Raw genomic sequence first — 279,343 nt, forward strand, 5'->3', positions numbered from 1 at the left:
TTAAGACTCGACTCTATACACGTTTCTCGTTAGACTGAGGAGCCTGTCACGTTTGGGGAGGAATGAGAAACTCTCAGCTTGTCTTTAAACCTTCAGCACTTGTGATCTGCCATCACCCGAGTCGCCTGATTCCGACGACAGACAGCACAGGTGCATGGTGGGTGGCTCTGGGTTCCTTGCACCTGAGAAAGGAAGACTCAGCTATCGGCCTCTTGAGGACCCGCAACCACAAAACTAGGCTTTGTTTAAAACGGCCTTTTGCAGGTGACTAAGGTCACCTCCGTGCCCCTGTCCCCAGGCCCTCCCCCGCACAAACCGTAAGCCGGTGGGCGTGCCAGAGCATACACGCTGTCTCCCTTGCGGAGAAGCTGGTTGTGAGCGTCAAGAACCTGCAGACACAAGCTACGATCTGACGACTTTACTTGCAGGATTCTATCTTCAGGAGCAGCACACATTCCAAGATAGAAATGTTTCATTATTTATGCAGAAAGATGGGGCTGTCCAGCCTCCTTCCCGGTCGCAGCAGTGGCCACGCCTACCCTCCTACTAGGGACCCGCGTCACACACCACGGCAGTAAGACGGCCTCCCGACGCGCGGCAGTTCTACTGTGCGGTGGTGCGAGCGCGATCCACATCCGTGAGAGGCCGGTCTGGTCTGAACGCAGCTCTTGGCCTGGGCTGGCAGGTTGTGGTTCGAGCCTCTCTGGTGATGCTGGGCGGCGGCCTTGCATCCACACAGCCTGTGGTCACGAGGACGAACAGCTCTGTTCTCCGCATACGAGTTTCCAGCACAGAGGTGTCCCACGCCTTACCGTCAGATAGACTTTGTGCCGACTGCCGGCTGACGTGGGCTCTGAGCACACACGGTGTGGGGCCGGTTCGGTGTGTGGAAGGCATTTGTGGCTTTCCGATCTTCCTCATCAGGATGAGATGTCCACAAACCATTAAATCATTGCCCCTGCACTGCTGTGTTCACAAGCCTGTCAGTCCATTTACCCCTCGGATTGTCCTTGGCTTACGATGCAGTTACAGCCAATTTTTTTTTTTTAAAGATTTTATTTATTCATTTGACAGAGAGAGATCACAAGTAGGCAGAGAGGCAGGCAGAGAGAGAGGAGGAAGCAGGCTCCCTGCTGAGCAGAGAGCCCGATGCGGGGCTCGATCCCAGGACCCTGAGATCATGACCTGAGCCGAAGGCAGAGGCTTTAACCCCCTAAGCCACCCAGGCACCCCCGAGCCAATGTTTTCTAACAACAAAAGTGCGGCGACCACTGTCGTTCGTGCATCTTGTATGCGCCTGTGAATGTTTCCACAGAAATCTCCCCGACGGGCCGAGGTTCAAGGTTCTGAATGTGTCAGTTGGTAATGAAGGACACTCTGTCGTCAAAGCAATGACCGTGCAGCCCCGCGCTCCCCGGAGCGAGCCCTTCCCGCACCTGTGAATACCGCGCAGCCGGACGTCTACACGGATCCAACGATTTTTAATATTGAACAAGCTCACGTGTGTGGCTGGGGGCAGGTGAAGAACACGGACCCTCCACCCCTCCCTACCTCCCAGGCACCGCATCACCATCCCCGCTTCTTACTTCCACAAAAGAGTGGGTCTTTGATGGTCTTTATCTCTGTATCTTGATTTGTCAACGTCAGACGTGAGCTCCTGACGCACAGGGACCAAGACCAGGACTTGCCTGTTCCCAGCAGTCTGCAGCCCCTCCCCCGCAGACGGCGTCTTCCCTTCTCCCAGCCACTGGCGGACACGCTGGTGCTCTCTTAGCCACCCTCCCCCGGACCCCGCTCAGCAGAGGGACTCCGGGCACCCTGCGTCGGGGATGGCAGGCAGGTGCCTGCGAGGGAGGTGACGGAGGCCTGGACCCCATGACACTGAGGAGCAGTGGTGCCCGTCCTGGGCCACCGTCTCTCAGACCTGTTTTACAGGAGAGAGAAACAAACCACTGTTTCAAGATTGATTTATTTGGGGAGCGGTGGGGCAGAGGGAGAGAGAGTCTGGCGCAGACGCCCCGCTGAGCACGGAGCACAGAGCCCGACACGGGGCTCGATCTCATGACCCTGGGATCACAACCCAGAGTCGGACACTGAGCTGACCGCGCCCCCCACCCCCGCGTCCCTGGCGCCCCCGGATCTATTTTACATCGCTCTCATTTGGCGGGTTTGGGTACACCCAAATGCGACCCTACCTGACCTGGTGCCAACGTCACTCCAAGCGGCAGACTTGGTTTCTAGACTGTTCTATGCTCTGTCTCTCCTTCCCAAGATGGCACTGTCCCTCCACGTCCCGACAAGCACCCGCAGCCTCTCCCCATCTTGCCAACGGGCCACTCTCCTTACGACTCCGGCCCGTCGTCCGCGCTCCGATCACAAGCGGGGTCCGAAGACTCAAGCGCCACGCGCATCGCGACCACCTTCTGTTTCTAGCGATGTCCGGAGAGCGGGCACCCGGCACCGCCCCGCGGCGTCCTTTCCCACGGCGCCCCAGTCCCAGGCCTTGTCGTAAGACGGTCGGAGACTTGGGTCGCACAGCTGCACACCCATGTGTCGTACTGATGCAAACAACCATATGGCCCGCGGGAAGCGCTCCTCCGTCTCGCACACTGTTGCTCTGTTACGCATTTTTGGGGGCTGACGTGTCTGGCTGAAACAAGTGACTAACTCACCCCGCTCGACGGAGGCGCTCCCTGTTCTAGTCTTGCTGGCTTGGTCGGTAACAGGATTCTGGGTGAAACACGACTTCCCTTTCAAGCCTGTGGAATAGTTCATTCCTGGGAGCGTCTGTTACCTGCGGGAAGGTGTTCCCGGCTGCCGCACGCCTCACGCTCCCCATCCTGAGGGTCAGCTCCAGGCCCACGGGGGCCACATCCTGCAAATGTTGGCAAGTTTTGCAGAACACGCTTAATTTTTTAGAAAAGTCTTGCATTTACAGTAAACTAACAACAGTACAGAGTTCCCATATAACACTTCTTTTTTAAGAAAAAGATTTTAGTATTTGACGGGGAGAGAGAGAGAGAGCACAAGCAGGGGGAGCAGCAGAGGCAGAGGGGGAAGCAGGCTCCCCGCTGTGCAGGGAGCCCGATGCGGGGCTCGATCCCAGGACCCCGAGATCATGACCTGAGCCGAAGTCAGTGGCTTAACAACTGAGTCCCCCAGTCAGCCCTCAATAGGACACTTTTATTATTAACTTCTCTCATGGTCTGTTATGACTAAGCAAGCAGTGTATGAGCACAGCATAATGAAGGTCTGTACTTTATTCTGATTTCCCTAATTTTTAGCAAAATCCTTTTCCTGTCCCATGTTACGTTACTCGTGTCACCTCATGCTTCCCGCTGGGAGTTTCTCCGACTTTGGACCACATTGACAGCCCCGTGTCCACCGACAGCCCCGCTGGGACACCCTCCTTAGCCCAGGGAGGTCTCGATGCTTCTGTGTCACCCAAACCACAAATCTAATCTCTTAGCAAGCTTGACGCATGGAGGCAAATCTGGGTAAAACAGTGCTTGCTCCGGATGAGGACAGGCTCAAACCCGCCCGTGCTCGTCCGTCCGTACCGCACGCTGCTCTGTCGGTCGCGCTGAGTGTGGCTGTCACGGGCTGCTGGTGCCGAGCCCCCACCGCATAACCACCGTCTGCAGCCGCTGACACGGCCTGTCTTCCTCTTCCTGCGGCTCCCTCGTCCGCAGCCTCAGGAGTGACGGGTGCCCTCCCTGTCCCCGGCGGAGGCCCCGAGCAGCAGCCAGGACTTCGGGTTCAGGGCCCCCTGGCCTGGGCCCTCGTGGTGCGGATGGCCCTCAGCAGGTGTCACCTCAGCAAATCCGAGTCTTGGTTCAAAGCTGCCATTCCATGAGGAACCGAACGCGGCTTGTCGTAGCCTGACGGGATGGGAGGCCCGGGGGGCGTCATGTTTCTGGAAGGCCGGCCTCCGACGCCGGCGAGAGCAACCTGGCCGGCTCCAGGGGTCAGGACTCGGCAGGAGACAGCGACAGCCCCAGTGACCTTAACGGAAGAAATTACCGCAAAGAACGCTGGCCAGGTGGGAACTGTCTAGAAGAGTGGGCAGCACCCGCGGTGCCTCCCTCCGGCTGTCACCAGCCTGGTGTGCCTTCCTTTAAGTTCCTGCTGCTGCCCCCCCGGCTCAGACGGCGAGCCTCCTGGCAGTGCGTCTGAGCCGCGTCCACTCTGCCAGCCTGACCCTCGGCCTGTCTTCCCTCCCCATGCTGGTGCCACCGCAGTCCCCCTGGCTACAGGATCTCGCCATCACTGTCCCCTCCAGGCTGCCCGCGGAGGTAGAGAAGGCAGTGGGCATGGTCGGCGGCTCGCTACCCCAACTCTCGAGAGCAGGTCTGTCGTCTGCGCCCTGCTCCCCTGCCTCCCAGCAGAGAGCCTGCGGTTCCCGCCAGGGGAGCTGTCTCGTTCTGCTGGATGCTGCTGCCACCTCCTGCCTCCCCTTCTGGAGAGCTTCAAAATGACTCAAAGAAAGCAAGTGTCACTGTTCTGTATGGAAACCTCATGTGCTGTTGGACGCAGTGTCCACGCTGTTCAGCTCACAGAACCGGCTTAGAGGATCTTGTCGGAAAAGCTGCAGCAGCAAAAGACGGGCATGAAACCACATCCTCTCTTTACTTACGTACTTTTAAAAGATTTTATTTATTTATGGGGCGCCTGGGTGGCTCAGTGGGTAAAGCCACTGCCTTCGGCTCAGGTCATGATCTCAGGTTCCTGGGACTGAGTCCCGCATCGGGCTCTCTGCTCAGCAGGGAGCCTGCTTCCTCCTCTCTCTCTGCCTGCCTCTCTGCCTGCTTGTGATCTCTCTCTGTCAAATAAATAAATAAAAAATCTTAAAAAAAATATTTTATTTATTTATTAGAGAGTGCACGAGAAAGAGCAGGGGCAGCGGAGAGGGGGAAGCACACATCCTGCTCAGCAGGCAGCCCGATGTGGGGCTCGATCCCAGGACCCTGAGATCATGACCTGAGCCGAAGGCAGACGCTTCACCGACGGAGCGCCCCCAGGCGCCCCAACCCTTGAACTTTCAAGCAAAAATGACAATTTCCAAACTCGTATCCAGCACCACGCACCATGCACTTGACACTTTCCCGCTTGAACTTTTATGACATTGTTCATGACGTTAGGATGATTTTTTTTATAAGAAAACGTTTCAACACTTGAAGATGTGCAGAACTCAAATGATGTTCTCCAAACAGTCACTGCAGGATGTGATACAGTGACATGTGGATAAGAGGCCCATGTCGCGGGCAAGATAATGCCCAGTAACCGGGTGTAAGAAATCCAGCGCCATGGCCTGATTCAACACGGCAGCTAACTCGAAAGGATTTACCAGTGTACAGGTCTGGTGTCAAACCCCCGCAGTGGACTGCAAAGGCTATTAAAATGAAAATATTCCCCCCTTCCTCAAGTACTTACCTGTACGAGGCCAGACTTTGTTTACACACGTCAACCGGAACATTCATTTAAACCTTCTTTCTCTTTGGAACGTTCTGTAGTTTTCTACAGAGGTCTTGAACATTTTCCTTTTTCAATTTGAATATACTTAACCTACAGTACTACGTTAGTTGTGGGTGTACAACAATGATTCAACAGTTCTATGCACTTCTCAGTGCTCCTCGTTAGTGTGCTCTGAACCCCCTTCCTCTGGCGTTTCGCTCCGACCGACGTCCTTCAGTTCGCATTGTACCCTCTGGATCCACCCGCGCTGCTGATCACCCTCGATGGCTGAGTTACATTTCACCGTGTGGACATCACATCTTCCTTATCCACGCATCAGTCAGCGGACCCTCAGCTTGTTTCCACGGTTTGGCCACTGTAAATAATGCTGCAATAAACACGGGGTGAATGTATCCTTTTGAGATAGCGTTTTCATTTTCTCTGGGTAAATAATGACTAGATCATACGGCGGCTCTATTTTTTTTTTTTTTTTTAAAGATTTTATTTATTTATTTGACAGAGAGAGATCACAAGTAGGCAGAGAGGCAAACAGAGAGAGAGAGAGAGAGAGAGAGAGAGGAGGAAGCAGGCTCCCTGCCGAGCAGAGAGCCCGATGCGGGACTCGATCCCAGGACCCTGAGATCATGACCTGAGCCGAAGGCAGCGGCTTAACCCACTGAGCCACCCAGGCGCCCCTCGGCGGCTCTATTTTTAATTGAGGAACTTGCGTAATGTTTTCACAGTGGCTGCACCAGTTTGCATCATACCAACACACGAGGGCCCCCCTTTCTCTACATCCTCACCAACACCTGTTCTTTCTTGTGTGTGTGTGTGTGTGTGTGTGTGTGTTTATTTTAGCCCTTCTGACAACTGTGAGAGGACACCCCACTGTAGGTCTGCTTTGCATTGCCCTGAATGATGAGCATTTTTCCATGTGTCTGTTGCCCAGCTGTACGGTTTCTTTGGAAAAAATGTCTATTTGGGTCCTCGGTCATTTTCACTGGATTACTTTCTTTTGTTTTGGGTGCTGAGTTGATGAGTTCTTTATGTATTTTGGATACTAATCCTTTATCAGTGGCAATTATCTCCTCCCATTCAGCACGCTGTCTTTGGCTTTGTGGTGGCTTCCTTCACTTTTTATTTTGATATAGTCCTAATAGTCTAATTTTGCTTTTGTTTCCCTTGCCTGAGATCTACCAAGAAAAAGGTCTCTGGCCATTGTCAAAGAAAGGACTGCCTTTGTTTTCTTCTAGGAGTTCTATGTTTTCAGGTCTCATCTACAGGACTTTAATCCATTTCGAGCTTATTTTTGTGTATGCTCTGAGAAAGGGGTCCAGTTTTCCCAACACCTTTTAAACAAAAAAAGATTTTATTATTTTAGAGAGAGAGAGATGGAGCGTGAGTGTGGGCAGGGACGGAAGGAGAAGCAGATTTCGTGCTGAGCATGGAGCCTAATGCGGGGTCCGATCCCCCAGTTAAGGCAGGTGCTTAACCAACTGCGGCACTCAGGTCAGGTGTCCCCCCAACAACAGCACTGTTTGAAGAGACGTTTTCCCACTATATATTCTTGCCTCTTCTGTTGTAGATAATAAGCGTGGGCTCCTGTGCTGGGTTCCCTATACTGTTCCATTGATCTGTGTCCATTTTTGCACCAGAACCATATTGTTTTGAAGACTGCGGCTTTGTCGCACACCTTCAAATTTGGGATTGTGATACCTTCAGCTTCGTTCTTCTTCAAGATTGCTTTGGTGATTTGAAGTCTTCTCTGGTTCCATACAAATTTTATTACTAGTTGTTCTAGTTCTGTAAAAAATGTTAGTATTTTGATAGGGACTGCATTAAATCTGCAGGTTGCTTTGGGTGGTGTGGGCACATTTGTCCTTCTGATGCACACGCGTGGAATGTCTTTCCTTTCGCTTGTGTTCTCCTCGGTTTCTTTCATCACTGCTTTATGGCTTTCAGAGCGCGGAGCTTTCTTTTCCTTGATTAAGTTTGCTCCTAGGTACTTTATTATTCTCAGTGCAACTGTAAATGGGATTATTTTCTTAATTTCTTTTTACTACTTCAATAGTGTATGGAAAGCAATGGATTTCTGCATTTAATTTTGTAACCTGCAACTTTACTGAATTCATTCATCCGTTCTAACAGTTATTGGTGGCGTGTTTAGGGTTTTCTCTATGCAGTAGCACGTCATCTGCAAACAGATTTTCTCAACCAAAACGTTTAAACCTTCTTTCTCTCTGAAATGTTTTAGTTTTCAGTGTGGAGGTTTTGAACACCGTTTAAGGTATATTCCTAAGTGTTTTATGGTTTTGATGTTACTGTCAATGGAGTTTTTAAATTTTAATTTTCCATTTGTTTGTGATTACTGTTTAAGCTATGAGCTCCTAAAAGGGTCTTCAGGCCGAAAAAGTTAAGAACCAGTAAACTCTTATAATTTAGAATGCACTTAATTTTGGTGAGACAGGCAGAGTAAAATTTCGGCTTATTCTTGGGTCAGTGTTAAAATGATATCCACACGTTTTTAAAGGACTAGAACTTTTTCTGTCAGGTCCTAAGTATGAGAAACTTCCCCAAATATATACAAAGTAGGACAAAACAGCTTCATGTGCCCAGTGTCAACATCGGCTCCTCCCGTCTCGTGTGAGCTTTGTTCCGTCCGCACTCTACCACTCCCGTGTCGTTCTGGAGCCAATTCCAGGCATGAGGGGATTTTCCTGTAACGACGTTGCTACGATCTCTGAACGTCAATGCCTCTGAGCGACAAGACAAGGAAGCTGCATCCGTCACACTGTGTACAGCTGGTGACCCTGTAGGTTCTACACAGTAGGTGGTCCCCGAGAAGCAGTCAGATTCTGTCCAACAACTCCCAAGACTTAATGAAAGGTTGATCCTTGAGCATTTTAAGAGATTCACTTAATGTTTTCCAGCAAATACTAACACAGTCTCGGAAATACATTAAGAACTAGTCCAAGCACAGGATTGCGTGGTTTCACCTCTCCTGCAGACTCAGAGCAACCTGGGTGGCTTCTCAGAGCAGTCATTTAGAAGGGCGGCAGCCGCCATCTGGGCTCATGGGTCCATTACTGATGCCTGCCGTGGGCACGGGATTGGATGGCATCAGTGCTCGACTACTGATGCCTGCTGTGGGCAGGGGGTTGGCGGGCAGTGACACAGCAAGTGTATTCACGCTTCTGTTCTCAGCCTCCAGTAATTTTTGTGACACTTCCAAAGGCTAATGCCCCCTCACTCTGGTATGTTAAATTTACAGTAATATGCATAAAGCAACCAGTGCTCTAAATAACATACAGGGCATGCCAGAAAGATTATTTTGTTGGCATTTACTAACTGTAATTTATAGTTTTAAAAGGCTTATGTTCATAAATGTCTGCTGGCCCAACGTTCAGTAAATTATGGTCATTGTCTTTTATGAAAATACGCAGGCAGGACAGTACTGCTGGCTGAGAGCGACTGACACTCCCCCAAGAGGCTCTGGGAGAAAAGGGTCCTAAGACTAGAGCATCTACATCCAGAAACCGAAAGTGGCCAGAAATTCCATGGGCAGGGTCAGAGGAGTAAAGTAAAATCTTACAAGCAAAATAAAAGGGGACACTCCACTCGTCCCTCCCTTCCTGTCCCCTGCGCGGACACCCCCACCCCCTCCTCCACCCTAGAAAGAAAGCACACCCCAGGCACGGCTCAAGTGAGAGTTTTTTATTCAATCTGTAAAGCACAGTTTAAAAACAAGATGTTAGTAACACTCTTAGGACATTGGCTTGTTCAATGGACATTTTCTCTAACTTCACCAATTTTCATTACAAAAATCAGAAAAGTAAAAATTCATTACAATATTTGCACAGTGTGACCACTAGCTGCTTAAACAAAAGCTAATTTCTATAAAACCATAAACGTAGTGCACTTTTATTAAGAGAGAGCCAAAATCCTCTCAGTAGACGGGATATACATTGTGGTATACATTTTAAAGCAGAAACCACTCCCCTCCCCCCCAAAAAAAACCAAGAAAAAAGAAAATATAAGTCAAAATAGTCAGTTATAAATATCCTGACCTGACATTTCCTACAAATAGTAATTTCTACTACATATAAAGGAAACCGTTATCTGTGGTACAAACCGTAGAGACAAAGCAAGAAATGTGGGATAAAACCACGACAGGGCCGCAGCCAACCCGGACTGCAGGTGTTTCCAGTGAAACGCGGGGCAGGGAGCTACGTTGTTGACAAAGGGGCCGCTTCCGCCCCCAAACCACCACGCGTGCCTGGAAGAGGACCCACCACACGGCAAGTTGCAAAGTTTCAATGAAAAGACTTTGAAAAAGACAAATGTTCTTTTTTCCAAGACATCTTTGTAAGGCTGTACTTTGCATAGGGAACGAGCCGTCTTCTGTCATAGAGTCTACAGGTTAGAGCAGAAGCAAGCTTTCCAAGAGGCCTGTGGACCAGGAGTCTGGAAGGACGGCATTCCACGGTGACGCGCTCAAAGGAAAACACCGAGGCTGGCAGCCGAGAGATTAGACTTGGGAAGAGGCCCGCCACCCCGCGGAGGAGACACCTGGCGCTAAGTCAGCCGTCCTCGTGCGTACAACAGGACTCACGAGGAACTTCTCAAACACAAGCGGACTTTGTCAGGAAGCTGAAGTATACAAAAATAGTACAAGTCGTGGCATTCCCTCAAGTGGGCGCCACGTGAGTATTCACGGTCGGCTACTAGGGAGGCATGGGCGCGTCCACACTGTCAGGCTGCCGGTCTCTACGAGCCGTGGTATAGGTGCATGGCCCCCAGGTCGGCACCGCCGGGCCTCTCTGCCCCCTTCACGGAGCTGGGGTGCTCTGCCAGGCTACTGAGCTCGGGGATGCTTTCAGCGGTGTCCCCAAACCCATGGTAGTGCCCGTAGTGCAGGTTCTCCTCAACGCCCCCCACCCAGGAAGGTCTGTTAGCCACGCAGCTGCTCGGGCTCCCGTTCAGGTGCAGAGAGCCGCACATCTCGGCGTTAGCGCTCATGGTCTTTTCTGGCTCCTCGGTCCCATGGACACAAAGCGGACCCTGGCTACTCGGAAAAGGCCGTCCTTGAACTATGCCACTGCTAACACCATTAGCTCCTGATAAGCTCTGGTCACTCCCGCTCTCCATCCCATTGAGCTGTGTCGTGGAGGGGAAGTCCAAATGTCCACTGATGACACATCCATGTGTCAGTGTATCCGGCGCGGGGCTACTGGTTTTCATATCTGCATTGAGAGATACACCTGTCACCAGAATTCTGAACCAGAGGGGGAGGAGGAACTAGAACAGTTGCATTGCTGCCACAACTCTAAAGGATTTACTTAGCTTTTTTTTTTTTTTTTCTTTAGAACAAACCAGTTCCTTTTCCGGAGGTAAAAAACTGCATAGGCAGATTTAAAAATAGAACCAACAGCAGCATGTTCCTGGTAAGACAAGACACATCTCTGGCTTTTGGCTGCACCGAGTGACTGAATGCGGACGCCTGAGGCGACAGCTCTGCGGCATGAAAACGACCAGCAGCCCCGGAGCGCCGCCAGCAACACCAGAATCGAAAAAGTGCTCTTGTGTCAAGACTACTTTCAGGAAGACATTTTAAAAATCACCTGCGAGACCGTCCAGCAGAACAAAGGGGAGGTCTCCCACAGGGCTAGATAAGCCCCCACCCCTCCAGCTCGGAAGGAAAGGGAGAAAGGAACGCGGCCGCCGACATGGAGGCCGGGGGGCGCCTGGGACCGGGCGAGGCAGCGCCACGCAAGCTCCGGGGACGCACCCACGGCTCAGGCCTGGCGCTCTGACACGGGAGCTCAGATCTTAGCGACCCTCGCGTCTGCGTGGCACCTGTGTGGCGGCAAGCGGCCGGCGAGGACGGGACACTAAGTGCTCTCACGCGCGCGGTCTGGGACGGGCGGCGCAGCAGCGCGAGCCCTGGCGGGGCCTTCCGAGTTCGCCAGGTGAGTGGACTCCGGCGTCCAAGCCTTCATTCATCTAATGAGGCTACGGTAAAAAAAACGCTTAGGTTGGGAAAATGTTGCTTAACCTGCATAGGGAGACATCCACCAAGAGGAGGTGTCTCAGGGGGAATGAGAGTCGACCCCAACACACCCGAGCCCAAGGGGACAGCGATCACAAGGTCCTTTTCTGTACAGGGAAACCCGGGATTCAACAGTCACGTTCACAGGAGTTCACAGAACAGTACAAAGAATGAGAATTCGGTCTTGCTTGGTAATAGGAAATTTTATCTCAATGCTCTGAGCTGTTAAAGCAAGGTATGGGATTAAACACACGAGTGGAGTCCCACGACCATTGGAACGAGGACATGTTTCCACACACAGGCCCCCGACACACAGTGTGACCCTCCCCAGAAGGGCTGACTTTCCGCCTCACCAGCCAGGTGTCTGATTTGCACTTGGACATAGGTTTCTGCGTGTCCCACAAATCTTCCTGCCAATAAAAAATCATGGCTTGTTCAATGAACAAAAACACCTTCTACACATTCCATTAATCATTTTCCCGGCAGTTTAAGTGATAATCATGCTTCATAACTGCTATAAATTCTTCAGAGGATAAGGGACTTTTTTCCCCCCCCAAATTAAAGGACAGCTCTTTTATTCAGTTAAAACTCAAGGCTAGAGAAGTAGTATTTCAAGAACTGAACATGAAGTAGAATAAAAAGAAATAAAATGAGCTAATCCCAGAGAACTTTAATCAGTGTTCCTGGGTGATGAAATTCATGAGTATGATGGCGACCTTGATGGTCACTAAGACAAATAACTGTGTCCCAGTAACAGACACGGACATGAGGTTTCCGGGGGATCCGCCCTGAGAAGGTCCAGGAGCACTGGGTCAGAGGTCGGAGTTGCCTTGACTCAGTTCTCTGTTCGAGTCCGTGCGCACGCTTCTCCTCTAGTCCCCGGGGGGTGCGAGGGCGAGCGCTGGGCGCAATGTCAACACCAAGGCTACTTGATGACCTCATGTCCTTGTGGAAAATCTAATCCAGCTGAGCACGAGAATGGCTATTCGGGACCCCGCCTGGTTGCCTCCAACACCGTCCTAGCTCCTTGCCCCTCACGCCTCTCCGGGCCCGTGCTCCCGCACACTACCCGCCTGCCCACGGCACGGCCCCCAGGAGTTCAGCCCGTTTTGTGCACGTGGGCAGACGGTGCTGTACGCGAGGTGACCGGAAGTATGGCGCCCGTCACACAGGACAAGCTGGGCTTGAAATAAAAGTGTGGCCTTTTCAACGCGACACCCACACTGGCTATTAAATTTGGCCTGAAAATGCAGGATATTAACGCCTGAAGTTTAGAGGTTACTTCTGCCTTTTAAAGCATGTAGCTATGTCATTTGTTTTGAAAAGCTTTGAGTTTTGTTACTTGTCTTTAGCCAAGGTCTTTAAATTACTAACGTATTAGAATTTTCCATAGAAAATCTACCCATTTAATGATGTGGCAAAAAGGTGATTCCACCTGTAACCCTGCAGCTTCTAGAAAGATGTACACATTTTCCTTCCATTTTTAGTCACAGAAATGGTTTTTCGTGTATGTCTGGGAAGCATAATGCATAATCTCTTACCCCAGTGAAGAATTTAGCATAGAGACATAATAAAACCTTAAACAAACCAGTATCTATTTCTACATATATTAACACAGTAAGAAAACTGCTAAGATGTTTTCATGGTCATCTAAAGAGAAAATTGGCAGAGAAAAGTATTAACTCCAAGGAAAAGTCTAGAGAGATTCTGAATGCTAAAAGAAACAGCCTGAACCACCGACCGTGCGGAGACATGAGCACCTGCAGCGCGTACGTGTCTGCAGGCCACGGCGCCCAGCGCTTGGCTGGACCGAGCTGCCCTCCCAGAAACCACAGCAGCCAGCAGAGGCGAGTGGGAGGCCCCACGCTGGCGAGCCCAGTCGCGGTCAAAACCATCTACCCGTCCTCCATGTCCACAGCAAATCATCCTTGCTGCGCACCAGGCGGAACTACTAGCAACAGATGTCTGATGTGTTCACCCAAAGGTCACATGTCAGGAAAGTAAGCATGCGAAACCTCTTTGAAATTAAACAAGGCACGTTAAGCGGAAGCGTCAAACCAAAATAGGAAGATTGCACTCAAACGTCTCATGTCTACAGAATGCACCCGACACACTCATCCTCGTATCTACAAACTCGCCCAAGATGCGCAAACTGTAGTGTACCATTCTTTAAAACGTCGGACAACAAAGTGCAGCGCTGGCGAGGACACTCAGGTCAGAAATGGTACGCACACCGGCTCCTGCAGCGGCAAGGCGTCTGCATCGCTGAGACCGTGTATACTTCTATTTCTCTGGGTCCGACAGAACCACCCTCCTGCTGTCTGCTGTCTTCGACCATGGGGCTGCTGCCGCAGCTAACAGGGAACTGTCCACTCCCACCTGTGACAGCCGTGAGCTCTCTGTCGACCAGCATTTTGTCAGCTTCATCGTCCGCGTCGCTGTTCCCCAACGGCGTGCAGGGACCCGAGCTCCGAGCTGCACAGAACACAAAGGCAATTTTAGATCCCTGCACCCGCAAGCTTTTAAGACAATGGTTTCTCCCTCCTTTTTCCCTCTAAGAGCCCTGAATGCTCCCAATCTGTGAAAACAACGGAATCTAGGGATCAGCAAGGAGCCTAGAGCACGGCCAGGAAACTTCCCAAAATGTGCAGCTCCAAGGAAAAGTCACGGGATTTCGGACACTTACTCTACCTGTACCCAGGGGCACAAATTCTCTTTCATGGCTGGTCCCTGGAGGAAATAAAGCAGTTCTACGACCCACAGAGATTTCTAAATATGTTTCTAAGTTCAGCATACTCTGTATTATGGCCCGAAATGTTCCTTCAGTTATTTTTCGTAAAAAAATAGGAAGACAGGGGCGCCTGGATGGCTTAGTGGGTTAAGCCTCTGCCTATGGCTCAGGTCATGGTCTCAGGGTCCTGGGATCGAGCCCCACATCGGGCTCTCTGCTCAGCAGGGAGCCTTTCTCCTCTCTCTCTGCCTGTCTCTCCTATTTGTGATCTCTGTCAAATAAATAAAATCTTAAAAAAAAAAAAAAAAAAGAAATACAAAGACAATTCTTGAATAACATAAAGACCATTAAAATTATCCTAAATTAAAAAAAAAAAAATTCAGGGACGCCTGGGTGGCTCAGTTGGTTGGACGGCTGCCTTCAGCTCAGGTCACGATCCCGGAGTCCCGGGATTGAGTCCGGCATCAGGCTCCCAGCTCCACGGGGAGTCTGCTTCTCCCTCTGACCTTCTCCTCGCTCATGCTCTCTCTCACTGTCTCTCTCTCTCTCAAATAAATAAAATCTTAAAAAAAAAAAAATTCACTAATCTCAGTAGTAGAAAGGAAAGTAAAAGCCAAGGTTAAATACTGTTCTGGGGGCGTGACCCCGTGCACCAAGATACAGTAACACCTTTAACGAACATTACAGTCCTAGTTCCAGATCTTTGAGGCTGAAGTTACACACATTCCTCTAAAAAGGATCATTCTCTGGATCTTGGAGGAAAACAAACATGCACATTTAATCACGTTTCTTGCAAGAATCACACTCATTGTGTGGAAATACTCCCCTGGGCACCTTCCCTGGGCGCCCCCACCCTACCGCCAGTGGCCATGTTCCCGTGATCATGTGGCTTTCTGGTCTCAGCACACACATGCTATGACAGAATCGGACCCCAGATCGTTTTCATCTACCATGGCATGAATGCAGCTCGTGAGCAAAGTCCAAAAGAACCTTTTAAAGTCAAGTAAGAATCCGCTGTAGGGTCGCATTCTAACCCCTGCAACTCCCCGGCTGTCCTGTCGTGAACACCACAGTCGAAGCCTCATTCGGCACCTTCTGTGTACTTCTGGGTCTTTAATCAGATAAATTTCTGGGTCAAAGTATATATACAATAAACAACTTTTGTGCTAAATCTTCCCAATAAACATTTAAAAACAGACATGAACTCTGCGGCTTCTGTTACTTCTGATTTGCAGGCAGGAGTCGGATTTTATAGATGTAAAAGGAGCAAGCACACCGGCTCCAGACTGCCGCTAACCCGAAGCCAAACCGCCGAGACCGGAGAATAACGTATGGTCTTCACGAAGAGGAACGCAAGCCCCGGACGACCGACGTGTGGGAGAAACAGAGCAGTGCGACCTGTGTAGCTGGTCTGCACAGGCAGGAGGCCAGGGTCACTCACAACACAGGTGCTTTTAGGCCCGAGGCATGAAGCCTGGATTTCCGGCTTGCCCACTCAAGGCTCTCCGCGTTCCTCCACGGGACCCCATCAGCGCCAGGCAAGCTGCCACCCACCCTGGGAAGCAGGTACTTTCCACACGTCCGTGGCAAACTGGCCGCCCTCACGAGGGGGCGGGGGTGGTGGTGTTCAGGACCTTCGGGGAGACCTCAGCCTGTCATTTCAGAGACTGCTGAGTCTGAGGAGCCTGCGGTCTGCGTGGGCTCGGGTCCTGCTCCTTCCTCTCCTATGCCTGGTAAGCCGTCCTGGGAGTCCAGTGGTCCACGGAGAACGGGCACACGCCAGCCCAGCAAAGCCACGGATGGACGCCCCTGCGAACGGGGAGCTGCACGGGGCTACAGCACGGCGTTCAGTGCCTGTCCTCGTAAGGTCTGCTCGTCAGGATTCAGGGGCCAGGGTTCCTGGGGACGGTGAGCCCTGAGCTAAGTGTGCCGTCTCACATGTCTGAAAAGGAAAGCAGTTTACAGAAACCCCGACAGAGGACAAATCTGAAAGTGCTTCCTGAGAGCAGAGCTACTTATCCTCTCGTCCCTTAAGCCCAGTGCTCAGAAGGGGGACCGTATCCATGAATGAAGCCCACTCTCCAGCCTGAAAAGGCACAAACACAGGAAGCAAACAAACAAACATGACTCCTGGAGCGACCCATAACAGAATCAGGAGCCTGGCCCCCTGGAAAGGCCGGCTGTGAAGAGCAGCGGCCCGGGTGGGCCTGCCACTAGGGGGCCGGAGGGGCCGCAGGCAGAGGAGTCTGGGGACATTCAAGGTCAAACGAAGAGGAGGAGCCAGGGGACAAGGCCAGTTTGCCCTGGAAATGACTCCGGGAAGGAGACCGATGCAGAGCACGGGCCGACTCCGAAACCCTGCCGCCTCGCATGTGCGCCGTCAGTGCCCACGGGGACAAAAGCGAAACCGACCGAAGGCTCTCCTACGCGTAGTCAAGAAACTTTAACAGGGGAGCATATGCTAACGCACTCAGGCTGGCTCTCCACAGACAGGCTGTCTTTGTGGAGCATCGTTGCCATGAAGCACCTGCAAGGCTTTTAAAAACTCCACGGCAGACAGTCCGGCTGTGCCCGGGCCGGGTCACTCCAGCGTCTAGGAATCGGCGGCACAGGTGCAATTTACTTTTTAAACTCCTGTTTTACGAACCGAGATTGACGCCGGCCTCTCAGAACTGTCGGAACATTGGCGCCGAGCAGACTCCTCTCTCCCACACTCATTTGCCTCGGCCAAAGGAGCCAGGGAGACGCGCCACGCTGCGTCTGAGAAAGGCAGCCTCGCACACAGAACGCGAGGCGTCTCTCCCCAAGTGGTCGGTTTGGGCGCTCTCCGGGGTTCGGAGCAGCAGCACCTTCTCGTCCCATCTCTCTACCCACCTCCACAGGAAAAAGCAAAGACCATGACACATTTCCCTAAAAAAAGTCCTTACCTCCTACTCGGCCACAGGAGGCATTTGTCGAGGACACAAGATTGCAGCACACGTTAGCCGCGGACCATCTGCGGCAGGACACTGCCTAGCAGCGGCTCAAGAAAGACCCTCCCAGCCTCCTTCCTGCAGAGGCGACTTTGCAAGCATGACTGACCATGGTCCAGATGCAGAACCGGGCACTGGTACGGCCATCTGAAGCCACGGCCAGCTCTCAGCAAGATGCTACAGCCACGTGTTTGCTTTACGCACGAGCAGTCTGAAAGCCTGGGGGGTGGTGTCCCTGGGCTTTTGGAAGGCGGGGAGTCCTGGAGGGTGCTGTCGGGAAGCGGATTCCTGAGCTGGCTCCGTACGGCCGGGAAGGGGCACGTGCAGAACAAAAACGAGTTACTATCACTTTTTAATAGTGAACTCTATGCCCAGCGTGGGGCTTGAACTCATGGCCACAAGCTCCTACTGAGCCAGCCCGGCACCCCCCAAACATGAGATTCCAACTGCCAAGGACACCTGCAAGCTTACCTAGGGCTCCTGAAGAAAGCCCACTCAGACTTATTTTAACGTTCAAGGCAGAAACATCTCTGAAAAAGAAAAATTCAATCTCTATGGTCACATCGTTGTGAGTTGCTGGTGCTCTGACTGGCTAGCAGGGTGCGAACCCCTGGGCCCAGCACGAGGGAGCTGTCGGGCACCCAAACACTGCCAAGTAGGTTTGCACGACAGACCTCGGCAAGGCTGGGCTCGTGGCACAGACTAGTGACCTCCTGTTGTGCATCTTCAGGGTGCCGGTGTGGGGGTCCCAGGTGTGGGTCAGCCCTCAAGGGGAGTTGGCCAGGAGCCTCAGGACGCTTCACACGCCTGTGGTCTCCCCACGGAACGGGGAGTCCCAACCACTGGCAAGCCCTCACGTCCCCTTTAGAGTACTTGGGAAGGAGAGTCTCCCCCGGGGGCTTCCCACCGGCCATAATCAATCAGAATGATTTCTTATCCACTTAGCACAATTTACCTGGATAACAACTTTTTAAAGAAAGGTTCTGTTTAAATCAAAGCAGGACCTGAGGCCGGAATGAAGATGGTTCTACCATGAGGCCATTTCATAGACTCTAAGCTCCCGCCACGGCCCCACAAGCAGCAGTGAGAGTTCTGGAAACACCACGGGAGGCCTTGGGGTTCTGTGAAAGGGCGCAGGAGAGAAGGTGCATGGGGTGGCAGACTCCGGCCACGGCAGCTACACTGCTCTGCGAACAGAGGAGCCTCCAGAGGCTGGAATTCGAGAGGAAACGGTGCACATCACGGAGTGCTTGGGTCTCCGGCGTCATTCAGATCACCGTTCCTGGACGCGAAGCCTTCAGGGACCCAGACAAAACAATCCTGTTATTCCAACCGCACTGTTCTTACTCTGGTCAAACACTTAAACTCTGCCCTTGAAGTCAGTTGTGGGCGTCTCTAACGTACAGGATGAAACCGGTGGGAGCCACATTTTTCACTGGGGAGGCAGAGGACCTCCTGAGACTCAGGCTCTAAGCAGGCAGACGTGCCACTCCCCTGCTCCCCCCACACGGCCACCGCCCGTCTCCGCTGTGGTCCGGGCGGATACTGAAGACCAGAGTGCACATTGTTTAATGTGAAGCTTATCCAGGGGAAGGTGTGCCGAGAAACTTCTCATTGCTGATTTTAAACAGGACCATAATGCTGTAGTTTTCCTAAAAGGTGTTTTTTAAGTTAAATACCTATACATTATGTATGAAATTCTAAGATCAGCACTATATCCTTCTGAATTAAAAACTGATTTAACGAGATCTACTACCAACACAGGCTCCTTCCTATGACAACTGTTCCCAGTCACAAAACCCTGGTCGCTGGCTCAGTCTACAGATCACGCGGCCCCTCCTTGCTCCCGGCACGGGAGCTGCAGCCAAAGCAACTCCTGATTAAAAGAAGAGGGAAGTGTCTCCCATGGACAGGACGGGCATTCTTCCCAACCAGTCTCCCTGGTATCTGGGCGGGTTTCCAAGGACCACACACACGGGTAACGGGACTGTTACTCCTGAAGGTTAACAGAAACACTAACAGAACGTTACCGAGCAGCTGTCACTGAAGGACACCTGTCATCTGACCTCAAGCCAATGGTTGATAAATGGGGGGAAAACACACCGAAACCCACGTACATACTCGTGCTTCCTTGTGCCACCTCAAATGAACAAAACCCGATCTTATGCCAAAATACTGTTAGGATCAACCGCTGAAGTGACTTTGGACTTGACTTTATGCTCGAGTTCACAGCCCCAGGGACGAGGTCCACGCTCTGACCAGGGTGGAGGGGTTGCTGGTGTGAATGCTGGGGCGGGGGCATGTCACATAGGACCCGCCCGAGGCTCAGCCCACCCCCCAGCGCAGCAGACGGTCAGGCAGCAGTGTCATTAATCCTTAAGTTCTTTTCCATCCGTAGTTTCCAAGGGAAATCACACCAATGACATTAAAACATCTGAAAACAGTTTAGTGGAAGCAGGGACAGAGGCCACTTTCTGTGGAGAAGAGTAGGGAACTTTGTCTCAGGATTCCAAAGTAAAAAAAAAAAGTTAAAAAAAATAAATTCGCAAGGCACACTTAAAAAGTTGGCTTAGCCAGAAAAACTTCTGGAAATAAGTTTTATGAACATAAAATGCACATTAAAAACAGGAGTGTGTGTGATTCTTTAGTTGCAGAAAGACTGGCCTGAATCTCACTGATAAGGTCTAAGCTAGGCCTTCACGGAGCCCAGAACTCCTGGCCCTGAAAAGCCTAACTCGTACCTGGGGAAGAATGAAGGGAGACAGAAAATTTTAAACTCTTTTAAATATGTTGACATGGGAAGTTATTCAAAAGTATTTTATATGCATGTGTTGGGTAAGGAAAAAATGCTTATTTTACTCTGGTGTGAGAGCCAAAAACTTGTTTGCAAAATGAATAATTCAGAATGAGCAAAACCTGAAGCTCAGACATTTAAATAGCAAATCAAAACGAGATGCCAGATATTAAGTGGAAATGAACTACAACAACGTATCGTGAATCGCCTACTGGAACCTGAGCCTGCGGCAGAAGTCCTTGCACAGGCAAACACAACTTCCTTCCGAAGACCCAGGCAGCTGGGGCCCAGTCATGAGACCCACGCCCCAGCCCCCACTCACGGCGAGCACGTCATGATCAAGTGAAAGCGGTCATGGCCACTCACAGCCCCCGCCCCCCGAGGGAAGAGGCGCAGGCTGCAGGCCCGTCCGTGCTCCCACAGCCATGACCAGAGACACACGCTCAGGGCTGTGGGAGACGCTGCCCGGGACCAGCACTGCCTGCGGTACGGGAGCGAGGATGGCCCGGCTCAGAGGTCTCCCGCGATGGCGGACGGATGGGACCTCCGACGGGGCGGGCAGCCCAGCCCAGCCTCGGGGCCACGTGCCTCAACGCCGGGGCCACGTGCCTCAACGCCCGGGCCCTGGCCGAGGAGCAGGAACGGGCTGCCCGGGGAGTCTCAGGGGCAAAACGTGCATCTCTCACCCTGTCGGCCAAAACAAACCCGCCTGGAGGAGGGAGATACCCCCCCCATCTACCCGCCCGCCCGATTCTTCGGATCCGTCTGCGTGGGGACACGGTCTAGGAAACGTACATTTCGGTCTCTTCAGGGCGTCAATAAGGACACGCTGGCAGATCCGACGGACCTGAGTGCGGCAAAGCCTGGTTGGAAAAACTCTTTGGCCCATGTTTGAGTCTTGTTAGAACGTCCAGGGACATCCATCTTAGCCGACTAGCAGAATCCAAGATTTCTGCTGTGAACCAGCATACGTGCACATGGACACATACCGGTCTGCTGCCCGAGGGCCCATGAGGCCAACACTTTGCGTCATTCCAAAATACGAAACCAGGCATGAAGCGGACAAGAAAGGCTATTTTAAAAAAGCAGAAGCTCTTAGAGGGCTTTTAAACTACATTAGGAAAGACTTGGCCGGAACACGTACACATCAGTGACCGTGCTGGACGACGGTTCAGGCCCCGCGAGGGCGGACACCTGCCCGTGTCGTTCGTGCTCACGCCCTTCCGGCATTCTTGGAGAGTTCTGTGACTCACAGAAGCCAGGAGTTTCTTAAACCACCACCTCAAGTTTATACATTCATTTCCACACAAAACAAGTCCGAAGTTCCCGTAGTCACTAAGTATTTAAAAGCAGTAAAACAATTTTATCAACTTTATAGTAAAAGAAATCCATTTTCATCCACTCACTGTCCGGTCAGACTGAAAACGTGCAGCCCTGGGAAGAGGACCACGTTGGCCCCGTGGGGGTGCAGGCAACGGAGGCCTTCAGCCGTCCAGGTTTCCTCCTCCTTTCCTGGCCTGGCTTTTTATTTTTTTAATCAAAGGGCACAACTTTGTCCTTATCCTCCGCTCTCTTACCCGAGCTCCTAATTTCAACGTGGTTACTTTTCACTGCCACCTCTGTGTGTCCCTGTCTGTGTCCCTTTGTTAAATACTCTTGCCCGGCCAGCGGTCTGTCCTGTAAGATCTCTTACAGACAGCTGTGCACACACACATTTTTCTCTAGGTCAAGGGGAGCTGTTTTCATCGGAGCCTGACCAGTGACTCTGCTTCACCGTGAACTCCGAAGTAACCTGGAGATAAAACGGTGGACAACACGGATAACTCACTCACAACTCACTCACCTTCCAGGCGTATCCTCGGGTCTCGCCACGACACACACCCCGTCCTGTGGGTGCGGAGACCAGCTAAGGCAAACCTCTCCCTGCCCAGATGTGAAACCGTGTTTTGCTACCAGACCAGCAATGTTATTCATAGGCTCAGGGACATTCAGAGGAAGCAAACAAAAAAAATCAGGCATGGTGGCGGATTTTTTTAATAGTTATATTTCAAACAGGTACAGGAAAAGAGCGGCAGAAGACCCTGGGTGTGCACAAAGGCACGCACGCACACACACACACACACACACACACACACACACACACTTCCATCTGAGCTGTCAACACCGCCCTCTCACCGCGCCCCTTTGGTTAAAGGGCTGATCCTCCAGGGGCCACAGGGGAGAAAACTACAGCTGCACCAGGCTCCTCCAGGCACAGGACCCTCGAGCGAAGGTCTCCTCTCGAAGGCGCTTCCAGCCATAAAAAAGAGCACAAGTTACAGGAAAGAGGAGCGTGCCCCCCTCCCATCCACCAAGGGGACTCACCTTCAGTTCGAGCCTTCTTCACTCCAAAGGGCTCTGGATCTTCCAAGCATCTCTTGCGATTGGCTCCCGCACTAGTATGATTAGGGAATTGGTTCTGATGGCCCCCGTTTATGGGGCCGTTATCATAGAAACGGCTCAGGTGACAGTTCTGCAGGTTCAAGAGAAACTGGGTGCACTCTTGGAAACCCTGGGTTTGAGCAATGTCTGCTGCTGTCAGGCCACTGGCGTTCCTCAGGCTGCGTGACACAAAAACACCGAATTACACCCCGCCGAGCGCTCACCTGTCTCTGCTCCTGCTGACCTGACTGACTAGCTCAAGGGGCGGCAAGAGGACACGGAGGTACCGCGAGCCTCCCTTACGGGGGAGCTCTGGTCCTGCTGCCGTGCTAACGGGGCTCTTGCGCACATGTGATCGCTAAGCGAGGTCGGGAGATAGGCATTTAAAAATCAACACGCTCAACTTTAAAAAAGGCATCTTCCTATTCAACTTCTCAAAATCATTTCTTAGGTCAGTCTGAAGAACCTAAATTTATGCTGACTTCAGACTTAACCTGGAACTGAATTCTACGTTATCTGCATAACTGTAATCATCCATTTCTTTAGCTCGAGTAAAATCATAACAAACAAACATGTACTGGAATTGTCCATGGCATTCGTAACGATCGGCTTCCTTAAAACAGCGCACCGACAAGCCAGATTTGACACTAGCCCGTGACACTGTAAGTGGAGGTCTGGAAGGAGGTCCTGGCGACAGAGAACTTACCACTGGGGGAGAAGCGAGAGGCCAAGTGTGTGGGTCTGATGCGGCTCTCTGGCCCGCTCCGGAAAGCCTGCGGTGGGAAGACGCCGGCATCGGGAGCATTTGAGCGGGGGATTCCTGGGGTCCCGTCCCGGGGCGGGGAAGTCCTATCACTGTTCAGAGTGCACACCGCGGCAGCTCGTGTGGCCGGCCATGCCAACAGATGAAGGCTGGCGTCCCCTACAGCAGCCAAGACACAAACTAAAGTAGGAGGTGCCGGCAGAAGGCGAAGGGAACCACCTCAATCCCACAAATATGAAAGAGCCACCTGTAAACCTCCACCAGGAAATACTAAATACTAACGGCAAGACGAGAAAAACACCCTGCCCCATGAGGTCAAGTGCGAGCCAGGGAGACAGGCCGATGGAGTGAGAGTGCGCACCAGAGCGGGGCCGGCTCCCGCGTCTGCTCGGCTGAGCGAGGCCACCGGCCTGCGGTCTCACCGAGTGATCGACGCAGCACGGCAAGGCCTGCTCCCGGCACGGACGTGAACGTGGAGTAAGGACTGCCGGCAGGGACAGACCGGGGCTCTCACCGGGAAGAGAACGAGCCTTTCCAGCCCTCATGCGCCTAATGCTGCAACTGAGAAATGAGAAACCTGTACAGTTTCAGATCACCGCGAACACATCTCTGCTCTTTAAAGCCCAAGATAAAGAAATGTATCCTACGAGTCGGAGACAGGCCGAAGCCCAAACTCGGTTTGATCAGATATAAAAAAGACAAGATCTGAGAATCACAGAAACCCAGCAAGTTTCCTACTCGAGTGCAGAACCACTGGGGCCCAGACCTGCCACTCTGATTTCGTGTCTAGGAACCCTGACGAGTATTCCACAGCGGGGTATTATTTTGATGGTGATGGAGGAGCTAACGGAAAGGCAACGCCGACATGAGGACACTGTGAACTACGTCACTTCCTCGTACATAAAGTGACCACACAGTTAGCTTCCGAAGCTGCCACGCTCCTCACACGACAACATTAAGCTAGGTGTTTAGCTGAGTGAGTTTTTTAATTTTCAGGGGCCGCCCCCAGTGCCATCGTCCAGAAAGGTCTACTCCGTCAAGAATGTGGGGGCGTCTGGGCAGCTCAGTGGGTTAAAGCCTCTGCCTTTGGCTCAGGTCCTCATCCAAGGGTCCTGGGATCCAGCCCCGCATCGGGCTCTCTGCTCAGCGGGGAGCCTGCTTCCTCCTCTCTCTCTGCCTGCCTCTCTGCCTGCTTGTGATCTCTGCCTGTCAAATAAATAAATAAAATCTTAAAAAAAAGAAGAAAGAAAAAAAGAATGTGGACAAGGTAACAGGTAGCCATATGAAAAAAAAAGTCTAATTCTTCCAAATTTTGAAAAATGAAGACCTGGAACATACGCCAAGTCTATAAAATGATCTCTTCTACACAGAGAGCCAAGTCTATAAAATGATCTCTTCTACACAGAGAGCCAAGTCTATAAAATGATCTCTTCTACACAGAGAGAGGGACTTGCTCTCCAGCATCCGAGAACACGGAGCCAGGCTGACGGAAGGGAGGACTCTCGGGCAGCCCAGAGGATGACGGGGAGCAGCTCCCACGGTCCGAAGCGGCATCCGCCGCCACGACCTCACGGAGGAAAACACAGCCGTTGGCAGCAGCTGTGGAGAATTTCCAAAACACACTCAAAGCCTTCACTTTCCATTCAGAAACAACACCAGACTGGACTCAGGTCAGAATAGCAAGCGGACTGTTTTCCCAAGAAAATACAGCCTTAAAGAAAGACAAGCACCGACTGGCGCCCACCTCCAGGGACTCTGGGGACGGCCCACGTTTGGGTGGGGGCGTGTGCCGGGACCCGCGACAGGAAGGCAAGGTCCCCCCCGACCGTCAAACACTCGCACACGTGAGTTACAGATTCAAAACTCAACAGAAGGACCGGGGCCAGCCCACACCATGTGCGCCCGCGTGCGGACGGAGCAGACAAGGAACAGTCACGGCTCAGACCGGACAGACTCTGGGCCGCACACACCTTGGCGGGACGAGAAGTCAGAGGGATCCAAAAGGGAGATCAAGACATTCTAGGAGACAAAGGAGCAGAATCTGGGACGTAAGGGGACTGTGGAACAATTAATCAGGAGCTAATAATTCTGGCACTGTCCCTACAGGATTATCAGAAACAGGGACGCATGCTATCTTCTCTCTGCTCCCAGTAAGCTACAGACTTCCAGCTACATGAGCAGACCCTTGAACAAGGAGGGGCTGGGGGGTACCGACCCCTGTGCAGCCGCAAACCCACCTGGAGCTGCTGACTCCCCAAAACTTTACCACTGAGAGCCTACTGTCGTCCAGAACATCTACTGATAAGATAGTGTTCATGAATATGTATTTTATACGTTACACGTATTATATACTATATACTTACAATGAAGTAAGCCAGAGAAAAGAAACTGTTATTAAGGAAATCACAAGGAAAATATATTTACAGTATGTACCGTATTTATAAAAACAAATCCACATATGACAGGACGTGCACAGTTCAGGCCCCCGTTGTTCAAGGGTCAACGGTGTGTTCCTTCCCTTATCACTGAGCACTGACTGCGCACGACATAGGGCTCACGCTCTTCTCCAGCCAAAGGATCTCCAAACACCAGACCCAGTCGCATACCAACAGGTCTCCCCACTTCCGGACTGTCACCCCCCCCATCGTCTACCTGACAAACGTCCGACCCCCAAATTCTTAGCGCGCACGCTAAGACACTGCCCGCACAGGAGCGCTGGGGCACGCTGATCCCAAGGCGGGTGCTCCCCCTCCAGAGGGCGACACGCCGCCGGCGCCCGCTCCCAGGACACGCCCGCTCACAACCACTCAGGTCTGTCCTTTCGGCCCCAAAGCGGCCACGGACCAGACGGAGCAACAGAGCAAGGCCAGGTCATTCGTGGACATTGACACAAGAATTTCATGTAATTTTAACTTGTCACAAAATAATCATTCTTTTGATTTTTGTTCAACCACTGAGAAGGGTACAGATCATTCTCAGTTTACGGGCCACACACACCAACAGCAGACGGGATCTGCTGAGTAACACGTGACCGGAAGACGCTCCTGCTAACCCGTCCTCTTTTTATGAAACGTGTCTGTCCATGGGTTCCTCAAAGCTCTCTTTCTAGAAATTTTATGTGCTACTCAATTCAAACAAACAACTTTTAAAAAGCTGCCAAATCGGTTAAATCGCAGAATGTTAAGTACCAAGAAAAATATCCAGAGGGAAAGTACAAGCCGCCGAGAGCACAGTTGTCCCTGCTCCACTTGTGTGTTTTCTGTTAAAAGTTCTGGTGTCGGGGCGCCTGGGTGGCTCAGTGGGTTAAGCCTCTGCCTTCGGCTCAGGTCATGATCTCAGGGTCCTGGGATCGAGCCCCGCATCGGGCTCTCTGCTCAGCAGGGAGCCTGCTTCCCCCCCTCTCTCTGCCTGCCTCTCTGCCTCCTTGTGATCTTTCTCTGTCAAATAAATTAAGAAGAAAAAAAAAAAAAAAAAAAAAAGTCCTGGTGTCTTAGGATCAGGCCACGTGATGCTCACGATGAGGGACGTGGAAATGGCTTTCACCAGCCAGACTCCCTCAAGCCACCTTTTCACAGCTCAGTAAGCAGAGGGGACTTTCAAACACGAGGACTTTTCCACATCGAGGACTAGAATAAGGAATCATTAAATGGAATCGTTCTCAAAACCTGGACTTTTTAACAAGAGAGGCTCACAGCTCTTTCAATCTGGTTTCCACATATGCTTTTCCACCTCGTTCCAGAGTGCTTCCATTCTGTTGTTGTAAGAGCTGAAACAGTGACCCTGGTGACAACGCACCATCCATTTATCAAACCAAACTTTGGTGTTCCGAGTTGAAACAGAAATGAAAACTGCGCGCCCTCCCTTACCTTCCTGCCAGTCAGGGGCTGTGGCTGCGACCTGGAAGCAGGCAGGACGGCTCTCCATCCCCGTGACGCGCTAGGTCTGGACGGTACTTTTTACTTCATTCATTTTAGAGAGAGGAAGACAGAGTGTGCGCAAGCAGGGGAGGGACAGGACAGAGAGAGAACCCCAAGCAGACCATCCCCTCCACCGCAGGCTGAGTGAGAAGCCTGTGTGGGGCCCAGGGTTCGATCTCACAACCTGAGCCGAAACCAAACCTGGCCACTCGCCCGATGGTGCCGCCCCCGCCCAGCACGTTTCTCCCTGCGGTGTGCATGGGCACGTGGGGCACGGCTGCGCCACACTCCTCTCAAGGTCAGGTGCGGGGCTGGGCTCAGTCTCAACTAGTCTACACACGCTATCCAAAGGGCACATTCTAAAGTACCTGGAAGAAATTACTCACAAACACTCTCAAAACCTACACTTGACAGGGAGACTGGAGGAGTGGCGACAACACACACAGTATTTTTAGCCAGATCTTTTAAAAAAGCATCTGGTTTTGAATTTCACATCTTCGGTGTGATGCACTTGGGTGAACGCAGACTACGTGTGATCTGAAATTCACCTCTGTCCATTTCGGAAGACGAGGCCCCCGTGGACGCGCCGTGAGGTCGTTTCTAAAAGCTCTCCATTCACCCGCTCTGATATCCAGCTGAAAAATCTTTGAAACTGGGCAGAGATTTTAAAAATTAGACATCGATCACCTTGATGTTCAAAGTGGGTCTAGTGTGTTGAATTTCCAAAGTCAATGGTCTTAAAGAAAAAAAAAAAAGAGTTGACAGGATCAAAATTTGGGGGGGGGGGTTCGGGGAGGGGTCACTCTGCCACAGCGCTGGCACCTGTGGGTTGAAGCTCCTGGGACACTCAAAGACTATGAAAGTGATCTCAGAGCAAGCCACCCATGTCCTCCCGGGGCACCTAGCACTGTCCCCGAAGCGCAGTGTGGAAACACGGAAGACACGGAAAAATCGTCACTGTGAGTCCGATCTTCCGGCCTCCGCTGCGTAACTGACAAAGAAACTGTTACTTTTTTAAGCTTTACTGACTAACACGCAAATGCGGAGATACGGTGCTTTCTGCGGTGACGTTCTGAACAGACAACTCAAGTGTCCTGTACTGAGGGGCCCTCCCTAGAGCACCTAGAGAAAATGTCCCCCGGTGGCCAGTTAGTCCTTCGTTCTCCACTTACAGTGTCACGCTCCTGGAAGAGACGAGAAGCCGTTCCGGTAGGAACAGTTTTTTCTTTAATTTGAGAAACCACGGATCAAGCAATCACCAAAATATCACGTTTGGCATCTGAGCCGTCACATCTCCTTCAGGATGCTTTCTTTTTGTTAATGCCATGGGACAATGAAAAGATAGCCACAATTTTTCTATAAATAGTATTTCTGTTAAAATTCTGATCTCAACTTAACTATTGTTAGTTACAAATAAAAGGTAGGTATCATAAATTAGGGTAAGCAAAGCATGCAAATCTAGACTCTATATCTGAATTCCTAGATTAGCATTAAAACCAATCACCGCAACAAATACCTCAACCGTGTGGAGAGAGGAAGCCATACTGAGCACTCAATGCCACAACCGTAAGGTTTTCGGAGAAGCACCTGTGGCAGTTCTCAGCGGTTTCTATATGGAGTGCTCCCCCTTTCTAGGGTTACTTGAAAAAATCAAGTCAATTCGAATTACGTAGCTGTAAGACATTGACACGTGTAGGTTTTACAGATTCAGAATCTTCTCTGTGATTTAAAACGGGCAATGGTTCATGACACAGGACACTGAAATAATAAGGGATCACATATTCGCAGGCAACATTTGGATTAAAAGTACACAGACACACACGGGGTGCAGAGGCGCGGTCGGTGCGTGGGGCCGCGGCTCCGCGCCGCTGCCTTTCCTCCTGCAGTCACTCCGGCAGGAAGCCCATTTAAATATGTCAATATTTCAACACAAGTTTCACAGTATGGACTAAAAACCATTCACTCACGATTCTGGTACTTTAAAATTTGGTATGCTGAATCTCAAATACATTAGTAACTATTCCTAGATGGAAATAAGCAAATACATGGAATCGTTAAAAAAAAAAAAAAAGATAAAAAAAAAATCACTAAATGTCCATTTGTACAGACAACATTAGCAAATATCTAAAATTTCTTCAGTAAAAAAAAACATGTATTTTTAACCCTTTGGTATCCAAACTCTTAAATTACGAAGACTTTAAGTACAGTCTTCAGATAACAAGAGGAAGAAACTATTTTTTAAAGTATTTACCTGAATACATTTGGTGCCAAGTTTTCATTTCAAGGTCAACATCGCTGAGGGCAGTTTTGCTCTGCAAGTGAACCCCAATCATGTTTGCATACGTTAAACAGAAGAAGAGGGTCATTTCAGGGAGGCTGATAAAAGGCTTCATGTGCTCCCACAGTAATTTAGCAGAGGAAAAAGAGATTTGGAAATCACTGGCTACTTGAAAGCACTGTTTAGAAAAGCAGGGATTAAACAATTATCTGAGTCCATGTTACTCAAGGTGTTATGAGACGAATCAAGACTCCACACGCGTCAACAGCTCCCGGGGCGCTGGGTGGGCGGAAAGCACTTCAGAGCTGTCTGGGGAAGCCCCTCCTGCCGCGGGCCGGCAGCTTCTCTGGCACGAGGGAAAGAGCCAGGCACCAGCAAGACGGTACAGGTCTGCCGGAGTGACACCGAGGTAAGGGAGGCAAGACTAGGGGAGGAGGGTGCGAATGCAGAGCCCCAAGTCAGAAACGAGTTCAGATTTACAGCTCCAATAAAATCCACAGACTGCTATTCTGAGGGGCAAATATGTGAACCCACGAAAAGAAACTACAAATTCCAAACACGAGTGAAGAAACGGCTACCACAGGGAGCGTGCGCTACATCTGGCCTCAGGCAGGAGCTCCGAACAAACTCCCCAGGGGACATGACATGTGCTCAAGGCAGGCAGTGCCCTAAAGGGCGTTTTGCCTCCAGAGGGCTCTCTGGGTAAGCGCACAGGGCTGGATCATAAACGTGACCACCAATCATAAACTGATCTAAACCTACTCAATTTCCATTGAGAATGGCTCAAAGTTCAGTAGTGTAGATGTTTTTGTGACATTAAAACAAAATCCATTAAAATCACATTTTAGATGTTTGTGACTCCAGCCAACTGTGCCTGTTTTCTAAATTAGGCAAGAAGGATGCTTCCAGAGCGAGTCACTGAACTGGCTTACGTCAGGCTACCAAGGCTTCTCCGTTATCTGATGACCGGTGGAGCTGTCCGCGGGGTCAGACCAGTTCAGCTGGAATGCAGTAGCTGCCTATCTGAAGAGCCGGTCGCCATGGAACCGGTGGCTTCCACAGAAACGCTCTCCTATCGGCTGCTCCGAGACTCTGCCACGACCTCATTCAACAGCAACACCCGTGTGGCAGGGCACGAAATGGGCCAGCAAATCTGCCCCAAACCCCAGCCAACGGTGGTTTCAGTCTAAATCCCACTGGTCCCTGTATTTCTACTCAGAGGCATAAAAAAGGCAATTTCAATACCTGGTTGACACGGAAACATTCACTTTACCGTCAAGAAAATGGAGTAACCGAAATTAACTGATGCCCAGGTACTGAGAATAATGATAATCTGAGGCTTGGAATCTGTAGTTTACCATGTCAGTACTCGGACGGTCTTAGCCATCAGCAGACAAACAGCAAGTCTTCTTGCTTTCTCCAAAATCTTACAGGCAGACTCTTACACTGCTACTCATTTAATCACCAGAAAGAAAGAAGAGGCAATGGTGGTTGACAGGTTAGCCCGTGCCTCTCCTCTGATGCAGACCCCTGAGAGGGGGCAGCCCTTGGCAGTGGCTGCAGGAGCAGACGGACCGTCACACGAGCCAAACGTAGGACGGGGACAACCTCACTTTCAAGAACTCGAAAGGTGCCGGCCGTGCTGGCGAAGCCCGAGAATGACAAGCGTCTGCAGAGGTTCCAGTAGTTTAACGTATGCAGACACTGGACCCGGCCACAGAAGCACCGCTCCATCCCATGGAGCTGCACCATGGTAGGCCAACAACGACAAACAACAATGACCGTCATAGAAGCCAGAAACAAAACCTCACGAGAAAAAGAAAACTTGGCACCAAAACTCGAGATGTAAAATAAGAGAAGGAAAAAAAAAACTCCATCAACATACTCACGTGTGGTGCTAGAAAATGTTACACATGGTGCCCAGCGCTGACACGCCCCACCATGCAGATGCGGCCTCTATCGACAAGTGAGTCACACAACAAACCACTCTAGCCACAGACGTGGGGCGCGCTTGCACTCATCATTATCTACCCAGTGACCAAAAAAAGCAGCAACTTAAGATTTTGGCCACTTTATGAAGCTGATACGTTAAAAAAAAAAAAAAGTAGGAATTAATAACAAAATTAATAATCACCACCAAGTGTGACAAAATACTGGTAGGAGACAGCTTTCGATCTCTTCACAGGAAAAGGAAAGGTTCACATTATAGCATGTAATATGAAGAATTAATAATCTGGCCCATTGTGAACTGGAAAAAACATAAATCACTTTAGGTAAGTAAATTAACACTGTGCCCCTCGATCCTCTTAAGACACAAAACAGAACAAAACAAAAAGGCATTGTATTAGCTAGGACTACTCTTTACCATGCGAGCACTACAAGTAGGACAGATCTAAGTACCATAATTTGAGGGGCTCAAACTATCCCCTGTAGGTAGGCTAGAAGTGTTACGCTATAAAAATGTACAGAACAGACATCAAAAAGCAATTTACAAATTAGCTTCCCAGCAAAACTGGCAATTTCTCCAGATGTTAAAACTAAGTAATCACTAAGTAAGCACATACACAATTGATTCTTTGTGCTCTGTCTCCAGGCCAAAGACTTAGAATTTTAAGAATCGCTTTTGGCTAGGCGGCTCAAGCTAAATATTTCTTCTAAAAAACATCTGAAGGTTCAGGCAAGGGAAGTCACCACAGTGCAGGGTCTCGAGGGAGTGGCTCTCATAGTGAGAAGGAAAACCAGCCCGGCACTCGAGGCCAGGCTCAGTCACACTTGGTGGGAAAGAGACACTCGAGGGTCCTGTAACCAAGGACAGAACTGTAAATAAAAGGTTCTTATTTTAGAAAGACACCTATTAAAAAAAGGATATAGAGATATTTATTGGCTCAAAGGATTAAGCTAGTCATTGAAATGAAGAGAGCTAATATGTACTAGTAAAATGTTCAGGATCAATTAGACTATTGTTTAGAAAAATAAGTCATTAAAAAGGTCAATTTCTAATTATTATTTCAACAAATGACAAGCGATTTAATTACTGATCTTATATGACTCTATTTCATAATCAAAGCTTCTGTTATTAAAATTAAAGATTTGAGTTTTTAATTTAAACGCAGCTAAAAAAAATGCACATATAACTTCACTTTGAAGCAATCCATTGAGAATCGTCTCATATTGCATAATACATATTCGTATTATCCAGCGTTTTTACGTTACCTGAAGTCAGAGCTATACGAAATCACGAGGTGCCCTGCAATGTAACAGTTAACACAGGGCGTACTTACAGGACCAGATTTCTACGGAAATAAAAGATCCAAGCCCAAACTAATGACTGAACAACATAATACTTAACTGAAACAGAAGCTAAGATCCTAGGGGCCGAAGACAGCCCCTGGCATTATGCGTGGCATTAGTTAAGCTGCATGGTTTGCTACCCAGGATCCGTTTTCAATGAATCTGTTATAACAGAGTCAAAACCATGAAGTGGAAACCAAAGGGTTAAACTAGGGTCGTTCTGGGGGTTTACTTCTCCCAAAGTCTAGATTTTCACATTTCCAATTAGAATAGCGTGGGGTCTGTAATTAATCTTTAAGAAATATTCAAGACACTGCAGACAGAGAAGCTGACGCCATAGTTCCTCAGGTTACCCAGCTCTAGAGCTTACATCAACACTTAAGGGCAAAAACCGCATCCATTGTGTTAATGCCGTGAACTGCGGGAGAAAAATGTTTACAACATCAATCTTTCAGATCAAGTTAATACAAATGAATTTAATACCTAAAATAAACGTTTAATGCCATGGCTGGCTAAGGACTTCTGCACCTAAGCCCACATCTTTAAACTAATGCACTGAAACATTAACACTTTCCGTCAAACCACGCGTAACTAGCTCACGTAAACTGGATAAAACAAGACTATAATCATGTCACCGGCCTCAAGGACTCAGAGGGAGTCTGAAGGCTCTAATGTACATGGCTCTGTTTTACAAGTAGTGATAATCATTGAGAGTCAAAATAGGCTCTAAAACATAAGGTTCTCACATCTGCTAAGAGATGAGAACATCGCAACTAAGCGAAGCTAACTCTCTGCCAGGGCTGGGCCAGAGAGGCCCGACAAGACGTTCTAGCCCAATGCAAGGGCCTCACTGCGAAACGAACACTGGCAAGAGTAAGTCTGACGACTTGCCCGTGGTGACACAACGCGCTAGCGGCCGAGTCAGCAATGCCAGGTCCTGACGTACTTAGCTCACTGCTTTCTCCCTCGTCGCACGCTGTGGCGGCAACAAGCCTGGGGTGCCGAGAAGCAGCTCCCCCCGCCAGCCGTCAGCCCGCACCAGAGCCTGCACCCGCGCCAGCGGACCTACCACGCGGGGCTGTCCCGCTACCGGAGACGCCTGCTCAGGACGAGCCGCCTGTGAGCACCGCGCCCCGACCGCGTCTCTGCGGGACAGATACGCGAAGGCACTTACTCGATGTGGGCCCCATTGGCCACCAGGGCACTGATGCAGTCCAGGCTCCCGGAGCGAGCCGCCTTGTGAATGGGGGTCTCGCCCTCACAGTCCTGCAACAACAGAAGGACACACGGCATCAGATCCAACAGGAATCGGACGTTTTCAAGTAAGATAACAGACACAGACCGAGTACCTCATCCGTCCTGGAGACCAAACACCACGCAAGTCAGATCTGACGTGGCCAGAGACACGGCGGAAAATCAAAGTCGGCCCCGGAAGAGGCGCGTTCTCCTGAATCCCTGCGTCAAGACCAGAGAGTCGTGGGGCCTCTCCAGCGGGGACAGCACGGACACGCCACAGGGATGGAGGGAAATCATCTTACGGTGGAGCTCAGCACAAATGAGTTGTATATAAAACCCAGAACAATGATCCTCTAACAGGTTAAAAAAGGGAACGGAGGCCAAGGCCCAGCACACACTCTCCAGCGTCTGGTTATACCCACGGGGGCCCCTTGTACCTCCAGTCCTAATTACGCCCACACTTTAGACAAGGAGGGTTGAGGTCAAAGGACCACAGATGAGCAGAAGAGGACTTGGGGCCACACGCAGCCACTTCACCCACAGACCGCAGGAAGGCCGCAGCAGCGCGGGAGCCGCACTTCGGAGCTCGGCCGGAGAAGGCAGGGGAGGCGAGCGGCGCTGGGAAGGGCAGTGGGGACGCGTTAGTTGGCGCTGTCTGAGCAGGACAACGTCCGAAACGCGCTGCCATTCACAGGCGCTCGGGTTTGTAAGCGGGAGAGGGATGCAGCCATCAAGGAGAAGCCGTTTCTGTGGGGAACACGGGGGCAGGACCTCCCGCCTGGCCCCGCAGCACCGCGCCCGAGTCATCACACCTCCCGGTGCCTGGACGGCGAGCCTGGCAGCAGAGCAGCACCCCCGCCGCCCCGTAGCAAAGTGTGTGTGTGTGTGGGGGGGTGCAGCGCGCATGGCCCCGAGGACAGTTCACTCAGAAACCAGCACCCAGCCGAGCCCCTTCCCCCGCGCACCGAGCTCACGGGCAGGTCCCAGGGATCCAGCCCAGGAGACGCGTGCCAGCTGCTTCTCCGGCAGCACGTAACCTCAGACACTCCGGCGGGCCCGGACAGGAAGGTGTGAGCCCGACTGGATGTGCCCTCAGAGTAAGAATGAACCCATTTCTGAAGAAAGAAACAGAATTCCACGTGGCTACCTGGGGAGCCATCCAGTGAATGAACTCAGATTCTTTTTTAAAGGCTTATTTATTTATTAGAGGGGGCGGTGAAAGCGAGGGAGCGTGAGCAGGGAGAGAGGCAGAGGGAGAAAGAGCTGCCCCGTGGAGCAAGAAGCCGATGCGGGACCCGATCCCGGGACTCTGGGATCATGATCTGAGCCGAAGGCAGACGCTCAACCGACTGAGCCCCCAGGCGCCCCTCAGCTTCTTAACAAAGCAAAAACGTACCCCATCCTCCCAAACAGGTGCGGAGAGGACAGGAGGAATAGAATCAGGACAAGTGACTCTTGTACCTGAGAACCACCAGGAGGAGTGGTGAGGGCACTGACGGGAGGTGGCAGAGCCTCTGACGTTTCCCACCCCGAGAAACAGAAAAGGGTTTTAAAGCTACCGTTGGGGCAAGAAAGGCACGTCCACGTCTGTCTATCACTTCAAGAAGACAGTAAGATAGTAACAGAGGACAGAGGAGGAAACCAAACCCACTCTCGTGGGCCCTCCAAGAACACCCTCAGGCTGGGAGAGGAGGGACAAGCATTGAGGAACGCGTGGCCCAGACGGCAAGGCCAGGAGCCATTTCAATTACTCACGTCTCCAGCCCAGGCAAGTCACATTCCAAAAATACCAACTACTTTGGAGTGCGATTCCAGAAGTCCTGTGGGCAAACTGAGTAACAGGGGAAAGTGGGAGCTGCGCCACGAGTCTGAAGACGGGCAGGTCATCTTGAACGGTGGTTACAGAAACTAGCTGACTTCTAATCTGGCTACAAGAAGCTAGAGAAGGGACCAGTGTCACCCAAACCCTAGAATTCTAGAACGGGAGTAAAGAGACGGTGGCCTGTAATCCTTGCAGGACTGTGGCCCGGGGGGCGTGCCCACAGACCCACCGAGAACAAATCTCCTGGAGACGGACTTCCTTTCTCTGTGTCCAGACGGCACAGGCTGAGTCTCAGCGACCCCTCGCGCCAAGTCTGGAGGCCGCAAACGTCTCTGTCGGCCCCGGGAACGATGAACTGACAGTAACCACTGGGCCAGAAGACGGACTGGAAGGTGGATGGAACTCAAGCAGGAGAAGAAATGCCAGGGCAGGTCCAGAGACACAGCACGCGTGGAGTTGGGTGTAGGAAATCCTGGATCTGGTTCTGGAACAGCCTGTGTGGGAGACGAGGAACTGTCCACCTCAGGCTGGGTCAACACTGGGGGGCGGGGAGCTAACACAAGGGCTGCTGTGACCTCCGAGGTCAGCGGGGGCCTGTCCCAGCAGGCCCGCTGCCACGCCCCACACAAGGGGACAGCTGACGTGCACACCGCAGCCGAGACCCTGTCGGCAGCCGTTCCCGGACACCCAGTGACCCCGGGTGACAGCCTCGGATGCCAGAGGGCTTGGGTCTGGGGACTCCTGTGCTGGGAGCAGAGCGCAGAGGGCCCCACACGGGACTACCGAGAGCGGCAGCCCCTAGTCCAGAGCAGAGACTGGGCTGCTGTCCCAGGGCACATGAGAAAAAACTTCTAGATTTAGATGCTCTGAAAGGCAGAACCACCAGAGGGGCACCTGGGGGGCTCATGAGGTGAAGCGTCTGAGGTCCTAATCTCAGGGTCCTGGGATGAGCCCCGTGCGCCCTGGGCTCAGTGGGGAATAGCTTCGCCCTCTGCTCCCCACCACTCACCGCACCTGCTCATACTCTCACAAACACACAAATAAATAAATAAAATCTTAAAAAAAAAAAAAAAAAAGAAAAAGAAAGCCAACAGAATATTCTAAAGGTCCATATCATCTATCCCTATCATTCATGGACTATCCCTACCTCATTAACAAGGACACGGAGCTCGAGGACTCGCCCCAGGCCAGGGAGCAGAGCCAGGTGAGACGGCACCCCCGGGGCCCCCGGTGCTCTGCTAGGAGGACGGGGCAGGGAGGAGGCAGCACCAGGAAGGGGCAGGGGTGACAGGCATGCCTGGCGCAGGAATGATGTGGGGCCGAGAGCCCACAGCCCCTGAACACACCAATCACGGTGACGAGCGCTCAGCTCTGCCCTGTAGGTGGCCACTGAGTGACCCGTGGGGGAGGGGCTGGTCACCAGCAAGGGGTGAATCTTGGGAAAGACGGCGAAGCAGAGAGGAAACGTGCTGTTCCGCACAGGGCAGGCCCGTGAGGATTACTGACGGGAAAGGCAGACGCAGGCGGCTGGGAGGGAAAGAGGCCTGAAGGCGGCCCTGCAGAGCCACAGGCACACGCCCCTGCACACGTCCACCCTCGGGGCGGGATCTCAGCGGGGACCTCCGCATCCCCGAGTCCTCTACACCCACACACGTGTCCACACAAGAGTCCCCAGGAAGCCAAACTCTCTCCTTGAGGTTTTCTCGAGGAAGTGAAGGCAACAGTGACACGCCCCGCGAGAAGCTGGCGCACGCGGGGGCGCGCACACTTCCACGCCAGGAGCCGTGCTAACCGAGGCAGGCAGACGGCGGCCCGACCCTTCTGCCGGCATCCGGGCGTCTCTCGGCGGCATGTGCACGGGAAGCCGAGCCGCTGCGTGGGCAGGGGAGCCAGGAAATCTGGGCTCCGGGCCAGACGCCTTCAGTCACCAGCAGGGATGTGGACCAACCACTTCGGGTCGCCGCGGGTCTCACTAAGTCACGGAAGGGGCCAAAGGGCTCTCGGAGCAGAGAGAACGACTGCGGGAAGGGCCTCCTGGCCACGAGTGACTGTACACACAAATCCCAGCTAGCCCGGAGGTTAACATATCAAACTCTAATTAGGGCCCCCGTTTAAAACTCAACACATGTAATTATAACTGGAAACAGACAATAAAGACCACATTAGTCCTCGGCACGCCCTTACCGGTTTGTTAACGCCGGCCCCGGCTTGGATCAGCCAGAGGAGGCACCGGGGGTGTCCCCCGAAAGCAGCGATGTGGGCAGGGGTCTGTGCATAGCGCGTCGTGGAAACGTCCAGCGTGGCCCCGGCTCTCACCAACTGGATCAGGCACTCCAGCTGTGAAAACGGCAGGAGGGGACGACACATGTCAACGTCGTGCACCTGCACATGCTACCCCGACAGTTTCAAGTCTGTGATGAGGACAAGTGGCATTTCTTGTGACCCAGCATTTTCTCTGCTTAAGGGAACAACAGAATCATTCCTTCCCAATACAAATTTTAAAAAAGCATTAAGAAAAAGTATTCTTCCTTATGCTGGTTAAAAAAAAAGTTGGTACACAGGAATAGGGAGTCACAAACACTGATGCCACAGATGTTTAAATATTCTGCTCTTCCTACAACCGAAAAATTCAAAGACTGAAATTCCAAGACTTCCATCAAAACCGGGTCTTGGAGCACCTGGGTGGCTCAGTGGATTAAAGCCTCTGCCTTCGGCTCAGGTCATGATCTCAGGGTCCTGGGATCGAGCCCCGCATTGGGCTCTCTGCTCAGTGGGGAGCCTACTTCCTCCTCTGTCTTTGCCTACTTGTGATCTCTGTCAAATAAACAAAATGTTTAAAAAAAACACCAAAAACTGGGTCTTGCCACTTTCACGTGCCCTGCCACAGGACAAAACCAGTGACCGGTCATTAAAAGCGACACAGCTGCAGTGAACACCGCAGTGAAAGCCCATTCTCGCCCGTACACGAGGGCGCTCTGCACACCTTTACACACGCCAGATCCAAGGAGAGCTCCGCCAAAGCCCATCCTCCAGTGCCCATGTGCAGAGGGAGGGTGCACGGCCCCCCACCCCCGGCCCCAAACACCCCCTGGCTGGGGAGGAAAAGGCCTACAGCACATCCCAGCTGGCGCTGCCCAGGGGCCTGAAGGGGACCGTGCGTGTGGTGAGACGCCAGTTTGGAGCCAGGCACGACGATAAGCCGGCCTCCGGCTGAGGAGCTCTGCACACTCCACAAGTGCCCACGGCAACCAGGAGCTGTCCCACCAGGCCTGCTGTCCGCACACTGACTCTGCTCCGCCCACATGTCCTCAGAGGGCAGCAGCCCATTTCCCCTGGGTGGGGGGAAACAGAGCAGTGGGAAAGCTTGGAGGAAGTGGGAGAGCTTGGAGGAAGGAGAGACGGCCACACCCTGATGTCCCCCTGCCTGTCTGATCCTTTCCGCAATTCCAGCCTTTCCTTGTGAGGGACAGGTCACCGCCACCCACGTTTGTGGGAGACAGACTCTGCTGCCAGGGGCACGCAGGTTCAACACCATCTGCGGCTTCAGGAACTAGAATCTGGGAGGGACGGCTGGTAAGGAGACACACCTTCTGTGGGCTTTTGCAGGTCGCTGTTCCTCCTGTACTGGGGGGCGGTAAAAGTGCCCCCGGTAGTGACAAGGACAAGGGTTTCAAGTCCAAAATCAACCAAACGGCATCAGAATCAAGAGCTCCCCAGACCTCGATCTGGTGCCCGTGGGCTTTAGGAAACTGGGGGAGACACTGCTCCGCACGACAGCTCGGACAGCCAGGGTGCTCGGGGACTCTACTGCCTCGTTCCCGTGAAGGGTCAGGAAAGCCGGCCTGGAAGATGGGGGTTCGCCAAGGGCTCCGTGCCAGCTGGGCTCCGGCCCAGGCCCCAGCACAGGGCGGGCCTCGCGCAGGTACACAGGGGGGCCGGGCCGGCTGGGAGGGGCCGCCCGAGACCTTGGGGCCCCACTGCGGGCCCGACCCCGCACAGCCTCTGGGGGCATCTGGTGCCACGGCTGACCCACTCCGGGGACCCACACAAGTACACCCGCCACCCCGAGCTCGGGGGGCTCGCCTGCCTGTCGCACCGCCCCCGGCCAGCGCGGTCGGGCCGGTTCCGGCTCCAACCCGGCGGGACCCGCGGGCACCCCGGGCCGGTAACACGGCGAGGAGACACTGCGGCCAGGCTGCGAGCGCCGGACCGCACCGTCCTCCGCGCCGGGTCGCGCCCCAAGCGAGGACCGAGGGCAACGCGCGGGCCGGCCTGTCGGAGGCCGTCGGGGCGCAGCACGCGGACCGCAGACGCTGAGTCGCCCCGACCTCAGGGGGGCGGGGGGGGGCAGGGTGCGGGTCTCGCGGTCCCGGCCCCCTCCCGCGGCCTCCCGGACTGTGCGGACGGCAGCGGCGGCCCCTTCCCGCCGGCGCCGCGGCCGCACGGCCCCCCAGGCCGGGCACTGCTCTCGGATCCCGCCGGCGCCGCGGCCGTACGGTCGCCCAGGCCGGGCACTGCTCTCGGAGCCGCGGGGGCCGCTGGGAACGGCCGCCCAAGCCCGTCGGCCCGGACTCCCGCACTCCCCAGCCGCGGCCGCCGGCTCGAGGGCGCCCGACTCCGGCCGCGGCCGCTCGCCCGCCCGCAGCGCCCGGCCTCGCACCCGCCGCCGCCCCGAGGGGCCGCGCCTCCGCCCCGCGAGCCAGGCCGCCGCAGGCGCCAACCGCCTCCGCCAGGGGTGACGCGCCCGCGGGGCGGCGGTTTGAAACTTGCGCCGCCGCACATGCGCCCCGGGCCCCTCGGGGCATCGTCGCCGCGGCGCCCGCTTCCGCCCCGCGCTCCCGGCAGGCCCCGCGGCCCCCCGCCCTCCGCGGCCCGCCACGGGAAAGCCGCGGAAAATGGCGCCTTAAAGCGCCCGCGCCCACCTTGCCGAAGTGCGCGGCCCAGTGCACGGGCGTCCAGCCGTAGAAGGAGTCCTCGGCGGCCAGCTGCGCGCGCGGCGTCCGCTGCAACAGCGAGCAGAGCGCGCCCAGGTCCCCGTCGCGGCAGGCGCGGTGCAGCGGGAAGCGGAGCGACAGCAGCTCCTCGCTGGAGAAGCCCGCCTCCACGCCCGCGCCCGTTCCTGCCGTCGACATGGTCCGGCACCGCAGAGCTCGGGCTGCCCGACTGAGAGGCAGAGGACGCGCAGCGAGCACCCGAGAGGCCGCCGCCGGAGCACAAAGGACCGCGAGTGCCGCCGCCGCCGCGTCCCGCCGGCTGCAGAGCGGAGCCGAGCGCAGCGCGCGCCAGGGGCGGGGCGGGGGCGGGGCCTGCCGTGCGCCGGTCTGAGGCCGGCGCCCGTGGACGCCGGGGCTGTGGGCGGGGCCCAGGGCGTCGGGGGGCGGGGCCTAGGCCAGAGGCGGGGCGTGGCGAGGCTGGGCGTGGGGGGGGGCGCCGGCGCCGGCGCCTGGAGTAGGAGGCGGGGTCTGGGCCCGGGCTCGGGCCTAGCGGGGCGGGGATGCGGCGGTCGCTTGGAGCGGGCGGCGGGGCCGGGGCAGGAGGCGGGGCCCGGACTAGGAGGCGGGGCCGGGGCAGGAGGCGGGGCCCGGACTAGGAGGCGTGGCCGGGGCAGGAGGCGGGGCCCGGACTAGGAGGCGGGCCGCAGCCCGTGGAGCCCGGGGGAGTTCGGGGATCCTGGAGCCGCGGCGCCCAATCCCGCGCCCGGCCGGTGAGGTCGGCTCTTGGCCGCGTGCGCCGTCCGGACCCCCGCCGCGCACTGTCCCGACCGGCCCGCGGGGACCCCGCCGGGAGGCCCGAGTCCCACCGGCTCCGCTCTGGCGAGGCGCCTGCCTGTAGGGCGAGCCGCGGGAGCAGCCGGCGGAACGGGGGAGCATCCTCCGTTGTGGCCGAAAATCCGTTTTCCAACAGATTTTGTAATGGCTGTGAGTCATCCGTGAAAGTCAGTCCTGCGCTGTCGAGGAATAACCGCCGCCAAAGTCGTGGGTGTTTCCTTACCGTGTGGGGTCCCTTGGGCCCGAGCTTTTCCTCCTGCAGCGCTTCCCTCCCGTCTCCCTCGGAATTCGGGATCCCGGTCATTCGTGGGCAGCCGGAGGTCTGGCGCGGTGGAGGCCGCCGGCCCGCGCTCGCTAATAAGGCAGAAGTGGACGGCCTGATGCCGAACGGAGGAGTCAGCCGGTGTCCTCTAGGCGCACAACAAACGCCCCGACGACCGTGTGAATGCGGCACCTGGGCAGGTGCTCCTGGCCCCTAAGTGAGCAGAAGCAGGAAGCAGCGCAGTGCAGGGAGCGGGTGTGATGTCTCAGGGGGTTACAGGCTATTAGAGGAGCAAGAAAGAAAAATACTTCAAAGAAAGAATATTTCGAGAGTTGAAGCAATGCCTTCTTCCTTTGGACCAGAAAAGTGGAACTCTGGTGTCCACGCATGGTGAGCCCCGTCCACTCCAGAAGCCGGCCGTTTTTCTTGCAGAGACCATGCTGATTTTCATCTGCTTACCCCGGTAGGGTGTATATCCTGATGATGACTTCCGTCCTTCCTGGGAAAGAGGCCCCCCATTTTGAAAAGGCCGCGAGCATGCCTTGTCATCTGTCAGATGGATGGGGAGGGACCGCCCCTCTTTACTGTGCCAGCGGAGGTGTAAAAACTTAGGCACAGAGAAGCTGAGCGCTTGCACAAGGACAAACCTTGTGCCTGGGGCAGAGCTGAGAACAATAGCCAGAACTAGTTTCCAAACCAGTTAGAATTTTTTTACCCTTGGAATTTAGTTTGCATCAAGAGCCTTAAGGCTTAGCAAAAATAAAGTAGGTTAGAGTGGCGCCATGTGTAGAATGCCGTGACTTTCTGATTTTCTGAGTACTAGGACCAAGGAAGTATTTATGTAGCTGAACTAGATCAACACAGATACCATGATGGGTCCCCGCATGGTAACTTTGGATATGAGGACTATGAGGGCTTCCAAATGCCAGTGTTGTACTTGGTTGGCCCCAAGTTCTGCCCAATTATTACTACCAATTACAGATTTTCTTTGGGATTCTTGTTCCTAAAAAACTCTGGGGAAAGGGTGGGGGGAGCCAGATTCATTACTTACGTGCTTCGATTTATTTGACAAAACAACCATAATTATGGACAGAACATTCTTTCTTTCACCAGACTCTACTCCAGTTTCCTAGAATTTCAGCTAGGCTTAGACTTTAGGCCTTGGGTGTTTGTCTCTGCATTGTCCAATTTTAGTAAGATTTCTGCTAACATGGTTTAACTACAATCGCTATCCCCAGTACCCCACAGTCCTTGGTATCTGATCAAGTCCCTCACCCCTCCCAGGCTGCCGCAGGTGGGGTCAGCTCCCCGCCACCTGCCTTCCGCAAGACCCCTGCCTCATGGGCTTAGCCAGATCTAGCTGGTTTGCGGGCCTTGGTGTTTTGTCTTGGTAACATTCCACCCTGGGTCACCGCCACCCCCTTCCCCCGGCCCAGCCCAGGGTAAAGAAGTTGTCCGTGCTGCACTTAGAGCCAAGTCCCATCTCTCTGCCTGCTGCAAGGACAGGTGGGTTTTCCGCTCCCACTGCCATAGTCTCTGAGTAGAGTCCACTCTACCTCTCACGGAGTGACGTTTAGTTTGTGTCTAAAGGATTTATTTATTTGTGTGTGAGAAGGAGAGCACACAAGCAAGCAGAGTGGCAGGCAGGGGAGGCAGGCCCCGGGCTGAGCAGGGAGCCTGACGCAGGACTTGATCCCAGGATCCCGGGATCATGACCCAAGCTGAAGGCAGGCGCTCAGTGGACTGAACCGCCCAGGTATCCTTGAAGGAGGTTTTTTTTTTTTTGAACGAGGTCTTTTTCTTTAACATAAGCAGACTTTGGTATTTGAAGATATGATTCAGAGACATGGAAACGGGAAGACTCAAAACCCAATGTATCAAAATCCGTGGAACCCTCAGCATTGGGGGTGGCGTCTTGTGAGGAGTGGCTCGAATGCGGCAGCACAGGCGCAGGCATGTCCCAGGCCAAGACGCACAGAGGGGCCCACACATTGTATGGACATCAGAAGGACTGTTGTCACACGTGGAGCAGGACACAGTCAACGTTGTGACAGCAGAGCTGAGCTCTGGAGAAGAAGGAAGGACCCAGGCTATGTGCCATGCTGGGAGCTGCACCGGACTCGAGAGGAGCTTTGCCAGGACACCAGGCGGCGGGTGCGGGGCTCTGAGGGAGACCCCCGCCCCGCCTGCAGCTGGCTCTGCATGGGCAGCCCACTCCGATGGGGCCCTCAGGCTGGACGACACGCAGCTTTCTCCCCTGCCCCCCCAACCCCTTCGTCCACGTGGCCAGACCCATCTTTTGAGAAGGCCAGTCTACTTAAAACTGGACACAGAGCAGGGGCTTGGTCTGTTCTGGCCTCGGTCACCACTAGCACCGACTGGTGGGTTTAAGCAACAAAAATGAGTTTCTCACAGTTCTGAAGACCGCAAGTCTGCCATGAGGGAGCCAGCACAGCCGGTTCTGGCGGGGTGGTGGGGGGCTCCTCCTGGCTCACACAAGGCATCTTCTTGCTGTGACCTCACCTGGTGCAGAGGGAGCCACGTCTCTGGGGTTTCTTCTCCTGCCACCACTAATCCCATCACCGGGGCTTCACCCCCATGACCTCATCGACCCTGACCACCTCCCAAAGGCCCCGCCTCCAGACAGCATCCTGTCGGCATGAATTTCAGGGAGACACAGACATTCGGTCCATAGCAGCTTCCCGGACGACCATGATTCGGATGCCACCCCACGGGGATTCTCACCGCCTCTAGGTAGATTTTCGTATCCCACAGGATCTGTGCTATTAATTTTCTTAAAATAGGTCCACTTTTTAAAATCGCCAACTTTATTCATGTTCTCTTCATAAAGAAAACATCAACGAGTTTATGGTGCCAATTACCTCTCCCTACGCCTGGGAACAAACGCACCACAAAATAAGACGAGTTCACGCACTTCCCTCATCAGTTGCCGTGACGGGGGCGTCACACTGCGCTTTGGAGACTCTCCCCGGGAGCCGAGTCCCGAATCTGTCCCTCGGCCCATTGACACCCTTCCTGCCAGGGCCGGCCCACGGCTGTCCACTCAGCCCTTGAAACCAAGGATGTCTCTGCGCGAGGCTTCTCTCACCGCGCCCGCAGCACTTACTTCCCCTTTTGCGGCTGAATACACCCGCCCCCCCATCATGTGTTACAGGCCTCACTCCCTAGGGCTTCGGAATGTGACCTTATTTGGAAAGGGGGTCATTGTCCATGTAACTAGCTAAGATGCAGTCACAGTGATTGGGCAGCACAGGCCCTAACCCAGTGGGACTGCTGTCCTTCTAAAGAAGGGACGTCTGGACGCAGGTGCACTAGTGTGGAGAACACCACGGGAGGGGGCGGCAGAGACCCGGCGGGTGCAGTTTAGAACCCAGACAACGCTGAGGATGGCCAGCCGCAGCAGAGGCTGGGGAGCCTGAAGCCGGCCCCCCCTCCCAGGCCTGCCCCCACCGGCCTCCAGCGCCAGAGAGCAGAGACGCCAGCGGCCTCCGCCCCGTTTGCTGGGCTGGGTCAGGGCGGCCCTGGGAGCCTGGACTTGCTGGGCCGGGGAGGCTCCCCCTCGGGCCCGGCCCACGCTGCCAGGAAAGCCCTGGACTCTAGAACTTCTCCTTCCCAAAGCCTCCCCAGGAGCTTCCTTCTCCTCTGCTCCTTCCCAAAGCCTCCCCAGGAGCTTCCTTCTCCTCTGCTCCTTCCCAAAGCCTCCCCAGGAGCTTCCTTCTCCTCTGCTCCTTCCCAAAGCCTCCCCAGGAGCTTCCTTCTCCTCTTCTCCTTCCCAAAGCCTCCCCAGGAGCTTCCTTCTCCTCTTCTCCTTCCCAAAGCCTCCCTTCTCCTCTGCTCTGCGGCAGCTCCCAGGTTGCTAGCATTTTCCTTTCCGCTCACCCTTACATGAAAGAAAAAGCCTGGCAAGGGAACGTCACTTTGTTTTTAATCATGAAACCTTGATTGTGAAGCAGGTGCCCTGAGGTGGCCTCTGCACGTCCAGCAGACCTCCTGACAAGCAGGAACACGCCCAGACATGCTTCTGGAGGCGCCAGGAGGGAGCTGGACCTTTGTCGGCAGAGGTGGCCTCTGTCTGATCTGGAAGGGAGCCCCCGGCAGGGCCAAGAGCTCGCTCGCAAACGGGTGCTCCCTTGAATGAAGTACACCGGGTGCCTCCCCACCCCCACCTCGGTCTCTGCCTCTGTATCTCCGTCTCTGTCCTGGTCTCTCACCGTCCCTTGTCACCGTGCCTCGGGCAGGAGGACAGTGCCCGACCCGCGCCGAGCCTGCCCCACAAACTCCTTGACGAGCACCAGCCTGAGGCTGAAAGAGAGCGGCGGGCAGCCCTTCTCAGGAAAGGGGACCTGCTGCGGACCGGGCACTTCCGTCCTAAAGAGCGTATGGGCGCCCGGGGGCTCAGCCGTTGAGTGTCTGCCTCTGCTCGGGTCATGATCCCCGGGTCCCGGGATCCAGCGCGATCCAGTGCCACATTGGACTCCCTGCTCAGCGGGGGGCTGCTTCACTTCTCCCTCTGCCCCTCCCCTGCTCGTGCCTCCCTCTAATACATAAATAAAATATTTTTTTAAAAATAAAGAGGATCAAGATTCTGGAATCTTACTGATTATTCTGTATCTAACTTGTGTCTTGTGAAAAAAGTTAAAAACTCAGATTTTTCATAGAAAAAAACCCAATTCTTTCCCACTATGTTTGCTCCCTGTGTATCTCCTTTGCCTTCACAGAGAACATTTCATTTCTGACACTTGGGGTCACCAGATGTGTGGCAGTGTCTCTCAGGCAATTCTCTGTGACACCAGCTGGGGTCCCACCAATTAGCTGGAACCTGACACCATCTACCTGCAGACCTCACGCGTCACGGGCTCGGTCCCATAAGCCGCCCACTCTGTCACTTCAGACACCAGGTGCCAGCCCCGCTGTCTCCTGTGCGTCTGACTGACCCCCGAGACTTGGAGGCTCCCACCAGCTCCTCCTGGGGTTAATTTGCTAGCGGAGCTCACAGAACCCAAGGAAACTCTTCCCAGTTTATTAAAGGAACTTTGTCTTCAGAGGCAGCCTCTGTCTGATCTGGAAGTCTGACAGGGTAACATAATCTTTGTTGTCGAGGGGCGCCTGGGTGGCCCCATGGGTTAAGCCTCTGCCTTCGGCTCACGTCAGGATCTCAGGGTCCAGGGATCGCGCCCCAACATTGGGCTCCCTGCCCCTTGGGGAGCCTGTATCTCCCTCACGCTCTCCTCTGTCTTCTCCCTCTCTCTGTCTCAAATAAATAAATAAATAAATAAATAAAATCTTTAAAAAAATAAAACTACTGTCGCTCATCACTAACAGACAAGACAGACCCCACGTGAGGGAATCCTGTGGCACTGAGGTCTTCTGGAAGGGCCAGGTTGGGCGCAAAGAACGCACAGGCTTACCAGGAGGTGATCCGGGAGTGAAAAGATTCCCATCCCTTGGGTCCCAGTATGGTCTTTGCCTGGGAGACAGATGGGTGCCTTTTCTGACTGCTCTTGCTGGAACCCTGTGCCCTGATCCCAGCCCCTTCTAACGTGGGGTCCGTGTCTCTGGGGACCTCCTTTCCCCCTTGCTCTATCTCTAGGGACTGGACAGGCATCAGGGTCTCCCTAGCTGCGGGGGAGGTGGCATTTCCCTGTCTCCGGCTTCAGCTCCTCATTCATTAAAGGAAGACATTCCCCGGGCTTGGCAAGAGGGTCATTGTCATGGTCAGAGGAGAGTGGGGTGTTAGATATAGCTTACTAATTGTTCTCCAAAGTACCTTTATTATTTACCACACCCTTGCCCCCCAACCAGCAATTTGTAAACATTTCAGTCACCAGTTCTTCCTGGGGGAGGTGCTGCTGTTAGATGTTTTGTTTCTCTTGAAAGTTAAAGCCTCCAGGGGTGTTGTCAGAAACCAGCCACTCAGAGTGCATGCCGGCTGCTGTACGCATCCCCAGGAACTGGTCCTGCCCTGCGGTTCATGGCCCCTCAGAGGATCACCCCTCCCACGTGCTGCAGGCCACAGGGCAGCAGGTGTGATGGAACGCTGACCTGTGGCCCAGAGACACTGCCGTCCATTGGTCCCTTCATCCCAAATGTAGGGTGGCCCTTTCCTGTTAACTCAGAGCACAGCAGAGAGCAGGCTGTCCCTTTATCAAAGGTTTGGGTAGACCGGCAAGGACTTGCCACCCTACAGGGAATAATGGGGAACGAGCACAGGGAGCAGCGACCAAGGGCTGTCCTCGTCATTCACCTGCTGGGCCCTGCTCCACCCGCCGCCTGTCTCCGTGGAGCGGGGCAAGAAGACGAGGATAAATCAGCAATCTGGCTCCTACCATACTGACAGATCTGCTCTGCGTGGATTAGACATAAATGTGAAAACAAGACTGAAACAGATTTGGAAGGAAACATAGACCAACTTGATGACCTCAGAGCAGTGAAGGGTTCTGAAGGAGACACATGAAGGCCACCGCAGAAGAAAAAAACAACAACAGACAGATTGGATATTACAATTATAACTTCATTTGGACCAAAAGCTCCAGAAGTAAAGTGAAAGATCAACCACAGACCAAAGGACATAGTCTGTAAGTCAATTGACAAATAAAAGATTCATACTCAGCATATACGAAGAGCTTCTACACATCAACAAGAAAGAGATAAACAGCAATAAGAAATGGGCGAACATATGAACAGGCAATTCACTGGAAGGAAATATGAATATCCAATAGGCAGGACCCTCAGTAACCAGTGATTTCTCCTTTCCTACTGGATGGACTAATCCTGCTCATGGGAAAAAAGTTTGAGAAACTCTCTTTTCTTTACGTATCTTTCCAGCTACCATGCATCTTTGTTTCCTTCATGGCCTAACATCAAAGAATTTGTATACAATTGACCCTTGAACAACGCAGGGGTCTGGGATGCTGACACTGCAATCGAAAATTCACATGTCATGTTGACTCCCCCCAAACGTAACTACCAACAGCCTGCTGTTGATCAGAAGCTTAACCAGTGACACGAACAGAGGATTAGCAGGGATTTTGTAGGCCATATGTACCATATGCTTTATTCTTACAATAAAGCAAGCCGCAGAAAAGAAAATGTGACTAAGAAAATCCTAAGGAAGAGGAAAAACATTTGCAGGGTGTGCTGTACCAGACCCTGCGTGTCGGCGCAGCTGGTTGTTCCAGGTTCAAGTGGCAGCTGTGCTTGTCGCCTCGCACTCCAGCTGGGCATCAGTCACCGGCACTCCCGTGGAGCAGCTCCTCCCCGACTCTCCGCAGCCTCTGTGTTTGCCAACCCACAGGCTCTGCTAGTCGTGCATGCTGGGGTGTGCCACCGCCGGCTGCTGGCTCCTCCTGGGAACACAGTGTTCTGGCTTCTGCGGCTCTGCCCTCTCCTGTGCGACCTCCGAATGCTTGAGGGCCCCAGGCCTGGGTCCTAGACCCTCTGCTCTCTTGTGCTTTCTTCCTAGGCAACCACGACAGCTGCCATGCCTCCAAATACTATTTATGTGCCGATGATTCCTAAATTCATGTCTCTGGCCCTGACCTCTCCTGCAGCTCAGACTCGTAAACCCAGACGCTTAGTCCCCACCTCTGTTAGGATCTCTCCTAGGCATCTTCATTTACCCCAAATAAAATTCCCAAGTCACCCCCACACCTGCTCACTTGCTGCCCCTGCCTGCTCCCCATCTCTGTGAAGGACCCAGAAGTATCTTCCCCGGGGCTCAAGTCCAGCACCCAGGGGCAGCTCGCTCCCACAGGCAGATCCCAGTGGCGCTACCATAAATATGTCTTTGGTGCACACACAGCTTTCCGCCCCTGCCACCCAGGCCACACTCTCCTGCTTAAACCAGTGTGACCGCCTCTCGGCTTGCCCCGCCCGAGGCCAGAGGACGCTCCAAAGACGTCAGTGCACCGACACCCCGGCTCAGAGCCTGCCAGTACCTCTCCAGCAGCGGTTAAAGAAAACCCAGCTGGCACGGGTGGGAATGTGCTTGGCAAAACTGCGGAACTGAATTCCACACTTTATTTAATTTTAACTTATTTAGGTTTGGATTTAAAAACTTACACTTGACTCAATTATTGTCAAAAATTTAAGCGTGTCTAAGCAACTCAAAAACCACGTGGGTATGGGTAGCTGCTCTTTGGGCTGTAACTGTTGTGAAATATAAATGCCGGTCAAATACTCCCAAGGTAAATTCAGTGCTCCGATCGAGACATGCTGTCCTGAACTGCCAAGGCTTAGTGACAGTAAAATAATGTGGAATATCTCAAGAATGATTTTTAATATGGAGTGCATATTCAATTTGTAATATTTTAGATACATTAGGTTAAATAAAATCTATTATTCAAATTAATCTCACTTTTTTAAACTTTTTTTTCATGTGGCTGGTGGAAAAATGTTGTTGTTTTTTTTTAAGATTTTATTTATTTGACAGAGAGAGATCACAAGCAGGCAGAGAGGCAGCAGAGAGAGAGAGAGGAGGAAGCAGGCTCCCTGCTGAGCAGAGAGCCCGATGTGGGACTCGATCCCAGAACCCTGAGATCATGACCTGAGCCAAAGGCAGAGGCTTTAACCCACTGAGCCACCCAGGCACCCAAGTACTGCATTTTTTAAATGAGCATTTTTTTTTTTTTTTTTTTGCAGAGGTGGGGGTTAAAAGTAATGCATCTTATAATGAAGTCGGGACCCCACAGAAATCCGTAGTGTGGAAAGCAAGACAGAAGTCGCAGGGACGGTCACATAACTTGTAGGTTCACACACACACAGATCTCAGGATTCTTACATGCTAATCTCCTCCTGACGTTTCAGGTAAAGTGGAAACACGTTGCCTACAGGACACACGAGGACACACGGGAGCCCCTGGCAAGTTTTGTGCAGCTTCCGTGCAGGCAGTGGGCATCTCCTCCTGGGAACACAGTGCTCTGGCTTCTGCGGCTCTGCCCTCTCCTGTGCGACCTCCGAATGCTTGAGGGCCCCAGGCCTGGGTAAGCTGCGTGGTGTGTGAGTGTGCGCCTGAGGCATGACCAATCTTCTCATCCTTTATAGAAAACTGTGTCTTTTTCTTGAAGTCAGAAGCAATATTGCAGTGAGCATATTTATATACAGTTTTGAGCATGCTTGCCCAGTTCCCTGAGATGGACTCTGTGGGTCAGTTTTTGGCACAGTTTAATGGCTTTATGCACATTTGCAAGTGACCAGCCAGAGACTTTGGGCTGATTCTCACTCCCAGTAGTGATGCTTGGACACTACCCCCTTCCTCCCACTGTGGCCGACACCAGGTGTCCATCAGTCACTCGAACTTGGGGACCTGCTGTGCAGAAACGACGCATTCAGGGAGTCTGTGCCAAGCAGTGCTGGGCGACTCGTCACCCTGCAGTTCTGGGATCCCTGGCGAGACCGGCCCCGAGAGCCTGTGTGTTTCAGGCCCTGGACACCGCGCTTTCTTGCCGACCTCTCCAGTTGGTGCGCCCGGAGCATCTGGGCAGGCGTCGCTGACTGGCCGCGCTGGCTCCGTCCCCTTGCAGGCCGTCCTCGGTGTGTCCGTGATCTCCCTGCGCTTTGCCACACTTGTCTGTTTTACGGACGCGAGTGTGACGTTGTGTTTCTCTTCACCGTGCCCGTCCTTGGAGCCACGCCGGGAGAAGTCCGCTGAGGTTATAAAATTACTTCTGTGCTCACGATCGGTTTACCGCGTCTGGGCTTCTGCTCTGGCGCGCGCTGCCGTGAGGGACGGGGCCTTCTGACGATTCTTGTCACTGTGGACAGGCCTGGAGCTTCAGTGCTGGGGACGCTGGAGGGGGTGGCGGGAGGACCCTCCGCTCCCGGTCTGGGAGTGCCGTCACTGCTTCTTCTCCCTCCCTCCCTGGGGTCTGTGGTGGGGGTGGGGCGTGCTGGGGACAGGCAGGGGGGCTTCGTGGCTTTGGGGCCCCTCACAGCCCCCGTCGGGACCATCTTTCCAGGGGCTGTTCCCTGCTGCCCTGCATCTGGGGCATCTCGGGCTGGGCGTCTCCCCCGCCGAGCCTGGACCCTGGTCTCAGGGAGTTTGTTCCTGGGCGCGGCCCTCGGCTCTGCAGCCCCTCCCCTCTCCGCCCTCACCCCACTGCCCTGACCACACCTCGCTCCCCATGTTCGAGTCCCTCTGTTTGCATTACTGACTGGACCCGGGTTGGCCCAAATTCCCTTCTGTTTTCTTTTGGGCACCGTGATGCTGGGGTCCTGGATGTTTCAATCTTTAATTCACCTCTGCCGGTTCTCCTGTGTGGCGTGCGTGGAGGCGCTGATTTGCACTTTCCCGGTAGGTTCATGCGCTGCCCCGCTCCTGCCGTGCACTGTGGTGAGGGCTGTGTGTCCTGCACCCAACACCACACTCGGAGCGTCCGGCCGCCTGGCTCCGTCCCTCCAAGGCTCTGACTGGGGCTGCGTCATGCGCTCTTGTTGGCATCCCAGTGGCTTCGAAACATGCTTGCCTGACGCCCTTCATGTTCGCATCGCAGGAGGAAATCTTGGTGACCAGCACTCAGTCCCTGTGCCCTGATACTAGATGGCCTATGTCCGTGCTAACGTTTTCAAGGAGCCCTCGGACAGACGGCCATCGGGGAACTGCAAGTCCTCGCGTTTCCGGGGAGCAGAAAGGAGGCAGCGAAGTCTTGCCGTAGTTCAGGGTTACGGCCAGGAGCTCCCTGCAACCCGGCAGCTGTCCCGCATCTCCCCAAACCATGACGCTCATCCCTGGGACCCTCATGACCATGACATGTTTCAGTTTGCGCAACTGCAGGAGCGCGTGGTTTTAAACCTAAGACCCAGGATGGCTGCTTTCAATTCCGGAGCAGTGTTCCATCTTTCAACAATGACGATGACATCAGCTGTGGGGTTTTGTTTTAAGAAACCACGTAGCTGAGATCCGTCACGCAGCACGGACTCACCAGCTTCCGGGTACAATGCAGCATATTCACAGCGTGCGGCAAATGTCACCTGTGCCCACAAACGATTTGAGGACATTTCAGTGACCCTCCCCCAAAGAAATGCTACCTGGCTTAGCAGCCGCCTGTCCGTGCCCCGGCCTCCCCGTTCCGGCCCCAGGCAACCACGGACTCACTGTGCAAGGACCGGCCTGGTGAGCACGCCGTGTGCCAGCGCGATCGTGGACGCTGCAGCCTCCTTTGTCCCTTGTGGTTCACAATGTTTGTCCATGCCACTGTGCGCCGGGGCCTCCCTCCCTTCCTGGCCAGGTGACATTCGCCGCATGCTTGCAGGACGCCCGTTTACCTGCTTCGCAGCTGTAGACATGGGGGTTGTTTCTACTTTTTGGTTGTTAAGCATAATGCCGCTGTGAACAGAAGCGCAGAGGTGTTTGTGCGGACGGAAGCCTGCCGCGGGGTTGCTGGCTCCCACCGCAAGGCCCCCTGTGCTGCTGGAGGGCCCGCCGGGCTCGTTCCCAGCAGAGGCGCTTTCGCTGCACCTGCCACGTCCGCGGGCTCCAGGCTCTCCACGTGCTCACCAGTGCTGGTCACCACCCGGCACGTCTCCGCGACAGCCGTCCTCGCCGGTGGGAAGCAGCATCTTGTGACTTTGATGTGCATTTCTCCGAGGGTTCGTGGTGTTCAGCGTCTCTCTACGTGCTCATCCGCTGTCCATGCGTCTTACTTGGAGATCACTCTGTTCCGATCCTCTGCCTCTTTTTATTGGGTCGTCTTTCGATTTTTGAATTGTAATAGATCTTTTTATAAGCCGGACACAAGTTCCTTATCAGGTAGAGGAGTGCAAGGAATTTCTCTTCTCTTCTGGATTCTCTTCACATTTTCACGATGTGGCTGTAGACCTATGTTTAAAGGAATTCTGTTATCTTTATTCTGGTTAAAAAATGGTGACACAGAATTTGCCATCTTACCCAGCTGTAACACATTGTTCAGCGGGGCCGAGCCTGTCTCTGTTGCCGTACAGCACGTCTCTGGGAACAGAAACGCCGCTGTCAGCCAGGGACCTGCACGTCGAGTCTGCGGCACTGGATGCTTGAAACATTTTTGTGGGGTCACAGCATTAAATCAGCACACTTCCAGCTTTTGGAAATGGCTGTAAGCAGAGATGTTATGAAGTTTAAAGGTGAATTTCAAGACTATCTATTCGACCTCCGGCAAAGCGAAGAAAGGAATTTTTCAACCTGTTGTCGTGTCCGGGGGCACGTCGTGTCCTGTCGTGTCCTGCTGGGTAAGCTGGGCCCACCGGTCTTGCAATCGGTGGAGGTTGTGTGGGGCGGAAGGCCTTCCGGAGGACTGAGCCCACCCCACCGGGGGCCACGTGACCATGTGAGGAGGAAACCCCCGACACCTCTGAGTGGAGACCCGGGGAGGGGACGTCCCCCTCCCAGCCACTGCGCCGAGGGCTCGCACCGGCATTACGTGCGTGGGAACAACGCACACGTCACAGAAAGCTCTGAGAACACTTGGGAGGCATGTTGGTCCGAACTGTCTCCCCTCAAAGTCCAGGTGTTGAGGCACTGACCCAGTCCCTCCAAACGTGACTATTTGTAGAGTCTGAAGGGCGTGATTAAGTTAAAATGAGGTTATTGGGTGACACCCGACAGGTCGGAGAGGAGACGGGGACGCAGACGCAGACGCAGACGCAGAGGAAAGGTCGGGTGAGGACAAGGGAGGCGGCCGCCGCCACGCAGGGGACAGGCCTCCGCAGAGACCGCCCTGCCCTTGAGCCTGGACTTCCAGACTCCGGAGCAGTGAGACACCGCATTTCTGCTGCTTGAGCCGCCCCGAGGGGCCGCTAGCTACGGCCGCCCGAGCCGATGAGTCAGGCGGGAATCGAGCCCGACAGCGGCCGCCCTGGGAGAGCCTCATGCTGCCGCGGCGGGGGACTCTGCGGGAGCGGGAAGGGCGTGGCAGTCAGGGGCAGCAGCGTCCTGCTCTGCCACCGGCTGGGCGACCCGGGGTCACGTCTCCTGCCTGCCTCAGGTCCCCAGGCTCGCGGGGTAGGACGGAAGCTCTCGGAGAGCCTGCCCGGCACGCGCCCCGATTCCCACCCTCTGGCCTCCGCACTACGGCTGTCCTGGCGTCAGGGACAGAACGGATCCGAGTTCTGTCTCTCATCTGAGGAGCGGACGGCCAGCAGCTAACAAACTGGTCTCGTTTCGTCCCAGCCACGCTGCCTCTAAGAACCGGTGTTTTAGGAAGAATCCAGTCCACGGTTAAGACCAGACGAAGTAAGCAGAGCTGTCTCGAAGACAAGATTCATGCCCGTCCGCCAACCTGCCCTTCTGGAGCAACGGGGCACCTGACCTGTAACCTGGCCAGTGCTTTCCAGCCGCGGCCCGCAGGCTGCCAGACAGGGTAGGCCTGGGCCGAGCCAGAGCCCGTTTGGACAGAGACCGCTTGGAGGAGCCGGACGGCTGCTGACAGGTCCGGTCCGCTCCCACCACACGCTGGGAGCTCCAGTCCCTTACGTGCAGGCTGGGCCGCCTCCTGAAGTGCTCCTGTTCCCTCCGAGCTGTACCTCCTCCGTTCAGAGAAGGCGCGGTTTCAGCGCTTTGAAACGACTTGACATTGGGTCATTTCCTGCCGCTTGGAAAGCTTTTTTCTCTGGAGAGATCTTGGTTTCCGTCAGGGGTGATATTCTAAATATTTATCACCGTCGAGGCGGGACGCTGGCTGTGAACAGCCTGGCTTGCCGGGTTGGGATGTCGGCCCTGGCTTTCTGTGCGTTAGCCAGAAACACAAAGTGTGTACCTCACTGTACAAACATCTCTAGGGAAGGGAGGCTCGGCCGTCTGCCAGGGACCCAGCATGTTGACTCACTGTCACTTAGATCAAAAACATACCTGTTTGGTCATACAATTTGTGTGGTCAAACATGTGAGGTGCCTAGAGACTCAGTCAAATGTTATTCTGGGTGTTATTTTTGGACAAGATTAATGCTTAAATGAGTAGACTGAATAAAGCAGATTGCCCTCCCTGGTGTGGGTGGGCCATGTCTGATGCGTCGAAGGCCAGCCTAGACCAAAGAGCTGATCCTCCCAACTGAAAGGGATTCCTCATGCTGGATGACCTCCCAACTGGGACCTTGGTCTTTCCCAGCCTTCGGGAAATCCTGACAGTATGCAGGTTCTGAGGTCACGTTTCTTCAAAGTTCATTCTGTTAGACAATCTCTTATTTTTCAAGCTCAAATAGATTTTTATTTTTGTTAAGGGAAAAAAACTACATTGCCTCTAATTTAGTATCTAAATATGTTCATTTTATTTGGCACTCCTTGAAAAAATTGATTCTTCTTTATACAAAATAGTGATTATATTTTACTTTTCTTCCTACTGGTGGGGATGAGTGGCTGTCCCCTGAGGCAGTTGTGGCTTCTCAGTTCAGGCCCTACTTCCGCTTGAGCTGTTTGGCTTTTCCGAACAAATATTTGTGCTTCTTTATTTTTTGCTTGAGAGTTTTGCCTGTTTGGAAAGAGCAGATCTTCTTGAGAAATCCTAGGTGTTCCTAGGAAGCTGGTTTCACACCCACCTGTCTTTGTTCCCATCAGTGTGTACTGGGCCAAGCCCTGGGCTTCGAGACTGAGAGGGGCAGGCGGACACGGCACTAGAATCCCCACCTTGTGGTCCCTGGCCCACGACAAACATCCCTCCCGGGGCGTCCTAGGTGTGGCCCTCCCACAGGTCCAGGTGGGTGGGTTTGTGTGGGACCCTCATCCAGCCCCTGGCAGCCCTGGAGGCAGGTGCTCTCAGGATCCTACTTTAAGGATGAGGCCCTGAGGCTTGGGCTGTGCTCTCTCCTGCCCAAGGTTACCCCAGGCTGACACAGCTCGCTGGGAGTCCGGTGGGGGTCTGAACGCAGGTCAGGCTGCCGCCCAGCCCCCTGGAGTGAGCCTGGGCCTCTGAGGCTGAGCCCGGATGAGAGCTCACCAAGTGGCAGCCCTTCAGTTTCCCAAAGGAGCCACAAGTAGAGAGAGTCTGGGTGGGGGGTGGGGAGGATGAGCTTGCGGGACGGCCAGCACCCCCCACACACACAGAAGATGGTAGGGGACCAGACGGAGCTGGAGAGGTCAGGGCTGACGCGGCCAGAGGGAGCAGGAAGGTGTGGGTTCGGGTGAGGCTGGCAGTGAGCCAGGTGGGGAGAGAATCGGCAGGATCTTGGGGAGCATGAGGCCGTGACCCCGACGGGGAGCAGCGCAGAGAGAGGACAAGGTGGGGGGCCAGACTGCCCCCTTTAATGCCTCACTGCCACTGCCTTCTGCCCCCAAAGCCAGCGGGGGCTCCTCCGAGCTCTGCTGCTGGGCAGGGCAGGGCCGGGCCCTCCTCCCCTTGGGGGCAGCCCGCTGTGGACCCACGCCTGTGACCTCAGGTCTCAGAGGCCAAGGACCTTGGTCCCTCCTGTCCGCGCACTGCTGGGAGCAGCCCCGGCCCTCGAGGGGCATCCGCTGCCCATTCCCCGTCCAGGCACGGGGCCGGCCTGCAGGGGCTTCGTCAGGTGGAAGGGCCCTGCCTGAGCCATCTGAGGCCTCGGAGACTTCGTGTTCTTGCGGCAGAACTCTCCAGGCCCCGGGAACTGCGAGTTCGGCAAATTCTCTCGCGAAATCTGTCCCAGCGGCAGAAACTGGCTGGGCGTCAGGCCCAGTGGGTGACTCTGCCGTGAGTGGAGCAACCGCTAACCTCCCTTTCTGCCTCTGATTGCACTGGGGGGCCTGGGGTCCCGCTAACCTCCCTTTCTGCCTCTGATTGCACTGGGGGGCCTGCTGCGGGGAGGTGCAGACTGGGGGCCTGGGGTCTCGAGGCCCCAGGGCTGGCTCTGGCCCCGCAGCGTCAGGGTGGCTCCTGCGGTGCTTAGTGACCACTCGCACAACCAGGAGGTCTTTAGGGATGCGTCTGGGACCCCGTCCTGGCCGGCATCTACACGGAGGGCGAGAGGGCAGGCTGGCCACAGCGACCATGGTCGGGGGCTTGGAGGAGGAGCTGATGAAATGGGGGAGACCCAGCAGTGTCCCGACGGGCTGGAGCGGAGAGGCCATCTAACCGTCCCTGATGTGGGCTCCGCGAGGGCGGGGCTGCGCGTGTCTGCGTTGTGCAGTCCGGAGCCCCCCAGCAGTGCCCGGCCCCGGGCGGGTGCTCAGCAAACACTAGGGGAAGGTGCACGAAGCTGGCCAGGCTTAAACGTTTGGTCCTGTGCTTGGATCTACGAGGAGCTGATGCGTGTGGCTTAGCAGCCACATTTACGAACCACACTAGCTCGAAATTAGGGTGTGGTACGTCCCCACACCAGCCAGTCTTGGGGTACATCACGGGTGTGCAGTGGTTAGAAGGCTGGAGGAGTTGATTCGAACCATCTGCGTGACTACAGAGTCTACCTGCGAGAGGCTGGGAAGACAGGAGGGGACTGGCCTGGAGAAGAGGCGCAGAGGTGTTCTGGAAAGTTCCAGGGAGAAGCATGGGGCCTGGGCAGAAGCCACCAGGGGAAATTAATGGACCAACCCCAGCAGCTAGAAAGTTGTCTGAAAGGGAAGGGGTCGGGGAGACCCAGACGGACGCTGCCTGCAGTGAGATTTGAGGACCTTCCCAGGCCTGGCCGTGGGGAATAGGTCGGCAGCCCCACACGCCCAGGATGTGGCCCTTGACTCCTCGGATTGGGACTCGGGGGCCAGGAGCCCGGCAGTGACAACACAGGAAACCCGTCGGGAGCCCCTGCCGGTCTGCCCAGGGACCAAGTCACCTGCCCCTCCAGAGAGCGGTTCCCTGGAGCAGACGGTTTACTTCTCTTCACAGCGGGGGACGTCCCAGCAGGAGAAGGAGTCCTCCACACTTATCTGTCACCAAGACGGTCCCACGTTCCGTTTACCTAAAGTTCTTCGAAGGTTGTCGATGATTTTTTCCAGAGCTGCTAGGCTTTTAATCTGAAATATTGTTTCTTTCTCCTCTTCTGTGGGAAAAATTAAGCACAATGATCAAGATCTGACACACAAGATGTGGTCTAATTCCAAACTCGGGTTTGTCCCTTCAACCAGGCTGTCTGGTGTTCCGCCAAGGCTCTTGGCCTCTCCCCTGCACTGTCTCCCCGGTCCCCGCAGCCCTGTGGCCCACCACGAAGCTTCCTTCCTCCCCGTCCGTTCAGAAAGGTGCCGGGCGCGTCAGTGGGGTTTCCTTTGTCCACACACACTTGGCTGGTCAACAAGGGTACAACAGGGCTGCACGCACTCCTCTCTCCCTCTCCCTTCTGCCCCCTCGCCAGGCAGCACCGTCACAGTGGGACAGCTGGCGTTAAGAAGCCAAATGTAAGACTGTGCTAGAGAAGGTCAGCCATGGGGGGACGGAGATGCGTCGCGGTCAGTTCCCTCCTGCCGCTCAGCAGCCCGAGAGGACCCTTCCGGCCCAGGAAGGAGAGCCAGTGAGTTTCCGAGAGGTGCCTGCTCTGGCGGCCAGTTTCACGTTAGAGATTCACTCCTCGGAGCCTACTCTAAACCCTCTTTGTCTCACAGTCCCGAGGCACGGCTCGGAGGACGATGTTACGTTGACTATACGTTTACGTCTTTGGGGAGGTCAGTGGTGGAGCTCAGTGTGCCCCACGGACAAGGACTCCAAAACGTGTGGGTCGCTCGGCGTGTGGAACAAAGACACTAAGACCAGCCCTCTGCGAGCCTGTCTGTGTGTCTGTCTGGGGCTGAGGCTGGAGCTCAGGGAGCCCCTCCGGGGGGGAAGCCCCCACCTGTGGCAACAGGAGTGGGAAGCGCCCTTGCTCCTAGCGGCGGAGCCTGGGTTGAGGGCCGAGCACGGAGAGGAGGGAAGCCTGAGGGGCGTCCCAGCTGCGCTGGGCCCCAGGGGCCCCTAAAAGTGTCCCAGGGACCGGCATCGGACCATTTTTGACCTGCACCGTCCTAATGGCCCAGCCTAATCCATGAGTCCTCAGGGAGGTGTTCTGATAGGATGCTATAGCCGGTGCTCCTGGATGGCCCAGCCCTATGGGGCAGGGCCTAGGTCTAAGCCCAATGGAGGCCACCTGCCACGTGTCCCACTGTGGGGTTTATAAGGCACACCCCGACCTTTCTGGATAGGACCTTCAACCTGCTCCCCGGGCAGAACCCGGGCTGCTCCAGGCCCCACCTCTCCACCCCATGGTAGGTGCCCCTTTCCTGGCCCCTTTCCAACTTCGTGCGTCCCAGTGACACCCCCGGGCAGAGCGAGCACAGCGGTCTTCTGGAGGTGATCTATCCCGGTGCTGCTGCTGTGATTAGGGGGCAGCTTTCAGAGGAGCCCTTTCTCCTGGCTTCCAAGGAGGGGGTGGTGGGGCTTCCCTCACCCATCCACCATCACGCTGCCCTTCAGCCTTCCCTGCCCAGGGTCCTGGTGCCACCGTGCCTCCCTGTCCTTCATTGCCTCTGTCCCACTGGCTGCCCAAATCTTAAGGAACTTTCCTACAAGATGGGAGAGAATATCGACTGAATTGTGATGTCTGTACTGTGTGGGTTCTCTACAGCAGGGACCCAGAGCAGGAACCCTGCATGGCCTGAGGGCACTGTTGATCCCTAGCTGGTCGATGGCCTTTGCTCTGCTCCTGGGCCATAGGATGGACTCTGGATGTGTGGGAAGGCACACTGGAAGAGCCCCCGAGTTTGGTTCCTTTCCTGGGAGGTGGGGTGTCTGCGATTGGCAAGTGACCTACCAATTGTGGCCGGAGGACCAGAGACAGCAGCCCCTACCCAAGCCCAAGCCTGTCCCAGCCGTATGCCCAAATGGCTCGAGTTCCACCATTAGAGATGCATTTCTTTGAGAGATTTTCCTTGTTAAGCTTTCTCTGCTCAAACACTAATAACCACCAGCAGAATGGCCCTCTGGAAATTTAGGGGGCCGATGGCAGTCATCCGTGGCCCAGGAAGTGGGACACACCACTGACCGGATGACCAGACTCAAAACTGCTCTGTGTGTCCCTTAATCCCGGGGCTGGAAGTATCTAGCCCTACAAATGATGTCATTACTTGGAACAATGATAAAGGTGGGTCTTAAGGCACGGACGGCACACGCACATGGAAATGGACGTTAAGGCCATTGTTGATGGTAGCCCAGAGCTGATGATGGATTTGGGGAGGTGGGCACACCCCTGAGTCTAGCCAGAGCCTGAACAGGCCACCCCCAGGAGACCGGCTGCCTCCACCCGTTCCACCTCTGCTCTCCCGACGAGGATGGGGGCTGACCCACACCCCCAGGTGGCTTTCCCGAATCAAGCCGATGGCTCAGGCATGAGGACGGAGGAGGAGGAGAGCAACAGCCACTGCCAGGTGGAAGGTCATCGAGGGAGGAGAAATCACTTTGTCTTAGTTCAGTCCGCATTCTTGTTAGCATTCTCCTGCGGGTAGAAGGTTGGCATTTCACAGAACTTTTTGAAGAATGCTAAGTGGGAATTGCGGGGTCCTCTTCAGAGCTGAGTCTGCTCTGCCACCCGTCCCGACTCAAACCTCTACTCAGAAGGCAGGAAGGAAGCAGCTAAAACTGCTGGAAAGAGAGCAACATGAGCAGGTGTGGAGCTGTCGGCCGTGCAGGAAGGAGTGCATGCGCCATTTGTTTCCTTCCTGGCTTTGCTCCCATGGTCAGCCTGATTGTGCTGTGAGGCTATGGCATCGGCCCCAAGACTCGAATAGAAACTCCATCTTTCTGGCCCCGGGAAAAGGAGCCCCTGAAAGCCTGTGTGTACACCAGGGAACTCTGGAAGGGAGAACCCTGGAGAAATGGACTTCCTAGTTCCGTGTGTGGAACCGCAGCAGCCTCAGTCCAACCCTGGAGCGGCTGCATACACAGGACATTCTAACTACAAAAGCAGACTCTCCGAGAAGCAACAGGTTCAAACCACTCACAACTGGCGAGGTCAAGGATGCCGGATAAAGGCAACGAGACGGCATGGCATGCTGCAACCAGAACACCGACATTCTCCGGAGGGTTCGGTCAAAACGACGTAACACTCACCATGCCCAGGATTCAACACACAATTCCTCAACTTAGAGAGAACCAGGGTGTTCGCACTGAATTTTGGCGGGGGGGATGTGATTGGCACTACCAGCCTTAAGATGACACAGACGCAGAATGATCCAGCAAAGACTTTAGAGCAGCTGTTACACACACGCCCCATGAGGTGAAGAAGAACATGAAGGGGTTCTCTGAGCGCGGCGGGGGAATGGCTGCGCTACAGAACTGAAAGGGAATCACAGAGCTAAGAAACAGATGTCAGAGACAAAAATTTTACTGACAGGTCCACAGCAGACGGAGGCTCCAGGAACTCAGGACCGAGCAGCAGAAATCATGGGAATGAACCTGGAGAGGAAAATAACGGAGCACGCAAGCGGAGTCTCAGAGACCCGTGGGACAATATCAAAAGGTATAATGTATGTGTAATTGGCGTCCTGGAAAAATAAGAGAAAGACTGTGGCAGAAGAAATACCTAAAGGAAAACATCCTAGTGTTAATATATAGGTATTGAAAAAATTGTAATTGATCAGAAACTTTTCCAATCTATGAAGCTTCAGGTCTAGGTGGTTTTGGTGGTGAATTCTGTTGAGGAAGAAATAATACTGACCTTACTCAAACTTTTAGAGGAGACGAAGAGATGTCACAGGCCAACTCATTGTGTGGGGCTAGACTGTCACCAAAACCGGACCGCGATATCATGTGAAAAATGACAGGCCGATACTTCTTAGGAATACAGATGCTAGATTTTTAGCAATACTGGAACTGGTGGAAAATGTGGAGCGAATCTTTGCAGGTAGAACAAAATAAAAACTATAAAACAAACAAAACTAAGGGAGTTAATGCATCATGACTCAATGGGCCTTATCCTAGGAATGCAAGGTTGGTTCAGCAGCCAAAAACCATTGTAATCCATCATTTTCACATAATAAAGAAAAGGAACTGTCCCATCATTTCAATACATACAGAAAAAGCCTTTGACAGAATTCACAATAAAAACCCTCAGTAGAATAAGAACAGTGAAGAACTTTCCAGACTGACAGAGCCCGTCTACGAGAAACGGGTGGCCAAACCTCAGGCCGCATGATAAAGGACCAAGCTGCGTCCTGCGGAGGCCGGGAAGAAGCTGCAGACACGCTCTTCTGCTTCAGACCGCACGTCTACAGTCTCGCGTGCAGTCCGGGCCCCGGATGGGCTCTAGCTCATTTCTGGGAGGCAGAGAGTTTTATTTCTCCGGCCCCTCCACCAGTAATGGTTTTTTCCTTGAGTCCTGAGGGTGTGAGTCTGAGACGGGGTTCAGAGCCTTGCAACCTTCCCCCAGCGGCTAGGGTAGAAGAATCTGGGAGGTGGACGGCCTTCTGACACAGCCTCCGTGCTACCCAGTCATCTTATTCTCGGGTCTCCTGCCCTGCCCCTGCTCCCAGGAGGCCTGTGGAAAGGAGCTGGGGGCCGGGGTAAGATCCTACCCACGCTGATGTGCAGTCCACGCTTTAAGGATCAGCAAAACCTTAACTGGTTTCTTCCTACCCCCTTGCACGGTACCCCCGAGCTCTGTCAAAGCTGTCCCTCCATAGGCAGCACCCCCATGGCCTTGGGACTTCAGCTCTGTGTGGGGCTCCAGAGAAGCCGTGGCTTTGTTCTTTGTCCTTCTTTCATTGTTAGAGCGGGAACGATGCTCTTGGCAGCTTTCTTCCCAACTAGAAGCGGATGTCTGGAAGCACACGTATTATCCCTTCTGGGTCCTTCTGTTGCTGGCTGCTTTTACTCTCAGCCATGGTACGTGTTCTGCATGGGAACGGTGGGCTCACCTCCGGCAGGGCCTGTGGCTGGGAGCACCACGCGTGGCCTGCGGGCACCTCCCGGCACTTCTGTATTTGCTTCTCCCAAGGGTCTCAGCCGTGTCGATGCCAGAACCCGGGCGCCGCGCTGTCAGCCTCGCCTGCGGGAAGGATGGAGCCCCCACGGGCCTGCGTTCCTAAATTTGCAGGCAACATCAGTAGACACTTGACTAACTGGAAGAAAATATTAGCAGCATATATCACAGACAAAAGATTAACATCCGTAATGTATAAAGAATTCCTAAAAATTCAGGTATAGAAAAATGAGAAAAAGAGGTCGACAGAGAATTCACAAAAATGTGCCAAAGCGACCCGTCGCCGTGAGAGCATGCTCCAGCTCACGTGTTCCTACAGAAACGTGAGTGAGAACAACGCTGAGATACGGTTTCTCGCCTACCGGGTTGTCGAGAGCTGAACGAGGAGGATGCTCGCCCTGTCGTCAGGGCCGCGGGACGGAGGCCCTCGCACACGCCGCTGGTGGGAGCCCAAGGGGCACAACCTCCTGCGGGCTATCAGGGCGTTCAAAAGTGACGACATACTCGCTCCTCTTCCCCTCAGCAAGCCACCGGTGGATTTCCACCCTGAAGACACACACCCTGCATATGGAGACACGTACGCGAGAGTCGCGGCTTACAGCGCCGTTTGCCGAGTGTGGGGGCAGAGCTGAAGACCCACGTGCGAGACGGCGGTGGAGGAACCACGGTGTGGCCGCAAGGCATGGCGTGTGCCGAACTAAGCAGCCGTACACACTCCTCCGAGGAAGACTTCTGTAAGCCCACGCAGGTGACTTACGATCCACAGCGTTAGGTCGAGAAAGAGAAGCACACACGGACACAAGGTTAGAGGAAAATACACGCCATCAACCTCCGCAAAGTGGCTCAAAAGCATCTAAGACACACGACACAAAACGGTAATCAGAGTGATCTGCAAAGAAAGGCGCACGCACGTGGACCGGCTTGTTTATGCTCAAGGAAGCGTGGGAAGGATACACCAGGAAAGGATGAGCTGGTCACTAGAGGAGGTGAGGCGGCAGGTGGACAAAGGGGGCCGGGCACGTGGTCCAGGAACCGGGGGAGATGGTGCTCTGGGGTACATGATTTTTTGTATGAGAATCATGGCTGTGTTTCGTATTCTCTGAAATACGGAAGTAAGATCAACCTTGATGAAAAGGGACCCAAAAGGGACTAGAGCAGGTAAATAACACCCACAGCAGAGGTGGGAAAAAAGAACCGAAAATGAACTTTGGAAACAAGCATCTGACCGTGTGCTGTAGGGCTGAAAATGGAAGTCTGTATACATGCCTGGCCTGCGAGTTACTGCCTGTGTTCTCACGAGGTGGTCATTGCCGAGAATTCCTCGGTTGCTTCCGTGTGTCCTCGATGAGCCGATGGGTGGCACGCTGTGTGAGCGCGAGCTTTCTCGCAGGTCAGAGGGAGGAGCTACAGGTCTGTGGATCGGCCCGAGTTCATGGTACCCCAACCCCTGAGCAGGGAGCTGTCGAAACACAGATCTGGGCCCACACACGCCTTTGCCGGCTCTGTGCCCCCAGAGGACCAGAAACAACACCACAGCAGCAAACACATGCAGCCCCGACCCTGGCCTCTCACCACCGCTCCCGGGATGGGCTCTGAGCCGATCTGGCTGCCCCCAAGCCCGGGGCCGGGAGAGTGTATGGGGCGGGCGGGGGGGACTGGAACATCTCCCCATGTGGAAAGTGACGCATTCTCAAAAGCCGTGGCAATGGGCTGCCCTTCAAACAACAAAATCGGGCAAACGGAAGACATCGTCACAGTGGTTTGTAACCCACGGAGTAACCCGCAGCAGCCGATAAACCGCGGGACGTTTACCTGATCCAGAAGAAACAAGCGAACAGAGACCTAAGGAGGAAGCACTCTTCCTTACAAATGCAGGAGAAATGGGGGGAAAAGAAAAAAAAAATCACCTTTTGGCAAATACTACACACATAATTTTTTGCAGGTAAGAAGCAAAGGGTGTGACATTCGTGGTGAAAATACAGCGAAACATAGACTATTTGGGCTGCCTGCGAGTCTTTCCCCAGAAGAATGGGAACTGTTCACAAGGGGAGAAAGTCAGCTTGATCACGGAGGATGCTGGCGCGCAGGGCCTTGAGTGCGCTCGGACTAAACGCTCCGAGGACGAGGACAGAGCGACGCCTGCGTCACGCATGTCCTCGGGGACCCGCGGAGGGAGGCTTCACCGCCAGGCTCGAACACTCTTGCCCCACAGGTGTAACCCACAGGCCATGGGCAGAATTCAGACAGTCCCCAACGGAGAGAGACGCTATGAAGTAGCGGGCCAGGGTGCTCCAAGGTCAGGAAGGACGGAAGCCGAGCCGCGGCAGGAACCACGGAGGCGGCGGGTAACCGGCGTGCGGCATCTGGATGGACCCCGCTGACCCCCCGGCCCCCCGGAAAGGCATTGGTGAGGTGATTGGCAGAATTTGGATCAGGTCTGCAGGTTACCGGGCACGTCTGCCTCAGGGTGGATGTCCCGGTTTTAGTAACTGCTCTCGAGTTACCCAAGACATGACCGCTGGGAAAAGCTCGGCAGAAGGAACACGGAAAACCTTCTGTACCACTTCCCCAGACTTTCTGAGTCTAAAATGATTTCGCAACGGAACTCTTAAATGTCGCATCATCTGTGTTTTCCCCGTCCTGTTGCTCTGTTGGCGGACGTGCAGAGCCTCACTCTGGTGCCCTCGGGGCGCTCCGTGCGTGCTCACAGTCAGCAGTGACCCGCCCTCCATGTGCAAGTGGCCGGAGGCGACCTGCCTGTCTGCACCAGTTTGCACACTGATTTCTTTATTGCAGTGGACCGTCCTCAAGTCTGCTGAGGACACGGCCCTCCAGCTGCACAGCGATTTGCTCCCTGTCCCCACAGTAGCCAGGAGCCCTTAGGGCAGGGAGTGGGGGAGAAAGCTGTGCCCCCCCCCCCCCAGGGGAGGACAGTGCTGTTTCAGGGCCCGCCAGCTTGGAGACCTCATCGGCACCCAGCGATGCCATCCCTTCCGGGCTGCCGGGAGGTCAGGGCTCCTTGGGGCCACCCCACCCCACCAGGGGCTCTCACTCAAGCTTCTGTGTTGACCAGGCGGGAATGTCTCTCTCCCAGTACCTCTTCCTGCCCCTGGGTCACACCTGCCTGGGTGCAGATTCCCAATCCACCTCTGGCCCTTCACCGAGCCATGCCTCAGTTTCTCTATTAGAATAGCGCTATCTGGGAAGCTGTTGCCAACGTAGGGAGGAGGCCATTATGTTAGATCGAGGCCTTCGCCCCGGGGCCCGGAGGAGATCAGTGTGCGCCAGCAGCTTGGGGCTGCGCGGGGAGGGGGCTCCGCAGAACCCTCGGTGGGCCACAGAGGTCTCGGGGTGCACAGTGTTGGTCTACAGTGCCGTCTGCCGCCGTCCACACACGCACCACAGGTGTGGGAATTTCAGGTCGCTCTAGGGGTGGGGCTGGGCACCAGGACCCCGTGAGCCAGTGGTTTCTCCAACCCCCGCACCCCAGACACCATCTCTCCCTTCCCCAGCTCTCGGTCAGCTCAGGTTTCCCTGTCCTTGCTTATTTCCTCCCGCTTCTCCAGTGAGTGCCACGGCGCGATGTGTGTCCCCGAGGCCGGTCCAGCTCATGGGCTGTCCCGGGTACAGACCCGCGCTGACCATCCCCTGACGCAGACTCACTGCTCAAAGGCTGCCTGGCTAGGCAGTTGATCTCCACGGGGCCCTTTACCGGAGTCCGTGGCTGGGACGAATCCAGGGGACCAGAAATCTTTCTTGCAATGAGCCTTCTACGCTTACGCCACCCTCCAAACACCAGCGGCTGGGGCCTGAGGCTGGACTGAAATGCAGATTCCAGGGTCCCCCTGCAGAGATGCTCAGTGGGGGCTGGGAAATACGTTTTCAAGTCAAATCTCCCCTCTCCTGGGCCTGGTACCAGGACTTGGTCCTGCCTCGGGGCCAGCACCACGTCCCGCAGAGCCGACGTCCCGTGACCTACGCCGGGGACCTTTCCTCTGCGCCATCTTTAGGGTAAAGGAAAGATCTGTCGTCCCGTGGCACCCGTCGGAGCCTCGGCAGACTGGAAGTCATGTCAGCCACCTCGGCTGTCGGAGGGACGTTCTCCCCCACTCCCGGGGGCCTCTGGCTTGGGGGAGGCACTGGCTCTCTCCACCCACCGCGCCCAGGAGGGACACTGACCTCGCTGACATGGGAGGGGCGGGAAGTGTGGCAGCCCTTCCTCCGGGCGGCCACCTGCCTGCGGGGACATTCCTGTCTTCCTCCCCAGGCCCTGCTTTGCCAGGGTCAGGGCCACGGGACAGAGAAGGGAGGTCTGCCCACCGCGGGGAGAGCAGCCTCCCTCTCCGGCCACACTGTCACCCTCTACAACGGGGCTGTCCCCATCGGCCTCTGCCTGGCTCCGCCCACTGGGTTCTCGACGCCAGCAGGGGCTCCGGGGTTGCATTTACCATTGAAGAAAAGCCTGTCTTCATTCCCAGAAGAGACTTCCTTTCCATGGTCCTTACCAACATCCGTCTTAACACTCTTTTTAGTGGCGACACCTTTGAGGAAGAACACGAAGAAAGAAGGAGACGAGTTGTGCTTGCGCGTCTACGGGCCTTCCGGTCCACACTGAGGCGCAGGGACTGCCGGAGGCCTGGTCAGGTTCTACTGAAAACGTGCGGGGGCAAGTTCGCGCGTGAGGGAGTCTGGCCTCGTCTGACCGCCTTTCCCTCAGCCGCGGGGCCTCGGCGGTGTCGGGCGACGCCGTGCTGGGAACTGGGGTTTACATCGAGGCACGACTTCAAGGCAGGGCAGACCTCTCCTGCTGCCGAATGTCGTTCGTGCACAGCGCGTGGGTTCGGATACCGGCTCCGCCCCGGCCGGTGTCGCCCGGACACTCGCCTTGGCACTCTCAGCGAGCTAGTTCTCGGGTCCAGGTGCCTTCCGGACACCGTGAAGCTGCCCTATCTTGGCTCACTACCCGCTGGGTGGCCCTGGGCTTGTGCTTCCGACCCTAGATTCATCCCCCGTGGAACGGGGTCAGGCTCGCCGCCCACCCTCCCAGCAGGCTTGGGTCCGCATCCGTGCGCCGGCAGGTGGGGCTCCTGTTCCGTGCGCCCCGGTGCCCGCGGTGGCTAGACCCCATTCGCAGCCCGAGCACAGACCTTCTTGCGTGTGCACCCCAGAGCCCACCCCAACCGAGGGGAACCTGTCTCTGCCAGCCCAGGCCTCCCAGACTCAGGAAGGTTCTAGAAATGGTTTGGGACAACTGTGTCTTTCTCGTTTTCATTTGTTTTTGCCCCAGAAGTAGCTGGCCTTCAAGAACGCGGAATGTTGGGATTGTGCCTTCACCCCCATGAGCCCAGGAATATACGCAGTTCAGGTTCAAAAAAATGTATACTTGCTTTCTTTCCTCATAATCGCTGTTGGTTTTGGTGGTGGTCTTTGTGTTATAAGCAACGATGAATTACTTGGATCCAAAATCTCTTGGACTAGAATTTCATCTTGGGAAAAGCACACAAAGTCATGTTAAAGCCAGAGGTACAGGACAATACGCTTTGGCTCTACGCGGACTAAGGCCGCCTGTGAAGCCGGGACTGGAAACAGGGACTCGAGCAGCGCCGTGCACAGGGGTCGGGGACCTCAGTGGAGGCCTCCCTCACCCATCCCCGTGGAAGTGCGTCCCTCAGGGCACATGTGAACTGCCCCCTGGTCGGCCCCTCCCCCAGAGCACCCCGTATCTTCCCCCAACCCCCCAGTCTCTGCCCCATGCACAGGCCGAGGGCCTGCCCGACGCGCTGCAGCGGGGGGCTCTGAAGCCACAGGCTCCGCGGCGCTCGCCGGTGGACCACACGAGCCTCAGGAGACACGGATGTCCGCCTCTCACGGCTTCCCGCTCTCCCCCGGGGGAGGTGCGGGCTGGAGGCGGGGTGAGCAGCCTCCCTTCCCCTTCCGGGCTTCCGTGGATGAGCCCCACAGCTGTCCTGTCTTTTCCCCAAGGTCCTGACCTTGGGTGGCCGGCCCCAGGATGGAGTGGGCACTGGTGACCCTAGTCCCGCAGGGACCGAGACGGTCAGACCCGCCGGGAAACTCAGCAGTGCTGGCCAGCCCCCCTCCTGGTCCTGGGGGTGCTGGTTCGCGGGACTCGGGCTTACCTCCCAGCTCCGGCCTGGCCGTAGGACTGTGATTCTAACTTTAAACCGAATCCTAGCCTCCACCCGTGCGTCCACTCACCCTCCCCCCAACACCAGATATCTGACGCCAGGAAGCTCCTTACCAAATACTCCAGCCACGTTTTCGTCCAGAATTTTTAAATTTGATGGTGTGAAAGTGGTGCGACCTGGGGGGAAACAGATACCCTGATAGTTTCACGATTCATTGAATCTGCCCGGACTTCCCTCTCCGTAGTCTCAGTCTTGGGGTCCCTGCCAGCCTGCTGCCGGGGGAGAGCCCTGCCCGGGGTTCCCAGGACCGAGCTCTCCTCTGGAAAGCGGTGAACGAAGCGGCTGTGTTTGGAGGGACGAGCCCTGAGCTGGGACTCCTGCCCCCTCGGGCAGTGCTCACAGGCACCGTCGCTCAGAAGGGAACCGTCGTCCTGGCTCTAAGGACGTCGCCCTTGCAGGGGCTCCGAGGACAGCCGACCAGGAGGGACACGCGTGTCCTTTTGTGAAAAGCACACCGTTGCCTGCTCTCTGGCTCCAGCAGCAGGTGCTTGGGGAGACCCGGGGATAGGAATCTGGGGCACTGGGAGTGCGGACTGCTGTTCCCTCTGGGGTTCCCTGGTGGGGAGGGGTCCCAGACACACCAGCCCCCTGCGCTCTCCCTTCGTCAGCAGAGCGAGTTGGAGGGTCTGCCTACAGGGAAGACGCGGGGTCTCGTGGGGGAGCGGCCGGGCCAGCTGCGGCTTCCGTGGGATCGCTGGACCCCGACCTGCCGCCTTCCCGGCCTCACGGGCCCGAACCCGCTGCGCTGGGGACCCGGCGGTGTGCGGTACTGATGCTCGTCTCCCCGCTGTGGTGGCACCAGGCAGGGGCTCCCTCCCATTCTTCTGGCTCAGAGCAGAGCTGCCCGGGTCCTTGTCCTCCACTCGAGGTCAAGGCCAGCCTCCCATCAGGCCTCGAGGTCGCGGCGCCTCCGGAGGGGAGAGGGCAGCCCGGGGACCGCCGCAGGCCCGGCTGCACGGACGGAGCGTGCACGCGGCGTCTGGAGACGCTCGGGTTCCAACAGCAAACCAGTGACGACGCTGATTTTCAAATGGGTTTAATGACGGACAATCTGCATACCAATGGACTCATCTGCGCGCGGAGGGCTCGGAACAATGCAGGAAATGTCTGTGCGGAGGTCTGCGCGGAGATGACAATCGCTTCGCAGTGTGCTGACCTTCCGCAACGCGGCAAAGCAGTGCGGTTCTCTTTGGATGAGGCATTAATGAGTCATTAAGAATGGGTCCAGCTGCGCAGGCAAGCACTTTGTTAAAAATACTCTTTTCATTTTGTGTCTGTCCCGTAATTATAAGGGAGGCTTTGTGCGCGTCAGCCAGTGAGCGTGTGCAGAAAAATATTTATGTTTTACAATATCCGCACGGTTTCTGAAGTGCGCTGTCAACGGTGGCGGCTGGGCTGTGGCTCGCCTGTCGTCACCCGACCGGCGGTGTCTGGGCTTCGAACCCCCGGCGCCGGAGCTACCAGGATCCGCTGACCGCTCCTCCTCCCCGTTTGCACAGTGTCCATGCCGGCCAGCGGGGAAGGGCTCCCGTGGACCTCCGCGGTCGTGCTCGGTTAATTCTTTGGGGCAAACGAGGCAAACCCGGCCTGCGGCTGCCGCCCCCGTCTCTCCCGGGGTCAGGCCGAGCCGCGTGGCCGACGCCAGCGGGGTCTGCGGACATGAAGACCCCCAGAAGCACGAGCGGCGACGACTACCTCCGTTTTGGCCTCAAACCGTCTAACTGATGAAGAGCTTCTTTCCGGCTCCTCTCCCCTCTCAGGCAAGCGTCGTGGAGAGCAGAGCCACCGACACGGGCCCCTCAAGGGCTGCCCGGAGCCGGCCGGACCCCGCCCAGGACGGACCCCGCGACAGGGACCCGCCTGACCTTTCCGCCCACCTGCCCGCACCGGCCTCTGGTCCCGTTTCCTCCTAGAAACTGCGAGCGCTTTCGGCCGGTCGGAGCTGGTCTCTGAGAGGCTGGTCCGCCGCCCCCCCAGGGTCGTCTCCACCACTGTCCCTGCCTGCGGACTTGGTCAGCGCGAGGGGCCACCGCTGGTCTGCGTGGGGCCGCTGCGCCCCGGCTGCGAGCCAGGAGGCGGCCCAGGGTTGGCCGTCATAGACGACGGAGACACGACGGCCCTCACTGCTCTCCCGAGCCGGGGAAGGCGACGGGGGTCACCTGGGGGCTCCCCGGCCCGACGGGGGGGGCAGGTCCTGGAGGGGACAGGCCGGCTGCGGCTGCCGCGGGCGCTCCGTCCGTCCGCACTGGGGGCCGCTCCTGGGGACGCGGGCTCGGGACCGTCGTGGGACGCTCGACCCCACCCCCGTCACAGACCATTCCGCACCCACGGCCGCACGAAGGACACTGTCCTCTGTAGACGCCTCGAGACTCCGTTTCCGTAAGGAATGGCAGCTGGGAGCGATCGCCTCTTCCCGGACCGCCTGCCTTCTCACCCCGGCCCGGCCTGCTGGCCCGACCCCTCGGGTCACTGTGGACGGGGCGAGGGCGGGAGGGGGAGTGCTCTGCGGGGCTCGGGGCCAGCACCCCTGCTCCTGCTCCCGGGGGCGCCTCTGCTCCCAGGAGAGCAGCACCGACCCCCGCAGGACGCTCCGGGGCCCGGGTGTCCACCTCTGGGAGCTGGGGCTGGGGACCGTCCTGTCCCCTTTCCTTCTGTCTTTGGGGACCTCCGAAGAAGGTGGGCGAGGAGGCAGGTGGCCTGAGCACGGAGCTTCCTGGTGGGAAGTGGGGGGTCACAGGGCACCCCCTTCCTGCAGTCCTTTGTCCTCACGTCCTGCGAGTCGCAGTGGCCCCACGGTCCTGGCCTACTGGGCCGCGGAAGGGGCCAGGATGGAAGGACCGGAGCCAGGACCTGCCCGGGGGGTGACTGGAACCGTCCCCAGCAAGGGCCTCTGGGGTGGCGGGGACTGAATCCGGCCAGGGCAGCGGCTGCGAAGGTGGCTGCTGTTTCGTCCGCGTGTGAAGGACGCTGGAAAGTGCAGGAAAACCGCCTTTCCTGCGCCAGCGATGGTGTGCGTGGCCCGCGGCGGCCTCCACCCTCCCGGGAGCAGCAGGCATGTGCGCGGCAAGTGCGGGACGCCCCCCCCCGCCCCGGCGTGTCACGGGGCCCGGGCTGGGCTTCTCTCGGCTCCTCCTGCGCTTTGGGTAAGTGAGACATGTTCCGTAATGAAAACGGTCGCGCACGCCCCCTCCTACGGAGTTCTGGATCAACAAGGCTTCCAGGACGGAAACCTGTCCCACACGCTCCATCCTCCCCCAGAACAGATGAGGAGGTCGACCAGGAGTCCCAAGGACCCGAGGGACGAGCCGTGGTGGCCGGATCCTGCCCCCAGAAGCCAGCGTTTCTACCGCCGCGACAATACACTTGTGACCCACCTGAAGTCATGTTGATGGGTTGGAGCCTGGCTTCTCGCCAGTAGGACAGCAGCAGGACAAACAGGGTCACTCCTCTGCTCCCGGCCATGTTCCCTGCAGCCAAGGAGGACGAGCTTCCCCTAAGGCCCTCCGCTGGGTCTCCGGGAGACCGTGGAATGTCCGGGGACCTGTGACATCACATCGGGAAGTGAGCCGGGTCCTGTGCCATGTGTGGGGAAGGGAGGGTCATGCTTAAGGTCTGTGACTGGGAAGGAGTGGGAGGCTGGCTGGGTCTCGGAGATCCGGTCTGCTCGCTCCTCTTCTGGGTCTGGTTCCTTGCTCAGGCCTGCGGATCTTCTGTCTCTGTCCACAGCATCTTGGAAGCTTATTGGGAATCCAATCTTGGGGCCCAAGTCAGATCTCTTGACTTAGAACCTGCATTTGCACCAAATCTCCCGGAGATGCCCGCGCACACTCAATTTGGGAAGCCCCGGCCTGCAGCGGTCATTACTCTGGCTTTGCAAGGGGAGAAAAGGTTTTCCTTGACTCTCTCACGGTTCCTCAATGGGTCAAAAAATTAAACCAACAGACACAGATTAACAGGAGAAAAGCATAAAAATTCATTCAAGATACATTTTATGTGACACAGAAGACAGCATAAGGGCATGAAGTCAAGGAGACAGTCTGCTGAGTGCTTTACGCTGGGCTGGAACAGCAGCTGTGGTAGTGAACGGGGTGGGCGCAGGCAGCGGTGGGCAGGGAGAGACGTGAGCCGTGGGGGACAGTGCGGTCGGCTTGTTAGGGTTCTCTGTGTCCCTTTGTCTTCAGAGATATGGACATTCCTTCCTTCGGGGTATACGGTCTACCTCTCACATGAGGGTTTTATGACCCATTTCAGAGGACAAGGGTGAGGCGTGTGGAGGTCGGAGTGACCTTGCCGTGGCCATGTTCTCAAACTCCTTCAGCTTAAGGTAGTCCATATGCTGCTGTGACATGTTGGAGTAACTTCTCCTGAGCTCCATCATTCGCCCGTCTGGAACTTCCCCAGGGAAATCTCATGTTCAGAGCTGACCAACCCCCACCCACTGGCCCGGTCTCAAGGTCTTTGGCGTTTGACGGAAACAAACAGAATGTAAGGTTAATGGTTGGAGCACACTATAGAGTCAGTTTCTGAGGCCCGTGGGCAGTCGTTGGAGATTTCTGGACGTGGGGCTCCAAGCGTCTCCAGACGGAGGGAGGGCAGGGGCGGCGATCCGACCCGCTCTCCTGCTTCGCGGTTCTTCAGCGTCTCGCTGATGTCATCCGGAGCTCCAGGAGCCTTCCCGGTGGCCCACCCCACCGCCGCTGGAAAGGTTGTCCGAACGTGAGCTGTGGCACTGATGTCCCGGAAGGTCATATCAACTTGTCCAATGTCCACCTGCCGGGCTTTGGGGAAAGGGCAGTTTTAAATTTTAGCAGTTCTAAGGCAGAAAAGTGGGAGAAAAATTGGAAACATCGGTGCGGGGAGAGGTGAGGAGACACTGGGAGAAGCGAGAATTCAGGACCAGTCCAGCTTTATCGACTATAACCTTCATAAAGTTTGTCACCCTGAATAACGAGGTAAACTGAGACCCCGAGCTCATTCGGGAACAGCAGAGGAATTGCCGCTGGAGGAACCGGCGCTGTAGCGAGCGGCCAGGAGCCCGTGGAAGGCGCGGGCGGGCGTGCGAAGAGGGGCGTCCAGCCGGCGTCCCCGAGTCCCGGCAGCGAGTTCCCAGGCTGGGGGCCGGAGGATGGTGGGGCGCGGTGGTCAGAAGGTAAACCCGGTTTTTCTAAGTTTGGCATGTTCAGGGAATTGGCCTGTAGGCTCTCCAACCTTGTTTTCCTGAGGGTGCAGGCGTGAAATTCTCCGTTCTGTACACGCTGGTTGTGCTGTACACGGAAACCCTTTCCCCGTTCCACGGGAGGAAGGACCAGAGCGGAAGAGGGGCTCAGTCTCACCTCGTTAAATTCAAGTGGACAGTGTAAAATTCGCCAATGTGCATAGTTCAGACATGGAAAGCGTTGTGGGCCGTGCCGGAGATTTGTCATTACCCTGCTTTCCGCGGCCCCGTGATGCTGTCCGCTCTTCCCAGCTTGGTCAGAGTTCTGGGATCGCAGGGAACACATTTTATACAATACCTAAGATGTTGATTGGCTATTATCTTTGATTTGAATCTAGCATCTTCCACGCCGGCGGTTTTCAACAGGGGATGCGCATCAGACTTACCAGTGGAGTTATTTTCCGCACTGATGGCTGGGATCATATGATTTTTCTTTTTTGGACTGTTTATGTGACAGACCATATTGGTAGATTTTTGAATGTGGAACCAGCCTTGCACACTGGAAATAAATCCCACTTGCCCATGGTATACAGTTATTTTTATACATTGTTAGATTTTTTTGCCAGTAATTTTTGGGGGCTATGTGCATCTATGTTTAAGAAAAAATATTGGTCTATAGTTTTCCTCTCTTGTAATGTCTTTGTCTGGCTTTGGTGTTACGGTGATGCTAATCTTTACAGAATGGATTCTCTTCTCTGGAAGGGATTGTGCAGAAATGCTATCATTTCTTTCTTATCCTTTGATAGAATTCATCAGTGAAATCATTTAGGCCTGGTGACTTCTTCCATAGAAGACTATTAATTCCCAATTCACTCTCACCAAGGCCTGTCGACAAAGTAAAATAACACTCTTGCCGCAACTATGTAGACAATCCGTTCAAACCTAACGAGATCAACCCTATTTTGTGATTAGAAGTCATCTTTGATATTATTATGACCACAAGGAAGGTTGGAGGGAAAGATCAGAAAGATTTTGAAATGGGGGAAAAGGTACAAGTAGACGAGTGGGAACCCGTCCAGTTCACCAACCAGGTTATCCCCCTGCTTATTGGCTTTGAGCTATTTACAGCTCTGGACTTTATTTATTTTTTTTTTAAAAAGATTTATTTATTTATTTCAGAGAGAGAGAGAGAGAGAGCGCGTGCGAGTGAGCGCGAGGGGGAGGGGCAGAAGGGAGGAAAAGAAAGATGCGCCAGCAGCCTCCGCACTGACGGGGAGCCCGATGCGGGGCTCGATCTCAGGACCCTGAGACCATGACGGGAGCTGGAACTTAGCGTTGGCCACCTGACAGAATGCGCCCCCAGTTGCCCCTACAGCTCTGTAACGTACCTAGAAAACTGAGAGCATGCAGATAAGTTTTATTGGCAGAAATGCAGATTCTGTGAGGCGGAGTGCAGTCGACGGCTACCCTGTGGGTACTGGGTGATCTGCTAGTTTTGCACCCATATTCCTCTCCTCCTATACACGTGCTGGACTTTAAATTTCTGTTTGGGGCGCCTGGGCGGCTCGGTGGAATGAAGCCTCTGCCTTCGGCTCGGGTCATGGTCCCGGGGTCCTGGGATCGAGCCCCGCATGGGGCTCTCTGCTCTGCGGAGAGTCTGCTTCCTCCTCCCTCTCTGCCTGCCTCTCTGCCTACTTGTGATCTCTGTCTGTCAAATAAATAAATAAAATCTTTAAAAAAAATAAATTTCTGTTCAATTCTTCTTTAAAATTTTCTTCAACATCTTGCTGGTTCCCTCATTCTTATAGAATAATTGGTGTGTGTCCATTTTATACTCTGCAGGAGAGAGAATTGATTTTACTTTTAAAAATCGTCCTGTATAATAGGACACGGACAGCAAACATCCCCTGTGCTCTGGGGGTTTCCAGTCCTGCCAGCCCATCGGGGAAAGCCTACATCTTCTCAGAGGGCAGGCGGAGATGCCTTGGTCTAATGGACTAGGAGATTCTATTCTGTCACCTCGAAGCTGAGTTGAATGGCAGGAGGGACGGTTTACACCTTTGCGTCTCCCTGGCATGGAGACCAGGGCAGAGCAGGCATTCGGTATGGACAGGACAGCTTTCTTCACAGGGCCGGGGGGCTTCGGCCCATGGTTGGGCGGTGAGATCCACGGCCATGTGGGCGGTCAGAGCACATGTGCTTGTTACGAGTCTCGGTGAAGGTCAGGCGGGAGGGGGGCTCCGGCGGAGTCTTGTCAACAGCGCACTACTCCCCGCTTCTGGATGGTCTCAACTCCGGTTTCCCAGTTACTCAGAGGTGGGGAAACGGGGTCATTCTACTGGCACGATGTCAGGAAGAGATTTTTGAGTTAAAGACTGAACAAAATCCAACGAAAACCTCAAAAAAACACCGACCAAATTATCTTCAAGAATCTTGATTTTCAGTGTAGCCTCAGGATATAAGGGAACAATAATAAGTAACACTGTGTGTCAAGCAGTGCCTTGGAAAGGAACCCGGTTGGAAAATCAGATGATATCATTCTGGTGTTGGCCCTGACCTTGGGCAGCTTCAGGCGGGTCCCGTGGAGTTTCGTGTGTTTACGGAGGTGGAGGGATGCCTGCCCCACCCTTCTTGTGGGTTATGTGACGATCAAGTGGGATAATGTGTGTATTTAAATACCTTAAATATTGTGGAGATAAACTCTACCCAAATGAGAATAGCAAAGGCGGAGTATTCAGAGAGCGCTCTGTCGCTGGGCGTCGCCAACATCACTGGCATTTGGGGTAGACTGAAGGCAGGCAGGAGAAGGGAGAGTTTACAGTGGACACGGGGACAGCTCTAGCGTGTCCTGATGGGGGCAGATGCTGGCCTGGGTCCACTGGAAGTAGTAACCAGGAGTGCTAACCCCCCGTAATTGGTTAGGGGGTCATATTCGGCTTTCTCTGGTGGGTCCTGAGTTGGAATCAGGGACACGAGTGAAGGACGCTGTCAGTTATGGTGCAAGCCCTGGACACTGGCTGCCGGTTGCTCCAGAACTTATTGTTCACCTTCCTGGATGGTCGCTGGAGATGGCCATCTGGCGACAGCAGGTCTGACTCACCGTAGCCTGGCTTCCTGGGTTGTTTATTGTAGATGGGGGTGGTTTCCTGGGCAGGCTGCTGCAGGTTGTGGGGTAAAGTTCTATTTTTATATACGTTCTGGTTGTCATCCATTTGTATATTCTGTTTCTCTATGTGTTTGAAAGACATTAGATTCTGAATGTGACTGAACTGATTCATGAGACTGACATTCGGTATTTCTTAATAGAATATTACTAAAGAAAATCCCAAAATATTGCTTGAACTACGTGGCCATGTTCCCAGAAACTGCCTGGAGAAGGCAACAGCTGGAAGTATTTAAAGCCTTCCGTCTAATCCACTGCCCGGAAAGCTGAGTTGGGTCACCCGTGAAGTTCTCTGCCCCGCCCCTTGCTTGGAGCAGGTGGACAGGGGAGGGGAAGCAGCTGACAGGAATTGATATCCCCAAGGTGTTCATTCCCTAAGTTTTATATCCAGAATCACAAAATTGGAAGGGCCTCAAAAAGTCACTTGTCCAGGGCACCTGGATGTTCAGTGGGTTAAAGCCTCTGCCTTCGGCTCAGATCATGATCTCAGGGTCCTGGGATCGAGCCCCGCATCGGGCTCTCTGCTCGGCAGGGAGTCTGCTTCCTCCTCTCTCTCTGCTTGCTTCTCTGCCTACTTGTGATTTCCGTCTGTCAAATAAATAAATAAAATCTTAAAAAAAAAAAAAGTCACTTGTCCAGCCCCTGCCCTGCAGGAGACTTAGTAAGTTGGTTCTGAAGAAGTTCAGCTGAGCCCAAGACACAAAAGTCTTCCATGGCAACTGATTTTGGGATTCAAGCTTCCAGAAAAGATGAGTGGAGTGCAGCCGTGAAAGAAAATAAGAAGCCATGCCTGGTGGAGCTAACGGCTTCCGCTGACATGACGGCACTGAGAGCACACAGGGCTGTCTGGAGACATCACTACCTATCCAACAGGCTGGTGTCATCAGTGCTGAGGCAGTGAGCGGCCTCTTGCCAGAAGACATGTCCACTTTTCTGACTTGGCCAGCATCACAGTTGCATGTGTTCAAAAACCTCTTGGCTAAAAGATCTCCTGGCTATCTTCTGAGTCTCCACTTTCTTGGAAGTGGGCATTTCCAAATGCTTCCTAAATTTAAAAAAAAAAAATCTTAAACTTAAACATAAAATTGCAAGTAACGGTACATACAGCAAAGTATGTTTCCTGAACTGTTTAGAATAAGTCAAGGGCATGATACTGATCATCCCCAAATATTTCAGTATGTATTTTTGCAAACAATGGCGCCTTCCTAACCAACAATAAAATACCTACCAAAATCAAGAAAACAATGTGGGTGCATTATACATTAACTATACATTAATGCAATTAAGATGTAATGTAAGACTACCATCATCTAATCTTTAGATCCCTATAGCATTAACCCTTATCCCCAAATTTAGCAAGATGATGGATAAAAATTAATGGAATCAAATATAGCTTTTCTGTAATAACCAATTGTGGGATGTGATAAAAAAATATTCTTCACGTTATAGCAAAAATTGTCCTGTAAGAAGGAAATAACCATAACACACCAAACAGAAACTATGCAAAAGATGTATTGTTTCAGGAAAATGTAGCAAAGTTAGGTATTTCCTCTTAGCCCCCCAGAAATGGCTCTAAATGAATGTAAAACTGGAAGGAGAACAAGAAACAGAAATGCAGAGTCTGTCGCATGAACAGGAAGACGCTTGCCACCCTGAGCCTTCAAGCAGTGGGGAGAGCTGCCGGAAGCAGGGCACGTCCCAGGGAGCGTAGGGAGTTCGAGCAAGTGGGTAAAAAATAAAGGCGGATATTGCAGAACCACGTTGATGGTGTCATTAAGTTGACATGTTAAGAAAAACCACGCAGAACAACATGACAATTTAACCACAATATAAGTGTTTTCTGTGGGAACACAGGCGTGTGAAGTAAGAGAAGGATCTGAAGAGACCACGTCAAGTCGATGCTCAGGGGAACGCTCGTTTTGTGTAGGATGCTACACAGTGCGCCTTAGAATTGCTTTAAAATGCACTTGTATTGCTTATATGATTAAAATTTGATGAAAAAGTAAACAATATGTTACTGGATTCTTTCTTCTGATGTCACACCAAAGAGACCAGACCAGGCCAAATAAATTCCTTTCCTCTCCTGCGTCTCCCGCTGACTTCGACTTGCAGAAATGTCAATGAAGGTGGCTGAAGCTATAAAAGAACTCGGAGAGAGACAGAAAATAACCCTCTTGTTATTGGGGATGTGATGTCTCTAGCCACATCCACGTGCAAAACAGTCCACAGCTCAGGTAAAGATGAGACGCAGGTTGGATGCAAAGGAACACGGATAAAAGTGCGCGAACGCGGTGGACTGGCGTGGGCTTGCTCGCGGCATGGCGGCCGGGTTCCCAGAGACCCAGGTTGGAACGCAGGACGCTCTTACCGTGTCCTCGTATCTCAGGGGCCCCACAGCATCTGCTCAGCTGCTCTGTTGGTGGAGACGGTCACAAACTCTGCCCAGAATGTAGGCGTGGAACCTGCTGTCTTGATTAAAGAGGGGTCAAGGTCACATAGCTTAAGGGGAAAAAAATGGGTGTGCTATGAGAGACATCGTTGTGGTCATCTTTGGAAATTGTAGCCAGGGACCCACGACATGCAAAAAGCATTTGAAACACTTACAGACACCCATGCTTCATAGGGGACAGGAGACACTGGACCATCTACTGGGAAATGACTCACCAAACATGGGCACTTCAACAGACATTCAGCAGTTTGCTAGCTCAGTAGGCAGGATCGTCTAGGACGGTGTGTGTCTGTTCCATTAGAGGTTATTTATTTATTAATTTTTTTGAGAGAGCACAGGTGGTGGTGGTGGGGAACAGAGGGAGAGGGAGAGAGAGAACTCCAAGCAGGCTCCACACCCAGTGCAGAGCCCAGCACGGGGCTCGACCCCAGGACCCTGAGATCATGACCTGAGCCGGAGCCAAGAGCCGGGCACCTGACCAACCGAGCCCGCTGCTCCTGGAGACCGTCCATGCTAGTGGTCAGGGCCTTGCAGCTGCTGTTACTGTTTTAACATTAAATTAATTTGATAATTAATATTAATTTAATATTTTAATATCATACATTGATTGACTATAAATGGAACTGAAGTGTAACTAGAACTTTCTTTTTCTTTTTCTTTCTTTTTTTTTTTTTTACTTTGGGCTGGAATGTGAGCTGACTCACCTCAGAACTGCTTCTCAGGCCCTGAAACAGGCCTGGAAAGAAAGGACAATTGCTGTCACTATTTCTGGAGTTCGGCTGCCGGCGGTGTGTGAAGGAAGGTGCGGCGCTGTTTCTGTTTCTTAAAGAAATTTGGTGCCATTCACTGAAATGGGAAATCATGTCAAAGAGCCATTTGGCAGCTGTTAGATACCCCCTTGTGACCTAGCCTCATTCCTGGTAACCCCTTCCTCCCCTGCTTCGCAGTGACAGGAGGTCCGAGCCACACCCCAGATGGGTCGACACCTTTCTGGATTCTCCCGGCCGGGGAGGGGCCGGAAGGCGGGAGGAGGGGAGAGGGGCTTCTGGTATCTGTCGGGGCTGCCTCAGGGAACAGGTGCGGCTCCAGCGTCCTGCCCCTGTCCCAGCCCCAACACCCCTTGGTGCTCCCGGTTCTTGCTGCCGGCCTGTTGCCGCCGTCTCCTGGCACGCAAGCCCACGCAGCTGCTGGCCCAGGCCTGGCTGGGATCAGCTGTTGATATGGTCCCTCTGGGAGCCCCCACACGTCCCCTACTGTTTCTAGGACAAGCCGCCCTGTGTTCTTGGTCAAGGGCTCCGTGGATATGTCCCTTTATGAAGCCGGACTGGGCTGGTGTGACTGGGAATGGTCTGCTGGTCCCATGTGCAGAGAAGCCGTGGTTCCAGCCAGACAGGTGGAGGCCTTCTTCCGCGTCTGGCCTCCAGGCCGCAGGGTGGACCGAGATTTCCCTCGCTCGGCCGAGCCGGGAGGACAGTGGCGGCCTGGGGCACGTGGGACGGGCCAGCATCCCCGGGCAGCGCCGCCGGAGCGGGATGTACGCTCTTCTTCCTGTGGTCGCAGGACAGACAGACAAGCTGATCTAACCCCGCGGACGGCTGCCAGACCTCAACTCTAGCTTCAGAGGGAGAGGGATTGCTAAAGCCCCCCCGTCAATACTGCTGCGAACTTTTGGGGTCTTCTTGGAGATGCGGCTTCTGGGTCCATTGCTCCTGGTCTCTCCCCCCGCCCCACCAATGGCAACTACGGTCAAAAGGCAAAGTCCTATGCATGAAAAAGCAGCCGGTTTTGGCATCTGAAAACTCGCAGAAATCAGAACTCCACAACGAATCACTGAATAGACCAACGGATCTCAATCAATCACCTTGACCCTGGCTTAATTTTCAAAGAGGGTTTGATACAACTTTGGATCGCTCTGGTTTTGAATTCTGCGTGTCAGTTTTAGCCCCCGCGTGAGCGCAGAGTGTTTGCATGAGCCCCATGTGCCTGGGGAACCGCCGGCCGGGGAATCCGCCGAGCCTCGGGCCGTGCGCCCTCAGACTCCCAAGCGCCGCCGGCCCGGGGTGTGTCTGAGCGCCCATGTGTCCTCACCGGGTCCCCGCACCGGGCGGGGCTGGCCCAGAAGTGGCCACCCTGTGACTAAGTGGTGACTTTCTGGCCACGAAGCCTCACTTCTCAAATGCCGGCTCTGTGAAGAGAAACAGCAGTCAGGTCGCTAATCCCCGTGTAACCGCTGTCGCCATCCTGATTCACCGTCGCACGCTTGAAATAGGCTCGTTCGCCACGAACAGTTGCTGCTCTGGAGCGTGCCTGTTTGCCGAGTGACCAGTCCCTCAGTCACGGCACTCTGCCCGGGATGCCAGGTGCTGGCCCCGTTGGAAAGGGTGGAGGGCTCCTCCCTCGAGGCCGTCCCAGCTGTGACTGGCGACGCGCGAAGGGGCCACCTGCCCCGCACAAAGCGGCAGAAATCCCAGCACGCTGACGTGCCGAAGGCCCAGCTGTCCCTGGTCCCGGTCTGAACCAGTGACCTCAAAACCCACCCGGCCGAGACACCCTGTCACATGGCAGGTTTATTTTGGAACTCCGGCTCCCCTTACAGAGCCTGCCCCGTCAGACGCCCTCGCTGCGGGTCAGAGGGGCAGAAGCGCACCCATTGCCCAAGGACCCAGACTGTCCTCCTGGTCACCAAAGCCCTTGTGGGAGCGAGTGCTTCCCTGAGAGGATTAGCCCCAGCAGGCCCACCTGGCTCCCACGGCGGATCTCAGCCTGAGCGGCAGCTGAGTGGGGACACGGGAGCGTCAAGGGGACTGTCTTTTGCCCCCAGCTGCGCCCCAGCGGGGGATCCGCACTCAGCCCGGCTCCCCCATCCCCTAAGGGACTTGGGAGGGGCCTCCCGGCTGGTCCTCTGCCATGCTCTCCTTGCTGGGATCAGCCTGTGGCCGCAAACCGAGGACACCGGGGGCTGCCAGAAGCCAGATGAGGCAGGGACGGTCCTTCTCCAGAGTCTTCGGGGGGAGGGAGGCCCTGTCAACACTTTGATCTCAGACTCCCGGCCCCAGAACCGCAAGGGGATACATTTCTTCTGTGTTCAGCCCCCAGCGTGGCAGACAGAGCGAGAGCCAGAGATACCGACCTCCGGAGCTATGGCCTCGCCAACCCTGCCCAGCCGATGGGGACGCCCGCGCACATCACGGGCCCTCAGACGGCACCCGCTCCTCTCAGGGTGGCTCTGCGGAGGGTTCTGGGCTGGCAGGACACTCAGCTCCCGCGCTAGGGTCCTCATTTGCCTGTCTGCCAGGCTTCTGCTCGCAGGACGAGGTCCAGCTTCGGGGGCATGAAGCTGCCTTCCCTGTGAGGAGTGGGTCCGACTAGAGACCCAGGTTCTGTGGAAGTTACGTGACATCTGAGTCCAAACTATGTAACAGTTTGTAAATGCGCTCCTGGAGTGGATTTAGGGTTTTTTCCACCGTAAGAATCTAGATCCAGCACGATGTCATTGGTAAACTAGAGGTGGTTTATTCTGGTAGGAAAGAGAAAAAAGAAAGACTCGGCAGAACCATTTTTTTTTTTCCAGGTAGTGTTTCCTGGTTCCCATCAAATCCCCCCTTGCCCTGAGCAGGTGGGAAGCGTGACGGACCCCGAAGTGGGCAGGAAGGGAAGGGGTTCTGCCGTAAGGGAGGTGCCGGCGCAGAGAGATGAGCCGATCGGCAGGAGACTCTCCACGGTCCAGAAATGAGCTTCGTGAAGGTTGAAAGATATAAGCCCTAAATTTTGTTAAGGTCGGGGCATTTTTATTTGATTGAAATGTTAATGGAAGATTCCATATGTGTTTACATTCAATCGCAAAACCACTTGTGTGGGTGTTTGCTCCGGTCATTACTAAGCTCGTCTTTGTTTAGCCCCTGTTCCTCCCACTCCCTCTCGAGAACCGAACCTGGAGTAGCCTCCCTCCTGGACTGTCCCTCTCTCCCGGAGTAGCTCTCTCTCCTGGACTGTCCCTCTCTCTGGAGTATCCTCTCGGGGGGATTAGCTCTCTCCTGGATCATTCTGCTGTACCTCCAGCTCCTAGCACAGTGCTGGCAGAATAGGAAGTGTACAGAAAACACCTGTTAAATTGAACCGAATAAACAAATCTAAATATAACTCATGTTTTTTTAAAAAAACTATAATCAAATAGTGAGGAGCTGATTAAGGGTTGTGAAAGGGTCAGGAAAGATGCTACGTTGTTCTATGGGGACATGAAAAATTAGACTCCATGAAGAACGAGATAGATTTAAGAGAGAATTTACTGCATAAATTATATCTAAAAGCAAACAACGGACTAGAGGGACAATGACCGATTAAAAAATGAGTGAAGGACACAGGCAGATTATACGCAAAAAATATACAGAAAATAAACACCCAGTGAGCCCACTGAAAAAAAAGTTTCTTACAAATAATCAAATTCATGAAATGAAAACATTTTGTCTCCCGCAGTGATCTTGGTAGGATCAGGTACTTACCCACGCTTCCTATTTGCCAGGGCGGGGTTTACTCGCCAGTGGGCGTATGCATGAACGGACTCTGTTTGGAGAACAGCCTGGCAACACTCTAATGAAGACTTTGATCATAATTTCTATTTCTAAGAACTTATTCTAAGGCGTTTTCTTTGGTGTTTACATAGATTTATCTAGTATTATTTTAATATGATTCTTAAATTCGTAAAAAATTAAAAATAACCTATATCTTCAACCATAAAACCTTCTTAAACTAAATGATGGTGCATCCAGGAAATGGAACCCTGTGTAGCAATTTTAGAAAATCTGTATTTTAATCACTCCACGAATATATTTATTGATACCGGAACATAGTCATAATATATCGTAAATAATAAAAGGCAGACCACACATCTGTGTATATAGCAGAATCCTATTTTTATATTTAAAAATTCTGTGCATCTAAGCTAAGACAAAGACTCACAGCCTGTATCTTAAATATTAAAAGTGGTTCATTTCGAGTAGATGGGGTTATGGGCTTTTCTGTATTTTTTTTAACTTATAAACAGATCACAGCTATAATTAGAAACGCAAGCTGTGACAGTTTAATGGTGAAAGAACTGCTCGTTAATGACGGCCGGCAAGCTCTCCTGCGGAGGAGCCCGTGCGCCCTCCCCAGCCGCGCGCAGGAAGTGTGGCGGTCCGATGCCACTGCGACTTATTCCACGCGGACAGCAGCGTGGCCCCCCGACACCTTCCCCGTGTTCCTGAAACTCTGCAGAAGGCAGGCAACTAGCAGGTGATTTGGAGCTTTGCCGTTTTGAATAGTTCTTAACAAGGACGCTTTTCTTCGATCTAATAACTTTGTTAGATGAGCAGGTTAGGCCTGACTAGCCTAACTAGTCATTTCTAGCTGCACCGTTTCCAGACCAGCTCACGTTCCGAGGTCGTGGGGATGGGGACTTCAGCTTCTGGGTTGGGGGGACACAATTCAGTCGCGACAAACAGTGCGGCTGTGAGCCGTCCCTGAGAGAAACCCCGTCTGCCCTGCGGGTCGGTGCCTCTGAACGGGAAGGTACGGGGGAGCCTGACTCCCCAGATGCACTTACCCGAAGAGGGGGTCTGAGCAGGCAGGTCTCATCCCTGCCTGGGATATGTGTGCACTTACGCCTTCCTGTGACCCTTTAATTCAAGGTCACCAGCAAAGCGCCTTCTCTACTCATTTCTCTTCACCAGTCTGTTAACCCCTGACAATTGGCCCAGAGTGATTTCTTCTGTAGGTTAAACCCTCCCTATGTTCCTGGGAAGCACTGTTCACCTACTCCGTCATCGGGCACCTCCTGAGGTCTTGTTTGTGCAAGACGGCATGTGGACACTGGGTGGGACAGAGCTGACTGAATTGCAGACCCTGCTTTTAATTAATGTATAATTTCCTAACGGAAGTTACTTGAAAGACTGAATACAAAGGAGAATTATAGTAAATTGCATGGATGAGGTAGGAACCCTGTGTAACAAAAACTTAGTCTTCGGATATCTACACATTAACCAGATTTCTAGTGTAATTCCATTGTAGTCATGGAACATACTCTTGGAAGAGCCAAATCTTTGGAGACTCATTGAGAATTGCTTTATGTCCTGGCATGTGGTCTATCTTGGAGGACATTCCGTATGTACTTTAAGTAAATGTGTGTTTTGCAGTAATTAGGTGTAAGGTTCTAGACCGATTAGATCGAGGTGGTGGAGAGTGCCGCTCAGCTCTTCCGTGTCCTCGTGGATTAGCTGTCTAATTGGTCCCCCAGGTACCGAGAGAGGGATGGTAAAATCTACAATTACAAAACTGAATTTGTCTACTTGTCTTAATTCTGTCAATGTGTGTTTCCTGTATTTGGAACTAATACTCACACATTTTGCACCTTTGGTCAGGGATATATTGGGACCAGGATGGGAGAGGCAGGAATGTCAGAGAATGAGCGTAGCAGGTGCAGATCTGCTTGTCAAATTATATACTTAGCTGTGGTGTATGTGCGTGAATTATACCCCAGTGAAACGGACCATGTATGTGCGTGTCTGAGTGAGTACAAGCCTGGCTTTGGGAACTAAAACAGACAGACAGCTCTAAGACTTTCAGCTACTGTCATGAACGAAGTGAAAACGTGTTTAATATGACTGAGTTATTCAAAGAAGTACATAGAGACGGAAAAGGAAATCTTCCATTAAATACATGAGATGCCCCCACTCCCAGCCCAGAGTACGCTGTCCACTCTCCATCCCAGCTTTTCTGTTTCCTGGGCACCCCGTTCAAACCTCATCTCCTTTCCTACTTCTCCACGTCCGGCCAACAGCTCAGGTTCTGGAAATGCTGTTCCGTGAAAGGCCACGTGGGGCGCTGCGGGGCGCTGCGGACTCTCTGCCACCCTCCTTGGGTTCCAGATCTGAACTTCCCGCAAGTTCCCCTGGGATCTGAGGAGACCACGGGACCAAGAGGAGCCATGCCAGTTGCCGCTCTTGGGAGGAACGGTGTGGTTCCCCCATCGATACGGAGAGAAATCCTGGAATACGTGTGGGGATGGCTGTGACGGGTGTGGGACAATGGTGGGAGGAATATAACACAGGATTGGGTTCAGTTTATGGATACAGACCCACTAAGTGGAGATTGCGTGTGTTTTAGTTTGAGAGGTCAGCAAGGGCTTGTGAGATGGGTTGGCTAAGATGGGGACCAAACAGTGGCCCACACCTAATGAAATCAAAATGCCAGAACAGGCTTGCTGTGCTCCAGAACGTATCTAATAACTTAGGGACACAGGAGTGTTAGGGTGGATTTACTGTGTAAGATCTGCTCACCTTGCAGGGGTCCAGCAGGCTCCCCTTTCACCAGGACGGGCAGAAACTGATCTGTGGAGGAGCCCAGTCAGCGGGAGAGCCCTGCGGTCATTCTTCCCTGATGGCAGGACCTCACGGTGGGAAATAAAATGCAGTGGGAGTAACTGATTCTGGGAGGCAAGGGACACGTGGGGCCCCTCAACCACCGAAGGCAGGGCGGGTGTGCTCACCAGAACGCATAGCAGAGTCAATCAAAGCAGAAATCAGAGTAGTCTGACAGGCAGAGACCCATGGAGGGGGTTGATCACAGCTTTCCCAGAGGTGAAGCAGATGGGAAGCTGACTAAACCCCTCCTTGATGTGTATAAGCTGAAAGTTCTAGATAGAGTGAGCAGTTCTAGATTGAGTGAACAGTTCTAGATAGAGTGAACAGTTCTAGATTGAGGGAACAGTTCTAGATTGAGTGAACAGTTCTAGATTGAGCGCTTAGATCATGTGAACAGTTCTAGATTAAGTGAACAGATGGGAAGCCAACAAACCCTCCTTAATCTGCATGAGCAAAACAGTTCTAGATTGCATGAATAGTTCTAGATGGAGTGAACAGTTCTAGATCACGTGAACAAAAACCTATCCTGAATCATAAAAACAGAGTCCCTCAATCACTTCCCAGAGTTGAGCCAGTCCACAAAACCCCTCGAGGAAAGGGACACTGGGTCCCTTCCTGGTGCATGCTGAGAATGATATGGTTACGCTTTCTCCTGCCCTTCCCCTAGGGCCACTGTGCACGGGGGAAAAGACAGAGATGTACTGGGGATTCCTGGCTGTGGACTGACCCTGGTTCCAGGAGATCCCAGACCTCACTGCAGCCACCCACCAGAGAAAGGCTCATGCAGGTCGGTGGTCAATGGAGTTTCAGCTCAGCTCCCTCCTGTAATGGGTCCAGGGTGTCACCAGCCCTGTCCTGTGGCTCTGTCCCTGGTCCCAGAGGCATAACTGCCACAAAGTCAGCCATTGTAGAGCCTGCTGCTGGGTGCGCCCTGCACACCAGCAGGCAAACGCCGGGGGTAGGAGGTAGTTCTGGTAGCTGTGACAGTTGTGACTAGGGTGAGCGTAGGGACCCGCTGCTGCTGAGTTTGGCTCGTAGCCAGACGTTCAGCTCTGAGCATCCGTCCTGCCTTCGGTTCCACATTGTCTTGCTAATCTTGGTGCCTGCCAATGAGACACATGCAATGGGCACTCTTTGTGCCTCCATGGCCCAGGCGGTGGCGAGGCCACTCTGTCCTCAGGGCCCTGGCTGTAACAGCTGCCACCCCGGCTGCCACGGCTTTGGCTCACTTAATACCCTTTGTTCTTGCTTAAGGATTTGTCACCAAGTTCCAGTCCGCCCCTGGTTAAGTCCGGTCACTGCAGAACATTTGGTGCTCTTCCTGCGCTGTTACTGAGAAAGATTCTAAGGCTGTGACCTCACTTGGACTCCACGTTCCCTGCTTACGCCCGCCCCCCCATCTTCGCGTGGGGTGTGACCTCGTATTCTCGGTCCCGTCTCTGTGACAGTGACTCACCCTGTCCTGAACTCCTCCTGTGCTGGTTCAGGACTGAGACCGGCTCATGTTCTCAAGCACCATCTCCTCGCCTTGAAAGGAATAAACTAGTTCTAAACTGAAAGTTTACTAGTTTATTTAATATTTCATGTTCCATAAGATGGAAGCCATCACATTTTATCTCCTGCTTTATCATAGGCTCGCTTTCCAAATCCTCTGTGAATAGTAACGTAACTTTGTCAGAAGTCCAACACGAAGTTAATGTTTGGGGGTAAGATCTCCAAGATGCTCTCGAGCTTGCGTCAAAGCCAGAGAGTGTAGGAAGGGCCAACTCTTGCTTTAGGGTAAACTGAGAACTGGAGAAGTAGTAACTAGTCTAAGATTACGTAAGACGTGATGTAAGACCATTAATTGTTGAGGTATTCAGCTGACATAGGAAATAAAGGTAGATACAATGTGAGCGAAGCAAGTTCTGCGTGGCCTCAGGACACTCTGGCTCTTGGCTCAGTGCCTGGTGCATAGTAGGTGCTTAAGAAAGATTTGTTAGGGTTCCTGGGTGGCTCAGTCGGTTAAACCTCTGCCTTCTGCTTGGGTCATGGTTTTGGGGTCCTGGGAGTCCCCGATTGGGCTCCTCGCTCAGTGGGGAGCCTGCTTCTCCCTCTGCCTCTCCCCTGGCTTGTGTTGTCTCTCTCTCAATCTCTCAAATAAATAAAAAAAATTTGTTAGATTGCTACCCAATACATAGACAGAGGTAACTGCCTTGGCCACTTTCACTTCATGGAAGTGTTGACTCCATAAAAGAGAAGACTGTATGTCGTCCACAAGAAAATGCCAATTCATTGTCATAACTTGGTTATATAAATAGAAACACGAACTGAGAAAATGCAAAGTATAGCAGGATGAATCTGGAGGTCTCTGTGTATATCTTCCCTACTCTGCTATTTATGATGTGGGCTTTTAAAAAGTCTTTAGCTTTATCTCTTTGCTGGGAATAGAATTTAAGTCTCAAAATACAGATGAGGGAGGGGGACTCTGAACTCATTTTCCATACAAGATCCTCTAGAGATCGGAGGGGAGGACAGGGCTCAGGGCCGTGAGTGTGCACGTGTGCACGTGTGCAGTGAGGGTGCTGGGGTGTGTGCGTGATACGTGTGTGTGCACGTGTGTGGAGTGGGGTGCCGGGCTACACTGAAGCATGTGTGTGCGCATGTGAGCCTTCATGATGAGCGACGTGTGCACATGCATCTGTAGTGGGGCTATGGGCACATGCGAGTACGTGCTGGGGTGGGGCGGTGGGTGTGCGAGCACACGTGTGTGTGCTCCTGGGAAACATAACAGGATGCCGGGGGGAGGGCCCAGAGCTGGGCAGGGAGGGGGCGGGATGGGCGCCCCAGCTCTCCCATTCTAAGCACGCGGCTGGCCCACCTGTGCGAGGCGGGCTCCGGCACCTGCTTCCAGAGCTGGGTGAGACTTTCCGTGCGCCCGGGCGCCCTCTGGTGTTTCGCTTTCCTTCCACGCCTGGAGCTCACCCCCTTAGAAAAGGCCGGGCCGCCTGGAGGGTCCTCTCTCCCACCGCTGCCTCCTGCGGACGGAAGTCACACGGGCAGCGGGAGCTGTTTCCACCTCCCGACCTGGGGTCGCCACAGGCCATTCACTAGCCGGTCCTGCTCCGCCACGTGGGTCACGTGTCAGGCCCCAGTTTTTGTCCTCTGAAGTGAGGGTGGCCTGAGCCCCCACCGCTCAGTTCTAGAAACGTCTGACTTTCCTCCTCCGGGTTTCCACTCCTGTGCTGAGCCCCAAGCCAGCCTCCTCCAAAGAACCACACACGGTCAGCAGCTGCCGGAAAGCCTGGTCCCCCATGGCCCTGGGCCTTGTCCTGTCCGCTCTGGCCACGGACAAGGTCAGTGGAGCTGGGCCCTGGGTCAGAGAGGTGGGAGAGAGGGCTCTCTCCCCACGGCACCTTGGTTTCTGAGGCCCAGGCTCCCGGGGCCCAGGGTCTCCTCACAGGTCTGTGTGGTTCCTGTGCACACACACCACACGCAGTCACACACATGCACGCACGTCCTTGCACACGCGCGCACACACAGGCACGCACTCACATAGGCATGCACACACAGACACACTCTCACACACACATGCACACCTGCACACCTAAGGTACACACAGGCACGTGCTCTCACACACACACACACACACATGCACACGTGCACGCACACAGGCACCAGCATTTCCCCCGGCTCGTGCCCATGATGGCAGGATGAAGGAAAAGCCAGAACCCAGGTGCCAGGAGATCAGACCTGCCTCAGGGCCTTCTGAGAAGCCCCGGAGCAGGAGGGCCTGTCTCCGTTCCCGAGCTGGTCCCAAGGGGCCCGTGGAGTCAGAGCTGCGCAGCCCCCGGCCAACTTGCTTTGTGCTGAGCATTATGGACGCGGTGGCAGATCCAGATAAAGGGGCCTGCGGTCTTGGGCTCTGCTCGCGCTGTCCCCTCCCGGGGGCTCCTGTCATGCTCCCCAGGGGGACACAGCAGAGTTTGCTCCCGGAGCTCCTGGAGGGTAACCGAGAGCAAGGGGCAGAGATGCCCGGACACAGAGCTGGGGTGCAGCGGCTCTGCCCACGCACCCGCTGCGGTCCTGACAGCTCCGTGGTCTTTCTACCCCACTTGACAGCCGTTCACAGGGCCGGGAGCAAGCGGGGGCAGAGGGCCTGGCCTCCACCCTGCACTTACAGCGGTTGGCGACAGGGGGCGCCCCCGACACCCGCAGAACCGGACCGCGGTCGGCACCTGCTCTCTGAGCTCCTCGGCTCTCACCAGATTTAGACACTTCATTAATTTCACTTTTCTTTAGCCTCAAAATGAATTTCCCTGAATGTCTACAGATAGAACTTAAAGGATATATACATATATTTAAAGATTTAATTTTTTATTTATTCGAGAGAGCGCACACGAGGGAGGAGGAGGGAGAATCCTCAAGCAGGCTCCCCGTGGGGCGCAGCAGCCGCCCGGGCGCCGGGCTCCGTCCCACCGCCGGGATCGTGACCTGAGCCCAGTCCAGGAGCTGGACGACTGTCGGACGGAGCCCCCGGCGTCCCGACGACGGTGCATTTGTAAGTCAACTTTCACCCTGAAGCGTAGCCCGAGTTCACGTCTTACATGTGCAGCTGGAAGACGTCACAGGGAGGCACATCTGTGGGCACCGTCCGGGGCCAGATCTAGAATGTTCCCTCGCCCCCTTCCAGAGTCAGTGGCCCTTAGCCTGTTTGGTCATCGAAAACATCGTCACTGTCTGTCACTCAGTTACACGCTGGGTCTGGGTTGTCGGCGGGCGGGACGCTCCTGAGGCCTCTGCGCTCTGCGGTGCAGCGTTGCACGGGCGGGTGTCACTGCCCTCGAGGGTGAAGGCGCAGCGCGCTCGCTCGGTCTCCCAGGCAGGCAGGGCGGGGCGTCACGGGCGGGGCAGTTCTGCGCGTCCTCACGCGAGCTCCGGGCGCTTCTGACGTGTTCAGAACCAGGAGGCTGGGCCGCAGGATGCACAGTGTCAGGCGTCAGAAACACTGCCGAACAGGGTTCTGGAAAGTCGTAGCAATTTACACTCGGCTGATCGAAGAGCGGCGTTTCCACTGCTCTACACCCTCCCGTGATGGGATCTAATGTCATAAACTTCTTCCTCCTCATGGGAAATTATTGTGCGACTTGGGATACAGGTTTTCAAGGGTTCTGCCCAGCAGCATGACGTTAGCCGGACGGCCGGGAAGAGGCATGAAGGTCGACAGCCGTGAGCATTAGCAGCGCTCGATACGAGGCAGCACGCAGGCTGATGGGAATCTCCAGCTGTTTCTGGGGCGAGCGAGTCTGCTTGTGGTGGATGGAGGGCACCAGGGATGGAGCGCTTGATTCTTGCACATATTAAGGCTACAGGAGTTCAGACTGCCGCAGTGACCCATCTCCAAGCCCTAACTGAGCGTCCATGTGGGGAGCACAGAGGCAGTCGGACTTCCCACGGCAGAAGCAGCTCCTCCTAGAATGTTCCAGCCACGCCTGACCGGCCCGAGGCGACCTGCTGTGACCCACTGCATCACCTTTTCCGTGCTGCTTGGGGACAAAGACAGACATGATGAAGGCGGGGAAGGGGGGAGCTCAGAGACTCCCAGCGTGGAAGCAGGACTGGCTTTGCCTCTTCTTCAGACCTTGGTGCGGTGGGTGCGGACACGGAACACTGTGTGTCGTGCTCGAGCCCCATGGACGCCGTGAGCCCTGATGAGTTAGAGATCCTTCCAGAGCGATCACAACACAAAATTCACTCTTCTCTAACGCTCGTTAATTCATGCTCCTTCTCTGGACCTCAGGAGACTGTTTCTTCCACAGAGCACCTTTCTTTGGGAATTCTGGGTGTTCTCGGGCAATACACCTGCCCAGGCCTCTGAATGGACACGGCTGCACCCGCCCTACCCTTCCGGAACTTGGAATGGGGTGGGTCAACCCAGCCGTACTTGTGACTCCCCGGGGGCCTGAGGCTGGTTTCTAGGAGAAGCCGTGCTCTCAGAGGCCCTCTCCCCACTACCGCCCCGTCTTGTGGCCACAGCCACGTTTGCAGAATTCCCAGCTCGGATGTGAAGGGGTGAACCCTGGCCATGGCACTGAGCTGCCGGCTCCACAGAGACCCAATCTGTTAAGGGCACATTCTACCCAATGAGCTGACTAGTCACCCAGAAGTGACCGTCTTACCTTCCTGTGCTAAGAATTCTCGTGCAGGGGTGCCTGGGGGGCTCGGTCGGCTCAGGTTGTGATTCCAGAATCCTGGGATCGAGTCCCGGGTTGGGAATCCCTTCAGCAGGGAGTCTGCTTCTCCCTCTGCCTCTACCTCTCTCCCCAGCTTGGACTCTTGTCTCTCAAATAAATAAGTAAAATCTTTACAAAAGAAGAAAAAAAAAAGGATGCATTTGAAATCCTATTCTGGGTTTTAGACAGTTGGGTCACTAATGAAATACTTAGTGAGCATCTCTATCAAACATCTCAACTCTGGTGTAGCCTGTCCCCGGCTACACAGCTTCCCCCGCCCCATTCGCTCGTTCAGAACTCGGGGCCATTGTGAGGCATGAACTGGAAGCGCGTTGCCGCCGCCCCTCCTCCCCTGGCGGGCTGCCGTCCCCAGGGCCTCCTCCCCAAGATCCAGCCCGCTGTCCGGAAGCACGACCCACAGGGGGCAAGTGAAGGGAGGGTGGTGGCCCGGGAGGGCGCGCAGTCCCCGTGTTCCTGGCTGTGGAACCCCACCAGCCCTCGTGGCTGCCAGCCCATGCGAGCTAAGGCAGAGCGAGGCAGCCGTCCTGGGGTTCGCGGCCAGCTCTGTGTGGCGGGGTCTGCAGGGGAAGGTGGCTCAGGGTGGCCGTCTACCCTGTGGCCCCACTGGCCCTGCCACTGGGTGGGCAGGGGTCTGTGCACCCACTCCATCCCTGACCCAGGGGCCACTTCTCGCCCCTGGGCTTCACACTCTGGCCATCGACTCCCCGTGTGCGAGAACATTCTTGTCGCAGAAAGGTGCCTCCCGTGTATTAATGAGCCGCTCTAGAAAGCCTCTGTATTCTGTCTCTCCACGGGCTGCTCAGAACAGACCTGTCCAGGCCTGCTTTGCGGGCGTCAGGAAGTGTATCGGAGGAGATCTAGGGGCAGAAGGTGAAGCTTTTCTCGTCGTTTCCAGGTATTAACAGAGAACCCCCCTCGGGGTATGGAAGGGTCCCAGGGCCTTCTCGTCCACAGCCGGTTTGCACGTCTCCCGTGCCCAGCCCAGGCGTCGCCTCACCCAGGACTCGGGAGGCTGTTGGGTGCCTTGTTGGTTCCCACCTGGATTTTCTCGTGACCCCAGTTCCCGCCGCAGAGAGACGGGAGGCACCGGTGGGGGCAGGGTCGGCGTCTTGGCCGTGGGCAGCGCTCAGGGCATCCTTCCCAGTCCCCCTGGGGCTGCCCGCCACAGCACCCTGCAGCGCATCAGCCTCCCTCCCGAGGCCTCGGCCCACCCTGAGCATCGGGATTGGCTATCATAACCCGATCCACAGGCCCGCTGCCCAGGTGGGCCTGGTGAGTGTGTCTGAGTCTGGATTCCGGGTCCTCGCTGGACTCTGGGGAGCCACGGACGCTCCCGGTCCCGCCACACACCAGGTGCCAGCTGTTCCCACGGCCACGGGAGGCCGCTCAGGAGCCCCTCTGTGTACCCCAGTAGCTCTGGAGGCCGCGGGAGGCCTGAGGGCGTCCCCCTGAGCTCCCTCTTGCTTGGGGGGACTGAGGCACACGCAGTCCCTCTGTGTGTTGTGGGAAGAGAAAGCCCCTCCCCACCCCTCCAGACAAGCCCCACCCCCGCAGATTCTTGGACTGGAGGTGGGTGATGGGGAGGCCCTGGCAGATCCTTTGTTCTGGGGTGTCCCTAGTGCCCTCGTTTGCAGTGTGGGCTCCCCGAGCTCTAGCGGCACAGTCGGAGGCAGGCAGAGTGTCTGCGGCCGCCCCTCTGGGGCAGACAGGGCGGGGGGCTACTTCCCGGGCTGTTCACTGAAGGCAGCGCTCGGCCTCCCCAGTGCTGAGGTTCCACTCGACTCCCACAGACGCTCTCTCAGACCCGTCCCGCACCCGTGTGTTCTACCAGCCCCTGCCCCCAGATCTCTGGGGGACACGGACACCCGGAGAGGCGAGCACACCCCAAACATTGCCGCTTGCAGCCCGTTTCGGAAGGGCGCGCTTATGAAGATGGTTTTCCTCAACTCGGGGCCTGGGCCAGGCGTCCACTCGTTCCTGGTGTGTCCCCTGGAGGCACAGGGTGCCCCACAGGGACCCTAAAGAAAGGCCCGAGTGTCATGCGCGCCCAGGCGTGAAGGGTGGGGCTGACGGCCCTCCTCCTCCGCAGGGCCTCTTGCTCCGCCCTTGCCCCAGACACGATGGAAACGCCTGTCTGGGGTCCCTCGGCGAGCCCCTTGCCGACCAAAGCGTGGGGTGCGGGGCAGGCAGACACCCCGTGAGCAGAAGTCTATGTCAGGTTGGAGTGGCGTTCCAGCAGTGCTGGTCCCCGGGGAGCCAAGGGCCCTGCACACTCCAATATCACACCTGGGGCGGGGGCTCGAGGCGGGCCCTCTGCTCCCGAGGTGCCAGGATGCGGGCCAGGGGATCAGCGTCATTCGCAGTGTCCCCGAGGGCTGCACCGAGCGTTTCTCGGACGAGGGCGCTCTCCCCTGGCCAGCCCTGATGCAGGCTCTGATTCCTCTTTCTCATCAGTCCCCGAGCTCGGGCTCTGCCCTTGGCCTGTTTCGTCCAGTTTTAAGAAGCATCCTGTGGGTTCTGCTTAGGGAAAGTCCCCAGCCTTGATATGGGATTGAATCCCTTGTCCCTCACTCCCGTATCATGTCTTGGGGTGGGTCCACTGGCAGAAGAGCCCCCCGTGGCCCTCACGCCTCCTTCTAGGGTCTCTGAGCCCACCGACCGCACCTGCTTGGTATGACTCCGCACCCACCCTTGCCGCACTTGGAGTTGGCTGTGATCTCTGGCCCCTCTGCAACCTTCCCAGTGGTTCCCTGAATGCTGTCTTCCCTCTGTAACAAGCGTGTGAGTAACTTTGCTGTTTAACACCGTTTCCGCTCGCCTGGTTCTTCCTGTGGCTTAATGACTTTCTAGTGGGCTGATTCCCCACGCCCCATGCTTGGCTCCTAACGTGACTCGGGCTTTCCTCTGCTCCTCCGTCCGCTCTCGCTGGCTCCGAGGGGCTGATCCTCTCCAGGCTCCGGTGCCAGCCACGGTCCCAACAGGAGAACAGGAGTCGCGCTGGCTGTTGGAACTGGTGCAGTTTAGTCCAGAGAACCGTTGCTGAAAATGAGATATCCGGGGCCCACCGAGGCAAAGGGTGCTGAGGTTTCAGGGCAATCCTGTGGGGGGCTCTGCTGCCAGGTTTGGGAGAAACAAGGGAGAGGTTGGGCTCTGAGAATAGAAGTGCGGGAAAGCCTTGCTCAACGTGACCCTTACTGCCACAGGGAGGGGGCACCAAGCCACTGGCCTCTCAGGGGCTCTGACGACACTGCCTTGAACCCAGAGCTCAGCCCTCTGGACCCTGCGGATGGCTGCGGAGGGCTTGTTTTGGGAGTGTGGGGGCAGGCAGAAGGCAGAGCCAGCAGCCTGTGCCGGGTGGAGGGGTGTTGGGGACAGCGGCCGCCCCCCTCCCGCCTCCGGGGCTCCGCGTGTGCATGCCCGCCGCGGGAGGCAGCGGGGGGCAGCAGGCGCGGGAGAGCTGAGGTGCACAGGGCCCGTGGCCCCGCAGGCCGAGTGGGCGGGAGCAGAAGCAGGGACGCCAGCGACAGGACAGGTGTGCTCCGTTGCAGGATCAGTGCCGCTCAGCCCTGCGGGTCCAGGCGGTCCTCTCCCAGCCTGGGAAGCAACTGTGCGGTCTTCCCGCCTCGGAAGCGTGCAGAACCGGGAGCAGACTCCTCGCCGTTCTCGGCTCTGTCCCTGCCGCCCCCCTGCCCTTCTGCAGGTGCGTGGGGACGGCCGTCGTCTACGCGGCTCTGGCTTTATGTTATCTCTGCGTGTTTCGTACACGTGCCCGCTCGCTGAGGCCACGGTCATCTACAAAGTTGCCGCTCTCGCTCACCGAACAGGGAGTGAGCCCCCATTTCCCACAGTAATAAATGCGGTTGCTGCGGCAGCATGTGTGCACGTTACTTTTTTTCATTCGATGCACTTCCTTACCCGCACCCCTTGCATCTAGATCACCTCTGGTCTGCACGTGCTTGGTTCCCGCGAGCTGGTTTCACGCGCACCCCCTGAGCCGACCCTCGGTCTCTTCCCGCCTTGTTCACCCTCGCCACGGGCTGCTTTCCTACGGGCTCCTTAGTCCAGCCCTTATTTCCTTAAGTCTTTTTTCCTAAAGGTTTTATCTGTTCCTTTGACAGAGAGAGAGGGAACACAGCAGGGGGAGGGGGACAGGGAGAAGCAGGCTTCCCGCTGAGCAGGGAGCCCGACGTGGGGCTTGATCCCAGCACCCAGATATCATAACCTGAGTCGAAGGCAGATGCTTAATGACTGAGCCCCCCAGGCGCCCCATCCTTAACTCTCCTCTGAACCCACATTTTACTTTATTGCCTACGTGTCTAATCCTCCTTGAGACCAGAGAACCCCTCAGCCGGAAATTGTTCTGCGGGGAGTGAGGCTTCTTGTCCCTCACAAATGGGCTCACGGTCCAGGCAGGATCGTGATGAAATTTAGTGCTTGGACAAGCCCACATGGCCTTGTTGCCTAAGACATCTCTGTTTTCGGTAATCTGTGGCTTCTAAAGATTGGCTTCCATAATTCATCCGATGGTCCGGTTTTCTGAAGTAAATCAAAAGAACAGGAAATGAGGCAATGAAAAAGGTATCCTTTTACATCCAAATGGATGAAGCTGTTTATAAAACAAACACAATAAAATCATTTAAGATGGATCTTGCTGCCCCAGTGTAAGATACGCAGCAACTAATTACAGCAGCGACTTACTTGCTGGTGTCCCTGTTCTTTTTCAAGAAGTGCTTCTCCAACAGAAAACATTTTTATGTTTTGCAGAGAGTATAGGTAAAAAAATACAGCGCGCATTTTTTAAAAAAGATTTTATTTATTTGACAAGAGAGCGAGAGAGCACGAGCGGGGGAGGGTCAGGGAGAGGGAGAAGCCGGCTCCCCGCTCAGCAGAGAGCCCGATACGGGGCTTGAGCCCAGGACCCTGAGACCATGACCTGAGCTGAAGGCAGACACCTCACCGACTGAGCCCCCAGGTGCCCCTAAACACAGATTTGTAAAACATTTTGTTTCCCAGAATCCCTATAATGCCTTATTATGACTTCCACGACCCCAAATCACTGAAACAGTTTACTCTCCAAATGCTGATTGCTGTTTTCATAGCAGCTCTACTTGGCCGCAAGACACGTCGGGTGGTGTCTTCTGCTCACACTTGCCCTTGAGCCGGCAGGTCTCACTCTGCCGCCGCTGGGGACGTGTTCTGGGGAGTCCGAGAGCCCTCTGGACCCCCGGCCTCCCGGGAGAGCTCACTCAGCTTCTCCGGGTTCTCAAAGGGCTTCTTAACCCCACGCTGGTGCGGCTGGTGTGAAAGCCTGTGTGGAGCCTCGGGGTCAGGCCCGCGCTGGAAGTCAGAAGGGTGCGGGAGTCCTTGCCCGGCAGCCCCCGTGAGGCCAGGTGGGCCGGCGGGGCCCGGCAGCTGTCGCCGAGCTCCGTAGCAAGCATGCTTGCCTCCTGGTTCGGAGGTGTGTTTCCGGAGGGCTGCGTGCAGGGGCGGCCGGGGTGAGGACCCAGCTGATGGGGACCCCAAGAGAAGACAGGCTGGGGGCTGGGGCTGGGGGTGAGCAGGGATTGGAGAAGGCTGAGAATTTGCCGGGGGGGGGGGCGGGTGCCGTGGAGAGGACGAGCAGACAGGGCAGGCGGCGGGAGGCCGTCAGAGGCCCGGGGCAGGACTGCGCTGCGATGGGCAGGCTGAGCTCGCGTGTCCCAGAAGGAAGGGGCTGTGGGGCGAAGGCTCTGAGCCGCTGGGACGGGAGACAGGAGGGTGCCGAGGCCCGGGTCTCTCTGGGTCCCCATTCACCTCTCCCAGAGCCGTAAATCGTAGAACGGCCATTGTCACCACCGCAATGCCACTTCCTGTCAAGGAGGGTACTTTTCCTCTCGAAGTGCACTTTCCTCCTTAACATCATAAGCACAAAACAAAAACACACTCACGTTTCAATTGCGACAGGAGAGAAGACGTCCTGCAGTGGAAAGAAAGCGGTGACGGCCGCACTGGCCCCGAGCAGAGGCGGGGAGACCTGCGGCCGAGTGCAGGGTCGGAGTCCGGAGAACACCACGGGAAGGAAGCAGCAGGAAGAATCGGCAGGAGACGAGCAGGGGCTCAGGACAGTAAGAAGCGACGGACAAGCAGTAAACCCAAGACGTCGAACTCCCTCCACCGGAGAGACGGGAGCCCGGAGTCTGAGGAGGCTCACGGAGTCCCAGGCAAGGATGAGGATACAGCTGTGAGCAGGCACATGCACGTGCACACACACGCGTGCACACACAGCCAGCGCGCACGTGCACACACACATGCACAATGCATTTATGCACACACGGTCACAGATGCATGCTTGCACACACATTCACACATATGTACATGGTCACACACATGCGTCCACACAGTCACACGGTCACAGACGCACGCTTGCACACACGCCCACACACACGTCCACGGTCACACACATGCACCACGCACACACACGGTCACAGATGCATGCTTGCACACACGCCCACACACACGTCCACGGTCACACACATGCACCCACGTGCACACACGGTCACAGATGCATGCTTGCACATACGCTCACACATGTGTACATGGTCACACAATGCACCCATGAGCACAGTCACACTTGCACACACAGGGCACACGCGTGCACACGTGTGCACACACAAACATGTCCTGATCATATCCTGATGCAGGTGGTGATCTCTCACACTAAGAAAATCCTGCAGGTTTCTCGACTAAAAGAACAGGTTATCGACAAAGAACACCAGCGCCAAAGTCGTCCAGGACCTCCACCTACACCTAAGGCTGGGAGACAGCGCGGGTCACTGAGCCCAGGGCACTGCCGCCCTCGAAGTCTGCCCCACCAACACGCCTGCACCAGTCGGGGTGCTGAACACGTGTTTACAAATATGGCTCCCCCAGAGCCACAGACCAGAGACCCGACACCAAGACCCCACAAAGCCAAGGCTGAGTGTAATATCAGTGCTAAGTAAAAACTCGCAGGAGTTGTAGCAGGAGTCTATTCTACAAATAAAATGCTAATAACGGTTTAAAACTAAACTAACTGATTGCAGAGCATAGGAGTTTGGGGTGATAAAGGGGCCTCGGGCAGGGGGGCCCTGAGGGTTGATGAGGAGAGACGAGAACATTCCAGAAGCCGCCCTTAGAGTGCAGATGGCCGGCAGGAGGAACGGAGAGCCCGTGGTGTCGTGGACTCTGACTTTTCAATGTGGAAGTCTGTGACTGACCGCCAGCTAAGGAAGGAAGGATAGCCCTACGTTAGATGGAAGATTATGATTCAATTTTTAAATTTTAAAAAGAGGTAAAAAATGGAACAAAGAGTGATTTGAACAAATCTTTTTTTCCTGCAAACCAGAGCAATTTAAAACCGCAGAGAAGAAAAACAGAAAATACCAATGTAAATTACTTAAAGCAAAATGACTACTTTTTAAGTAAAGTAGGTTTTTAATATTTTTGTTTTCTTTTTTTTTTTTTAAGATTTTATTTATTTGGCAGACAGAGATCATGAGTAGGCAGAGAGGCAGGCAGAGAGAGAGGGGGAAGCAGGCTTCCCCCGAGCAGAGAGCCCGATGCAGGGCTCGATCCCAGGACCCTGGGATCATGACCTGAGCCGAAGGCAGAGGCTTTAACCCACTGAGCTACCCGGGCACCCTGTAAAGTATGTTTTTAAAAAACCAACCAACTGGGCACCTGGGTGGCTCAGTGGGTGAAGCCTCTGCCTTCGGCTCAGGTCATGATCTCAGGGTCCTGGGATCGAGCCCTGTGTCGGGCTCCCTGCTCAGCGGGGAGCCTGCTTCTCCCTGTCCCTCTGCTGTTCCCCCTGCTCGTGCTCACTCTCTGTCTCTCAAATAAATAAAATCTTAAAAAAAAAAAACCCCACAAACAAAAGAACCCAACCAACCCACCAGACACAGGCAAAGAACCCTAGAAAGGAAGGCCAGTTTATGTTCTTTACACGTTGTAACTCCAGGTGATGATGTGAGGTTGGAAATGAGGATCCGGGCGCGAGGAAGAGGAAAACTGGTGTGGAAGTGGGTGTTTTCCAACCAGACAAGCTGAAGTTCAGGATAAAAGAAGTCATCAGAGAAAGAGGAACCGTATGAATTAACTTAAGGCTTCACTTGTGACAAAGATAAAAGTTTTCAACTAACCTGTCCATTGAATGTCATCGATAACATGTCACAGGTTTTACATTTTGGGGAAACGTCATTACCACCTGCATCTCAGAGCCTCGGCTGTGTCTAGCTGACGCAGAGCACACACGTGTGACGGAACGTGCACAAGTATATGAAAGTGTTGCTAAGCCCCGAGTGGCGTCCGTGGTTTGCTGAACAGCACCCCAGCCGTGCTGGGGACAGGAGACACACTCTGGGGCCCTGTCCCTGGAGGGAGCGGCAGAGGTCTGCACGGGAGCTCCCCATATGAGTTACGAAACCCGCTGTGCTGCTAAAATGATTTTGGAAAAAAAAGTTCTTTTAAAAAAGCACAAAACCCACACACAGTAAATACAAGTATATGACCTCTGGAGCAGAGCGTGTGTATTTTTTCATATGTATGATCATGGTTCAGTCAACAGTCTTTAGCCAACTTCAGGAAACAGAGATTTCTAATCACATTCAATGGCTAACAAAGTCTCGATTACTCGGTAATTAAGAAACATATTCTTAGATAAATATTTGATTGGAGAGGAAATCAAAAGGGAGATAACAGGGACGCCTGGGTGGCTCAGTTGGTTAAGCAGCTGCCTTTGGCTCAGGTCGTGATCCCAGCGTCCTGGGATCGAGTCCCACATCGGGCTACTTGCTCTGCAGGGAGCCTGCTTCTCCCTCTGACTCTGCCTTCCACTCTGTCTGCCTGCGCTCGCTCTCGCTCTCACTCTCTCTCTCTCTTACAAATAAATAAAATCTTAAAAAAAAAAAAAAGGAGATAACAAGTCTCCTTGGAGGCAATGAAGAAGGAGCTCTTCCTACTAAAACTCAGGGAACCCCTGAAAGCCATGTTCAGGAAGAAGAAAGTCATCGATCATTCATCCTGGGAAGTGAGGACTGGTGTTATGAAGGACCACCGTGGGTCTGGGAGTTTAGCCTGCTCGGAAGCTAATAGAGTTCGTGGTTGGACACCAGGGACTGTGTGACCACCGCTGAACAGGCAGCATGGGCCCCAGTTCTGCACCCAAGCTCAAGGCAATGCAAGGGTGGGCCCCGGGGGGTGGGGGGCTGCGCACATGGCAGGTTTGTGATACCACCGCACAACCCAAACTTAGCAAACCCCAACCTCTACATGGATGGCCAGTAACCTGGCCCAAACTGTCCCCCAAGAGACGTTATTTTCAATCTGTAGGTCAGCAAGCAAATGTGCCCTCCGCCTCTGCCTGTGGTGGGGGAGGGATGATGTCTCTGCCATTGAAGACTGTTTGCTCCAAAACACTCTAGAAAGGACAGTCAGAGCAAAAGCTGTCATCACCTCTGCCCAGCTCCTAGAAAGGTGAGTGACTCATGCAGAAATGTCTCCCAACAAACACGAAACGGAGACGTTAGGAAGCTTCTGAGCTCATGATGGCACTTACCGACCTTGCTGGTCTCCTCGGAAGGATGCTGGGGCACCGACTTGTGCTGCCGGGCACCTACCCTGGGGGGGCTCTGTTCTGGGCGCCTGTGTGCGGAAGCCAGCTGTCAGGACCAGAGGGACTGACTATCGGGTTACAGCAATGCCATGTGAGATGTCCTGTCTGATGGCTGTGGAAACACAGGGACGGTGACAGGTGAGCTCCTGGTCGGCGGGTGAGGATGGCACCACCAGAGCCACAGTGGGTCTCGAGCACCACGAACAGGGAGAACCCGAGACTCCACATTCATTCTCGTGGCCTGTGGGAGGCAGTGGGCACCTGTCCTCTGCTGGGGCGTCTCTGAGGCAGGTCTTGGTGGTTTACTCACGAGTCCCTGTTGTGGGTTCAATCACGTCCCCCAGAAAGATATTTTAAGTCCTAACTTCCTGTACTTTGTGGATGTGACCTTATTTGGTAATAAGGTTATTGCAGATGTCATCAAATGAAGGTGAGGTCCTTCTGGGTTAAGGTGGCCCCTGGTCCAGGGACTGGCGTTCTCACAAAAAGAGGGAAGTGTGGGGGCTGACAGAAAGGGAGAGGAGGCCACGTAAGGGCAGACACAGAGGTCCACGCAATGTCCCTGTACGCCATGGGAAGCGTGCTCAGCGTTGTCAGCCGCCCCCAGGGAGCTGGGAGCAGGGCTTGGAATGGATCCCCTACAGCCTCAGGGGCCAACCTCCTCCCCTCCGCTCCCCTCCGCTCCCCTCCCCCCTCCAATGTGGGACTTCTGGCCTCCAGACTGCCAGAGATCAGTTTCTGCGGCTTCTAAGTCTCCCGGTCATGGTGTCTTGTTGGATCAGCCCAGGAGACCACTGCTGGGCCCTAGAGGGTTCCTGCTGGGGCTCCCACTCCCGAGTGCACCCTTTGTTGCAGACTGTCTCCCTCCCTGCCTCACCTCCCCTGCTTCCTCCTTTGTGCTTTTTGGGCTCAACCCCCAAATACGCCTCCGGGACAGAAGTCCTGTCCCAGGGTCTGTGTTTGCGAAGCCCACACCAAGGCAGGTGACTTCAGAAGGACGCACAGTCAGGGAATCCGCACTCGCATCACTCACCAGCCAGATGGCCCAGCTGCAGGACGCCGTAACAGGGTTCTCCAGAGAAACAACCAGTAAGACACGTGTAAGAGGACTGACCCTAAGCAAAGGGCCCATGTGGTTATGGAGGCTGGTAAGTCCACTCTGTAGGTGGGCCTGCAGCCTGGAGCCTCGGGTGGAGCCGATGTGCAGTTGGAAGGCACCTGCTGGAGGAGTTTCCCTTACTCAGGGGAGACGGTTGGTATCTGTGGTCTGTTCAGGCCTGTGACTGATTAGGTGAGGCCCACCCACGTTGGGGGAGGGCTCCGGCTTTGCTCAGTCTACTGATTCAAATGTTAATCTCAGCCAAAACTACCCTCACAGACATGCCCAGAATAATGTTCAACCAACTATTTGGACGCTCTGTGGCCCAGTCGAGTTGGCATGTGGAATGAACGGTCACAGACGCGGTTGCTCGTGCTACGTGAAGGGGCTAACCCCTCCCCCCTTCCAAGCCTCACGACAACGACGACTGTCCCGTCTGTGCTGAATGGGAGTGCAGAGCAGGGGCAAGGGCAGCATTAGCGTGTGGGACCACCCCAGTGCCTGAAGGATATGGAGCCGTGACGGTTGTGAGGACCGTGAAGTCCGCTGTGCTCGCGGCGGAGGAGTCTCAGGAGAAAGACAGCAACAACTCAGGGAGCTCACCCGCGGAAGCCCCCCTCGCAGTGTGAGAAATCACCCACCCCTGCCATGAGAGGGCTCAGCCCTCGTCGCACATGTGGCCGGTCGACAAAGCTGGGGAGACCCCACCTGGGCAGACCTCTGGGGCTGAGTCCAGAGCTGGGTTGGGGTGAAAGTCCCTGGGACCTGGAAGGGGGACCCTGCGTGGAGGTTTTGAGAAACTTGGGCTCCCGATTTCCTGATCTCTCCAAGCCAAGAAAAATTGTCCCTCTCCTTTGCTAGGGAAGTGCAGCCTTCCTGGGGCTTGCAAAGGCCCTGTGGTGCGGCACGGGGGTTGTCTTCACTCAGGGCCTCTAGACCAGCACCTGGGCAAGCCTCGGCAGGCCTGGAGGGCACACCACCACAGCAACTGTTGGAGGAAGGCTCGTTCATCAGAGGGGCTGTGGGCCTGTGCTGCTCCCCCTGCCTAGGACGGTGGGTAGCTGGGTGGCGTGGGAGAAGCAAGTAAGCCTGGCGACGGGGCTCTGATGGGGCCTCTGTCTCAGGACTAGCACGCTGGCGCCCAGAGCTGGCTCTTAGTCCAGGCAGGGGTGACTCCTCCTGCTGGGCGGCAGTGAGGGAGCAGGCGGGGCAGTGTGGAGGGTCTCGGGGAGTGTGGGTGCAGCACGGCCCCCGTGGGGAGAACCAGAGCGAGCCTCCCTGAGGCTGCTAGAGCCCCCTAGCAAGGTGTCCGAGGAGACGTTCTGGGGTGTTCTGGAAGACAGCGTCCAGGCAGCCCGCACGGCTGCCAGTCATCCCGCAGGGCGGGGTGGGCTGGGCTGGGGTGGGAGCAGGTCTGGAGGTCACCAGTAAGCTGTTGACACAAATGGCCCAGACCTCCGAGTCATCTGCCCCCATCGGCCAGGTTCCCAAAGCCGCTCAGCTTGCACCTGTGACATTGCTAACTTGGTGTGAACCACAAAAGGCCGTATGGACTGTTGCCGCGTTCCCTTCCAGCTCCAGGGCGGGCGACAGGACAAGGGGGGGAGAAGCCCTCGGGCCAGTGAAGCTTTGAGCTGGCCCCCCTCCTCTTGACCAGGTGCACACGGTGGACAGGAGGGGCGGCAGGGCTCCACCTGAGGGAGGAGGGCCCTGGGGAAGGGCTGGGTGGGCCTTACAAGGAGGTAGAGGGGTGCTGTGGGTCTAGACTCCTGCCTCGGTCTCCAGAGAGCATCAGGGAGGAAGGGGCACCCAGAAGCAGGCGCGCCAACGGCATCTGTCACCAGGGAAGCAGCCCGGGCCTCGCCCGCCAGCCCTGCTGCCACAGTGGCAGGGACAGAGGTGGGCAAGAGGTCTACAGCAGGGACTCCCTCTCACCCACACAGACCCGGCTGCCCACGGTGCGGGCAGATTCGAACCCGCTGCTCAGTAACGCCAGCTGCTTGGTGGTGAGTTGGTGACATCTCCCCAGATCTGAGGCGAGAAGCAGTTCTTCTCACGGGATGGGGCCCTGCAGGGATCCCGCTTAGTGATGACTTCCTCAGGCTAGAGACCTGTCCTCCAAGACGCAGCACACGTGCTGGGCCAATGGCTTTTACTGGGTGTCGTGTCTCAGGATCTAGAAGCAGCGTTGGGTACCAAGCCGGAGAAGCAGCGTTGGCTCTGCTCACTGCCACTCGCCACCACTGCTCACCGTGGCCAGTGGTCCATGTGGGACCCGCATGCTTCCTGCTCTCACAACATAAGGCTCTGTGGAGTTGGAGGCCACCCCCCAGCGGAGACCCACGGTCCGGGGAGATGGGAATGGAGGGGTGAAGCTTAGCTTGCCGCCCGTGGCCAGGGGGATCGGGCCCCCCTCTGCCCCGCGCTGCTTCTCAGAGGCCCCAGGGGAGCTTTGATTCACCTGTGTCCGTTCCCTGTTTCACTTTGTCCCTTTCTTCATCTGTGCTCTCCGGGCTTGCGTTCCAGATACATTCCTCGGTCCCCACGGCGGCCTCAGGATCTGCTTCTGGGGAGCCCAGACTGGGGTAAGTTCCTGGTTGACGTTACACTGCAGTGGTAAGACGTCTTCCAATCCTGCGCAATTTTCAGCGTGTGTGTTTCTAAACGATTTTTTCCTGCCTCGCATCTCTCACGTTTAGCACTGGACCGTCCTTATGCCCAATAAATAGGGCGCCGCCTAACGAAAGAACGCCGTCGGTAACGAACGCCATCGGTAACGAACCCACGGTGGCTCCAGTGACCTTCACGGAACTACTTAATGTGGGCTTCCATCCAGAAGACGGTCCACTTCAGCCACAGCACCTCCGAGGCAGTGATGGCGACACACGGCTAGGCCGGTCGCCATCTGCCCACCTGGCGCTGGTTGGGGGAGAGACCGTCCTCCAGGTACCATTGAGCCAACCAACGCAATCAGCATCCCTCGGCTGAGCTCGGGTGCGGTTCAAGGGCACCTGGGGGCAGCTGACTGCGGGTCTACCCCAGTGCTGACTGGGGACGAGGCTCTGAGGCTTTAACAGGAGCCTCGTGGGCTATGAGGTTAAAGCCTTTCATGAGAGAGGAGGGAACCGGAGGACACAGGCCTGTGCTGAGAGCCGCTCCACACTCTTCTGGGGTGACGCGAAAGGCATCCACAGACAGGACCAAAATTCTTGGTTGACAGCAGTCTTAATTGGCTCCCACCCAACAGAACAATGGATTCTTCTCTGTGGCCTGAGCCTTCTGTGATCAGAATTTGGAAAAATGCTAAGTCTAACAAAATGCCCACCTTGGATACTAAAATAGCTTCATTAAACTCCGAAAAAACACTTGGCTTCAAACAATGTTACTTTCTAGAACGAATCCCTTCTAAATAAACTTTTTTGAAACAAACGTCCATCCATAATAAAAGAATGCGACCAGGAGCCAGAAAGCATTGAAAGGCTTGGGGACTTCTAAGAGCCATTAGAGCAGGTCTGCCTTCTGACAATAATTGGCCGCCCAGTTACTGGTCACCTAAGGCCACTCCCTAGAGCTGCCTTCTTTAGGATTATTTGATTGAGTCAAGTTGAATCTCACTCTTGTTTACCAGATTATAAGCACCAGACCTAATTTAATGTAATTTGAATTGTCATGGCTGTATGTTAAACTATTTCTTCAGTTCAGCACTAATGAGAGTGAACAGGAGTCTCAGGGGACAACTAGCTTTAGGGCAATACCCTTGTGTTGATACCGTCTTTGGGCAAAGACCTTAATGGAACACTTACCTGCTCTGTTTGTAGAGACGCTGTCTAGAAACTGGTGATGTGTTGCGTCCTGTCTCTCCTCTGCTTGGGTGTGGGACGACGGGGACAAGGAGACAAACCTTGTAGGTCTATAGTGATGATGGTGTGACGTGACGCCAGGAGGGAGCTCTGGCAGAGACCCGGTGAGCTCAGTGGTGCCTATGGCCACCGAGGATGGGGCCGCCCTTTCAGTGTGTTTGCGTTTGGAAGCAGATGTAACTGCGGAGCTCAAAGCTGGACATCCACGCAGTCCATGATCGCCATGGAAGTCCTCTGGACGAAGGAAGGCAGAGAAAGAGGGAGTTAAGCCTCCATTTCTTAAAAGTTTTATATGGCTTCTAGCCTTTGCCATTAACTGGACTAAACGCGCCTGGGATATAGTAAGCTCTGCTAATGCTGTTTTAAACTGCAGAACGCCCTCGGGGACTAGAGCAGGAGCAAAGGGCCACGCAGGTACAGGGCAGTGCTTTATGCTGTCCTTCCTGTAAGAAGCGGCCCCCTTTGGTTATATGCACATGTCCTTGTCACTGCGTGCGTGGAGAAGCATGTTCACTGTGGGACAGCTGGACGTCTGAGTTCCTCCAGTCCGCCCGTGGCTCGCGGCTCCATGGCCAGCCGAGCATCTCCCAGCCAAGTGAGGTGGGGCCCAGGGACCTGTTTGGACGCAGGTGTCCCCCGTCCTTCCTTTGGGTCGCCGCATGGACCCAGGTCGGGCTCCGCCGCTTTCCTGACCTTTCTTCCCGGTGCTAGAAGCGCCACCGGCAGGTTCCAGCAGGGTCGCTGCGAGCTTTCTGGCCCCGCGGAGAACCGCTCAGCGGGCGCGGAGGTCACGCGCGGGAGCCGGCCTCCCCGCAGGGGCCACGCGTGACCTCCGCGCGCTGCGGGGGCGTCCGTCCTTGTCCCCAAGGACGGCAGCAGCGCCCGGGAAGAGACCTGCTCAGGACCTAACGGTCGTTTGTTCTGTGATCGCCGCCCGCGGAGTGGCGCGGAGCAGCAGACGCCTCGTGGTCAGCACCGCCCGCCCCCCGCCCCCCGCCCCCGCGCCCGAAATAAAACCGGCGAAAATCAGAAAGAGCATCTGGGAGGCACTTAATGCTTGAAACCCCGGCGAATCCCAAAACACCAGCGAGGGGCTCGGCGCGGCCGGAGCAGGGGCGGCGCGCAGGGCGTCCGCAGGGGAGCGCGCGGCCCGCGGGGCGCAAACGGTTAAGGCGGCCGGCGCCTGCGGAGGTCACGGCGGCGCAGGTGGGCGCGCACGGCCGGGCCGGGGCGGGGGCGCGCGGCGGGGCGCACGGCGGGCCCGAGCGCGGGGTGCGTGTGCGGCCGGCCGGCGCGGGGCCGCTCCGGCGCCGCGTCTTTTCTTCTGCTCGCGGTGATGTCATCGGCGGCGGCGGCGGGGAGCCGGGAGGCGGCGGCGGGGGCGGCGCCGGGCGGCCGCCGCAGGTTCATGTGCATCTAATGAAAAGGCACTTGACAGTCGGCCAGGACGCACGCGAGGGAGCGCCCGCCGGCCGGACCGCGGCGCCGCCCGAGCCAATCGCGGGGCCGGCCTGCCCATGGGCGAGCCGGGGGGGGCGGGGGGCGCAGCCGGCCGGGCCGCGGCCGCTCCGAGGTGAACGGCGCCCAGACGGGCTCGCGGCGCGGCGAGGCCGGGCGCGCCGCCGCTATGAATTCGGCCGAGCAGACCGTTACGTGGCTCATCACCCTGGGGGTGCTGGAGTCGCCCAAGAAAACCATCGCGGACCCGGAGGGCTTCCTGCAGGCGTCTCTGAAGGACGGGGTGGTCCTGTGCCGGCTGCTGGAGCGCCTGCTGCCCGGGACCATCGAGAAAGTAAGTGGCGCCGCGCTCGCGCCCCCGCGGCGCCCAGGCCCCGGTTGGGGGGCGCCCCGCCTCGTTCCCGCCGCGGCCGGGGGTGACGGAGACGCGCGGGCGCGGGGTCGCGGGGCGCCGGCACCTGGCGGCCGCGCGGGGCGCGGACGAGCCCACGCGCCTCCTTTGTGCGCGGACCCGGGAACGCGGCCCGCGCGGGGGGCGCGCAGGCGGCGCGAGGCCCGGGCGGCGGGAGCTCGGGGCGCCATTGTGTGCGGGGCGGGGGGCGGCGGGGCGGGGGGCGGGGGCGGGGGCCCGGCCGCGTCGGGGGGAGCGGCCCTGCGGAGGCCGCGGGGAAGGGGCGCGGCGGCTGCGCCGCGCGCGGAGGTGGAGTCGCGCCTCTCCGTGACCCGAGCGGAGAACCGCGCCCCGGCGCGCGCGCAGCTCCCTCCCCGGCTTTGTTCCCGCAGTTTTGCGGGCGCCGTCTCGCCGCGGAGTTGCGGCTCCGCTTCAGCCGCCGGGCGCCGTGCGGTCCGAGAGGACGCGGCGGGGCCGAGCGGGGCCGCCCGAGACACGGCCTGCGGCCTCCGCGCGGCCCGCTCCCGGCTCCGAGCCCCGCGCACGGCGGACCCGCGGAGCCCCGGCGCGCTGCGAGGCCGCCTTCACGTTCTCCATTTGGTTTTCGGGTCCATTCCTGCTTTTGAGCCGAATCCCGGGTTCCCCCGACCCCGCTTCTGGCTCGGTGGCCGGTGGTTTCCCCGGGGCTGCGGTGTGAACCTTGACCCCGGTGTCTGGGAGTGATTAAAGTTTGCTTTCCTCTCACACAGGCTGACAAAGCAGGGGCCTCCGCGAAGGGCTTTTCAGAACGAGGTCTCCCTGCATTACAGAGAAGCTGCAGTTTCATCCCCCACCCCTGCTTCTGGCCGGCACAGAATATTAAGATCAACAGTTACTTACAAGGGGTTAAACGTAGAAGCTGAAGCACAGCATAATTAGGGGGGAAAACCCTAATTTTTAAAATGGGGTTGTATTGGCCCTAACTGTGCAGGGACACTTTGCTAATCCAGTGTTCATTAGGTGACTTGACAAAGTAAAACGTTTCCTCTTAGAAGTTTGCGCGTGTTTTGGCGCTGCATTTTCAAGGGTCGGAAGAGGTTTTATTCAATACGAATTTTGCATGCACGCTAGTTTCAGGCATTTTTCTTACTTGGACCATACACCGGGAAACAGAATCTCCATTAGAGTGCGGAGCCGCCTGCCTGTCCAGGACATAAAAATGTTGCTTGTAAACAGAGCTGATGTCACAATAAAATCATGATTTAAGACAGGACTGAGGAGCCCAATCCAACGCGCAGGGCGCTCAGAACACTTGGTTGTCATCTGGATATCAGGAGCTCTGGTAATAAAAGACAGATGTTGCCAAGCCCTGACAGTCCACACTCAGTCCACCAAAACAGGCTCCTATAAAATGCGGTTCCGTGACGGAGAGGGAAGCTTTAGGAAACGTCACGCGTGGTCTGGAGGAAAGCACGTTCCTATCACACCATCAGTGTGCGTTACTTGGCATATTGACGGCATTGATGGCATCGGCAGACTTCAGTGATCATTTCCTTGTACGGTCTAGGAAGATCTGCCTTCAACACGGTAGCCCTCCTTCCATCCTACAAGGAGGGGGAATGAGGAAATACAGTGTTTAGCTTGCAGGAGCCCAACTGCCACTGTCCCCTACCCTCCCCAGTTCCTGCCCCACGGCCCCCGCGGGTTCGTTTCTGACTGTCTCCGCCACAGTGCAAATTTCACACCGAGGGCACAAGTTATGGCCAGAGCTCCTGACTCTCTGCGGTTCAAAGGTAGGTTTTTGGAGTAAAATATTAGCCAATCTCTGCCGCTAAAAAACTGGGGTTTCTGAGGTTTCACGAGCTTTTGCATTTCTTAAGCGTATCTCTTTGGGCTTGTACACCAAGTACCGTGAGCCCCAAAGCCGACAGGCGGGACAGCTTTCCTCGGAGCGTTTGGAAACCTCACTGAATATGCATGGGGAGTTGAAAGGGCCTTAACTGCGCCCCAGTTTGCCACATGGACACCCTGACGACTGGTTCAAGTGGAGGGAACAGCCCGCAGCCTCACGTTGGCAGAGCCGGCATTGAGGACAGACCCCTGGGCTGGGGAAGGCACAGCACGAAGGCAAGTTTGGAAGCGGCTCAGGTTTCCCATGTGCCTTTCATTAAGAAAACATGTGCTAATGTGCTCCTCGCGTTCTGTTCATTTGTTCTACTTTGGAGCCAGTCAAAGGGGCCGAGAACCAGGAGGATGTTCATTTTGGTTCAGATTGTCAAAGTTTTTTGTCGGGGTTCCCCTTGGTCGTGTCTGTTTTTCTTGAGGTGGGAGGCCAGGGTCACGGGGGGGGGGGGTGGGCAGCGCATAGACTCTGTAGACAAACAGTTGAGAAAAGAGACCCTTTCCATCGTGGCTGCTGCCCCGTTCTGTGCTGTAGGGGAGACAGAGTGGGATCACACGGTTTCCCGGATCTCTGCGTATAGGGCTCTTGGGCTTCGATTTTCCGCAGGGACGGCTGGGACGTTTTGCTGAGCTGCCCCCGCTGCTGGCTTCCGTCATCCCTCCGGGGATGGGAGCCCACGAAGGCGGCAGAATCCAGGGGGTCCAGCTCCCGCAGGTCATGAATTACTGCTTCAGACCTTTCTTAGACTATTTGTCAGAGGCTGAAGCCGAGATGTACAAGTTTTAGAGGGGACCGTCGCCGATGAGCGCACCGATGCGTGGGAATGATGACGCGTTGCTTGAGTTTTGCTCCTGGACGTGGCGTGTGGAGTCGCTTGGTTCAGCGCGAGCATCTCAGGGTGCCTGGTTCTTTCTCCCTGGGCCCCAGAGCCTGCAGAACACGCCAGGTCAGTGAAGTGTTCCTGGGAGACATTCCCTCCATCCACGTCTGTGCTCACAGTCGACAGTCCTGCGACCCTCTTGTCTTGCTAGATTTCCTGGGTGTGTATGTGAGCATTTAGATTGGGTTCAGCTGTCGGGCCGGATATCTGTGTTCTGGGCTGTAACAGAACTCTTGCCCAGGAGGGCTGCTCCACACACCTGCTGTCCCCCAGTCCTGGAGGCGCAGGCCCTGGATTGGGGTGCAGGCAGGCCTGCTCTCCTCGGAAGGCACCAGGGAAGGGGGTCCAGCACACGCCCTGTGTCCCCATGGTGTTCCCTGTGGTCTCTGCTGTGTCCTCACCTCCCCTTTTGTAAGGACGCCGTCCTTGGATGAGGACCACCGGCCCCCAGTTGACCTCAACTCAACCAGCTCCATCTGCACGACCTTGTTTCCGCATAAGGTCACGGCCTGCATCTTGGCGAGTGAGGCTTGAACATTGGAATTTTGGGGGACACAATCCAACCCATAATAGGTCGCATAATAAATTTGAACCCAGTCAACTTATTAAGTATGTGCTTGCTCGTAGGGTACCAGACGCTATGGGAGATAAGAGAACTAACATGTTCTTTGGGGATTTGGTGCGCAAGGAGGCCGCGATAGTAGTAGCGTCATGAGGCAGAAGGAACCGAAGGCAGAAAGTCAGCAAGTCAGCTCTACGTGCAGGGGTTTCAGCCTGCGTTTGGGCGGCCCAGCCCCTGAGGGTTTTTCTGACGCGTGGATTAGAATACGGTCTGTATTTCCTCAGACGGTCCCCTGGCAGCCCCTGGTGGTCTTCTCCCGCTGCAGAAAAGCAGCAGAGTCGGATAGGATGTAGAAGAAAAACGGCTTTTTCCTGATTGATTTGCGGCCTGCGTTCCGATCAGTGCTGGGACCTCTGGTGCTGACGGGGGCAGGGCGTGAGGTCAGCGGCCCTGGACGGCAGTTCTGAGAGCCCGCTGTGGGGAGCCTGTCTTCTCCTGGGCCCTTCGCCCCGAGGATGAAGTCAGCAATGGCAGGAGTGTGCTGGTGGGGGTCTTGGTCTGGACTCGAGATTCCAAAGCCCACACCCTGTAACTGTTTGTAAACCCTGGTTGGTTGCCTGGGAAAAGCGCTCGGAGAGAAAACTTACAGAATGCGGTTTGTCCTGACTGTGTTTTTAAGAAACCTTTTTTAAACTTTGCAAACAGAATTATTGGTTAGATTAGATTCCTCCTAATGATACAAAGCTTCCAGAATAGTCAGTGTAATAGTGAACATCTGCTTTCGCAACACGTGATTTTAAAGTCTTGCCTCTGCCCTGCACCAGGGTGATTCTTGGTTCGGGCCTTAGGCCCAGAGCAGAAGGAAAGTCACTGCATTTGCTGGCTCATTCCCAGCGAACAGACAAACCTGCCTTCAGTGTAGACTGGGACGTGGAGAGTGATTTGCCGAGAGCCACTTGAGGGCCATCGCAGGGCCTCTGCTGGCCTGGCCCACGGGCGCTCACTCAGGGTCGTCTGACTTGGGTTTGGGGAGCACGGGGTGGGGGGTGGGGCAAGATGGCCTGCTGTTCCCGGCAGTGACCTCTCAGTCCTCCGGGAGAGTCCAGCATCGGTGCTGTCCCAGGACCTCATTCTATTTATAGAAATAATGCCCGCAGTGGCTTCCTTTCCTCCTTCCCTGGAGCGCTGCCTGCCTCACCTCCGTGTACATCTCTCTTAAAGAGACAGGATGTGCCCCACGACGCTGGCAGTGTGCTGAGCTGCTTCTCTGGAATGCCTCATGTCGCCCCTGTCTCCCAGGCTGGCCCCAGACGACCCAGGTGTGCCTGCTGCCTGGGGCCGGGGACCTTCCAGGCAGGGACAGAGTGCTGGTGGGTCACTGGCTGGGGATCCTCAGGGGCGTTAGGTCTGGAGGAAGTAGGCAGGAGTCACAAACCAGGTCAGGACACCAGACACATGGCGTGAGTGACCACAGGGACAGGACACAGTCCAGGGTGACACTGTGGACACAGAAGGCCATTCAGCAGGGGTCCCAAGAGGGAAAGGGGCACGGGGGCTGTCGGAATGGGATCCACGCTCCTACCTAGTTCGCAGGGAGCCCAGCCACACTTGGGAAGAGGACCCAGAGCTCTGGAGAGCCCTGCCCTCATGGTGCCCCCGGTCAGACGCTCCTTTGCTGGTTCTCTCTCGTCCTCATGGGAGGACGCCCCCGAGGGGTCTGGTACTCTCTTGCGCTGGCATCACAGAGTCCTCAGTGGGCCCCTGGGCTTTCCCAACCTTGAATTCCGTGGTGACCATCTCTGCTGAGATACGAAACAGTGTGCAGACGGACATGGGCACACGTCTAACGCTGTCTCTGGAGGGCTGTCTCTGCTCTTTCGGATTGGAATCGCCGGCGTGTGTGTCGTTGTCAGTAGAAGGTGGCAAAGACAAAGTGTCCCTCCAGGCACTCACCTCTGCCAGGGGACCCCAAGACCCACTGAGCCCTCCCAGAGCCACGGCTAAGAGGGGGTGGTCCTTGTATGTGTCCCCGAGTCACCCATTTGCTGTGTGACCTGGGGCAACTTCTCTTATTTCTCTGAGGCTCAATTTCCACCTGAACACAGAGATCAGATACCTGCCTGGAGGGAATGGGCTCCTGGGGCAATAGGGTCGTTAGGCGGCTAAGTGAGTGGACTTGAGGGTTTCTGGGCGGCACTAAGCACCGGGTAGGTCCTCAGTACGTGGCAGGTGTGATTATTTTACGAACTGATGCTGAAAATCGACCTTGCCGTGTCCAAGAAAACTCGTAAGCCAGGGTCCGAGCATCAGAGCTGCTCCAATCCAGGAATTTCTTCTTATTCTCACAACTGGGCAGATTTCTGCAACTTGAGGGGGCTGGCGGGCCCTCCCTTCCCCCCGACAGACCGCCATTGTCTGGGCTGCCGGGACCCCTGGATTTGGCTTCCAGACCCTCTGTTTAGCGCCAGGTCCCGTGCAGCTGCTGAGCTCACACAGCTGCCGGCTCAGAGGGGCCAGAGGGGCTGGGTGGAGGCTCGGGTTTCACATTTATAGAGTTTCTTGCATGGGAAGGGCCTGGAACGCCGCCACACACAGAGGGAGGCTGTTGGGGCCGGTGCTGGGCCCCGTGTCCCCTGTGTGTGACTTCTGACCTTTTCCTCCATCAGTTCTCCCCAGTTAGGTGAGGAACGTTCATTTCCTGATGTGTTTATATTTCTAACTTTAGCTCTGAATTTTTGAAAGTCTTATGAACTGGATGGGTCATTCTCAGCCCTGGTTTTGCAGGATGTACTGGGTCTGCCGGACTCTGAAGGCCAAGGGCAGTGTATAAGTGGGATGTGTGAAAATAGGTACCTACTGGCCTCCGGCCAGGTGCATGCGTGTACACAGCATACACATACGCACAGATGCACACACGTGTATGTGTTCTGTGTCACTTTTTCAGGGGGTCGTAAGAGAAGCCATGGGTCTCAAGCGTAAAGCATTCGTGAGTTCTCTGTGTGAAGGAATTCTTGGGACGTTATTCAACCCAAAGTCCTCGCTTCACAGCTGAGTTAACTGAAGTCCGTTGCATTCGGTCGTGTAAGTTGTGTACTGCACGGCGTAGGGAGGGTTGCTCACACTGTAGTGCACGCGAGTGAGGTCTTGGGACCATGCTGGGGGACAGATTTGGGGCAATGATGCACAGACATCCACCTCCATGGAGGTCAGCCTCCTCCGGCACAAAGCAAATTCGAGAAGCGTCATGGTAGCCTACAGAAGTGGCCCCGGTTCTTCACTCTTGTCTGCTGCCAGGTCTCGTGGAGAAGGACGGAATGACGTGTCTGCTGCTCCCACCCGAGGATGGGGGTCGTTTTCTTACTTCTTGAGTCCCAAGCTGCCCTGGGCCCATTTTGGCCAAAGGGATGTGGCAGATGGGACGGGTACTAGAACCTAACTGGCCACTGAGGTTTTGTGGCTGTTATACAGCATCCCTGGGGCAGCAGGTAGCGGGAACGGGCTGGAGAATGAAGTTGTTGTTTTGTACAGAACTTGAAGGTTTACTACACTTGGAGCAGCTTTTTTTTTTTTAAAGATTTTTTGTATTCATTTGACAGAGAGAAATCACAAGTAGGCGGAGAGGCAGGCAGAGAGAGAGAGGGAAGCAGGCTCCCTGCTGAGCAGAGAGCCCGATGCGGGGCTCGATCCCAGGACCCCGAGATCATGACCTGAGCCGAAGGCAGCGGCTTAACACACTGAGCCACCCAGGCACCCCTGGAGCAGCGTTTTAAAAAGGGATCAAAAATATTCTTCATATCGTCTCCAAACAAGGTGCGTGTCATCCAGAACCCGAGTGCGACCTGCGGAGCTGCTTGTAGCTCGTAAGAAGTTGCGTCAGCCTGAAGCAGGGATCCACAGCTCCAGGTCTGCTTTGGATGCGGTTCCCTGCCACGGAGCCTGGCTGCGGCGGGGCGGTTTTTGTTAGCAGCACCCTCTTTCAAAGCTCCAGTTCTTGGTTATTTGTAAATACTCTGGCCCGTGGTGGCCTTTTTCCCTCACTTCTGTGTGACTCACTGCTGAGTTCCCATGCCAAGAAGATGCATTCCCATCTCTTTCCTGTCCGTAAAATACTTTGTTTACAAGAGACTTTCCAGTACCCGTCTGCGGCTAGCAAACATTCACAAGTCCTTTGTCAGAAACGCAGAGTATCTGACAAAGCCCGCTGCATGCTGAGAGACTATGACTTGGTTGTCATTTTGAGGAAGAGTGTTATCGAGGTTCTTCCTGAGAATCAGGAGTTTTGGGGGAGCATTCCTGGGACGAATGGCCTCTTCTGGTGGCGCTCTGGGAGACCATCAGGACACAGAAAACCCGGTCCCAGGCCTTTAGTTCTGGAGTAATGTCACGGTCATCTTTTCCGTGATGCTGAAGAGACTGCCGCACTAGGGCAGTCATAAACATTGGTGCTGGTCACAGATTTCTTCTCGTGGGAACATGACATTCTCTGGTCACAGTTTTCCTGTTTGTTAATGCATTTTCATTTCTTCTGAAAACACGCTCTCTAAGTCGGATGTGGTCACGTTCTGGACAGGCTTGTGGTAAAGGCTAGACTTCCAGAAAGTACCACTGTGCTTGTAAGTGACAGAGACCGGAACCGAGTGGTCTTCCACTCTTTGTCAGTTGGTGACACACGGAGGAGTTTATTGAGTTCATTTGTCACACCTCCCACAGGGCGCATTTGCTTAGTCTGAGTTGGGTAACTACCGTGTCCGCAATCCAAGGTTGGTTCTTCACATAATAACAGTAACCATATTTTATTGTGTGTGTGTGTGTGTTTTTTAAAGATTTTATTTATTTATTTGACAGACAGAGGTCACAAGTAAGCAGAGAGGCAGCAGAGAGAGAGGAGGAAGCAGGCTCCCTGATGAGCAGAGAGCCCGATGTGGGGCTCGGTCCCAGGACCCTGGGATTATGACCTGAGCCGAAGGCAGCGGCCTCAACCCGCTGAGCCACCCAGGCGCCCTTATTGTGTCTGAGTCTTAAGTGTCTGTTCATGAATCGTTAAAATAATATTCTGGGAGTGAGCTACTCCCCGCACACCTAATGCTTCTGTTGTCTGTAATGGAATTGTCTACTTTAAGAAGCTAGAAAAATAGGGATAAGTTAAACTCTAAGTAAGTAGTAGAAAAAAGAATAATAAAGAACAGAAGGGGAATCAGTGAAATAGAAAACAAATCTGCTAGAGAAAATCAACAAAACCAAAATGGGATTCTTTGAGAAAATCCATAAAATGGATAAACCTCGGGGACTGATGAGGACAAAGGCTGGAGGACACGGATGGCTCATGTGAAGAGTCACTGCGAGCTCTCCAGACGCTAGCAAGATAATGGGGACAGGATAACTATTTCTATGCCGGTCAGTCCTACAGCCTAGAGGAAATGTGCACTTTCCATGGAGGACCCGTCCGGGAGGAGACGGAGGACCTGACCAGCCCGACACCTAGGAAAGAACTTGAATTAGTTAAAAAGCGTCTCACAAAGCGAATGCCAGGCTGCGTGGCTCACTGGTGAATGTTACGAAGCAACCAAGGACTTCTATTCGGGACACGTAAGGATTCTCCACACACAGTCCTAAGGAGACCAACAACCCAACTTAAAGAATGGACAAAATGGCTTGAGCAGACACTGCTTCACCAGAGAAGGGGTGCAAGTGACGGGCCCAGGAAAGACGCCCGATGGCGCTAGATGTGAGGGAGACGCAAACTGAAGCCAGGTCGGGACGGCCGGCGCTCCTGCTGCAAGGGTTCAAGGGTAAGACTCGTCACACCAGGTGCTGATGAGGGCGCGGAGGCCCTGGAGCCCCATCCACCGCGGTGGGAACGGGAAACCCTGTAACCGCTCTGGAAAGCAGCTTGTCAGTTTCTTGAGCTATTACAGATCTACCAAGCGGTTTAGCCATTCCATTTCTTTTTTTTCCTCTCTCTTTTTAAGATATTATTTATTTGAAAGAGGAAGAGAGCGCACAAGTGGGGGGGGGGTAGAGGCAGAAGAGGAGAGAATTTCAAGCAGATTCCCCGCTGAGCACAGAGCCCCACATGGGCCCCATCTCGCAACGCTGAGATCATGACCTGAGCTGAAATCAAGACTTGTATTATTTAACAGACTGAGCCACCCAGGTGCCCCTTAGACACCCCATTTCTAAGGATTGACTCAAAGAAATGGAAGTATGCTCGTACCAAGTCTTGTGCACAAATGTTCTTAAACCTATTTTTTGCAGCTTTATTTTTAATAGCCATGAACCAGACACAGTCCAAATAGTTTTTCAACCAGTGAATGGATAAAGTGTGGTATATCCATACTTTCTAATACTCAGCAATTAAAGTGAGTGCTCAAAAAGGGATGAAAATCACACCGGGAAAAGAAGCTGGGCAAAAAAGTACACCCTGTGTGATTCTGTGTACATAGGATTCTAGAAAATGCAGTGGGCCCTACAGTCATGGAAGGTACGTCAGTGTCTGCTTAGGGACACTTCCGGGGGCACAAGGAGACCTTGGGGATGAGGGGGCGTGCATCTTGGTTCTGGGGAGGGTTTCACAGTGTGCACATAAAAACTTGTCCAACTGTACACTTCGGACATGAGCACGGTGGGTCTGTTACGGCTCACCAGGGGTGCACAGCAGTAGTCACTCTGGGTGTATTTAAGTTTTTGTTGCGTGTAATGGAGCTTCAGTTCATATTCTTGGCAGTCCCCTGCTTTTGAACCTGACTGTAAATCCAGAAGGCATGTACAGAATTTCACTGTATAAAGGTAAATAGTGTACTTGCATTTTTTAATGTAAGTACATTTTTTATGCAAGTACATTTTTTATGGGGAGGGACTTCTGCCGGAGAGCTCATCTCTCCCTGTAGTTGTCTGTTTTCTCATCAGTCCTTATGGGGTAGCTACTACATGGCTTATGCTGGCCTCTTGAGATCCAGTGATTGGCCAACAGAGACTTGCAGACTGTCTAGTGGGGAGAATAACATCAAAGACGTCGTATGCACGTGTTTTACAATCTGAGATTCCTGCTCTGGGGGTCAGGAACAGGTGTTGGCTGAGGAACCTGGTGTACACTTGCGGGGGGACAGGTGATGTCGTGGGGAAGGCTCTTCTCCGAGAGCGGGCCCTGAGTTGAGTGCTGATGGACGAGTGGGCTGTGAGAGAGGAGACAGGAAAGAACCTGGGCAGCCACAGCACGGGGCAGGGCGGAGACGGGCATGGGCCAGGCAGCACAGGGTCTTAAAGGTTCTGACGTTTTGCAGGGTCTTAAAGGGAAGTATGACACAGTTGGTTATGGATTTTGAAAACAATACGCTAGGCACAGCATGGAAGCAGCACGGATACAGCCCATTGCGGAGGGGGAGGTGGTCATGAACCTGTTGGGAGCTGGGTTTCAGACGGGGTTCAGGGGACCCAGGGCGGACACGGCAGCTCCGAGCCTCACCGCCCCTGGGGTGCTGGTTACACACAGGATAGATGGGGTGTCTCCGGTGTGAGAGGCAGCCTGGGGTGAGGTGCCTTAGGCTCAGGACTGGGTCCAGAATGGGTGCAATGGCGACTGTGAGGCTTGGAGCTCAGAGAGGACAGGGGGCTGGAATGTAAATCTGGGAGTCACACGAGAGAGTGAGGTGTGAACCTGAGTGAGCAGTGGTGAGCTTCCTAGCACCAGCCTTGGGGAGTTGGACCCGGACGCCCTGGACAGTGCCGCTAAGGAGGAGCCTGGTTGCAGGTGGTCAGGTCGGTAGGGAGCCTGGTGACTGGAAGCCAGGGCACGAGCGTGGCGGGTATGCTGCAGGGGCCGGGAGAAGCAGCGGGCTCTGGCGGCGTGCTGGGAGGGTGGGGCACAGTGGTGAGTTGTCCCCGGCAGCAGGCACGCGCAGTGTCCCAGGCCAGCCAGCCAAGTGCACACCTGCTCGTGGGCCACTGAGCGGCGGTGCCCGTATTGTGAGGGCAGGGCCGGCTCTGGCCGGAGAGGGCGGCAGGGGGTGTTGGGGGCGGGGCTGGGCCAGTGAGGGCAGACACAGCGAGGGCGGGCGGACTGGGTGCGTGGATTCCCGGCCACTGTCCCAGGGGCGGAGCAGGACCTGGCAGTGCTCTCTCGGCTCCCTTCGAGCCTGGGAAACAAGCTGACCTTGAGCTGTTTTTGCCAGAAAAGGGATTCTAGAACACTCTGTTCCTTTTCATGGCTTTAGGGAAAGCCGACAGTCACTTCCTCTGCGCTTTAGCAGGTACTGGTTTAAGTCCGTGAGTGAGCTGAGGCGAAGCCATTGTCACTGAGCAGCGCGGAGGTTTCCCTCTGACCTGATGCGTGTCACTGTCCGGTCTTTAGTCACCCCCCACCCGTATGACAAGGGACTGCCGGAAACCACCTGCTCTCTGCCGCATCTGTTGTGCAGCTGACCTTTGAGAGTCCGGATCGACGCAGTGAGGGCAGTTTAGGGATTTTTAGAATGCTCATGTTCAAGTTGAGGACGGTCTGCATTAGAAGGTTAGACGGTTATGAAGATACATGTGTCCCCTGGGATTTGCTTTCTCGTTCTCATTTGGAAACCATGCTCAGTTTGTTACATGTCATGGTAATGCACGAAGAGAGATCAAAGTAATTAAGTGCTATATAGTAGGAATATTTCTTAAACAACCAAGATAAGTGTAAGCAACATCTAGATTTGGTACTATTTTTCCAATTCAAAGCAATAAAACATGCACTTTTCAGGTCTGTCTCCATGTGTGGGAGAAGCAAGGCCAGCGCTGTTTTTTTCTCCATGACCCTTTATCTTTGAGAGGCTGTTGGGAGAGTGTTCCGGGGAGTGGAGGGTGGGGGAGGCGGTGGGAGGGGTGTTGAGGGAAGGGATGTGGCTCCCCTGCACACAGGTACCGTCAAGGAGAAGCTTCTGGGCCAACAGCTCCTGGGTCAGGCTGCTTTTCTTCTCTTCCAGCTGGGGGTTGGGCACCCGGCACTGGTTCTTGCCCATCACTGACTAAATGCTAGCATGTGCACTCCAGGCTGTCCCAGGTCGCGAGGGGCGCCTGTGGTTCGTGCCTTTGGTTTTGGTGGCTATGTGGGTCTTACATTTGAGGGTCCGCGGAACCACCAGATGGCTGGTGAAAACAGCTTGCTGGACTCCACCTCGGAGTTCCTGATGTCCTGGGTCTGGTTGGGTTTGAGAATTTGCGTTTGACAGGTTCTCAGGTCATGCTGCTGCTGCTGGTCCAGGGGACCACGTGGGAGAAACACCGACAGCCCCCTGAGCTCATCAGCCCGGCCACACCGTAATTCAGACCAGCCCAATTATCTGCAGGGCCCTCTAAGAAGACAGGAGACCGAGGTGTGACCACTGAGGGGCTCCTCTGCAGGTGGACACTGGCAGCCTGCCCATCCTGGCCACCCCCTCGTGCCTGGAAAATTCCCTAACTGGTGCCTTTCACTTCGAGACAGAACAGACCTCATGCTGCTTCCCTATGGGCTTTTGAAATGTGGGGGTAGAGAGGTTGGAAGAAATCTCGCCTTGCGTTGGAAGAGGCGGTTGGAATTCATCTCAAAATGGGATTCCCCACCTGTTTTTGTGCATCTAGAAAATTCTGGATAAACCGAGAGACACAGCAGAGCGCAAGCTCACAGGTGTGTGTGAGTGCTGACAGGTGCGCTTCTTGAATGGGGCGCTGAGGGGGGCATCCTTGAAACACCTGAATTAGGGTCAGGAGGAGCCTTGGCTAAACAGAATGCAAGTCACTAAAAGCCACAAAGAGATGCAGAGACCCAGGCAGGGCTCCCCCGTGACACTGGCTGTTAAGGGAAGAGGAAGTCACCGTGTTGCGGGGCTGTGGTGTTAGGGAATGGCCGCTGGCAGGAGTCCGGGAGGCCTGATCCAAACCTAGCAGCCTAGTGTCGTTCCGTGAGGGGCTCAGCTGACCGTGACTCCTGACACTGCTTCTAAGGGGTGGCGGGTCTGTGGTCCTTAAACGGGGACCCCTCGCTCTCAGAAGGTCGGAAGGAGACTCTGTGGCTGCTGCTGGTCTTCAGCTGGCACTGAGAATGCACGCTTTGATCTAATTCCAGTTTATGCTTTTCAGTTAAGGAGCCAACCGATCATTTTGTTGGTGCAGATGGAGAAAACGGTGACCGTTGCGGACACCTGACCCAGCCCAAGTCTGGGCGCGGGCGGCTCCTTCCCTACATGCCGTCGCTGGCGTGCACCTGAGCGGCTGTCTGGCCTTCGGCAAAGGACGTCGGAATCGCGGAGCAGCGGCTTTCGGCAGCCATCCTAAAAAGGCTTCAGACGGCAAGGAGAGGTTCTCTGGAAGCAAATGAAAAAATGGGAAATCTCAGTAAAGACACAGGACTCGAAGGAAAGAAAGAAATGGAAAGTACAGAAGTGAAGACTCAGATAAAAAACTCGCTGGGCGGGCTCCCCGGTGGAGGGGACAGGACGGAGGACAGAGCAGGGAGCAGGAAGCCTCATCCGTGGGTCTGCGGCGCCTGGGCTGGGGAAACCGCGGGCAGGAGCGTGGAGGGAGCTGCTGTCTTGTGGCGTCACAGACCCGGGGCAGAAGACAGTCCCAGCTGCGGGTGAGCAGCTGCCCTTCACCCCTGTCCCCCACCTCCACCTCCTCCTGCGTGCGCCGCTGTCCCCACCTCCCTGAAATGTCAGACTCCCATGAGGTCTTCTTCGGCTTGTTTTGGCTCCTTTGTGACACTTAGGAAATGAATATAAGACAGCCCTACTGCACGCACGGCTTACGGACGGCTGCCCGGAGCACCGGGCGGTGGGAGCCTGGAGAGGCCCGAGGGAGCAGGCCAGCTGGGAGAGGCGAACCCAGTGCGGGGCCAGCAATTTTCCTTCATGATAGAGAGGAAAGCTGAAGCCAGAGAGGGGCTCCGGGCAGCTCCCGGCTAACTGCTGCCCCCACATACACGGGAGAAGACCGAGTCTGGGATGCTGACTGTGGGCAGCCCTGGAGAGAGGGGGCCGGCGGCTGGCCCCAGGCTCCGCTGGTGGCAGGGTGCCCCTGTCCGTCACAGCAGAAGGGGTTAAGGTTAAGACTCCCAGGAAAACCCAAGGCTGTCTTTCATTTCTCTGTATCATGCTGCCCGCGGTGATTACACTTCCAAGTGTTTTTAAGAATAGTTCCTGTCTGAGGTATTTGATTCTCACATTTGACCGAAGATCCTTCTCTTGTGTCCTAGACACTCTGTCAGCTCTGCTCACCTTCACTTCTACTGAACAAAGAGCGTGCTGAGTGCTTGGCTCTGCCACGTGTTGACATTTTATCCCGGCAGACCGAATACCCTGCGTACGGCGCATCTCCTCTGAGTGCAGGAAGCCTTCCGTGGATGTGCTTGGTACACAAGTAGATTACATAGCATGTTGGACCATGTCAGAGCGTGTTGGACCATGTTAGACCATGATAAGTGCTTTGCAGAGAGGCAGCAGGATGGGAGGGGGTTGGGGAGTACCAGCAGTTAGGGCAGATGTTCCTGAGAAGTGGCATTTAAACAAAGGCTCCAGGAATATGAGAAAAGGAGTGATATGAATGTCTGTGAGATGGGATTTCAGGCAAGGGGAATAGCCTGTGCAAAGGTCCTAAGGTAAGAGCCTTCCTCGCAAGTTCTGGGAATAGCAGAGGCCGGTGTGAGCCAGGGGAGAGAAGCTGGCTGATGAGTTCAAGGAGGGAACAAGGGAGCAGACTGTAGAGGGTTCACTCAACCATCATAAGGACTTTGACTTAAAAAACAATTAAGAGGCTTTATTTTCTAGAGCAATTGAGGTTTACAGAAAACTGAGCAGAAAGTACAGAGAATTCCCACACACCCCCAAGTTCCCCTATTACCATTTTGCCCTCCTGCAGTATGCTTATCACTAGGGATGAGCGAGTGCTGACACATTAATAAGTAAAGTCCACAATGTACATTAGGGTCACTTCGTTGTGCACTCTGTGGGTTTGGACAAACATCCACCGTTACAGTGTCATACAGAGTCGTTTCACTACCCTGAAAATTCTCCATGCTCTGTTCATTTTGCCAACCCCCGGCAACCACTGATCCTACTGTCTCCATAGTTTTGACTTTTCCAGAATGCCATAGAATTGGAATCATATAGGATGTAGCCTCTTCAGATTGGCTTCTCTGCCTTAGAAATAGGCATTTAAGTTTCCTCTGAGTCTTTTATGGCTTAGCAGATCATTTCTTTTTATCACTGAATGGTTTCCCACTCTCCAAGGCACCACAGTCCATTTACACATTTGCTACTGAAGGTCATGTTGTTGATGTCCAGATGTTGGCAGATAAGCTGGTGTAGATATCTGTGCTCAGGTTCCCAGGGATGTGTTTTCAGCTTTTGAGTGAAGCGGATTCACCCAAGAAGCAAGATTGCTGCATATGGTGAGATGATGGTAAGTTTGGTAAGAAACCACCAAACTGTCTTCCCAAGTGGCTGCACCATTTTACGTTCCCACCAGGTGTGAAGAGAGTTCCTCTTGCTCCACATCCGCACCAGCAAATGGTGTTGCCAGCGTTGAATTCTGGCCATTCTAACAGGTGTGCAGTGGTTTCTCCTTGCTTTAATTTGCAGTTCCCTGATGACATAGGGTGTGGAGCATCTTTTCATATGCCTACCTGCTGTCGGTGTCTCTCTTCTTTAGTGAGGCGTCTGTTCAGGTCTTTTGCCCATTTTTAAGTTGGGTCATCTGTTTTCTTATTGCTGAGTTTTAGGAATGCTTTGTGTATTTTGGGTACAAGTCCTTGATTGTGTATGTCTTATGTAAATACTTCCTTTTGGTCTGTGGCATATCTTCCATTCTCCTATAGGACTTTGGCTTTTACTCAGAGGATACTGGGAGATTTGGGGGGTTCTGAGTAGAGGAGTCTTGTGACACACAGATTATAAATATGCAGGGAGATATTCCAGTTATAGTAATATGGAAGAATGGAGTTCTTGATTATACATTGGCAGCCTTATCTTTAATTAATGGTCAGTTTTTCTAAGTGAGTTTTTGAAAATGTATTTCCCACCTACAGACACAACTCATCTTGTTCACAGCTGCTGCCCATATACTCTGATACTTAAGAGTTTCAGGAGAAAACTAATGATCTGTTTATCACCTTTTTATTAGTCACAGTTAACAGGAAACTCTCAACTGGCTGTCGGGTTCTGAGAGCATCCCGGGCTGCAGTCTTCTCCTTTGCCTGGCCTTTCCCTCTAGGGAGGGTCTCAGCTGCTATTTATAGAGAAGCACTCGCCAGCACAGGTCCTTAGCCGTTTTCTATCCCTTTAGTTGGGTTTCTTCCTCTGATGAAGCCTCCCTTTAGCTTCCTAGTTTCCAAAATCATCCAGCTCTCTCTGCATGCCTCAAGCCTCCCACACGCTATCAAGTGGATTAAAATAGTGTGTGTTCTCAGGTGGTCAGTGTCCAGACTTCTGTCTCTGAGGCTTTCATTTGCCTCAAAGGCAGCTTCTCAAGCAGTTTAAAAATGGAAGACAGATTCCTTAGCTGGGAGGGAAGGGCACAAGGCAGTGCACTGCTCTGTAGCTCCCACCATGGCCCTTCCATTTGGCTGTGTGCGGGTAGGGGCATTCAGAAGACTACCTCAGAAGCAAGTATGAGTAGCTAAGGCAAAACGAACAGGGAACAGCAGGGCAAACATAAAAACTCTCAGAGACATCTGAGAATACAGATTTAAACAGTGGGATGCCACTGGTGGCTGCAGGGATGGGAGAGGACATTCTAGCCTGAGGTGTCTTTGGTCCAAGGTAGGGCTGAAGTTGAGGCAAGGAGCAGAACTGGCCAACTGAGCTGCCACTAGTGGCTCAATTCAGAGAGCAGAATGCGTGGGCTCTCAGAGCAGGGGTGGGAGGCGGTGGGATTCCTTCTGTCCTAGTGGGTTTTCAGACCTACTTACTGCAGTGATATTACAAGGATATACAGCAGGTACCCAATTTGGATTTATTTAGCACGTTTGTATTAGAGGCCACCAACTTCTCCACAGGCTTTTCCACTAACAGACAACAGAAGGTATCACCAACCATTCTGAAACGTGTTTGGCAAGAGAGGAAATGGATGCCAAAGGGTCGGAAACAACACAGGAACGAAGCTGAAGAATAAAGCCAAGCCGTTTGCAAGGTTTGCAAGATGCTGCACCGTAATTCAGCAGGCCACAAGCAGGAGGATGAGAGAAAAGAAAGAATCTTCCGTATGAACCACTGAAAACTTGAGATGCGGAAAAGTCTCTGATTATGAGGCCCAAGTCATTATTTTATGAATTTGTCCTTTTCTGCTTTCCCGCATCAAGATTCTTCAAAGGCCTAAAAGCATGGCATCTGCTTATAGAATGTGATGAGACATGAACTCACAACGGCTCGTCCCCAGCACCTCTGCTCCCCCGGGGTCCGAATCGCAGCCAGACAGAGCACACGCGGTTTCCCAGGCTGCTCTCGCGCCACACCCCTGCCTGGACTGATCTAATGTCATGGAGGGAAGGAAACGCCGCTTCCGTGGAGAGACTTAGTCTAGGTTATCTGATGAATGTTTTACGTTCATATTCCTTCGAATCCATTTCTGGCATTGGCAGGAATCTTGGACGGTTGCCACCATCTCTGAGGTCTAAAAATGTGCTTCTGGAGTTGGTGGGAAGCAAGCCTCAGGGGACTCACGAGTTAATTTAAGCTGTGCAGTCTTGCTGGTCTTCTTGAGAGGCCACGTGTCTGGGATATATGAATGTCGTTGGGGAACTGGGGATTTGGTACATTCATATTTGTTTTTGCCTTTTATTTTGGCTGGTTTCACACTAATGGAGCACATTTTATTTTTTCCCAGATGACCGTAGCCCCTGCACAACAATTGGGCTGTGGGAGATATTGAAGAAGGAGAGCAAAAGAAAAATATACTTTATTAAAGGCTTAATTTTTTTCCTTCAGTAAGCCACATCTAATCCTAGGCTACACATTTCTGGGAGATGGTTTACTTATTGGGTATTTGGTGATCAAGTTCTTAATTTCGACGGGATGCTTCTTTGTTTTCCAGTGGGTTTGGAGGAAGAGATGCCCAGTAGGCTGGCAGGCGAGCCCTGTCCACTGTACTTTCACTTCACTGAGCATCACTGGCAATAGAAGGAGCACAGAATGCTCTAGAAGAGCAGTCTAATGAAAATGGAGGCTACTGGGTATTTAGAATTGGAGGACCCGTGAAGTGCTAATCAAGGAGACCTGAGGGTTTTAACCATGGCATTGCACCTCCACGAGGGTTGTGTGTGTGTGGGGGGAGGTTCTACAAGGACTCCAACCCATTGGCAGCTGGGCTCTCCAAGGACTCTTTTGTAATGGGGAAGGCATCTTGGCCTGAGGAGAACACTAGTTTGGAGTGTTTTCCTTCCTCTTCTTAAGAAAAAAAAAATGTATTAACAATACTTAAGTGGTATAAAATTCACAGGGCACAAAAAAGTATAAAGTAAAAAGGGAGTTTCCCTTCCCCTGACCTCCAGGCCCCCCGATCCTTTTGTTGAGGCAACCTTGTTCAAGGTGTCCGGTGTGTGCTTCCAGAGAAATGTCATGCTTCTCTCAGCACCCATGTATGTTTTTTTCTTGCCTCCCCTTTTTTTCATCAAAGGTGGGACATGATGCATACATTCCTCATGTTCCTTTTCCCCTCTTAGTGCAACTAGGAGGTCGTGATAGATCAGTGATTAAAGCTGCTGCCTTTTGAAAGGATCTGGGGGGCGGTGCTCTGTTTGTGGAAGTACAGTCTGCTGTACTCGACTCAGTCCCTTCTCTGAATTGTTTCCCATCTGCTGCTGTCACAGGCTGTTCTATTTTTAGTTCACTGGGTTAGGGTCCCAGCAGCAAATGGTGGGCACACTAGGCAGAGGTGGCTGAAGAGTTTACTGCAGAGGGTGTTGACAAAATGTGGGCAGGGGTGAGGACAACCACGAAGAGAAGTGGAGGTGCCCCAGAAAGCCGTGAGCTCCCCTCGGCCTGTAGGAGAAGGCGGGGGAGGTGGGTTATGGGAGCTGCTGGGAGCTCCCACCAGGAGCGGTGGTCTATGGTCAAGGAGCACAGCCAGTCTGTGTAAAGGCTTAACAGTGGCTCCCTGTATTGTGGAGCCCTGAGTTGTAGCATCTGCCCGTTTCTGTGGTGTAAATACTTGTACCGTGGCCGGTTCCAGTGACCCATGTGGTGTTTCTGAATGCAGAGCTCGGCTGGGGAGCATGGGGTCAGCTCCTGGGAGTAGCTCCAGCACGTCACGGTGGCACCTAGTCCCTGCTTGGGCTTCTGACCAGCTGAGCACCCGAGGAGGGAGAGCAGGGGAGCCTGGTGGCTGCAGTGCCCAGAGGCCTGCCTCCTGGAGCGGGCTGGTGCAGTGGGCAGGCTGCAAGCCCTGGGGCAGATTATGTCTCTGCAGTCCGCATTTCCTTGTTGGTGAAGAACAGAACTGCCTCCAGTGTTCTCTGAGCCTTTCTGTGCTAAGGTCCTCTGCCAGCTCCATGAGCTGGGTGACCCGAGTGGGCAGTATGCTGACTGGGCAATGGAAGGTGCCTGGGGCCCCTGCACTTGGGAGACTCATGTCTAAAATAGGAGAGAGGGTGTGCACAAGCACGCCTGGCTACGGGGTGGAAGCGTAGCTCTTTGTAGCCATGGTGATGAGACTGTTGATGGCAGAGACCCTAAGACCTCTGTTCTGGGGTATGGAGTTTGATATCTCAGTGGGGGGAATACAAATATTTCTTGATTAATGGTTCAGCTGGCATCTGCCACCAGTTCTCGGAGTATGGTCCTGGTACCTTCAGCATCTCCTGGGATGCCAGAAGTCCACAGCCTTGGGTTCCACCGCACACCGAGGGATTCAACTCTGGCAGGGTGTAGTGACAGTACTCTGGGTGTTCTGACACTCGCATTGTGTTTGAGAATCACTGAGTTATAGGATATCTGTGTTCCAGACTTGGCTGAAAGCCAGTTGGATGGGGCATCCCAGAGACCCCTTGCCCCCAACTTCTGGACTTCACTTCAAACGTCCTCAGTCAGAATCTCTGGGAACTACGATCCTGGGTAGTTAGCGCGTTAACCAGATAGCACGCCCCTGATCGTATTCTCTGCTCTTGATCTCATTTGTTGCCATGCATGGACCTGTCTGAATTAGCTGCCTTGCCACAAGTGCCTGTTCTTTCCCATGAAGTTTTGTAAACTCAGACCTGCTAAACGCTTCCAGTGAAGTCAGCTGGCTGCCCAAGCTGACACTTTTTTTGGACCGAGGGTGGCCAGCCGGTTGTTCCCAGCATGGAGAGGGAGAAGAGAAGGAGGAAACTGGACAGCTCTGGAAGTCTCTGAAGTACGACCGTATCATGGCTGTGATGTAGTTTATTGCAAATTCTCAGGACTCCTGACACATCCTTTATCAAACATAGAGTACAAAGGGTGTATTTCCAAGGAAAGTCACAATAGTTTTGGGACTGTCCGTGCCTTTGACCGATTAGAGTTCTTGATGGAAAGACCTGAAGTTAATTGCTGTGGGAAATTTGGGACAGGACTTTTGGGGGGTGGATTGGGATTTTGTTGGTCATTGAAAAGTAGCCACTAGAGAGAGCAGAGGAGTGCTTGACTTTGGGTTGTGGAGATGTTGGTGATTATATGTAAAGCTGCTGTGTGAATTCTTTTTTGTGGGGAAGGCAGAGGGAGAGAGAGAGAGAATTTTTTTTTTTTAAGATTTTGTTTATTTATTTGACAGACAGAGATTACAAGTAGGCAGAGAGAGAGAGAGAGAGAGAGAGGAGGAAGCAGGCTCCCTGCTAAGCAGAGAGCCTGATGTGGAGCTCGATCCCAGGACCTTGGGATCATGACCCCAGCTGAAGGCAGAGGCTTTAACCCACTGAGCCAACCAGGGGCCCTGAGAGAGAGAATCTTAAGTGGGCTCCATGCCCTAACCTGACACAGGGCTTGATCTCAGAACCCGAGATCATGGCTTGAGTCAAGAACAAGAAACAGGTGCCTAACAGACTGGGCCACCCAGGTGCCCTGTGCACATTCTTACACACAGCTTTTTGTGGGCGTGTTTTCATCTTTCTTGGGTAAATGCCTAGGGGAAGACTCGCTGGCGGGGGTGGGGGGCTGCTTATGTAAGTTTAACTTCTAGAAAGACTGATGGTTTCCTGTGTGTATGCTTTCCCACTCCCACTAGTCAGGTATTGGCTGCCAATGGCTTTCCATCCTTGTGGACACTTGACGGTGTCTGCCTTTCCCATGTTATCCATTCTGGTGGGTGCAGAGTGTTACCTGCGGTTTTAACTTGCGTTTACCTGATGACTTGTTCACGTGCTGTCGCTCATAGAGCTTCTCCAGTGAGGCATGCAGGGGCGCGGGGGGGTGTCTTCTTTTGCATCTCTGGTTTAGTTCTCCCCCTGCGGTCTCACCCATGACCTCGACGGCCAGTTACTCGTCGCCCCAGAAAACACCGGCGGCTTCTCAAACGTCACACCTTTGAAAATGCAGTCCGTCTGCCTCCACCTTTCCGCTCCAACTCCGATGTCCATTTTGTTGCTTAGGCCTCTGGCCCTCCCCTACGTCCACAGTATTTATGCTCTATTCTGTGCTTCCATTGTCCACTGTCCGTGTTGTGTGGGATTCTTCCCTGGCCCATGCAGGGCAGGGCCCTGTCTCTCTTTGCAGTCACGGTACTTGTGACAAGGTCTGGCATAGAAACTAGACTTGTTGCTGTAATTGTTGCTCAAAAACTAGACTTGTTGAATTAGCTTATCTTCCCAACAGCTCTGTGAGAAAGACTGAGCCTTAAACTGAGGATAAAGGTGTAGACCCAGAGGGCTCAATTGACTTGTCCAAGGTCAGCACGTGTGTTATAGGGTGAGGCAGTACTTACTAGAGAGTTTTGACTCTTTTACATTATAGTTTTCCAAACAGGTATGTTGTTTGAGGTACAGTATCCATGGAACAGGCTAGCGTCATGCCCCCATGTGCACACATGTGGAGACTTTTAAAACAGGTCACGTCCAGTTGCTCAACTTGCACATACAGTCACTTCTCTGAGAAGGTGCCTGAGATCAGGGAAGGCCACAAGCTCACTGAGCCATCCCAACACCCCCTTCTCCCACTTCATGTAAAAAGGCAGACCATTCACTCACTTGTCTCTCTGAGGCACATTGCTGCAAGATGGAAAACCTTCCAGCTGTGTAACCAACAGACAGATACCCCTGGTGTTGAGAAGCAGAGGGTTTAAAGTCTGGAATTTTGCAGCTCAGAGGTTTCTACCTGATCACTTTCAGAGAGACTGCAAGGAGACCCTAATCATGCTGTTAACGGATGCTTTCAAAATTTTACTGATGATTGATTATATCTGGACTTTGGCGATGTAATTCAGAAGGCATCAAAGAATGAAGTTACAAAATAACAAAACTCCTTTCATTTTTTATTTACTTATTTTTAGGAATGGTTTCTCAGGGTTTGCAAAAACAACCCCCAAGACAGGAACAGAATTAATGCTGGACTCTCTTTCTTTCTAGCAGTAAGGGATAGCTGTCCATGAGTAAATGGACTAAAGAAACCCTCTACATCTCATTAAGATACACATTTCCAGGTAAAGTTTTACATTTTACATTTGATAAATTTCCTCAAAAATCGTTAACATATTGTTCCTATTGTTGGCGGACTCATACTAGTTGTGTTTCTTTGGAAGAAAAATTGTGACCATTGGATCTTGACGGCTTAGTAATCTTAAAGGCAGAGCTGACTTGTGTGTTAGGTGAACGTGATAACCACTACACAACGGAAACAGATTAGAGCTGACTTTTGTGACTGGAAGCTGTCCTGCAGTCAGGTGAGCACTGAGCTAGCAACTGCTGAGCCACTGTTCCTGGGGAAGTGCAGGGTTGGTTTCCTCGGAGTTCAGATGACAACACTTTGTCTCCCAGTCGACACGTGATCTTGTTTTAGTGGCGTTTGTATGTGAAGACAGCTTATTTAATATGTGTTCCTTACAAATAACTGTTTCTTCATAAGGAAACACTATCTCAGGTACAGCACCATGCAGTGACGGCCTCTCCTGTTCAGTTGCACATGGTGTGCACACAGCACACACATACACACTCTATGCCGCACAGGACAGTCACGAAGGAAAGCATTCCACCCAGACAGAACACTTGGAATCCTGTGAAAACATTAATGAAGACCTGACTTGTGGTGGAGCTTACTCTGTGATGGGGCACAGGGCAGTGTGGTTAAACCTCGTGACCTTGACTTGCCCCTTGGAAAACCAAAGGAGAGTGTGTGACTTACTTGGCGGAAGAGGAATGTGTCAGTGAGGCTGGCATGGGGGATCTGGTGGCTCAAAGTCCACCCCAGGACTTTGGCTTTCACTTTGTGATGGTGTCAGCAACGTTCCCTCCCAGACTGGCTTGAGAAATTCCTTCAGCCTTGTCTGCTTGGCTTTTCACCTCAAACCTTTAAGTGTTTCAGCATAAGGGACGAATGCAGTGAAGGTCAGGCGCCAAAATGTGAGGCTGCGTTCCAGCACAGGGTCACACTCTTCCAGATCAGTAAAATCTTTTCCCAGGGCAGCATTCCATGCTGATATTTTGGCTGCTGTGAGAGGGACAATTCTTGGAGTCATCATCGCTGACACCAGTGCCAGGCTTTGCCATCTCGTCCAGAGATGGGTGGGTTCTTGGTGGGTTCTACTGCCATTTCTGCCAAGATTTCCTCCACGTCTCCCTCCCTCATGTCTCTGAAGCCCTCTCCACTTATCTGCTGTGCAATATGCATTATGTGTTCGACACTGTTCTTTATATTTTCTGTAACACCTTCAAAGCCTTCAAAATTTTTCACGCAGTCGGGCCAAACATTGCCCCAACAGGTATGAATAGTAGCCGGCTTGCTGCTGTCCTAGGCAGTGCTGACGTGATCTATGACGCTGTGTGTGCTGACAGATTTCCAGTAGTCCATCATGGTGGTTTCCTCACGGGCGTCAAGAGCCTCAAAAGCCTTGCTGTAAAGCTCCCTGGTGTCGTGAGCCTTGAAAGCTTTTATTATGCCCTGATTGAGGGGTTGGATGAGAGAGGCAGTGTTTGGGGGCATGAAGAGAACTTCTATGTTGGGGCGGGCATTTTCAAGTTCCTCGTGGCAATGAACTAGGGCATTATCCAAAATTAATGAAATCCTGAATGCAAGGTTTTTGCTGTGGAGATAGCGTTCAGCTTCTGGGGTGAAGCAGTTGTGGAACCAGTCCCAGAATATTTCGGATGCCATCCACGCTTTTTTGTTCCACCTCCAGTGGACCGGCATACGGTTTAGCTTCTTCCGTCTAAGTGCCCGTGGGTTTTGGGCTCTGTGTACCATTAGGAGTTTGCACTTAAAGTTACCCTTGGCATTGGCACACAGGAGCAAGGTTGCATGGTCTTTGAATGATTTAAAGCCAGGAACCTTGGAGGCCATTTGCATTATATAGGTTTGTTTGCCGATGTTCTTGTAAAACAAGCCTGTCTCGTCAGCATTGAAAACCTCCTCTTCCATATAACCCTTCTCACGTATAATGCTTAGCAGATGCTTTTTAAATTCTTCTGCAGCTTCCTGATCTGCAGGACCTGCCTTGCCTGGAAGTTTAATGTTTTTCATGTGGTATTGCCTTTTGAAACGTGCAAGCCAGCCTGCGCTGGCCGAGAAGGGTTTAACCTTTGTCCGACCTTGGGTAACAAGACTATACATTTCCTTGGCTTTCAGCCTCACGACAACACTGTCTACTATGCTCTTTTTATTGGTTGTCATCTCCTGAATCCACAAATTTAGCTGCTTTTCCATCTTTTCCATAGCTGCATCACACATAATCGATGTTACTTTAGCACTTTCTGGAGCGGCCTTGTGCACAGATCCACGGATGTCCTCTTCCTTTTTCTGGATGTACCGTATTCTTGATTCGTTCCCATTGAATTCACGGCCAACAGCAGTGTAACTCAGTCCTGAACGGAGCTTATCTAACATATTTTCTCTGTAAGGCACATTACAGGCTTCCTGAGCTTCGGAGCACTAGACAGCACCTTAGCAGTACACCCAGGGGCCATTTAAAACAATAAAATCAACAAATAGCATAGAAAATGTGAGAAACGTGGTTTCAGTAGACTGTGAAAAGGGTATCTGCTTACATGGCTGGCTGAAATAAGGTGGCAGAGCATGGCCTTAAGTTCAGCGAAGAATGTGTGTGTAAAGGCTGTTCAGATTTTTCACTGCTCTGCACGTGTCTGCAAATGAGAAAGAGCCACAAGTACTGATCGGAGGTTACAAATTCTATCGTGTGGGTGAATTTGCGCAGAATCCGTGAACAAGGATGGACTGTATTTATGTGGGTGTCTTGCAAAAAAAAAGTTAAAATTTTTAGTATAAAAATATATTAGTTTAGGATGCTGTTTTGTTGGACGTGGAATGGAAGGGAGTTGAAGGAGAAAAGAATGTAAAATTTCTGACTTTTAAATAAGAGCTTGTGGATAATTCTTGAAGACTGGATGGATTTTGTATTTCTATTGTACTTGGAGTCTCCTGGACATTTTTAAAAGGATGCTTAGCAGTTTCCGAAGTCATTGGGACATCGGAAACGGAAGCGTGGCCAGTGTCCGGCACCGTGGGGGACTTTCCCTCCATGCTCGCACGCGCTTCTCCGGGATTCTTGCAGAGCGAGCAGGCGAGGACGCAGCGCGGGCCCCGCTGGGCACTGGAAGAGCAAAACGACTTCGGTTCGGAGGAAACACGTCGGCAATTTCTTGTCGGACTTTCTAGGTTGCAGGGGGGTCCGATGTTCGGCTTCACGGCTCTCAGCGCGCCGGTCTGGCCGGGTCAGGCTTTGCAAAGGCCGGAGCTCCTGGAGGCGAAGCAGAGCCGCGCCGCGGGCTCCCCGGGCCGGACGGACGCGCGGGGACGTGCCCCGCCGGAGCCCGCACGCCCGGGGGCCTCCCGCACCGAGGCTTCCGCCGGGCGGCGACCGCGCGGCCCTCCCGAGCCCTGCCGCCCGCGGTCAGCGGCCCCGGGGCCCTCCGTGAGCGAAGCCGCGCTCGCAGCTCCCGGGCCGTGCGGCGGCCGCCGTCCCGCCGTCGGGCCAAGCATTGACGAGGCGCCGGGCACGCGGGCGTGCGGGGGCGAGCGCCGGGCACCTCGCACGGCCCCGGCAGGAGGCTCGCTCGGCGGCCGCAGCCCGGGCCGGGTCCGCCTGCGCCTCCCGGGCTGGCTCGCCGCGGGGGCCGGGCTCTCCCCGCCCGCTGGCGGTGGCGGGCGGCGTCCACGCCACGGGCCCGAGGGCCGGCTGCCGGGAGGAGCCTGCGCGCCGGGCCGGGCCGACCGCGTCCGAGGGCGAGGACCGGGAGCCGCGCGCAGGCGGAGGCGGCGGCGGCGGCGGCGGCGGCGGCGGGGAGGGCGGGGCCGCGCGCGGGGCCGGAAGGGCGGCCGGGGCGCGGTCTGAGGACGTCACTGCCGGCGGCGGCGCACTTCCGGGGGCGGGGCCGGAGGTGGGGGCGGGGCCGGAGGTGGGTGCAGCCCGGAGGAAGGAAAGACGGTGAGGAGAGGCGGCGGCCGAGCGGGCGGGCGTCTGGGGCGGCCGGGGTCGCTCCGGGCCGCCGGGGCCGCCCGTCCGCGCCCTCTCGCGCGGGGCCCGCGGCCGGGGCTGCGGCGGTGGCGTCGGCGGCTGAGCGCCCGTGCTGTGTGTTGCAGGTGTACCCGGAGCCGCGCAGCGAGAGCGAGTGCCTCAGCAACATCCGCGAGTTCCTGCGCGCCTGCGGGGCCGCCCTGCGCCTGGAGGTGAGCGGGGGCGGCGGGCGGGGGGGCGGCGCGGGCCGGGCGGGAGGCGGGGGGGGCGGTCCGGCCGGGGAGGGGGGGCGCGGTCCGCGGCGCTCGGAGCCCCCGGGGTGGGAGCGCGCCCCCGGCCTGGCCCTCGCCGGGGTGGGCAGAGCCCGGAGGCTCGGGCGGGCGGCGCAGGGGCTGTCCGAGGGCCCGGTCCCCCCGCCGCTCGGGCGCTGCCTTCGGGCGGACCCCGGGGACCCGCGTCCGGTCTGGGCCGGGCCCTCGCGGTTCCCAGCGGTGGGCAGGACGAGCCGGGCGGACGCCCCCAGCCTCACTCCGTTTGCAGCCGGAGAGGGGGCGGCTTTCCGCGAAGCGCGGCGGTTCGGGCAGAGGCGGGCCAGGCTCTGTCGGGGGAGCGGGCGGCGCGCGCTGACCTTTCCGCGCCGGCCGGACTCTGTCCCTGGCCCCCGCGCCGCCTGCGGCCCCCCGCGGCCGCTCTCGGGAATCCCGCTGTCCCCCGGTCCACGCCGGTGTCTCCCGATCGCGGCGCGCCGCTGTAGCCCCGGAAGCCCAGCTCCTACGCGGGAACTGCGGGTCCCGGGGCGTGGGTTCCGCTCCGTGCCTGCGGCTTCACCGCCCCTGGCCGCGGGCGCTCCGCCCTTGCCCGCCGGCGGTCGGCTGGTGGAGAAGAGCCGGGAGCCGCCAGCAGGACCTGCCCTGTAGGCTGAGTCCGCGGAGGTGTCCCTCCGGCGAGGACAGGCTCCTGCGGGCTTCCTGGAGGGGAGAACCCGGAAGCCCTCCAGGCGGCGAGGGATCGTGCTCCGACCGCGGACCTGCGAACGGCTGCCCGGCAGGAGTGCGGAGATCGGGAGCCTGTCCTTGTGCGCGAGCAAAGGGCTGTTCGGGAGGGGACACGGCGGCTCAGAAGGGCCTGTGTGTCTCGGGGATGAAGTCCCAGAACCGAAGTCAGGTTCGGTGCGGTGAGGGGGTTCGGAGCCGACGACTAAAGAAAGAATTCTTAAGAGGTCGTTGGTGCAAAATGGTGGTTTATTAAAGCACGGGGACAGGACCCGTGGGCAGGAAGGGCTGCTGCCCCGGTTGTGAGGGTCGGCAGGTCATATTCCCTTCTACCCCAGCCTCCTCCAGTTTATGGTGGGAGGGAGACACGAGGGCTTCAGGAACCGAGAGTTATTTGCCTCTGGAAATTTGTGCTGTTGATAAGGTCACCTCCCTGTTCAGGTCTCTGGGACATCTGCAGAGCAAGGGAGATTCCTGTCCTGCAGGATTGCCATCCCTGCAAGTCAAGTATTTGTCGTTTTATGGCGATCAGGGGTGCCTGAGGAAGGCCACACAGACGGAGGGGAGCGGGTGGAGAGGGGTGCGAGGCGCCAGCTTTTGCTCTGTCCTCAGCTGGCCTCCTGCTCCCTCATCATAGGGCCATACCACCCTGAACGCCCCGATCTCCTCTGATCTCGGAAGCTAAGCAGGGTCGGGCCTGGTTAGTACTTGCATGGGAGAAGGGCCTTGTTTTACCCTTGGCTGCTTCCTGGGCTGTGAGCACGCGCGCTGCTGGCGGCAGGGTTTGCTTTTCCCTGACTTCTGTTGTGAGACGGATTTTTTCCAACCAAGCTTTGCTTGGTGTTACGCTAAGTTTGAATTCAGCTTGCAGATTAAATGATGATCTTACAGGTTGGTGTGGGACTCTTTAAGGACGTGCTAACGGTGAGACTTAAAAACCGCTCCTCCTCCACGTTCAAGAGTTGCTGTTGGAATTTCATATTCCAACTCTTCCCTAGACTGGTTCCCTTAAAGACGCCCTGGAAGAGGTCACTAGCCTGTCCTGAGCCCCTAGAACGGTTCTAGGCATACCAAGGCCTTCAATAAATTTGTAGTTGATAGTAATTTTTTTTGGAAGATGTTATTTGTTTATTTGACAGAGACAGCGAGAGAGAGAGCACAGCAGGGGGAGTGGGAGAGGGAGGATCAGGCTTCCCTTCCATACGGGGCTTGACCCGAGGACCCTGGGACCCCCAACGACTGAGCCATCCAGGCACCCCTAGTCATTGTTTGTTTACAAGGAAATTGGGATGACTCGTTTTTAAAGAGTCAGTTATCTCTTCTAGTAAATGGGCACCTTCTTCATATGCTTGCAAGCTCAGTTGAAAGTCACACTTAAAACTCTTAATTACCTGAGATAATTAAAGTGAGAAAACAGCACATCAAAACCCTCAAGTTGTTGTCGCTTTGATTGTCCCCTCCCCCCTTAGGAAATCACCCAGAGAAAGGAGTCTGGTGTGGTGTGAGCCCAGTTGGGGCTCCAGACCTGATCTCCGTGGTGGGAAGGGGCCGGCCTGTTCCCAAGCCCCTTGACCTGGCCTTGCGCACCGACCCGCTGCAGCCGTTCCCCAGGGGCTTTAAAGAAAACGACGTAGGAAGGGAACTTGCATTTTTGATATGTGTTCTAGGCTTTCCAGGCTTTATTTTTATGCATTCTAAAAGATGAGAGGAACTGTTTGAAAGGATAGATCCAATCCTTAAAACTGAGCTTGAATTCCAGGTTAGCTTTTGTTCTAGAATGTGTCAAGGTGCTTTTCTGAGAGTTCAGAGTGAAATACGTTTGTAATGGATTGTTTTTCGTAATTTCTTTTACCACTTTTTTACTATACTAAGTTTTAAAGATTGCTGTTTTTTACTATTTTAAACCATGCTATGACTTCTTAAAGGAAAAGAGGAATTGAACTATCAGTTCTCTTAATTAACTGTAGAAAACCAGGCATGTCCACCAGCAGGTGGTTCTGGAGCTTTAATTTCATTTTTTTATTTTATTTATTTATTTTTTTTTTTAAAAGATTTTATTTATTTATTTGACAGACAGAGATCACAAGCAGGCAGAGAGGCAGGCAGAGAGAGAGAAGGAAGCAGGCTTCCTGCTGAGCAGAGAGCCCGATGCGGCACTTGATCCCAGGACCCTGAGATCATGACCCGAGCCGAAGGCAGTGGCCCAACCCACTGAGCCACCCAGGCGCCCACGGAGCTTTAATTTTAAAGGAACGCTATGCACTTTGCATTTATTAACCCTTGAGAAACAATTTAGGTTTTTAGTTGGAAAACATTTTTAAACTAGGGGAAAAAACAACTGTGGGAAAGCCACACCTGTGGCCTGGGCGACCTTTTGTTTTTCTCTTTGCTACTGATCTTGCATCTCATTTGAATCCTTCATTTCCTTGAAATAGTTTGGGATTTGATAAGAATTCAGGTCCCCCCCCCCCCCCATGTTCCTCAGGGCAGACTAAGGTAAGATCCGAGAGATGCCCCTGTTCGGGTAATTAAAGTTGATGCTTAAATTTATTGACAGAGGAGCTGGTGCTGTGGTTCTCCAATTACTTGTGGGAATATTGTGTTGAGAATCCCTAGTTTGCCTGGTATATGCAGCAAGGACAGCATTGTCCTAGACCTGCGTGTGACGTAGGCCAGAGAGCGAGTCTTGCTAATGGGGACGAAGTGCGCTGTCGTATAGTTTTCCAGAGTCTCCATTTTGTTTCTTGTTTCAGTTCTCAGTTGTGTCTTTATTTGTGAACAATTTTTTTTTAATGATTTTATTTATTTGACGGAGAGACAGGGAGAGAGGGAGCACAAGCAGGGGGAGTGGGAGAGGGAGAAGCAGGCTTCCTGCTGAGCAGGGAGCCCGATGCGGTGCTCGATCCCAATGCGGGGACCCCATGCAGGGATCATGACCTGACCTGAGCTGAAGCAGACCATGGCTGAACCACCCAGGCGCCCCTTTTCTAAGGGACTCCACATGTCGCATGTTCTGCTCCTCTGTCTTGACCATGGTCTGGCAGTGAGGAAGCCTAGCCCCGTGCGTCTGCGTTTCCAGCACTTACCCTCGAGCCACTGTTGGGGCCTTGCATCGGTATTAATCCTTGGATGGGGCACTATGAGCTTCAGGGTGTAGGGGCTTTTAAACACTTTGAACCCTGGCCCAACTCTCCCCCGAGTTTTCCTCCTCCACCTTACCAGCAGCAGTGGGCAGACACTCTTTGTACCTGCGTGTGTTTTCTTGACCTCTGGGGCATAAAGAAGCCTGTTGGGATAAACATTTGGGTTTCTTTTCCTCAGTATCCTCCATGGTGCCCCCATTTCTGGGTAGGTGGTCTTGGAGCTGGGGGACATTCCAGATGTCCTGCACTGCACGCTGGCACTGGAGGACAGAGGTTGCAGACCTCAGACGGGTCTCGTGTTGCCTCCCGGCCTTTCCAGGCTCCGCTCCTGCAGCTCTGCATGCGGTCCGGGCGGCGCTGTGCGGCCCAGTGCTCCGGCTCCAGGAGCGTCTCCCTCTGCGCGCAAGGAAGGCGCTTTCTCTGAGGTCCGGGGAGGAAAAGGAGCCCAGGTGGGCGCTCCAGCATTGGAATCAGCTGGGCTGACGTAGTTAGTGGGGAAGTCTTGGAAAACGTGGTCTTCCACATGTTTCCGAAAACTCTTCAAAAATGCAGGGATGGACAGACTATTTTATGATAGTATGTATAATGCTTGGTGCTCTTTGAGATTTTTAGCCCAGGTTGTGATTGAAATTTTGTCCAAAAGAATATTTAAAAATAGGGTCATAATTAAAGCATGTTTACATGAAACTTCAGTTTATTGACAGGTTTTAGAATTAATTGAAACGAAATCCCAAGTGCATTCGTAGCCCTTTTCCTATGGATGGAATGCCCAAAAGTGACCAGTCCCCCAGCAGGTGTGACTTTTGTCTTGGATTGAGGCAGATGCATCGTCGAGCTGCTTGCTACAACCTGGCGTGAAGGTGTGTCGAGGCCGCATGGCGGTATTTTCCTTAGCCGGTCCCCTTCGCCGTTGGCGCAGTGGTAAGCTGGAAATGGTTGGTCATGCCGCAGGGTTTGGCTTTCATCGATAAAGCTCTTGAGGTTTGCTCACCATGCCTTTGTCAGAATTTGCCTCTTGTGTGAGGGGGTGGAGTTCAGTTCGGAAGGTACGTACTCGCTGGGCATTCTGTAGGTGCTCAAAAGTGAAGAAAGCTGAACTGTTTAGATATTCTGGTTCTATTTAGTTCACGGGCAAAAAGTGTCCCAGTTTGACCCTCTGTCTTACATCTTTGTGTCTTGCCAAATTATTTCACGGGGTAAGCTCTTCGTCACCTCGGGATCTAGGCTGGTTTTCCAGAGGAAATAACTAGGCTTTCCCTCCACTCCCGGTCTGTGCTGTGGCTCATCGTCTAGGTGGTGCTGTCCAGCGAGTGTAACGTGAACCGCGCTCATCGTTCTAATGCTTTCCGTACCTACGTAAAATGAAAAACATGAAGCTCATTTTAATAACTTTCTCTGTAACATGAAGTATCCTTAATGCTCCAACATGTACTTAATATAAAAGCTTTGAGATACTGTTTTCATGTTAAGTCTTTGAAATTCGGTTTGTTTCTGTCACACTCACAGCTCTTCGCATTCTGGGATCAGCCGCATTTTGAGTGCTCAGCAGCCTGTGTGCGGGGCGGTCTCTGTGTTGGATGGCCTGAGTCTAAAGATGGGTTGAGAGGCTGTCATCCTTGAAATTCAGTGGACTGACATTAATTGGAAACAAGCAACAATCCCGTGCATTTCATATGTACTGTTTGGTTTACTCACAGGTGTTCTGCAGATAAGGACCTAGATCTGGGGTGGTTTGTGGGTCTCGGGGCACAGCCCGGCAGGCAAGCATGCACGGGATTGGAGGAGCCAGACAAGGGACGGCTGGCGGGTCTCAGGGTGTAGCCTGGCAGGCCAGCGTGCACAGGATTGAAGGAGCTAGATGAGCGGTGGCTGGTGGGTCTCGGGGCACAGCCCGGTAGGCGAGCGTGCACGGGATTGGAGGAGCCGGATGCGGGGACGGTTGGCGGGTCTCAGGGCGCAGCCTGGCAGGCGAGTGTGCAGAGTCTGTCCTCTGGTCTGGTGGTTCCACTGGGCAGGCCTGCTCTTGCATGCGTGCTGCTGCCTGGAGAGCAGGAAGCTGAGCTGTGCGGTGATGGTGAAGCCACACTGTTGGACTGTTTCTGGCAGGGGCCATAGGTAAGTTCTGAGTTTAGCTGGTGGCAGGGGAGGCCTTGTGGGTGGCCCCCGTGCAGTCATGTAGGGCTCTGTACTTGGCTTAGTGTTCTGCTCGCACCATGTGAAATTCTAAGGCGTTTTGAATCAGGAGGTCTGCATTTCATGTGTGCTGGCCCATACTTATTGGGGGGTTGGTCTACGCTGCTGGTATGGTTCTTAGAGACGAATGAGAGATAACGGGAGTAAGGTGTTCGCTGAGTGCCCGTTATGTTTGGGACCCTGTTGTGTTTACTGACCCACTCGATCTTAGGGCACCCCTACGAGGTTGTATCTGTAGTGTCACCATGTTGGGGTTAGAAACCCAAGGCGCTGGGAGAGAGGCACCTGCCCGAGGTCCAGGGCTAGTGATGGTGGGCCCCCCTCTGGCCTAGCTTGCCAGAGGCCTCCTGAACAGTGACAGTCCGTGTGCCCCTCCCCGAGGAGAGGCGAGTGCAGGGACCTGGAGCCAAGTGTACAAAGGGAGAGGTGCAAAGGAGCGCAGAGGGGTCACAGGCGTGACTTCCTGTCCTGCGTGCTGTTGGCCTGAGGCCAGGTAGAGTCTCTAGCACAGGCCTGGTGGGCTGCATCCCTGACCCACTGAGGGGAGGTGGTGTAGTGAGACCCAGTTCCCGACCTCGGCCCCTGTCCGCCACGCTGTGAGCGAACTGCCGTGAGGTGCTGCTTCTCTGGCAAAGTCAGGATCGTGTCCTCTCTGGGGCACTAGGATCTGTCGCGCTGTCCAAGGTGCCACCTTCACTGTCCGTGGTCACAGCAGGACCCAAGATAGACCCAGGGCTCTGTTTTTCTGCGGGATCCTGTGGAGAAGGCGGTCCTGCGGTCTTGGGTGGATGAGGGGGTGGGGGCGGGGTTGCGTGTCCCCTTGGGAGGAGGAGTCTGGGCTGTGTGTGTCCGTTTTCGCTGCCTCCACCAAGGGGACTGGGCCAGACGCAGGTGTTGGGCCGGATATTTGGGAGGTTCCTGCCAGGTCGGGATGGTCGTTTCCAGGGCAGTAGTCTGCCGCCCCAGCCAACCGCCAGTGCAGCACTAGGACTGAGCCCAGGATTCTCCTCTCCCTTTTTGGGCTTTTGCCTGGGGGGACAGTGGCCTGAGGTCTGCCTGGGGTGCCTCCTGGGACAGCTGCTGACCGTCGTTTCAGGGGGCTTACCCGAGTTAGAACTGCGTCCTGACTCGTCGGCAGGTACTGGCGGGGCTTCCCGTGTGCGGCGGACAGCGAGAAGGCGGCTCTGCTTCCTTGCACGTCCGTTGCCCCTGCTGCGGCTGCGGCCGCCCGTCCGCTTCCCCTTGGCGGGGTGGGGGTGGGGGTGTGTGGCATTCAGCCTTCATCGGCTGGGGGCTGTGGTCCTTGCTGTAGCCCGGGTGGGGGCAGAAGGCCGGGTCTTGAGCACCGCAGGGGTGGGGGCGGGAGGCACGTGCGGAGCTCACTGTGGCCTCGTCTCCTGTTCTAGAGCAGACGGAGACCCAGAGGTGTGTCCACACGCCTGTGTTCCCAGGAGATGCTGCCGGAAGGTGGTCGTCTGTGCCTCCCTTAGGTTGGCCTGGCGGGCTGCTGGGTGGAGGGGAGGGCCCAGGGCTGAGATGGGGGGGCGGGCAGGCCCCAGAGCCTCCGCAGTGAGCGGCTCCCGCCTTCTCTCCCTACCCCACTCTCACCGAATGCCGCCATATTCTTGTCGGCCTCTTGGCCCACGCCAGCTGTCTGGCCTGGCCACCAGCACCCACAGCGGCCCCGTGGTAGTCTAGCCCCCCTCTTGTCCTTCTCCAGGCTGGTCTCCCTCAAATGCGAATCTGACTTCTGGCGTCTTCCTCCTGACTCCGCGTCTGCTCCGGGTCTTAGGCTGAAATCCAGACTCCCTGGAAGTGAGGGGGAGCGGGGCAGGAGACTAGGGCGGTGCTGGGCCAGAGGATGGAGCGGTCCTTGCCGTCACTCGCGCACGCGGGCCTGTGCTCCGTGATGTGGGGGCTGCCGGGGCAGACCGGCGAGGTGGTCTGACCAGCGTCTCCGAACCATCTTGGCTGTCATTTGGGGTGCAGACTGTACAGGGAGTCAAGGGCAAACGCAAGAGGACCCGAAGAGGCGAGGGCAGTGAAGGGGTGACGGCCCTTGACCCCCAGCGAGGACAGCATCCGTGGTTGGAAGTGTGTGTTCCCGTTCCACGCAGAAGGTGGGGGTGACCTCCACGTGGGCTGCGTGGGGTGTGGAAGCAGAGTCGTGGAGGACCAGGCTCCGGCCTGAGCAGGAGAGGCCGTTTGTCTTTGAGTCCGGGAGTCTGCTGGGTCCTGTGTGCTGCTGGCGTCAGACCTGCGGCGGTGGAGGTCGGCGAGGCCCGACTCCGACGCGGCCTGCGCTGGGGTGTGCGCCTGCCTCTCATGCGTGCACACGCTGCTTGCCCGCGGGAAGCCCCTGCTCTCGCACCGGTTTCTGGGGGCCACTGGCGGGGCCAGGGAGGGGTCTGTGGCGGCGGGCAGCACGGTGTGCGGTGGGTGCCCGCGTGTGTACCCGGTGAGTGTGAGGGCGGTCCCCGCACACCGGTGGTTGTCTTGTACTTCTGTCCCCAGTGCTGGCTCTGGCTTCGTGCCGAGCACGTGAGACCAGGAGGAGTGGCGGGTGGTGATTCAGCTTCAGTCACCGGCGTGCCGCTTTGTGCACCCACATGGCTGCGGCCTCCATCTCTGCGGCTCCTGTCGTGGTGGCCGCGGGGCCGCGCGGCTATGCTTCCTCGGGGTGGCCTGTGCTTCCGGGGCCCGCGCGCTCGGCCATGGTGAGCTGGAGCAGGTCCGTGTGCAGGACCGTGACCACGTGCAGGACTGATGACTTTGTTGTGCGCAGTTGTGCTTTGAGGGTGGACGTCTCTCACCCCAGGCCAGACCTCAGCGTGCGTGCCAGGGAATTGGGTGTGAATGACGGTGGCCGCCTGATGGGGTGTGGGAGGGTCCGCCGCAATGGGAGACACTCAGGCCTTTGGGATTTGTTTTCTTTGGCAAAATACAGGGTTGGGCGATACCCTGCGTTTTGGAATCTGTGGTCACAGAGGCACAAGGTGGGATATTGCGGTATTTTTACATTTGATTTTGTTGATAATCTTAGCTTCTTGCTCTCAAAAGGCACTTATTTTCTAAATTGTAGTTGTTTGATCTGTTTGTAGGTGTTGGGTTTTGTCAGAGCTCCCTCTTGGAGCTTCCTCATGAAAGGTGCTTCTGTAAGAAGGGGAGGCTAGCGACTGTCCAGGGAGGTGGCCCGGTCATTTCGGACATGGGGCTGTTTCGTGAGGACGTGCTTAGTTGAGTGGGAGCCGTGGGGTAGAGGCATAGCAGAAGACCCTGTTACCTTTCATTTGCTGACTTCAGTTGGGTGTGCAGACGGGTTCTGGCATAATGTTTGTCCTGCATCGTTTGGAAATGTGTCTCCCCCACTGTGCTGTGTACCCCAGGGAGCACTGCTGTGGCCAGCCCCGTCCTAGGGTATCAGAGCTCACTGCTGACCTTCCTAAGCTCAGCCGGGAGAACTGAGCCCTGAAGTATTGCTTCCAGAACAGCAAAAGGCTGCTCATACGAGCTTTTTAAGAACAAGTTGTATTTTCTCACGATCAATAAAATTAATTTCTATTCATTAGAGTCTCCTGTGTCCCAGATCTATCAGCTGAAGTGAGAAATTCCTGTTTCTGCCAAAGGGAGAAGTAACTTGAGTGTATAGATCTCTTAGAGAATTTTTGGTTTCAGCGGGTGTATAGCTGTTCGGTAAGGTTGATCTTTGTCCTTGCATTGTCCTTGGAAGACAGCCAGCGTAACCAGTCAGCACAGATGGGGCAGCTCAGCGGTGCCACGGCAGGGCCTAGGGTCTGGGGAGCTTGCCTGGGCGCTGTGTGCAGGGTCTCATGGACAGGTGGCCGGCTGGGCGCTCCGAGGTGGCTGGGGGAACTCACTTCTAGTGCTTGGGACGGGGGGCCCTGTTTCCTGGTGCTGTTGGCGGGGTGTCGCCCTTCACCCTGGGAGCTGCTCCGGTCTGAGTCACAGGCCCTTCATCTTCCTCCCAGCAGCAGTGCCCCTGTGTCCGGTCCTGCTGCACACGTCTGGCTCTACTCTCTGCTCCCAGCGGCAGGAGGCTGTTCAGAAGGGCTCATAAGTAGACGGGACTGGGGCCTCCCTGGCCCATCTCCGCTCGAACTCGCTCAGGGTCAGCGGATGCCTGTCCCGAGGTACACCTGCAGAGTCCCATTTGCTGCGGCGGGTACCCGCGCTCCCTCGGTGGTGTCCTCACACATTCCGAGCCCGGGCTTTGGGGTGGATTTAGAAGACCTGTTGGAATTCTGCCGGGGAGTATTGGGAGTGAGGCCGCGGTGTCCAGTGACCAGGTTCGTCCTGGCTCCGCACTGACAGATTGGTGGCCCCTGCCTCCTTTCCACCTGTAACCAAGCCACGTGAAACCAAGTGGGGAGAACCGACGAGTACCTCCTGCTCCAGCTGCGCTAAGGGAGTAATTGACACAGGGTGCCTGAGATAACTGGGGTCCTTCCACAGTTCTGGGGTGTCTTCGTGCTGCGTGAGCATGACGGGGGCGGCGCCAGCTCTGTGGGGATGTGAGGACGGGTGGAAGCGGCAGGGAGATGGTCATGTCTGTGAGACAGAAGAGGTGGTCTTGGTGTGGCAGGAGAGTGGGGGGTGTAGTCCCTAGCATGCCCAGTGGTGTCCCCCATTTCTGACCGAGCCGGTGTGGCTGCCTTCCGTGAGGTCGGCTCATCGTCTGGCCAGGTAGACCCACGGCACTCGACACAGAGCACCACGGGTCGGTCCTTCTCCTCGGAATGCCCCAGCCAGGCATGCTGCGGTCAGGGCTGTGGTCCTGCGGGGCGGGCGAGTGGGCAGAGATGCTTCTCTCGTCTACGGGCAGGAGCGTGGCGGTGGCCAGGGCTGTGCTGTTGTGCTGTGGTTGGCTGCTCACATGCAAGGAAGACCTGGACTCCGCCTGGAGTTTGCGTGAGTCCTTGTTCTCGCGCTGTGCTGCCATATGGGGACGGCCCAGGTGGCCTCCAGCCCAGTGGTCCGCCAGCCTGTCCTTGTCACCGTTCGTGCCACCATCCTGCTGAAAGGTAGCTCTGGTCGGGCCCCCGTTACCCAGAGGCTTGCGTCCAGAAGGTCATGGGCGGCCCCTCCCAGGACTTGAGCCGTGTCCGCTCCGCCTGTCGCTCCCCCTGCGCTTGGACGTCCTGCCCCAGGCGTGCTGAAGCGCTCGCGGTGTCCCGAGTAGTGGTTGCTGATGGGCTCACGGAACGGAGCGGCGTGTGTCCCGTCACGAGTGCTGTGTGCTGAGAGCCGGGGCTAGAAGGGCTAGCGAGGCTTGGGAACGCGGCCGGGAGGCTTCCTCCCACCTCCTCCGCAGCTGTGGGGACGCTGGGACGATCCAGGCAGGGGTGGGCATGTGTGTATAGAAGAAGCTCTCTTGTTCCCTAATCTAGAAGGGGTCCAGATGCTTGTTGCAAGCTGGCCCTAGTCCGTTGGTGTTTTCGGAAACAGGTCGGGTGGAGGCATCTGGTGGAGATGAGACGGCTCGGACGCGCCTTCTGCGCGCATGCGGGGTGCCGGCAGGGCTGTGCTCCGTGAGCATGAGGCCGGGCGTGTGCCGTGCTTGTCGTTGTTCCTCTTGGGGCTGCTGCTCTGGGGGTTTGGGGCTTGCCTGGGCTGGCTCGGCTGGCCTGCACCTGTCCGCAGTGTCGCTGGGAAGGCTTCTCAGCTAGCCTCATGCATCCTCGCTGGCCTAGACCCCTCAGAAAGGGGTTTCTGTGTACGAAACACGCGTTCTCCTGAACACTACCAGGTCATATGAGTAGTTTTTGCTTTGCAGTTGACTATGATGGCCAGTGTTGGCCAACCAGTAGGAAAATGGTTTATTGAGGCTCTATTTCTTATTTTCCCCTACGGCCCTGTGAGAAAACCATCAGTCGGGACTGATGAGTGGGAGCAGCTGAGTCGGGAGCTGAGGCGTGTATGGTCGGAGAGACGTCTCTGCCCAGGGAAGATGCTAGTCGCTCAGTGTGGTGCCTTCCGACCGCTTCTCCTTTCTCCCCCCTTGCTTGAGGCTGCTCTGAATGTCTTAGTCCTCACCGCGCTCCTACGGTTTTAAAAACAGACAAAATCCCTGCTGACCTTCTGGGAAGGGGAGCCCCCCTTCCTGGCAGGTAGTTGCCCTGAAGCGGATTGCGTCCCTGAGGAGCTCCCTTAGGTCCTGGGAACCGGCGAGATGACCAGTTCCCAGGGAGTGATGACAAAGCAAAACCAGACCCGAGCCTCTCAGACCACATTTGGATAGGAAATTTGCCCTTAGTATGTTGTTTTTCAAAAGGGATTTTCTAGCCAGAACCTGTATTTCCAGCCTGCTTTGTATCCGCGTGCGCTGAGTGTCCTCTCGAGTAGTTGAGAGAGACTCCCGGGTCTGTCCTTGAGGCGCAGACAACTTGCTGGGGCATTAGTGTTCCCACTTTCTCGTGGCTGAGAGCGTGGCCCCTGCCCTTCAGGGGGGATTGGCAGGTAGTGTCCACTGAGGTTGCAGTGTGGAGCTTGTAAAACACGGATTCCAGGGTCCTCCTGGAGAAGTTTTGATTCCTGTAGTGGGGTTTTTAAAGGTCATGCAGTTGGGTCCGTCAGATCTGGGTTTGGTGAGGGCAGGAGAGCTCTGGCTGGGAGAGGACTGTGGTGATTTTGCCCACGCTTGCTGGGAGCCAAGGGTCCTGCCCAGCTCGGACGGGCAGGGTGGGAAGGGCACCTTCCTGCTGCCTTCTCCTTGCAGGGTGCAGCCAGCGCAGTGCGCGGGGGTGGGAGGAGGTGGGTGGGGCAGCCGCGGGGACCCTAAAGTGACACGTGGCCTGTTGGGATCGTTCCTTCTGAGGCCTTGTGTGGGTGGCGAGGGAATGCTTTTATTTTTTTAAAAGATTCTAACCTGCCCTCCTAATCTGCCTTCTGCCCTTGTCTTGGGACGGCTGAAGCTGACCGTGCGGAGGACGAGTGGGAGGCCCCGTGCCTTCACTCCGCTTCCCGTCTGGACACTTGGTCCCATTAAGTACTTAGGTGCTTCTGTTTTGCTGGGCATTAAACTGTAGTAGACCTCTGGATACTGGCCTCTGAGTACCTGGCATGTCCGTTTTTAAAATGACAACTTTCTTCTTTACTTTCCAGAACCTTCTTCCACCTTTGTCATTGATTAGGACTTCCGTGTTTTTGAGGAGGTGGGGGTGGTGTCCCGTAGCGCGCCCTGGGGTCTGGGTGGGATCGGGATCAAGTTAAAGGCGGAGGTAAGGATTGCACACCCCTGGTGATCCGGACTTTCCATGGGGCCTGTCGGGAAGTGCTTATGTGACCCGTCCTACTGCTGGGGCTCCGTTCTGACCCTTGGCTTAAGCGGACGTCTGCAGGTCTCTGCACCGCGAGGGTGCCCTTCGTCTTTGTGCCTGCTGTGGAAGCTGCGGGCTGGGGCCCAGAGCCTTCCACCTGATGCTCTTAGCATCCCGTGACGATCCTTCCTGAGCTAATTGCTGTCGTGGTGGCAGCAGGTGGTCGTGGGGCCTTTTGGCGTGCACTGCACTGGGGACGTCTGGTTCTGAGGGTGGTGTCTGGCATCTAGGACAGTGGTGTGTATTTCGGTCTGCGGAAGAGATCACCTCTGCTTTCACGCATCTGAAGATGACCCGGGGCCATTTGTGGGCTGAGCCATCAGTTTTGGGCTCGCCGTTACCTCTGTGCTGCTTTCCGTGCAGCCGGCCGGAGTCTGCCCCCGGCTCCTGTGGACGCCACGAGCTACGCTCTGTCTAGGTGGACTTCGGGAGTGAACAGGAAGGTTGATTCAAACGGAGAAGGCAGTGGTGTGTATGAGGAGGAGTGACAGACGTGCAGAGAGGTAGAGCCAAGTGTTCAGAGCTGCGCACCCGCGGCTGCGCGGTAACGGTGGGTTTGTATCTCGTGGCATGTGGAGGATGGCGAAGCATTTCCCCCATGGTAACTAGTCCACAGACAGTTGATGAGGATGTCCCTGAACTCTGCTTTGCCAGGAGGGACGAACACGTGCACAGCATGCCTCTAGGGCGGCCTCAGGAGCCTGGCGTGGCAGGAAAAGCAGATACGTGTCCCTGAGATCCGGGAGAGGCTGTAAGTCCTGCAGGAGGGGCGGCCGCAGGGGGCTGGGCTGGAGCGAGAGGCCCTTCAGGTGGCCAGGCTTGGGAAGGTGCGCGGGCGGAGACTGGGGTGGGAGAGCCGGCCTCAGCTTCCTAGCTGGCCCCGGCTCAGTTGAGCCAAGGAGACCGCCTGGATCTGATGAACTGTCCTGAACAGGAATACGGCAGGATCTGAGTTGCGGCTTTCTGGGTCTTCCTTTCTTGGGATCTGTGATAACCTTGAACTTGGGGAAGTTTTAGTGTTGGGGATCATAATAGGCAGGGAAGGGTGCTTGGTCTTGACGGGTGCCCCAGCATTCTAGAGCACATTTAGAATGGCGGCCAGTAAAGGATGGAGCACTCTGGCGGGGAGTGTGCCGGCAGGGTCACAGCCCTGTTCTGTCATCGTGCTCACGCGGGCCGCTCTGGCACATGGTACTTCCCGTGAGATCCTCCTCATCTGACGTCTGTCTGGATGTTTTTTTTTTTTTTTTTTTTTTTTTTTTTTTAAATTTTATTTATTTATTTGACAGAGAGAAATTACAAGTAGATGGAGAGGCAGGCAGAGAGAGAGAGAGAGGGAAGCAGGCTCCCTGCCAAGCAGAGAGCCCGATGCGGGACTCGATCCCAGGACCCCGAGATCATGACCTGAGCCGAAGGCAGCGGCTTAACCCACTGAGCCACCCAGGCGCCCTGTCTGGATGTTTTGATGGCGTCTATTCAAGTCTCATGTTAACCACCAACCGCTCTTTTCTGACCACTTAAAATTTCTCCTACCTGGTGAGAAGTTCTGCCTGGCACTGAGCAGTTTAGAGAGACTCTTTCGTTTGTCGTTGTAATAGCTGATTGTCGTGAAGCCCTTTGGATTTTCACCACACGGTGGGCTTCTGCCCCACTTCCTCCGCTGGCCCGCTGGGGCCGCCTTCCTTCCGATCCTCACGGGAAGGAGAGGCTGAGTGCGCTCGCCCTGCCTCCCGGCTCCTTGCAGCAGCTCTGTGTCCCGGTTTTCGCTGGTCGTGCTGGCTGGTGATTTTTAATTTTTCAGTACTTTAAAAAATGTAAATGACACGCCAGAAGCCTGTATTTCTCCGTTTGTCATCTTAGAGCCTGCTCCTGTGTGGAAGAGGAAGAACCCGTGTGACTCCATGGGGGTTGGGGACAGGATGGAGAGGGGGCCCTTTGTTCTGGCCGTGTTCCCCGTTGGTGTTCAGTGGGCAGGGTCCGTGTCTGCTGCAGTGACCCTTTCCTGGCCCTCTGGCCGGAGAAGGCCAGCTTTTCTTGGGGCTGTTTTTTGTCCTCTTTGGTGCATCTGGGCTGTGGGTTTCACTCACTCTGGGGCTTTTGAAGTAAAACAAAACAAAAACCTCACAAAACCCAGACAGCCCGCTGCCATGTTTCTTGGGCCCTGAATAAAGCGTCTGCTTCCCTCCAGCTGTGGGTCATCTTAGCATCGCTTCTGTGCGGCACGGCCGGGGCTTCCAGCTGCACTTTGCTGGAGGAATAGGGCAGTGTCTTTCAACTCCTTGCTGTTGGCTGTCTGTGGGCTCCTATTTCTGACCATGGATTAAAGACCCGGTAGCTTACCTGCATGCACAGCTGTGGAGCTGAGGGGGGGGATGGCTTCACTGCAGGGCTGAGGCTGGTCGAGATCTGGGGGGAGGGTCTGGATGCCCTCCGTGGGCAGGTAGAGGGATGCCTCTGTGTATCCCAGTTCTCTTGTCTCCAGTGAGGGGTGATCTGGGTTTGAAATCGGTGCTGGAACTCTTAGGCTGTTTCATTTTGGGTAGAACCACCTCCTTTCTCCTTTTCTGTGTCTGTTTCGTGGGTCTAGTAGCACCTGGAACTAGTCACTTGTTAGGGCCCAGTGCAGACAGCTGGCTTTCCTTACTGGGGTCTTTCCTTCTAGTAGCTTCTGGGGAAGGGGCTGCTGTGGCGCAGCAGGTGCTTCGGTCCTGATGCTGCCGTGTCCTGGGGCAGGGCTGAGGCGCCCTGGGGCAGGGCTGGGGATGCTGTCCCACCTTGGTTAGAATGCCGGGCCTTTAGGAGCCCATCTGCTTCCTGGTCTCAGGAATTCCTGAAGCTGCCTCCAGATCGCTTAGGGCCTTAGCCATAGGGCCTGTAGCACCGGGATAGATTGCTTTATTATTAAAGCTTCTTCTGTCATTTTGGTGGAACCTTGAGAGGGATGAGAGTAGCGTGGGTTTACTCTGCCACTTCCGAGCCCTTTATCCAGGTTTGCGTTTTGTAACTATTGGCTCTAAGTTTGTTTTTTTTTTTTTTTTTAAAGATTTTATTTATTTATTTGATAGAGGTCAGAAGTAGGCAGAGAGGGAGGGAGAAGCAGGCTCCCCTCTGAGCAAAGAGCCCGATGCGGGGCTCGATCCCAGGACCCTGAGATCATGACCTGAGCCGAAGGCAGAGGCTTTAACCCACTAAGCCACCCAGGCGCCCCGGCTCTAAGTTTTTAATGCAATGTACTCAGTACCTTTTGGGCTCTAAAGGTTCACCACTACCTTAATGTAAGCTCTAGCAGGTCGTGCATCTGCCCAGACCCCTGTGCGTCAACTGGCGGATGGCTTTTCTTTGCAGGCTGCCTCCTTGACGCTGGCAGGCAGCCTGGTGCAGGCTGGTGACGTGCTGCATCTGGGTGGGCGCGTCTGAGGTCACGGCCGCTTCCCACGGGCCTGCTTGCTGCGGACCTGTGCACAGGCGCGCACGCGGCCGAGGAAAAATGCAGTGACTGAGCTGCTTCCCGTCTTTGTTCTCCTGGGACCTTTGTCACACGGTCTTCTGGAGCCTGGGACCCTGGTTCTCCTTTGTAAAACAAAGCTGTCACGAAGTCTTCACAGCACCCAGGGGCCTCCCTGCCTGGTGGTGCTTCAGCCTTTCCAGTGGTTGCTGCTTGTGACCGTTGCTCCTCTGTGGAGGGTGACGGATGCTTCCATTGTGCTGCTTATCTTCCCGCCCTCTGCAGGGTTTTGTACCCCCCCATTCCTGGAAGCTCCCTTAAAGATGTGTCTGGGGTTCTTTTTACATGGGTGGTCCCTGTCCTTTTTCGTGTTTGGGCGTTGGTACAGTGGAAACCACAAACTCAGAGGAGCTCTCATTCTCATTTTACAGCGCGGAATCGCTTGGGGCCATGTTGGGTGACCGCGTATGTGTTGATAGAATCCGTCGTTGGACTAATTTTATCCCTGGAGCGTAGGAGTAGGCAGAATGAAGAAACCCTACAGAAGCCAAGGAGGCGAAATCCCTGCTGGGCCCTGTTCTGCGCGCACCCGGTCGGTCCGGACCGCTTGCGTTACACTTAAATAGCCCGACTTCAAGATTCCTCTCCAGTCGTCTTGTCACAAAATCAGGTTCCTTTTGACAATGTGATAGGACAGAACTGTATTTTTAAACTTTGCGAACCACACTCCAGAACTGTGCCAAAAGTAAGTTTCTTGCCTCAAAAATAGCTTTCTCAGAAACTCCCTGGAGGCGCTGACTCGTGCCCGGTGAGGCAGACGGGCCCGGCCAGCCGCACCTGGGGGCTCTCGGCGCTGGCCCTGACAGTGTCCACGTGTTTCCTTCCACTCCCCGCTGTTCTCTTCTTGCGTCTGGCCTGGGGTGTCCTCTGCCCGTGGCCTCTTTCCTTCCTCGGGAGGGCCCCGGTGGCCAGAGGCGGTCGTGGGGGGCGGTCTGGGGTCGGCTGAGTAGCCGTGGAGGTTGAGCCTCCGGGGAGCGTGCGGACAGCGGCCGAGGGATCCTGAAGACCGCCACTGCCGCGTCTTCCGGGCCGTGTCTGCAGCCGGGGTGCTGGCGGGGTCCTCGCGGGTTTGCCCTCGGCTCTCCGTGCTGCTCTGCCTCGGCGGCTCTGGCCTTGTGAGGTGTGACTCCAGGACGGCCACGCGCTGCTCAGATGGCAGGCTTGTGGGCTGTGGCCCCGGCTGTGCTGCCTCGCCGGGAAGAACGTTCCCGAATCTGCAGCCCTCACTGAGGGAGGGTGATGCCAGGAGGGCCCCGAGGTTCGGGCGTCCGTGCGGCGGCTCCTGCTGTCTGGACTTGTTAGTCACACCGGCCGGCGCTGTTAGGAGCGGAAGGTCTGACGGACGACCTCTTCGTTGTGTGACGGGTAACACCATCTGCTTTGTGCTCTAATGCTCGCTTTTGTATTCTTGGAGGGTCCTTCCGATACCCAGGACTGTCCGTGAACTCGGAGCCAGCTGAGCTGGTGTGCGCGGGCGGGACTCCCGCGGCGGGAGGACGTGCGGGGGTGCTCGAGCCCTGTCCTCCCTCCTCAAGGTGGTGCGCCACCGGGGCCACCTCGCGATCAGCACGGCCCTGCGGGTCCACAGCCATTCCTGAGCCGCAGGCATCGCAGTGTCCTTCCTGTCGCGTGCCGGCACCCTTCCTTTTAAAGTTGGCCTCGCTGCTGTGGGGACTCGAGCGGCCTCCCTCCACAGCTCTGGGTCGGACTCAGCCCCGGGGACGCCTTCAGGCCCCTTGTCTGAGGGCCTGGGGCTGTGCTCCCCCAGTGGGGCTGCTTGGAACTCCCGACAGCCGCCACCTGTAAGGGAGCTGGTTTAAGCCGCGGGGTGTGACTTACGTGTGTAGACACGACAACTAGGGCGTTCAGAGGTTAGGGTGGTAATGCCCTCTGGTGGCTCGTAGGGCCCCGGGCACAGGCCGAGGCTCCGTCCCGGGGACGGGCGTGAGCAGGAACGAGGTCAGGCTGTCGGGCAGACCCCTTGCCCGAGGCTGCTGCCGAGCCTCTGCCTTCAGCCCTGGCGTGATGATGTGGCTGGAGCTTGCGAAGGGAAGGGACACTGTGTGTTCTGGAGTGAGCAGGACTCCGCAGGCACAGCTGTCCCTGTTTGCAGTAACAGCCACGTCCGTGTCTCAGCCAGAGAGGTTTCCGCTCATCCTTCATGTCAGCGTGGCTGGAGTGGCCTGGCCGCTTCGCTTACTGTCTGTATTTTGAAGACCGACTCTCTCCCTGCCAGGAATCCCTTCTGCTGGGGAAGTGCAGCCCGTTCTCGCCAGATGTGTTCAGCAGCAGCCCCAGAGGTCCAGCCTTCTGGCTCCGTGTTAGCTGCACAGAGGGTGTTGCTGTGCCCCAGGCTCTGCTTTCTCCATCCAGGCTGATGCGAGGCCCCAGCGGGAGCTGCTGCTGCTGTCCACAGAGGGAGAGGCGGGGGAGGCGGGTTGGAACAGCCTGAGGGCCCCAGCGTCTACTTGGGGCTGGCTGGCCTGCATTGTCCTGCTCAGAGCGGGCGCACGTCCCTGGGCTCCCAGCTCGTTGGCCGGAGCCCATGGGAAGGCGTGGTGGTGGGTGGGTGGGCATGGGGAGTGCATGGACACATAGCTGCACTGACCTTGAGTTAGAGAAGTCCGGAAATAGTGTGATGGGTGTGACCGTTCTAGATCGGGTCAGTGTCTGCTCTTAGAACTTGTGCCTTTGAAACCCGTTTACTTCGCAACAATATTCTCTTGGCTAAGGCTTTCCTGAAAACCACGGTGGCTCCTCTCCTCGGACGGCCCTCTGGTAGCGGGGGGGGGTTTACGTGTTGGGCGCTCCTGCAGGTCCACACAGGTCACCCCCCGCCACTGCCCTGCCACGTGGACGCTGGGATGCTTGGCTGACCTGCGCGACACAACCCCACTGTCCCCTACAGCCTTCCTGGTTCTTGGTTTTCGTTCAGGAGCTGAACTTGGTGGCGAGTGTGACCGAAGAGAGGGGGGCTGTGGCAGTGCAGAGAGAGCTCGGGGACTCACACGAGTTAAGGCTGGGAGCGTGAATCTGGGCCAGGTACTCAGGTCTTTGGTGACCTGTGGTGCCCGTTCTGGGGATGTCACTGACAGTATTTCTGGGGGGGGGGAGTGGTCAGGGTGGTGGGTGCTCTGAGGAGGTGGTTCCCCTGGGCCTCTGCCAGGCAGATCAGGAAGGGATGCTGGGCAGGTGGCCTGACAGGCCAGATGGTGTCCTCCTGGCACAGATGACGCACCTTCTCCCCGCTGCCTCCCATCTGCTGCTGAGCGCCGCCACATCTGACTCCGCACGTGCTGTCCCTTCTTCCCGAGGTCCTTTCTGCTGGCCTGTGGCGGGTGCTCCTGAACCGAGCCTGCACCTCTGGCCTCCTCCGAGGGCAGGCTGCAGCTCACGTGTGCGTGTCTCTTGCCCGAGGGTGGGAAGGGGTCCTGCCAGGCCTGTGGCCCTTTGCTGTGGCCTGACTCCTGTCGTCCAGAGCCTGGGGCCTCCTTCCCTGGAACCTTGGCTACAGAGGGGTGTGTTCCTCCTCCTTCCAGGTGTCGGGAAGCGCCCCCCACCCTGACTTCCCCTTCAGCCTTTACAGACGGCTCAGACCGGCTTCTGAACCTGCCCCCATCACCCTGCTCCCCCACATTTTCTCCTCTGCTAACTCTCTCCACCCTGGTCGGCCTGTCTTCCAGGTGGCACCGGTACGCGGTGTCGTGTGTCAGAGGTGCCCTTGCAGGTGGGCTAGCGGAGTCGCCCCTCTCTGGCGAGGCTGGTGGTGCCGGCCCATGTACTGAGCTTCCAGAGGCCGGCAGGCCCGTGCTCGCCTGCCGTCCCGCCTTGCTCTCCATCTTGTTGGGATCTGGGGGCGCCTCGAGTTGGGGGGCCATCGAGCCTGGTTTGTCTGGGGCGGTGCTGGTTTACATCTGCCCTCGCAGACTGACTTTCCTATTCTCTCCGAGCGGCGCTGTGTGGCCAGTGGCTGTGTGTGTGGCAGCCACGGTCAGGCCCGCCGGGCTTGCGTTCTGTCTGGTCTGCACTTCGTGTCTTGCCTGTGCTGCTTTGTTCAGAGCCCTCTGCATCCGTCTCCCCTTTCTTTTAAGATTCTGTCCAAATTGTACCTTGAACGGGGACATCCAGGACTAGCCAGTGCTGGGAGAGAAACAGCCCGGAGCCTTCGCTGGTAGCATTTGGTGTTAGCTGCCTTCGTGACATTCTCTTTTGTCGGTGACACTGAGCGTCACCCCCGCAGGCTCCCCCCGCGGAGGTCGGGGCTTGGTCTGCGAGCGTGGCTGGAGGACATGGCCGCGTCACGCCGAGAGCCCCAGTCTCTGCCCTGACCTCACTGCTTGGCCAGGGAGCAGGGAGGTGTCCCTGGAGGTGTGTGCTGTCTGTGACGTCCTGTGCTGCCCCCCCGCCCCCACTCGCCTGGGGGCATTTGGCCAAGCCTAGGAGGAACAGTATTCTGCTTTTAGAAAGATGACTGCAGTGCCCTGCTTTGATTGGCTCGAGGGTATGTTCTTGGCCAGAATCTGTTTGGTATTTGGCATCTTTCCCCAATAAAGGAAGTTGTTAGTTTTGGGGTGATTCTCTCATATCTGTATGGGCATGCTTCCTTTTAGACCTTTCTGCCTGCAGTTGTACTTGTGGAATACACTGTCATCAACTTGAATTTCAGAACATCTTAATTTTGTCTTACTCTCCTGCTATTTTTGGTGGAGGGATTGGTGGAGGGAGCCACAGCCGTCCTTCCTTGATGGGCAGTTGGTAGATTTGCGGTCGTATCAGAGCTCATTCCGGAGGCTGCAGCTGTAAGGGAGCCCCATGTTCCTTGGGGCATCTAGCTGATCCCGAGTTGGGGGTCAGGACGTAGGGGAGTGCTGTGTGCAGCAGGCCTGTGGCTGCCGCTGCTGCTCTGCGGGGGTCTGGGGCGGGCCAGGCTGGGCCTCCTTGGGCTGCAGACTGTGTCGGCAGGTTCCTAGCAGCCCCTTCTGGGTGGGGGAGACAGGACCCCCAGACTGAGAACCTCAGAAGGACTATCCTTTCCCTCCTGTTGCAAGGAGGTCTGTCTCCACAGTCAGGCCTGGTGGCAGGGGTGCCGCGGCAGCTGTGGGGAGCAGCACGCCCTCCGCTGCTGGCCGCGTCCTCTGCCCTGCGTCTGCTTCACTCACAGCAGCCGCCCCGAGGCTCACGCTGCCCCCCCCCCCCCCCCCCCGGCCTCCTGTGCTGCTTGGATTTTGTGTGTGAAAAAACGGGCTCGGGGTGAGGTCGACTGTGCGTCCCACCCTGAGAGTCATTGCATGAAAAGGCTTCGAGTAGTTGAGCGCAGGGAGGGACCGTCCTGGGGAAGCATTTGCACACAGGGGTGGCAGCTGGGTGGCGGTGCGGAGCCCGGGCAGCAGGTGCGGCTCGCCCCAGCCGTGCGCAGCCCCAGTGCAGCTGGGGGGCCGCCCCGCCCGCTCCGTGCTGCTGTGTTCCCCTCCAGGAGCCGTGGCGTGCTGCTGCGTCCGCGCCGTCGGGGCGGGAAGGTGAGAGCGAGAGGGCTAGTCTGTCGGCGGCCGCAGCTGGAAGGCTGGGAGTTCTGGACGGGAACCCAAGCCCTCGGATGGGGTGGGGTCACCTCCTGTGGGGGCGCGCGGGAGCCGGCCGGTGCTGGGCTGTGCGGGGCGTGGGCGGGCGGGCAGCACCCGGCCGGATCACCGCGCCGCCTGCTCCACCTGCTGTGTGCGGCCTCTGCCCCGGGCAGCCCCGTCATCGAGGGCGCTTTCTGCTTGGTAACTGCGTTTTAGAAAACGATTTCCTTGGGTAAAATGTAGTTCCCGGTTAGTCCGTCTCGCAGGAAACCACAGGCTTGGCGTGCAGGAGTCTGAGTTCTTAAATCGCGTTCCTTCTCCAGCAGGGGAGGCGCGAGCACGTTGCTGTTTCCTGCCCCTCATCGCCGGTGCGTGTTCTTCCCGGGCCGAGGATGAGGAGCCGGAGGGGCCGCGGGTGTCTGTGCCTCCGGGAGTTGGAGGCTGTAACGGGCGGGCGCAGCCTTCCAGCCGAGGAGGCGGGCGGCTCCCTTGGTGAGCGCAGGGAGGCCCCCCATGCCTCACCCACAGCCCCGCTCCCTTCTCGCCGCCTTGCCCTGTGCTTTGTGTGTGCCGTGTGTCACTCTTGTGTTTCTCTTGACATCAGACTTACTTTTTACAAATGTTTTACCGTTCTGGGGGGGAACTGGTAGAATAACTTTACTTGGAGAATATTGGATTCTGCTGTACATTTAATCCATGACTGTTAACATTTTGATGGGGGGGAGGTGCTATTCAGAGATGCTGATTTAATTATCTAGGATTTGGCTTGAGTATCTTGGTTTTCTAAATTCCTGGAGATTCTGGCACACGGCCTCCCCTGAGAACCGCTGCTCCCGGCGCCACCCGAGGAAAGGCGGACCTTGTTGTTCCTTTCCTTCCGTCCTGCTGGCTCGTGACCCCCGCCATCGTGGACGTGTGCTGGGCTTGGGGCAACAGGCTTAGGGTGCCCTCGGGAGCTGAGTGGCCCTGGATAGTGCCGTGTGCTGACTGTCCCGGGGCTGCTCACGGGCACCGACGTTCGCCGAGGTCCTTCTGTGAAAGTCCTCCTGAGGCTTTGTCCTTGTTCCCCCGCGGCAAACGGAACTCAACGATTTGCCTGGTTTTGGTTTTTGTGGGATGGATTCCTGATTCAGGAAAGAGTCGGCTATCTCTCTCTGGAGAAAGGTTTTGGTCGGAACATTTCATCGGTCCGGAATGTGTGCTCTTCCTCCGCGGCGAGTGCTTGTTGCCTCGCATTGTGTCGTTTCCCGCAAGACGTGCGGCGCGGATGGGAGTTCGCTCCAGTTCTGATGTCACGGGGAAGCCCATTGGCCGGCGGCGGCAGCCAACCAGGCGCTTCCCGGTGTCCAAGTGAGATATATAGTTCTGGAATAACAGGAAACTTCGGTCTCAACATCCTGTTTTTCTGGGTTTTGTGCCTTGCCGCTGTCTCACCACAATGAAGGTTAGTAGACTTTTTATGTAGAATTCTTCTCATAGAATGCCACACATTTCGTTTTTCTATCTCTAAAATGAGAGCTTGAGAGCTGAAGGACCTGATTAGCTCTCCTGCATTTCACAGGCTAAGGGATGTTCGTGTTCTGCACATAAGGAAGCCGAGACCTGTTGAGGTTCTTACTCTTAATTCCCTTAAAAAACAAAACAAAACAACTAACACACTAAAAATTGTAGATGGACGTGTCAGCCTACATCATGCTCTCATTTGACTTGCAATTTCTTGAATATACAATGAATATTCAATTCAATTTCTTGAATATACAATGAATATTCAATTCAATTTCTTGAATATACAATGAATATTCAATGCAGTTCAATTTCTTGAATATACAATGAATGAATTATATTGTGTTGTAGAAGCTGATTCTAAAGATGCTGTGTTCTGAGGGGGCTTTGACAGGAAGGATCTGGTGTGAGATCTGCCTGACTGGGTCTGTCCGCGGTGGGAGAAGCGGCATCGGGAGCTGCACGGGAGGCGACGATCCAGCCACACTTCTGCGCTTGGGGCCCCGGTCAGCCTCTTGCAGCGTTTAGACAGGCAGGCTAAGCCGCGCGTCCGGCTCTGCACTTGGCTCCATGATGTGAGGGCCTCCTTTCTTGCAGTTCTCCAGTTTTGGTTTCCTGTGTTTAAGTAAACCGGACCTCCTGATTTTTACCCTTCCTGGAGCTACGTGCACAAGACTGTTAACTGGAGGTTCTTTGAGGGAGGCGGTGCTTAGCTTTGGAATGGCTCATCTTAGCGGCCTTGCCGTGCCTGCCCCTCGTGGGGACGCGTGGCACCACTGGGCCGGTGGGTGCGTTGACTGGTGCATTTTCCCTTCAGCAATCAGTGGAGTTTATACTGCGTGCTGGCCGTTTCGCTCCCCGTTAGGTGTTGTGAAATCTGGGCTCCTGAGTTTCCAGTGTAGGGCAGTGTCCGCTCGTGTCACGGGTGTACTGGGGAGGCTGCTTAGGGCACCTCACCAAGTGTGGTCGGGCAGTGTGGCCAGGAGAGGGCCTGTGAGAAAGGGTTAAGGGACGGGTGCCGGGAGGCAGGAGTGGAGGGTTCCTGGCAGGACGTGTGAGGCGGAGGAAGTGGGGGGAGAGGCAGGCAGCCTGGAGAGGAAGCTGGGGGCCTCTTCCTCCCGCTCCTCCTTCCTGGCACGACTGATGCTTGTGCATTCTCGTCCTAGTGTGCGAAGCTGGGAAGGCTGTTGACACGGTTTACGTTTGGGTATCTAGATACATTTTTGTTACCGACATCTCAGAAAGAAAGCTTTTCATAAATGTCCTGGCGCATTTGTGGGTGACTTGACTACAGTTTTTCTGTGGAGGTTCCTTCCTGATCAGAAGCTGCGTGTAGTGTTCAGGCAGGATTTGGGAGTGAGGTCTGTGTGCACTGGCGTGTGCACACCCATCGTGCGGCGGCTGGCAGGTATCTGGACAGGCCATCCGTGTGTACGTGTGTGAGAGTGCCAGGCCGACCCTCCCGCGTGCCTGGTCTGCAGGCGGCCGGGGTCGCAGGAGATGCAGACTACAGAGTCCTGGTCTGGCCTCAGGGCCGTGCCTGGACGGTGGGGGTGTCCTGTTCCCCTTCCCCGAGCTGTCCCTTTTCTGGAACCGGCTTCTCTTTTCCCTTCCTCGTGCTGCCAGTTCCGTGCTTCACTGTGGAACAGGCTGTGGCTGGGGTGGGTTTGTGGAGGCAGCTCAGCCCCACTGAGGGCCCCCAGCCCCCCAGCCGCAGCTCCCTGGCTGGGAGGGCTCCTCCCCAGCTCGCAGAGGGTTGGGGCCATGTGGGGAGTTGGCCGTTACGAAGCTGGTGCGTGCCTGGGTGAGGGAACCCGGTTGGACCCCTGCCCCTCTGCTGGCAGCCGCGTCCCCTGGTCTGCCCCTTCCGGCTGGCCTGCATCTCGGGACTTGTTCGGCGGCTCCCTCCTGCCACGGTGGTCTCGTTGCTGTGAGAACTTCATTTATCCTGCTCCCAACCTATAAGACCCTACTAACTTGTTTAATTTTTCCTTTCAGACATTTGATGCAAATGATTTGTATCAGGGGCAGAATTTTAACAAGGTCCTCAGTTCCTTAGTGACTCTAAACAAAGTAACAGCAGGTAAGACTTTTTTATTGAACTTGAGGGGGTGGGAAGAGGAAGGGGCAGAAACATTTGCTTTGCGGTTGATGAGGCAACAGTGGGCGTTATTGACCTGTAAAAATAAGCTGTCATATTACATATTCAGTCGTAAGTTTTGCTGTGGTATTTTTTCCTTATTCGATCAAAGTCTTCCTCTTGGGGCCTCTGGTGGGTAGCGGGTGTTCTCCTTTCCGTGGGCAGAAGCATGTCTAGCGGAAACGGTAGCGGAGGAGGAATGTTTCTGGTGCGGGCATGCTCCTGGGCTGGCTCGGAGCTAGATGCGCTTCTGTGGGTCTTGATGACGTTCGTGCTGGTCGGAGCTCCTGTCTAGAGTGCGCCTGCGGTGGTGGTTCTGAGGTGTGACCATGACCAGGGGAGTGGCCGTTGGCTTGGCTCGTGAAGGGAAGCTGTGCCTGGGCCAGGCCTCCTGAGGGCGAAGAGGATGCCGGGGCTCTGAGTGGAGCTGGGCCCCCGACACTGTGAGGACAGGAGAGCTTCCGTGCGGATTTCATGGAGGGAGCCCCGCCGGCCCCCTGAGCACCGAGCAGCTGTCTAGAGAGCTGTGTGCATTGAAAAGGACTTAGCGGCTGTTGTGTTTTAAAGTCCTTTTTTCTTTTTCCATTTACTTTTATTTTTTTTAATTTATTTATTTGACAGAGACAGAGATCACAAGCAGGCAGAGAGAGAGAGGGAAACAGGCTCCCCGCTGAGCAGAGAGCCCGATGCGGGACTGGATCCCAGGACCCTGAGATCGTGACCTGAGCCGCAGTCAGAGGCTTTAACCCACCGAGCCACCCAGGCGCCCCTCCATTTACTTTTATACATTTTCAGGTTCGGATTTACTGGAGCAAGTAGAGCTTGAGGTCTCTTGATAAGAAACCTCTCGTGTATTTTGCGAGGGGCTCTTGTCCTTTTCTTCCTGGCCGTTCAGGTGGGATGTGGGGGGAGTAGTCAGAACACTGGGCTGCAGTCCAGCTTGGGGTGCACGGTGCTCAGGGACTCCGGTGCCCCTTCCTAGAACGTGTTTGCTGGGATGGCTGTCCAGGTGCCACCCCCTCCCTGCGCAGAGGTGTGGCTGCCACACCCAGAGCCCCTGCCACTGCTTGCCATCCCTGGGCAGGGCTGTTGATGTGGCTCTGTTTTCCCAGCTTGACTGTGCAGTTTAAAGTTGAAAGCCTAGGGCCGTTGAGGCGGAAGTATCTGGGAGATTGGCTCCACTGATGATTTAGGACCTTATGTGAGCCAATGTGGGAAGGTCAGTGAGCGTCTGAGCCAGGAGGACGGAGAGGCCCGGACTGGACGGAGGAGGAAAGGACTCAGCACTATTCAGCCCCTTGATGGTTAGCACACAGGGCCTCAGGGCGTTCTTTAAAGGTTATTAGGCACTGAAGCTGCCGCCTTTGTCACACACTGTAACAGAGGCAGCTTTAATGTGAACAGCCAGATTAGGAAGAGTTGTGGCCCAGGCATCACGCAGTGACGGAAGTCCTAGAGCACTGGACTTGGACGGAGGAAGCCGACCCAGGGCAGGCACGGCTGCGTGTCTTTGCTGTGCGGGTCCTGCCTGTCAGCTGCTGCAGTAACCACCCGAGCCTCAGTTTTGTGTCCGGGGACCGATAGGGGTCTCCTGCAGACGGGACAAGAGTAGCAGACACAGAGGCAATCCCCATGTCATTTTTTGGAGACCCTTCTGGCCCTGGGGCCTCTGCCTCTGGTGGCTGCTCAGGAGGGCCGAGGGCCGCTTGGCCTTGCTGCTGCTTGCTGGGTCTCCCTGCAGTTGAAGACCAGGTGCCAGCTTAGGAAAAGGGGGGTGCCCTGGGGCAGCATTGATCCATGCCCTCGGATCGGGGCTCCTCGTCCCAAACGTGGCCTGGATCTGATGTCTCCTGGGCACAGAACCATTGTTTGTACCCCCCTTGTGCACAAGTGTCTCACGTACCCTTTAGAGCACTGGACACTTAGAAGATATAAGGTGTTCTTGGGACGCCTGAGTGGCTCAGTTGGTTAAGCAGCTGCCTTTGGCTCAGGTCATGATCTCAGGGTCCTGGGATCGAGTCCCACATCGGGCTCCTTGCTCGGCGGGGAGCCTGCTTCTCCCTCTGCCTCTGCCTGCCTCTTTGTCTGTCTGTGCTCGTTCGCTCTCTTTCCCTCTGTCTCTGAAAAATAAATAAATAAAATCTTAAAAAAAAAAAGAAAAAGAAGATAGAAGGTGTTCTTGACAAAGACCTGTTTGGAATGTTGCAAAATAAACCTGATAAACTTGGTACTCCTCCTTTCAGTGTTGACACTGGAAGCCTCTCAGTTGGGAAGCCCCCCCCCCTTGTTTTTAGAGCGAGAGCGTGCCTGTGTGCAAGAGGCGAGGGGGCCGTGGGTGGGGGGAGAATCGCAAGCAGACTCTGTGCTGAGTGTGGAGCCTGACGCAGGGCTCGATCCCATGACCCTGCGATCATGACCTGAACAGAAATCAAGAGTTGGACACCTAACCGACTGAGCCGCCCAGGCGCCCCAAGAACTTCTCACTTTTGTTTCGGGCTGTGTGCTCAAATTTTGTCACTCAAGTCAGCGTGATGAAAGTGACCGTCTTTTTTGATCTCTATTTTAAAGACTGAATAACAGCACAGTTGCCGCTCTTGGTTCCTGGCCTGTAGGGCTTGTCGAGAGAGGCATGTTCCGCTTGTGTTCTTTGGGAACATTGATGAGCACTTGCCTTTGGACTGGGCAGAAAGTGGGAAAGACGGGGATGTCCTGAGACCCTTCATTGCACTAATGGTCTCTTGAAAGGTGGAGTCCGGTGAGAACGGGGAACCGCACGTCGCCACTGTGGGCAGAATGCCCATGAAATGCTTTTGAGGAGCTGGTTTTGTGCTCGAGGTTGCCTAGGCCTGTGCCCTGCTGTAGTAGGAAGGTCCTGGAGTAGGGCCTGACAATGGCAGCGGCCTGGGGAGATGCTTGGGGGTGGCAAGGCTGCTTGAGGACCCCACTAGACCCCAGTGTCTGTCGAGCCACGTGGGCAGCAGGAAGGGCAGACAGAAGCCCAGGGAAGTGGGCCCCTCTCGATACACGCCGCCCTGCTCGGCTCCCGGGAATGCAGCCCCAGTCGTGCCCCACACAGGCAGACGCAGGCTTCCCTGGGCTTCCTCAGATCCCAGATCCTTCCTGGGGAGTCCTCAGAAGGGTCTCTAGCTAAAAGCCCTAAGGGGATTTTTCTTTCTCTCTCTCTCTCTCTCTTTTTTTTTTTTTTTTTAAAGGAAGAGTCTTCTTTGTTGCACACAGTTCCTGCTGGTTACTGCGGGAGGCTCTGTCTGGAGTCGTGGGAGGGCGGGGCTGGTGTGTTGGGAGTGTTGGGGGGACGCTCTGAGTTCCAGAGGCTGTGTTTTCCATGTGAACCGGAAGATATTAAAAAGTGACAAAACCTTAAAGACATTTGAAAATTACACTGAAGAACTGATGAGTAGTTGGGTCCGGTCAGTTTCCAGAGCGCGCGCAGGCCATCTCGGGCGGGCCGTCTGCGCTGCTGCATCCGTGGGTGCTCTGTTGCCTGTGCCGTGTGTCCCCTGGGGGTCGCCGCTGTTGAGAGCCTGGTGTGCTGCGGGGGCCATGCTCGCCAGCGTCTCAGCTCACTCCTCTCTGCGCCACCATTTCAGACATCGGCCTGGGAAGTGACTCCGTGTGTGCCCGGCCGTCATCTCATCGGATCAAGTCTTTTGACTCCCTGGGAACTCAGCCTTCGCACAGCCGGACTTCAAAATTGTTCCAGGGCCAGTATCGAAGCTTGGTAAGTTTGAGTTGGTGATCGGAGGACATTGGGGAGATGAGTGTGTGCAGGCGTGTCCAGAAAGGTTGCGCGTGCCCCCGTACGGGTACTGCCCAGCCGGAGGGTGCCTTTGCTGGGGTGGTGTTTGCGTCTCCCACAGGATCCACGTTACCCTTGACTGCTTCTGAGAAACTTGTGCAGTTTGGGTTATATTTTAAGATTCCTTAGATGTGCTAATGTAGGGAGATGGCTGCTTCAAAGTGTTACCCGGATCCTTGTGTTTTATTAGCTTTGTGCAAACGTACAGAAGTATGGGAGTCAGAACTTTAGATGTGCAAGGAAGAAATGGCCAACAGCTGAAGAATCAAAATGTGGTGTTTCTAAGCATGACCTAGGGTGCTTTCCTGAGTCCGCATGCGGTTGGCGAAGGAGAGACCCCCTTCAGATGGCGGGTGGCGATGTGGAAAAGGAACCGAAGTGAACGCTTATCCTGGGAAGTGAAGAGAGATCCACGTCTAAGTTGTTAGGATACAGGCCGTTAGCAGAGAACATCGGGCGGAGCCGTGAAGCTGCCCTGAGACGCCGTGCACGGTGGGACGGGGACTGGGTGTGGAGAGGCTGTCCCCGCTGTCCTGGTGCAAACACTCACAGCCCTCTTTGGAGCTCGTGGGGGCACTTGGTCATGTGACTTCGTTTTCTGGACCACTTCAGTAAACCTGTGTTAGAGACACATGGTCTTGCACACGAGTCTGAGGAGAACCTGGCTCTCGAGTGACTGGGGACCACAGCTATAAGGTCAGCTTCGACACGAATGGAAGATTACGTACGTTAATGGTGACCCTAAAGAAAGAAAGTGGCTAGAGTTGTACCTTGTGGAGGGAATTTGACTTTAATTCATGGAAGAGGGTTGAAAAGGAGCTATGGAAGGCAGTGGGATAGTTACGTGTTCCTGAACTCTGTGAACCCAGGCTGACTCATCGTTGGCTCTCCTTAGAGTGGCGCCGTCACCGTCTCTGCTCTTGCATGTGCTACGCCGCGTGTCACTGCTCTGTGCGCACTGTTCCAGGTGCTGTTCCCTGTACTCCCTCAGACGGCCCCGCAGTGAGCCCACGAGGCACTGGGTGTAACACTAGGTGAATGTTGCAGAGCGCGATTGGGAGTATTTTCATTCTAAATTAAGGAAGAATACACAAGCTATTTGAAAAACATTTTAAATTGAGGTTTTATAAAATTCTTGGGGGGAAAATCGAAGAAAACAAACTCAACACACTCTGAGTAAAGAAATACCTGTTGCCTCACGCATTTACCTGTGCTAACTTTTTAGTGTTTTAGAGCCTGAGTGCATGTGAGGTGGGGAGGGCTGTGGGGGCAGAGAGAGTCCCAAGCACCCTCTGTGCTTTGCAGCACCCAGTCCTGTGACCCTGAGACCACGACCTGAGCTGAAGCCAAGAGTCAGACGCTCCCAGGCACCATTACCTGTGCCCGTTTTAACTACTTGGTTTGAGTACCTGAAGACTTGATGGCAAATGTAAAATTTTAAGTAAAACGCAGGTAAATGTAATGTTGAATAGTGAATGTTCCTGGGATCGCGATACGGAATTAATTTTTAATGAGCCGGAGATATTTCAAGTCTCACCAGAAATTAAAAGCCCCCTACCGTGTCTCCTGTTTGGCATCTGTGATTGGAAAAGTCCCCACTAGCTGCTGGTGAGAGGAGCAGGGGCAGGGCTTCTCTTCCGTCCTGCGTGAGGATGGCCTTTGCCTTTAGGTTTCTCCGCAGGTGTTCACGGTCCTTGGAGGTAACTTTCTTGGATTAAAAATGGCAACATTTTAAAAGCTGGGTGATGGGCGCCACAAAGAGAGATTATTTTCTTAATTTCATTTATAATTGTGCCAAAAAGAATAAAAAAGGAATAAACGTGATCCAGGGGGTGAACAGCTCGTACTCTGAACATTAGAAAACAGTGCAGGAGCTCAAAGTCGATGCCGGCCGATGGGGACATGCTCCTGGGTTAGAGAGTCCGTGCCACTCACAGGCCCACACTCCCCCGAGCAGTCTGCACACATGATGCGTGCCTGTCGGGGTCCCAGTAGTTGGTCCCAGAACTAGAACAAGTCCTGGTATAATTTTTGTGGAGCCGCAAAAGACTCAGAGTAGACAAGGCACTTTTGAGGAAGAGCTGTGCCGGCGGTATCGCAGTCCCCAGTTTCAGGGTGCGGCGCAGTGCCAGCGCCTGAGTGGACACAGGTCAGCGGGCCAGAGCCGGGAGCCAGAAGTGAGCCTCCAGCTGTGTGTCTGATACCAGTAAACATCGTCTCGGTCAGTGGCAGAGGAGGTGAGAATATACAGCGGGGAAAGACACTCTCTCCGAACAGTCGTGTGGGGAAAACAGACCGCTTTCGTACGGCACACACACAAATAAACTCAGAATGGACGAAAGATCCGAATGTGAGACCTGAAATCATAAAATTCCTAGAAGAAAACAAAGGCAGTCCTTTTTTTGACAACGGCAGCAGAAACCTTTTTCTTGGTAGGTCTCCGCCGGCAAGGGAAACAGACAGCTATGAGGAGTGCACCAGGATGAAACGTCTTATTGTCAAAGAAGCCATCAGCAGATGAACCTGCTGAACGGGAGAAGTTTCTTGGAAGGGACTTATTTGATAAGGAGCTTGTATCTAAAATACATGAAGAATTTACAGAAATGAACATCAAAAAATCTGGTTAAAAATGGACAGAGGACCTGAATAGACGTTTTCCCAAAAACCTGCAGGTGGCCCGAAGACCCACGGAGAGATGCCGAGGGTCACTAACCATCACAGACTTGTGTCAGAACCACGGCGTGAGAGAGCCCCTCCCTCCGCCAGAATGGCTAGCCTCGGGCAGACCACTGCCAGGCGCCAGCGTGAATTCCTGCAGCCGCTGCGGGAAACAGTATCGCGGTCTTCAGACTGAGCGTAGAGATGCCCTGTGGTCTGTGACTCTGCTCTGAGCATGTGCCTGAAGAAAACAAACGCTGGTTTGAGAAGATCCATGCACGTCTGTGTTTACTGCAGCATTATTTGTAGAAGCAGCCCGAGTCCCCGTGGACAGCTGCGTGCGGCGTGCGGTATACTCGAAAGGGCCTATTACTCGGCCATGAAGAGCAGGGGCGCGCCATTTGCGTAGCACGGATGGGCTTAGAGGGGGTGCCGCGGAACGGCACACGTCAGAGAAAGGCAGGTGCTACCTGGTCCACTTGCAGGTGGTTTCTGAGAAATGAAATAAAAAGCAAAAACAAACCCATAGAGAACAAACTGATGGTTGCCAGAGGGGGCTGGGGGATGGGCGAAGTGGCCGAGAGGAAGGGGGAGAAGGACGACTTGGTAACACGCGGAGTCCCAGCTGCCCCTCACTTTCTGTTCATCTGAAAGGTTCCATGGGAAGCTGAAAGCAGCCCGAGGTTTCCTGGACATGAATTTTGCGATGTCCCGATTGTGTGCGGCACTGCCGTTCCCGAGGCAAGGGTCGGTGCTCTCGGTGCTCTCTCTGGGCCCCCCGGGTGCACGTCCTGACTCGGCACTTGCCGCTCCGGTTGGCCAGGTCTTGCCCGACCGCCGCCTCCGAGCTTGCTGTCCGCGCAGTCTCGCTTCTGGGTCTCTGAATCCGTCTGCTCCTGGTCGGTCTCCCGCGTGGGAGGTGGCGCTCGAGCAGTCGCAGGGCGTTGTCTGCACGGACCTGGAAGCTCGGATTTCTTCCCTTGGCCCTTCCCTGTCGCTCCCTCCTTATCCTTTTCTGGGTTGCCCTCCTGTCCCTCTGTGCCCCGAGTTTTCATCCCCTGACTCCCGGTAAGTGTGACGTGGGCTCCCGAGTTTCCCTTCCACAGATGGGGAGAATAGTCCGATGCGGGGATGTGGTTGCTCCCGTCACCCCAGACTCCCCTGGCAGGAGCCCTTACAGTCCTTCCTGGTCCCTGCGGTCCCTGCTACCTCCTGGGACTGGTCACTGGGCTCCCAGAACGGTCTCTAAGGCACGGAGGACCATATATCCGTGTGTTTTTCACGGTTTTAACCTTCCCACTTCCTCTGCCCAGCAAGCATGAGTCCTGGGCTGACTCGGTGCACCAGATGTCCTCGATTCGGAATGCTCTCGACAACCTTCCCACGCAGCTGAAAGCAGCGAGTGTCTCACGGCTGATGGTGTGGGCTGGCAGGTTTGGAACACAAAGGGGACATCGTCTAGTTGCTGCGTCTGCTTGACCGCGTGCGTTCCAAGGAAACGGCCGCAGAGAAGTCACATTTACATACGCTCACGAGTCCGGGAAGTACTAGCTGTTGGAGTAGAGACTGGGTGTTCCCTGACAGCCTTTTCTTCTATCGGTGGAGTCTGAGCGCTTGCAGGGAGCGGGGGGAGCTTCACGCGCCGGAACATCCTGGTTTTGGGTTACTGGGCTAACCTCAGAACACAGGGTCAGAGCACTTGCTTGACGCATACCTGGGTGTGCGTGGTATGATTGACAGGCAGGCCTCCATAGGCCTCAGGAGGTGGCCGGTGGCGGGGAACGTTCCTGCTCCCAGCGGAGGTGCTGTACCCCTAGCCCGCAGTGTCCTCCCCTCACTGACCTGAAACCTGCATCCAGGAGAACAGCCTCATGAATGTCTACAAGTCGCACATCCCGTGTAAGATCGAGAAGCAGAACTTGATCAGACCAGCGTCACCTTTGTTAGGTCTTCCTTTCCCAGAGCCATCTGCTGGCCTGAGCTCTGACGGCAAAGCCAAGCTTTCCTGTTTTGTAGTTGGCATAAATGGAACTGGTGCGCGTACACACTCTGTGAGCGGCTGCCCTCACTCAGCCCGTTACCTTGTGGGCCGCCGTGGGCTGTCCCCTTGAACCCGGAGACGGGGCGAGCTTTAGTTGCAGGAGCACTTTTAAAAATGGGAAGAAGAGAAATCCAAAATAAGGTAGTGGTTAAATACATCCCGCGGCTCTGTGGCCCCGGTGGCAGTGACTGGAGCTCTCCTCGTCCGCGTGGGTGAGGGCCCTTTGCGGCATCGTGGGTGGGCATGCCTTGCATCGCGTCTTGGGCGTCCTGCTCGCTTAGCACTCCTTAGGACAGCATCTTCTACTGAGGTCTCTAGTAGGTTCTGAACTGGTGGACGTCTATGGAATCAGAAATTTAGGTGGATCTAGGCTGGCTGCCTGCCTGTCCACGGGCCCCTGTCCTTGCCCTGTGGAGTGGCCGCTTCTGAAGCGGAAGAGGCTTCTGTGGTGTTTCTCTAGTGTGTGCCTGACGGCAGAGAATTTGCACCTTGGTGGGAGAGTGTTGTTGACCTCACTTGTCATGTTCCGGTCTCCTTGGTGCCCGGAGAGGGCCTCAGCACCGGCTGCTGAGCTGAGGTGGACGGGCTGACTGCAGGGTCGTTTCTGGGCAGTGGCTCAGCCTCCGAGGGGCCCGCTCTGTGCGTGTGCCTGGGTACGTGTTGCATCCACTGTGGAAGGTGATCACCAGGATTGGCGCTGTGCAGGTTTTGCAGCGAGCCAGCTTGCCCCGGGTGGTCGCCGAGAGGAGGGCGTGGCGGTCAGCCTGTGCGGGACGGCCGTGGTTTGCGGATGAGCCGACCCAGAGTGGCTGCTCTGCCTGCTTCCCTCCTCAGAGCGGGGACATGCATGCTCTTTCCGGGGGGGGCTTCAGCTGCCTCTCACCGCTGGCGTGCGCCAGCAAGCCTCCCATTTGAGGTGATCGGTAGGCCGGAGCTTTGTCTTTCAGTGTTGCCAGATGCGGAAGACATGTCCGAAGCATTAAATATGCGTACGTGTGACGTGTTTAATTTACTAGATGAAACATTTAATGGATGTGTTTAAACAAATCAATTTCTATAACATATTGATGTGAGATACGCAAGTATTAAACATTTGGGGAGCTGTCTGCCCTTCCTTAAGCCCTGTCCCTGTGTCTATGCTGCTTTTTCTCTGTTTGGTGACTCTTGCACCTAGTTTGGAATCGGGTCCTTCAGGACTTTGGGCACGAGGAGCCAGGCGGCCCCATCTCTCCCACTGTCTCAGTGAACGCCTGTGTGAAGCTTGGCTGCTTAAACCTGCCGTGGAGTAGGGGTGTGGGGGTCTCACACTGCGCCCCCTGGCCTGTACCTTCCCCCTGGATTTCCCCTGTGGTTTCCGTTGGGTCCGGTCCACATAGCATCACCGCGCCCCAGACCCACAGCGTGGCCGGGGCCTGTGCGGTGACTGTTCGTCCTTTCCTGACCACGTTTTGTTGTCTAGAACTAGGAATTGTTGCCATTGGAGCTTTCTCGGCACTGTTCCTGACTGCAGCCCTGGTCTCCTGCCTGTTTCCAAGAGTCTCCTGTGCTTCTGGACTGGGGAGCGCTTCTCACTCCTCCCCCGGGAGCACCCCTGCAGTCTCGTGCCGCCGGCCGTGGGAGCTGTCCTGTGCCCACCGTCCCCTCCCTCTGAGCTCCGCTTGTCCCTCCCTGCACCGTGCAGAAGGTGGAGTCGTCTGCTCTTCCCTGGCTGACTCCCCTGTTGAGGGGCACGGCTTTCCGGAGCCTCATGAGGAGTGAGGCTCCGTGGGCTATGGGATGTCCTTCCCCATTCCCTGAGACCCCTGGATGCAGGCCGACAGGGTGCGCCCCGTCAGGGGGTGAGTGGGCCTGCCTGCTGCCCCTCCTTGGCTCCTTCCTCCTGGAGATCAGGCTTTCCTTGGGGGCAGTATTTGGTTTACTCCTGTTGGTGGTTCCCAGTGGCGAGCCTCTGCAGAACCGAGTCTGGGATAGACAGAAATAGAAACTCTCTCCCGTCTGCCTCCCTCTTCCCACCTTTCAGAGATGGCACATGTGCTGCATCTCCGAGGACAAATGCAGATGGAAAGGAGATACCATTTCTTGCCAGCAGTTGGGCACGAGTAAAAACACCGCGTGGTGTCTTGCGCCGGCCCTTCGGTGCCGCTGGTGGGAGTGCCGCGGCTGTGAGAGGGGCCTCCGGAGGGCAGTTTAGGGATCGGTGCTGAAATTTAGAGTGTGTCACACATGTTTTCTGACCCGAATTTAATGTGTAGGCTTATTCAGAGGTGTGTGAGGAGACGTGCAGGGAGTTTCAACGGAGCCTTGTTTCGCGGGAGAAAAACAGGAGAAGCAGCCTTCAGCCCAGTAATGGAGAGTGAGTTGGTGGCACAGCCGTACGGTTAGTTACGTGGTTTGTTAAGACTGAAGTGATTCTAGTGCTAGAAGTGACCACACTCTCAACTCCGGGGGGTTGTACAGGTGCTCCGTATGCTTCGACGTCCGTGTACGTGTGAAAGTGCGTAGTGTGGACACAGGCCTACCCGTGGCAGAATAAAGCCTTTCAGGCATGAAGAGGGTTTCCTCCGGGACCGGAGCCGGGTGCTGGAGGTCAGGACACTGGAGCAGGTCCCCAACCCGTTTGTGTGCTTGGACAGGTTTTCTGCTCCTGGCACGGGGCATTCCAGTCGAGCGTCTTCGACTTGGATGTGAAGTTTTCTCCCCCTTCTTCCCTTTCCAGGACATGAGCGACAACAGCAACAGCCAGCTGGTTGTGAGAGCCAAGTTCAACTTCCAGCAGACCAATGAAGACGAGCTCTCCTTCGCCAAGGGAGACGTCATCCACGTCACGCGGGTGGAGGAAGGCGGCTGGTGGGAAGGCACGCACAACGGCAGGACGGGCTGGTTTCCTAGCAACTACGTGCGGGAGATCAAGCCCAGCGGTGAGTGCGGCGCTGGCGGAGGCCGGCGGAGGCGCTGCTGCCCGGCCTCCGGGCGGAAGCAGGCAGAGGGGCGGGCGCTGCGCGGGGGGCGCTCCTCTCCGGGGGAACTTGGGGAGACGGCCCTGGGCAGAGGAGTCACGCTCTTGCCCACTGCTTCTTCCAACCGCCTTGGGGTGCTGGCACCAAGGGTCCATCCATAAAAGTAGCATTTCGTTCCGTCATTATAATCCGTTTAAAATAAGGACTTGGGGTTTGCCGTGTCACACAGGCTGTTAATTTGTATCACTACGGGTGCTTTCGGCCAAGAGGTATGATTTTTCTTTGTAGGGTATTTTAAAATGCATCACTTTGTTTATGTTTCCTTTAATCAGTTTCATTGACTTCTAAAAATTTATTCAGAGGCTGATGCTGTTTGAAAGGGTGTAGTAGTAGTTGCACTTCCTTCGTTTCTGTTGTGGGATTCTAGAGGAGTTGGAAGTTCTGCCGCCTCCGGAGGAGCCTTCTGTCAGAGGGGTGTGGCCGTGACAGTCTGTGCGCCCAGCGCGTGTCTTCTGCACATGCGGTCCTGCTTGGGGCTGTGCTGGGACAGCGGCTGTCCTTCTGAGCGTGTCTCTTCGTGGCATAGCTCGGGGGTCCGTGTGCGCCGTGTACAGGACTGCTGGCTTTGTGGCTGTGGCTGCGGAGGTCTCGAGCACACGGGTGACCCTTGAGCACTATGGGCTTGGGGGAGCCGACCCCGTGGCGCAGCCCCAAATCTCTGTAACTCTGATACCCCAGAAACTTAACCGCAGTAGCCTGCTGTTGAGCAGAAGCCTTACTGGGGAGACAAACAGTGGACGAGCATGTATTTTGTGGGTCCTCCGGTGCTGTCTCCTTACAGTAAAGTCAGAGGAGGCCTTGCTGAAAGAGCAGAAGACCCCGCGCACTCGTAGTCCCACCGCGTGTGGGATAGCGTCCGCGCCCAAGCGGGCCTCTGCCCTTCCAGCCTGTGCTGTCCCAGGCCTGCTGTGTAAAGCCCTCGGGCCGCTGTGAATGTGGCGCTGAGTGCCCCTCCCAGCCCTTCTGACACCAGCTGGGTGGTGTCCGGGCAGCTCCGTGACCTCACTAGTAATTTGCTGGTGGTAAGAGCACTGGGGGCATCTTTTGTTCTCATGCTTGGCCTTTGAGCATATTTCCTGATCCAGAGCTCTCAGAGCCCTGCTAATTTCCTGAGTCCCGAACCAGGGGGCAGATCAGTGTTTTTCTCTATTTCAAGACCACGTTTCGCTTGTCCACTCATTGGTTGCTGGACATTTGTTTATTTCCCACCTTTTGCTATCGTCAGTAGTGCTGCTGTGAACCTGGGTGAGATCTGCTTGAGTCCTGTCGTCCTTTCGGCCGTGTGCCTTGGGGTGCAGTTGGCTCCGGGGGTGCCCTTGAGACCCTGGCGAGCCGCCTTGCTGCTCCCCGCAGCAGTGCACGATGGTTCCAGTTTCTCCATGTCCTTGACACTTTGTGCTTGGATCGTGTTACCGGGTGTGGAACGGTACTTCACCGGTGCGGTGCCGTTTCCCCTAGTTGATAACAAAGATAGTATCTTCACTGCACTAAAGGTCACAGTAAATGGTGTCTTTGTGGCTTTTGTTCTGGTTATCGCGTGAAGTGCTGTAATTGTGGCCTCATTCCATCCCCACCGTGATCCCCGAAGCCGTTGGGATACCTCGGTTCTGGGCCCAGAACCTCCTAATTCACGCAGGTGTGTGGCCAGCTGTGCCCGCAGCACTGCTGTCAGGCTGACTGGGCTGGAAATGTCGCCTTAGTCTCACAGACTCAGCGGCTGGGCTGGGCCTGCCAGTAGTCCCTGGTCAGGCCTGGGGAAGGACTGTGTCCGGGCTCGGAGCCCAGCTCCTGGCCAGTCCTGCAGTCTGATGGCCATCCTGGGGCCAAGAGTGCTGCCCTGGGCCATTCCCAGGAAGATGCTGGAGTTAGGGAAGGGAGAGGGGAGGGTAAGGTCATGTTTGCCTTTACCAGTGAGGGCCAGGGGGCTGCAGAGCTGGTGCTGGGGCAGCCATCACTGTGGAGCCCGGCTCTGGCCATCTCTGTTGAATGTGGGCCTTGAATTCTGCTGAGTGACTCATTTATGATTCTATTTATCTGAGAGAGAGAGCGAGCAGGGGCAGGTGGCAGAGGGAGAGGGAGAAGCAGACTCCCTGCCGAGTGTGGAGTCTGATGTGCGACTCGATCCCAGGACCCTGAGATCATGACCTGAGCCAAAGGAAGGCGGCTGCTTCGCCAACTGAGCCACTTGGGTGTTCCACGAATGACTCATTTCATTTCATTTCATTTATTTATTTATTTATAAAGATTTGTTTATTTATTTGACAGAGAGCACAGGCAGAGAGGCAGGCAGAGAGAGGAGGAAGCAGGCTCCCCGCTGAGCAGAGAGCCCGATGCGGGGCTCGATCCCAGGACCCTGAGATCATGACCTGAGCCGAAGGCAGAGGCTTTAACCCACTGAGCCCCCCAGGTGCCCCATGAATGACTCATTTTAATGGGAATCTTGGGCTGACCTTGAGTTGCCACAGGCAGAGTGCAGGTGAAATGTTCCTTGTCAGCTCTTTCTCTCCTCGTGGAGTTTTGAGTCACCCTTTGACAGTTACGTGGAAAAGATAGTCTGTGAGTCTCAAAGGCCTCTTCCGGGGACGTTTGGGAGTTGTGTCCTAAAGGACGTGGGCACGCGTGGTGTTGCTCCTGGGGGTCTGTGGTTTCTCGGTGGGTCGTCACCCTCGTGAAGTCTGGTGGTGCCGCACCAGGCCTTGTTTTGGGGGTGCGGGGCCAGATGGCTGGTGGGGACGAATGCCGCACCCGCTGAACAACTCGCGGTTACGGGGGGGGGGGCGGGAGGAGTTGACTTAAGGAAAAAAAAGTATTTAGAAGGGGCAGCTGGCTAGCTGAGTCAGTGCAGCATGCGGCTCTTGGTCTCGGGGTCGTGCATCTGAGCCCCCACATTGGGTGCAGAGATTATTTCAAAATCTTTAAAAAAGATTACGTGTCTTGGTTGCCTTCCGTCAGGGTGACTGCATGCTGTTCCCCAGTTTTTACATCTCACCCCGTGTTTCTCTGTGCACGCCCACGAGAGACCCTTTAAACATGTCACCACAGTGGGTCACACGGAGTCCCAGGTTTTTGTACCAGACGGAGACAAGTAACTTGGGAAAGTTTCCTCTCTTTCTGTTTATTTAAAGTGTAAAGAGCATGTTCGCTCCTACTGGTGACCCGTCATGCTGAGTGTTCTTTAGCTGAACAGTTGGGCTGAGGGATTACCTCCCGCGCCCCGTTCACAGGTATCTGAGTACATTCTAGTGAAACTTCCCCCTGTCTGAGTTTAGATATGGGCATTTAGGACAGACCGGAAATTCTGTTTTTACTGTGTCGCTTCACAACAGCAGAGACCTCGAGAGCCACGGCGGCTCGCTGGTCTTGTCATTTCTTAGTGACTGCTGCGACTTCCTGATTTTGGACAGGTATTCCTTTTTGCAAAGATGTGTTTCAGAGAAGCATTGTAATTCACGGTGTAATTCTTCATTTTCTGTAAACAAAACGTGCTAGATCTGTCAATCACGTAGGATCATTTCCTTGTAAAACAAAAATGTGGACATCCTTTAAATTGTGAGTTTCTCCTCGATACAGTTCTGATTCATGAATCGTGTTCTTGAATCAACACACCCACAGTCAGCCTCTCAGTGACCCTTTCTGGGCTGCCTCTAGGTAAGTGTCGAGGATGTCTACATGATCCATCGTGCTTCTTGGCAGTGTAAGTGGCCGTGAGCGTTTGGCCTCATAGCTGCAGGCTGCAGCCGCGTCCTGGGGGGCTGCACCTGTGTAGGCGGCTGCCCTTGACCTGTGTGTGCCCTCTTGTTTCAAATAACCTTCCCTGAAGACTGCTGTCCCCCAGGAGTCTGCAGAAGGACGTTTCCAAAACTTACGGCACGTACCCGTTACGAACATTGACTGCCCATGCGTATTGTTTTGATCTGTAAAAACAGGGAATTCTGCCTTTCCTACACACAAGGGGTATGTTTTCTGCACGTTCAGTGAAGAATTTCTTAAATTGGAGACCGAAGGAGAGAAGCAACAAGGCGGGCGGTCCTGGGGGAGGGGCGCTGCTGGCTGCTGCTCTCGAGCCCGTCCGCCCATAGGGGACCTCCCTGCAGGTCATGCACCCCTGGGCTGGGGGGTCATGCTTCCTTTTGACATCAAAAAGTGGCCCAAAACGCAAGCTGGGTTTAATTTTGTTGTGGAAGAATCGTGTCATGGATATAATCTGCAGGGAAAGGACCCGAGGTGACAAGTATACTTCTGTATTGCTGGAAGTAAGTGTGTGCGTGTGCGACGTTAGGGCTCCGCAGGCCCGCAGGGAAGGCTGCTCTGCCGGGGAGGCCTGGCTGCCGTTTCTTCCAGATGGAGAGGTGATAGCAGGCGGAGAGTTACCCCATGTAAGACTTTACCTCTGCCGCACATGTGGGGAAGCGGGCCGGACACACGGAGGGTCTGGGACACGAGGGTGTGGCGCCTTCTCGGGATGTGGGAGTGAGCGTTGCTGCAGGTGAGCGAGCGTGTGCTGCCCCAGACAGCTGTGTCGGCAGGTGCCGTAGCGCGTGTTCCGTGCAAGGCTGTGGCCGTGTCCCGCGCCTGGTTGAACGTGCTGTTCCAAGGACATGTCCCCTAGGCTGCTGATGTACAGTTGTTTGGGGGTCCGGGCTGACAGTTCTCCAGTCTTAAGGATGTTCGTCTAAAGCTCTGTGTGTGCTTATGAAACAGTTGTGTGGCAGGGCCTGTAAAGAGCAAGCAAGGAAGACAGAGCCCCGGGGGTGGGGGGAGTGGAGTTCCGGCTCCGCCCACAGCCCCTCTGCAGCCCCCGTGCGCACATGGGGCTTCTGTGCGCCGACGTGCGTCCGGGAGACGCTCTTCCTGGGCGCCTCGTCTTCCTTCCCTCCCCGCGAAAGCCCGGACATTCCATTTTCTTCTCTCGTTGCTTCCCTACATCGGTAATGCTTGACAATAAACCCGGGGGCGGTGGCTCGGCTGTGGCCCACTTTGTAGCACAAGCCCCCACCTGGGCCTTTCCCAGCCGTCCGCTCTGCCTCGGGTCGCCTGCGCTCTGCGTGCTCCGTCAGCAGGACTGTTCGGTGCGCGCGATTCGCAGCCACAGGCCCTGCCCAGGCGGCACAGGTTCTGCTGTGGGAACTAGGAGAGGAGCAGTGAGAAAACCTAGTGTCCTTCCAGAGATCGTGAAGCCTGCCTGTGGCTCTCTGAATAGAAGATGAGGTGGAGTGGACAGGTGAGAGGCGACTGTCCCTTGGGCATTCTGCGGCCATTCAAGAAAAGGCTGAGAGGTGGAACGGGGTGTGCTGCCTAGACCTGCTGTGTAGACCTTACCAGGTTCCCTGGGCTCGGGAAGCCGGCGGGCCGGAGTGTAGCGAACTCCGACAGCAACTGGCTTGAGAGGGTAGGAGCCCGTTTTGTCCACTGTGACAGTGGCCTGATGGTTGGGTTTGAAAGTCCGAGTCTGATGGACACCGTGAAGTATTGATGGTAAGTTGCTAGTATCTGGATCCCCTGCATGATGCTTCTAGAAAAGGAGGAGTGATCTCAGGGTTAACTGCTGGAGCCGGAAGAGCGTGTGTGTGTCCTGCTGTCTTCTGTGGGAGTTGCTGAGATTCAGCTGCAGAGGAGCAGGGGCAGGTCGTCCTGACGCAGAGGTGCCCGAGCGTCTACACTGGTGTGAGGTCGCGCAGAGAGCGGGGAGGCTGTGGGGCAAGGTACCACCCAGGTCGAGGGTGCTGTGGCAGCGAGGAAGCTGCTGACGGTGAAATGAACCTGCACAGAGCGGGTGATGTGACCCGGTGTGGGGACTCGCAGACGGGGTGACCGCTGTCGTGCGGAAGGTAGGACGAGGGAGTGGGAGCCACCGTGCTCAGGGCTGACTGCGGCTGCTGGGTCCCTTTGTCACGGAGGAGGGGCAGCCGTGCGTGCGCTCTCGGACCAGTTGCTCGTAATTGTCCTCGTCCACGAGCGTTCTTCAGAAATCGTCACAGAAAGAAGCCTGTGATGGTTGAGTTACGGGCAGTGGCTGTATCTGACCGCCTTTGCCCGTAGCCAGGGCCGAGGGCCGTGGTGCACGGGGGCACCCCTCATTCGCGGTCACGCTTTTGCGGTCTATTCCCTGCGGTCTGTCGAGGTCCACAAGCAGCGACGTGGGGCAGGAGGTGAGCCGTAGCCTCACTTCCTCAGTGGGCGTCCGTCCCCTCAAGCCCTCGCCACACCGGGACAGTACAGCACAGGGTGACTTTTTTTTTTTATTTTTTTTTAAGATTTTATTTATTTATCCGACAGAGATCACAAGTAGGCAGAGAGAGAGGGGGAAGCAGGCTCACCGCCGAGCAGAGAGCCTGATGCGGGGCCTGATCCCAGGACTCCGGGACCATGACCTGAGCCGAATACAGAGGCCTTAACCCACTGAGCCACCCAGGCCCCCCAGGGTGACTTTTTTTTAGAGTCTTTTATTAGGGTTTTCGTTCATCTCTGACTGGGCCTAACCTGCCAGTTAAGCTCTATCATGGGTCCGCACGTAGAGGAAGAACCGCGGCTCGCCAAGGCTCGGGGCTCTCAGGGGCAGGCGTTTTCCGGGCTCTTGGAACGGAGGTCTCAGCGATGTGGGGGCCTCTCCTTCAGTGCTGCCTAGGGGTGCTGCGGTTCCCCCCGGGCCCCCGTTCGGGCTGGTTTCTGTTTCTGGAGAGCATCTCCAGGAATGCTGCCTGCTCGCTGCTTCCGCTTTCTCCTGAAATCCCGTTCAGCTGCGTACTGTGTCCTCTGCAGCTTTTCCTCTGTCTTCCTGGGCTCCGCTTTCCTGGGCTTCCTTCCTCGGGCGTGCGCGCCTCGGACACTTGGTTCCGCAGCCCCCTCCCCTGCGAGGGTAGCCGTCCGTTGAGGTCACTGCAGTGACCACAGTGTTCACTTCCGGGAATTGTGTACTGGTTTGCAGGCGTCTTACCGGTCTCTTTCTTCCGTCCTCTTTATCCTTCAGTCTGCTGCTTCCGCGCCAGGCGCTGCCAGCCTCCTTCCTGCGCAGTCGCCCCGTCGCCCGGCTGCAGTGTTCCGTTCTGATTTCCCTCGCGCGTCCCATCCGCTGACACTCTGGGCCCGGTTCTTCGTGAGCTCGTGCTTCCTGGTTACAGATCTGGCTTTGGGGTTCGTGGGGGTGTACCCTGGCTTGTGGAAGTGTCCCTACAGAGGGAGCAACATTGGCCTCCTGAGGGGCTCCCGGAGTTTCTGTGGCCCCAGGCAGAGCCTGGTGGGCCTCTGGGGCCTGCTGTGGATTCAGGCCTCCTCCCATGGCTAGGGCTAGGCTCCGGGTTTTGATCTCTCCCGTGGCCGAGTAGCCAGCCCATGGCCTTGCTGGTTCCCCGGGTCGGTGGGCAGGGGCTTCAGGCTTCTCTTGGTCAGCCTAAAGGATTACCGAGAGGTCCCCCAGCCTCGGTCCCCAGGGCCCTCCCTGTCAGCATCACGAGGATTCCCCACCCCCTTTTCTGGTTTAGCACATTTATGTTTCAGTTTTCTTGTTTTTGGCATTTTTAGTCTATTTCAAGAAGGGGAAGATCTGCACCCTTGGCCCCTGGCAGGGCGGCCTGAAATCATGTCCTCGTGGGGTCCCTGCTGCTCAGTCACAGTGGACCGTGCTTAGCTCTCAGGTGTGCCCCAGATGGGATTTGGTGTTTTTTGTCTTTTTTTTTTGTTTTGTTTTGTTTTTTAGGATACTGGGAAGGCTGAATATTTTCTACAGTTTCCTGTGTACATTTTTTGTTACGATTGGCCGGTACCTCACATTTCAGTGTGTGTAGGTTTTGTTGTCCTTATTTTTTAGGGATCTGGGGGTGGGGAGAGCTCCAGGAGGCTCCCTCGGGCTGCACACGAGTTTCCTGGTAAACCTGGCAACCTAGGCCCCCGCCGCTCTGCTGTGAGGAAGTGTCCCTTCTGGGCATGGCTGTCCTGAGAGTCTAGGCACTGGGATGCGTGTGGGGCAGGCCCTCGTGTGGCTGTTGGCGGGGACCCTGCCGAGCCCTTGGCCTCAGCCTCGTGGCGCTGGCGGATCGGGGCAGCAGCGTCCTGCCAGCTGGGGGCGTGGGGTGTCGGCGGCAGGGCGCCTTGCTTACACGGGCACCTTGCGCTTGGCGGCACCGCAAGCCCCTCCTTGCCTCAGGGCCCCCAGTGGGAATGGCACAGGGTTTTGCGGGAGATGTTCGCAAGCGCTCCCGTCCAGGTAGGTGCCGTGCAGCACCCGGCAAAGCTGTGGGCTCCGTGTTGTGAGAGGGAGAGACCCGGTGTTGCCGCTCTGCCTGCATGGTCTGGCTCTCCGCTGTTCTCTGTATTTTTACATAATGTTGGGGCCTGAAACTTTTGTTTTTTAATTTTTTAAAAAAATTTATTTATTTGACAGAGAGAGATCACAAGGAGGCAGAGAGGCAGGCAGAAAGAGAGGGGGAAGCAGGTTCCCTGCTGAGCAGAGAGCCTGATGTGGGGTTCGATCCCAGGACCCTGAGATCATGACCTGAGCCGAAGGCAGTGGCTTAACCCACTGAGCCACCCACGCACCCATGAAACTTCTTTTAAAGAAACTTCCTTGTAGTTGTCCGAGTGCGTACATGGAATACTGTTGCCTGGGGGGTCGCCAGGTGTGTCTGAAGTGAAGTGAGGCAGTTGGCAAGTGATTAGCTTTCACGGTGGAAGGCGGCTTCAAGGTAGCAGCATGTGTGCTGGGAACTGCGGTCTCCGTGGCTGCCGTTTGGGCACCAGTGCTCTCCGCTCACGTCTGTTGGTGATTGTCCCCTAGATTACAGGTTTGAAAGATGAGGAGGCATCGTCAGGGTAAGCCAAGCCGGTTTCATCTGTAGTTCCACACCCGGCTGCAGACGGGCGACGGGCGAGGCAAGTGCAGTCGTCGAACGGATGCGCCGTACCTAGGGGTTCAGAAGGAATTCTTCTCTCACGGAGTCTGTGTTCCGTCCTGTGGGCACGTCACCGTTTGGTTTTTCATTTTCAACCATTTGGGAGACCTTTACAGCGCCGCGCTGAAGGAGGGCTTCGGTGGACGGTTGTGCAGGAAGGGAGGGCCCACAGTGTGTGTGCATGTTGGGCTTTTGGGGTTTCTTTCGCTAGGAGGACAATGGCAGTACTGGACAGGCGGGTGGGATCTGGGGCGCGAGGCTTGGGGCGTGTTTGCGGAAGTGCAGGGGAGATTGCGCACAGGCAGGGGGAAGGGCGCTGGGCACAGCCCCCCACCGGGCCAGGACGGGGGTTTATGCGGGGGAGGTGGGTGGGCACCGTACGGACGGCCTCTCTCAGGACACGCTTCTCGGGATTTCTCCTCGCCCTTGCTCCCTGCCAGGCCCCAGAGCCTGGAGGAGGACCGGTGGGCACCGCGCACGATCCCACCGAGAGCTGTGTCCTCCGTTAGCAGACGCTGCTCCGATAGCTGTCACGCCGCATTAAAGCTGGGCCACGCACCGATGCTCGCCTCCTGCCGTCCTCGGGAGTGCGTCCACCGTCCTCTCGGGCAGACGTTCTTCATGAAGGCTTCCCGGTGTCTTGTTTTCTGTCCCTGCTGGGCGGGGCTCTCCTTCTTTGCTCGTCACTTGGCGGCAGATCCTACTTGTTCAGGGACACTCGCGTTCGGAGCCCTCTGGATTCTGGAGGGACAGTCCAGACGGGGGGTCGCCGACTTCGTCTCTGGTTCTGTGCCCCCAATATTTTGTCTTCACTGCGCTCCTGAGTTGTGGGTGTAGCTCTGCTGGTATTGTTTGACCTGCTGTCAGTCGTGAGCGCGGTCTGTCAGATGTCAAGTCTGGATGGGGGGTGTATGGGGTGAGCGATGTGTGGGGCGGAGACGCTGGCTCCTGACCTCAGGGAGCTGAGCACAAGGGGGAGAGACATGGGTCCTGTTTAGCTTCCCTTTTCCATGGGTTGTTTCAGCAGTGGCCCCGGACCCGTTGCTCTGGGCTGTGTAGGGCTGGCGTGTTTGGGGGTCTTGAGTGCTGGGCAGTAAAATTGTGCTACGTTTTCATTTCAGAAAAGCCTGTATCGCCCAAGTCAGGAGCGTTGAAGAGCCCTCCCAAAGGATTTGACACGACTGCCATTAACAAAAGCTATTACAATGTGGTGAGTAATTGCAAAACTTGTTTTAAGAATAACTTGTTATTTTTGAGTGTGTCCACCGGTCTGTGACGTGGCACACCGGAGAACTACGGGAGGCATGGCGTAAAGATGGCCCGTGACTGGCCGCACAGTCACAACCACCTAATGTTCTCTGCTCATCTCTCTTTAGTAATCTTCTGTTTTTGTCTCCGTATTTATGTAGAATTTATAATATCTCAATATTTATGTAGAATACTGTAGTATTCCGTCTTCCCACTTACAGTCTTCCAAGAGGAGACTGTGGAAAGGCTCACCGTGTGGTTTAAAGCCATTACAGGCATCAGGTGGCCTTTTACTTGTGTTAGAGGGGAGTGTGAGCGCTGGAGGTCCGTTACCGTGGGCGCTGGCGCGTCCCCTTGCGGAGTCTTTCCTGGGGTTCCTGTGCACATCCGTCAGCCGGCGCAGAGTCACAGGAGTGTCTCCACGTACATAGGGTGAGTGTTTCAGAGTCTAAAGCCGCAATTGGAGCTTAGCAGTTTGTGAAGTCTAGTCGAGTCCTCCCGGCCCCTCAGCCGTGCCGTGGGCCGCCGAGTAGGAAGCGCGCCTGCTTACTTGACAGCCCTTGGACTGCGGCCTAGATCCGCGTGCCGGGCCGGCCAAGCGAACTGCGGGTCAGTCTTACTCCGTGGAAAGTCTGCATCTGGGGTTTCTTCCCCGCGCCGAGTCTTCCCGAGAAAGTGTCCCTTCCGGGGCTGTCCCTCCGAGGGCGCGGCGTGGCATGGCTCTGCCGGGAGCAGCTCTGGGCTGGTGCTGCTGCGAGCGGTCCTGAGGGGCTCGGTGTCAGTGAGGCTGGCGGGGAGGCCGAGGACGCGGGAGGCTTGGCCGTGAGTCCACATCCCGGGTGCGCTGAGTGCGCTGTCCGTGGGCCGCGGACCTCGCGGGGTGCCGTGAGCTTGGGACAGTTGGTTGTTGGAATGTGCGTTGCTTCGTAGCTTCTCCGCACGGGCCTGGCGGGGGCAGCGGCTTGCAGCCGTGGGTAGAGATGCGGGCCCCCCCGCCCCCCTGTTCTCACGCGTGGGTGCAGTTCGTGGCTTCCTCTCCCTGCCCCCACCCTCGTGTCTGCGCTGCCTCTGCCTGGTTTCCCTTCCATGCTTCTTGGTCTGCAGCCTCCGTGCGATGCCCTGGCCGTCTCAGGTTGGTTTCTTCCTGTTTTTTGGCCGATGCCAGGCTCCTCTACTGAGCAGCCCTTCCCTTGAGTCTCAGCCTCTGCTTCTCACACTTCCGTTCTTCTCCCAGTGTCCCCTGCTCCCCCGAGCACGGGCTGCCATGCTGCCTCTGCGCCAACGGAGCGCCAGTCCTCCCTGGCACGGCCCGTACCCCGACGTGGGGGCCGCCCACCTTTCCCGGTCACGCTCTGCTCTCCACCGTCCTCTTTGGTTCTTTGTTGGATGTTTGTTCCAGGAGCGGGGCTCTGCGGAGAGCGCTGGTTTTCCGCGTGTGTTGTGCTTCGTGCGTGGCTCTGTGCACAAGGCCACAGTAGGAGTCATCTTGTGGCTCTTCAGGGTTTCACAGGACGAGGACTGTGGTGCTGCCTTTTCCTCTTATGTTTGTATGTGGGACGTTGGTTTCTTTCCAGGGAAGGCTTCCTGCGGCGAGTACCACCAGTCCGACTGCGCCGTGGTGCTCTAAAGGTTGGCTCTGTGACCGCGGCTCCTGTGTGATGGTCGAGATAAGCCCAAAACCTGGGGGTACAGAGTGATTCTGGGGGACGTTAGACTGTCACGGGACATTCGTCCTGTTTCCTCTTCATGGGACTCCCGCTGCGCACGCGGTCAGTGCACTGGTGTCACCAGCTCTCTGAGGCGCTCTTAATGTTTCTTCGTTTCTCTCTGTTCTTCAGATCGAATAATCTCTACCGTCCTTTTTGTTGGCCGTTCTTCCGCATTTCAGATCTCCTGTTGAGCTCCTCTAGTGAATTTTTCGCTTTATCACACCTTTTAGTTCATCATTTTCCATTTTCGTTTGTTCAAATTTTCCATTTTTTGAAAAAGACTTATTTATAGTGAGCGCGCAAGTCCGTGGAGGGGAGGGGCACGGGGAGAGTGAGAGCCGGAAGCAGACCCTGCTGAGTGTGGAGCTGGACACGGGGGACTCGATCTCATGACCCCGAGACCATGACCTGAGCTGAAACCAAAAGTTGGACTCTTAACTGGCTGTGCCCCCCCAAGTGCCCCAACTTGGTTATTTTTATAGTCGGCTACAGACCGAGTTCTCGTTTGACTTGACTCTGAGAGCAGGGCGAGGCTTGCAGTCAAGTCGGGAGGATGATGGTGGTCCCGGGGGCCTCCTGCCTCCAGATGTGCACGGCTTCCTTCGTGCTCAGCATCTTTGGCAGCCTGATGGTGCTCCTTCTAGTGTAGGACAGTAACCCACTGTCTGGATGGACCGGTGCATCCGTCACCTGCTGGAGGACACGGCACCTGCTTCCACGTGCCGGGAGCTGTGAGTAAAGATGCTGCAAACCTGCGCGTGCAGGTTTTTGTGTGCACGTGTTTTCTGCTCCTTTGGGTAAAAACCAAGGAGGGCTGTTGTTGGGTCGTGTGGTGAGAGCATGCTCTGTTCTGGAAGACGCTATCACACTGTCCTCCAGTGGAGGACTCCTGTGGGCTGTCTTCACTGTGTCTGGTGCCATCCGTGGTTGGGGTTTTGTTGAGGTACTAGGTGGGCGTGCTGTCCCCTTGTTGGTGACAAAGGACAGGGAGCACCTTTTCATGTGCTGATTTGCCATTTGTGTGTTTTCTCTTGTAGGGTTTCTGTTCAGTTTTCTGTCCGTCGTACAGTTGGGCTCGCTCGCTGAGTTGTACGAGTTCTTTGTGTTTCGGAGAACAGTCTTTTACCAGACGTGTCACTTTCCCCCAGAGCCTCTCTGACTGCAGTTTGCGGACAGCGTGTCGCTTTTGTGGCATTTATCCTGCGTGGTGTGTTCTGTGTTTCCTGAGATCTGTGGCTTTGGTGTGTGACACTGATTACGGGGAATTCTCAGTCACCACTGTTCAGTCTTTCTGTTCCTTCTCCTCCCGTAGTCCCGTTGTGTGTGTGTCACACCCGCTGCTGTCCCACAGTCCTTGCAGGTTCTCTTGTGTTTTCCTGTGTTTTTTTGGTCTTAAGGCTTCCATGAGGATCTGGAGCGCCTGGTTCTTCGGCGCGTCTTGTCTGCTCACAAGACGGTCACACGTGTCCTTCTTTCCCGTTGGTGTTTATCTGTGTGTGGTCCTTACTTTCCGTCTCTTCGCCGGCTTTTCTTGCACGTGGCCAGCTTTATCCACTAGCGTCCTTAGCATATTAATCGTGATTTTCAGTCCCTGGTGGGGCAGTTCCCGCGTCTCCATTGGAAGCCCAGGGGCATTTTCCTTGGATATTTTGGGAACGTGGCAAAACCCCTGGACGTAAATTCCCCAGCACTGTGGGGCCGCTACAGCTGGGCCTGCCTCGGAGTTGTTACCGCTCAGCTTGTCCGCCCTGAGTTTCCAGCCATCCGTCACTTCTGGTTCCTGTTTTCCAACCCAGCTGTCGCTCCCAGGCTGGTTTCTGCTGAGGCCCTGGGCCCTAGTGAGTAGGACTCTCAGTGTTTGCCTGTCGGCCTCGCCAGTCTTAGGGTTGGGGCTTTGCCTTGTGTCCTGTCCTCTCTCCCATGTGGATCCGAGACATGGTGATGTTTTCAGTCTGTTCATCTTTTTTACCTGGTAGGATGGAGTGATGATTTGCACCCAGAAATGGGCAGACTGGGAAGTCCCTGTGTGAACGTGAGAGCAGCTGTTAGGAAGCCCTTATGGGCTGTGCCCAGCGTTGGGGCCCCTCAGCCTGTTTCCTTGCAATGCCTAGTTTTTGTGCATGGGTCACGTTCTTGGTTCTTTGTGTATCTTGTACATTTTCACTAAAAATTGGGCACTTTAGATTTTAGGAATCCTGGATTCTGAGCTCTCCTACTCCCGGGATTTGTTGTTACTTTTGTTTGCTGACTGACTTTGACGAAGTCTGCAATGTATCTCCCCCACGGGTACTGAAGGTTCTTTCTGTTAATGCTTGGCTTCTTAGTGTTCATCCTCAGAGCTGCAGAGCTTACTGTGTGGCCCAGGGTGTTAGAGGTTGTGCTGGACAGCCTTCCGCTCTCTGCCAGCGGGTCTGGATGTGGTCGACGAGCACGCTGGGCGGACAGGAGGCTTTTTAGAACCTAAAAGCAATGAATGAAAACAGAAAATACCGAAATTGATTAGGCTTCATAAAAGTTCAGTAAATTCTTTGCCTTCGAACAGTGGAAGCCAAATTAGAGTTAACCGGAACATTTGTAGCAGTTACAGCAACACAAGGTTCTCCTTGAGGACCGAGGGGCTCACTACTGCATGTGCATTAGGGTTAGTGAGCGGGCACGAGAGAATGAGAGCAGGTAACACTGGAAACGGTGCTGGTGGTGGTGGACTCGTTTGGGCTGCTGTGACAGCGCCGCAGGCTGGCAGACTCCTCCCAGTACGGAGGCTGGGGGTCTGAGATGAGAGTGCCAGTCTGCTTGGGATTTGGGTGGCTCCCCTCTTCCTGGCTGACAGAGCGCTGCCTTTGGTCAGATCTTCACGTGGCTGAGAGACAGAGCCGGCCTCTTCGTCCCTGGGTCTCCTTCGTCCCCTATGTATACTGCCCAGAGGCCCCATCTCCAGGGGCCACCACACTGGGGATTTCAGGATGCCCCAAACATACACATTTTGGGAGGACACAAACGTTATCGACAGCACTCTGACGGTGTGGTTAAGCTTTTCTAAAAATTTTGGTAGCAGCCGTTTACGTATCTGATGAGCAAAGGTTTAAGAGAATCCCTGCTCTGACAGCGGTGGACATGTCAGTCCACAGTGCTGCTCGGAAGCGCTGGGTGTAGAATTCTGAGAACCGTCAAGACCTGTGATGCAGTAATGCTAGAGGAATTAGCTTAAATGTGTTTAATGATGTTTGTGCAAAGGTGGTTTTGCTTTAGTGTTTTTTTTTTTTTTTTAAAGATTTTATTCATTTGACAGAGATCACAGGGAGGGAGGAGGAAGCAGGCTCCCCGCTGAGCAGAGAGCCCGATGCGGGGCTCGATCCCAGGACCCTGGGATCATGACCTGAGCCGAAGGCAGAGGCTTTAACCCACTGAGCCACCCAGGCGCCCCAAGTTTAGTTTGTTTTTTAAGGATTTATTTATTTTAGAGAATGAGAGCAGGGGAGGGGGAGGGGCTGGGGGGCGGTGAGAGAGGGTTCTAAGCAGATTCGCCCCCAGCCCACCCTGAGTGCGGAGCCCTGTGTGGGCCTGGATCCCATGACCCGGAGGTCACGACCTGAGCTGAAATCGGGAAGCAGACATCTGACTGACGGAGCCACGGGTGCCCGCGCAGACGTGTTCCCGTGCGATTGTGGTCTCGGCCCGCTGGAGTGAGCTGAGTGTGCCGCAGCTGCAGCACGACCAAGAGACAGTGGCACGTATGTCCGTAATTACTAAAAATGCACGTGAAACTTTAAAAACATAAAATACGTGTTTGTGTGCAGTAAGCAGAATATGAAATTCTGTGGGTCCTAGGATTTAGCGATGGAGAACTGTTGACACAGGAGGTAGAAGCATGTGCGGGAGCCTGGCTTCTTGGGAGTGGCAGACTTTGCCACTTGCCCATGCAAGCCGCAGTGGCTTTGGAGGGTGACTTTAGCGCCAGAGGCCAGACTGTTGGAGTCAGAAGCGGGCATCAGACTTGAGAGCCGCTGTGGAAGAAGTCCCAGATAATGCAGACACGGAGTTGGCCGTTTTCCTCACTGTTGTCTGTGTTCCCGCGGGGAAAGGGCAGTTGTCTGCGTCCTAGATCAGCGCACGGTCGGGAGAACCCTTGCTTGGGCTGGCGGAGCTCGGGGGCGCCAGCCCACGAGTCGTGTCTGTGCCCTTCGGGACCGTGGGCGGGCCTGGAGTAGGCCCCCTCGCTGCCTGCACGGGCACTTCATTGACACAGGAACTTGGTAATGCTGGCCTTGGCCTTGTGTTGGCTTTAGGGAGCCTGGTGAGGCACTCAGCCTTGAGGAGGTTTTCAGGGCTGTTAGGGAGCGCATGGAGAAAAGCACTTGGGCCTTTGGCATCATGGAGGTCCCTGTGCTGTTGGGTTTGCAAACAGGTGTCCCTGGGAGGGCTGCAGTCCGGGTGACAGGAAGTGTCTTTGCCACTTGCCTGAGCGAGGTGGCTTTTAGCGGGGGGAGCACGTGAGCTGCACGTGTAGGACGTGGAGCCCCCTTTCCAGCAGAGCCGAGAGGAGCCCCCAGAGAGGGAGTGCTCCGGAGATGGGTCCTCTAGGGCCTGAGGTGTTTCCTCAGTCATCGTTAGAGAGGCAGGTGTCTTAAGTATGTCCATCTGGGGAGACGGGGCCTCAGGGCCTTATGCGGTCCGAGGCGCTGGCTCACTTTTCCGGTTCTCTCGAACGTCACGGGCTTCGTGCCGGTTTCTTCACGTACAGGAGCAGCAGGTAGGGAACGACTTGCCTGCCGGGGCCGGTGGAAAGGCGCAGGGTAGCTTTTGCCTCTGAAGCGTTGCAGTCACGACAGGTAGCGGTGACTGGTTCTAATAAACGGGCAGTCTCGGGGCGCGTGTTTCTTAAGACGCTCTAGCAACTTCCTGGACCTTCACTGTATTCCAGAGAAGCCGCCTCTCTCTTTCCTCCTGGCTCCCTGCGTTGTCTGGGGTCTCTGCATCCTGGGCCCAGGGGAGACGGAGACGGAGGCCGCCAGCCCAGCATCTTATGCTCCCACTGGCCGGCACTGACCCCGAGCCCTCGTTCTGCTTCTCCTTTTCCCGTCGCTTCCTAAGATCAGCGTGTACCTCTGTGGCTTTTCAGCCCTTAACCTCATGATGAGGGAGTATTAGGGCGAGCGGCCACGGTTGGGGGGGTGGGGGGTCCGGGTTTGGGTGCGAAGGCTGCAGTGGGTGGTTTGTAAGATCTCTTCTACGTCAGGTCAGGGAGCTAACACTCTGGAATGTCACAACCCTGTAAACTACCCCCCCCCCCCCCGCCCACGCCACAGCCTTTTCCAGACAGACACACAGACACACAGACCTGTGCAGCCCTAGGCAGGGTGTGGCAGAGCCAGCAGGAGGGCCCAGCCCTGCGTGCTGAGGCTGGCTCCTCCAGTGACCTGCGTCGTGGGTGACCCAGAGCTTTGGGTGGAGCTGCTGCACTGTACGCCTTTCGCACTTGGAGGAAATCTTTCCTAAGACCTTATGAATCCCCACGTTTGGAAATAGAGTAACGTGACGTCTTTCAAGAGGCACGATAACGTTCAACTTTTACCCGGCCCCTCCCCTGTGTTTTGAGAGTTGGTTGCTGAGGGTCCGCAGACAGGAGCAAGCCCGCTCAGTCCGGCATTTGCAGTGGGGGGGGGGGGCGGGGAGGGGGGTGCTGGCCTTAGGGCGGAGGGTGTGGAGCCAAGCCCAGCCTGGTGGCTCCTTCCTCTCCTTTCCCCAGGGGCTCACGTCCTGTCTTACAATCTGGTTTTTGAAAATGTGAGGACAGTTTAATAGCCTGGGTTGGGAGGAAATGGGCAGCGGTGGTTTTTTCCTTGCGTGGCAGGGCCCGATGAGGTGGGGGGTCCCCGCCGTCTGATTTGTTACCATCTCAGGGACATGCCTAAGAAGAAACCAGGGTTAGGTTGCTATAAATTGGTTTTAGTTTATGATCTTTCATGTTGATCAAATCTCTAAGAAAACGTTATGCTTGTTAGGTAGGTTAGTTACTTCTTTTTAAAGGACCAGTGACCTGAAACCTGAAACCCACCAGAATTTGCCTTGCGAGTTGCAGCCCATTTGTAAGATCGGTGACACCAGGGGCTCCCTGAATGGTGGTGACAGAGTGAGGTTCTGTGCCTGCGAGGTAATGGAGTCACTGCTCCTTTGTTTCGCCCTGCCGCAGCGGCTGACAGTTCAGGGAGTGTCTGTGTGGCTGGCCCTATGTCCTCCTCCTGTGTGGCCCCATTGTCTGACTGGCCCAGGCTCTCCACGCCTCATGCCTGAGGGCGAGCTAGACTGGTGGGGGCCCACTGTGCCGTCCGTCAGACTGCGGAGCCCGGCTGCTCTATCCGCGGCCGGCCTGCGGGTGCTGGAGCTCTGGAGCCTGGCTGCGGAGTCACATGGGGTCCTGCAGCAGCCAGAGCGTGCAGAAGTCCAGGAGGGGGAGACAGGTGCCCATGCGCTGGGGGGAGGGGCGGCGGCGTGGGCGGGGCGAGGGCGGCCTGGACAGCCGCGTGTAACCCCGGGTGTTGGGGTGGGAGGGCTGCAGGCCGTGTCTCCCGGACTTACTTGGGGCGCGTCTGTGAACCAGCTGCGGTGCCTCCACGCCGCGTTCTGGTGGAGGCTTTTTGGCACTGTTTCTGGTGCGTTCTTAGGAAGGCTCTTATGTCTGCACGCTGTGCTTTACTGCTTTGATGGAGGAAGGGCCTTCTTATCGGACTCACACTCATCCTAGTGAGGTCGTTTTGTGCTTCCTTCCTCTCGTTTTACAGAAGGCGCAGCGCGTGGCTTCAGGCACTCTGGAAGCAGCGCTGCTAACGGTTCGTAGTATTTGTAGCCAGTGCGCGAAGTCACAGTTTGGTTTCTGTTGGAACGTTGAAGACTTTACATCTTCTGCATTAGTGGCAGATTTAATTTTTTTTCGGTTCAAGGACCAGTCTCCTTGGCTTCATGTTACTTTTAAAGGATAATGTCTGCTTAAATAATTTTCTGACGCACTGGCTGGTGTCACATTATGTTCTCTGTCCACCATTCCTTTGACATTTTTGTCCGGTGACCATTTCTTCGAAGGGAGACATTGTGATCCTGGGACCAGCACCCAGATTTTCCCACAGAGGAATGCGCTCTCTGAGCAACCCTCCGCCCTCCAGCTCACTCCCCCACTCTCGCATGAATAGACCCATTCAGGGGAGAAACCAGAGCCCAGTGTCACAGTGAAAGCAACTGATTCTCTTCATCTTAGCTAGCATGTAAGTTATTTAATCAGGTTTGCACTTAGGAAGGACCGTGCTCTCCCCAGAGGACACACAGAACTGAGCGGATGAAGAGCCCATGTTGAATGCCCATGTTGAATGTGGAAATCTGGACTTAGATGAGCGATTACTTTATTTTAATGTTTAGCATATGTACTTTAATTATCAGGTCGGGGAAGAAGACTGCATTTGTGTTTATTCTGTGCGTGATTGAGGATGTTGGTTCTGGAAGAGAAGTAGCACTTTGTAGTGCATTTTGTGGAGGCTCAGAAAACACGCGGGATATGATTTTCCTATAGAAGAAGGCGCTGGGCCTCTGACAGAGCAGGATGGAAGAGGGGGTCCAGGAAGGGGTTGGCGTTCCTTCCGGACGTCTGTCCGTCCGTCCGGTCCCCTGGGAGCTCGGGTTCCTGTACTCAGCCTGGCGGGCAGAGAGGGGGCATCAGGCATGGGCTGTGTCCGGCTCACGTGCAGACGCTACCACGGGCTCTGCTTCTCACTAGTGGTTTGATTTGAAGGATCCTTCCAGAGGACAGGAGGAGGAAGAGAGCTGCCGCAGGCCTTCGCATCTGGGCCCGCCCGCTCCCGCTCAGCTCACCGCAGGCCTTGGTGCCGCCCCTCCCTACTCTGGTGGGGCCTCTGCTCTTGGCCATTGTGGATGGAAAGGGTTTTTTTTTTACCTCAGCGGTTTTGCACTTGAAAAAAAGAAGATTTTATTTACCCATTTGAGAGAGACAGAGATCAGGGCAGAGAGGGAGAAGCAGATTCCCTGCCGAGCAGAGAGCCCGATGGGGGACTGGATCCCAGGGCCTTGAGATCATGAAGTGAGCCTAAGGCTGAGGCTTCACCAACTGAGGCCCCCGGGCGCCCCATGTTTTGCACTTATTTATCTAACATAGGTATCAGGAAACATCTTAAGGTTGGTTTATCATTCTTTCTTTATAGTAGTGGCTACTTAAGTGCTTTATACTGGTGGACTTTTAGTTTTCAGTAAACCTGTGGGGCATGATTTGAGACCATCATTCTCTGATGAAATTGATTTACATTTGCTAGGCTCAGTCTAAAGAGCAAACTTGATTTTGTCCGTTGAAATACACTTTGCATATGTCAAAATGCATGGATTTTAAAGGTCTAGTTCAGTGAATTTTGGCAAGTGTATGTATTTGCAGTGACTGCTCAAGTTACGGTGTGGAACGTGTCTGTCACCTAGAAATGTCGGCCCTTTCCCGTTGTCACTCCTTCCCCACTTCTGCCTTCTGCCCTCAGCAGGTTAGTTCTGCCGGTTCTTGGACTTGACTGTGAGCGGGACTGGTGTGACACTCTTGTGAACGGCCGGCTGCTTCTGCAGGGCCCCGTGTTGGAGACCGGTCCGTGTGTGTGTGCTTCTGTGAGTTGAGCACCTCTGACGATGGGATTTAGCGCAGGCTCGTTCTGCGTGGCCTCGTCCTACGTGCCTGGCAGTTAGAGGACGTCAGTCGTGCAGCTGCGGGAAGACTCTGTGCCGTGGGTTTTCATCATTAATGGTCACGGCGAGGGGCAGGAATAAGCACATCGGTATTCCGTCAAAGCAACGTGTGAGTCTGGACAGGGACGCACTGAATCTTACCGGCCGGTAATGGTTTTGTTTGTTTGTCGTAGGTGCTACAGAACATTTTGGAAACAGAAAATGAATATTCTAAAGAGCTTCAGACTGTGCTTTCAGCCTATCTACGGCCTCTGCAGACCAGTGAGAAGTAAGTTGGACGGTCTGTTGCACTAACCAACATAGTCGACACCGAGGCTCACCTCGGAGAACAGAGGACGGAATGCTGGTGTAAGCGGGTGAACCGGCTTGTTTGAGATGCAGGGATGTTTAGTCGGTGGGGCCTCACCTGGGCATTGGGAAGGGAGAGGAGAGTGAAAGGGTACGTACTTTTACTGTTATTTTCTTGGTTTTAGGTTAAGTTCAGCAAACACTTCGCATTTAATGGGAAATCTGGAAGAAATATGTTCTTTCCAGCAAATGCTTGTTCAGTCTTTAGAAGAATGCACCAAGTAAGTAAGATGCTAAACATTTACAAAATTCAGGTTATTACAACTGGTATTTAAAGATTCAGGTTTCATGTAATTTTAGAAATTGCATTTCTAATGATGGAAACTGTTACTTTGACTCTTTTTGATATATCAAGTTTTATAGTATGAATTGTTTTTGACTGTCTAGAGTTTATAGGAGGGCTCTCTGCTGACTGTAGAGAAAGGAGAGAGACGGGCCAGCAGCAGGAAGTTTTGAGGTGTTGGGTGGGCCGGGGACGTCGGGAGGAGGAGCTGTGCAGGTGGGCTGCTCCTGCTCACGTTCCTGGCCCTCGGGAGGCGGAGGGGGCGGAAGCACTCCCTCTGTAACGTGCTGTGGCGATCACCGTGCTCGGTTTTGCCTTTTCCATGATATTTTTTGTGGGAAGGGAGGAGGCATGTTCTGAGTGACTGGCTGTCAGATTGACTTTTTTCCCGTGTGACTGTTTTGTTCTTGGTCAACATCAGACACGTGGACGGGTATGGACTAAGTGCCCGCTGGGTGTCGGACAGCTTGCAGTTAAATGCACATGAACACACTTTCTAGGCTCTAGGTCTCCAGGGGATACTTGGTGTTGATTTCCTGTGACTTGAGAGAGGAAAGGGTCCTTCTTACTTGGTGTTGATTTCCTGTGACTTGAGAGAGGAAAGGGCCCTTCTTACTTTTAAATTCTATTTCTGTGTCCGCAGGATCAGGAAACTTTTTCTCCCAGAATCTGGCTTGTGTCTGGTTTCTCCTTCCTAGTGTTTTGTCTTTCTCCATCTTAAGTGGTGAGGGGTGTTCTGCCTCCGTGTCCCAGGCTGACTGTTGGCCATGCTCCAAGTAGGTTCCAGGTTTCCTCCAGGCCCTTGATCCTGGAAGGTGTGGCAGGAAAGCTGAAAGACATGGGAAGTGCTGGCTTTCAAGCAGAAACTCCCATCACGTTTCCTTTGGTAGCATTTTTGGTTTGTATAAAGTGGCATTAATTACTGGCATGAAAAGAGTAGTTTGAGAATAGGTTTGCCTTCCTTTTGATGTACGGAGGTCATTTGCCAGCAGTGTGGGGCCTTTGTGAGAGGCCAGCCTCTGTGTGTTTGCCCTTGCTTTTCCCAGTGGCTGTGGACAAGGTGGACTAAATACCTTAACATTTGTGTAGAGTGTTTGCAGCACCTCCTTTGGGCCTTCCTCTGTACTGCAGGTGTGTGGATCTGAACCCTAAAATTCAGGGAGGTCACATAGTGGCCGAGAGTCCAATGTCTTGTCAGCCTTCAGGCCTTGCATCCTCCTGGACTTCTGTGTGACCAAGGTAGTGTTTCGGTCACGTTCCTCAAGGGCCTGGTGCATTGGTGTTTGCCGTTGGATTTTCCATGGTGGAACAGAGCGTTTGAGATTGGCTTTCCTCATCAAACAGGCTTTGATCATGAATATTCTGAAAGTTTGCAGAGATTGGTGCAGAACTCAGGTGCATAGTCCTAGAATTCTCCCCCCCTCCACGTCCCAGCAGCTTGGGTTGAACCAAACTGTGTCATTTGCTCTTGGAGCTTAGCTGCCCTCCGTGGCATAGCCTTGGCCCCCCGTGGCCCAGAGCAGAGAGTTGCGTCCTTTCCTCCAGGTGCCAGGCGTCTCCGGAGTCTTCCCCGCTGGCCCTCGGCTGCCTTCAGACCGTTGGTTTTATCTTCTGTCCAGAGTTTGTGTACCTGCAGGGGGTCCGTTTGATAGGAGTAAGGTGGCTGTGGCCTGAAGGGGGGCCTCCGCCGTGTCGGAAGCCAGCTGCGGGCCCGGTCTCCCAGTCGGCACCGTGCCGCGTCGTGCTGTTCTGCTTCCACGGTCGCTGCCAGTCCTCTCCCTTTCTGTTTTGCTCTTGTGAGTTTTTGCCTGTTTGAGGCTCAGCAGCTGCCATAGCCTAGATTTGAGAGGGGGGGAGGGCGTCTCTGGGTGGGCTCGGTCTCCAGCTTTCCCCTAAAGGGAAGAAGGGCTGTGGTGTTTCTGTGGTGTTTCTGTGGTGTTTCTGTGGTGTGTGTGTGTGTGTGTGCCTGTCCCCGGGCTACCTCAGTAGCAAACCTCGCCGGCCAAGGGATGCTCTGATTCCCCTTTTATACAAAACTGAAGGGTTCGTAACCTCCCGTCCTCCCCTGCCCAAAGCCTTGATTTGGGGGGTCTGTAGCTGTGCATAGGTGGCCACGGCAGCTGGGTGCAGGTGGAAAGAGAGGGGTCAGTTTGTCTCTCGGTAGCAGAGGAGCTTTCTGGGATGGGCTTCTGTCTGCTTGGTGGCTGGGGTGTGCCCACGTCCTGGGATTTTGTGTATTTTGTTTTCATAGAGGCGGCACACAAGGAGGTCTTCCTCACTCTGGTTTTCGGTATTCATTACTTGGCAGTTTCCCTTCTGTCCATGAAATTTAGGATGTCTCCCTTGTGTCGCACGTCCGCAGGCTACCGGAAGCTCAGCAGCGGGTCGGAGGGTGCTTTTTAAATCTGATGCCGCAAATGAAAACCTTGTACCTTGCATATTGTGCCAACCACCCATCTGCAGTGAACGTCCTCACGGAGCACAGGTACGTGCCCTCAGACCCCCTCCCCTGAGGGCAAAGGCCCTCGGGGTGCTCCCCGTGTCCGCTCATTTTGGCCATGTGTTACATGACACTGTGCCGATACCCACTTGTTTGTTCAACAGTCACACTGTTTTTAGTTTCCTCTTGAGCTGAGGGCCTGGGAAGTGCTGGTAGGTGGTCTCTGAGGTGCTGAGTAGCATTTTTGGAGCAGAAAAAGGGTGTTTTTTGAAGTCTTCCTTTAGCTTGGAGCCCTTGGGACAGTGGGTTGGAGGAGCCGTTAGGATTCTGGAATGTAGCTGTGAGCTAACACCAGGCTGCCGCATCCTGTCTTTCAGCTCCGAGAACTGCGGCAAGCACGGGGTTTGGAATTAGATTTGCCCTAAGAGAATAAGGTCCTGTTAAAACCAGGGCTGGGTGTTACAGGTAAAAGTTAAGTCGTAGATAATTAGCTTTTCAACCTGAAACAGAACTAAAAGAAGTGAAACAGCACGCTTCTGCTCGTTGGCTCGGTGAGACCCCGCGAGGCTGAAGGAGGCGGAGCAGGAGGCGGCAGAGCGGCTGGTGGGGGGCCCGGGGCTGCTGGGGGGAGTGCGGGCGCCCGGCTTCCGCTTCGGAGAGAGGCACCGAGTTTTCCTGGTGTGCTAGAGAGATTTTCATGGTTACTCTTGAAAAGAGCTATTTAAAAATTTTTTAAACTGTAAATGAAAAGTTGTTTCAGTAGCATTATGGATAAGTTAGAGTTAGATATTTAAATATTTCAACTTAAAAACGCTTGCCGACAAGCATGCTGGGGCTGTTTGTAAATGGAGCCGGGCCTCAGGGGTAGCATCCCTGCGAGCGCGGTGGGCGGGGGCTGTGGAGCCAGGGCCTCGGCTCACCTTGACCTAGTTGGAGCCCCAGCTGTGCCCTCCGCTGGTGAGCCTTGGGCAAGTCCTCTTGCTTCTCAGGCTGTTTTCCCTTCTCTGGAAGTGCCGCTGGTGGGGTTACTGTAAAGCATCAAGCAAAAGGTGCGGGAGAGCGAAACTGAGTGGGCAGGTGCTGCGGCGTCCCTGCTCCTTGCGGTCCTCTCTGCGCCCGGCCCCCCGAAGAGCCTGTGCTCCTACTGTGGCTCCGCGTGCTGACGCGGAAGGAAAGCTCCTCCAGTCCTGAAATGAGGCAGCGGCCTGTGGCGGGTGACAGAAGGAAAGGGAGGTCAGGGTATATGGTGTCCAAAGAAATGGAACCCAAAGAACCCCGCCCCCGCTCCCGTAAAGTCTGCCTTCCCTGCCTGTGGGAGGGCGGCCATGTTCCCACATGCCTTCCTTTTGTGCTCTGCCATGGCCTCTGGGGCATTAGAATTTCCACAGAAGCCGAATGCAAGGATTACATTTGCGTTTCTGAGAATTCGCAGGCATTACTGGCATGGCAACAGGGGAGACAAGCAGGAAGCAATAGGATGACTGTCCTTGAACACTTTTGTTCTTCCTTTTTAGGGGGTGGGGTTTGATCCTCTAGGGTCTGGCTGGAAGTCTAGAGAGGGTGGGGTGGGCTCTTTTGGGGCCTGGTTCTAGCGAGGTATTTTTTCCCCGTGGAAGTGACATCTGTCCTGACGGTGGCATTTAAAGGGATTTAGATTGTTTACGAAGGTGTTCAGACTCCGAAGGGAAACGCTTGGGAGTACGTGATGTTTATCCCTTCTTCTCTGCTATTACGGCAATGACTGTGTCCGAGCTGGAACCTCGGTGCAGCATTTCCCCAAAATAACAGGGAAGGCACACGGACAGTTGTGAGTGGGGAACCTGTGCCGCCTCCCCCTGGCGTGTCTGTGGGACGGGAGGGTCTCGGTCCCGCTCTGGCTGGGGGAACTGGAAAGTGGCTGCTGCTCGGGCTGACAGCATGCGCTGCCTTTGGGGCCTCCTGAGGTCTCTGGGCGGCGGGAGGCCCTGCCCGGCCTCTGGGCAGACCTTGCTTCTCAGGCATGAGTTGGTGAATTGAGAAAGGGTTGTGTTTGGCTGGGACCTTTTCTCTGTTTTACGACGTTTTATTCTGGCCTCTTCACCTGTCATCTCTTCCCTGCTTCCCCGCATTTGTTGGGATTTTTAAAGCTGCCGCACTTACGGATCGATTAACCTATTTTTATGCTTGAATATGCTTTTTAAGGATGGATTCAGGTGTACTGATTAGAAGTTGTAAAGGCTTTATTTGCAATTGTGTGATTGCTCATGCGGTTGAAATTCTGGGTGTGAATCTTGGGACCACATAGACAGGGCTGTGGGTTGTGTAGAATCAGAGCTGAGAGGTTCCTTTTGCATTTTCATGACAGGAGACCTAGGTTTGTGGCTGCCTATTTTGAATAAGTGATGTGTTTCATAACTTAGTCTGTGAAATGAGGGTTTTTCCCTAGCACTGTAACTGCTGCTTTCTGCTTGGCACACACGGGGTGTTCTCTAGGACCTGTTGTTGGAGCCTCCAGTGTCCGTTCAGTAACTGCTGCGGGGGTCTGCCGCATAAGGTTGCTAGCATCAGGAGGAAGGAAGCTGAAAGAGCCATTGTTCTGTCAAATTAGCCGTAACCAGCTGTTTTGTCTTGCGCTAAATTTAAAAAACTAAAATGAAAAATGATCTATAAAAACTTAACTGTGTACATGTTCTGGCGTTCTGGGATCATGGATGTTAAAAGAAGTTAAGTCTTCTGTTTGCAGAAATGTCATTTTAAATTCTCAGTTCAAGGGTATTTCTGGAGGAGGTGAGAAGTAGAACTTGTGTAGTTCTGTTACTTTTTCTCTGCCATAATGACAGGAAATTTCATGTGCAGAAGCATTAAAAAACAAACAAACAAACAAAAACCGTTCTGAATGGACTTCCTGTGATTTTCTTGGGCTAGGAAAGCCTCCTCGTGGATTGTATCTGAAGGAGGTGTGGAAGGTACTGTCAGTCCCGCAGAGCTCCGCTTTTATGGGGCTGTGCTTGACTGGTTCAGACACTGCGAGAAATGCTGCTAACAAACCCGTTTCTTCGTCGTCAGTCCGTCCTTCCGCTCTGCTGCTTTAGGGATGGATGCGGTAGTTGGCAGAGGCGGGCACTTGAGGGTGGAGGGGTGAGGGGCAGGCACCGCGTGTGTGAGCCACACAGGAGGACAGTACGGTCACGGGGCCACACCGGCTGCCGGAGTCTGCCGAGGCTCTGGGGCTCTCCCCGGGGCCAGCCACCCTGCTAGCAGAGAGGAGGGGGCCTCCGTCCTCACGGGGTGCCTTGTTCTGTGAATGCACAGAAGACGACACTGTGTGGCAGGCTCGCTGACGGGCCCGGGGGTTAGGTACAGAAGTGTCTCAGGTGCCCAGCAGAGCGCTTGTCTGAAAGCGGGTCAGCCCTTTCCTGCCATCCCTCCCGATGCGTTCTCCTGGCCGCAGCACTCACTGCCACCCGAGCTGAGAGAAGGCGGTGGCTGGGCGAAAGGCAGCCTGGGCTCTGCAGTTTCCCGCCCGTCCCAGTGGGCAGAAGTTGATGTGGAAGGAGGGGGGAGACAAAGCGCTGACAAAGCGGGGAGCTCTGCAGCAGGTGCTGCTCCGGGCCCTTAGGTCCCACAGCCTCGGGCAGACGCCGCACCCACGCGCAGCAAGGTGGTGGTGACACCCGCTGTGCCCGGCTTCGGTAACCGCGGTCGCGGGCTGTCAGGAGGAAACCAGTCTCTGAGTGCGCGTTACACACACAGGCTGCCCTGTGTCTTACACCCACGCACTTCTGGAGGAAGCTCGGCGGCTTCTTTGATGACTTAAGTTCTGTCACCGTGAAAGGCTGCCTTGCAGGTGAAAAACCCCGAAGCCTTATTCTTACAGAAATGAGAAACTGTCCGTGTGTACGTTTCTAGAGCTAGGGTTGTGTGAAACCTTCCCCTTTTAAGGATTTGCTTTGGCTTTGCTAACACCGCCAGAGTGTGAATATAGAAATTAATTCGGAAGGTTAACTTCAAGAAGCGGAGGTGTCCGTACAGGAGGGGAGCTGGGCAGGCGGCCCGGGCCCCTCACCACGTCAGTCCCGTGCTGCTGACACAGCCCGGGCACGTGCCCTGGCTTCAGGGAGTGCCGCTGGTCCCGCCAGGCCACCTCGTTTTCATCAGCCCGGCTTCAGGTAGAGAGAGCTGAGGAGGTCTTGTGTGCTTAAGAAGCGTCAAACCAGTTTCACGATGCTCGATTCCTTTGCTTTCAACCTGGAATGTGCAGTCTTTTATGTCCCAGTGGGTTTAGCTCTGTGAACAGCTTTCCCCGTGGGTGTGCAGGATCCGTCGCGGCTGGGTTAGAGGCGGCTTGTGCCAACCCCGATTCTTGTCCTCCTGTTTCCACGGGGCGTCCTGTTAGTTGAACTGGAGGAAGTGGCCGTGCCCAGTACTTTTGAACTAACCGCCTCAAAGCGCGTCCGTTTTCACCAGGAGCCCTAGCGTGGCTGATGCTCCCAAGCAGCTCGGGCAGTGGGCAGGTGTCGTTGGGTTGGGGGTGGGGGGTCAGAGGAGGTGAGGCACTGGCTGGGGACCCCGAGGTCGGAGCAGGTCACCTGCACGGACGACCGGTGTGCCCAGTGGTTCTTCAGGGTTTCCATGCTTTTTGGCTTCACTTGGTGTTCCTCCCGGTAGGGGACATGGGGGCTCAGAGGTCAGGGTGGTGACCTGAGCTGCTTTGTCCTCCCCCCAGCCCGTCTGTCCCTCACGTTGCCGTGCCTGGAGTGATGCAGGGGCGACAGTGGGGAGCATAGGGGTGCGGTTGGGGCGTGAGGGCAGAGCCCGGTCCCCAGCGTGAGTCCTGATGGGTCTGTCGCCGACCCAGCTCGATGCGCACGGCTGCACTCACTGGCCCGCTCAGGTCTTCCCAGACGCTCCGCTGCGGGACTGAGACTCGGGGCGGACGTGGTGTGGTGGTCGTGGAGTCCCATGAGACACAGGACCGCGGGAAATGCGCAGGTGTGGCTTCCGTGTCTTTAATTTCTGACTGCGCGCTCCGTGTCCTCGTCGGCGGACGTGGGTGACGGTCTTCGTCGACCCAGAGACTCTGAGACGTGACGGTGGGACGGTGCTGTTGACACCGTGAAGCCTCAGTCACGTTCCTCACAGAGCGCTCCCGCGGCTGTGGGGCTGGGGGTGCCCTGCTGCAGGTCACGGTAGCGGGGAAGCAGCCTTTACCTTGTGTGTGTGTGTGTTTTAAGCCACCTCGAGGTGCCCGGAGAGTCGCCGTCTGTTCTAGCTTGGAGGGCGCTTGCTGCGAGCCGGCCGCTCCTTTGGGAACTAGGCGCGCCCCGCGGCAGGGGGGCGGCGGTCGGGGTCGCGCGGCTGCTCCTGCGGCTGCTCCTGCGCCTCCCCGAGCGGGCGCGCCCCTGAGATGGGCCAGCGCGGCCCGCACCTGTGGGGCTCGCCATGTCCAGTGTTCCAGGGACCCTGTTCCGTGTCATGACCCAGGGCTGCTGGCGGGGAGGGCGGCCCCCGCTTCGGCGCGCGCACTCACCACCGTCTGCTCTCTCCCTGCGGCGCGGCGGCCAGCGAGCAGCTGGGCGAGTTCATGGAGAGCAGAGGCGCCAGCAGCCCCGGGATCCTGGTGCTCACCACCGGCCTCAGCAGACCCTTCATGCGCCTGGACAAGTACCCCACGCTGCTCAAGGAGCTGGAGAGACACATGGAGGTACGGCGCGCCTGCCGCTCGGAAGCCGAGCTGGTCGGGGACACTCTCCGTCCACTTCAGAGGCTGTAGCCGGCCAGAGTGCTTGGCGGGGTTTTGACCAATGGGTTTTCAAAAATGATTTTGTGAAATACTAAGTTTTCTCCTTTCCCCAGCTCCACATAAAACATGTCCTTCCTGTCCTCTGTCACCCACGCTGCTGTTAGGAAAACCCCCCAAAACTAGAGAACGCCATCTCTAGTCTGCGAGGCGTTGAGGTGCCGCGTTAGGGACGCTTAGCCATAGGTCGTCGGGGTGGCGTTTGCACAGGAGTGACAGAAGAGAGCCCAGCACCTCCTGGCGCAGGCTTGTCTGTGTCGGAGTGCTGGGCTGAGGCCTGGCGGGGCCTTGTGTGCAGGTCGCTGTCCGTAGGAGGGCTGCGAGCTTTCCCTGCGAAGGCCGGGCCCTGTGGCCTCTGCCCCGCCGCCCACCTCTGCTCTCGGGCGCCCGAGCAGAGGCTCCGTGGGAGGCTGGTTGCGGGGGCGGGTGCAGACTCCTGCCGTGGGCTTTTCTTTTTTTTCTTTTTTTTTTTTTTTTAAAAGATTTTATTTATTTATTTGACAGACAGAGATCACAAGTAGCAGAGAGGCAGGCAGAGAGAGAGGGGAAAGCAGGCTCCCTGCTGAGCAGAGAGCCCGATGTGGGGCTCGATCCCAGGACCCTGGGATCGTGACCTGAGCTGAGGGCAAAGGCTTTAACCCACTGAGCCACCCAGGCGCCCCTGCCGTGGGCTTTTCTGAACTGGCGTTTCCCCAGAGCCTGGCGGCTCCCTGAGAACAAGAATGGCGCTTTCATGAGAAAAATCAGATCTGTTGTCGGTTGAAAAGCATTGGGAAAGTTTCAGGCTAGTCTGTAGAGTGCCTTTTGAAGAAAAGAGACTGTACATTACGGAAGCTAATAATGTTTCTTCTATTCAAAGGATTATCATCCAGACAGGCAGGACATTCAGAGATCCATGACCGCCTTCAAAACTCTCTCGGTGAGTGATTCCGCGGGTACTAGGCTTTTCCTCCCAGGCATCATCACGACAAGGGAATGTAGGAAAATGTTTGTTACCTCAAAAAGTGTGATGATAGAAGAAACCGAGGGTTAGAATTTGGATGTATTGAAATAGAAATGAACGTGCTAGTTTGTTTACGTGGTGGTAATTCCGCATGCTTTACTGGGTAAGGACACCAAGAAAATTACAAGTAGTTGAACCTTTAAAAAGCTACCGCATGTTTGATGCTGTGGTTGCTTGTAAAGGTCCTTTTCTATGGACTGTGTCTTCAGGAGGACGAGTGGAGGCCTGCCCTGTCCCTGGGCTTCACGTACCCGGTGTTTCTGGAATGTGTCTGACTTACAGTACTTGCTTTTGGTCCCTTGCTCAGTCTTTGTGCCAGCAGAGACCAGTAAAACCAGAAAATACGTCCTTGTCCAGTCTGCGTTTTTTTTCCCTAAGAGTAGCGAGATCTGCTGTATCATTCTCAAATAACGCTTGAGTCCAGAGCTGCCGCGGGTGTTGCTGCTCTCACTTCCGCGCTCGTGAGTAACACGGATCCTCGCTCCGTGGATTATCTGTCTGAAGGAGGGACAAAGCAGTATGGCCGACACTGCAGGTTCTGGAGGCTTCTGTGTCTTCTAACACTGGTGTTCTGTGTCTCAGGCCCAGTGTCAGGAAGTACGGAAAAGGAAGGAACTGGAGCTGCAGATTCTGACGGAGGCCATCCGGAGCTGGGAGGGAGACGACATTACGACCCTGGGCAGCGTTGTGTACATGTCCCAGGTCATGGTCCAGTGCGCCGGGAGTGAGGTACGCAGGGCCCGGGCCCCTCTGCAGAGCGTGTGGGAGCAGAATGGAGTGGAGGGACAGGTGGTTGCTGCACTGGCCGTGGTCCTGTCCTGTCCCCTCTCCGGACTCTCTTTCCTGAAACAGCTTAAGATGTCTTTGGAAGAAATGGAGTTGAGAGCTGAACATAATTTGTGTTCAGTATAATGTGTTTTGTAAACGCTTTCTCCGATTCCTCAGTGCGTCAAGAACGTGTCACGCTTTGGTCGTCATGGGATTAGAGCTGATGAAGGAATGTCATTTTAGTAGAGTTCCTGGGTCCTCATTTGTTGTCCACCTTCTGTCCTTACGTGACGTGGAAGTGGCTTCGGCTCTGCCAGTGGGGCTCCGCTCCTGGCGGGCCACTTGAGCAGCGTAGGTCATCCAGGATGAGGGGTGGCCGGCCTCTGTCCCCTGAAGGGTGGCCTCCACGTAGGACTGGTGTTGTCGCAGAGCAGGGTGTGTTTCCCCGCCTGCCCCGGCCTTCCTGCCGCCGCGATGGTTCTAGGAAGCCTGACTCTGAGGGTGTACATGGTTCAGCCTGTTATGTCCTCTCTCCTGCCTGGCCGTTGTGGAAGTCCGTTACCCGGTGGGTTTAGTTTAAGTGAGAGATGAGCATAGCCTCTTGTCTGATCCCCGAGGGAACCCGTGGATTGGGTCCCTGTGCCTGAGTTCCCTTCACCCCCTCACCAAGCAAGCGTCTCTTCCTGAGGAGTGGAGGAGTTTTGTCCTGCCTTTGTGTGTGTTAGAAGGAAACAAACCAAGAACAGTAATTAACAGGATCAAGATATGCTAATGACCCATTTGCAAACTTGAAACTCTTAGGATAGTAAGAAAACCCCAACTCTTTTGTCAGTTTGGGGACTGTGGGAAATTGTGATTTCCTAATTGACATGGACTTAAAAGGCCCCACATCTTCCTAGAAACAGTCTTTTAATCATACACTTTGAAACGTTGGGAAATGTTACGTTAGTTTGTAAGCAGTGTTTTCTCTACCACGTGAGATCTCCGACGCGTGAATAGGTGTGCCCAGACAGCGGGTGCGGGTCATGACTGGGAAGTTGACAGCAGGTCGGACGGGTTTCTTGATGGCCGGGCCTCGCAGGGCCCAAGCTCTGAAGGGTCCTGCCATGTCGCCCACCTCTGCGCATGGCGTGCAGTAGTGCTGTTACACGAGTCTGAGTTGCGCAGCCTGGGTTCAAGGCCTGTGGCTGTGGCTGGCTCGGAGGACTGTGGAGGACCCTGATTCCGGACCGGTCAGCATTTGCTGTGGAAATGCCGGGAAGGGCCGTCTGCGCGCTTTATGTTCCCAAGAACCTGTCCTGTCCTCGTCGTCTCTCTGGGGTGGTTTTTTTTAAAACCTTTTGAAGCAAGTGGTTTTTAATAGAAATGCTCTTAAGTCTTTCATGTAAAGTAGGTAGGGTTTGTAGCATGGATGAAAACAACACTGAATTGTTTATCGGCTTTAAGGGAAGTGCCAGGAATTATTAGTAGAACAGAGTCCATTCCAGCATTTTATCCTGTTCTCCTTTGGCTCGAAAGGTCTCATGTTCCCCACCACGACCCCCAACTTTGAGTTCTTTGTTTTTTCTCAGACCTAACAAACACTTTTAGACTAACTTAAAAGAGTTATTGGCAGAGCTGAATTCATTAACCAATTTTTTTTTTTTTTAAAGATGCTGCGGTGGCTATTTGCAAGTCTAAGACTTTGTCGTAATTTTGTTTCCTTTTATTTTAGCTGATAGAATTGGTAGAAACAAGGAAATACGCACCTGTTTCATAAGATCTAATGTAGACAACTTGTTCTCACATTTGTATGTTTTGAAAACAAAATAATTTGCATTTCTTTGTTCTTTTACATTAGGAAAAGAATGAGAGATACCTTCTGCTCTTCCCAAATATTTTGCTAATGTTGTCTGCCAGTCCTAGGATGAGTGGTTTTATTTATCAGGTAAAATACATTTTAAGTTTATATTCTGTTGTTCACTGTGGATCTGAGAGTCTGTTCTGGGCACGGTTGGGATTTTCGGGTGAAGCATTGTGCGTGCGTGCCTGCGTTGTGTCTGTGCTGCTGTAGGTACAGTGTTCCTCGTACACGTGGCTCCTGGCTGTATGTCCGTGCGACTGTGTGGACGGAGTCCCGCGTTACTCTAAGCACAACAGGAGGAGACCACCCGGCATTTGAGGGCTGCCCACCAGCTGTGTCACCGTCCGGAGCCCTGTCTCGCAGGTGCCACCTTCCTGGCCACCGTGGTGCCGCGGACGGTGGCGGTGGACCGGGCTCGTGGGAGGGTGCGGGCCGGGAGGTCCCAGAAGCTGTGAGTGCTGCAGGAGCCTGGCCGAGGGGCGCTGGTGTGAGGAGTAGCGCGTGATCCCAGGCTGCTCGTGTGTAGTCGTCCTGCTGACTTTCGAGAAGGCTGAGCCTGGAAGAAGATGCAGGGTGCAGGGGAGAGGTTTTGTTGGTCTACAGACATTTAAGTGGGGTATTCCTTAGCTCGTTTCTGTCCTGTAGCTGCTTCTGGCTTCACGGCCTTTGTCCCGTGTGGTTGTGGAAGGGCGGGTCCTCCCGTCTGGCATTCCCGGGTCCTGCTCTGCAGCCGCAGTTCCGAGTTGGTTCAGCAGAGTACACTCTCTGTCCGGGACACGAACGTGGGGGAGCCCCGGGCCAGAGGCTCCCGTGGCATGTCTGTGTCCCCACAGAAAGCTTAACCACCCATAGAAGAGTGGTTGCCTCACACTTACTCCAGAAGAAGCACTTTGAAGTTGATGAAGCTGGGGTGTGCTGGTGCCGCCTCGTTCGTCGGCGCGCTGCCGAGCAGGTGTCTGTGGCTCAGGCGTCGCCTGCCCAGGATCCCCAGACTGGCGCTCCACCTTGTTAGGCGTCCCCAGTAAACATGAGGCCGAGTCCTTCCTGCCGGCGTGCTCTGGCTTCTGTCTTGTACCCCAAGAGGCTGAGGACGGGCCCTGCTTGGACCCGAGGGAGCAGAGGTTGCTGTTTGGGGCGGGCTCAGGCCCCTGGCGATGAGGCCGGTGTCCACGCCACGTTTGCCCTGGCTGTTGGCATTGATGTGCCCCTGGAGGCTTCCTGGCCCTGGTGGGGCCCCACTTTCCTGTTCTGTGCAGGGGGTCTCGGGAGGGGGTCCGAGTGCTGTGGCGCATGCCATGTGTCCCGGTGGAACCCATTTCTTGCTCTGAGGGACGGAGAACGTGCCGCCACGGGGTCGGTGCGGCCTTCCATGTGGGGCCGCTGCTCTGGTCTTCCGCAGCGCCTCTCAGACCTCTCAGAGCCGTCTTCGCGCTTCTCTGGGCCTCGCACGGCGGCGCTCACGTCCCTCCCACCGTGGTGACGCCAAGCCCGGTCTAGTGTGCCGCCTGCTGAGCTTCCAGACAGGCTCTGTGCCTGCGTGGGAGGGCGGGCAGGTCGGGAGCGCCCCACGGGCCATGGCACTGCCTCTGGCCCCTCTGGGGCCCCCTGCCTTGCTGAGAGCGGCTGCTTGGGGAGCCGCAGAGTGTCATCCCCCCACCCCCCGCAGCCCCCCGAGAAAGCACCAACGCGCTTCTCCTTAAGCCTCAGCCACCGGGTGCCGTGGGAGTACGTTGTGTATTCGGCCTGTGCCGTTACCGACGCTTCGTGTGCAGCCCTGTGCCTGTGAGGTCTGTCCCCTGGCCTCTCCCGTCTGGTTCCCGCCGTCGTCCGCACTGTGTGGTACCCAGTGCTGCTACCAGCTGCTTCTCTTCTCTGGGGACAGCGCAGTGTGACTCCTGTACGATTCCTTTTGCTGCAGCTCCCCTGCTCTGCCTGCCAAGGAGGGGCTTCCTCCGAATGTCTTTGTGAGGCAGATCCAGCCTCCTTTGCACGTTGCATCTGAAGTAACTGTGGTGGGCGCCAGTTTTCTGTCCTGATAGGCCTGTGTTCTGTCCTGATAGGCCTGTGTTCTGTCCTCGTGTTCGTGTTTGCAGGAGCGCGTCCGATGCGGTTGGGTTTTGTTCTCGTCGGCTGGCTCCGTTTTTTTTCTTTTTTGATTACAGTGTTATGATTTCTTATTTGCCCTAGAGATTTCGTAATATGCATATGGCACAAAGAGCTTTTTTGGTTTACACTGTTCTTTGCCATTTCTAAACTCATTTAATACTTATTTTGATAATGGAACCTTCTTTACTAGAAAAGCACTAATTGTGTTTTTTTGGGGGGGGGTCTTTTTTAGGGAAAGCTACCAACGACAGGAATGACAATCACAAAGCTTGAGGACAGTGAAAATCATAGAAATGCATTTGAAATATCAGGTGATAGGCACAGACTTTGCGGACGCTCTGTCGTGGTGCTGAAGGCAGCTCACCGTTTGTGTGCAGATTCTTGCTAGACTGCCCGGGGGCCGATGGCTAAGCGCTGTTCATTTCTGCTGGTGGGGGGGGCTTGTGTGCCCGTGTGTGCCCGTGTGTGCTTTCTGCCAGTTCGCCCCCTTCAGCCTGTTTCTCCTCGCTTCCAGGGAGCATGATCGAGCGCATCTTAGTGTCCTGCAGCAACCAGCAGGATCTGCACGAGTGGGTGGACCACCTGCAGAAGCAGACGAAGGTCACGTCTGTCGGCAACCCCACCATCAAGCCGCATTCCGTGCCGTCTCACACCGTAAGGGTCCCCTTGCTTCTGCATCCACCCTGGGTCAGCCTGCGGTTAGGCCAGCAGTGAGTGAGCACATGCCCTGAGGCGTGACCGCCGTCTGGACCATGAGGGCAGATACAGCCTGAATCGCCCTGAGGGTTCCTGGCGTGTCCCTGCGGAGTGGCGCATGGCCGCACACCACTTGCTCCTAGGCTGTGCCTCCGCGCATGGCTTGCCACATCGGCTTGGGGGGTGGGGCCCAGGAGACCAACTTATGGGGTTTTTTACCTGGAACCTCAAGAGCCAGCGGTGCACCGCTTTTTTCTGAGAATCTCAACTTCATCATTGTTCTGATTTTAGGAAATCCGCTTATTTCCATGTAGAGCTCACCAGCTCTTCGATTTTTTAAGTACTTAAACAGTTTGCAGTGTCTCAGCACAAAGTATCCCATGTATGAAACCCCTCTTCCCTGGTGTGGTGCGCTTAAGACCCTGGTTTCAAGTCCTCGCTGCACCTTCCACATCCTTCTCCCACAGGACTGAAGTATGCACACCTTTTCACAGGTGACCTGGGGGGGCACAGTGTTTCCAGGTGGAGGGTATTCCTCACATTCCTATGAGGTGGTGTGATCTTTTTAAGACTCTAGTTATTCATGTGATACAGAGAGATACAGGGAGAGGAGAGGGAGAAGCAGATTCCCTGCTGAGCCAGAAGCCTGACACAGGGCTCGGTCTCAGGACCCGGAGATCATGGCCTGAGCGGAAGGCAGATGCCCAAACATCTGAGCCACCCAGGCTCAGACCCGAGAGGGTCGTGATCTTTATCTGGACTCGCTACCATGTGGTTCACTTCTGCATTCCTTATCCTTAGCAGTCAAGGCTTTGCTTAGCAAGAGTGGCTGTAGGGTAACTTTTTTTTTTAAATGAAGGTTGATTTATTTAAGAGGGAAGCGCACTTGTGCAGGCAGGGGTGTGGGCAGAGGGAGAGCGTGAAAATCCTCAAGCAGGTTCCCCACTGAGCAAGGAGCCCGATGTAGGGCTTGGTCCCAGGATCCTGAGTTCGTGACTTGAACTGAAATCAAGAGTCAGACGCGCAACCACCTGAGCTACCAGGTACACTACAGGTACACTACACTACCTGTAGTGTAACGTTCAGAACAGTTTTCTCTTACTTGGTTTCTCTCGACAGTTTGGAGGTCGAGACTACTTATTTGCTTAAGCTAACGTTTCATTTTGAATGGCTCTGCCATTTATAACTTTTCCATACTTAAAAAAAAAAATTACTACAGATGCTTAGCTTACATGGAACTGAATTTGTTCCAAAGATGTGTGTGCGTGTGTGTGTTTATAGAGGAAAATGGAACTGCTACTTCATATTGTCAGGAAAGCCTTGAAACCAAACAGTGGGATTTCACACCAGGTAAATTTGGTTCTCTGCATCCTGGTGGTCTTCGTCACAAACAGGCATTGGAAATGTTACGTCCTCTCCCTCGGGAGTTTCCTCTCTGAGGTGCTGCGCATTCTCCCTGCGATCTGGCTGCGTCCAGCTGGAATATTCTCGTTTTAGCACACACCGTTCCCTCTTTGGACTTGAGGAACAAATCCCAGTGTTACTTACTGTGACGTCACTGCTACAAGAGACGTTCTACATAATTTTCTCCCTTGTGAACTAGGTGTGGGTGTCTCACCTGCCACAAGACACACACACACGCCTGGACCTGTGTACGCCAGGAGAGGCCTGTGGTTACTGCAGAAAGTAACCCTGGGGCGTCGTGGCGTCCGCTGCCAGGCTTCCCATTCAGCATGTGTTTCAAATAGGCAGTTCTTTTGAAGGATGACCTCACTCTGATTTCCAGCTCAGAGAACATTTTGCTCTTCTATTAAGCATGCCTTATTGTTTTGGGTAATTGAGGTCACAGGCTAATTTGGAGTATTTTATTGAACATTTTTGCATTTTTTTGTCACTGTAATGGAATATTTTGGCATTTTCGAGGAGTACGGACCTTCGTTATCTTTCTGGAAAACTAGATTTTATGTATAACTTCGTTTTGATTAACGCTGGTTTTTCTGAGAAGATAACTCGTTTTACCCTAGTGATTGGCAACTAGTGGCTGGCAAAATGTTTGTGCCAAGAGATTGCAAAATGTTATCAGCTTTATGGGCAATAACAGTATTTGTGGCAAGTGTTCTTTGGTTTTATAGTCATTAGCAGGGACGGGCCTGACTGTGTCTTAGGAAAACTTTTTAAAGGAAAACAGGCATTTAGCCCACCCCTAAATCACCAGGAGTAGATATGTGGCTGGGAGAATTACCCTCCCCCATAACCACATTCCCAGTATAGAAATGCCTTTTGGTTTGCAAAATTCTGATCTCTGCTGAATGGAACACCTTGTCGCAGATGCTACTCTGTGGCGAATAAAGGTGGTGGTGGGATGCTGGGTCAGGGCCTCCACATTCTGCCGCCTACCCCTCGCCCAAAGCTGGCCTGACACACGGTAGGCAGGTGCCCTGGGAGCTGACTGCTGGGGTTGGAGGTTAAAGAAATGATGACAGCCTGGCAGGGTTTTAGAAACGGCAGCACCTCGTGGGGCCGGGGGCGGGACCCCTGATTGCGGCTGTTGTGTTCTGTGCCCTCTTCCCCGGCAGCTCCCCTCACATCCGATGGCCCCGTCGAGCAAACACGCGGACAGCAAGCCGGTGCCCCTGACGCCTGCCTACCACACGCTGCCCCACCCCTCCCACCACGGCACCCCGCACACCACCATCAACTGGGGGCCCCTGGAGCCTCCGAAGACCCCCAAGCCGTGGAGCCTGAGCTGCCTGCGACCTGCACCTCCCCTGCGGCCCTCGGCTGCTCTCTGCTACAAGGAGGTGAGGTCAGCGCGGGCGAGTGCAGACCGGACATCTGGGTGTGCTGGGTGGGCTGTTCTGTGCTTCAGTCCTATTTGTGGCTGGGATTCTGTGACGTAATTAAAACACAGAACCGTGACGGTCCGCCTCGGTTCTTCTGTCTTCCCTTCTGCTTCCGCTAGCATCAGACCCTCTGTGCCCTTCACGGATGGGTCTCGCTTCCTGCCGCCGGGAGCCTGGAGCAGAAGGCTTCCCTGTGCCCGGCGTCTGGCGAGCCCAAGTTACTTCGCACACCTAAATCTGGGTGGGTCTTGTCTAGGCTTTCTGGCCCTTTTCCAGGCCCGAATGAGGGCTGCCCTGGAAGCCCGGGTTGGTCACCGGGAGCTGTTCGGGAGGAAGAGGACACGCACAGACGGAAGTGGGAGGACATGGCTCTGCGTGTCCGAGAGCTGGGTCTGTGGCAGCATCTGTCTGGCATGGTCACGCCAGGTGCTGACATGCAGGACAGAAAGGGCCTTATGTACCTGGGAAGCTCGTATGCTTGGGGAGCTCTTGACTGCAGTGTTGGGTGTGGCCGTGTGTGTGAGTGCGTGTGCACAGCCCGAGTGTGAGCCTGAGGATAGGGCGTGAGGCGGGGCGTCCTGGTCTGCCTTTCCAGGCCCGGCTGAGGTCCCGTTTGCCCACGGCCCTTGAACGCCTGTCCTTGCCCGCAGCCCTTGAATGTCTTATGACCCACGAATACTACGCAGGTGGAAATCTGTCCTTGACGTGTTTTGTTAACGAATTCTGCTGTTAGGATCTCTGTCTTGCTAGTAATAACGCGCCCAGGTCCAAGGGTGCTTTGCCGTGGGCAGTTACGGGACGGATGTGAGGGTCTGTTACTTGTTTAGCCTTGCAGAAGGTGCCGGTCGTGTGTTGGGGGGTCTCCCTGCTGTTGAGGAAGGGCAGGCGGAGAGTGTCGGGTCATGGAGCACAAGCATGAGGGAGAGGTGTGCCCGTGAACCTGAGCAGCCCCTGCTGTCTGGGCTGCCTCTACTGTGCTGGACCTAGTGTTGGGGTCTGTGTCGCGGAGCCCTCCGAACCGAACCCTTCTTTGAAATGCTTTCACAGTGGTGTGTGTGGGGCGCCGTGCCGCTGGCTGTGGCTGGGCCCGCAGGTGGGGACGCGCCTGTATGTGCCTGGTGTCCTGCCCGGGGCTGTACAGCACGTGCTGTATTTAGTTCTTCGGACACTGATCTCTCCCATGTTTTAGAGAGCTTGTACCATGTAGCAGAAGATTTTGAAGAGCTTCCTTTCAAAACCAGGCTGTGTTCTTTCCGCGCTTTCGGTCTGATTCCTCCCGTAGGCCAGGTCACGCTGGTCTCACGTCATAAGACTCTCATAAGACTCACTAGCGGTTGGTGTGACTTCGTGATGCGGTAGTGAGACTGTACCAGCATCTCATGGGTGCTTGGCCGCTAGAGCCTGGCCTGTCCCCCGGGGCCTTCTGTGTCTTCTTAAGTCGCTATGTTTCCGAGGGAAAGGGCAGACCATCACATTGGGACTCAGTTGGGAGCGTGTGTGGCCGTGCCGGGGTGTGGTGTGCTCTGTCATCGCGTGCGGCTGCGCTCACCGCGGACGGGCACATCTTCTTCCCTTTCCTCCTTTCTTGAAGCTGCTGCCTTTCCTCTGAAAACAACCTTCGTTTGCCGGGTCTCTCTCTGGTTCGCTGCAACAGATGGGTCTGCTCCCGAATTAGTAGCACGCGTGTGTCCCTGCCCGGGTCGGCCTGCCTGCCCGCGAGCCCACGACGCCTCCACGCTGTGCTCTCCAGGGGCACGAGGGTTCTCAGCAGAGCCTGTGCCCTGTTGACTTCACGTTCGTGCTCAGCAGCTGGCTGAGAAATCCCGGTGTGAGGGAACGAAGTGCCTCGCCTTGGGCAGCTGTGGAAGCTTCCAGTTTCCTGCTGTCGCGACTCTCACCGAGATGCTAGGAAAAATTGCTGCCTTCGGAATATGTCAGCACCTTTTTCCTTTTTATTTCCCCTAGGATCTTAGTAAGAGTCCCAAGACCATGAAAAAGTTGTTACCTAAGCGCAAGCCTGAGCGGAAGCCTTCAGATGAAGAGTTTGCGCTGCGCAAAAGTGAGTACGCGCCGCGTGTGGCTGAGGACATGGGCCCGTCTCGGGCACAGCACTCACGACACGGCGGGCAGGGGTGGGGGGCGCTGGTGGCTTTCCAGAGGCTTCAGCTGTTGGGGTCTGAGCCTTAATGTCTTGTCTAAGGGAGAGTAAGGGGCAAGAGTGCAAGCCCTTGCCGTGGGGACGCCTGCGGGCCGGGGAGCAGCCGGTGGAGAAGCGCACGCGTGGTTCCCCCCGATGGACCTGCTCATGGTCTCTCGGCCTCTGTGATCACTTGTTCTGGGAACCCAGGCCCGGGGTGCAGGGTTCCTGGGACTGCCGGCTCTGTCTGGCCCCCTCCTTGGCCCGCAGTCTCCACGTGTCTGCTCTGCAGCCCGAGGTCGCGTTTCTCCCTGTGTGCATGCACGACCCTTGCCGCCCTGCCGTGAACTTAGGAAATGCTGGAAATGGCACTGGGTTAGGTGCCTCATCTCCCAGACAGCCTCTCCCACAGGAGATGCTCCCTTGACCCTGTGTAAGCAAGCAGAGCTCTTTGGAGAAGCGCCTGGAGAGCTTGTGTGCGCGCCCACCCTCCACTTCCCGCTGCTGGGCTGCTTTCCTGGAGCCGTGGGCCAGAGAGCTTCTGTGGCCGCAGACGGCTATGGGACCGGTAGGACTGTCTGTGCTGCAGGAGGACCTCAGAGGGGAGATGGCCCGGGCAGTGGCCCCTCAGGGAAGCGGTGGGCTCTGTTCCTTGCCCCTGTGCGCCGGGACCTGTCACGCGTCTTCCGGACCCCGTGGAGTGTCGTGTTGCTCTTTGCTGTGCTGACTTGGGACCTTTCTCGGATTCCTTTATAAAGAAGCTTGTGGGAGAGTAGCTCGAGGTCCTCCCGGGGTGGGGGCCGCTTGGTTTGGGGGTTCTGCAGGTTCCCTGGAGTCCAGGTGGCCTGCACGTGGGCCTGATCCCCCGCTCGTCCTGGTGTGAGGTGTAGACGCGGGGAGGGGCCTAGAGGCCGCCTTGCGGAAACGCGTGCTCTCGGCCCCTGCCGCCTGCCGGCGCTACAGTAGGCATCGTGTGGCTCGCCGTCGTGGTGGTCCTCCTCCTCGAGATCCTGAGTGTGCGAGGAGGGCCACACTCCCAGGACGCCAATGACATGGGTGAGAAGAGCGTCCTGCTTCGGGGGCTCTGGAGCCGGTGCCCAGGCTGCTTCCTCCGCCCAGTGCCCTCTCCCTGTGCTGCCCAGCCGCCCTCCCTAAAATGGCCCTAGATCTTCTCCATCCCCTACCCTTAGTGCCAGCACACTGTCCACCTGCTTCGTTTCCTATTTCTACTGAAGGGGAGATCCCTGGGCACAGCATGGAGCCCCTGGGGCTCAGGTGGGAGGCGGTGGGGTTGGAGGGGAGAGCTGATTCTCAGGTGCCTCACAGATGGGCCACCGTGGTGCCGCTGGGGCCAGGGGACGTGATGGGCCTTGGTTTGAATGGGATCGCTGATGGTTCAGTTGAGTTCAGACGAGCAGAGGTGGGAGCAGGGAGGCTGGGTAGGAGGTGAACTGATCCGGGTGAGCGAGATAGGATGGGGCCTGGACCAGGTGAGGACGGGGGAGCGGGCCAGCGTGGACAGAGTTCAGATCTCTTCCAAGAGGGAGGCTGCAGCTGTGGCCTTTGAGCCAGGGGTGACTTTGTCCCGCTTGGAGATACTTCGGGAGGCCCTTTCGGTCGTCCCAGTCGGGTGTGGGGGCACTGCTGCCTTACCGGGGGTGGAGGCCAGTGGTGCTGCTAAGTGTCCTAGAGCCCATAGGATAGCACCCCGTGCATTTGTGCTGGGGCTGGGAAGTGTTCCTGCTGGATGAATCCCTGGCCCATGGAAAGGCCCCGGCGGACGGTGAGGATTCAGAGCTGCTCAGGTCGGGGGAGGCCGTGCGAGGAGAAGAGAGAGACAGAGTCGGGTCTGGGGAGCTGAGGAGCCGGCGGAGGGAGCATGGAGGGACCCGGAGGCGAAAGGGGCACCAGAGGTTCCGTGTGGCCGGGAGGAGAGATGTCCGCCGCGTGGCCTCTGTAAGGGGGGCCTGGACGTCTCAGGGGCTTCCTAAGTCCCCTGCGGCTATCCTAGGTTAGTCTAGCTAAACACTCAGAGTCAGGAAGTTTCCGTTTGTGGCCTGGCCTGTGCCACGTAGGGAATGTGAGGAAGCAGGCTCCGCGATAGCCGTGAACTAACTAACCAAGAAGGTCAGCGGGCGTCCTTCTTGGTGTCTGCACTTTCTCTGGGCGTGCGGTGGTGTGTGCGTGCGTCCCACCTCTGGGGGTCCATCCTGTCATCTGAGCAGGCAGTCCCAGGCACAGATGGCTGTCCTCCGGGCCGAGGTGGAGCGACACGCCTGTGAGGTTGCCGCACTCAGCCGGTGCTGGAATGAAATGAGGGAGACCCTCTCTTGCTCCCGAGGGAGGGGCTGGTCGTGCTCATGGCGGGCTCCAGCCGGAGACGCTACGTCCATTCTCCATAGCTCTTCAACTCTGCGTGCTGGAATCTGTGTTTTCTTTTTCAGTTTTATTTGAGTGTAGTTGACCCACGATGTTAACATTGGGTACGGGCGTTCTGCATGGGACGTTCCGTTGGTTTCGGGCATAGGGCGTGGTGGTTTGACGTCTGTGCTCCGCACTCAGGCCTTAATGGAAGCCTCTACCTCCGGCTCCCCCTCATCTGTTCTGTTTACTAACCGCAGCCCATCAGTTCTCTGTGTTTAGTGGTCCTACGGCTATTTGTTCACTGGCTTTTAATTTAGATACCACATGTGGGTGAAATCGTGGTGTCTTGTCTGTCTTAATCTGACTTATTTTACTTAGTGTAATCCAGTCTGTGTCCTTCCGTGTGGTCGTAAATGGCACAATCTCATCCCTTTTATGGATGCATTATATTCCTCTGTGTGCAAGTGTGTGTGTGTGCACGCGTGTGTGCGCGTGCGCGTTTGCGCGTGCACCACCTTCCTTACCCTTTCAGCTTTTGGTGGACGCTTGGGTTGGTGGTTTCCGCAGCTTGGCTGTTGCGGGTAATGCTGCAGTAGACACAGGGCGTGTGTATCTTTTCAGATCGATGTTTTTGTTTTCTCGGGGCATATACCCAGTAGTGGAATTACTGGCTTGTGTGGTATGTTGAGGAAAACAGAGCTGGAGATACCGTAACTCCGCGTTGCAGCGCGTACTGCGGAGCTGTACCCATCAGAGTAGTGTGGCAGGCACAGAAACGAACACATCAGTGCAGCAGATTAAAGCCCCCAGCCCGTGCTTGGGTGGTCAGCGCCTGCCAGTAGACGCGAGAACGTACGACGGGAAGGAGAACAGCCTCTGAGACGCCGCGTTGGGAAAGCTGGAGCGCTTGCTTCGCGCATACGGGGAGACAAAGTCCAACTTGATTATAAAGAGCTAACTGCGAGACGTGAAACACAGACCTCCGAGAGCACACCGAGGCTTAGTGCTCAGGGCGGTGGATTTGAGTTGTCTCGTGTACATCCTACTGCCATAAAATGTTGAGGCTTTACGTAGCTTCTCAGTATTTAAGCTTTCCATTCTTGCACATTTTATTAGAGTAGGTGAGCCTTTTAAAATGCATATCCAAGGGTAATATCTTAGAAAACACAAAGGGCTGTAGAAAAGTAGGTAAACAGAAGAGAGGAATAGTTCACCCCATAGAGTCGCGGGAAGTCTACTGGGTGTGAGGCTCTGAGTCCGGGACTGATAGCGCGTGACGCTGTTGGTCTGGAAGCTTCTCTCCTCCTCCGTGCCTGTGGCCTGCGTACACGAAGCCAGTGTCTGGAGGGACCCAGAGGGGGACAGCACTGGAGGAACACCTTCAAGGTCTCGATGGTGCTTTGCGACGATCTGAGACGGCGTCTCTGGGGACCCATAGGAACCAGGGGATCAAAGGAAATGCTCTTTCTGGAGTTTTCCAGGGTCCGCTGTGGGCGCCCCGCTGCCCCGTCAGCACTAGGAACGGTCAGACTTCCATATGTATGTCCGGCTAGTGTGTGAGAACCTGATGTTTTGCTTTGTTACTTAGTGAGAATCAGCCTCTTTTCTTAGGGTGTTCTCTTGTGACTTGCTTGTTCCTGGCTCTTTTCAATTCCAGTATGGGAGGATACAGTTTTTCTTATGGACCAGAGAGACCACTTACGTATGTAAGGTACTAACGTTTTGTTAGATCTGTTGTACATAAAAAAATATTTTAAAAACCTAGAACTTTTTGTAAATATTAGAAAACCGTTATCTGACAAGAGAATGGAGAAGTTCTGTTGTAGATGGTGACCTGTTCTACTTCCCACCTGTAGCTTGATTGTGGTGTGTCGTCTCTCGACAGGCACAGCTGCTTTGGAAGAAGACGCGCAGATTCTGAAAGTCATCGAAGCTTACTGCACCAGCGCCAAAACGCGGCAGACGCTCAACTCAAGTAAGTCTCCGCGTCGTGGACTGCGAACTGGAACGGCTCGCTGGGGTTAGAGGCCCCGTCTGAGGGCAGGTTCCCTGGCTGGCCCGCCTGGCGTCCCTCGGTCACTGCGGAGGGGCTGAGCTGCCAGTAAGAGAGTGCATTTCTACAGAACATCCTGCTGGGAGACTCCAAGTGGGAGGTGCTGCCGAAGTGTAGAGAGCTTGCTTATGCTTAGAGAAGAAGATGTGCTTAAAAGACACAAGATTGGTCCAGTTATTTTTAAGCTATGTAAACTTTGGTGTGAAAGTGGGACTTTTTCCCCTTAAGATTCTTAGAACTGTCAGAAATACAAACCTAGAGCAAGGCTCTTTTAGCAGCCTCCCACCCCGCCCCCCGCTCTTCTAAAGGATGCATTTACACATTTTTGGAAGGAGAACCCGACTAATTTAGCTGGTGGGTTTCAGCACCACGGAGCTCTCCTGTACCTTGACACACAGCTCTTGGTTGAGGAAATCGTCATCTCTTGGGGCAGGACAAGGGTGGGCTCTCTTTGTCTTCCACTTCGCAGCGTGGCGAGGTGGAGGGCAGCCCGGGGGTGCAGGCGCAGTGGAGCATGGGGTCTGTCCAGAAGAAAGGGCTGCCTTTCCCTCTCCCCGGAGCCAGGGCCACGGGCACCACAGGGGTCCTGCACTGTCCTTCCTAGGTGGGCTTCGTGGGGTTTCTTTCTTGGTGGAGAACTGGGTTGATGTACTCTGGCATAGAAGCTGGTCTCTGTTGGATCGTGTGTCTTGGATTCCCTTTCCACCCTGGCTATGGGTGCCGCGGGCACTGTGGGCGCCGTGGGCGCTGTGGGTACGCTGTGGATCGCTGCCCCATTCCCACCTCCTCTGCTGTGGTGGTTCAGTTCTGCATCCCGGCTCGGTCAGACTCATTCTGAGAAAAAGGACAGGGGGGAAAGGGAATTTTCACCTGCTTTAGCTTTTGTTTTAGATGGCAACAGCTGGAAAGGTAGGGCTGGCAGGATGGAACCCCAGGGGCAGTCTGCAGGTCACCTAAAGACCTTCCCTGGGCCAGTGTTGCACGTGTCCCATTCCGCGGCATTGAGGCTGTGGTTCGTCCCTGCCTCGGGAGAGTGCTTGTCCGCAGTAGCCGGGCAGCAGAGTGGGGGGACGGGGGACGGCCTGTAGGTGGGCGTGCAGCGTGCCAGGCTGTCATTTGTAAACACAGTCGGTCTCTCGATCCTGGTTTTGTAGAGTTGGTGAGAAACTTCTAATGGGCTGTATAAAATGTGGCCATAGTGTTTGGGTTTTGAATCTGAAATTTTAAAGAATTCTCGCGACTGAAAAAAATTTGAAGTAAAATTTGAAGCTGGTCGTCTCAGGTGAATAGAGCAGGTAACGGAGCTGTGTGTGCCCGTGTCCGGCAGCGCTTCATCTTTTTGTCTAGGAGACGGTGCCGTGGCCTCGCGGCTTCAGCTGCCTGGAAGGGGCGGCTTGTAGAGCGTGCGCACTGTTTGTCACCTGTGTCACGTGTCTCCATTTCTCCTGTGTCAGAAGAGCATTGCACGACATGTGGGCATTGTGGCTGAGCATCCTGAGGCCTCATGTGTCCCGTCCTGTGTGGCTGTAACCCCGACAGCCCCAGGACCAGGTGGGATAGGGGCGCTAGATCCTCGATGCCGGAAGGGCAGTGTGGGATTACAGTGGAGGCAGCTCTTTTCGTCTTAAGTGGCTTCGTAAAAACAGGGTAATGTACTTGACCTAAAATTCACCTCCTTTCAGGGTATGTTTGGGTGCGAGAAGACCTTACTAGCCAGACGTGTGTGGTGTCGATTTCGGTCTCAGGGACATAGTGACCTTCATTCGACTGCAGGGATTTAGTAGAAGGGATCCAGACTGGCCCACTGCTTGTTCTCGTTAGGGTTTGGGAGTGGCATGCCTTGGGACCAGAAGCAGGACTAGGACGCAGCCCGTGGCTGCTGCACTGGCCCTGGTCTGTCGCGCTGCGTCCCCTGCACGCCTCCCTCCCAGCTGCCTGGCTGGCCTCCTCGCTCCTGCTGACTGCTCTCGGGCTGCGCTCTGTCCCCCCTGTCCTGTGCCCATGGTCTTCTGTCGCCCTCCTCTTAACACGTGGCTCTCGGCGCATCGTGTCTCTTGTCCTTCCGGTAGAAGGGTCTGCATCAGGGCTTTGAACAGGCCTTCCACTTTTTCTGTCCCCCTGGCCGAGCTCAGGGCTGTGGCAGCATTGTGGGGGGGCCCTGAGGGATGTGGACCCTGTGTACCCCGCTCTCCACTCTGAAATTTTTACCGTGGTATTAGTTTGATAAGGTAAGTTTAGATCCCACCGTGAAGATGACCTCTGGGGAGTTCCAGTCTGGCAGAGGGAGAGCTGAAGAAGTCAGTCCCAAGTCCCCCGGAACTCTCCTGCTTCCCCGTATCACTTAAAGAATAAGAAACCATTTTCTAATGAAACGCATAAATGGCTCCTTTTAAAAATGTCCTGAGACTCCTGGTTAGTAGACTGGAATAGAACCATCGACTTGGGAAATGTCTGTAGAAGTGTCCGTGGCTCTGGGTTTATGCGAGGGACAGTTTGGGAACAGTATTGTGACTTAGGTTTATTTAAATAATCCAGCTTTATTCTGAGGGTTGTGCTATTAGAACCCACCGTAAATAAGGACAATTGAACATTGTTGCCAGTTTTTAACAATATTTTCTCTCTTCCTTCTCTTCCCATCACCTTTTGCTTTTGTTTTCATGTTTTTGGTTGTGGCTCTTCCTGTCCGTCCCTCCCCTCTGCCTGTCACTCCATCCCTCCCCGTCGTAGCATGGCAAGGCACTGACCTGATGCATAATCACGTGTTGGCTGACGACGACCAGTCAAGTCTAGACTCCTTGGGTCGTCGCAGTAGCCTTTCCCGTCTGGAGCCTTCAGACCTCTCGGAAGACTCTGACTATGACAGTATATGGACAGCCCATAGTTACAGAATGGGTTCTACATCTCGTAAGAGCTGTTGCTCATATATCTCTCACCAGAACTAATGCACTTCTGAGCTTTTCTTAACAAATGCTTGTTGTATCGCAGCCTGCTTTTCTTAGATGTTTTCTTGCTGTTCCTTGTCTTTTATGTGATATTTTAACAACTTTTGAGAGCGTTGCTGATTTTTCCCATTGTACTGTGTGGAGGCCCACTTGCCAGTTCGACTGGCCGAGCTGCCGAGGTGGAAGGAGACGGTGCGCTCCCGGGGCCGCGCCCGACGGTCCTTTCCTCCGCGGGTGGCAGCGGCTCTCCAGCTCTAAATGGTCTGGGTTCCTGTACTCAGTGTAGCCCCTGTCTCATTGCTGTTTGGATACACCTGTGTGAACACTTTTCTATTTTACATGAGACCATACAGGTTTGCGGTCTGAGTGGCAGCCCCGCAGAGGGGCCTCTGGCCTTACGTAGGCATCTCCCTATTTCGTGTGTGACGGACCCACCGATGAGCCGGTGGTGCAGAGAGGTGGAGGAGACGCGCACTGAGAGGGCGCAGCACAGTTCCGACAGCTGTGCTCTGAGCGCTCCTCGGGGTGCTCGGCGGCCACGGCCACGCGGAACTGTGGGGCGGGGTATGGCCATTGTGGGCCCCGGGCCATGGCGGGAGCAGGGAAGAGCCGGCTCTGGCTCATCAGGGTGCCACAGAAGGCCGTCCCGCGCCCCCTTTCCCCCTAGGGAGGGGTTGGTTTTCCGAGGGCCAGGTTACTGTCAGAGCTCAGACCCTCCCCACACTGTCACGCCCAGCTCTCCTGATTTGGAGCCGCGGCTCTTAAGTGGCCCATAGCACGCCCGTGCCACTGCGCTGAAGAGCCAGTCCAAACACAGAAGCGCTCAGCCTCTGAAGGTGTACGTGCAACCCCGTTCAGAGCCAGGTGAGTGCTTGGCTTCACTCCCAGCCTGGCTGCGCCCCGGCACTCCCGTCACGCTGCCTGCGAGGGACCTGTGGTTTGTTTTCAGCAGCTAGCTGCCGTGAAACTCCATTTACAGCAACCCGTCCTCTGTGACCCTCGTTCCTGATTGTCATGGGGACACCTGAGTCCATTGAAGACTTCACTTGCCGTGTCACCCACGAGAAAATGTCCGATTTGGGGGGGCTCCCCCCTTGCCTGGGATTTGTTGTAAGGAGATTTCACTGGCCTGTCTGATGAATCTCTGCTTCGGAAGGAACTGAATGTGACCGGTTGCATTCAGTTGTAGCACCCAGATCCGTGTCTGGCCATCACTCTCCCCCACGCATGCTGTACTTGGTGTTCGGACAGAACGTCAAGGCTGTGCTTTAAGTATTCATCGAGACCAGCTCCCGAAAACAAGATGCCATAGTAAATCGGGAATAACCTGTTTTCCTCTCCTCAGGGTGGCTGTAGTTCCAGGCGGCTGTGATTTTCGCCCCTCCCCAGCCCTCAGCGAACCCCCGTATTCAGGGCGTGGGCTTGTTTGCGTCACGCCGTGGTTGGCCGGGCGCCGGGGAACCCCGGCAGTGGCGGGTCGTCCGGAGAGCCGGCCGCCTTCAGTACTGCCCGCATGAGGTCAGCAGGAGAGCCAGGAATCCCGCATGGGTCTCTGTCTCGGACAGCTCGCGGGCTGCTCCTGCCGTCTGCGGATTCCGTTTCTTACCTCCGTTAGCGTGAATAAGGAAGTCGGGCAGCAGTCTTACCAGTATTGACCCACGGTGGGGATGGGTTACGTGTGTTCAGCCAAATAGTAAGTGGAAGTTCGGGAGAAGGCAGACTATGAAGTTGATACTGTGAACTCAGCAGCACTTGTTTTCTCTTGTACATGTACAGTAGCCACTGCCCCGGACTCCGTCAGTAGAACGTCTGTCTGTCTGCTTGAGGCTGTCGTTGGCGCCTTGGCGTGGCTGCCTTTGCCAGCCTACACGCGGGGGCCGTGTTGCGCGCTGTGTGTGCCCAGTGCCACGATACTGTGTCACCCAGTGTCGTTTGGTGGTGGTCTGGAGACCTCTCGTGTCCCGTCCACTGCACTGTGACACCATCCTGCCAGTCTTTCAGGGCCGGCCACGGCCACGTGCGCGGTGATCGTGCTGATTCTGGGACGGCCGCACTGCAGCACGCCGGCTTCTGCTCAGTCGGGCTTGTTTCGAATATCCCTAGTCGCTCTGGTGACCTGGTTGGAAGTGTTAGTGCCACGCCTCCAGGTGGTCCCTGGGGGGCAGTGATGACGTGGCCCCAGAGGGTGGAGACCTTCCATCTCTGGAGCTCCAGTCACGTTGACATGGTGTCTGCTTGGGGCAGCTCCGTGCTGGCCGCATGCGCGGTTAGTGTCACAGTGTGCGGATGCGGACCCTGAACCCCAAGGTGGGTGGCAGCCGGCCCAGGCCTTCCACGGGGCTACATGATGTTGACCTTGAATTTACCCTTGCCACAGTATATAAGCTATATTGTGTTTTGCATAAAATTGCCAAAACACAGTAACATGTATATAGTGGTGTAAGACCTTGAAAAAGAATCTCTATATTGTGCTTTTTCTCTGTGAATGGGAAAGCCATTTCCAGTGGGTGACCGCCGTTGAAGACCCCGTTGGATGTACACCGGAACGTTGCATTGTATTGTACAGTATGCATATTGTTTGTGGTTGCACATGGCAATGAAGTGTTTGTTTTATAAAAAAAAAAAATCTGTTATGTACAGTTGAAATAAATTTTGCATTTGCTAGCCTGTGGCTTTTAATATCTGTTACCTGGGGGGTGGGGGAGTAGCCTAGCTTGGCGCTGCGTGGGGTTTGGCTCCTCTCCTGGTTGATGTCTTCCAGATGAAGGCGAGGCCATAGGACCGTCTCTCTGCTTTGATCCAGAAATGTGCACGTTCGTAGATGAAGTACATGGTAGACAGCACAGGGGGCTCCTGACGCGCTTTTATTTCCTCTTTTCCGCCCCTTTTGAAGTTTCGCTCACTGGGAAGCTTGTCTTCAGAAAAAGGCACTCTTGATTTTTTTGTGCATAAATGGAAAACAAAGCAAAAAAATGGTTTATTTTTTTAAGACTAATGTCAGTTTTAATCTTTGTTTCATCAAGTGGGTGCCCAGCTGGCTGAGAAGTGAAAAGACCGGTCAGCGCCGGGCGGGGGCAGGTCAGACGGGGAACAGAGACGGGCTGTTTCCAAAGAGAATGCCTCCCATTTTCCTAAGGAAAAAGTTACTCCTGTGATAACCATAAGTAACAAATGACCTTTGGGAGAGCTTCTACTAGGTTTCTACAAGTTGTAATATCTTCCTTCATTCTGAGAGTTGTCACAGTTGAGTATAATCAGGTACAGATTTTAGAAAGATGATGAATTGTGAAATGTGAATGTTGACAGCCGACAAACACGTGTGGGCTTCCCACGCAGGCTGACTGCGCTGCACGTACACACACGCGCATGCCGCCATGCGTGTGCCCCGGAGTTGACTGAGCCGTGTGTTCTGTCAGTGTGTCCAGTCGGGCGGCGGTCTCATCTGACCGTGGAGAGGCGCCCTGGGCTTAGTGCCCTACTCTGTGCTGCCCAGGCAAGACCTCCATGCCATACGGGCGCTCGCTAGGTCCCACGGTGCTCCAAGGGGTGCAGGCGTTGTAGGGGACAGGTCTCTGTGTGCCTCCAGCTTGTAGATCACAACCCTGGGTCCCCAGGCCACCCTCTCCTTCCCGTCTCCCACTGCGTGGTTCCGAGCGACCCCTGCGGGGCGGGGGCGGGGGCAGGGTGTAGCTGCCCTGATGTGTTTGTCCGTGGGCCTCCGTGGCCGGATCCCGGGCATCTGCAGACCCATCCTTGGGAGCCCTCCAGCTGGAGAAATAAATGCTGGGCTGCTGCGTCCGTTACCGTTGCATGGCGTTCGCCCTCGTGCTGGTGAGCAGCGAATCCAGCCAGCACTTGTGCGCTTGTCACACGAGGTGCAGACCGGCCTCCGCGCTCGTCCGGCACTCCTGTTAAACCGTGACACACACCACTGCGGAATGTTGCTGAGACGAGGCTTGGCACTCAGGTGACTTGAGGAGATGCCGAATTAAAGTAAGTGGGTATTTCTACTGCACACCTGGTGAAAACCTTCAGCGTGCCCCATGCGCACTGTGGGCTTCCCGAGGTGGCCGTAGCCTCAGCAGTTTCCAAAGCAGTGAGGCGCGCAGCCCACGTGTTCGGTGGTGGAGGGACAGCTAAATGTCCCCCCAGCCGCGGTTGCATCTGAGGCTGGAGGAGGACCATGCCATCCGGTTTACACGACGTTAGTGCAGGGGAACCCCCCACCAATGGTGGCTCGGGTGGGCGGTGAGCCGGGTGCCGCACGGCTGCTTTCAAGAAGTCCAGACGGCAGTCCCCACACGGCACAGATGAGACGGCCGAGGCCGCCGGGGCACGGCACCGTCTGCACGCCGGGGGGTGGGAGGGAAGACGCTCGTGTCCGCAGCTGTCCGAGCCGCTGCAGGGGCGGCCCACGCGAGCCTCCCCGTGAGGGCCCACGCTCCCTCCAGGGGCCTGGAGCAGTGCCCCACCCCCGGAGGTCCTCATACGGACGTATATTGTCAGCGCTTGTACCCCGTTATCTCCTGGAATCACAGGCCTTGAGTGTCTGGAGCCATCATGAACCCCTTCTCTGTGTCTCAGCCCCTCTTAGAGGATTTTAAATAAAGTGACAGAACATTGTTTGCGGGTTCTCTTGTTTTTCCCAGCTCAGTGCTTCAGGGAAGACGTGCTGTGACCCCTCAGAGTACCCACATGACCGTGAAGGTGACTTGTTCAGTCTGCTTTGTAACATTTGGCTCTTTCTGTAAGAACCAACTTACTTATAAACCTGGCTGGAGAACATTCCTTTATTCACTTTTCTGAAAAAACTAAGTTTTCTGTCCTTTTAGGAAAATGTACCAGTGAAAGTAGGAACATCATTAGCATCATACGGATTCCTCTGCAGGCTGCTAAGTGACATTTACAAGCCGAGCCATTAAGTCCATACATGCTCCCTAAACATTCTCAAATTTCCGTTCATGTGATAAATTCTAGTGTGTCCTCAGTGTCCAAAAATAACCGTCACAGCGTGCGACCCTCTGACCACTTGTCACAGGCTGTTAGTCCTCTGATGTCACATTACGTAATAGAATTTAAGACTTTGTGATTTTACCTGGTAAAAGATATTAAATGTGATTCTTAAGTTCTCAGAGCAGCTCTGCAGAGTTGGCTAGCTCCGTCCTGCTCTGAGCCCCGGGCTCCCCGTCTCGTGCAGGACGGGGCAGCCCCTGACCCGTGTTCTTACGATGCAGTTGTCCCTTGCTTCTCTTGCTGCTTGACGCTGGGGGCGCCTCCCGTCAGCAGGCTGAAGCTACAAGGTGTGGAAACAGCTGGAGAGATGCGCGGAAGCCGGCGAGCTTCTCGTCCTGTCGTGTCGTCACATGGATGAGCTAATGAGACGTCGTGTTCCCAGCGGCGGTGGCAGACGGGGTACCCGATCTGACCAGCCGGTGGTGGCAGACGTGGGGGTGCCCGATCTGACTGTCTGTCGCACGGAGCAGGTGGCGGGGCGGTTAGGAGTCGGCTAAAGTTGACCCATGACCTCTTTTCACGGTGAAAATTCACTGAATTCGTTTTTCCACACATCACATTCGAGTTTTTAGGAATCCCTTTCTGTTTTTCTGGGGAAAACAGCACATGAACTAACTCTCCTGATGAAAACAGAGGTGACCGTTGGGTGTCTTGGAAGCGACCTTCAGAATCCTTACCTCGGCTGGGACCGCTGAGCTTGCTTTCCCGTATCTGTCTCACATCCCAGTTTCCTTCCTGAACGTTATTTTCCCGGGTGGCCCAGAAGCCCCAGAAGGGCCCAGAAGAAGCCGTGCCTGCGGTCCCGTGCAGAGCCGTGGCCCCTGGAGCAGGCGATCTCCCAGGAGGCCGACTCTCAGCATAGTGAGGTCTTAGAAGACTGTTCCTCTCAGGAGCCGTGTCTTGAAGGATGTTGCCCTCTGAACAGTGATTCTCCTGTACACCGGAGGGTGACTGTGACAGGGTTTGGGGGGGCTGCCCCTTAGGGGCACAGCAGAGCGACACGTCCCACTCCCTGGTAGTGACGGGTGAGTGCCAGAACAGCCGTGCCCAGACGCACCCCCCACGCACTGGCCTGCTGTGGCCTGTGACGGGGCCCCACGTGCTCCGGCTCATCGTAGTACTGAAGCTGCTGGCGCGCCGAGGGGCCCTTCCTTCCTGGGGACGGAAATGTAGAGATGTGCCACGGGACACAGAACCGGACTCGCTTGCCCGGAGTTTCATCTTCTCTTGTTTGGATGACAGAGGAGGAGATGGTCCACATCCTGCCGTCACGTTTCATGGTGCGCTTGGTGGCGGGGACGGACCAGGTCTTGGAGACGTGCAGATGGCAGCAGAGAGTCGAGGCCAAGGCCCCGTGGCCAGCAACCTCCGGCCCTCTTCCCTGTGGCGTGCTGCCATGGAAGCGGTGGAGCCCTGTGGCCATCAAGCTTTGATGCTCATTGTTAATCGTGCTCAGAGGAGAGTAAGCGGACACAAAAATGCTGGTGAAACTATTCTTTTAACCCCGTCTTTAAGGAAATCATTGTCTTGAATGCATGGTGTGAGGAGACACAGTCGTGTTAGAGTTTGGCAAACCAGAGGGAAACCAGGAGGCAGGCGAGTCGTACCAGCGTGTCTGTAAGCCGCTCGCAGCTCACACCCCACGTGCGTGTGTTTAACGGGGAAATGTCTGTCAGAATACCACTGGTAGGCGTTCCTGTTCTGTGGCGGAGTCGCCCCTCAGATTCGCATCGGACACTCTTCCAAAGTACAAGCTGTGGGCCGGAGAGCTTTCGGGAGAGCACTACCTCAGATTTTCTCTTCTGTGTCCTTAGAGAAAGATTTGAGTCTGCTTGCTTATCTGTGAGATGTGTGGGTTTCCCAGTTTCTCAGGTACCCCCCCCCCAGCGCTCGCTTCCTGGGACCGGGCCCCGGTGACATGGCGCACATGGCCCTGCGACGTCGTCCGCCGCTCACCGCCTTCTGGTGGGAGACGTGTGTGCGTTCCAGGGGGTGTCAGAGGAGGCTTTCAGGAAAGGAGTAATAAATCCGTCTTTCTAAACCACGTGTCTCTGTCTTATTTTTCCCGGTCGCTCTAGAGTTGAACATTTCGCCTCCTGTTCGCACTGATGAGCACTCGGCGTGCGTGCCCCTGCCTGACCCATCTTCCTAAACTGCCTCAACTTTTAATTGATTTGGATGTTCCCTCCCAATTTTTTTGGTATTTATTCCAAAACATCCAGGGCGCTGGGGTCAGGACCTTGCTACCTGTGGAAGATTTCAGGATTTAAAAGCTCCATGATCCTGACTCAGGAACCGAAGCTTAATAAATCACCAAAAGGCCAGTGCTTCCTTCTGTCTAGATGCTTTAGGCGTGAGGAGGACTGAGTTCGCTAGGCAGAAGTGGGGGAAAATGGGTAAAAAGCTGCCCTTCCGTGTTGTATCTAGCAAGTTCTGTAACACGCGCTCCCCGGGGTTTGATAGAACGTTTAAGTCGTGTTGTCGAGTCAGGTTTCCGGTTCTGCCACGGTGCTCACCTGTGCGTTTGTTTGTGTTTTTGTTCTAATGACATAGGTTCACGCAAAGAGTCTGCTCCCCAAGTGTTGCTTCCAGAGGAGGAGAAAATGATAGTTGAAGAAACCAAGAGTAACGGTCAGACGGTGATCGAGGAGAAGTAAGCGACCCCCAGCATTTCAGGGCGGGCACATGGGCGCCGGAGGTGCGGGCTGGGTGCTAGGCTTTCCCGGGCTACGGCCCGGCGTGCGGCGTGGCTCGGGTAGCGGGCAGGGAGCGGGTGTGCCTCCTGGGGCGCCCTACCCTGCGCCGTCCTCACTCCTGTCCTGGTTCAGGTGTTCGTCCCATTCTCTGTTTCAGGAGCCTCGTTGACACGGTCTACGCGCTAAGGGATGAAGTCCAGGAGTTAAGACAGGTGAGTCCGAACCGGCTCCTTCCTCTGTCGCGGGGCCCGAGGAAAGCACCGCAGGAAAAGCAAGGCCGACTGTCCCTGTCCCTGTCTCTGTCCCTGTCCCTGTGTCCTTGGACATCCTCTGTGCTCCCGGGCCAGTTTGGTCCCTGGTGAGCGGGACAGACTAGGAAATGAATTCTTAAAGGGACCTGTTCAGACTTTGTAGTGTGCTGTTGGCATCCTCATGTAAAACCTCTAAAAATGGGGCGCCTGGGTGGCTCCGTGGGTTAAGCCTCTGTTGTTGGCTCAGGTCATGATCTCAGGGTCCTGGGGTCAAGCCCTGCGTTGTGGGGAGATGCAGGGAGCTGCTTCCTTCTCTCTGCCTCTCTCTCCGCCTGCTTGTGCTCTCTCTCTCTCTCTCTGTCAAATAAATAAATAAACTCAATTTCTTTTTTTAAGATTATTTATTTATTTGGCAGAGAGAGACACACACACACACCACAAGTAGGCAGAGAGGCAGGCAGGGGGAGGGAAGCAGGCTCCCTGCCGAGCGGAGAGCTGGATGCGGGGCCCTGAGATCATGACCCAAGCTGAAGGCAGAGGCTTAACCCACCGAGCCACCCAGGTGCCCCACATAAATACATAAAATCTTTTAAAAAAAAACAGCAACACCTGAAAATCCTGCTGGGATTCCCCAGCACCTGCTGGCGGAGCCCGTGGCTCTTGTTCTTAAGTCGGGTGACCCTGGCTAAGTGACCGAGTATATTTTGGGTAAAGCACATCGCCCACCAGTGTGTGTCTCCGAGGGGTGCGTCCTGAGCCCCTGCACGCGAGGCCGGGGGTGGGGGTGCGGCGCCGTCTGGGTCTGACGCACACTCAGCTGAGGCGACTGCGGCCCCACGGCTTCCGCACGCTTCTACGAGTTTGAAGGGACCGTCAGCAGTGGGTACGTGTTTGCGCGCCTCGGGGTGGTGGGGCCGGTGTGCGTGAGGCAGGCTCTGCCCCTTCGCTCATGCCCTTGCGGCTGCCGCTCCGTGTTTCTCTAGGAGGGCCGTCAGGTCTGCGCAGATGTGGGAAGATGCTCGCTGTCCCTCTTGTGACCGTCCGCCGTGCTTCCGTGTGTGATGCGGAGACCCCTCGCCCTGGAGTGAAGGCTGCACTGCCCTCTGTGACGGGTTCTGCTCGTAGGAGCGTCTGTGAATGTGGCAGGTTCCAGCCTGGGACCACGCCTGGGAGACAGGTCCTCCTCTGTGCCCACTCAGTCCCCTGTGGTCTGCTTCGTTTGCAGGATAACAAAAAGATGAAGAAGTCTCTCGAAGAGGAGCAGAGAGCCCGCAAAGACCTGGAGAAGCTGGTGAGGAAAGTTCTCAAGAACATGAACGACCCCGCCTGGGATGAGACCAACCTCTGAGGAGCGTTGTTGCGTCTTCCGCCAAGACCAGCAAGGAGCCCCAGCCGGGGGGCCCCACAGCCCTCGCCAGGGGGGACCTTCAGGGCTACGGGGCAGGGCTGGACAGAAGTCATCTTTCTGGGCATAGAAAAGACAGAGTTTATCCCGCAAATAGACATGGTCACACCGTCCTGAAGAATCCAGACACAAGGGTTAGACCCTGAGGGCTGGACTGCTTCAATTTTACTCTGTTAACATCTCAATTACCTCATTTTGCAATAAGTGCGGTGACTACAAATCCTGGTGTTTCAGGCTTTTATTGATCTATATGAATAATCGTACATACACGTTTCTTATAAACCCTCCATTTGGAATGCACACCCATGGCTGTTGTGTCTGGGCTGATCACCTGTGCAAGAGCTCCCTCCCCCCGACCTTTCCTGGTCCCACCAACAGCAAGTCACAGTCGTGTGCTCACGGCAGGCAGCGGGGCGAGGGTGCTTGGGACGCCTTGCCGGACGCCTTGTTGGCTCTCCAGCGTGGCCCGTGTGCTCAGAAAGGACCTGCTTTGGTGTGCCCACGTGGTCTTGTTTGTACCCGCACCGACACCTTAACACCCCTGAAAGCCCTCTGCTGAAGCAGTGTTGCTGCCGCCGGCGCGCCCAGTGAGGGAGACTCTGGCTTCCGCCACCACCCCGACGAGGCCCCTGCGCACCACCGTGTCCAGCCGCCGGGTCCGCGCTGGTCTGCCGCAGGAGGCCGCGGCTTGTCAGCCTGCGTTCTCTGCGCTGGGGGCGAACAGGCTTGTCCGTGGAGGCCGGTTCAGTAAGGGGACAGAATGCACCGTTGGTCCCCCTGCCCCGCGAGCGCGAGCTCTGCCAGAACCTGTAAATAAACTATTATTTATCGCGTGTCGCAGGGCCGAGGAAGGCATGCTAGGGATTCTGGGAGCTGACCTGGTGGGTGCCAGGTGCAAGTCCTTGTGAGGCCTCTGTGAGCCCTGACCTCTTTACCATGAGTGTGCAGCAAGCCTTCCGTGCTCACTGGGGAAAAGGTTTTCCTCCTCCAGTGAGAATAAAGCAATATGAATTCTGCCTAAAGTCGTCTGTGTAAGTGCGGTTCATTCCGCCCACACCTAAACCACAGTAGGGACAGGGAGGAAGCCCAGCTGCGCCCAGTGCCGCTGACCTCTCTGGGTCGGGGACACGGGAACCTGAGAGCCCCTGGCAGGAACTGCAACCGTGGTGCCAGCCCACTCTGCTTTGCGGGCAGGACACCGCATCCTGGGAGCTGCACTGTCTGCTTCCTTCTGCTGAAGAGGTCGGCTTCCAGTGCAGGGAACCTGTTCTCTAGAACGAGTGTTTGGTCTTTAAAAACAAACAGTAGCGCTACAGACTTCCAGACAGCCGTGTGGCACCCGGTGGGGGACCGTGTGACTGCGTCGGGGTCTCTGACGCCTTGGACCGGGGTGGCTCTGGGCCTCTGCCCTCGTGCTCGCCGGTGTTCTCGCGCAGGTCGGGGCTGAGCACGCGCCCGCCCCTCCGCTGCCGGCGGGCGGTTGCTGGACTGGCCCCCTGGCTGCCGGCCCAGCAGGTGTGCGCGTGCCCAGCACCGACCCGTCTTCGTGTGGCCTTTGTGGTAGAATTCGCAGCTTCTGCACTTGGCATGTGGGTTCCTAGTGCTAGGACTAGCAGAGAGCCTTGTTGGGGGGAAGCCTTGTTTTACGGTGGTTTTGGTGATGGGGAAGACCTTGCCGTAGAAAACCGTGTGGAGGGTGCCGAGGTCTGTGGTCCTGAACTCAGGACGGCCTTCGCCCTGACCTCTCCACCTCTCGGATGGGCCCTGTTGCCGGCCACTCCCAAGACGGGTCTCCTAAACCCGCCTCATCTTGACTGAAGCGCCGAGTGGGCACGCGCATGCTTCTCCCTCGACCCACCCGGACGGGATCGTAGGGGTGCTGGTGCGGCGGGCGCCCCTCTCCCCCCACAGATCTAGTAGTGCACTAGGCCTTTTGGGTGCAGAGCTGAGAGCTGTTCTTTCTATAAACCTGCCCCCTCGTAAACCACGTTCGTTGCTGACCTTCCCGGGGCAGGGCAGTGTATTGGTGGTGGTGGGTGGAGGGGCTCTGTTTGCCCCAAGGGCGAGGGGGCCACACGCTTGCATTTCTACACCACGATGAGATGAGGTGGTGGAGACTGTCCTTTGGGCCTCCGGCATATGCCTCTCGTGTGCACCGGGCCCTGGGACGTGGGTGCCTCGGGGCTGGTCTGCATCCGCTGTTGCCGCACTCTGGGGCCCTGGGACGCACGGCATCCCTGTTGACAGTTGTGGCGCCCGGTCGCGTGAAGGCCCGACCGTCCAGACTGGGACTGCTCGTGCTCCATGGCTGTGATCATTAACTGACTCTCCTTACGCGACGTCCCGTTCCGTCCTGTGATGTGGTGATTCATGCACGTTTCCTCTGCACTTTATTCTGACTTAACTCTCGAAGAGTTTCGGTGTTAATTTTTGGGGTCAGAAAACACGTTTGGCTTTAAAATCTCGGGTTTAGGACTGTCTGAAGATACATCCGATTAGGAAAAGGAAGGTTGTAGGGGAGGAGGAGGAGGGACAGCCGTGCCATGAGGTGCGGCCCCTTGCCGTCTGTGGAACAAGGACTTTCATCCTAGAGGACACGCGGTAGCCCACCTGGCGGAGGGCTGACCAAAGGCGTCTTTCAGGACGTCTGGGGTGTGCTTCAGGGACACGCGTGACACCGGCAAGTTGCTCACGAGCTAGAGCACAGGCCTTCCCCGTCCCGTCCGTCCTGGCACAGCTTCCCAGCGGCTGCCTGGTCCGGGCTGGAACCCGTGTGCACCTTCTCTCCCCAAGCTCCTGCCCTTCAGGGAGGAGCCGAGCAGTGCACCTCCCAGTCCCTATTGTCTAGGAAAACTGTCAGTTGACTTGGCAACTCCTCTTTCCCCGAGATCTTATGGGGACGGTGATGGCGCGCGGGTCCTACGGAGCGTGGTCACGCTCCGTGCCGCTGCTCCGCCTGGTGGCTCGCTTCTGCCAGTGCCCCGGCCCTCCGGAGGGCAGGCCATCCCCGCGGCCATGCCCCTGGCTTGCCACGGCCCAGAGCGGTGGCTGAGAGCCTGGCCGTGAGCCGGGGACACGGGGTGGCAGGCTGTCCCTGGAACAGGGCCGCGGCCCAGAGTGCCCGTGTGCCCGGCTCTACACAGGGCCGTGCCCGACACCCGGCCGCCGGGAGCCCCAGTGCAGCTGGTGGCCAGGGTTGGGAGGATTTCCGTCCCTTCCAGCTGGAATGGGTCGTGCGGAAGTCCCTTGTGGGGATCTGCGTATGATGGAGCGTGAGCCCCATCGGGCCTGTGTCGCTCAGTTGTTTACCTTGCGGGGGGACATTTGTATTTTTTGTGCTCGTCTCCACAGTAACACCTGCATGTGGGGGAGACGCACAGGGACCGAGGTGAGGAGGGGGTGTCCCTCTCCCGATAGCCTCTCCTGCTTCCACGAGGGCAACGACCAGGGTGACGGGGCTCGTGTCTCCCTGCGTTCTGTCCAGCAAGTGCAGACATGGGTGGTTTTATTCCCCACAAAGGAGAGCACGTGGGTTGTGTTTTTCTGCCGTTTTCTGAAAGCCCCGTGGGATGGAATGGCCGCCGCTCCCCATCGTAGCCAGTCTGCGGTGGATCGGACACCTGGGTAGGAAGAAGGGGGCTTGAGAGGAGCAGACCACGGTCGTCGCCCACTTCAGTATGTCCCCCTCGCCGGAGGGCGGCGCGAACGCCCCCGCGACGGGCGGTGCCGGGGAAGGGCAGGCAGTGTCCTGCGTGCAAGCCGGCGAGTGCTACCGCCACAGCGTTCCTTTCTGGGAACATTGTGTCTTTTAATTTTGATAAAATTTGCCAGATTCCTAGAAGGCGTTTTAGAAATGACTTGATGATCTTATGCTTATAGTTTTTCCAAAAAAATAAATAAAGGCAGTTGAGGGAAGCCCTGGTTTCCTTTTGTAAACGCGGCAGATCCCAGCGTCCGGCTTCTACGCGCGGTTTTACGAAGCTGCTACGGTCCTTCGGCCCCCCTCCGGCCACCGACTGTTTCTTCCTCTGGGCAGACCGGCCTCTCGGGAGACTCGTCCGTTGCCTCCCCCGCTTCTGCCCTGGCTCCCTGCCCGTGCCCACAAGTGAGGCTCCTCCTGTCTGGGCCACTCTGCCCCCTCCATGGCCCTGGCTGCCCCCCCCCCCCCGCCCCGTCTTGGAGAGACTCCCAGCGCGCCCCAGGCCCACCCTGCCGGGCTGACATGGCTCCTGCCCTTCCCTGCCCTGCCCGCAGCGCTGCAGGGTGAGGACGGTGGGGTGAGGGTCCCCCAGCCCAGGGCAGCGGACTCTGGTACGGCTTTACTAAAGGGTTAGGAGTTGGAGTTCTCAGCGGTTGTCATGGGTCCCGGGGTCACTCTTGCTGTTTAAGGGAAGCCGGGACAGTAGCCCCGCTTCCCCCCAGCAAGGCGTCACCGTTGACAGCAGCAGACGTGTCTCAGCTGAAACGTAGTGAGATCAGTGGGGTCGCTTGTCCTCGGGGGGGAACGGGACTCCGCGCTGGCACATGGGCTCTGGCCGAGCTTCGTGCTGCCCGGCTGCTAGGCCCGCAGGGGAAGTGAGGCGAGGGTCGAGCCGCCAGAGGAGCCCAGCGCCGACACTGCTGCTCCGTGGAGGGCCGGACACGGAAAACCGCACTGCCTGTGCTCGCAGCGGTCCCCCGGCTGAGGGCAGGGACCTCGCCGGCAGGGGGCCGAGTGCAGGTGACGGGTGGCAGGGGCGGGTCACTGCGCGGCTGTGGGGTTTCTCCCTGGGCTGTGGCAGACGTTCTGCGGTGGGTCGTGATGGTCACAGACTCTGCGGGGGCCCTGAAGCCACCAACGGGGCACTTTGCGTGGTGAAGCGTCTGGCCCGAGTTGCAGGCCGTGGGCACCAGGCTCGCGTGTGGGGCTTGTTAGAAGCCCTCCGCACATGGGTGCTACCATGGAGCAGGCGCCAGCGACACATTGGGCGCTGGGTCATCACCCTCGTGCTACGGACGAGGAGATCGTGGCCCGAGGAGGCCAGGTCCTATGGCTGATGATGAGGGGGCCAAAGCCTGCTTACTTGGGACGTGAGCCGTGGGAGGGACGGGCACTGCCGGACCTGCAGGCTCCCCGCCAGACCCCAGGCTTTCCGGGCTGCTCTGGCTGGGGGCCCGGCTCCCAGCCCCGCCCCCCGTGGGCTGCCCTGGCTGTGTTTGTGCCCCTCTCCCCCGCAGCCTCTGCTCCACTCTGGCCTGGTTGTCCCGGTTTGCCGTCCCCCGCATCTTCCTGGGTCCCTGCTCTTGGGGTCCCAGGGACAGGTGTCAGCACAAGGCTACCCTGACTCCTGCCCCGCTCGCTGCCCTGGGCTGTCTCTGGCACCAAGGCAGCCCCTCAACCCTGGGGTCTGGCCGTTCGTGGTCTCCACAGCCTTCCTGCCATGGCCCTGGCCTCTTTCCCACCTGCCAGTACCCAGCCCTCCCCCGTGGCCCGTGCTCCTTGCCCCAGAGGCCCAGGCATGGGAGACAGACAGTCACCTGGCACCTGCGCCTCCTTGCTCCTCCCACACCCTTCTCTAGACGGGGCACAGACCCCCCTCCCCTCCTCTTCTGGAGCCCCCACCCCGCCGAGACTGCCTCATCCAGGTTCTGTGACCCCAGCAGGCTACTTCTCCAAGACACACAGATGGCTTTCAAGCCCACTGGCTGCTTGTCACACCCCTGGGACCTCAGCCCCGGCCAGACTGGTCCCCTTGATCCTCCGGTCTCCCAAATGCATGGCTTCTTCTTCAATCACGCTGGGCAGGCCTGACTTACCCCAGGGCCTTTGCACTGGCTGCTGCTTCAGGCTTGTATGCCTTCCCTCACTTCCTTTGCACACTGCTCAGAGGCTGCCTTGGCCTGAGGATGCTGGCTTACCCTGCCTAAGCAGAGAATCAGCCCCTGCTCCGTGCTCTGCTTTCCTCCCGTAACACATGCCTGACTTGATGTGGTCAGTCTCCTTCTGGGGGGATATTCCCTAAGGGTTGGGGTTTGCCTATTTTGCTCACTGTGGCATCCCAGCAAAGGTGGACACCCTATGAAGGACGACCCAGGAGCGAAGTCAGGCCTGTGTGTCCTGCAGGAAAGGGTCTTGGGTGGGGGGTTCGCAGCCCCACACCTTGTACTTGGGGCCCTTTCACTCCTCCTCGGCCCTGTGAGAACCCTGTCTGTCCTCCAGCTGCCAGTGTCACCGCCCTGCCCCGTCTATGTGATGTCATGGGCTTGTGTGACATCACAGCGGATAGGGCAGGGCTGCCACTGGCTCCACGCTCCACTGGTGGGAGCAGTGGAAGGAGGAGGTACCGGTTTCTCGTTTGATCCAAGGTTGTCCTCTTGGAGTGTAACAGGACTGCTCGGCTGAGGGGGCTTGGCTGGGGACATGGTTGCCAGGTGAGACCCCAGTCCCATGCTGCCTGGCCCCTCTGTTCCCGCACCGACCACAGCCACCAATCGTCCCCCACCCCCCGTGAGATCCCACCGATGCTAACCCGTTCTCTCTCCCAGGTTCCCTTGACCCCTCGTCTGCCCTCCGACTGTTACAATGAGATACGCACCCGAATTCAAGAAATCGCCCTCGCACCTCCTGAAGAAATTTGCAGGTAACGGGGAAGGGCTGCGGGGCCTGTCTCACCCCACAGTGGTGGCGGTCGGTCCCCAGGCTGAGCCAGGGAAGGGGGCAAAGGGACGCAGGGAAATGCCGTGCAGCCTTCGCTTTCGCGCAAGTGTCCCCGTAGAGACCCCTGAGGCCGGGTGTTCGGGGTCAGAAACACGTGCAGCTCCCGGGGTCCGGGCGTCAAAGATGTTTCCCTCTGATGTGCCGCTTGGACACGTCTGTCTCAAAATGTTTATTGTGAGAGCAAGTTCCTCTTACGGAGAACGTATTTCCAACAGGAAAACCCACCTCCCCCATCCCGGGTGCCCGGGGTCTGCGGTCAGAAACTCCTATGGGGTGCCAGGGGGGACCAGGGCAGTGGCTCCGTGAGGCTGGGGGTCCGTGTGTGTGCACGTCCGTGTGTGGCCACGGAGGTCCACACGGGGGGTGCCCTGCATGGCCGAGGAGGGAAGGGCCGTTCCTACCATGCACATTTGCGTGCGACTAAATTTTTCTTCTCAAGGGGGCTTGTCTGCACACGTTATTTTTGTGATAAAAGATAAGAAAATAGAAGGAAAAATATTTTGGTTTCTTTGTTTGTTACTTTAAAAATTTTTTTCCTATATTTGGTTTGGAACCTGGGCTGACCGGGGAGGGTTCTGGGCTGACCAAGCTTCAGCGAGACGCAGCTTTCCTGTTGCTCGGCAAGAATCCACTGGGGACTGGGCTCTCTTGTTCTGGTCGCCCTTCCTGGGGTCAGTCTGGGGGGCTCCGTCATACACAGCAGCCGGGACACGGAGGTCAGTAGGTCTGGCTCGAGACCCCAGGCCTGGGCCCGAGCTCCAATCCAGGCTGGGGGAGCTCACTGGAGAGGTGTGGCTTCTGATCCCTAAGGCCCAGGACACAGGAGGCAGGTGGCCTGCACCTGGGGGCACTTCGTGGGCTGCAGAGAGGGCTGGTCTGGAGTAGCCCCTTCGAGTCTCCTGGCAGAAGCACCTATGTGGGGGCCAGTGTGTTGTCCGGGCCTGGGAACGGACAGCCTCCCTCGCCTCTACGTCCAGGCTGTGAGACCGGTGGCCCCGGGGTGGGGGTGCTGGAGAGCAGGGCCCAGCCCCCTTCTCCAGGAGTGGGCTGGCGCAGGTTGGTCACTCAGGTTTACCAAGCAAAGCTGGGGTGCCGCCTGCGCTAACCTGCTTGGGACGGGAGGTCGTCTTCGCGGTCCTTGCTGACCTGCAGCAGGGCCCTGCTCCCGGGCTCACCCCGACCCACCTGCATTTTGACCCTGAACTGCCGGTTGTCCAGTTTGCGGCAGGGAGTGAAGGCCGGCAAGTGACGGTGTGGCCCTGTCACCCCTGCAGGTCTCCACGTGGCTCTTCCCGTTCTGCCCTGAGACTTGTTGCTAAGCCGTGAGACGACCGCTGGTTTTGTCCAGCACCTGCCGGCAGCCTTCCTCCGGCCAGGCCTGGTGCTCCTGCTGTTGCAGGCTCCCTCTGCTGGGCACTGGCCCCTGGGGCCTGGGCAGGTGGGGGGGATGGGCAGGTGGGGGGCAGGGGGCAGGGGAAGGCGGTGTTAACTCTGTGGGGACCCTGGCACACCCCCAGCAGCGCTGCCTGCCCGGCGTTCCTGTCCTCAGGGGTGGGCTTCAGTGCCCCCGCGTCTGGGCGGTCCTCCTGCTGTCACCCGGGGCAGGGGCGGTGACGCTGGAGGCTTGCCCGGGAGCGAACAAACTGCCTGAAGGAGCAAGTGAGGTCCGGAGGGGACAGACGGGCGCCTCAGACAGCCACCTCAAGACGGGCTGGCCGGGGCAGGCAGCGGGGGCCTGGCCGTCTTCTCCTCTGCCCACCGTACCCCAGCTCGCTGTGCCCGGCAGCTGCTTGCTGTGCAGGTGTGGGGAGACCGAAGGGCTGCTGGGGGCACATCTCAAGTCCACCTAGCAAAGCAGGGTGCCGGCCCCGGGGCTCAGTTCCACGCCATTGAGACGGTGTCCTGTGGAGGGCAGAGAGCGAGCCAGTGGGTCCCCCTGGCCCCCGACTGAGCAGCAGCCCCGGGGATGATAGCCCTGGGCTAGGGTCTCGTGGTGGAAAGAAGGCCAGGTGCCTTCTGGCCAAGCTCCGAAGACTGACCTCCTGACCTGGTGCTCTGGGGACCGACTGCTCTTCCACACTCTTCTGTAAGCAGCCAGAGCGGGAAGTCCCAGTCCCCTTGTTCCCATGTGGGGAGTGACATGGAAGAAAATACACATTATGAAGAAACATAGGCCTCGACAGCTTGTTTGCTGCCCGTGCTGTTGGCTGGAATGATCCTTGGTCGTGACGGAGCACCTTCGAGACCCCTCGGTCCGCTGGCTCTATGAAGACAGTGCGGTGATGGGAACCCCAGCTCTCCTGCTCAGCTGCATGGTCTTGGGTCTCCTGGAACTTTCTGGACAAGGTGGAACGGGCTGAGTGCACTGGTGTTTGCTACCACGCTGGCTGCCATCTTGTGGGGTCCTTGCTCTCAATTGTGTGGGAGCTGCCGCAGGTACGGTGGTGGCTGTGCTCCCCATGTCGCCACCACGAGGGCCGGGGCGGGCTCCGTGCAGCCCGGACCCCACCTGAGGCAAAGCTGGGCACGGCTGGCATACCTTAAAAGGATGGCTTGCAGGGCGACTGAGCACTGGGTGACCCTGGGAAGCAGGGGAGGCCAACCCTACCTGGCCAGCGAGCCGGGCTCTGGGAGAGGCAGTGGTGCAGGAGGGTGACCGCGGGCGGCTTCGTCCCCTGACCCTGCCCGGCCCGTGCTGCCGTGTCTGCAGTGGCTTTCGGGCTGCACATCTCGGGAAGGAGCAGGAGGGACGGTGGGTTTCTCCGGAGCCCCCGTGTCTGAAGGACTGTCAGTGCTGGAGAAAGGGCTGGGTGTCCTGGAGGCCGCCGCGTCCCTTTCCCCTCGCGCCAGGAACCCCCAGCTGGGTCGGGCCAGACGCTGCTGCTGCCCCGGGCACTCCCGTGTCCTCCAGCGGGAAGCGCGTCAGTAGCCGGGGCCGGGCGGCGCCGAGACGGGTCGCCCGCGGTCCGGGTCCTCGCCTGCTTGCTTTTGCTCAAAGCTGACATTTTACGTTCAGTCCTTCTGAATCGACTTTTGAATTCTGGAATCCTCTTCAGCCTGAGCTGCTAATCCTCTCCCCATGTGCGTCCCGGTGACCGGAGCTCACGGTGCACCCAGCGCCCCGACACCCACCACCCAGGTCTCCGTTCTGCGTTTCTGTCACAGCGCGTGGAGCCCGGCGGGCCCTGCAGAGACATGCGATGTCCTTAGTGGTCAGAGGGCCCCGCGTCCCTCTCTGGAGTTCGCAGGGTGTGATTCTGTTCAGAATCTCATTCAGACCTTCCAGTCGGATCCGATGATGCATGATTAAAAACACCACAGGCCCCCACCCCCACCCCCTCCCAGCCCTCGGGCCTGCAACTCCTGGGGGGCTCTTCTCGTGCTGATGGCTGTGTGTCTGCTTTCCAGTGTGCGACATTCCTCTCTACGACATCTGTGACTACAACGTCACCAGGGACCGCTGCAAGGAGCTAGGCTGCTGCTTTTACAAAGGCGTGTGCTACGAGAAGGCGGTGCCCAGTGAGTACTGTGCCGGCCCCCTGCAGAGCCGCTCCGGAGGCCCACGGGCCCTGGAGGTCCACGGGCCCTGGAGGTCCACGGGCTGTGTCCCTCCCCGGGTCCCCCTGCCGGGGCCGGCCTTGGTGGTTCCCTGGTTCCATCACTCTGGTGTGTGAGCGGGAACAGCCAGCTTTGGGGTCACTGAATGGGACAGACACCCCCGAGGACGTTCGCTCCTGGGTGGAATGGACCTGGAAGGGTCCCCAGGAGACCCCGGGCATGTAGGGGTGCAGAAGCAGCTGGCTCCGGGCGGGGCTGGCCGCCGGCTGTGTGCAAGGTCAGACCCCATGGGGCTTCTCCGCCGCCTTGTCAGGGACAGCAGAAAGCCCTCACCCCGTGAGTCCGGGGTGTGGTGGGGCCGGTGGGGTGTCCTGAGATGGCGAGGCCATGGGAGCAGGGAGAGGCCGCCGCCCTCGGAGCAGGGTCCCCCGGCGGCTGTGAGCGGGCCGCGCCGGGGACAGGACTCACAGCTGAGTGCGAGCGCGGCGTGCGGGCCGGGTGGCAAGCTGGAGTGTCCTGCGGGAAGGGGTCTTCTCCTTAGGCTGTCTGGGGGTTTGCTCCTGCTTTAGAGCTTTCTGGGCCCCTAGAATTTTCTGAATTAGTATTTCCAAACCCTTATGAGATTCACTTGGTGACTGATGTGTTTTCTTGCCCTGTTTGCGGCCCTTTTTAGAAATGAGGGTGCTTGGCTCTGGGAGGGTTTGGAGAGGAATGAAGGAGCGTGTGGTGCGGGGTCGCCTGCGCAAGACCTTGCCAGAGAGGAGGAAGGTGCCCCCCACAGAGAAGCTGGCCATGGCCACGGGCGCTCAGCAGCGCCTATCTGTGGGGGAACGGGACCGGGCCCTCCCTGTCCCAGGCCACTCTCCTCTGCCCTCACCTCCCCAGTGGATAAAGGCACACTTGTGCGGGGAGCCTGGAAAGGTTTCTTGCTCTCTCCTCTGAGCCCCAGGTGGGCTGAGCCCTCGGCGGTGAGACCCAGAGTGAGCCCTTCGTCCCAGACGTGGGAAGGCCTAGGAAGTCAGAAATGTTTGTGACTCATGGGGTGACCTACGGGGTGACCCACAGGGCTGCCTGATCCCACAGAGTGAAAGCCCTAAGCCAGCTCCTTGTGCGGGAAGAAGTGACATTCTGCACAAAAGGGTCGAAGAACGTAGAGCATGGGCAGGATCGTGGCTCGCTTTACGGTGAAGATTTGGCCCTTAGGGCAAAAGAGGAGGAAGTCTGGTTCTCAGAGGTGAAATCAGAGGCCACAAGAAACGCCACTAACAGCTAAGAAGATTATCTGGTGGTGATTTCTCCTCCAGATGTGGAGCTGGAAGACTTGGGACCAGACTCTCCCCGCTTCTCTCTGCCCCGGGAGCCCTGAGCAACCCTAGATTTCCCTATACCTGTACCTTTCTCAGTACCCGTAGATTAGAAACAACTGGAAATTACCTCTTTTTTGATCATTTTTATTGAGGTAGATTCTCGTACCATAAAATTTACCCCTTGAAAGTGTACAGTCTGGTGGGTTTCGGTTGTGCAGCCATCCCCCGTCACTTCTAGAACATCCGGATTAGCCCTGAAAGAAGTCCTGTGCTCACCCACCAGACAGCCCCATTCCCCCTCCCTCGGCCCCTGGCGGCCACCGATCTGTCCCTGTGGGTCTACCTACTCTGGACATTTCACATTAATGGAATCGTATAACCTGTGACCTTGTGCATCCGGCTGCTTTCACATGTTTTCAGGATTCATTATGTGGAGGCAGGTGTCGCACTGCGTTCCTGTTATGGCTCAGTAATATCCCGTGGTACGCATAGACCACATTTTGTTTGCCCACGAGTTAGCTGATGGAGATTTGGGTTGTTCCCACTTGTTAGCTACTAGGGACGTGTGCGTGTCAGTTTTTGCATGAACACGTGGATTTGCATTCCGAGCATTTCCTCGGGTATTCACCGGCCGAGGAATTGCTGGGTCCTTTCTCAACCAGGCTTAAAATGTTTAAAGAACCGCCAAACTCTTTCCCACAGTGGCCGCATGGTTGGACAGTCTCAGCTTCAGGACCTGAATTCCAGTTTCTCCGGATCCTCAGCAATACGAGTTGTGTGTCTTTTCGACGATACCCGCCGGGTATGACGTGGCGTCTCTCTGTGGTTCGGATTGTCCTTCTCTGATGAGTGAGGATGTTGTGTATCTTTGCACGGGCATTTGGCCATTTGTGCGTCATCTCTGAAGAAGACCGTTTACATTTCTTGCCTGGTGTTTAACTGGGTTAATTGTCTTTTTACTGTGGTGTTGTAAGAGCTCCATATATATTTCGGATAGTAGCCCTTTGTCAGATAAGTGATCTGCAACTACTTCCTCCCCGTCTGGCGGTCCTCTTTTCACCGTGTTGATAGTGTCTCTTCGAAGCACGGTGTTTTTTAGTTTTGATGGTGCCTCGTTTATCTATTTGTTCTGTGGTCGCTTGTGCTTTTGGTGTCATAGCTCAAAAACCATGGTCTACTCTGAGGCCACAAAGACTTACATCTGTTATTTTCTAAGCGTTTTATGGTTTTACTTATATGTTCATGTCATTGATCCATTTTGACTTAATTTTTTTTTCACAGTGTGAGGCAGGGATCCAGTTTCGTTCTTTTCCATGTAGACTTCCAGGTGTCGTAGCATCACGTGTTGGGAAGACTCTTCTCTCCCACTGAACCGCTTTCAGTCCTTGTCTAACGTCAATTGCCCGGACGTGTGAGGGTTTATTTCTCCACTTGATTCCACTAAGCATGTACCACACCACTTTGATTGCTGTAGCTTTACAATAAATGTTGAAATTGAAAAGCAGGACTCCTCCAATTTTGTTCTACTTTTTCAGGATTGTTTTTATTACTATGGGTTCTGTGCATTTCCGTATTAGGATCAGCTTGTCAATTTCTGAAAAAAAAAATGCCATCTGATATTTTGATGGGGATTGTGTTAAATCTGTAGGTGACTTGTGGGTGGGATATAGAATGTTAAGCATTCTAACCCATGAACAAGGGGATGTCTTTCCATTTATTTAAGTCTTCTTTAATTTCTCTCAACAATACTGTGTTGTTTTCAGTGTACCAATCTTGCATTTCTTTTGTTCAATTTATTAGTATTTTATTCTCCTGGTGTTATTGTGAGTGGCTATATCTCCTTAATTTGATTTTTAGACTGTATATAGAATTGTAGGTATATACACAAGAGAATTGAAAGGTTGCTAGAACTGGTTTTTATATTGTGGTCTTACAGGCTGCCAAATTCTTGGACTCATGTGTTAGTTCTCCTCATTTTTAGTTGATTACTTAGGATTATCTCGATACCCGAGTGTATCATCTGCAAATAGAGATCACGTTACTTCTTTCTTTCCAGTGTAGTGAGTTTTATTTCATCTTCTTGCTTACTTGTCCTGGTTAGAAACTCTAGTGCATGAGGAACAGAGCTGGTGAGAATCGACCTCCTTATCTGCTTCCTGGGCTCAGCAGGAGCTTTTCAGTGTTTCGCGGGTAAGGAGGCTGGTAGCTATGGGTCGTACCAAAGGCCAGGTTGAGTAAGCTCCTTTCTCTTCCAGTTTCCTGGGTGTTTTTATTGTGCAGGGATGTTGGATTTTATCAAACGCTTCGTCTGCATCTGCTGGATACTCTGGTCTTTATTACTCGTGTGGGTTTGAGGTTCCGTCTAGTATCCTGCCCTTGCTCCCGTTTGATGCTTCCTGTACGACAGTTCTGCTCCTGATGAATTTCTCAGTTCCTGTTTGGGACTGTCTGAACTTGTCCATTTGGGGGAGGATAGCGCTGCAGTATATACAATTCCTGATGGACAGGCTTTTCCTGTCAGCACTTTGACTGTGTTATCACCTGGCCTTCTGGCCTCCGTGATTTCTGGTGAGGGACCCACTGTCACTCTTTAGGTTTCTTCATATACATCATGTTGCTTCTCTTTTTCTGTTTTCAAGATTCTCTGTCATTTGACTATTATGTATCTAGGGGTGGAGCTCTTTGAGTTTATCCTGATCATCAAATTCAGGAAATTTTTGCTATTTCTTCAAATATTATTCTCTTTTCTCTCCACTCCCTCTGGGACTCCCATTGTGCATATTGGACCGCTCCATGGTGCCCCACACGTCTCTAAGGCTCCGTTAATTTTTCCTGATTCTATTTTCTGTTGCTCGAAGAGTCTCAACCGATCTATCTTCAGCTTTGCAGATTCTTTCTTTTGCCTGCTCAAATCTATTGAACTCCTCTAATGATATTTTCATTTCTGTTACACTCTCAACTCCAGAATTTCTATTTTGTTCCTTAAAAAAAGTAGTTTCTGGGCTACCTGGGTGGGTCAGTGGGTTAAGCCTCTCTACCTTTGGCTCAGGTCATGGTCTCAGGGTCCTGGGATCAAGCCCTGCATCAGGCTCTCTGCTCAACGGGGAGCCTGCTTCCCTCTCTCTCTCTGCCTGCCTCTCTGCCTACTTGTGATCTCTCTCTCTCTCTCTATCAAATAAATAAATAAAATCTTTTTTTAAAATAAGGTAATTTCTATGTCTGTATTGGTACTCTCTATCTGGTGAGATATCATTCTCCTACTTTACCTCTTCCAACATAGTTTCATTCGGGTTTTTTGTTGTTGTTGTTGTTGTTTTGTTTTTATTTGAAGTAACTTATTTATTTATTTTAAAAATATTTTATTTATTTATTTGACAGAGAGAGAGATCACAAGTAGGCAGAGAAGCAGGCAGAGAGAGAGGAGGAAGCAGGCTCCCCGCTGAGCAGAGAGCCTGATGTGGGGCCTGATCCCAGGACCCTGAGATCACAACCTGGGCCAAAGGCAGAGGCTTTAACCCCCTGAGCTACCCAGGCACCCCAAGATGTAGCTAATTTAAAATCTTTGCCTAGTGAACCAACATCTGGTCATGCACAGGGACAGGTTTTTGTGTGTGTTTGTGTATGCGTGTGTGTATGCATGCTTGTTTCTTTGCACATCTAACTTTTTAAATTGAAAACTAGACATTTAAAAATATGTGGCAACTCTAAAAATCATATTTTCCTGCCTCCCCAAAGTTGTTGTTAGCATTGTTCAATGACGTTTCTGCACTAGTTCCAAAAAGTCTGTATTGTGTGTAGTATGTGACCATTGAAGTCTCTGCTTGGTCGGCCTACTGCTCAGCTAATGACTGGAAAATCTGCTTAGGTTCTTGGAAACCATAAGTGTCAGTCTTTGTATGGCGACTCTTTGTGTGTGTTGAGGTGCACCTTCAACAGTCAGCCAGATAGTTTCCAACTGTGCCTTTATCTTTACACGTGCTTACACAGAGCCTCACGATCCACCAGAAGTGAAAGTTTAGGACCTTCTCAGCTGTTTTCAAAGTATGTGTATCATACTTTGGGCTTGGGCATGCCCATTACCTTCTAGATCCCAAGAATATGTCACAGCTTTTCAGACCTCCCTGCAGACAGGTAATTCCCCAGATTTTCCTCTTAAACTTTCTGGTCGGCTTATTATCTACCCCCAACTGCTATCAGCCATTTTAGCCATCATGATTTTTAACAGTTGCCTCTGATTGTTTTCGACAAATGCCTGAGAAGAAGTTGTTCCTACTAGATTAGCTCTAAGTCGTGCCAAATAAAGAAAGCCTTGCAAGTGAGATCTTCTGGTGAAGTACTGGATGGACCAAATAATGACAGTTCTTTGGGACTGGGCTGTGAAAAAGCTCCAGCCCTGGTCTGCCTCCTTCAGTGATGCCAGGCTACTAGTTGTCACCATGACTGTGGGCTGTTGGTTCAAGACTAGCAGAGAATTGGAGGTGAACAAAAGTGGGAATAGGGCAAGTTAAAATTTCTCCATTTCCCTGTTATTGACATTCATGTGTTCATCTGCAAACTTTTGATTGGGTAATTTTCAGAGTTCTGAAAAGTTTATTATAAATTCTGATAAATCTGATAAAATTCTCATAAAAGCTAGTCTTCTCATTGGTTTTATGGAGGGGGTTTTTGGGAGGGGATGGGATTTTATTTATTTATTTGATAGAGATTACAAGTAATCAGAGAGGCAGGCAGGGAGAGAGGCAGGGAGAGAGGAGGAAGCAGGCTCCCTACTGATTGGAGAGCCCAATGTGGGTTTGATCCCAGGACCCTGAGACCATGACCTGAACTGAAGGCAGAGGCTTTAACCCACTAAGCCACCCAGATGCCCCTTAATTCCAGACTTTAATGAACCTCGGGTCTGGTTGCACACAATTGGGTGGTAAAAGCTGCAATGAGACATAGCACTTTGTCTTTAAAAGAGTTTATTGTCCTGCACGTCTCTCATTGTGAAACGCACAACCTATAGCCAGAATCCCATGTGAACCATCTTTTCGAGCCCCATGTCTTCCTGTGTGCAATGGCCTATTGATTCGTAGCTTGTTCTCTGGGGTATATGACTGCTCTTCTTGAGTTGGGGTCACGGCCCTGGGTGGTGGTTTGGCCATAAGTTGTTGCTTTTTGCATTTGTCCTCTCTGTCACTTTGTGGCATCAGTGGTTTGACACACACGTCTTGGCATTGGAGGGCCAGGTCAAGTACGTCGTGGAGCTTTCCTTCTTGGCTCCAGTGTCGGAAGCACTTGTGTATCTTAGTTTTTCTGAGATGTTTACCATTTGGGACTTCTAAAAGCAGAAACATTCACATCCAAAGAACATTTGAATCTGTTCTTTCGGTCTTCCACATTTGAAGGGGCAGAAGACATTCAGTTTCTCAGTCAGGTCTCAAGTGTGGCCATCGTCTTTGGTTGTCTCCCCGGTTTCCTCACATCCCAATGGAACAGCCCCAACGGCACAGGTGGTGAGATGGGTCCTTGAAGGCAGACTGTGGCTAGGGAGAGCACATAGGATCAAGCTGCTGTCACTGCTTTTCCCATCTGTCCCTCCCCCGAATGTCTTCTCATGAGAATTTTATGAACAAGTTAGCTCTTTTGTACATGTTTATGTATGATCCAAACATAACGTGTATTAGTAGTACTACTTTATGCCCATAGCTCTTTTGGAAGATGAGCCTTATTCCTTATAGCACCTTACCTATCTGTGTCTATAAGGAACCCCAAAAAGAACACCAACTCTTAAGAATATTTTGTCCAGGAAGAGTGTTCATTGCTCTATAAATAAGTACGTCATTTTTGCATAACTCTCTTTCTATCCTTTCAGAGTTTTAATAAATGAATTGTGTGGGCTGGGCTTTTCCTTGGCTTCTGACTTCTTTCAGGCTTGAGAGGTTGAGCCATCTGTGGGAAGAGTCTGGGCCGTGAGCCCTACATTTAGGTTCTCACTGCTCCCTCAAATTATTTTTCATTTCCTTGACATCTTTCTCATTCAAGACGGCAAGTGAACCTTTGTGCCGTGTAAGTTGTAGCATTCAGTGACAGGGTATTATGAGTTCTTTGTGCACATAATTCCATGTTATGAAAACCTTTCACCAACTTCTTAAATTGGCTGGTTTGAAGTACACATTGTATTACGGCATAATCTGTATGATTAAGAATATGAACTTGGAGAATTAGCATTAGATCTTTGAGAAAGAATTGGGAATTCTAGGAGAATGACTTGCCTTCATTCCTCAGTCTTGATTCAGGACACATTATTTAACATGTCACTTCTGAGCGTGTGGCTTCTGTTGCTTCATGGGACTCGCTGAGATGATTTGAAAACTTTTAACTGTATCTGGGGGTGAAATTACCAAGAGATTCCTTAAAGAAAAGAATGCTTTCCTCCGTGGTTGCTAGTTGTCAGTGACCAATCATAATATTGAATTCATGGTAAATCGTACATGTTGTCAGTAGGAGACTGTGTGCGGGTGGATCCTGTGCTGCGAGGATCACAGAGACTCGGTCTCTGCCTCCAAGGACTTGACACCAAAGACTGAAGATGCTTCCATGTGTAAAGACGTGGAAGACACGCCGACAGCCGGATGTCCCAGCACTGCTCACGTGTGTGTCTTTTTCGTGGCTTCACCCACATACATTTCGAATTTACTCCCAAGAACCAGGACACAAAACCACACTAAGGAACGTACATATCCTGGGATTCAGGACTTTGAGGGCTCCCTTCTTGTCCCTTCAAAGCTCCTGGTTTGGTCATTTCCTTTCAGTTCATTCACCATCATTTAAGTGCACTTCTCTGTGCCAGGCCTTTGCCACACTGTTGGATTAATTACTTATGCTGTGTGACAAGCTGCCCAGGACTTAGTGGCCGAAAGCAGTAGCTGAGAGCCTTAGCTGGGTGGAGTGGGCTTGGTGACTCACGAGGCAGCGGTCATCTGAAGGCTGGACCGGGGCTGGAGGGCCTGCTCTGAGATGGCTCGCTTGGCTGGTGAGTGGTACTTGGGGTTAACAGGAAGCCCTTTTCTGTGACGTGAGACCTGCTTGCCTGTTCTTAAGACATGGTGATGGCCTCTTCCTAGAGCAGGTGGCCCGAGAAAGCCAGGTAGAAGCCACAATGACTGTGACCTAGCCCCAGCAGTCACACCCTGCCCAGTGCCCTTGGTTCAGAGGTCAGCCCTCTGTAATGTGAAAGCATCTACACTCGGATGTGAATCCCCGGAAGTGAGCATCCTGCAGGCCGTCCTGGGAGCTGGTTCTCACAGCCCTAGAGATGGAAAGAGGAACTGAGGTGAACACATTCCCATAGGCAATGCGTCACCAAAAGGAATAAGCCTGCTGATCAGAACAGAGCCTTCAGCAAGCATCTTGCCGACTGGTCCGTTGCAGTGGTGTGCTGGCGACTCCACAGGCCGGGTCCCACTGCCTGCTCCATCCTCTCCCTGACGGACCCTTGACCATGCAGTGCCCGGCGTATGCCTGACCCTCACTTACTGAGCTCAGATCAATAGGGGAAAATGAAGCATTTGGGCTGCCATCATGGGGCTTTATGGCTTCAACTCCCTTCAGCCTTCTGACCTCAGCCCCCATATAAAGGGTCTTGGAGGCCCCGTCCATTCCCCGAGACCCTCTGGGTTGGTTCAGGGAAAGCAGCTCCCCTGGGACTCCCCCTCTTGTATCTTCGAGGCCGCTTTCTCTGCAGCTACTGCTGACCTTCTGTTGTGGGTCAGACTTTTCTCCGCCCGCCCTCCAAGCGATGTGTTGATGGCCAAACCTCTGGTCCCTGTGAATGTGACCTTAGTTAGAAACACCGCCTTTGCAGCTGTGAGTAGTTAAGGTGAGGTCCCCCTGGAGTAGCGTGAGCTCCAAATCCAATGGGGCCAGCATCCGTATAGGAGACAGAGACGCCCAGGGCAGACAGGTGAAGACAGTGTCACAGAGGGAAGCTGCCCCGTGATAGCAAGACCCAGAGCCGGGGGAGGTGTGTACAAGCCAAGCGCTCCGGGGAGCTCAGGGCCAGCAGGAGCTGGAGAGGCAGGGAGGCACCCCTGAGCCCTCAGAGGGGCACCATTGTGGGCTTCTGCCTGCACAGCTGTGGCCACGCTTTCTGTTGTTGGAAGCCACCCACTGGTGCTACTGTGTTACGTCAGCCTCAGCACGCACACGGAGCTCCCAGGGACATGGCATCCCACGACGTCGCGGCTGGTGAAGGGTGGGTGCACATGGTTTTGGGGTGGTGGTGAGCAAACTGAAGCAAACCCTGTCCCTCGAGGTGGGGGTTTGCAAAGAAGCCAGTTTGTGCCCTTTGGAAGAGCAGAAAGCAGTGAGAGACGAGGCAGACAGTAGGAAAAGTGTAGGGGACCCCCGTGCGCAGACTGCACGCCGGGCGCCATGGCCAGAGCGCTCCCTGCATCCCGTCTTCCGTGTCCATACCTCCGCCTGATAGAGAGGGTGTCGGTCACAGGGCTTCCACTGAGCGGGCTCCTGGGGGCTACCTGGGCACGAGGCCCCCGGGACATGGCCCCCGGCTCTGCCTGAGCCCTGAGCCCAGGAGCCACGGACCCCAACCATCAGTCCCAAAGGGAGAGGCTCCTGCGGTGGAGGGTCCCCTGGGAAGGCTGGGCCATGCCCACTCCTGCTTCCCCCGGGGGTGGAAGGGGGCCCAGAACTTTCCCACAGATGGGAGCACCATCTAGGGGCTGCACCCTTCACCGTGAAGGCCCAGGCTCTTCTGTTGGGGCAAGTCTAGAGAAGACAAGTCTAGGGGACGGCAGAAGACCCTCATTAATAGAGTCACTCAGCCAGTGGAACGTGTCCATCAGCCAAGAAGCCTTCTGCTTTTGTTCAGTCTTGCGATAGCTCTGCCGAATGTTGAGGAACCGTTTCTGGGGAGTTGGGGCAGGGGGCCCAGCTCCTGGGCAGCAGAGGAGCTTTTCTGGAGAAGAGACGAGGGCGCGGTCTGTGCCATTTTCCTCACGGGCCACCTGCGACTGCTCTTTGCGTGGCCCACATGGAGCCTCGTGCAGCTGGGGAGCCTTCAAGCCCTTAGCCGTGTCCACAGGGGAGGTGGTGTAGGAGAGGCTGCGGGCCGCAGGGGGCGGGCACCCCCGACTTGGGCGTGAGGTCCGACTTCATGAGGGAAACTGTTTTCCAGTCTACGTGCAGGTCTTCTCTGCCTTGATCGTGGTCATCGCTGGGGCCTTCGTCATCACTATCATCTACAGGTCAGTCGGTCCTCCACCGAACACCCCTGCGAACGTGCGGGATGCGCGGCGGCGAGGCGCGGGGGCGGGCGGTCGGCAGCCAGAGGGGCCCAGCAGCTCCCCCGGAGCTCCCAAGGACGCCCCCCAGCAGTTACGGAGCTCCGACCTGGTCCGCATCCTGCTCACCCCCGTCTGCCCACGAGAGGGTGTGGGGATCCCTGCCTGGGGTGTCTGCAGGGTGCTCTGTGCTGTGAGTCATGGTGCAGACGTGCTCCAGACACGAGTCTCCCCTCTTGTTTCGGTGGTGGGGACACAAGCCCATGGCAGCTCGTGGTTACTCATGGTCAGAGCCTGGATACATCGGTGCCACTCAGGGCTGAGGGGCCCCAACACGAGCCCCCTTATAAACACAGAAGTCACGGAGACTGGTCACATCGCTCTGTCCAGCAGCAAAGAAAACTACTCCCCGCTGTGAGCGGTGCCAGCTGACATCTTGAGGGACCTGCCTGCCCTCTTGTCGCCCTTGGGCGCCAGGATGCCACGTAGGACGGCGTGTGTAGAGCACGTGTCAGAAGCTGAAGTGGAACAGCTGAGGCAAAGCCCGAGTCCCCCTGCTGTAGGGACACATCGTGGTGAGGGACCAGATGACCTGTTGAATGGTCTACCTTCAACTTCTCTCTTCCCGTCAGGGTTGTTCAAGAGAACAGGAGAGAAAAGGAAGTGCCCACAGACGTCCCTCCATCTCCCAAGTCCAGCATGAAAGAAGAGACAGCGCCGTCAGGCGAGGAGGAAGCCTCTAAGCCCACGAGCTCAGAGCCGCAGACCAAGAGCGAGAGCGTCAGGGAGGGGGACAGTAAGTCAGCAGGCTGTCCCGGCACAGGGCGCGGCGGTGCTCCCCCAGAGACCCCGGCTGGGCCAGGCATGCCCCGGGGCGGGCAGGGCGGAGAGGTGTGCGGGCGGCTGCGGTGCTGGGCAAGTCCGCTCCCGCAGACCCAGTCGGACACTTCCTGGCTGGGGCATGGGGACCTGGTTGCCACCGTGAGAGCCTGATGGTCTGGTGGTGGTGGCTCCAGCCCTGGCACCTTTGCTTTTGTGGATTTATCGACGGTCTCAGGACAGGAGGGCTCTGCCAGTTGCTGGTTGCTTTTCACAGGGGGACGTGTGGCCAGGTTAGGGAAGGAAGCGCCCCGCGCCCTCAGCTGTGCCTCGGGCGGTGTCTGTGTGGACACGAGCTCTCTGGGCCGCTTGATTCCGGACAGTCGCAAAGACTCGGTTTCACCGGGGCCACTGGGGAGAGGGGGCAGGAAGAAGGGGCCTGCCTAGACGTCCCCTAGGGTCTGTGGCCTGCCCCTGCCGAGCTGTCTGAGCCCCACGGTGCTGCCTGCAGGCAGGACATGCGCCCCTCCTCAGGGGCTTTCGGCAGAGGGAGGCCGTGAGAAGTGGAGACACTTCTTGGGTGACAGGGGACAGGGCCGACAGACCGTTGGCCAGCCTTGTCTTGGATTAGATCATGGCCACGTAGATGTGTTGCAGACCTGAGGACATGGCCTCGGGATTGCTGAGCGTGCTCTGCAGAAACCCCCCTGACCTTCACTGCAGCCTCCTTGACCATAATGGAAGAGACCGACGACTGAGGGCGTGACGGAGCCAAAGTGCAGGTCGGCAGAGGCGCCCACCGGGAGGGCCCAGCCGGCGAGCTGCCACGAAGTGTGCGATGGGAAGAGCACAATGACAAACAGTAAAGGTATTTTCAGTGCTTCCGCGTGCGTGTTGTCATGGTCACAGCGGCCTTTCTCTCTCCAGACAGACCTGGCCCGTGGGTGCCAGGACGCTGACTGGGAGCTGTCGGCAGCCGGCTGTGCTGCCCGCGACCGCTGCTGGAGCCCGGCCAAGCCACCGTGCCACTTCTCGGAATGCAGGCTGCGCCCGCACGGGGTGGGCTTGTCGCCCCAACTCGTGGGGGGTCTGGACCTGCCCAGCAGCGAGCCGTGCAAGGAAAGGCACGGCGTCCGCCTCTGGGAGGCCCAGGCCACCTGCTGCAGCTTCCTCCTGGCCCTCTTCCAGGGCGGAATGCACAAAGGTTCCCGAGGGACGGGCAAGCGCTAACCGGGCGGGGGGATGCGGCCCAGGGAGCCCCGTGGTCTTGGAGAATCTCTGCCTTTTACCTTGAAAACTTGTGTTCTCCAGAGTAGCTGCAGCTCATGTGTGCGTATGTTGTAGGCCTAGTGTGTATATCTGTGGGCGTGCACGAACACATGTGAGTGCAGGTGTGCAAATATATATGGGTGTGTGTGCATGTACACACACGTGCACAGGTGCACACATGTACGTATGTGCACAGGTGCACACGTGTGTAAGCACGTGCATGTTCACAATGCAGGCGTGGGCCTATGTGCGAGTGTGCACAGGGGTATGAATGCACAATGGGTGTGTGTACTTGTATGAGCGTGCACACACATGTCTGCATGAGTGCAGCTCACACATGCACGAGTGTGGGCGCACATGTGTGCACACACATGTCCATGCATGCACTGTGTGTTTGTGTGCACATATATGGGTGTGCACACGTGTGCCCACGTGGGGACTGCATGCAGGTGTGTGCATATAACCACAGTGTGCACATGCACGGGTGCGCGCGTGTGCACACGTGTGGACGTGCATGGGTATACGCAGTACATCTGCATGTGTGCACAGATGTGGGTGTGCACACGTGTGTATACATGTTAACAATCCAATCTGCACAGATCCAGGCAGCAGGTGAAGCCCAGGGGGCCAGCGGGTGGGGCTGGACAGGCAAATGACCGCGGTTAGTACTTGATCACACACGCACTCACGTCTTCCCTCACCCCACAACGTGGTGAGGCCAGTCTGTCCCTCAGGGCAAGGGGAGACACTGGTCTCTGGTCCCATGATGTCAACCTGACTGGGGCGCAGGATGCTCAGATATTTACTCGAGCGTAATTCTGGGTGTGTCTGGGAAGATGTTTCTGGATGAGATTAACACGGGAATCAAGCACACAGCTCGCCCCAGGGTCGGCGGGCCTCATCCAATCAGTTGAAGGTCTCCTAGAACAGCAGGGCTGATTGTCCAGTGAGGAGGAGGGAACTCTTCCTGCCTGATTGCCTTTGAACTGAGACATTGGCTTTTTTTTTTTTTTTTTGCCTTTGATCCAAACTGAAAGGTGGGTTCTCCTGGCCTTGAGCCTGCTGGACTCCAGACTGACACACACGGCCTCTGCTCCTCCAGCTCACTGGCATAGCTGGGGATCTGTCCGCCTCCATGACTACATGAGCCAATTCTTTAGAATCAATCAATCTCCTGTTGGCTCTGTTTCTCTGGAGAACCCTGACCAGTACCGCTCCCCGCCCCAACCCAGTGTAAGGAGGAAGTTGGCCTTAGCCCGAGGAAAGGTCTGGTCTTTGTTGCTGGTGCCTGGGAGGTGACCTCTGTCCTTTGGTGCTTCTCAAGGGCTGGACATGTGTCTGTGAGTCAGGGCAGGAGGCAGATGGTCGATGCTAACAAGATGACTCAGATGGAGTCAGCGCAGCAGAGACCCCGACCGCAGGACCTCGGGGGGGACGAGGGCTGGAAACGAAGTTCAACCGCACAGGCAACAATGCCATCAGTCGTGTCCACAGAAAGAAGCCCCGCTCCATGCAGGTCACTGGGCGGGGCTGAGCGCCCCTGGTCGCTGACCCGCCAGCTTGTGTCTGGGGGGGGCGTGATGCGGCCTGTGGGGCCACCGCCTCGCCCCTTGCGCCTCTCCCTCTGGCTGCTTCTGATTTGCATCCTTCAGTTATAATAACACTTCAGTTGTTAGGTACAGTCCTTCCCCGAGTTCAGCGGGTTGTTCTAGCAACTTGTGGAACACGAGGGTGGTCGCGACGCGCCCCCCACTTCGCAGCCAGCTGGTGTGACGTGTGGGTGGCCTGGGAGCCCGGACTTGAGGTGGGCCCCCGAGGGAAAGCAGCCTTGTGGAAACAGGCTAAGCTCCCCTGTGCCCCCTTCCTCACAGCAGCGATCTGTCGCGGGGCCCCAGGGCTGGCGGCCTGCCCCGGACGGGGGGGCGGGCGGGGGGCGTGGGAACCCACGTTTTCATTACCGTCCTTGTCCTGTGAGGGGGCAGGCCAGGGATGCTCCTCTCGGCCTTGTTGCTGCCCAGAAGGATGAAGAGACCCCACTGGGTCGTGCAGAACCTGGGGGAGGCCCATGGGACCTCAGAGCAGGAGCGTCCCACCTGAAACAGGCGGTGTTTCCTCCTCTCCGTGCTGCGTCCCAGAATGGTTTTGCGCTTCGCCGCCGAGGCCTGTTGTGCGCCGGCCGTGGGCACGCCACGCGACAGCCCTCGCCGCGCAGCACAAAGCCCCTGTCATCGGCCTGTGTGGTACCTGACGGATTATGTAATAATTCCCGTGGTCCTCCCTCGTCTGAGAATAAAACACTGGATTCTGAAAGTCAGGCGGCGCACACTATAATCTGATCTTTTGATGAAGAACAGAAAAGCTGATTTATTTTTAGATAATGAACTTGCTGGTAAGTCCTAATTTGGGTCCCCTGTGTTTAAGTGCCTGGTGCAGTTCAGCACGTCCCCCGCTCCGTGTGTCTGCGTGTGTCGGTGTGTCACCCCGGGCACACGGCCCTCCCCGGGTCCGAGCCACACAGAGGCTGCTGCTGAGGCTTCGAAAGCAGACGAATGAAGCCGGAGCGCTGAGGCTTTCTTTGGCTCCGAGCTCGCCTTTCCCTCCCATGACGATGCCCTCTTTGTGCTTCTGTCCAGGTTGCAAGCAAATAGATTTTAAAAATGGACCCCCATCCCTTGCCTTCCCAAAATGGTTTTAGGAATTAGATGTAGACGCCTAGAATGACGTTCGCCCCGAGTGGCCGTGCCGTGAGGGCTGGTCGGCCTCCCAAGGGGCGTTCTTTCTGGAGAGCGGCCGGGACTGGAGCGAGCGTGCTCACGTCTTCATGTCTGTGGTTCTCTCTGCAAACAGCAAGAGACTCCAGAGCAGCGGGCCGAGGCCCGGGACTGGGGAGGGTCCCAGGCATGCTCAGTGTGGAACCGTGGCCTCGGATGCTCGTGGCCTCGTCGGTGGCGCGGGTGGGGGTGACGTGGGGACGGAGGCAGGGAGCAGCCTTTCCTCCAGCGGGCCGCTGGGCGAGGTGTCTCAGCCTGCCTGAGAGTGGCGTGGAATCTGTCCTTTCGATGAGCCGGGAACCAGCGTCCCTGTCCCTGCCAGGAGCTAGGGAGACGGTGAAACCCGGCACGGGCTAGAAACCCGTGAAACCGCTAGAGCCTCTGGACCAAGCTCCATCCTCATGGGCGAGAGGAGGGGCAAGAGGCAGAGGAATAGCCCCGGGGTGTCCCCTTCCTGATCCCCAGAACCCGTGAGTGCGTGAGTCACGTCTCAGACGCCACGTGCTTGGGGTGCTCGAGGTGGGGCGACTATCCTGGGTTGTCAGCCAGGGCCCGAGACACGGGCTCCCCGGCGACGGCAGAGGCAGAGGCGCCCGTGGAGGGAAGGCAGAGGTGATGCTGCTGGCCCTGCAGGTGGAGGAGCTACCACAAGCCTGGGCGCGGCGCGCTAGAAGCCGGATAAAGGGAGTGGAGTCTCCCCAGCACTGTCAGCGGGGCCGCATGGGGCCATCAGACCCCGACCTGCGCAACCAACGCAGCTGTGTCGTGCGGCGCATTTGTCGGTTTGTTGTTACGACAGAGCCTGGGACGGTGCTGCGGAGGGGGAGGCGGAGGGGCCGCTGGGGGTCTCTGTCTAGGACCCCGGGTCCCGAGCGAGGTGGTTCCCGGGGTCCCTGCATCCCCCCAGGAGCTTGTTGGGAGCACACGGTGCCCTGACTCAGGACAGGCGCTTACCCGGCTGCTGGCCTGGAGAGTCGGGGGGCGGGTAGAGGGAGCGGGTGGGGCCGTGCCCTGCCCAGGTCAGTGCTCCTGAGTGCAGAGGGAGAACAGTGAGCCCAGTGGCAGGTTCCCTCTTGTCCTTCGACCTGGTGGGTGCGGGTGGAGATGGGACGGAGACCCGGCCTGAGCGGGGTTATAGTTCAGCGCTTGGAGCGTGCCAGTGGGAGAGGAGGAGGGTCAGCGGTGTCTAGAGAGAGGGCGGCTGTAGTCAGAAGACCTTGGGCAAGAGGCTGGGTGAGGAGAGACAGGACACAGGTGGGGACAAGAGAGGCAGGAACCTGGGGCCGAGTGTAAAGTGGAGGCGACTGGTGGGGACAAGGTGAAGAACAAGATCTCGGGGCAGGGTCTCCTGGGGGCACCGTGAAGCCCATCCCCAGCGGCCACAGGTCGGTCTTGTGGGTGCAGCGAGGGGCTGCCCCCCGCTTCTGGATGAGCTGGCTCGGTTCCAAAAAGCGAGAAAACCCTCTGCCCTTTGGTCATGTATTTTCTCGCCCTCACACCTGGTTCTGCTTCGCAAAGCCTGCCGCGGCCGGCGGGAGGCGGAGAGCAGCTGTCCCTCTCCCTGCGGCCTACGGACGAGATTGTACAAAATTAATATCATTTCTTCCACAATTCACCAGCGAGCCTGTCTGGGTCTGGTGCTTTCTGTTTCGGAAAGTTGGTGTCCCAATGTGTGAATTCTGGTGAATCCGGTCTCTCCAGGAATTGGCCCTTTTCATCCCGTTTAACTAAACTGCGTGGGCGCAAAGTTCTGGTTTGCCATTATTGACCTCCTCGTAACGTCTGTGGCGTCGGTGGTGAGGTCCCAGCTTTCATTTTTGATATTAGTAATTTGCCTTTTTACTTTTACTTTTTAAAAGACATTTAATTTAGAAAGTGTGAGTAGGGGCAGGGCAGAGGGAGAGAATCAACCTCAAGCAGGCTCCACACCCAGCGTCAAGCCTCACGTGGGGCTCGATCTCATGACCCTGAGATCATGACCTGAGCCTAAACCGAGAGTCAGATGTTTAACCAACCGAGCCACCCAGGCACCCTAATTTGCCTTCTTTTTAAAACCTATTTGAAACACGCTCAAGCTTCCAGCAGAGTTACAAGTTAGAGTATGAGTTTGTTCTCCACTGAACTGTGTCAGAGAAAATCGCTGCCACAATGGCCTTCACCCATATGTTCTCGCGTGCATTTCTGCTGAACAAAGCGATTGTCTTACCTAATCATAACCCAGCTCTCAATGTCAGGAAGTTAATATCAACTTTACCACTGAATCCGTGGACCCCACAGAATTCGGACAATTCTCCTACCAGCGCCCTTTGTACCCAGAGGCTCTGGCTCCGCTGGTCTTCCGTCTAGCTCTTGGGTCTCAGGCTGGAACATTCCTTGGGCTTCTCGGGGCTATTATGGGCAAGTCCCTTGAGAAGGTGACAGGGCAGTTGCTTAGGGGAATGCTCCGTATTTGGGGTCTGTCTGAATCTATCGTCATGAATCCATTCAGGCTGTGAGTCCTGCTGTGGACTCACGAGTCGTCACGTGAATCAGGTGTCCCGTTGCTGTCGGGGCCACGGGGAACACTTGGCTAAGGTGACCCCTCCCCGGCGTATCCGCTCTGCAGGCCTCTCTTCTCCTTCGCAATCAGTATTTTGTGTGCTGGGGCTTTGAAATTAGCCAAGTGTCCTCCCTGAACTTCCCTTCTGTACGGACTCACCGTCCAGCGGTCTTCCGCGCTGTGCTCTGTTACTCCCAGTGTTTACTTTGGGACGTTCTCTCGAGTTCGGCAGGGGAAGCCCCTGCGAGTGGGCTCCGTGTCTTCCTTTGAGTACACTCCTGCTCTCTGACATGACATGACTTTCCGCCCCAGCCTGGGAGTCAGCGGACCGTTCGCTGGGAGGCGGGAGGAGGCCGCGGCCCCCAGCCCCTCTGGGACCCTGCGGGCTCTGTGCCCCGATGAGCCCTTCCCAGGCGGCCCCCCATCCCCGGGGCGGGGTCGGAGCCGGTCACCACGGCCCCCCTTGCCGGCCACAGTCGTCCCTTCTCTTCTCCTTTTTTGTAGAGTTTTAAAACCCGCTGATCTGTGCTGCTTCCAGTGCTCCCCACCGTCGCCTTAGCCGACCCGTAGTTGTCTCGGGCTGCTGGCCACGGACGTGCGCCCTCCCCCAGCCTTTGTAAGGGCCAATCGCTATGGCAACCACAGGATGGAAAATTGCTTTGTCTCCTTAAAATACCCTTCGGAGAAAGGTCATTGGTATTAACGGTTCCAGCTACAGCCAGCAACGGAAGCAGCGCGGAGAACGCTGCCATGGTCTTCCGTGTGCGCCTGTTTCCAGTCGGGTCATTTCAGGAAACTCCCGAAACAGGACTAGACACGGGCGAGCTCGCACTCTAACGCTCGGTGTGCTTGCGCGGGGCTCTAGCTGGGAGGTGCTGCTCCTGGTCCTCACGCTCGCAGGGCGAGCTTTCGGGCTCCCCACGGCGACCTTCTGCTGTCTCCCTGCGCCCGTGGGTTGAGATGGCGGGAGGCCCCGTACGGGGTGTGCGGACCTGCTCGCTCGCGCCCTGATGGCCCCTGGTGGGTCACACAATGGGACACGTTGTTGTTGTTTTCCACTTGACTGCAAGATTTTTTTTTTTCTTCTGAGATTTTGTCAGAAAGAGCGTAAGCAGGGGGCAAGGGGCAGAGGCAGAAGCAGGCTCCCTGCAGAGTAGGGAGCATGATGCGGGACTCCATCCCAGGACCCCAGGATCATGACCTGAGCTGAAGGCAGACGCTTCCCTGACTGAGCCCCCCAGGCGCCCCACAGCCTCAAGTTCTGTATGTGAGACTTCACTGGCTGTGGGGCTGTACGTCACAGCGCAGGCTCCGTCTGTCTGGGTTCTGGTCCTGACACCTGCACCTCTTGTGGGAAGAAGGGGGTGCGCCCAGGGGCCTTGCTCTCACGCTGGCTTCTGTCCAGATGGTGCGAGAATTTGCTGCTCGGGGTCCGTGTGGCTGCTTTAAGAATGACCGCCATCAAAGTCACGCACGAGCTCAGTGTAGCACGCAGGTCACCCCCGCAGTTCACCGGGAGGTGCACGGCTGTGCGCGCACTGCTGGAACCGTTACAAGCCCGTCAGCGTTGCCAGGAGCAGGGGTAACCTTCGTCCCCGGCTGCTGTTGTCCCCAGAAATCACGGCCCTCCCTCTTCCCCTGTGCGCAGTTGTCCCCCGATGTCCTGCCTGGACTTCCCTCACTCCAGGAACCGTTGAAGATCACACGGTGCTGTCCATGGCGTCTCTCTAATTTCTCTTAATCTGCGATCGTCTTCACGGCCTTTGTGTTGGTTCAAGACCCCAGCCCCACGGAGGGCAGGCGCCTTGTGTCACGGGACGTCCGCTGACGCGTGGGCTGTTTGCCTCATGAGTCCATCCAGGTTACGTTTCAGTGAGGCTGCTGCCCAGGGGACGGACGCGGGTTGTCCCCGCATCACTGCAGCGGGAGACGAAGACTTTCTCAGATTGAATCGTGTGCCGAAGCCCACAGCCAGAGTTCTCCGGTGTAAGTAACTCTGTCCTCTGGGGAGCTGGTGAGAAACCCGTGCGGGGGTCAGTGCAGGCCGCGCGGTGCTCCGTTCCCCTGCGGCCTGGTCAAGTGCACCGGCAGAGTGGGGGGGCCTCCCCAGGGTGTCGCACTGGCCACGTTAGGCGCCTTAAAGGACAATTCACTATAGATGCCGTTGTCGCTTTTAACTCACTGTGCTCTAATCTAGTGCCATCCTTCCTGCTTTTGATGATCAGACTGTTCACGTCTGGCCCGTGGGAGGCGCTCCATTGGGTCCCCGAGTCTTCGGCACACTCGTTTGTCGCTAAGCGCTTTTCTGCCTTCAGACCCAGAAGACAGGCCAAGCCCACTGGGTTCTTTCTCTGCCCGAGGCCCTGGAATGACCCGATTTCCTCAGAAGCCTTGGTTTCTGTTCGTGAGGAGAGGCCTTTCTGGACAGAGAGTGGGGTGGGGGTGTCGCACTGCTCCTGGGGTCGTCACTTCTGGCCCGGGCAGTGCACAGGACAGGAAGGGATGTATTCACGTTGGGCTCCCGCTCAGGCCCGTGGGCACAGAGTGGTCCACGTTAGCATGTCTGTCTCTCACAGTGAGACTCTGGGTTTCCCCAGTGTCACGTGGTCAGCCCTGGCTGCCGGCCGCGGGGCACAGACTCGCTTCAGAGTCGCCACACCAACCCCGCTGCTGGAAGGAAACAAGAAAAATCCAGAACTTCCTCGCAATGACTTTGTCCTTAGAATGCGTTGCACAGAGTGTGAAATAGTACAGTTCTTCGTGAACCTTCTCTTTAATTCATTTTTATTTTTAATTTTTTGGGAAGATTTTATTTATTTATTAAAGAGGGAGAGAGAGAGAGAGAATGAGCAGCGTCAGGGACAGAGGGGGAAGCAGGCTCCCTACTGAGCAGGGAGCCCGATGTGGGGCTCGATCCCAGGACCCTGAGATCCTGACCTGAGCCGAAGGGAGAGGCTTCACCGACTGAGCCCCCCACATGACCCGGAACCTTCTTTTTTATACAAAAGGTACCATATACACTCTTTTGTATTTTCCTTTTTTAACTTGAACTATGTCCTGGAACTCGCCCTGTGTTAGTTGAGAACGCGTCCCGCTGGGAGCCGCTGAGCGCGTCAGGTGACGGAGCCATGGAAGGGTTAAGTGGCTGCTTACGGCGGGCACCACCGCCCTTAGAAAGAACATCCCGGTGAGCAGCCCTGTGTGCGGGTGATGTCGGTCAGGGCTGGGTCCTGGACGGGGGCGCTCTGGGTGAAAGGCCGTGTGCACGGTTCTCTTCGGTTTCACCACAGGTGGGTTGGGGGGCGTCCCCACCGGCCACGTACACGAGGACCTGCTGGCCCCAGGGCATGTGCTCCAACTTCGGAATTTCTGTCCATCGTGAATGGGGTAGGGTGTCCCAGTATATTTGGGATTTCATCTGTATTTGTGAGTGAAGTTGAACATCTTTTCATACGTCAAGGGCCTTTTGTATATATTTTTTTAATGGACTGTTTATGTATTTTATCCATTTTTCCTTTGGACTTTTGACCTTTCTTTTCTTCTGCTTTTGAGATCATTTTATAGGTGAGGCAGATTAGCCCTTTATCTGTGAGAGACGTGCAGACTTCCACCAGTTTGTCCTTTGCTATTTGACTTGATTTACGGTGTTTTTCAGAAACTTAGAAAGTTTTTATAACCAAATTAATCTGTCTGGAATTTTACTGCATATTAATTGTTATAGTTAATTTTTTTTAAAAAAATTGTATTTATTTAATTGAGAGAGAGAGAGAGCACAAGCCAAGGGGAAAGGCAGAAGGAGAAGCAGGCTGCCTGCTGAGCAGAGAGCCCGATGCGGGGCTCGATCCCAGGACCCTGGGACCATGACCTGAGCCGAAGGCAGAGGCTTAACAGTTGAGCCACGCAGGCGCCACAAATTGTTATAGTTTAAAGAGTTTTCCTGTCATCCTTCATGTCCAGATGATGAAAGAATTCACGCGTGTTTTTGCTCGATGTTTTCCCGTTTCCGCCACTGGTCCATTTGGTCTTTATCTGGCGAACAACATGAGGGGGACCGACTTCTGCCTCCTTTCACACGGTCGCCCAACGACGCGGGCGTCCTCGTCACAACACAGTCTATCCTTCCCACAGCGGAGATGTCGCTCCTCTGCTGGGTCATGCCCCCCACGTCCATGTGTCCGTGCCTGCGTCTTTCCGCTGGCCGATCTGTTGACCGAAACCACAGCTGTCATTATGGAGGCTTTGGGGTCTCAGAGTGTCTGGTGGGACGAATCCCCCTCTTTGCTCTTCTTTTCTTGTTGGAATTTTATTTGTGACTAATAAGTGGTGAATTTCCGTGGATGAACGTGGGCATTTGAGAAGAACCGTGTTTCCCGGTTTTCAGAGGCGACGTTTAGTGATTTACCACAGTAACTACTTTCTAGATGATTCCATTTCCTTTCCGTTGTTTTGTCCTTTTCACCTTTCCTGGGCTGAGGGGAGATGTTATCTCCACAAAGTAACTAATATCTCCTGTGGTTTAGTGGGTTTTCCCTCCCCACGGCCTCTCCGGGAGTTCCCGCGTCGTGCATACGGGTCCTGGGGGAGCCGGTACGTTCACGGTCCTAACGGGCAGGTCTTCATCACGAACTGCTGCTTGGGGCGTCCGAAGTGGTGTTTTTGTCTCGTTAAGGGATCTTTCTGTGCTTGACTCTCACGCCGACGTTCAACGTTCGTGTTCCGGCCCTCCTGTCGGTGGTCTGCGGGCTCTTGCTCACCCCGTCGGCAGCGCCGAGGTCTTTGTTCTGGGTGGGGCTCGGGTAGCGCATCGGCCGGTTCTCCCCTGTGAACTGGTTTGAAAATCTTAAGTTTTCCACGTGATGTTTGATCTCAACCGTGGTATATTAGTAAATGTATTTACCCCGTGTATTATAATGTGTCTTATTTCCTTCTTTTTTAACATTTTGTTGTCTTTTTTGGTCACGAGGAAGCACGTGTTGGTATTAGGGGTTACGTTTGCACTGATGTAATGTAATGAATGTAATGTAATGACTTTGTAATGTCCCTAGTCCTTTCCTCTCAGATGGACCCGATTGTTACCGGCTGTAAGGGACGCCTGCTGACTGCCGTACGTCACCCAAGCAGCTGCTTTTATTGATTTATTTCTCTTTCCCATGCCTTTTTATTTGTTGCGTTTTCTGGTTTCTCCTTTGCAAGACATTAAACGATTATGTGCTACCCTTCCAGCCCCGGCCCACCCGGTGTTAATTCGGAGGGACAGTCAGAGATCTTCGGTGCTCAGGGTCCATCCTCATGGTCGTTACCGTTTCTGGTCGACACTTGTTGGGAAGACGGTGTCTGTAGTAAGCTCTTCAGGGGACATCGAGGCACAACAGTCATGAGCTCGTGAATGCTCACCGCTGCTTCTCCATGACCTGCGTCCTGAAGGACAGCTTGAAAGAGCAGAAAACCTTTGACTCCTCTGTTCTTCCCTTGAATGTTCTAAGAACAACTAGGAGTCTCCTGCTGTGTTTGCATTTTGCCCTCTGGCCGTCAGAGGCTGATTCGAGTCTCATGCTCTTCCCTTTGGAAGTCATTTATTCTGTTCGCCTGGAGGGACGAAGGGTCTAAAAACACCCCAGTCGGCTTGTTGGGATGTGTTCTGGTTTTGAATGTTTCAGGTTAATTTTACCAGGCATGTGGGCCTTTTTAGCGTATCGATTCCATTCTTTGTGTTATTTCCACAGAATTGCCTTCCTTACGGTTTTATTGGATTCTCCTTTACAAACATTAGCTACTTCTTGTTTTCCTATGGACCTCCACTTAGCTGCGAATTGGACCTTCTCTGTCCATCTCCTGTGTGCTTTTCCCCTTGAGCCTTCCACGACCTTCCCGTGTCACCCCCGTTGTCTCGGACGTTCCTGGACCCCTGCCACGTACTCAGTTGACTATGTCGTCTCTTGGGCACCTGATAGTTTAATTGTTACTTCTTCAGTGTCTTTCCCAAATCCAGCAAATTCTCATTCACATATTTTGATGTTAATTCTTTTTGTTCCATGTTCAGCTTTTAGATTCTTGAATCTGATGTTCAAGAAAAAAACGTGTGTTTCATAGTATTTCTTTGTGGTTGGGGTGGCTCGCAGCTCTCCCCTGCTCCATGTCCTCCTCTGTGTGGAGAACGTTCACTAGCTGGTGCACGTGTAGGAGTGGGTCAGCAGCTGGCCCCTGGCATACAGTAGGCATCAACTCCATGAGGACTTACCACGTGGAAAGAATGGGGGGGCACTTGTTAGGGGGAAGGCTCCCAGGGCCTCCTGCCTCTTTCCAACCATCATGCCAGAGTCAGGGGACTTGTGGCCCCATCGGGAAGCAAACCTCACACCCCGGGGCTGGCTGGGGGCTGGGCGGCTGGGGGAGGGGCGGGCCCTGCGGAGCCAGCAGCCTTCTCAAAGCTGCAGGAGAGACAGAGTTGAGGCTTTGAGTCAGGCCCACTGGGTCATGTGGACAGGTCATTTTATGTCCCAGAGCAAGCTCAGCCTCCCAGCAGATGGGACAAACCTCACCGCTCACCTGGCTGTTCCCCCGGTGAGACTGCCCCTCTCAGAGGAAATCGCTGTGTGTCCTGAGGTGTGGGGCACGGCAGCTTTTCTTCACAGAAGGGCTGCTCTCCGTCCCTGGCCTCGTATGGACACAGTCAGGGCCCAGAGGGGGAATGCAGATGCCTGGGCTCACCACATGGGGGTCCCCAGCCTCGCTCCGGCCTGGGACAGGGAAGCCAGTGGGCAGGAGGGGACACAGGGCCACAGATCTCTGGGACAAGGGACAACCTCTGACATCCCACTGGAAGTAGATATCCCCGGTTTTGGATTAGCCCCTGCACCTCTTCTCTCTGGACTTGCGTGTCCTTCGTCTCCGTGAGCAGCGTGACCGTTTCTGTGTCTGTCCCACCAGCCGAGTTGGAAAAAGGCTCCGAGTTTGTGTTTTCTGAATGAATGACGTGTCTTCCCTGGTGACCCCCTCTCGCTCACAAAGCCCGCGTCTGCTGTGGTGTCGGCCACGCTAACCTCGAGGCCAGATTCCTCGCTTTCCCCGCTGTTCTTTCCTAGTGTCCCACCTGGATTTCCTGCCGGGACTTCCCTGTGGCGCCGGGACACGGGTCGGGGCTCTGTTTCCATGGAGGAGGCCTGTGGGCTGCTGGTTGATTGGCCTGGCCGTTTGCTGGGGGACATCTAAGGGGCCATGCTTCTCGCCGTCGGGTACATTTCCCAACTCCCCTACTTGTTGATGGTGCCCAAGGCCTCTGGTGTTCTGGGAGCTGATGGGAAGGACACTGGGTCTCACGGGCGGGAGGACCTTTCCCCAGGCTCTGTCTGTGCAGTGGCCCAGCCATGCCTCCTGTTCCTCAGTTTACCAGTCAGCCTCTTCAGAGACAAGACTTCCTGGGCTCCATTCCCAGGCCGGGGAGCTCGAGGCAGGAGCCTAGGGGCCTAACTGGGTCTCGGAACTTCGACAGGCCCTTGTTCTCCACACCTGACCCCTAGCCCTTCCTTGGGAGACTCGGAGCCTGCAGCTCCTGGGCCTTCTGGTGGCCCTGGGGGTGGCTGAGCCGCACGGGTTGCCTCTTCCTCGGTAGTGCTCAGATCTCACCGAAACCTGGTCCTCCGCCAGTGGCCGCTGTCTGTCTGCTTTCCACCTCCCCAAACCTGCGCGAGGCCTCCACCTGCCGCCAGGCCTCCCGGCTCCGGCCGTCCATGCCACGCGGCTTCTGCTCATTCTGCTTTCTGCGCCACTGTCAAGCTCTTCCTGTTATTTTTGGCTTTGCACCCAACCCTACCTTTTCCTTTCTTGGCATCTCCCGAAGATGCTTACCTTTGAAAGGCCGTCATTTGTTGTTACAGAAACGCGTCCTGCCCAGAGAGTTGGCGGCTTTCTCAATGAAAGCAAAAAATGGGTGACTGGAATGAAGGTGTGTGCGACTGCCCACACACGCGACTGTGTGTGCGCGCGTGAGTGTGCGTGGGGGGTGGGCACGGGGCGTGAGGGACAGGAGGGGACGGGACGCGTCTGGGCGGACGGAGACCCGATAAATGAGTTGACACAATGCCAGGAGCGGGGCTGGAGCTGGGACGCTGATGTGTTCTGTCGCGTGCCTGTCCCCGATAGCGAGCGGGGCCCGTGACATTCTGACACGGTCTCTCAGGGAAGAGGAGGACGCAGAGGAGGCCCGTGTAATTGGAAAGCCAGCTGAGATCTGAGGCGGCCGAGGACGAGATGAGCCATTCTCTGCACAATGGCCCTGGTTGAAGGTTGTATATAAGGTGGCCTTATTAAAGTGACAAGGCAATTTAATTCCTTTGTGCACGATGATTCTACTTCATTGATTTACAATGGGAAGGATATAATTTTGCTAGTGTTGGCAAAAAGCTCAAATGTCAGCCTTTTCAAATTACCATACTTGCCTTGTTCAGGATGAATAATGAATAAGTCACCTTTTGTCTACAGTTAAATATTCCTGAATAAATACAAAGAGCATAGAAGACATAAATGATTGCCTGATTTATATTTAAACTAAAGATCAACATTGTGATAAATGGTTGAAAATGCTGTGTGTGCAGCAGTATGACTCTGCTGATAATTACATGATCAATGAGGGGGCAGCCCAGGTGTAGACGGTCGGCGGGGAACACGCCCGCTTACCTGTGAGGCTGCCGGAAGCTGGGGCCTGACATGCTTCATGAGGGGAGCCTGGGTCCCAGCCGAAGGGCCCGGTCCCCTCAGCAACTCCACGTCCTGCATCTCCGAGGCCCTTGGAGTCAGGGACAGCAGAGGCCTTGACGGAGGCTGATTCTTGCTGCGCTGAGGACAGCTCGCAGTCCGTCACCTCTGGAAGGGCCTTGGTCAGGAACGTCGACCAGAGGAGGACAGCAGATTCATCTGAAAAATCAGCCGGTCTGTGGTGGACAGCTGGCGTGGCCACGCCATCGAGTTCTGTGCAGCTCTGGAGGGAGCAGTGTGGGGAAGGCCTCTCACGGTGAGCACCCAGGCCTACGCTACTCTCCAGCGGATAAAGCGACTTCAGCATGAAAATAAAATCCTATTTTTATGAAAAATGTGTGTATATGTGGGTTAGACTAATTTTCTCCGGTTTTCTGAAGAAACGGAACCAACAGAATGTGTGTCTACAGTGAAATAGATGTGGGTGCGTATGTATGTGTGTGTGAGAGACATTGATTTTAAGGAATTGGCTCACTGTGGTGGTGGGGCTGGTGCGTCTCAAACGCATGAGGCAGGCTGGAGACCCAGGGAAGAGCTTGTGCCTCAGGTCACAACCAAAGGCGGTCGGGGGCAGAGTTTTCTCTTCTGGGGAGACTTGTGTCTTTTTGTTTAAGGTCTTCACCTGATTGGATGAGGCCCACCCATGAGATGGAAGGTCATCTCCTTCAGTCAACTTCTACTGATTTAAATATTAATCACATCTAAAAAATAACTGCTTTGAGACTTCCAGACTGATTTTGACTTAATGTCTGGGCACTGTGGCGTAGCCAAATGGACACATTAAGTCATCACCATATACACACACACACACACACACACACACAGAACTGAAATAAAATACATCAAAGCACTCGCAACAACTATCTCTGATTTTTCATTTCTGTATATTTACATTTTCTAATTTTTTTTGCAATGAACGTGCTGTACTTTTCAGTGGAGAAGTAATTGAGCAAAATACACGTTCTACAAAAATCTTGAATTCCAAACTGTGTGAATCTGCTTGACTCTTAGTACTTCCAGGACCACGTTCAGTGGGACATTTTCCCTTTTGCCTTGGGAAGCTTCTCCTCTCCCCAGCGTGCCTACTGCAGACGTCACCGCAGAGCCCCTGGAGGCTCCCGGAGTGTCGGGGGAGGCGGGTCAGCGACCCCGTTGCAGCGCTGCCACCAAGCGCCATGTGCCTGTCCTGGACCCATCACCCACTTTCTGGGCGTCCGCATCCTCACACGTCCGTGCGGTCGTGAAGAGGGAGCGTCTCGCGGGGCCTCACGAATGTGGGCCGAACTGGAGCGGCATTCAGCGGGCCGAGTTCAGTGGTGCCGGCCTCTGGTAGCCTGTGGAGCTGAGAACCAGACTTGGTCTGCGCCGACCCACCACCTCACCCTGCAAGACATTCCTGTCGGCCGGAAGATGGTCATTAGCCGAACTGGAAAGCTAGCGGCGGCGTGCACACACACGTGACGCGTTTCTGCACACTTGTGACAGCCACTGGTGTCCCCCCAACCCCGGAAGCAGCTGTAAAGGAAGCTGAGGTGTTGTTGTCCTTGCTAGAGTCTGGGATGTCCCTGAGGCAGCTCCGCACTGCCCGAGCCGGAGTCCTGCAGCCCAGGCCCGCTGCCGCCAACTCCCGAGTTCCGCGCGCCGCGGCTGGGAGTCTGCGTTACCTCACTGTGTGTGACTTCTGTTACCTCATTGTGTGCGACTCCCGTTACCTCACTGTGCGAGGCTCCGCGTGACCCCACTGTGCTTTACTCTCGTTACCTCACCGTGCGCGACTCCATGGTACCTCAGTGTGCGTGACACTGTGTTACCGAACCGTGCGTGACTCCTGTTGCCGCACCATGTTTGACTCCCGTTACCTCAGCGTGTGCAACTCTGCGTTACCAAACCGTGCGTGACTCCTGTTACCACACCATGTGCGACTCCGCGTTACCTCACTGCATGACTCCCTTTACCTCACTGTGCGCGACTCCCTATTGCCTCACGGTGCACGACTCTGTGTTATCTCACCTTGCACAACTCCTGTTACCGCACTGTATGTGACTCCGCGTTACCTCACTGTGCGTGACTCCACGTTATTGCTTTGTGCACGACTCCCGTTACCTCAGCGTGTGCGACTACGCTTTACCTCAGCGGGAACGACTCCAGATACCTCACCATGCACGACTCTGTGTTACGTCACCATGCGTGACTCTGCGTTACCTCACTGTGCGTGACTCCCTTTACCGCACTGTGCGTGACCCTCACCGTGTGTGACCCCGTGTTACCGCACTGTGACTCCCGTTACCGCACCGTGTGTGGCTCCCGTCGCCCGCTGGTGTCCTGGTTACCAGTACAGAGGTTTTGAGATTCAGATGTAGGAAGATGCCGTGTCTGTCCCCTTCGTTTTAGGACGGCCCAGGAGCCGCTCGCACGTGGTCAGTTGGCGGAGAGCCGCGGGGAGATGGTGTTCTGTGAACACGATTCTGTGGTTCTGCTGTAGCTCGTCGGAAACACCTGCTGTTTGCCCTTAGTTCATGAGACGCAGCGTGTTTTGGACGTTCCTTTGTTCTACTGGTAGCAGAGAAAGGAGGGAGGAGCCCTCAAGGGGCTGCGGGGTCTCCCTGCTCTCCCGTCCCATCGTCGGCTGGATCACTGAGACGACCCCGATGGGGTCCCCATTCCTCCCGCCTTTCTCTGCTGCACCCTCACATGGCGGCCAGCAGGCCTGTTCTGGGGGCAAGAAAGACCAGCTTGTTTGGCGAAGGCCTGCCAAGGCCTGACCCTAGCTTGGGTCCCTGTTGGACATTGTGGCTGCCTTGATTTTCCTCCGTGGCCCGGATCAGAGGCTGCGGATCCACGTGGCTGTGACTGTTGACCGGTGTCCCTCACGTGGCCTGGTCTGCCCACACATGGGAGGTGCCGGTACCTGTGACAGTGGCGTCCACGGGACTCCGAAATGCTGCTCCACGTTCCTCTTCCGGTCATGGCGCTTCACTTGGGGCCCTGAGGTCACTCCTGGTCTCTGCTTGTGCTCAAGCGAACATCACGGGGCAGGGCCGTCCCTCCTGCTTCCCACCCCCTCCCTGCATCATCCTCACGTGGCAGAGAGGGAAGCCCCGTCTGTGCTCCCTGGTGTGAGGCCATCCTCGTAGTCACCCCAAGATGTGTGTGAGGAGGAGGTGACACGTGTGTGTGAGCCTGAGGGTATGTGTGTTTTCATGTGTGAGTGTGAATGCTGGTGTGTACGTGTGTCTGCATGTGAGTATGAGTGTATGTGTACCTGTGTGTGCACATGTGTGAGCGTGTGAATGCTGGTGTGTACAAGTATTTGCATGTACGTGTGTATGAGTCCATGTGCACCTGTGTGTATGAGTGTGAATGCTGGTGTGTACATGTGTCTGCCTATATGTGAATGTGAGTATGTGTGTATATGTTTACACACGTGTTGAATGCTGGTGTGTACAAGTATCTCCATGTACGTGTGTATGAGTCCATGTGCACCCGTGTGTATGAGTGTGAACGCTAGAGTGTACATGTGTGTGTACATGTGTGAGTACAGCTGTACCTGTGTTTACATGTTTTGTGAGTGTGAATGCTGGTGTGTATGTGTCTGCCTATATGTGAATGTGAGTATGTATGTATGGTTACACACGTGTTGAATGCTGGCGTGTACAAGTGTCTGCGTGTTCGTGTGTATGAGTCCCTGTGCACCTGTGTGTACGTGCGTGAGCGTGTGCGTGAGTGCTGGTGTGGATCTGTGTGCACAGCGTGAGTGTGTCGGGGAGCGGGGCGTGCCGGTATGAAGGGGGGCCGGTCGGGGGCAGGTGTGGCCGGACGGGAGCGCGTGGACGCCGGCTGCAGACCCAGACCGGCCGCGGCAGGCGAGGAGTGAGGGCGGGCAGGAGAGGCGGGAGCGGCGGCAGGGGTGCGGGGGCCCCGGGGAGCCCGCAGGGCCCAGATCCCCTTTCTGCTTGCTCTGCTGCGGCTTCCTGGGACCGTTGTCCTAGTGAGAGAGCCGGGCGTGCTTCCAGGGGGCAGAGCCCGGGAGGGGGCCGGGCGTCCGCGGGGGCTGCTGGTGCCCCTCTCCCGGGCGGGCCTGAGGGGCCTCAGCCGTGGGAGAGCAGAGGGGGCGCGGGGGGTGAGGACCGTGCTCTGTCCTTGTTTCCAGAGGAGGCACGGGGCGGCCACCGGAGGAGAGCCGGAAGCCCTGCGTCTGCCCGGGGGCTCAGCACACGTGAGCGGCCGGGACGCGCTCGGCGCTGACCCCTTGCGTCCCAGCGCGTGCTGTCACTGCACACCACGTCCGGAGCGGGGCCAAGCCGGAGACCTGTCGCGCGCTGGGCAGAGCAGCGGGCGAGCTGGGCTGGGAGAGCCCCGTGGGGCCCGGGGGTTCCCTCTTGTGGGAGCGGCGCAGACGGGGTAGGCAAGCCCAGCTCCCGGGAAGCCACCACACGGCCAGACCAGGACCCCCAGATGCCCACAGCTGGTGCGTGACGGGCAGCTGCCTCGTAAGGAGGGGGTTCCAGGGGAGCCAAGGGGGTGCACTTCAGCCTCCCTGGAGATGCGCAGAGGAGAGGCTCCCTGTGGCGGCCTCACGAGTGGGGTAAGAGGCAGAGGGAGAAGCAGACTCCCCGCTGAGCAGGGAGCCCGATGCGGGGCTCCAGCCCAGGCGCTGGGACGCTGACCTGAGCTGAAGGTGGCCACTTAATGACTGAGCCCCCCAGGCGCCCTACTGCTCCTTGGGGACAGGCTGCTGCTGGGAGCACGCCAGCCCCTGGGTTCAGACCCTCCAGCCGCAGGAGCACGGAGTTTCCCGTCTGCTTCCTTTTCGGGTGGGTTTAGTCAGGACGAGTGTGGGGAGAAGGCGGAACTGGGGTTTGTGTTCCCTGCGGGAACGTGGGGGAGGGGCCCTGGTGGGCAGACAGCACGGCACGAGCCGGCGGAAGCCCGGGGCTCCTGCAGACGTCTGGGCCAGCCCGTGCCCTGGGGCATCACACACCGGGCTGTGCCACTCTCTGCCTGTCCCTGGGAAGGTCTCTGGAAAGCGCTTTAACCTTTTCTTTATGCGACAACGTGCCACTAAGCACTATGGGCACTGACGGGCAGGTGCTCATTCAGGGGGTACGGCGGTGCTTGTACCGTGCTGAGTACTGTGGTGATGGGCGCGCTGCGAACACGGCGCGCCTCCAGCTTGCTTGGGTGCGAGGGCTCTGCTCAGGTTGCCCCACGCTCGCTGACGGCAAGCACGGATGGGGCTTGCTAGAGGCTCGCGTATCCTGCTGGTGGTCTGCTTACCGCAGCTGCCATCTGTGGTTTCTGCAGGAAGTGGACAAAGAAGTGACAGGTGTTCGCAGACAGCGAGCAGATGTGCCTGGAAAGACCTTATCGGGCCCTCAAATTTGCATGCATCTGGAGAGGGGCTTGGGTTAGGGCAGAAGTGCTCCAACTCGAAGTTGCCTCAGGCTGGCCGGGCCCACCTGCCTGCACCCCCCCTCCAAGGTCCCATCTCCGGAGAGCCAAGGTCACTCACCCTCAAATTTTCTGCCTCTCGGAATAGAAATGTGCACCATGCTTCGTGCTGAATTCGTAACGGAGAGTGTTTGTGATTTCAGGTGTGCAGGGAAGCCCGTCTGTGCGATTGTGTGTGAGCCGCACTGAGGGCTGCTGGGGGTGGGGCAGGCGCTTCCCACCACATCTGTGGCCAAGAGCCACTGGCCAGCGTGCAGGACACGGAGCACGGCCCCACCGACCTCACGGAAGGCTCTAGCATCAGGCCAGGGCTCAGCCTTGGGGACAAGGCACCATTCTCATGGTTTCTGCAGGCGACAGCCGTGCTGGCGACAACAGTGCCAGCCCATCGTGCTCAGGAACAGTCCTCTGTGCCTCTGGCCCTTTTCCTGCCCAGATGTCGGGCTGGGCCGCAGACCCGCTTCGCCCCGGCCCGGCCTCCGAGAGGCGTTTGGCGGGAATCACGTTTCTTCCACAGACGGAAAATCTGGGTCGTGAAGTTAGGAGGCGTTCTGGTCATTGCTACGGCCGGCTCACGGTGGGACACAGGCGTCCAGAGTCTGCTGGGTGCACGGGAGCCGGACACAGCCCCTAGAGAAGCTGGGCAGGGGCCGTGATCCCTGAAGAATGCAGGGGTGAGGTCAGGGGAGAGGGGAGTTGGGAGGCTCTACGTGAGCTTCCCCTACGTCTTCCTTAGTAGCTGAGTGGGTGCTCGATGGCCTCCCCCACCAGCACGTCCTCAGGGCCAGACCCCCTTGACTATTTCATTCACTCCTCCTGACCAGCCCTGAGAGTGGGACAGGTGTCCTTTTACCCCTACTTCCCGGTGGGACAGTAAGGAACAGAGAGGCTAGGAGACTCCCCAAGGCCACACAGCTCAGGGTTCCTCTCCTGCTGTCCTCAAGACCACGCTCCAGGCTCTAGACCGCTCTGTCTCCAGCCGAACCATGCGACCCCTCAGGGGGAGCTACCTCCCACCCAGCTGGGGTGTCGGGGGCCGGGCTGATGCAGGAGTGGTGTCCGCAGGGGGCACACGTGGGCACTTCCCCAGAGAGGGCCGGGTCGGGCGCCCTTTAGCGGAGCTGGGGATGAGGAGGTCTTGCTTAACCCTGGAGGTGCCACGCCCGAGGCAGTCAGGGCAGGGAGAGGCGTCCCCTGGGGTCTGTTCGTCGTGGGGGTGGCCCCAGGCAGAGGGCCGGGTGGGCCTGCCGCCTCTGGTCTCCAGGAAGGCCCCCCGCTCCTTCCCTGCCCCTCCGTGCTCCTGCCCCGCCTGCCTCTTTCCTTTCTCGTGTCTGCACCGAGCAGGCCGGCCCGGAGCCCGCAGGGAGAGCCCGCAGACTTGGGACGGGGCAGGGTGGCCCCTCTTGGCTTCCGCAGCTGTGGCTGTGGGGCTGTCCACACCCAGCAAGGACCCTGGGACTCACCGAGGTGGGTGGTGGCCAGAGAGCACACAAGGGAATTGCGGGGTGGCTTGGAGGGCTCAGAGGGACTCGCCCCTGGGTGACTGGGGCGGGGGGAGCAAGCAGGTGCCCTGGTCGGAACCTGTCAGGGAGCATTCGGTCCGGAGGCTGGGAGGCAGCAGGTGGGTGCGTGAGGGGTGAGAGGCCGGTCGTGGTCGTCGCCATGCAGCAGACGATGCTTCTGTCCTGTCTGGGCTGTGACGCGGCCCCGTGGGCTTGTGCGGTGGGCGGCGTGCGTGAGTGTGTCTGTGTGTCCCACCTCGAGCGCCGGCCGCTGTCCACACGGCTTTTCTCTCGGTTTTCCGGGGTCGCGGGCTGGCGTCCACCGTGAGAGCTCCCGGCCCGACTCTCCGCTTGCGCCACTCGCACGGCCGGACTGACCACAGACCTGGTCGCGCTGAGAAGCTTCCGGCCCCTCCGAGGGGGCCCTCCATGTTCCTTAAGTGTCAGGCCCGCCGTGGCCCCTGCCAGCATCTGTGTCTCCTGCGTCGGGGTCCGGCCGGTCTTCCACGCCCACAGGCCGCTCTGCTCTCCGTGGCAGTTGTCCTGGAGGGTGCAGACACTGGCACGGAGACCACCAGGGCGCCCACTGCCGTGCGGGCAGGGCAGGGGTCCACTGTAGAGTACCAGCCACCGGCCAGACCCTGGCAAACTTTTGTCTAAGGACCGGACCACGTCATCAGTCAGCCACCTCTGTGAGCCTCAGTTCTCCACCGAGGACGGGAGAGGGCACTGGACACAAGCATGTCCACGGTCTGCTCAGCCCCGGAGTCTACGACGGGCCATTTGAGAGCTGAGCGCTTGGCGGTCTAATGACTTTGAGGATGGTGTCCCCACAGGCGTTGGTGTCCTGTGCGGACAATTCCGGACCAACGGGGTGGAGACAGTTCCTGGCCTGGTCCCTGTCTCGTCAGGAAGGTGGGCCCAGAGGCTAACGGGATAGGCAGCTCGTCCTTGGCTGAGCTCAGTCTCCCAGGGAAGGCACGCCTGCTGGGGGCTGGCCTTGACAGCGTCCCTCCCGCCGCACAGCTTGTGGACACACGGCCCCTGGCCAACTCCTTGGGCGCAGAGGGTCCATTCCTGGGCAGAACACGTCTGTGGAACGTGGCCAGCCCAGGTGGGGTTCGCGATCACTGCCTCACGGAGCCAAACGCAAGGGAAGGACTCGCCTGGTTTGGGATGTTTTGCCCAAGCGACCCGCAGTGCTGGTTTCTGTGCTGCGCAGGGGGACCCGCCGACTGCCGTCCAGGAAGCCGCTGAGAGGTGACGGGAGGAAGCGCCAGCCCGGGCGTTTCCCGGGCCCTGGGGCCTTGTCTGCTGTCCCGTATTCCATATTCCGCTCTGCAACTTGGAGAGGCCTCATCTTTAATTGGGGTCATTAAAATGCTAATAAAAGACCCACTTCCCGGAGCACTGACAGGATCCCAGCTGCCCTCAACTTCTCTCCACGGGAAGTGGCGAATCCTCCTTCAGACCAAACGCATCCTAAAATACCCGATCTGGTCGGGTTAAATGCAGACCAGACCCATAGAAGAATCTTATCTAGGGAAAAACACCGTTGTGCGCACCGAGGGTTTCTGGTTTTATCAGGTCGGAGGGAAAGCTGCTAAATCCCCCTTTGGCCACAATGGGCTTAGTCGCTGGAAGAGTCTACGTGGGGTCCCGCGCCGCCTCTGTGCCTCGTCAGCATGCGCTGCGCGTGTCTCCTCTGATCTTTTGTACACTCGGTCCCTTTCTTCTATTTAAAAACCTTCACCCAAATACCCATCAGATGTGACTACATTGAACATAAATACATCCTCCCTCAATAGTCTCCAAAGCTGTGCTCAGCGGCTCTGCCAAGAACATGCAAAGCCAACCTTTTAAAGCCTTATTTGAAAACCCGGAGAAAAATTACTCCTGGATTCAGTTGATTTCATAAATAAAAGAAAAAACCAAATACATAAAACAAAAATGGACTCCAATGGCCTCTTGGTCGACAGGCAAGACCGTCTAGAAGCACCTCTGCTCCCTCCAACATTTGAACAGAAACATGGCCAGTGCTCCGAGCCAGGCCCTGCCCTCCGCCCTCTCTGCGGCCCCACAAGTCTAGAGGCCGTGGGGCGTCCTTTGTTGGTAGCGCTTGCGGCAGATTGAGAGATGGCGCTTCTCCGTCTGCAAAGCCCTCCAACCGAAGCTGGTCTGCGGCTCCTTGCGGCGCAGCTGGGCTGAGAGGCGGTTTGCAGTGGCCAACAGGTGTGCTAGGTTGTCCTCGCCGCGGTCCGGAGCCCGGTCCTCCCGAAGTCTCGCGGCTTCCTCCCCTCCTGGAACGCGGCTGCCCCTGGGAGCACGGCCGGGCGGCCTGCTGGAGGCTGAGCGAGGGGCCCTGCCCGGAGTAGCCACCTGCTCGAGAAGAGGGCGCAGGTGGCCGCTGACAGCCGAGTGGAT

General features: G+C 55.5%; 3 protein-coding genes and 4 long non-coding RNA genes across 23 annotated transcripts; 3 read left to right on the forward strand and 4 right to left on the reverse strand.

The window, feature by feature from the left end:
* Window positions 1-9,153: 9,153 nt before the first annotated feature.
* Window positions 9,154-41,045, reverse strand: ANKRD10 (ankyrin repeat domain 10). Of its 9 annotated transcripts, none has more exons than XR_014303384.1 (7): window positions 40,651-41,045; window positions 37,913-38,065; window positions 33,845-33,936; window positions 23,128-23,194; window positions 22,365-22,600; window positions 13,883-13,978; window positions 9,154-10,697 (listed from the first exon to the last, which is right to left on the reverse strand). XR_014303384.1 is itself a non-coding variant. In XM_082701090.1 (7 exons), the coding sequence occupies exons 1-7, from the start codon at window positions 40,858-40,860 to the stop codon at window positions 10,222-10,224; spliced, it is 1,377 nt and encodes a 458-aa protein (XP_082557216.1). In that variant the 5' UTR covers window positions 40,861-41,045; the 3' UTR covers window positions 9,154-10,221. The 9 variants fall into 9 exon arrangements, 6 of the variants coding, with proteins under 6 accessions (XP_082557216.1, XP_082557214.1, XP_082557217.1 ...); XR_014303385.1 differs by having other exon boundaries at window positions 9,154-11,466; XR_014303386.1 differs by having other exon boundaries at window positions 13,736-13,978.
* LOC309848987 lies at window positions 13,978-19,831 on the forward strand. The gene is made up of 2 exons (XR_014303389.1): window positions 13,978-15,800; window positions 15,899-19,831. It is a non-coding gene; the product is annotated as an uncharacterized lncRNA (long non-coding RNA).
* Window positions 41,046-56,006: 14,961 nt separating the features above from the next.
* On the reverse strand, window positions 56,007-68,126 carry LOC309849152. The gene is made up of 3 exons (XR_014303528.1): window positions 68,037-68,126; window positions 58,606-58,686; window positions 56,007-56,213 (listed from the first exon to the last, which is right to left on the reverse strand). It is a non-coding gene; the product is annotated as an uncharacterized lncRNA (long non-coding RNA).
* Window positions 68,127-68,980: 854 nt separating this feature from the next.
* Window positions 68,981-73,335, reverse strand: LOC309848706. The gene is made up of 3 exons (XR_014303227.1): window positions 73,169-73,335; window positions 69,848-69,910; window positions 68,981-69,074 (listed from the first exon to the last, which is right to left on the reverse strand). It is a non-coding gene; the product is annotated as an uncharacterized lncRNA (long non-coding RNA).
* Window positions 73,336-99,024: 25,689 nt separating this feature from the next.
* Window positions 99,025-108,705, reverse strand: LOC309848986. 2 transcript variants are annotated; one of them, XR_014303387.1, is made up of 3 exons: window positions 104,856-108,705; window positions 103,766-103,934; window positions 99,025-101,432 (listed from the first exon to the last, which is right to left on the reverse strand). It is a non-coding gene; the product is annotated as an uncharacterized lncRNA (long non-coding RNA). The 2 variants fall into 2 exon arrangements; XR_014303388.1 differs by having other exon boundaries at window positions 99,025-99,665; window positions 100,119-101,432; window positions 103,766-108,705.
* Window positions 108,706-109,741: 1,036 nt separating this feature from the next.
* Window positions 109,742-233,993, forward strand: ARHGEF7 (Rho guanine nucleotide exchange factor 7). 8 transcript variants are annotated; one of them, XM_082701081.1, is made up of 22 exons: window positions 110,328-110,573; window positions 137,654-137,740; window positions 163,761-163,845; window positions 167,511-167,641; window positions 175,135-175,336; window positions 185,442-185,530; window positions 196,175-196,269; window positions 196,475-196,570; window positions 198,995-199,117; window positions 204,617-204,755; window positions 205,711-205,770; window positions 206,437-206,583; window positions 208,463-208,549; window positions 210,804-210,882; window positions 211,086-211,225; window positions 213,844-214,068; window positions 216,076-216,169; window positions 220,497-220,586; window positions 223,392-223,568; window positions 231,173-231,272; window positions 231,473-231,527; window positions 232,792-233,993. In XM_082701081.1, the coding sequence occupies exons 1-22, from the start codon at window positions 110,409-110,411 to the stop codon at window positions 232,912-232,914; spliced, it is 2,589 nt and encodes an 862-aa protein (XP_082557207.1). In that variant the 5' UTR covers window positions 110,328-110,408; the 3' UTR covers window positions 232,915-233,993. The 8 variants fall into 8 exon arrangements, with proteins under 8 accessions (XP_082557206.1, XP_082557208.1, XP_082557207.1 ...); XM_082701085.1 differs by lacking the exon at window positions 110,328-110,573 and adding an exon at window positions 137,459-137,498; XM_082701083.1 differs by lacking the exon at window positions 223,392-223,568 and having other exon boundaries at window positions 110,330-110,573.
* Window positions 233,994-239,234: 5,241 nt separating this feature from the next.
* Window positions 239,235-255,576, forward strand: TEX29 (testis expressed 29). Its single transcript, XM_082701094.1, has 6 exons — window positions 239,235-239,382; window positions 239,497-239,591; window positions 243,077-243,187; window positions 253,712-253,781; window positions 254,450-254,613; window positions 255,360-255,576. The coding sequence occupies exons 2-6, from the start codon at window positions 239,534-239,536 to the stop codon at window positions 255,392-255,394; spliced, it is 438 nt and encodes a 145-aa protein (XP_082557220.1). The 5' UTR covers window positions 239,235-239,382; window positions 239,497-239,533; the 3' UTR covers window positions 255,395-255,576.
* The last annotated feature ends 23,767 nt before the right edge of the window (window positions 255,577-279,343 follow it).

The sequence above is a fragment of the Mustela nivalis genome (genome assembly GCF_964662115.1).
Source record: "Mustela nivalis genome assembly, chromosome: 15".
NCBI classification, from domain to species: Eukaryota; Metazoa; Chordata; class Mammalia; order Carnivora; family Mustelidae; genus Mustela; species Mustela nivalis.

Coding starts and splice junctions, on each gene's coding strand:
- ANKRD10 (XM_082701088.1), bottom strand. CDS start 40,860: ATGTCGACGGCAGGAACGGGCGCGGGCGTGGAGGCGGGCTTCTCCAGC. Junction 22,601..31,513: donor GTATTTTGTCACACTTGGTG/GTGATTATTAAT, acceptor TGTGTCACGCAG/CCTGAGGAACGCCAGTGGCC. Junction 13,979..22,364: donor GAAGAAGGCTCGAACTGAAG/GTGAGTCCCCTT, acceptor TGTTCTGTGCAG/CTCGGAGCTCGGGTCCCTGC.
- ARHGEF7 (XM_082701080.1), top strand. CDS start 109,835: ATGCTTGAAACCCCGGCGAATCCCAAAACACCAGCGAGGGGCTCGGCG. Junction 196,571..198,994: donor TCTTTAGAAGAATGCACCAA/GTAAGTAAGATG, acceptor GCACGTCCGCAG/GCTACCGGAAGCTCAGCAGC. Junction 223,569..231,172: donor CAGAATGGGTTCTACATCTC/GTAAGAGCTGTT, acceptor CTAATGACATAG/GTTCACGCAAAGAGTCTGCT.
- TEX29 (XM_082701094.1), top strand. CDS start 239,534: ATGAGATACGCACCCGAATTCAAGAAATCGCCCTCGCACCTCCTGAAG. Junction 243,188..253,711: donor CTACGAGAAGGCGGTGCCCA/GTGAGTACTGTG, acceptor ACTGTTTTCCAG/TCTACGTGCAGGTCTTCTCT. Junction 253,782..254,449: donor GTCATCACTATCATCTACAG/GTCAGTCGGTCC, acceptor TCTTCCCGTCAG/GGTTGTTCAAGAGAACAGGA.